This window comes from Colossoma macropomum, unplaced genomic scaffold (genome assembly GCF_904425465.1).
Source record: "Colossoma macropomum unplaced genomic scaffold, Colossoma_macropomum, whole genome shotgun sequence".
Lineage (NCBI taxonomy): Eukaryota > Metazoa > Chordata > Actinopteri > Characiformes > Serrasalmidae > Colossoma > Colossoma macropomum.
In genome coordinates, this window is record NW_023494808.1 from 18508984 (window position 1) to 18797341 (window position 288358).

Sequence of the window (288358 nt, forward strand, 5' to 3'; positions counted from 1 at the left end):
TGTGGGAATACTGCTGTCTTGCTGTTTGCAGGAAACAAATAAAAAATATATACTTTTTTAACATTTAAAAATGTTTTGTGAGAACATTTTGTTATGTGTTGCTGCCTATCTTGGCCAGGACACTTCTAAAAAAGAGATTTTTAATCTCAGAGAGTTTATTTTCTGATTAAGTAAAGGTAATAATACAGAAACTGGCGCTAAATGTGCTTTTTAACATCACTGGAGGCTGTTACAGCGCCAACTCAATTAGCTGTCACTGGGCACAGGCCTGGTACATAAAGACATGAGATGTGCAGTGCAACCATTTAAAAATATTGTTATCTAAATGGGCTTGCGCTCAAATGGGGTATTAGCTTAGGCCTTGCCTGAATAGAAGCACAGTGAACTGCGCAATGAACTGCACTGCAGCATTTTTGTCTTTTTTTTTTCTCTTGTTGTTTGTTTCACTTTAAATGAGCAGACCTCTTCTCAGTCCAGAAAAAAGGCCCCTCTGTCTCTACTGTCCCCCACGTATTCTACAGCACTGCCAGCACCCCAGATGCCCTCCCCATTCACCAGGCCTCAAGCAGAGAGGTCATTATCATCTCATCGACACTTGGCAATCCAGCAAGCCAGTTTTCCCCCATTCAAACACTGCTTTCCTCTCCCAGGGTCACTTTCCCACTACAGGGGCAAAGGGCCACAGAGGACGCTCCACAAAAACATCTGAGCTTCTCCATGAAGCTCGAGCAGCAGGCCTGCCAAATGCGAGCCTGCGAGCGCTGTTTTTTCTCTCTCTCTCTCTCTCTCTTCAGCCTGACTGCATCGTCTGAGAGCGCTCTTTTGTTCGGCACGGTGGTGCAGATGGGCGAAATGTTGGCATAAGGGAACATGGGCAAAAACAGGAAATTAAAACAATGTTCAGACCGAGATGATGAGTGTGACGACGGCGGCAGTGGCATCGCGAGGAGAAGATGAGTGTTTGGTTAAGCAGAGTTTGTGGAGGGACGAGGCTCGCTTTGTCATTCGCACTCGTCCAGTGGGTCAGGGTCAGGGAAGATATCAGTTGTATGAGTTGATTTGTGGCTGGCCTGCAATAATTCAAAGAGACTCAAGAGCTGTTGCATCAGGCGTGCTGCATCCCCTGCTGAGCAGGTCTGTTTTCCTGTGCTCTATGGAATGTCGGGGGGAAGGCGTGTGCACCTGGCCCAATCTATTTTCATAATGCAGAAAACTTCAGCCAAAATTGACCTCTATTTACCTTAAGTTAATTTAATATTGTTAATATCAGTTAACCTCCCACCACCCCCACCTATCATCTAGAGAAAATGCTCAGCTAGCTCAGAAACTGTCCCCGATGCCATGATTCAAAAAATTAAATGGATTGTGATTTCCAATTCATGTTGACTTGCACCTAGCTAGTCATTCTATATAATCCACATCTATTCCACACATATAATCATTGTTATAAATTATTATTTAAAAGGTACTGATGTATCAGATATTTTATGTACATATTGGTCAAAGCTGATATGGATGCAGATACATGAATATTTCTAATATGTAGAAATTAGGATTGCATTTACCTGGAGTAGCATTACAGAGAAATATAACTGCTATTTGTAGAGGGTTACAAAAGCAGTAAAAGTAATAAGAGGCAGACAGTTTAACACAGGAGCCCAGTGTCACCTAAACATTCTGCTCGTCCAGGGGACAATAAATACATCACCAAATGTCAGTTTGAAAAGTTGGTCAAATGTAAACACCTGTTTGATGCTGATTTTTTCAAAACTTTATTTCAGTGTCATCATGCATTTAGGCCTGTGCCCAGTGAGGGTTAACAGAGTTACCGTGGTAATAGTCCCCAGTAACAGTAAAAACTTGTTTACCACCAATTTGCAAAAATGTATATTTACTGAATTATTTCATGCAAACCACAGCAAGACAACAATATTCCTATGCATACATATGTGACTGAACTTTTAAACGTTGGGTGATGTGATATTCTACATTAATACTACATAATACCACACAAATGAAATGGTTCTAAAAATGTCGCTGCGTTGGTTAAATGTGCTTGGTGCTGCAGGCAGATATCATGCCTGTGCAAAACGTCTCCTATATTAAGGCATACATTGTAGGACATCCTCAAAACAAAGCATCGTGTTTCACACAACAGAAAAAAATGCTATCATGTGTCAAGAAAACCATGTCAAAATTGGAAACATTATGTCTCAGCTCTCGTTTATCAGGTGAAGGGGGCTTTTTTAAAAGGCCTCAGGTGAAATGGCTTTGGAGATGTAGGCATCCAGTCAAGTGACCAACAAACACTCAGATTCTGTAGTTTTGTTTCTGTTCCTTCTTACTCAATTAATTGCGGTTTTGAGGCTAAATTAAAGATGACAGTCTACTACAACTTGAACTTTTACTGAACAGCACTTTATGATGTTCTTTTACTTGGCAAAGATTAAGACTCAACTCACATGCTATCACTGGGCTTGCTCCCATATGTGCTTCAGTGTAAGGGGGTTTTACAGAACTACCAGATGATCAGGTAATGGAACAAAAAAATCTCTCCTCCCATCCCCACAAATCCTAAAGATGCCCAGAACTGAGGGACATTTTAGAAAGCCTTTATATATGTAGTTTGGTTTTGTTGATCCAGACCGATGCAGAAAATGATACATTACATGGCGTGAAGCAGGATGAAGTCACTATGAAAACACATGGCTTTGGGTGTCTCACAGATTTGAGCTTGAAAACTTGGCACATTAATGTATAATGTAATAGACGTATGCAGTCATATGTGTATATTGACTATTTTGTAAGGCTTTGATTGTTTTAAAACTGAAACTCTACATTCTGTAATTACCAGAGGGAAACCTCAGACTTGCTAAGTCCTTCAGAGAGGATCTAGTGATTTCTGTGAAATATGAAAGTGTATATGTTTGTAATTTGTTTATTTTTATTTAATGTTATCATGGTTGTTGTATTTACTGTTTAAGTATTACTGCAAGTATTGTAGTAATAGTCTCATTTCATCAAGTTTTGTTTTTTTTTTTTAGTTTTTTTGGAAACAAAGGCTAAATTCTTAAAACTATATAGATACAGCCAAGCAAGCTCTCACATTGGTTAGGAAGTGAGGAGCTAAACTGAGCACATAACATGTCAGATTAACCACCAACGTAATTAGGAACTGACAGTGGAATCAACCAGTTATGTTTTCATTTACAATGGGCAGGACGAGATTTGTGAGAGAACACATCACTTTAGACCCTCTGGAGGTTCTGGATACGTCACCGAGTTTAAAAGCAAGACAAAGTCTGACTGCATTTCAATCAGATGTAAAATGGAAAACAGTGGCAGCTCTATGCCAGAAGTCTTTACTGAAAAAAACACCAAGGTAGAATATATGTTAATGTCTTGTATAAATTTCATATAAAACCCTGAAAGTGTTTTACAAGCTTCAATTGTCTGTGTTCCATCTCTGCGGTTGAATCGGTTAGCTTAGCACTAATGTCTACATGAAAAGCAGCATTAGTAATTTTTCTTTTGCATGCGTCAAAGAAGGTGTGTGGAGGAGAGAAGGTGGTTTGTTCTATGTTTGGTCCGTGTAGAGATCTTTGGTCTGTAATGTGTTCATATTTCACACCACCCACACCAGAGTTTGTTTGGAACTGGACAGAGAGCAACCTCTGTAGGGGGTCTCGGTCTGCTTGTTCGGTGCGCTCCATAGTTCACACGTCCTAATGAGCCGCACTAACAGACAATCCTACCTGGGTTTTTATATCTTATGTAAGGCCGAGGAAGCGTTTTGTGTATTTTTTGGTGGTGTTATGTGGGGTCTCAGGGGGCTGATGGCAGTCCATGTATCACATCAGCTCCCCATTACTACCTCTTTCGCTATTGACTGTTACTCAAACATCTTCTGCACAACTGGACTGTAAGACAGAAAGGTCAGAGGAAGTGATGCGTTAAGAAGCCCCAAGCTTCCAGAATCCCTGGAATTCAATATGATCCTACATCTGTCTTTATGGGACCCATATGTGCCCTATATACGACCAGGTGCTTGGCCTTAAGACTTCTACTGCTACTTACCCTACACGTAGTCCATACACTGTAAAACTTGATAATACAATATGTTAAGCTAGAAGACTGCTGTGGTTTTTGGTGCTGAAGACATTTTAGCACAAAAAGTCTAATCAAATGTTGAGTAACATGCATCATGGCGTGAGCCATGTACAGTGCATGTTGTCGTCACTGTCCAAAAAATAAACAAGTGTCTCCAAAATGCCAATGTACAGGAGAAGGCTCAAATGTTACCTTTTAATGTAAGGTAATGTAAAGAGAGATTATTCCAAGTCATTTTGGAGCATTTCTATTGGTCCGTTCATGCAGTCTCTCAAACAAATTATTAAAATATATACATTTTACAAAATATGGTAGTTTGCAGTTTTATCTTATATAAAAATTACCAAACTTTAAAATGGGAAAATGAATAATTTAATGTTATGCTATACCATTTAGAGCTTATCCAAGAGAGTTATGAGAATTATGACACTCAATTATTTGTGGAGAGGATGTGAGGCTGTTCTGTGTGAGTGACCCTACTATGATTTCCAGTCTGTGTTACTTTATTTTGTCCCGTTTGTATATTCATCAGTAGTTGTTACACTTCTAACAGCATTTGTCTATGCATTCCAGTATGTAGCATTCACCTGGCATCCACCAAACCCACATTCGCCTGTCAAACTGCCCGGTAGTGAAGCATGATTCATCACTCCAGAGAACATGTTTCCAGAGCTCCAGAGTCTGGTGGCGGCATGCTTTGGGCTTAACGATCTTAAGCTTGTATGCAGCTGCTCAGCCGTGGAAACCTATTTTATGAAGCACAGTTCTTGTGCTGATGTTGCTTTCAGAGGTAGTTCGGAACTCTGTCGTGAGTGATGCAACAGAGAATAAGTGATTTTTACATGCTGGCACCTACTTTGTGAGTTTGCGTGGTCTGCCACTTCAAAGTTGAGCTGTTGTTGCTTCTAGACGCTTCCATTTCTCAAAAATAGCACTTACAGTTGACCGGGGCAGATCTAGCAGGACAGAAATTTCACACTTTTAAAATCACTGAGCTCTTCAGTCAGACCCACTCTACTGTTTGTCTATGGAGATTGCATAGCTATGTGCTTAATATAATACACCTGTTAGCAAAGGGTGGGTTTAAGACAACTGAACTCAATAGTTAGGAGGGATGTCCACATACTTTTGGACATACGGTGTAGCTTTGTTTGTTTCCAAACACCTAGAGCTGAACAACACTCAGCACAAAGCTTATCACAATCTGAAGGTGAAAAAGAGTTTTCAATTTTATCACTCGTCTCAGCCTTTTATGTTCTCTCAAGTCGTTCAGTCAAATGCGTTAACTCGCTCCCTTAAGAAGCGCCTCCAGCTTCTACGCACGAGAGACATGATGTGCTTGATGTTTAAAAAAATGCAATCTGAACACCCCCTCAGGTTCTGTGGGCTCGCTTAAGGGGAAAACGATGTGGAAAGAGGCAGCAAAGTGTAGGGATTTTTTTCATGTAGCTCACAGCCTATGCCATTTTTTCTCATCTCATATCCACTGTAAATATTTGCACTTTGATATAATTCAAATATTTGCTTTTTTAAAAAAAAAACTGTTGGCTGCACTCCACATGATATCCTCTGCTGTATTTATGCTCAAGCCATTCTGCCTACATGTCCTTGGGCAAAATAGTGATCTTATTAAAAAAAAATGTGCAGCTGAACTGTAAACTGTACAAAAACAGATGGAATGCACCCTCATGCTTAGTTCATTCACAGAGGTTTCCACAAAAGAAGGCAAAGGAGAGTCCTTCATAAGAGATGGAGGAGCATATTGGTGATACAATCTTAAACTCTGATACATGGTTTCTTTTTAAATATATATTTTATATACTGTATAAAAATTACAGCTTTATTTATTTTTTGTCATTACATCAGTTATTCAGTTCTGTGTACTTGAGTCAAATTTTGAAGGATTTGTAGTTTTCTGATCACTGACAAACTATATATTTACTTACACTCAGCTAGATGTGTGAGGAAAGATTTGTGTGGTTTTTCTTCATTTCTATTACAGCAGGGGTGTCCAATCTTATCCGCAAAGGGTCATACGGTGTGGCTGCAGGTTTTCATTCCAACAAGGCAGGAGATCACCTGATCAGCAGTTTGAAGCCTGAGAGGAAGTGAGGGGAATCAGGTGAACTTCAGCTTGTTTGGAGTGAAAACCTGCTGGATACTAAGAATGTACACTAGTTTTATAAGGGAACTTTGTACTTCTTAAGAGTTTTTCTGACTGACACTTTCTTGCCAAACTGTAAGACTTTTTGATCATTTCTTCCACATTTCATCCTGAGTCACTATTTCTTTCACATCACAAGACTGTTACTTGAGAATGGGGTTTAGGCTTCCTTACCCATGTACCCATCAAGTCACTGTCAAACTTGTAATGCACTTTAGCTTTTGTTTTTGTTTTTTTTAAGTTGTTTTTAATGCTCAAAAATGTATAGAGTTTGATTGAGTGGCAGGGGTGCGCTTTTGGTGTGTTGGGGGGGGGTGTTGGTGGTCTGTAGTGTACATACAATGATTTAAACATACAAATAGGTGAACAAAGTACACCTGCATTCTTAAAAAGGTGCGAAAGGGGCATAAACCGATGACATAGAATAACCATTTCAGTTTCCTAAAGAGGTTTGTAAATGAGATGAGTACAAAGAACCTACACACAATATAAATTTATTTGCTTATTTAAAGATTCTTCCTATGACCTATACATGATGTGGAAATTCTTTAAACTGTAAGAAGGCTCCTAAACAAAAATTGTACTCCAGTTGAAAGATTTTTTTAGAGAACCAAAAATTCTTCTATGGCATCATGCAGAGAACCCTTTATGGCACCTTTTATAGTGTATATTTAGAGTTACTAAATTGTTGTTATATCTAATGGCTTGTAAATCAATAGTAAATGTAAGAAGATTCTTAATACTCGTGTCCATTGCAGTGACAGGTTTTGCTTCATTGTCTCTCACTGAAATAAGTTTTTCCTCTGATCTGCATGCCATGAAGTATTTTAGAAAAGCACTATAAAGGATTATTAATTAATGTTATGGTATAAGTTAAAAATGATAATAGTAATTTCATTTATAAAGCCAGAGCTGGCCAGAACTTCATTTGTGTTTTATTACCTATACATAAAAACATTGACTGCACATTTGATGCCCCCCTCATCCTCTCATAATTAGCCTAACAATCATATAATGACGTACACTGTGTACCTAATTCACTGTGCATTCTGTGACCCATCAGAATTATCCAGCTCAAAAAGTGGGAGAGACATGCCCCCCCCCTATTTTACACCATTGGCTGTAGGTAAAATTTGTTACTGTCCTTAATTAAACATGTGATTCACGGCTGAAAGATCCTCTGTGCATCAAACTCCACAAATCACAGACTTTGAGCACTTCTGCAATCACAGCTGTGAGCAGAGAGCGAGAGAGAATTACCAAGAGACACCATTTAATCCCCACAGATCCATGCAGTGCTCGGTTAATTTCCCCATGAAGGAAAAGTTCCCCACTAAATAATTCACCAAAAGCCAGATAATGCTCGGCCAATTTTAGACGACAGGGGGAACACTAGTGCATCCACTTTCCTCCATGCATTTTTTATGGGTTCTGATTTTCCATATATGTATAAAAATATATATTTATGCGCTTCCGAGGCTCTGCCGTGTCCCAGAACAATGGAGGGCTGGCTCTTAAGAGGCATTAGGCCATTCGTTCCTCAGAAGAGCCTGAACAATCGCACTCAGTCGAAATGCACTGCCTCTCAGCACTGCATGAAATCTTAAACACGTTCTTAGCACTTTTTTGTTGTTTTTTGGAAAAGCACCTAAACTGGGAAACGGTAAAGGTTTTTCCTTTTCCTTTGAACATCCACAGCGGCACCAGATCCTCACCCTGGATCTGGCTATAAACATCACAGCTGCACGGTTTTACCAACAGGGAAGGCAGTGAAGTTGGAGCTTGCAGCACTTGTGCTTAGTTAGCTCTGAGTGATTAGTTAGTGATGAAATGAGCACTGTTTTATTTGATTTCTTTTTTTTCAGCATTTCAGCTCAGACTGTGTGTACAGCTCAGCATGTGTGTACATGCATGGGTGTTCCTGTAATTAGGGGTACTTTTGGCTGCTCAGAATATTAGAAAGTGTATATAGAACCCTTTTTTGCGAAGAGTGTAAGACAAGATGAGGGAGTCATCTAGTAGGCTTCAACCATATCTGCCACTTACACATTCATTTTCAAAGGCTAAAGATGCAAACAACAAATAAACCCAAATATTGTAAAGAAAAGAACAGCAATGAAGATGATAAAATTAATGCAAATATGTAAATTACACCTTGTGAATGACTTTATAGCGGGAACAATTTGGTGTAGAAAAAAATATGATATAATTTGGTTAACTAGTGGAGTAACTGAATATGTTATGATTTTTTTTTTTTTAAGTGTTTCGTGTAACTGTCAAGTTGCAGGGAAATTATGTTGCAGGCAATTCACAACATGCAACTAGTTGCATACAAGTTTCACAGTGTAAAACCAGCCTTAATATCTGAGTATGTAATAAAAATAATGGGCTATACAAAATTGCATGTAATTTTTAACATTTTTCTGAATTTAATTAGTTTTTATAATAACGAAGTATTCACTGCAACACTCTAAGTCAAAAACATTGCAATAAAATATTGTCAGTGCTTTTGAGTATAAATGGGAAATAACTTTGGCCTGTTACATTAGTTTTGGCAGTTGCCTTCTAATATATTTCAAATGAACATGAATATCGCTGCTGTCGAAACAAAACCTTGTATCTCCAAAATGACAACTTTATAGGAGAAGGAAAAACATACTATACTTTTAATGGAAGTCAATGGAACCAGACCTTTTTTCCAAGTCATTTTGGGCCATTTCTGTTGGTCAATTCATCATGAAATTTAATGAAATGAAATTTACATGCAATGTAATGTACATTTTCAAATTATGTCAGAAACTGAAAATTGACAAAAATAGAGATACAAGGTTTTGTTTCCAACAGCAGCGATATGAAATTAAGTCTAATTCAGAATACATTAAGCTGTGTGGTAAAGACATGGAGACAATATTGACAATGAAAAGATATATTAAGTCGCTTGTCTGTGAGTCCAAGAACACCTGAATTAGGATTCCCTCAGTTTTCTAACTTAAGTTTCCATTGAAAATAGGTTTGTTTGGCGTGAAAAAAATTCATTATAGATCATTCTGGAACAGATATCTATGTAAAATAGTACCTGATCAACAACAGTATTTATTTAAATAGGTTTTAGTTTAACATTAATATGATGAGTCTGAATTGAAAAGATGTAATTTTGTGATTCGGAAACTTTTATATATATGAAGATTGAAGATGAGTAACACTGGCACTTTGACCTGAAATATTTTTCACAAATTACATGAACTCATTATATTCAGCAAAAATTTGCATGTGAAAATTTGTTATGCCACTAATGAATTAATTTCAATTTCACTGTACTGAAGGGGCCCTGCGATGGACTGGCGACCTGTCCAGGGTGTATCCTGCCTTCCGCCCAATGACAGCTGGGATAGGCTCCAGCACCCCACCGCGACCCAGAAGGATAAGCGGTTTAGATGACGTATGTATGTATGTATGTACTGAAGGGCAGCATTTATCTACACCTACATAAGCCTTTCATGGTAACTGAACTAAACCTACGTAAAATGTTATAAAGGCTCATTTCAACAAGTGTTAGTTATTATAAAGGCTGCTTTTGGTCATTTTGATGTCATTTCACCTCAGACAGTTGATTCCAAGTTTAAATGAACTCACGCGGTCCCAGGCTTTTGGACCCCATGGTATAACAAGAATCCACTGCCGGCAGCTAAAAGACCATTTTTGCTGGCTTTTCTGCATTCATGTTATTTTTATTTGTTTGCATGCTTGTTTCTTGAGCATTTGTACATGTATATTTATGTGTGTGTGTTTTTGCCAGGCCAGTTAGCTCACCACATTAGAGCACTGGCTGCAGCGCTCCCTGAGATCTGCAGTGTGTACTCAGTAATCAATGAACGCAACATGTGCCTTTTTCTCTAAACAACATGCACTTCTTCACCCTCTACTTGTGAGCTTTTTACAGCATTACAACAGTTTGTCAGACAGTTATAAATACTGTACATCATGCGTGTGTGGGGAGCACCACGGAAAGACATCTGGAGAACCTTAACGTAATTACAGTGTGTTACAGGATGAGACAACACCATAACAAGCTGTTTCATAAAAACAGGAGGTCAAACCAACCATGAAAGCAAGCACTGAGCATGAAAACAAAGCTTTGACTTTGGCAAACCACCCTGAAACTAAAAATAAATTGAATTTGAATTCATTAAAAGAAATTATTAAAGTTTTTTGTGCGTAATATATATATATATATATATATATATTATGTATATATATAGTATGTATGTGTGTGTGTGTGTGTGTGTGTGTGTGTGTGTGTGTGTGTATATATATATACACACCGATCAGGCATAACATTATGACCACCTCCTTGCTTCTATGCTCATTGTCCATTTTATCAGCTCCACTTACTATATAGGTACAAGTTCTACAATAGTTCTACAATTACAGACTGTAGTCCATCTGTTTCTCTGCATACTTTGTTAGCCCCCTTTTATCCCGTTCTTCAGTGGTCAGGACCCCCATTGACCGTCACAGAGCAGGTATTATTTGGGTGGTGGATCATTCTCAGCACTGCAGTAACACTGATGTGGCAGTGGTGTGTTAGTGTGTGTTGTGCCGGTACGAGTGGAACAGACACAGCAGTGCTGCTGGAGTTTTTAAACACCTCAGTGTCGCTGACTGGACTGAGAATAGTCCACCAACTGTGCAGCAGCAGATGAGCTACTGTCTCTGACTTTACATCTACAAGGTGAACTGACAAGGTAAGAGTGTCTAATTGAGTGGACAGTGAGTGGACACAGTGTTTAAAAACGTACACATACGTGTTTTTTTCTTTAAATTGTAGTGCACAATTTCTATTTTCTTTTTTAAATTAACATAAAAAAATAAAACATACAATATAAAGTGTGACTTTATATTCTGTTTTATTGGCAAAAGTGGAGGAGCATTTTTTTTACCCATTAAATATCAGTCAGATAATCGTTCAAACTCGTTCGTAGTCACTGTACTATGGCCAATCAAAATCTGCCAAGCTTCACATTATTTTCTAAACACTCCAATCACTGCTTAGCAACCGTTGCTATGTGCAATTGCTTCAGTACATTATCAGCGCCTGTGGTGTTTGTGACTAGCATCAGGACACTGAGATCCTCGAAAGTTTCTGAAGGGTTTTATGAGATTTCCCTGTGGAAAAGCGATGAAACTAAAGAGTGAGCAGTGAGAGGTTCTCAGCTGACCTCAGAACTGTTATGGTTTGGTGCTAGACTGAACTGCCCACTCTGTGTCTCTCTGTACGAGTCCCAGAGTAACTTTGACTTTTTGAGATGTTATGCAGTATGCAGCACACATGCTATAAGCTAACATATAACATTGGTATGGTAAAAATTAAGAGCTTATGAGCACAATTTACATATTATGCTTGTAAAATGCAAACTCCATTATTATTTTTTTTATTTGGAGCGCTCACAACATTGCTAGCTAAATCAGCATGTTTTATTCTAGTTCCAGTAGCTGCTCAGTTTAGGCGACTGTCTCCATAGTCGGCTATATTAGTGATTAGATGATAAATTAAAGTTGTACTGTGTTACCTACACATAACATACAACCAGCATGAGAAAGTTCACTGTTAACCAGCATAGTGATGGTACAGTATTATGTAGCTGACTTTATTAAGAAATCAGCTGGTTCATTAGACTGTATTTTGTCTCATTAACTGTATGAGTAGCTGCCTTTTCTGTTGGCTGGGGTTTGGTACAGACAGCCTTTTATAACGTATGTTTAATGTGCACTTTTACAGTAAACAGTGAGGACAGAGATGCAAAGAGATAAGCAAAGACACCTAGAGAGAGAGAGAGAGAGAGAGAGGGGTAAACAAAAATAAAATCAATTTGAAACTATCACTTGATTTAGTGTAGGTTTCGATATGTATTTTCAGCAGAAGATAAACATAAATAAATCATTATTAATTAAATAAAATTAAACAGGGCAGCTGAGGTCAAATCAGTTTATGGAACAGTTATAGCAGTTCATGGAAGTTGGAGGGATGGGGAAGGAACAAATGAAAGAAAAGGTGCATAACAGTTATAGGTGGGTAAAAAGGAGCAGTGATTTTGTTAAAAAAAACTAAAGGAGAAACCTACAGTTGGTGTAATACTCATATTTTGCAGTTATTTTATTCGGTCTGAGATGTAGGTCACATTTGTGCAAAATGGACCTTACTAAAACTCTGATCCTAGTTATGGCCCCGTCAGCTACTAAAACTGTACGAACTCTTTCACTCACAGCTCGGATCTCTGTAAAGAAGTTGCAACTCCACACGAGACGAAGCACAACACAAACAGGCCGAATGTCTCGAAGTGCAAGTATGCACCATTCCTCACAGAACGAGTGAACAGTGATGCTGGGCTGCTTTTTATTTTGGAAAAATTGAAAGTAGTGTGAAAAGCTTAATCCCTTTATTCAGAAACTGAAACCTGAAGTGCTTCCATGTACAACTCAGATCTTCATAGCCCTGTTTGAGCTGCTTTTGGAGATTCTAATCCTTTGATTGGTCAGACAGTTTATGAATTAATAACATAAATTAATTTATTGCCGTCTGAATAAATCGCATTTAGCATGTAATGGCCTTTACTATGAGAAGTTCGATTAAGCTAAAATTTTGAAAATGGAGGCAGCCCAGTTACTAACTTTTTAAAATGTAAAGTAATTATTTTACAGTGTAATATGTGTATATTCATATGCATTGAACCCCTGAAATGGCCAGGGCCCACTGGCAGGCCCAAAGTTTTATAACGCCAGTTTGCATTGAAGTCCCTGTTGTTACTGAATAATGAGTCTTGGAATGTAATAAGCCTGGGATTTTAAAGATTTAAGTTGCATGAAAAATACGGTTTCTCTTTTATTTATTGTTATAACATTGTTATGACAGTCTATGGCTTATTAAATTAGATTTTGTTGAAAATAGTATATGCATTATTCTGTAATATATATATATAAACCCAATGCAGAGATGATAGTAGTTAATGTAGGAGGGGTAATCATTTATTTAACATGCCAGTTTGTAGCACAAATTTCTAGCCATTCAGACCCGACAATGTGGCGAAGGCCTCAGCTGTCTTTGCAGTCGGAATGGCTTTTCTCCAGGGCTGGATCATTTTAACTGACATCTCTCTGTCTCTCTCTCTCTCCTCTCTCTCTCTCTCTCTCCCCTGAGTGCAATATGCTACACTTGAACATCTGCACATCACATCTCTGCATGCATGGATAGAGACTGTAAAATATAGAACCAGAGAAGGGTATGTGATATAGAATATTCCCTTAAAAAATAAATAAAAACACTTCAACAGTTGTGAAGCAGTTGTGAAAACCACAGATAAGTGAACACTTTTGAACATCCACTTTTTAATTTACTCATCCTGTTTCTAAACAATATTCTCTGTTGTTTTCATTTCGAGCATTATGTTGTGAGTCTGTCTCACTCAGCAGTGAAAGAGTCACTGTATAAGCAGTCACTTCTCATACCATATCAGCTGAATCATATTCCTATGAATAATACAACTCTATATTCACCTGTATATGCTGACATTATCTCTGATGACAGCACTGCAGCCAGGAGAGCTGCACTGAATCTTATTCTGAATTGTGCAGTCATTGTTAAATATAACCTTTATGTTTGCTTTTTATGAAGTGGGTTCTAGTTTATGTTTCTCTTCATGTTAGACCAGTGGTATGTGCTGTGCATTCCTAGGGACCCCCCACCCCTGCCTGTGTGCTTCCGTACACACCCCGTTTGCACACACCCCGTTTTGTCATCTACTCAGTAACTAAAGGACTTAAACCTGGGTTAGAAGTCTTGTGTAAATAAAAGATGTCAGTATGAACTTAACATGATATATCATGTCTCAATATAATATAATTTAAATGACATTTAGTTACGTTACATAAGTGCATTAAGCAGATTAGATAATCAGATCATATAATGGATTCCAAACCTGATTTATTGGACTAGAATGTGCTTATTGGTGCTATTGTTGTCATTATTTCATAAATTCCTTTATTTCATTCCTGCTTTCCTGAGTGGTGAACTTGTATAGCTTAGCCTTTAGTTTGGGCCACAAATGTTAAAATAATATCAAACTCACTGAAAGGAGAGTTTTTTTGTCCATATAAAACTGCACAGCATCAGTATTGTTTTTGATGCCATTATACAAGATAAATATACAGGATTAACAAGATGAGCCTATGCAGACAAGCGCGGTAGGAGAGTTAAGACTTTTCAGTAGAATACTGGTAGACATTGTTAGCTACAGTCAAAGAAACCTCGCTAATGCCAGCTTAGTTGCTTAATGTTAGCTGTTTATTTGGAGTTACCAGTGTTAGTTAGATTAAAACGTTATTAGTTATGACAGAGTATTACTGATATCATTTCTATTAATCTGATACTAGAAAGCTATAAGACATCTAGTTAACATTGAGGCTACAAGCAGACTAGTCGACTCAATACCACAGCCACGAACATACCTTGACCAATTGGCATAAAGCTGCTTAATAAAAGACGCCATGATTGGTGCACTGACAGGAACCGCCCCTCCACAGCTCTGATTGGCTGGGGTTTTGACACAAACATTCAGATATTTTACAGTGAGCATATCTGAAAGTTGAGTGCGCACTGTGGAGCTGAGAGCAGAAATGATTTGCATGCATGTGCGAGTTTTGAAGGTGAAGAGCGCAATTGAGCAAGTTTTCCAGTTTTGAGTGAAAACAGGAGTGTTTTGCACGTACGAGTTCTGAGAGGGACACGTACTGTTGTGCAGATTTTCAAGTTCTGAATGAAACCAGAGTGTTTTGTTGAGCAAATCCGAAGGTGTTTATCTGCGCACCACGTGCTGACAAATGCGTTCAAGTTCAGTAGCTGCGCACTCGAGGAGCACCGCTGCCCTCTCAAACCAGAACATTCCTCTCTCAAGCATCAGGATCTTCTCTCAAACATTTTGGCACAAAACTAACTCCATAAAAAACTGACTGAGACTGTTACAAAAATCTTAACCCTGAAATCTTATCTGGTTAGTCCCCATGACAACTTCAGTTAGGACAGAATTTTGGAGAAGAGCTATTATAGAACAACAGTTCTTAAGTTCACAGTCTTAACCATTATCTCCAGATAAGAAAACAGTATTACAGAAACATCCTAATTAGACAAAATAATAACTATACAAATACTGACCTAACTTTAGGATGACCCCAACAGTGTCCTAACTTCTGTTTTAACTGTCTGTTTCCATTGTTTTTAGGCATCGATGACAGGCAGCATAGATCACTATTAGTATAATATTTCTGTTTTTCTAACTCCTGATTTTAAAAAGCCCAGACACTGCTCTCCACCGTCCCCTCTTATTACCTTTATGTGTTAATATTAATGAAAACTCGTCAGATAAAATATTACAGTGATGATGGTGAATAATGAAGAGACAGATTTGAATGTGTGGAATAACATTAGTGCGGCTCACATGCCACATACAGCTTTGGAAAATGGAAACTGAAACTGGGAGCAGAAACACTGATGAACAGCAGGGGGCTCTGTCACAATGTTCTTAACTTCAGTTTGTTTTGACTAGATTTGTTTTGACCTCTTTTTACATTGGTAATGGCAGCTGTCTAGCTATCTAAGTTTTAGCTATGCTTGTATCATCGGTTGCTTGTTAATAGACATAACAGTTGATTATCAACCTCGATTGAGTAGTTTAGGATTTTCTAACTTGATAGAAGATGCTGTAACATAAGATAAAATTCATAAATTAAGATTTGCTTCTGTAATACGCATTTGTGAAAAATCTTATTTTGACCTTTTCAGATTCTAACTTAGGACTAAACATAGATTCCTGCAGTTCAGCCCCTGGTTAGACTATGGCTGGTATTCACAGTCAGTGATGTATCTAGGTCTGCCAAATAGCCTAGAACATTGTTTTTCTAACAAAATCGGTCCCACCCATTGGAAATTAAAATGATTGGTTGATTCCGCTGTCAGTTCCTAATTAAGTTGTTGGTTAATCTGACACATTAGCGCAGCTCATGAAGTTCTAACCAACGTGAGAACTAGCTTAGGCTGTATCTACTTAGATATCATGCAAGAAAAACTATTTTCCGTTGGGCGTAACCATTTGTTTCCAATTAAAACTAATCAGTGAAATAAGAGTGTTACTACAGTGCTTGCAGAGATCAAATACAACATTCTGTTAAATAAACATGAACAAAATACTATGGACATTTTTTATTTCACAGACATTAAAGGCCTAGAAGGCCCTGAAGGTTCCCCTCTGATTGCCGTATATTATCTAGCTACTAACTATCTAACATTACAGTATCAACCTTGCGTATACTCCAGACCATGATGGCAAGAAAATAGTGACAGCAGAAACATCACAACACATTAAGACTGAGAAGATCCAAAGACATCAAATCCTCTCTCATCCTTCTGTTCAACTTCATGTACTCCACATCTTCAACAAAGTAGCACAGGGAATGGATGTGATTTTTAATCTTGTCATACCTAAAGTCTCATCAGTGACACATTCAGAGACTTTGGCAATGTCATTAAAATCTGCATCTCGTATACCCTAGCAATCACCTAGCAACACTCCAGCAACCACCTGGGATACCACTGTAACCACCTAGCAACATCTAGCAACCATAGGGGACATCATAGCAACACAGTAGCAACCACCTGGGCTTAGGCTGTGCAGTTGGTTCATCATTACATCTGACATTATTTTATTCAGTGTACCATGTTACATGTGCTGTGTAGCACAGGCTGTAATGTTAAATGGCTTCAGTTCATAAACTTACTATGAACTTTTTAGTTAACATGAATGGTAAAGTAAAATTTTATCATGTAAAAATATGCATTAGTCTGTTTGTTGTGCTGCACTCATGAGAACAAGAGAAAAACAGCTTAGCTAACATTAGCTAACCAAGAAAGCGCTAAGTCTAATAGCTTTCCACACCTAGTGATTTATTAAACCTAAGTACAACCTATGTAAAAGGAACTGAATTAACCTGTTTTTCACTTTATTTTAACATTCTATTGGAGTTAGAAAGCGAGAACAGAAATATTAAAATAATTGGTTCTCCTCTGAGGAAACAGATTGTTTTTTCTTATTTCTGTTTCTGAGCCCTGACAACAGCATTTGGAAATCACCTTATAAAAAGGAGAACAGATTAAAAATCTAGTTTTATGTTGCAATTAATAGCTCACTAGGGAAGATGCTGAAGAACAATATTCAGGACTGCGGTCAAGTGTAGGGTGGAGGTGAATTCAGCTGAAAAACTAAAAAACTAAAGCACCCACACCCTTTTCCCCTCAAAACCAGGGTAAAACCACATTTTCTACTGAACTGTCATTTCTTTCTAGGAAAGAGACACACACACACAGTGAAAGAGATACACCCAGTCTCAGTTGACCCTCTAAACCCTCATCCACACCACTCCACCTCAGTTTTCACATTCTCACAATCTTCTGAGATGTCGGAGCTTGTCTCTGACAAACAGTTTGCAATGAGGGTGAGTGGATTGCATAAAACCCCCGAGAAGTGAGTCAGCATTTGATGCTGGCCCAGAAAACCTGACTCAGTTACACTTTTATATCTTACAGTATGAGATACAACACAATAGAATGTTTTATTATTATTTTTTTCTTATGTAAAGACGGTTCATAGGCCATGAAGTGTAGGATACCATATACACTAAAAAAGCAGGTACATATTACTGACCTGCCGAAGTTAAACTAATATGTCTTAGGCCACTACAATACAGTATCAGCCCTAGAGGTTCACTATGTAGCCAAATGTCTATAGACACCGAAAAATCACTCATGCACTTGTTGAACATCTCATTCCAAAAGCATGGACGTTAATATGGACTTGGTCCCCCTTTGCTGCAGTAACAGCCTCTATTGTTCTGGGAAAGCTCTCCAATAGATTTTAAAACAAGGCTGGATTTGCTTCCCTTCAGCCACAAGAACATTAGATAGGTCAGGTACTGATGTTAGACGATAAGCCCTGGCTCACATTCTGCACTCCAGTTTATCCCACAGGTGTTCAGTGGGGTTGAGATTAGGGCTATGTGCAGGCCAGTCAGTTCTTCTACACCAAACTCAGCAAGCCGTTTGTTTATTGACTTCACTGTGTGAGTGTGAGCGTTGCCAGGCTGAAACAGGAGATGGCCTTTCTCTAAATTGTTGCCACGAAGTTGGAAGAATGTCTTTGTATGTTGTAGCATAAGGGGGCCCAGCCCAAAACAACCATTATTCCTCCTCAGCCAAACTTTACAGTTGGTGCTATGCATTCGGGCAGGTAGTGTTCTAATAGCATACAAGGAAACCCAGTTTGGTCTGCGTGATTTATCACTTTAGAGAATGCAGTTTCACTGTGAGTCTAATGATGGTGTGCTTTACTCCACTCCAGCCAATGCTTCGTTGAAATCTGTGAAACCCAGCGAACAGTTCATCATTGATGTTGCTACCATAGGTAGTTTGGAACTCGCTAGTAAGTGTTGCAACTGAGAACACATGATTTTTTTTTCTATTTGTTTCAGCACTTGATAGTCCTTCTCTGTGGGCTTGTGTGGCCTACCACTTCACAGCCTGGTAGCTGTTGCTCCTGGGCATTTGCACTTCAAATGAACAGCATATACGGTTGACATAAATTTGACGAACTGACATGCTGGAAAGGTGATATTTTATGGCAGAGCACTTCGGTATGACCCATGCTATTGCCAGTGTTTGTGGAGATTGCATGGCCGTATGCTTGCTTTAAAGCATTTGTTAATAGGTGTGGCACTATTTAGTTATTTATTCATCAGTTTTTTAAGACTTATTGTTCAGTAACTACTATGATTTGGTAAATACTATGAATCTGAATTCATAAGGTATATGATTGACAGAGAGGAACTGCAGTGTGGACTTACAGCAGTGCAGTTCATCACACTTTATCATTTTCTTGCAACAGCAGATAGTCAGTAATGCAGTGTCCCAGTGTTTTAGGTTTTTCGGTATTAAAACCACCTTCCTCATGTTTGGCAGTAGATACTTAACACTTTAAGGTGAAACTTAAGTTTCATTAACATACACAACCAGTGGGAACAGATAGTGGGGCCTATGAAGACATGCCCAGAGAGGTAGAGACAACTTGGCAAAGCATAAATAAACAAAGTTCAAAGTAGCTGTTAGTCAGAGACTTGTGATGTCTAGTTCATGAAAGTCTGCGCTGCAAATGTTTTAACCAAGATTGTGAGTGCCCTGTCTGAAGTTAAGCTTTAAATGTCTTTTAGAAATTTGTAGTGCACAAAGAAAAGGAGATATGCCACTGCCTCAAAGCATCGACTTGAACGTTATACAGCTCTGGTTTGGTTTGTAGTATATGCAAAGTGAAACACCTCACTCAGTAGGTGTCTTTCTATATAACTGTAATAACAGCTAAAATCAAGAACACACATTCAAACCTGAATGGCAAACAGAATGGAAAGTTGAATGTCTCACTACCGTATTGATCAGGGTTTGGTAGAACGAGTACCTCAGACATCAGCTGTCCATTTATTGACAGAATTACATGAAGTGAAGCCTCTGTAGGTCAATGTTCCTGACATACTTGACAGGAAATGAATGGCCTTCATGAAAGATAGTCTGCTTCAGTATTATAAAAAAGTACAAATCTTCTAGAGAACTGTTGTGCAACAGTATTCTTCTGCAAAAGCAATTACAGTGAAAATCTTTACATTTTAAGTTTTTACTTTCATTCAGTTATGTGTAATTATATGTAGAAATATGTATGAATAATTTCAGCTTGTAACTGACTGAAGCTTAATTAAACTACAGCTTGTATCCATAGTCCGTGACATATCTAGGACTTCCAGAAGGCCTAGAGCAATCGTTCTCAAATTGGGGACCACAGCGAAAAGTATTAGAAGTTGCATCAATGCTTAGTATGTTTTCATTTTGGGAGTTTATGAAATCTACTTTAGACCTTAGATATTTACAGCACTTATTTAATTGCCTTTTTCATTCATTTATACTCTCTGGTTCTTCATTACATATGAAGACTCTCTTCACTGTCAGACCACAGACCTTATTAAGAACAAAAGGATGTTTTGTATTATAGTACTGCTTTTTAATTCATTTGCAGTCTCCCTTCCCATAAATTGTGTGAATTAGCTTGTGAACCAGCTCGAGTTGCAACATACTATATGTGGCCTAGTCAACATGAACCGCAGCCTCAACAGTCTCACTGACAAAGTCCATGGCCTCAAGCTTTTCGTGAGACTAACCAGTGATGTTTATCATAGACTCAAAGCGTTGCCATAAGCATGGTGGTTCTTGCTGACTGACATCCAAGGCTGCGCTGCTGGGGAACGCCCGGCACCACATGACTGTCTACTGACTCACATTTTCCAGCGCAGACCTTGGCTTTGAGTCACCTTGCTCCAGACCAGCCCTGCTTTAGTGGTCTGTCTCGGACACTTGGGGCACTCAGGCCAAAACAACTCGAGCTTGTTGGATTTTCGATATTTCGAAGGCAAGAATCAAATTGAATTGCTCTGCTGAGGCAAATAAAATGGTTCACCCCATGAGTTGCCTGGTGAAACTAGGACAAAAGAGAAAGTGTGCATGTCAAAAATATGCAGACACTCACATTTTCAACACCCACATCTGACTAAATTTACATTGCAGCGCCCGCTGGTTTCACATAACAGAAGTAGGAATGCAATTCCCATTTGGCCGCTTGATTTGAAGAAGACAGTCAGATCAATTGTTGCGAGTAATCGCTGCCAACATACTTAACTCGGCTCTTCTGTCCTGTCATTCATTGCAAGGAAATGAAACATTGTCTCTGAGGTAATGAACGCACGGATACAAGTGGAGAAAGCAGAGCCCAGCGATGGTAAACAGCTTGTCAGCTGCAATCAGTCATCCAGTCCATATTCACTGGCTTTCCTAAGGCTAAATCCTGCTCTGGCTTTATAGAATGAGGGGAATATTTCTGAGTCATTTATTTATTATGCCTCCCAATTTAGTCAAATTCATGCTTAAGGGGCCAAACAAATCTATGCTACTTGGCAAAACGCGGCTATAACTAGCTACTGTATAAAATCATCACTGATGGTACCAAGGAAGTCTTCTGGGATAGAAGTTATTTATAGCATGGCTATGGTGGACGGCTCTTGGTCAGGCATGATTTTTGGCTGTGACTTCACATATTAAGTTTATTGATACTTTTGGGTCATTCTACCAAAAAATATGTGTGATATGTAATGAAAGTTTAATATGTTGTCTGTTATAATTAGCAGTTCAATAATTCAAAATCCACAGGAGCTTAACAGTGATGGTTTTCAGATAATTATAAAATACTACCTAAGTATTTAAGTATTTTTGTCGGTGATGTTTTTCAAAACATATGTATGCTTATATATAAATATATATTGCTGCTGTCGGAACAAAACCTTGTATCTCTGTTTTTGTTGTTTTTCAGTTTTTGACATAATTTGAAAATGACTGTTACCCTTTACATTGTGTGTAAAGAATGTACATTGTGTAAAAAATGGCCCAAAGAAATGACCTAAAATGAGTGGAAAAAAGTCTGGCTCCATTGACTTACATTAAAAGTAAAGTATGTTTTTTCCCTCACCTGTAAAGTTACCATTTTGAAGATACGAAGTTTTGTTCCGACAACAGTGATACATATATGTGTGTGTGTGTGTGTGTGTGTATGTGTGTGTTTGTGTGGGTGGGTGTGTGTGGGTGTGTGTATTGATAGTTGTTTATAAACAGAGCTGTCTGTAAGACATAACTAGACAAGTAAGCTCCTCAGATTAGCCTCAGATGTGAAACCTGCTGTTACTATGCTACAGAGACAGTTGTTGAAAGAGACAGATGAGGATTATGGGATCAAAACTATGAAACGTACTTTACTTACAGCTGTAAGAAGTGCTTTCTGCTCTTCTTCACTGCAGTGCTACTTAATCCAAGGTAACTAATGTAACATAGCTAGCTAATGCATATAATTTAAAATCAACTAGATTTGAATGATTTCACAGTTAAGGTACACTGCACTAATTGACACTAACAACTACTGAATTCTAAGTAGGTTACTCAGTATGGTATCGGAATCAGTATCAGCAAGTACTAAAAAAAAAGTACTCAGTCTGAAAAAATTACTTCAATGGATTATTATTATTATTATTATTATTATTATTTAGATTTACCATTTGTATATATTAGTGAAATGTGTCAACAGTTTTATCAGTAAAGTTGTAACACCACTGATAAAATTACTGAAATCTAAGCATATCTTAATTATAGACAGCTTATCTTCCACTTTAGACTTAAGGTCACACTTAATACACTATATGAGTAACACCACTGACACAAATTTTATAGTGATACATTTAGTTGTCAGTATTGTTTTTTTAATTGTTTGTTTTTTTAATGATGATTTTGGTTCTGTAACACTGCTGACAAAGAAATTCTTGGGACTATATTTTGTTGACCCAATACATTTGTATTAAAATTTTTAAGATAATTTCAACAGAAGTCAAACATTTTTAATACCTTTTCAATTTAAACTAAAAAAAAAAATCTAAATTGTAGTTTACTGTAAAAATAATACTAAAAAAATAGTTCATGTAGTAACAATTTAACAGGTTCCATTACTCATTTACTTTGAATGTAACAATGAATACAAAGTTAACTTTTAGTTTAGCTGAGCTGAAGCAATATTTTACATCAATTGTAATGAGAGAATCTCTTCACATTAACTTCTGCCCTGTCTCACTTTTACAGAGTGACTGTGGGTTATTCTTATTCTGAGCTCACTTTATGGCTTTAAAGTTATAGGGCAACATTGGCCACCGCAATGCTAGAATAACCCTTTTGTTGTTTGAATCCTTTGAGTGGTTTAAACAATCAAGCACGCAACATATTACTTTGAAAAGAGGCACGATTTACTCTTAATCCGCCATTAATGAACACAAGGATTTGGAAGCTTTTACATCTTTCTGTTTATGAAAGCTCACCTGCCAAGTTTCAAGCAGTCATTTCCAGTAAAGCACATCCTGCATATCCAGAAACCAGTGAAACACTGTGAAAAAGAAGACACCATCTCAGGTCTACAGTCTAATTCCAGTGAGCGAAGAGTGAACTCTTACTGTGAATAGAAAAGCAGGCCTTCTGCTGAATATTTTAACCCCTGTTGTGGTAGCGGAACCACAGGGGGAGCTGTGGAGGAATAAAAAGCTCTGACATTCTTTACATCCCAGGGCACGTCGAAATTATCTTCACTGTACGCACCGACACAGTAGTATTCCAGGCATGAGTAATTTGTATGTGACCTTGGAGCTAAGAGCTAGAAAAAGGCTCTGAACAGAAGTTGCTCTTGTAGACTAGAAACAGTTCCCTTGGCACAAATCTTACTGTAAACCACATCAGATGAACTGCAAAAACTGACCTTAGCTCAGCGGTAAAGGCCAGCTTCTGCCGATACTGTGGTGAGGGAGCACCGTTTGAAACATGGTCTCTGAACACGGAGGGCACTAGAAGGGTGGAAAGAGCGCAGAGTTGAAACATTAATGGGCAGAGCAGTTAGCAATGCCTTTCATATCCTTTAAAAAGAAACTCATTTCTAACACTAGAGCAGTTTGAGAAACTTCCAGACCTTGCAAAGAAAATCGAAAGGGATGAGGCTCATAAGACTGAGATTGCTGTGGGACCTAACGTTTAGAGTAAAACTGATTCTTAGCACAGTGTATTTGTATGTTTTATTCAGGCGAATAAACACTGCATGCATTTTTTCTGAAGCTGATTATTTGACATCTGTTTGATTTTTGCAAACCTCTGATGGCAAAATGACCAATCGCTGCTGTCTCTAGTGTTGGCATGGCGACAACCAAAATGACTAATCAAATAACCTGCAATGAATACCTTTTGACAGACGTCTCCAGAATTTGCTTGTCTTCTGCTTCGTCACATATGTTGCTAGTATCTTCAAAATCAGCTCAGGGTGAACTACAGACGCTCAGGCTAAATGTGAAAGCACTTGAAGTTTTATCTTATGAAAACAAGGGGGGAACCTAGTCTACTTTGTACGAAACAATGCAAGTGGGTCATTTAGTGGGATAGTGCCCCACCACACAATCATCATACCCCACTAAACTTCTTTGGTAGTGAGAATCGTTGCTAATTTTGAGCATAACTCAAAAACACTTGCCAGTAAATGACTAGCAAACACAGCTTTGAATAGTTCTACATATAAAATAAATAATATTTTTTTATTAAAACAAAAAATTAAACAAAAAAATACTTAACTGCAGAAAATACATGTTGAAATCTCAAATAATGCCTTGAGTTTAAATAGATGCTAACATAATCCTTGTAAAAAATAGGGTCTGAATACGTATTTTTTTAACTGCAGTTAATAACTAATTTGGTAGAATGGTTCTGAATATTTAGCATTTTGGTATCAGATTTAGTATGCAACAGCCTTAAGAGTTCACAGCCGTGTTCATAACTTTACAGGATTCACTGTGCACACTATTCTAAAATTGTGCTTGATAGCTAGATAGCGAATAGATAGCTTCATTAGAACTTCAGTATCCATCTGTGTTAGTCAAAAACTGAGTGAAAACAGTTTTTCACAAAAACACTGGAAGACCAGCCACTCTCCCTGTAAGCCTTATTGCAGATTTCCACCTTGTAACAATATGGCCCCAGCGTATCCTTCCAGGACATCACTTCTAAATACACTGAAACCTAGCCAGATCAGGTGCGATGTGACAGCAGGCACTGGCTATCTGCTCCTGGCATGCCATATGCCAGCTCGGTGTCATCCCCGTCAGCCCAAGACCAGATTGGAAGTCATGCTTTTAAAGGGTCAGTTAAGTCCACCAGAGGAAGCGCCACTCATCTGAGCTGGAGCTATCACTTTAGCTTACCACATTCATCTAAACTCCACTTACAGCTCTTGCAGAAGAGAAATAAGATTGCAATGTGAAATGCCTGTCTGGGTGTAAGATACTGGAGTTTTGAATGTTTGGGGAAAGTTTCTTTCCTCCGAGTCAGCTGATGTAGGCCTAGTGATAACTTGTCAGCTAATGGTTGCACCTTCTATTTGCTTTTCTACCACAGTGTTATTTTTTTCCCCAGGCCTGGATATATTGCAGTGAAACCTGCAGCCACTGACAAAATTACTTCGAGCTTATCTAAAATATAGTGCACTACTGCTTTACTTTCAAAGTCATATGCTATGTAGAAACTTTGTATTATTATTTAATTTCAGTTTAAATTGTTTTGTCATTGACAGATTTTTTGTGACATATGAAGCTGTCATTGTTTTCAGAAATATAAAAAGAGATTTCTTCCTCAGAGCTATCTTTACAGCGTGTAATTCAAAAAGACTTCTCTGTATTTTTGGGTTTTTTTTGTTTTTTTTTCCACTAATAACACTGTATGTTCTGTTGCATGGAGATGTTCTGATAAGGACTGTTATTGTGAAGGCAGGGCTGGTTTTCCCCAGGGGTATTTTGCTTTTTCTCCTGAGGTCTTCTTATGAAATTTGTATGCTTTTAAGTGCCGGTAACTGTCATAATTCATTTTTACATGGCCTTTGTCCAAGCTCTCTTTATCCCTTTAAATTAAACAGGCTGTTTTGGTTACTGTGCCTTTAAGACTGATGCTTAGAAATGAGCTTTGTTCTGATTGGCTGTCCTGTATCATGCCTCATTCAAAAAACACTCATTATAACTGCAGCATGAATGAGCAGAGCCAAACTGCTGTATGTTGAAAAGGCAGATATATGTAAATGAGTTCATTCTCATACATATTACATAGTAATACCTCTGTAACTACACGTTCTCTTGTCTCTGTAGTATTTACAGCATAACCATACCTAATGTTCTGATCTAGTCTAAGTTGAACCAAAGCAAAATGGTGAAGACATAATACACTTTGTTTTACAGTTCTGTTTCCATTACATTACAGGGAACATGCGAGTATCTGTAATTAATATATATTTGCTCATTAATTACCATGTACATACCAAACTGTAAAGAAGTGTTACCAAACTTTCTGCTTTGTAAGCATTCTAAACCTCCAAGCAGTGAGTCATCTGCCACTTTTGCTGCTTTTTTGGACAGCCCTCATTTTTGTTCCCAACTTCACATACAAACTAAGTTATACAATTACTTATTTTTTTTTAACCTTTTACCTTTTTAACCTTTTTAGCTGTAGCAGACGTGACACTGAACCTCACTCTCATGAAATGCATTATGTCACCAAGATAAAGCAAATCACAGCACTTCATTCTTCTAACCTTACAAGGCACTCTGTCCACCTCCATTCCATCCGTCCCTACTTTCACTTGTATATGCTGCATATTTCATAACCAAGTCATGAAAGGTTATTTTCGGTATTACTGGTGAAAGGGAATGTCTTGTATTCTCATATGGGAGTTCAGTGCAGATTTAATGGACAACGATGGAAAGGCATGAACATTGCAAGAAAAATTATAAATTAACAATGGGCTGGGTGCCCTAACCCTCCACCCCACCCCCCTCAAAAAAAGATAATTTGATTCTTTGATGCATTGCTACGTTTATGCTAACTGCCTCTGTATTATTCATCCTTCTTCCTTGCTCTTCAGTTATGGAATATTTAACAAGATATGGCATGACTCATCGGTTTCCATTTTGATGGACAAGCGAGGCTCTAGTTTAATAATTGATGCAGTCATGCATATTTGATGTTCCTTAATAGTATCTTCAAGCTAGCAGTGTCAATGTCCGGCTATGCTGATATAATATTCTGCCTGGAATTATGCCTAATTTAAACAACTTTCCATTACCCCATAAAGAAGAACACCCTGTGAATTTGCCTCATTGGCTTATTCATTCAGTCCCTGAAATCATGTCATGTCATTGACCTATTCATGCTCGCTTTAACCTTGGAGTGCATCTAAAAACAAGTTATATTAGTGCAGAGAATAGTGGATAGAGACATGCGCTTAGTTACAGTACTTTTTCCAAGTATCTGTAACTGAAGTATTTTCTTTTGTTGTTTTTACTTTCACTCCATTACCTCTCTAAGTACATTTCACTACTTTCTGCAAAAATACCTGAAAGACTATGTACACTTTGAAAACGCTTTCAAATTAAAGCAAACCAATTATCTTCATCAAACAAGCCTTAAACCCTTCCTCTAAATACTGAATGCCCTAGCAAGTGTAATTTGGCCCAGACAATTTAACAATACACTGTAATGTTTTGTGCGGGGTACTATAAATCAAATACACGGTATCCCAAGAGTGTGGAGGTGGGAGAGAAATTCACATCATGAATGTGCTGCCTAACCCTGAGTCTCCAAATCCCAGAAGTATATAATCATACATGTATGTTCCCTGCAGGAACAATCTTTTATTTCCATCTCATCATCTACATAGTTTTGATGGCAATTTAATGAAGCTTCTCCTTCTTTGACTGTGATCTGTAAGCTTTTGGTGCTATACGGCTGTCAAAAGACCACAGTGTGATGTATGAAGCCTTCAGTTGCAAACTGGAGATCATTTTATCTACTCCGTTATGATGAGCATGAGCCAGTTCGTGCATCATCAGTCACCACTAGTTTCCGCCTATCATGATTTTTAATCAGAACACACTGTGGTTTTAAAATGCACTAAGTTGATTATAATTGTCTTGCAGTCTGTTTTTCATTTAATGTGTAGTGTTTGTCCACATCCTGAATCAGCCCTGATATGTTCAGTGGCTTTAGAACATTCTGTAGCAGCGCAAGATAGATCTTTCTCTTTTTTGAATTATTTTTTTTAACCGGTGGTGAACTGATAAACCCCTGTAGCCGTCTTCCACGCACAGCAAGACCTCACAAAATAAGAGGGGCTTAATAAAAAAAAATTATATTGTGTTTGCATCAGTGAATACAAACAATAAAGACAACACATAGCTCTGTAACAGTGGCCATTAGGCTCCTTCACATGGTGAAGCTTTAGCCATTTAATTATTTTAAGCTGTTCTAACAAGAAGCAGGATGGTTCATGGGAAAATGCAGAGCTCTGTAATGTAGCCATCTTCTGTTCTCAAGAAAACTGAAAAGAGCTACTCAATACTGCTCAAGAAGTTTGGGCCCCCCTGACGAAATGTTTTAATTATGACTTTTTAACATGATTTTTTTTTTTTAAATAAAAAAGTGGTAAATATAACCTCTGTACATATCTACAAATGTTAATGCACAGTTGCTTTATATTCAGTGTACTTAAAAATAGGCATTAAATAAAATAGTAATTATGTAATTTGCAAAAGTTTGTACACACTTCCAGTTGTACAGTTTCAGAATGTAATTAACTTCTTAGGCCTTAATGGATGGGTTAGGACTGCTTAGGCAGGTCAAGAATTCTCATTAGAAATTGACAAAACTGATGACAATTTCTGAGTGTAATAAATTCTCTGACTTTTCAAACCTTGTGATAACACTCAGCAACCAGGGCCTCCTCCAAGCAGCTGGCTGAGCTGATTGATGGCTACTAAGATGCCTGTATCAAAATGCTTCCTCTGCAAAATTTCCACTCTCATTACAAAATCACAGTTAAGATCTAGAAGACCAAGAAAACTCTCTGATAGAACCTCAAAATACACCCTGAAGTACTTCAAGAAATGCAGGCTGGAGCTTTTGGAATGACCCTCACAGTCCCTTGATATGAACATCATTGAAAATCTGTGGGTAGACCTTAAACATCCTGTGCATGCAAGATGATTCCTAAACTTCCTAAAACAAGAATAGAAAGATTCCTAGCTGGCTGTAAAAATTGTTTGTAAGCTTTGTAAGATGGGGTTGTTACTAAGTACTGTAATGTGTGATAATTCATTAATGACTCTCAACCTGTTAGTTTTTTTAACAGGCTTTTTATTTCCCTCTAACAGTTGCCAACAACATTTAGAATATAAGGCATAGTGTTCACACTTATCATCATAACGTTACCAACACTGCAGCAACTAGAGATGCAGCTGGCAAACCGCAGATCTGGCAACCCTGACAGCAAGTGTACCAAACCTAAATAAAAAAAATGAAAAGTGAAAGTGCACCATTCTACATAACCACCTCTCCTGTAGGTGTGCACATGCTCTACCCTGATCATTAGTTGTTTGTTTGATATGAAGAACTCCCATAGTGTGTAAATCTCATGTATGGATGTAATGAAAATATCGCCAATATACTTCTTAAGTGATATCAAGTTAATGCAAAGGGGATATTTGTTTTACAAGGAGGATGGTTTTTGTCATTTTGTTGTGACTGGGAGGATGGCATTCCCCTGCACCCCTCCCCCTCAAATTGAGCGCTGGTTAGAATATCACATCATAACCGTGATATTTAGAATATCTAACAGTTCTTTTACTTTTGATACTTAAGCACATTTAAAAGCAAGTACTTTTGTACATTAGAAATAAAAACAGAGGACTTTGACTTTTTCTCAAGTAATAGTTTAGTAAGGGTAGCTCTACTTTCACTTTCACAAGTACAGGATTTGTGTACTCTGTCCACAGAAAGACAGAGGACTTGACTTCTTAGTTCTGAGTGATCTTTTTCTGTTTCTGTAGGTGAGATATGGGTCTGTGATCTTGTTGAGGATCATTGTACAGCAGTAAGGCCCAATCCCATTTCTTATTTTTACCCCTACCCCTTGTTTTGAGTGTCTTCTTGCCCCTTGGAACTGAGTTACAAGGGATAGTGGTAGAATTCTCCCTGCAAAATGGGACAACCCTCAGGTAAAAAGAACATTACTTCATTAACTCTGTAGGCAACCCTGCCACTCTGCAGTGACAGGAGAGGAGGGTAAAGTTCAGCAACCTCACTGCTGGGCTTTAGTAATGTTTGGGGAATCATATTCAGCAGTGATATGAAGGTGAAGTCAACTATTTGCCAGCTTCTTTTTCAAATTTTGCCATTCCACCTTAAATGGAGCAGCAGTTCTGACACCTGAGGTGCCAGAATGTAACTGCTGCACCATTTAAGGTGGAATGGGAAATTTAGCTAGCTAGCTACAAAGACAGCATACTTCTAGTGACTTTTTATGCTTGTTATGAAGAAAAGGACCATAATACATTGAAACAACTTTAAACCAAGATAACACAATGGTTATCGTAATGTTTTAACAGAGAAAATACTCTCTTTTCTTGGGTTGCTTGCGCAGCCATCTTGCTGTTTTTTGTTTTTTTTTTCTCGTAATTCTCCTTTTGGACCATGTAACTTTAACACTTCACCCTACCTCTTTATCTCAACAAAAATCGGGACACCCTACCCCAGGCGTAAGCGTACAAAATGGAAGGGGTAGGGCTAAGTAGTAGGGGCAAGAGGTGAAATGAGATTGGTGTCGTTCCAGCGTGTCTGGACCAGCATGTGCTTTTGTATCAAAAGCTGGCCAAAACACCAGTAAGGACACTTGAGTACCTCATTAATAGGCCACCATTTCTGTAATTGACTCATGCGAAATCATGTTTTGTTTTGTTTTGCTTTTTATAATAAAGTGTTCAACCTCTGGCTGTGGAGGAAAACTGTTTTAGATGCATACATACTACAAACAACAACGTGTTTCTCTTTTTCAGTTGTTTCTTGCTTTGTGTATCTTCTTTTTTAAGATTCCCTCTCAGATTTTTAAGATTCCCTGTGTACGAGAATATTTTCAGCCGAACCTAAAATACTCACCCTTTAAGAGGCTTGTTGAAAGTTTTCAAAAGCTTCTCTTCACTTTCTGGCTACTCTGTGGCATAACAGTATCCCACAACAGAAAACCCTGAAAGAAAAGGCACAAGAACTGTTAGGCACAAGTTCTGTTAAAATACTCAGAGTTTCAGAGCTTTAGCTCTGCTTTACGTGTCACTTGATTTTAATGACCCGACGAACATTCTTATGACTCACACCCGCCTCTCCACCCACCCACCAAATCCTCTGATACTTTATCCAGCCACAACTGTGTTAACAACCCAACCCATAAAAGTGGTGCTATTGTCGAGATGCCAAAACTAAGAATTCAATACATATTCAAGGTTGGAATCATTTCTAAAGTGGCTGCAGTATTCCCATACTGTACACTCCAGTTCAGAAACAAAAGCACTTCAAATATGCTTCCATCCATGTGTGTGGTAGGCTGTGCTGAAGTAGTAAGGGAAAAATCATTACTGTGTATTAGTTCTTTGAGCTTGCTTTATGGTATAGGAGATGAGAATGATGAAGGAAACACCTAGAAGGAATCATTTGGATGCCTGTAGATCGTAGTGGTGGTTCATGACCATAAGAATTGGCTTTGGTTTGGAGGTAAGAATGTAGTTGGCCCATCTGGAGCTTTTTGTTATATGGGAAGGTTGGGTGTCAGAGGTCAAACGGACCCCTATGAAGGAACAGGGGGCTACTGGAGCAGTTGATGGAAAGTCTTTAAAGTGGCTTGACTGGTTATAGCCAAAAAAACAGAGAGCGAGCGAGAGAAACACTGAAGTATTTCTAAAAGCTAGCACAGCTCAGTGAGGAACAGTAAGACACAGGAATGTCATGGCAAGTGCCAAGGGATCTGCTTTCCACGTCTCTCTCTCTCTCTCTCTCTCTCTCTCTCTCTCTCTCTCTCTCTCTCTTTCTCTCTTTCTCTCTTTCTCTCTCTGCCTCTTCTCTTGCACCACCACAGTGGGTGAGGTGACTCCACACTTCTCCTACTTCTCCAACACGTTCTTCTCACAGCAGTGGTTAGGAAGTAGGACGTATGAGTGCAAAATGTAAGCATATGTGAGAAGTTGCTCCTGGATATGACATGGTAACAGCTTGAGGTCCTCAAGAGGGATGTAGAGGGATGCTGCAGTGTCTGTGTCGGAAAACCCTGTAGCATTCATGCTTTTTTCGTTCTGCTCATGCAGTCACAGTCAAATTACGTTTGAGAAGAAGTTACTACATCCTCCAACAAATTTAAATATGACTTTTTTCTGCTAATTGTAAAACACTATTTGTACTTATTTGCTGAGGGACATAAAGTATAAGGTAGCTTTGGCAAAGACATCATTTTATGTTTGTTTTTTGTCTAATAATATGAATTCAGGAAATAAACAGTAATTATACATTAAATTTGCAGAAGTGTGTTCTCTTTAGAGGACGTGTTAACTTATTTGCACTTAGAAACTCAACCAAACATGTCATTTAACCGGGGCACCCAAACTTTGGCAAATGACAGTAAGGAGATTGATTATTGACGGCCATATGATATGCAAACCACACATGGACAGGAGTGATGCTGGGAGAATTCGGTGTGAATTCACTTGGAGCAGGGCTGATGCTGTGTTTATATGTTAAAAAAAACACCACTCTGTGCCACATAACAGTATGTGACCGATGGCAGCACAGTTTTTTTTTCCAGATATCCATTTATGAACTCGAATATTAGAATTAGTTGAAATGCACATCCATAGTGTCAATTGCTTATTTAAGGGGACAAAGTTGGTAGGATGCTCTGTGCTCTTATTTATTTTGTTTTTTCTAATAATTGGACTTTAACAATGAGCCATTCATCGTCCATGGCTCCCAAAAAAAAAACAATCAAGGCCAAAACTTGAGACTCTTGGAGAATGCTCCACTGACCATTGCAGTGCACTAGCACAGGCTGTGGCAGAATTTTATACTCCATTAAAAACAATGCATTATATAGTTTTCCATCAACTGCCTCCTGTAATAACGTAAACACAACATCAGAAACAGATTTTAAAAATCAGTTTACTCCAAGCAGAACCAATATTTTAACATTTCCATCCTTGTGTTCCAACCCCAACATAACGATCCTAAACCATTTAAAACAGAAGAGAAGGAACATTTAATTCCTTTCCTTCCTAATAGACCCACAAGCTATTAGACATGAACATGTATATGAATATGTAAATTTAGCTATGAAACATTCTATACAGTAATTTACCGTAGATTATTATTTTCAAACTCCAAATGCAGTGTTACATATTGTCAATTGAATTTGCTTGTTTTCCATTTAAATAGGCGTAGACATTCCAGCTGTAGGTGTAAGAGCTGCAAACAAAGTTTAAGTTTTCATTTCTAGCAGAAATGATCCATCCATCCATCCATTCCTCTGTCTTCTAAGCCAGTTATCCTTCTGGGTCGTGGAGGGTGCCGCAGCCTGTCCCGGCATTCACCGGGCGGAAGGAAGGAAACACCCTGGACAAGTCACCAGTCCTTTGCAAGGCAAACACATGGACATACAATCAAACACACACTCACACCTAGGGGCAGTTTAGCATCTCCAGTTGGCCTGACTGCATGTCTTTGGACTGTGGGAGGAAACCAGAGCGCTTGGATGAAACCCACGCAAAAATATTTTAAAAATATATTAATCTTTCACAGATACTTTTAAAATGATTTAGCAAAACCCAAAATACATTACAACCCTCCAGTCTCCCCCATAACAAAATAAAATGGCACACACACACTATAGCCATGAAATCCTAATGTTTAAAGTGTTTTTCATGAGTGGACAGTTCTAGAAGCTGCCCTACCATTTAGACCATTAAAAATGCTTTCTTTAAATTGTTTCGCTTCTGAATTTCACATGATTCAGGCAGCTGCAGCATTTTTGCAGCATCAGAAACAATTTGAAGATTTAAAGACAATTTCAGGGCTTTTCCCTTGAAGGCCTGAGAGAGTGGAGAGAACTGTCTCACCACTAGTACCGAAGAAATCTCCTAAGCAGATGTTCATTAAACAACATCATTTCCTGCCGTGCTGGCTGCCGCACAGCTAAAACGTGACATCGGCTGTGGGTGAACCCACACAAATTCTCAGAACAGTCAAACCTATAAAGTGCCTGTATGTGTGTGTATGTGTGTGTAAGTTGGTGCGCGAGGGAGCGAGCGAGATGAAATGAACATACGTCCTCTACCTATTAACAGTGAGAGGAAACACTTACTAGTTCTGCGTCCATCAGTCTGTGCTGACAGGATCTCTCACTCATGTAAACATGGAAGAAGCCCAAGAAAACGCTGTATACCTTGCAGATTAGTTTTCCACTCCCTGTGAAATGGCCTAAAAGTCGTTATCTGGAATCTGCCAGAACTGCATAGCCTTTGGATAAATAGCTTGAAAAGTAATCAGCGGTGCTGAACAAATGTTTGCCATAGCGTGTCTGAGAAGTCATTTAATTGACAAGTGATGCCTCAGTCGTAAGTGCTGTGTGCCGTGGTATTCTACATCTCTCTTTCTCTTATCTGTCTTTTAACTGCTGCTGTAGATCATCTATTCCTCCCCTCGCAATTTTGAGTGGTACATGCTTAGCTTTTCTCCGCTGATGCCAGAAAGGGAATGGAATAATTCCATTACTTCAGTGTCATAATGAATTAAAATGTTTCCATGTCAAGAAATCAGTTTTTTTCACTCAGGTATTTGTTGTGCCAGTATTCGAATACTGAAATCACTGTTCGGGTGCTTGTTCTGTTTCATCACAGGAAGATGGAGAAAATATGGGCTAACAATTCAACACTGCTTTTATGTTTTAACAGGATTGTAAAATGTTGCTGTTTTGCTCGTATTTGTAAGTTTGTATTTTACACTGTGTTTTACACTTTGCCACTCCACAACACAAGTGCCTGAATCTGAAACGTTGCTAAGGACACTTTGTTAAAGACATGATCTTTTTCACTCTAAACATGTACTATGTTAATGATGAGCTTTGAATTGATACATTTAAAAACACTTCTTGGCAGATTTTTGGTATTTTTTGTGTATATACTCTTGTGCAATGACTCAAAGGGTTATTGACATCATTGTATGGATTAGATTTCTTCACTGTACATAGTCTTGTGCAATCAAGGCTGTACACACAACACACACACACACACACACACACACACAGACAGACCAAACTTCAATCTTACAAGCTATAAGCTGCCAAATTACTGCATTGCTCTTCAGAGAGAGATTGTGCTCAGGCCATTCCTTTCATGGAATCGTAGCCAGATTGTACTGGACCAGAACGTATCACCCCCCAAAAAACTTACTGACCCCTGGACAGCTGCTATCATTTTAAGCCCCAAACACATTTCCCACCAAAAAATAAATCCAGCGATGTAAGTGGACTTCCAAAATGCTCTTCCAGGTAAAGGCATCTTGGTATTTCCAGCCTTGGATCAAGATGATTTTATTTGGTGTCTAATTTGATTGACTCGGTTATCTTGATTTAATTCAAACTAAAACTCATTTCATTTGATCTTTCTCATCTTTGACCTGCAAGGAGCTCTTATGGCTGCTGAATTCTGAACAGTTTGGCCCCTATTATGCATCAAACGTTTCACTAGAGAGAAAGTTCTGAGTTACAGATGGGATTCCACTGACATTGCAGCACTCATAAGGAACAGCTTTGACACATGTTAGATGACGGAGCTGTGGTACTTTATCACTTGTGCTTAGAGATCTTGTCATGTAGCATGCCATTTCTTTACAAAGGCCTAATAAATCATTGGCAGCTATCTGGTACTTGCAGTACAAGTATATGGAAAATATTATTTATGAAGTAGTACATCCCCCAGGGTCATTTTTCAGGCATGCATCAGAACTAGACTTGGACCAAAAGTATGTTGTTGATAGTAAAAGCCCTTTTTAGCCAAGGAATAGACTTGATCTGTGTTCAGAAATCAGGCCAATGTATAAGTCACATGTGAAATAAATAGTGGTGCTTGATAAAAATGAAAAACAAATGAGGCAAAAGTGTTAGACTTGGTCAAGTATTTTTTAAGAAAAATGATCCATATGCCACTCACAGATATGTAATATTGGACCATTTTCCTCAATAAATAAATGACTGAATATATAAGTCTAATAATTTTGAATAATAATTTTAACATAATTTTGTCTCATTTGTTTAATTTTGTTCTCTTTGTCTACTTTTAGGAAAATCTGATTGTTTTAGGTCAAATTTATGCAGAAATATAAAAAATTCTAAAGAGTTCACAAACTTGCAAGCACCACTGTATGTCTGTCATTTGTTACAGTCTTCATTCATCAAAAGAGGCCAGGGTGAAATTGGAGTGACTTGTTTGCAGGGTTTTTTTGTTTTGTTTGTTTGTTTTTTCCTATTGAGCATCAAGTTTTATCTCCCATAGGGTGGGTAGGAATTTACTGCAGTCTGGCTATTGGCTATTCTCCTAATTATACATCACCCAAAGGTCTAGTATTAGCTGTTATATCCTTTCTTTGGATGCACTTCACTGTTGGTAAAGATGCTTTCTGGAAATGCATCTGTTGTAAATTTGCCTATTCACCTCTTTCTGTCTTGTCTCTAAAAATTAGATTTTCTGGTTTAAAGACCAGGTGAAACTTTCGGATGTATCTTGAGGCTGCGAGTGCTTTGGGGCGTGTACTTGGAGGCAGGTTGGTTGAAATTTGTTTTGCTAGCCTGCTAATTCTTCAACTAAATGATTCCTCAACAAAGAAAAATGTTTAACAATCAGCCAAGGTTAATGCTTTAACATTAATGCTAGCTAGCACCTCAGACATATTTAATAGCCTCTAGATCAGCAGGCCACAGTCAGGATTTGCTGTAGGGATTCCCAGTGGTTGTATGACATACAGTAGTGTGGAGCAGAGAGTATACCCTGTGAAAAGTTGTGACGTTTGTTGTTGACATATTAGTATTTGATATTTAGTCAAACTGTAGATGTGGATAAACATTATGTACTAGAACAAAAAACATTGGTCCCCATTTACCAACCATTCTTAAGAAAAAATCTGTTCTTAAAATCCACTTAACACAGTTAAGTGGATTTTACACTTAACACTTATTTGGGATTTGTTCTTAGGTAAGAACAGAATCTACACACACTCGGGAGCACAAAGGTGTGAACAGTTCTGTAGTGTAAGAACATGTAATGAATCTGACATAGACTTTTTCTTAGGACCTTTCTCAAGAATACATTTGTTGTGGTGCACCATCATCACCATATATAGTGGGTCACGGTGCCACCAGCAGTGTAAGGCTACGAGTAGGAAAGGAGCCTTGGGTTCCCCTTCAAGTAGTGTCGCACACACGTCCAGATAAGTTCAAGTGCTCTGTCATTTATTAAGTGTCAGTCGCCCAGAAAAAGGATATTTACATATTTACAGTGGTGTTAGATCCAGCAGTCACTCGTGCTCACAGCCTAAACATTAGCCTGTTGCATCTATATATGTCTGGAGGCCTCAAGGCCAAACAGACTACACACTATGGCTCCCTCAGCCTACTCTATACAACATACATTGCTTACCATCAACCAATAATATATGCATGTGCTACATTAGCAATATTTACATGACCATTTCGTATTTCTATACCAGTAAGTACATTCACATTCACATTCACATTTAGGTATAGCTTTAATTGACTCTCTTTTCTCTCTACAGGTTTTACTCCGGCTTTGGTCCCCCCTCTACAGGATAGCTGTGACATCACCAGCTCCTATAAGAGGGCAGAGACCCCTGTGCCACCATTTCCCTGGAATCAAGGTAAGTGTACACATTTATTAATCTCTTACAATGTCTATCTCTGTTGCATTGTAATGTCTTAGACAGTCTTGGTGATGTGTCCTGGCCACTAACATCATTTTAATAAAATTTAATAAAAAACTTAGGAAGATATTGGTGAACGAGGCCCAATGGATTTCTTTTCTTTTGGAAAGAGTAAGTGCCTCCGGTGCTTCAGTATATCGCCCCCTTTGACAGAAACAACTTTATGTAGGCATATTCTATAACTGTCTACCAGTTTCTGACATGGACTGGGAGAAATGTTTCCTACCTCCTCTGTGCAGAGTTCAACTATGCAGTGTTTAACTATGCAATGTTAGAAAGGTTTCTTGCATGTACAGCCCGTTTCAAATCCAACATCTCAAAGCTTTCAGTGGGATTCAGATCTGGGCTGTGACCAGGCCATTCCATAAGCTTTCCATTTCTTCCTTTTGAGCCATGCCTTGTTGGATTTACTTGTAGATTTGAGATTATTTTATCTTGTTGGAATGTCCACTTCTTCAGCGTCAACTTAACGTTCTCCTAAAGAACTCTCTGGAATGAAAGAAGTCAGCTCCGTGATTACAAGTTGGCCAGGCCCTGAGGCAGCTAAGCAGGTCGAAACCATAACATTTCCATCACCATGCTTTACAGTTGGTATGAGGTTGTTCTGATCAAATACTGTCTTTGTTTTTTTGTCAAACATGATTTCTGGTACTGTGGCCAGACAACTCTATCTTTGACTCAGCACAATGTTCCAGAAGTCCATTAATTCATTAGCAAACTTTAGTCTTGCCCTGATTTTTTTAGACACCCGGCGTCCTCCTGGTGCACCTCCCATGTAGGCCAAATTTTTGCAGTCTCTTTCTAGTGGTGGATGCATGCACCTTAACATCAACAGTGGCAGGAGCTACCTGAAGATCCTCTGATGAAATTTTTGGGTTCTTAGAGACTTCTTTTTTGCATCTTATGCTCTATTCTTGGCTTAAATGTGACAGGGACAAGTCGTTTTAAATCTTCTCCACTTGTAGACGATCTGCAAAGTGGAATGATTGATTTCCGATTTCTTCCCAGAATACAACCATCTACAACCTTCTTTCTATAGGCTCCTCCAAAATATTCTCTAATAGTGTTCTAATCTAATCTATGTAGTGATATATCTAGGGGATGTAGTTATTTTTTCCACATAAAGTTGCATTTTTTTGTTTCATTTATATAAAGCATGACAAAAATGCTAATTTAACTGTCACTTCTTAAATTATATCATTGTTATCTATCATTTTTCTTGGGGTGTACTTACTTCATCACATGGCTGTATTTGTGGAACGCAGGGTATTGTAGTTGTACAATTGTAATTGTAGGTTAACATTATCATACCCATGTTAGGAGTAATTAAACCTGTGCAAAAACAAAAAAGATCATACTGCGATGGACCATTGTTTGTGTATGTGCACTCCATCTGCATTCACAGGCGCTCATTGAAGTTGTTGTGAATTATTTATAGTCAGTTATTTCTGAGCTGTTTTAACTACATGGTTTGTGTAATATCAAAATCTCCCTACTGCCCAGGTCCTCTACTTATTGTAGTCATGCAAATAGCAAGGCAGGATAAGTTCTAGTATTTATGGTAGTTGTAGTCCATCTGGTAATTCTAACACTAAAGAATAAATCTAGATTATTTGGCCTCATGCTTTACAAAATATTCAAAAGTTGTTTAGTTTGAGGCTTAATGTCATATGTAAAGTCATGTGATTGAAGATTTTACAGTTTGTAAAGGAATTGGATTCAGAAGCTGATGCACCCCTGCTGTGCTTACTGCCTTTTCTGTCTGTAGCCTATATTCTATCTTTAGCTTGTTTTTAGAATTAACTGATTAAGTTAAAGTTCACATCATCAATAACGTTGAGCATTCCTTTAGGTATTAAACTATTGCGTATCCCATTTAGAAATGTGTAATTCCAACCATGCACGCATTGTTGCTGGTGTGGGTTACTTAGTGCTCAAAGCTCAAATGTAATGAAATAAACATTAAAATACACAAATCACAGTTAAAATCACAGTTTGTTACACTTATTGACTTCAATACTTTGTAGAGGTATTTAATAGTGTTTTTACATCAGTGCTATAAAAAATGTAATTTTAGTCAGTACAACTTTGTCAAAGTAAATATTTTGTTTCTGTTTGCAGTAAGTTATATTTGGTTGTATGGCTCTGTTCTGGGACCTCCTAGCCTTTCCATGTGCATAAATGCAAAGCCTAAGGCAGGAAGAGCAGCAGAAAGACCCCCTACGGTACAGAATAGATCAGGCATCAATGACAAAAACCTTGACATTGAGTAAGTCATCTATAGCATGAAAGTGCAGTTGGGGTGGAGGTGGGTTACTGAGTGGCTTGCAGAGGGGCGGGGAGAATGGGCAGGCTAAAGTAGTGCCCTGATGAATTTAGCCAATTATATGCGTAGCAGGCAATCAGCTGATAACAGCTGGTGAGTTGAGATTGGGTCTCAAATGCTAAATGAGTTTCTTTCAGAACTACTTTGTCAAAAAAATATTTATTTCTCTTTTCAGTATGCATACATGGAAATCCTAAGGCTGGGAAAGTAGCAGAAAGACTCCCAAAATGACCATACTAGGGAAACCTCCAGCTGACAGAAAGATGCAAAGAGGCTTACTGAGGAAGTAGCAAGAGCAGGCAGACTAAAGGAGCTTAAATAAGTGCCCTGATAAACTTAGCCATTGTATATGTAATGGTTTAAACAATGGAAGGCAAGTTTCCCCTCAGAGGTCTGAAGAGCGACCCAATAAATTCGAATAGCTTTCAATTTATTAAGCCACCAATTTCAGCTTACAGCATCACAGAACTAACTGGGCAACAGCACTGATGTGAATTACTCTATCAACAACTTTCACTTCAGATGTAATATTCAAGGATTTGTTAGAGCAGTAAAACAGTGACATACGCTCGTTCTTGTAGACAGTCAAGACAAGCTTGCATCACTGGATGCCAACATGCCCCACATGAATTGGATAAAAATCACCACCAGCAAGATGCCACCACAGTGCTCCTCTGGATAATAAAATGCCAGCTTGCGCACATCCAGTCCCACCAGACTACAGACACATTCTCTTTTTAAAGCCCATTTACAATCCAGGCAGCCAACTTCATCTTACACAGCTTACAAAACATACCAATTTCATAACCAAATTGAATAAAACTCTTACTTACTTTCTTTAACTTCATTAAGACATAGCTATACTGCTGCACTGGCTGCACAGGCTGTGCTCAACACAAACTACCCTGCCCAGCCATAGCGCTTTGTGAGGCAGCAGGCTACCTACCATAAATACCACACAAATGGCCTATTTTTATATAATATCCATTTACAGTAGTTATATTTAGTTCTACAGGTTGGTTGTATTTGCTCTGTTGTGGGACATCCTGCCCTTCTATGTGCACACATGGAAAGCCCAAGGCAGGGAGAGCAGCAGACCCCCAGAATGACCATATAAGGCAAACCACCAGCCAGCAGGAGATTGCGAAGTGGCTCACTGAGGAGCGGCGAGAATGAGCGGGCTAAAGCAGCTTAAATAAGTGCTCTGACGAATTTAACCAAACATACGCATAACAGGCAATCAGCTGATAACAGCTGGTGATTTGAGATTGGAGCCTGAGTTTGACTTTATGGCCTGCTTTAACTAACATTATGCTCAGTTTGTGATACAGCACTATTGCTACATGCTTAAAAAGTTAATGTATGGTCTGGAGTGAGTGATGCAATGCTTCACTGCAGAATTCCACATAACATTATAAATAATCTATTAAATGCTAGTTTTGGGCTGGAATGCCCCTTCAGTGACCCAATCAGACCAGTCCAATGAAATTAAATTCAGAACTGAGGCCATCACTGGAATTTGAGTCCGGGCTGTCCCTCGTGCCATCTGTGACCAGGATTGCTCAATTTTACAGATGGAAAGATGGTGGTGTCACTATTTGATGATGAATGCCTGGTTTAATTCTTCAAGTTTAAAGATGTACCAATATCAGGTTGACTGAATGGAGATATGAGTGTGTAGCTCCATAAGTGCTGAGGTGCTTCCTGATGCTCCACAGGCAGTTATTTGCTTTGCATGCAGACTACTTTGGGACCTGGCCTCAACTAAAACCAAAATGAAACACTAACTGTTCCAAAACACTATTGCTAAAGGGAAGTGCATCTGATTTAAATATCACAGCGTCACAGATCGGGGCCTATTTCACCATGAAGTGCCCCTGACGCGTCCTGGGCAACTGTGTGTCCGCTGACAGAGTTTAATTTCCTGTTTTGTTTTGCATGCGAAATCGCGGGCTGGGGAATGCCTCCAGCAACGTGGCAGCATGGAGATGTCAGACTCGGCAAAGCTTGTTTTTGTTGGCGCACAGTATGAGCCGATCTGCCCTTTTCAAACCAGAAACATACCAGGGCTGTGTTGGGTCTGTATGTCCATGCTTGTACACTGACCCTGGACCTCTCTTTCTCCATTCTTAAACTCAGTTGTTATAAGTGAAGCTGAATTCTGATTAGGTTAATGGACACACATCTGCCAATGCTTTGAACCTCAGCATGGAACACTTTTCTGGGAAGTTGACTTTGCTTGCAGACGAAGCCACAAAAACATCTTTTTTTCTGGAGGTTGCCTTCACTTGGGTCACCTTCCTTCCTTTTGGTGAAAGGAACAAATCTGAAAATGAAACATCAGGACTCAAGAATGCGAAAGAAACAAAGCAGGGCTTTATTCTCTCAGGAGGAGCTCTATTTAGTGGTGCAGATGTTTTGCAGAGTTTTCTCATCCCTCCCAGCACTTTACAGTCAGCAGATTGTTATGGATTAGAGAACACTTTTTTTGGGTTCTGGCGAGGAACCAAAGTGAGACAGCATGGGCTTTAATGGACACGCATTGGACCAAGCCAAAACAATGAGGCTCTGTTGACCAGAGAACAAAAATGATCTTGGGATTGCAGAAAGGCTAACTCGACACAGCCAACAAACGACCCTTTGAAAGTTTCCATAGTGGCATATTGCTACTTTAAAAATGATCATCACAACTGGTTAGACATATAATGAAAAGCTGAAAGACAGAAGCTGTCAGTCATACTCCTCTGAGGGGAATTCAATGGCCGCAATTCTTGGAACAACTTTTTTTGTTTGGTATCTTTCATATATTTTTGGCCATCCATGGTGCAGACATGCCAGTTGCAATTCAGATTTGTGAGACGAGGACACATCGTTGTTTGACACATTGTATCCACTAACTATTTGGGACGAGTTGAGGTGGAATAGCTCCACCCTGCTTTTGTGTCATATATAATAATCTTAGCATCCATGTTTGACTCTTGGTAAGAGTGGAAAATACATAAGTAAGTAAAATATTTTGTTTCTACACTTAAGTAGCATTTTGTGAGATTTGTATTTTGCTCACATATTAACCAGGTACAGTGAGGGAAATAATTATTCTACAGTTTTTTTTTATTGTTGTTGTTTACTTCCAGTGCAGCTATTCACGTGAAATTTATTCTTATTATTAACTCAGTAAAACTGCACAGCCAAAGAAATCGTAACATTCCAATCCATGAAAAAAGTTGTGTAGTAAAGTAGAATGACAAAGGTAAAAAAAATTACTAAACCAGCAGATTCCACCAATTAATTATCCTACCTGCTAATTAGAATTAGCTGAGATAGTGCATGTTGGTAGGTTAGTACTTCCAGTCCAGAAAATGGGACCCTCCTCTGAATGTAAGTAAACAAATCATTTGTCACCAAGCTGTCATGTGAAAAACATCTTATGATGGGGAGAGGCAAAGAGCTCCCCCAAGACCTTCGCAACAAGTAGAGCAGCATAGCAGTGGCAGTGGTTACCAATGGATTTCTCAACTCTAAATGTTTCTATAAGCACCTTTGGGGCTGTTGTCCACAAGTGAAAGGGACTCAGCCATGCACAGAAGCTCCTAGGCAGTCAGAAAGTTAGTCATAAGAGCAGCTCTGTTGCCATCCACCAGGCTGATGAGGATGAGACGTGGGTGGACCCTCCAGCAGTACAGCAATCCAAAGCATATTCCAAAGGACATTCTCAGTGGATTTTGTAGGAAGTAAATAAAGGGGTTGGAATGGCCCAGTCAATCACTGGACTTAAACACAGTAGAAAACTTGTGGAACGACCTGAAAAATCAAGATTAAACAGCAGGAATCTTTAAGATTTAAAGACTGTGTAGAAGGATGGGCCAAAATCCCACCTGAACACTGTGAATGATTAGTTTCTTCAAACAAATTCCAGTAAGTGTAGTCAGTACTTTTTTCCTGTTTTATTCCACTTTATTGCACATAACTTTTTTATGGATTGGAAAGTTATGATTTCTTTATATGTGCAGTTTTATTGAGTTGAGACCAATGTCTGGTCTAACATTCATGTGAATAGCTGCATTGGAAATATGAGGTGTTTAATACTTATTTCTCTTACTGTAAGTATGTGGTACAAACTCCAAATTACAAGTTCATTTTTTTTCAGTGTAACATGATAGTGAGTTCCTAGACAGTCTGTCTAAATCTTACTGAAATGACAACCAAGTTCTAGCTATTAAAGGAATAGTTTGGTTAAAATAAATAAATCTTCACTTACCCCTAACCCCCAATATAGTCAATCAGCCAAGAAATGTTTGGCCAATTTTAGCTTCTTTAGTTTAGTGCTGTAGCTTTCAGGCTAACATTGCTAACAAACAGTAGATATGGTAGCCTAAAATAGCGGTATAGTTTAAATGAATCAACATTTTGAGCTGGTGGAGGATCCGCACAGCTTTCTAAATATGTGTGTTTTTCGCCATTGTTGTCCCATATTCTGTCTTCCTTCCCCACACACACAGGGTCAAAATCAGTACAGTGGTCAGCAGTACCCAGGCTCAAGGCAGCCACATCTGACCAGCACAGCTCAATCTCCCACCCCACCCCCTCCACATCACCACATCCACAAACATGCTGCAGCTGCGCTAGCGGGGCAATGCATCTGCCGCATTGTATTTACAAAATATGCCAGCGCACTTATTTGTTCTTGATTCATGACCATCTTGGGGGGAAGAATGAGGGCTCGCTGGAGGCCGCAGTCGTCTCCGTCAGCTCATGTGGAAGCGGTTAGCGGGTTTCCGTGGCGAATCAGTAACAGGACGAGGCGGCTAAGAGGAGAGCACCCCGGATGCTTTGTAGCTCTCTCACCATTTTCCAGCTCGGAGATGAGAAGTGGCAGAACTGTCTTGAGAGAAATTCTGTGGTACATGCAGAAGCATGGCTGCTGTGTCCTCTGCAAGGACTTTAGTTTTGTGCATTTACACTGCTAATCATAAATAAAGTTTGAAATTACCCGTTATATTAATAATTTACCCTAGTTACCCACACCCCCAACCAATCAAATAATGTTTTTATACAATATTTGATAGCGTATTACATTTTTGTTTTGCTTTTAAAATTGCATTTTGAATTAATTTAGTAACAAAATATATTGTAATGTTATAACGTATATCTTATAAAAAGGTCCTAAAATTTGATTGGCTGAGGTGTTTTTTAAAGCCGTTATAAATTACTCAGTAAACGCTCACCTGTGCCTCCTAACAATTGAATTCTGTATTAGTGTGCCGGGTCACTAGAAATCACCACGCTTTATTTGATAATTTGATTGGAAACCTGCCTACCTGCTTAATTTGCATATTGTCTTTTGTCTTCTGGTGGGCCCTCAACCCACCAGAAGACCTTTGGCTCCCAAAAACAAAAGCTTGGACACTCCGTTTACAAACCTTTTGTACATTTTAAAACGTTTTGTTCAATACTTGAGGAATTTTGTGAACAACGCAAAGATAGTAAATGATAAATAGTATTGAATATTATAGTATTGTACACTAGTCAGCATTCTGAGCCTTTTTTACACTCTGTTTGTTCTGGACACTTTCTTTTTCTTCCAGCTAAGTATCTGAAACCTGTTTTGCACAGTACTAATATCATAATATAGCCCTTTTTTATGTAACATCATTATTGCAATGATGCAAATTGCAACATCACTTCGATGTTTGTATTACATTGAGGCCAAACATTTCAATGGTGCTTCCAAACTTAGAATATAATAGTTCAAGCATGGAATGGAGAAGGAAAAGCTGGTTGCAGATATGCAGAGTGAGCTAATTCCTACCCACAGGCACAAACATCCTCCACTGCACTTGTTCACCAAAAACATAATCCTGTATCCGCTCGTTCACATGCACTCCCAAGCTCAGCCTCTGGTGCATACGGGGCGCAAGAAACCTATAGTTATGAATCAAAACAAGCTGACACATCCTGAATAAATACAAGCAAATAGCAGTGCTCACATGTAGGGTATTAAACCGAACCAAACAATGCTCTTTGTTGCATCAGCTTCAGAGTTGACAGAGATTTGCAAAGGATTATCAGAAGAAATTACATCTTACCCCGAGCATCTTGACTTTGTAGGCATGATCTGCTTGCATATGCGTTTAAGCTAACTTTAAGCTCTATCAAGTCTTACATATGTGACCATGGAGATTCCCTCCTGCATGCTGGATAAATCTGGAGCATTCGATTTCAAGTGGTCACACAATGTGTTAGTCAGATGGCTTTTAGTTCCGGTGGACCTTTTAAACAGTTGCTTAAACATCTACATGGACAAAAGCTGTTCCAATTATGTCCTCTTAGGATGCCCTTAAAAGCGCTGCCACTCTCTTTGAAGCAGCACAGTGAGCAGGCCATCTGTTTTGAGTAGGCAACAGGAACTGTTGTCCATGCAACAATGCAGCTTTGTGGCAAAGGATGGAGAAAAGCAGTGGTTCTTGAGAGAAAGCAGGACCACTGCAATGTGTTGTTCTAGTAAGTAGCCATAGGCACTTAACTCAGTTCAGCCACAGTTCAGACCCACAGCCTTGACAATGGCATGTGGAGCCAGTTCCTCTCCTAATTACATTTTCATTAGGCTGGTTGCTTTTACATTCACTTGATATTACCAATAAATAATGGCCAAGTATGGGCTCTGTCACCTCAGGAGAAGCATATGTAAGAGATGTTGGAACGTCTGCCACATAGCTTTGGACAAGGCCAAATATCCTGTTGATATTAGCGACCATATGCTTACCAGTGGATGCCAATGGTGACAGATAAGAGACGCTGCCATTTACAATCTGTTTCTTCAGTCTTTGTTCAGTTTTATTTGGCTTTATAGTCTCTGCTGTGTGGAAGGATTTTTGTGTCTATGAATAGATGTACAGAAGTCAGAGACCACCCTTTCATTTGTTTAATTTCTGTCAAAACGTCCTTTAAGTGTAAGTCACTCATTTGTCAGCATCAGGGGAAAAAAGTGCAAAACATATTCAGGCTGGAGGCTTCTGTGTAATTTTTTGTTAAATATATGTTTCCTAATTTTTTTTTCTGAATAACTTGTGCTTAAAGGCCGTTCTAGCTGAAAATTAAGTAAATGATAGGGTGGTCTTTTGTACACTACTATGCAGTCATTATGCAAAAGACTGAACACCAAATTCCAATTTTGCTGTAACACATCCTCTACAGAGAACAAAAACATGCCTCTTGTCTGCAAATGTTTGCTGTGCCATTTCAGTTTGATGAATTTAACATAGGCCTATTGGGGGAAAAATAAAAGATAAAATATAAAATGTGCTGTAACTTTTCCACAGACCACATTTTATGTTTTCTTTTTTCCCCCAGTGTGTTAAATTCAGCAAGTAAACAGTAAAATGTGCAGATGTGTGTTCTCTGTTGAGGAGGCATTAACTTAATTTAGAGGAGGCATTAACTTTTACTTTTCATTTAGAAAATCAACAAAACATGCCATTTGACCTTCTGCGCACAGAATAAATCTGATCCAGTCCTGTAATAAATCTAGCCAGAAATAGCAGACTTTCACATTGTGTGATGTGTTGTTGTTGGCTGGTATTGTTTGAAATACCCATACTGATCTGATCCTGTGAATTCAGTAGTAATATCAAAACAATACTTTTGTTTCAGTGCCTTTTTTCAAGTACACTTTAGGACTCCCATGTTAATCACTGATTTGATAATAATCTCACTGTAGATTCTGATAAACCCTTAACCACTAAATAGACATGCAGGACAAAATATCTCTCCAGCTACATACATCCTCCTCTTAACTGACCTCTTTGGCTTTTTGAACTATAATAAAAGTGTTAGATGGCCTCATTAGATCAAGGAGAACTGGCCATAACATGGTCGAAGTTCTCAGCTTAAACATGAAAACGAAACGTTGCGGTTAGTAGGGCTCAATTATAAAACTCTCGGAGAATGCTAGTTGATTTAGCATGTGTTTATAGTTCAGTCCAGCTGTGGATAGAAGCTGCCTACTTCTGGTACTATGCAACTACTGGTACTGGTACTATCTAAAGCTAACTGAATTTAAACTCTGACAAACGCCACAGTAGTTGACTTTCCCTTGCAAAAGTCCAAAAGACCTGCTGATATTTCCTCACCTGTTTTGCCCAAGTTCGCTGGCAGTAACGGAGTGACTTTAGTGCTCGTTGTAGGGCCATAAAAAGCTATTCTGTGAATTCAGGCTCTGTAACATTTCTACCATGCCTTGGAAGAAGCTACTGTATTCCTGCTCCAAATCAACAGTTCTTATCAGCATCTATCTATCTATCTGGTAATATTAAGGTAGTATTCTCAGAAAATATTCTCAATGTAATATTTATTTGATTTATAATATTGTAACGTGTACCCTTATGAAAGAAGACGCAACTTATGTACAGGTTGTTTGCTTTATTAAAGAGCTGTAACTGGCCACAGCCACGTCGTACACAGTTCGCTCTAAGCCTCACTACATCTTGCTTCGTCTGATGTCAGTGTTAGACTCTGGTACTTCCTATTCAAACAGAACATGATCAGCAAGCTAGCCATCCCCACCTTCAAAATAAGAGTCCTTAAAAAATGTAACAAAATTGTTTGCTTACTGTTAATTAACCTGTCTGTGTCACCTTGAACGACTATGAAGATTAACTTACTGATCATTGCTTAATATTCTAAACTGTAATTAAAAGTATAACACCACACAGACTTTTACCACTCTCAGTCCTTAAAAGACAAGTTGATGTGAGAACCTAAAAATCTTCATGCAGACATAACCCTGTTTTCCAACAAAATATATTATTAAATCTATTGTCATTATATTTTGACATGTTATCTGACTTGGTAACTACTAGTTTAAAGCATTTACTGCAGAACAAACTGTTCTTATCTAAAAATAACTTACTTTTATGAAATGCCACTAGAACTTGGACACCTGTGACTGTGTGTTATAGTTCTACGTGCTGTCTCTTTTTGCTGTCAGTGAACCAGTCAGACTCAGATGTCATACTTTCTTTCTTTCTCTCTCCCTTTTTTAAAAGCTGAAGAAAAAAATACTGAAAATAGATTTAGACTTTTCTGTAGTATCAAGATGTTTAGCTAATGTACTTTGTAGTACCAAGATGTTTCATTAATGATAGACTACTTTTAGACGCTCATCTAATTTTTATTTTAAAATACCTTAATTTAAAGCGTAGAAGCTTTTAAAGATAATATATCAGAATCTGTATTGGCCAGTACTCAAGGTCTCAGTACTGATGTCATTATCGGAAAGGAAAAACTGGTCTGTTTTAGGAACTGTTGAATGCAATCAAAGTGAGAGTTTCCGTTCAGTTCCTGATGAGTTCCTGCCCACAGAAATCAATGTCAGCTTTCATCCAGATTCATGTTTCTTTCCTCTCCCTTTGGAGAGCCATGAAGCTGAGGTTTCAGACGTTTCTGCCACTGTAGAAAGTTCAAGCAGAGCGCCGGCTCTGGTGCCAGAGCAGAAAAGGGAGGAATGATCTGCGGTCGTCCGGGGCATCCAGTTGTGACGGGAATTTCAGGCAAACTCAACCACTGCGTTCCAGCAACCAACTATAATCACATGGTTAAGCTTCCGTGGGATACTGTTGAAGGGGAAATTCCAAGCAGAAGAAAAAAACACTTTTTTTTCAGAGGTACGAGCAGGTCAAGTGCCTGAGTACATTTAATGGACTATTTAAATGTTCTTTAGGGTGTTTTCATGTATGGCTTGTTTGCTACAGGCTCGAGCAGACATTGTTTCTGAGGTGAAAAATAATGGCACTTTTTATCTAGCATCTGATCTGACCGCAGCATCGCAGCGCTGCGTTGTTTCTCAATGTAAAAGGCATCCAATCTGTATTGCAGAAGAGAGTGACATTTGAAGGACAGCTGAATCAAAATCCTTAGCAGATGTTGGTCTTTCATTTTCAGTGGTCCATAACTGGAGCGTCTCAAACACTTCGGAGGAAGTCATGTCCGGTTAGAACTGTTCTGGATCCATCACTTTAGTTTTGCTTCTGCTAAAGCTTCAGGGAGATCATATAAAAGAAGCTTTGTGAGTGCTTAACTGTGCTGACCTTTCGCAGTGTCTGGCGCCACCTTATGGCTGTAATATAAGGTGCAAGTGAGCAGGTTTTTGTGTGTGTGTATGTGCAGGACTGGAAAATACTTGAATAACTGTACTTCATAGCTATGCTTGAATATTATTTTGTAAGACAAGGCCAAAAAGTTTCTCTTGCCAAGTGAGTTTTCTTTGAAATCTCATTAAAATTATGACTGATTAAAATTAAAAGTCAACACAATTCTTAAAAAGTGTGAAATGTCATTCTTATCACTATAAATTTCCCACAAGTGTTTTGTTTTTTGCAATGGCCCTTCGTTTTAAGTACCACCCATTTGACACATCACACATCACCACATCATACCACCAAAAAAGCAAAAAGCTCCTGATTTCTAATGTAAGCTATTAACCTTTTAAGGCCAACACAAAAATCTATTGTCTCTTTCTGTCATCTAACCCCTTTTCACAGTAGTCATGAACTGTTTTGGAGTTTTTCAGTTTTTTGAGTTTTTGCACTCTTTTCTTCAATAATGTTGATGTATATTTTGATTGAAATGTGTATATGATTCACAAAACTGGAAGAGAGCTTGACTTTTGTCCTTGTAGGTGAGCAGATAAGTTTAGAAGTGTTTCATTTTGTTGATATGCTATTTTATTGAGGCAGTTGTATGTGCTTTTATATGAAGAAAACTGCAGTTGTTCTGTCTGTTTTTGTGGAGAGGTGCAAATTGTTTTTACAGCAGGGATTCTCACTCCTCCTCTTTCATCCTTCATTGCTCACTAGCGGCTCAACACAAAGTCAGAATATTTCCCACACAGAGAGACAACAGTGTCCTAGTTAATCTGATCACAGAGTTATAGGGAAAATACTTAATTTGATTAAATATAAAAATATTTGATCTTCTATCAGCGGAATGGCCACTAGGGGGTCTGCAGAAAGAAGTCAATATGCTCTTTTCTGTTAATCATGTAGTTTGATGTGATCTAACAAAGCAAATAATATGTAAAAAAATTTTTAAAAAATGTTGCACAAGCAACTAAAAAAGAAGAAAAAAGAGTATAAATAGGGCTTCATTCACATTACCAGGCTGAAGTGCCACAGTTCCAATTTTTTTGCCTTAGTGTGCCACAGATTTTAAGTTTTCTGAGCTGTGTGGCCACACATCTGATCTTTTCAAATCAGCTCTGAGCCACTTTCATATATGATGCTAGATCGGATACATATTCGATTCGTGGCCATGCGACCTCAAAGAGACCACCCAGATTGGAAAGTGTTTTTCTTCACTGCACATGGGCTGAACCTGAAATTAGTGCCAGTAACTGCTGCACAAGCAGTGCATCTGACCCTTTTTCACCTTCATCTCATTCTAATAATGAACAGCTCAGGGCTAATTATCATGATGAAGGCTTGTTCTGCTGGCTAGTCTGTTGTTCATGATGCATGTGGTTCATTCACGTGATGTTATTGATCGGGATGTGTGTATGCAGGTCATTTAAGGACAGAAGTGTGTTCACATTAATGACACATTTGAGTCACTAACCTCCACAAATGTGAACCGTCAAGTTAGAAAGGGCAGATCTGAGCAAAAAAATCTGAATTGAGCAGTGAGGCTTGTAATGTGAACATAGCCTAGAAGTATAAAGTCACATAGTAAAATGCGCTCACAGCTCAGAGCTGCACTGTGAATACGCCTGCCTGCTGACTTTTAAATGATCACAGTGCAGCCAGCAAAAAAGGAAGCCTCCGCTTTTATACAGTGAATGAAACAGAAGCACACAGAACACTCTGGTTCAACATGCTGAGACATTTTATTAGGACTAACATAGACATGCACACGTTATAAGTTAACTAATTTACAGGGCCAAATTCTCTGTTAGAGTTCAATTCATTTACTTTTTACTCTTTATATATTTTTCACTTTTTTATATTTTTGGTTTCATACTTCCAGTTTTAATCCATACTTTTTCAAAATTTCTGTACAGTTAAATAGTTAAGATGTAAACATTATTCAGAGTGGTTTGGTGTGAAATGCTCTGTTCTAGAGAAGCTTACAGAGTCAGAATTGTTCACAGTTGTGGTGATAGGAACCAGAGTAAGTTGTAATGCAGCATGTATTCTGTGTGCTTTGTAGTGTATGCATTGTCTATATGTACAAATTGCTTGCAAATATAAACGTTTAACTTAATACGTGTGATGAGTTATTGCATGAAATGGTTATGAATACACTGCCTGAAGCCTGAGACACTGTTTTACAGTATTTTCTAGATAATGTTTAGGCCCAAATCACATGTTTTAAAATTAATTCATGGTGGAGAGGTGCATGCAGGGTCTTGTGAGGCAAAATAGTCCCCAAGGAAAGATTTATCACTATTTTACTATAATCAACATTTTATATAAAAACTTAGAAGACACACGTAGCTTCACTGGTTTTGGATAGTAAATAAAATGGCTAGATTTATGCTGTAGACATGGTGACTCCTGGTTCCTATCACCACCACTGTAAAGAAATCTGAGTCTGAATCTGAAAATAAGTTTCTCTAGAGCAGTGGTCACCAACCCTCCTCCTGAGATCTGCAGGTTTCACCTTCAGCCCAAAACTAACACACTTCAATGATTAGATGGATGAGGTGGAGTCGATTAGAGGTGGAGCTGAAGTCTTTAGGAAGGTAGATGTCCAGGAGCAGGGTTTGTGACCACTGCTCTAGAGCATAGCATTTTGCATCAAAACACAGATGAATGACTCATCTTAATGCAGAAGTTTAAAAAATGCTGGAATTTGCCTTTGTTTCTCTAAAGTTTTTCCACCCCTGGGTATGTGGTGTGTTTTTTTAACCCTTGTGTGGTGTTCAGGTCTGTGGGACCATTTTCACTGTTTACCAAAAGAAAAAATGATGCAATTTATTATTATTCAAACCTCAGATTCCTTGGTCTTTGCTCATTTTCTGTGAAGAACTTATAAAATAACACATTTTCAATGACTTCACACTGTATATTACACGTGGTGTTGGGGTGAACCCACAGGGAATAAAAGTGTGGAGGTGCTGTGTCCCTTCACTCTGTTCTCCTTCTACATGGCCTGCTGTGCGTGTGTGTGTGAGGGTGGTTACATGAACTGGCCACTTACATAAATTGTTTTGGCTGTATTGATTTAAAAAACTTATAATGCAGTGGGTCCACCAGACCACTGAGTAACTACAACATTAACACCGCACAAGGGTTAAGGATGTAGTAATATACATTTAGAGGTTTTCTTTTGTCAGAGCAGAGCTTTTCATTTTTAAAACATTTTAAAGTGTACAGGTTCAGGTATGTTACCCAAAGTGAAGCAAGCTTTAAAAAAGAAAGCTCTTGTGCAGAGTTTGAGACACAAGCGGTAAACAAGAGGGTATTTCAAGTGTAGACAAGCTGTAGCCGTGCAGTTTCACGCTAACTTTCATAAGTAAGATGAATTGCTCCCTTCAAGCTTTGGTCTCTTCCACTGCATGTTTTGATCAATAATTCAGCTCACGTCGGTTAGTGGTGCCTTTGAGATATAAGAGAGATTCTGAGGAATGAGGAAAGTTTTTTTTTTGTTTTTGTACCTATTCCATTGCTCATCTGCAAGCAGAAGGAGATCCATTAAGTCAGTTTCAGTAAAGAAATTAAAAGACTCAGGTTTTAGTGAAAAGAAAAAGAAAGTGAAAGAAAAAAAAAGAAATCAGGATCAGCTGCCAAGATGTGTGGAAGTGACACTCACATCAGGAGAACATGGTTTAAGACTGAACAGACTTCATTAGAGAAATCTATCTGATCAGTAGATCAGCAGTTAACCTTCTGGCTTCATTAATGTTTGGTCTCCTGCCTGAGAGCTCTTTACTGTGGCCTTTAGTCTGATGTCAACTGAAATTCAAGCAGCTTTGATTCTACAGATTTTCAAAGCCAAATGTTTTAGTGTTGTGAGGATGTATAAAAAAAACAAACAAAAAAAACCCCACAATCACTGGGGACAGTGCCCCCCACTCAGAACAGTGTGCTTTTGTTTGTGTGTGAGTTGATCATGTTGCATAAACCAACACACAGTGAAAGGAAATAAACTGGAACAGCAGACAGTTTTGTTTTTATAGCACGGAAAAGAAAATCCTCCTGGGTAAAACAAGACGCTCTTGCATCAGTTTATCAGTGTTTCATAATTTATAGTTATATTTATTTGCATTTCTCAAAAATTGTCACTAGTCAAAGTATAATGTTTAAAAATTATTAAAAAAATGAAATTTAGAGCTCCGTTTGTATCTTAATGATTCTTTAAGTAGTAATGAAAAAGTCAAATTACAACAGAAGCACTACAAATTACAAATGAAAACAGCAACATTTAAAATGTTTATTTTGTTTATTAATTATATATTTATTGTGAGTGTATTGGCTTTATGTAAATTAATGTATTATTATTATTAATAAATATTAATATTAAAATCAAGCAGTAGCCTTCAACATTTCATTGTTGAGTATAAATTATTGTTAGATCAGATCAGGTGTGGATGGAACTGTGATTAACTGCACGCTCACAAACTCATCTTCAGCAAGATGGCTTAAAATTTAGCCTAATGCTAAATAATATATATATATATATATATATTCCACAACCCGAAAATCTTATATAATTTTTTATTTTTCTTGTACAAATGCACAGATGACTATGTTTATAGGGACAAAACTTAGATCATCTGATTAGATTCATTTCTTGGGTAATAAATCCTCAGGAAGGCAGAGATCCAGATGAAATGCCTGGATGAATTAGTCCACAGCCATTCAGTACATGTGCTGAGATTAGGTTTGGCCTCATCATTTGATCAGAAGAGAAAATGGTTTGGGGTGATCTTACCCTGGGGGGCTTCCACATTTTATATGTGACAGAAATGGAAAAAAGCTATAAGTTGAAAAGGTTAAGTGCACGCTTGTTCTCAGTATCCAGGTTTACTCCGTGTTTTTGCCAGAAATAACGTACAAATAATGCTTACATTGTTATATTGTGTGAAAGGTTTGGCTGATTTCATGACACCGCAGTACTTTGTGTGCTTTGAGGGTTTAGCTATATGTGTAGCCTCAATGTCCCCGTCTAACGCTCATGTTGGATATTCCAGAGAGAGTGACGTTTGGAGTTGTTTCAGGCGTTTTCTATCATTATCAATTTGAGTATCCTTTCTTCTGGCTTTTCATTCTGCCCTAAATGTTTAATTATGTTCTATATCTGGATAACAAAACTGAAGCATCTTGGGTCTTGGTGTTCTTCTGGTCAAATGCCTTCTTTGCTTGGCACAAACTAGACATAGAAATATTAGAAATATTTCTGATCACAGTACATCGATCCAGAATCAGAATCCTAAGCGTTTTTATGTACTATTGGAACCGTTTCTGGTCTTTCATAGCGTCTCTTATACACCATTCTGTGTAACATCTCTGACTGTTGGCTCATGCACAGCAACACTGTGACAAAGTGTCATCTGTTGTTCACCAGGGACGTTTAAAGACTTCTTTGAGCATCTTTTGTCATTGTGTGGGCTGCTTTTGATGGGATGTTCCATTTTTTGGTAGATTATCTGAAATGATATCTTTTTTATATTTGTGTAGCCAGGGACATTTATTGCAGACGAGATCCAGGATTATAATCAAAAATGCATGTGGTTTGTACAGTTTTTACTAATCTGCTAAGTAATGATTCTGGAGCTAATTACCGTCTATAGTATGTCAAACTCTGAACTCCTCCTGTTTGAATAGACCTCTGGAAGTTTGTTTCTTATTAATCCTAATGCCGAAATGAACAGCTGAGCTATTAAGGTTCGAGCTGGGCTATCTGATGTGGTGGTGGTGTGTTAGTGTGTGTTGTGCTGGTACGAGTGGATCAGACATAGCAGTGCTGCTGGAACACTGTGTCCCCTCACTGTCCACTCTATTAGACACTCCTACCTTGTCAGTCCACCTTGTAGATGTAAAGTCAAAGACGATAGCTCAACTGCTGCTGCACAGTTTGTGTTGGTCACCCTCTTCATCAGTGGTCACAGGACGCTGCCCACAGGACGCTGCCCACAGGACGCTGCCCACAGGACGATGATAGAAGTATGGCAGTATTACTTTCCTGTTCCAGATAATAGCATTTTATAGTGATCCATTTATCCAAGAAATCACATTTATAGTGATATTGATTCATTTAGAACAATTAATAGCAGTGACTTGTTCAATTATGGCAGCTTAATTCATTCATAGTGCTTAAATATAGAATGTCCAGATCATGAAACATTATAGTTGATTCTGTCACAGAGTCTCCCACCCAATAGATTCCAATCTTCAAGATTCCAATCTTAAGTGGTCCTTTTCTGCTTCATCTCCATCCTGGCTCCACTCACTAATCATCACCTGCATCTGTTTGTTGTTGTGGTCTAATTGTTGAGGACTCATATAAACTTCTGTAGTTAATGACTCGATTGCACTGATCTAGTTTCTAAACCCGGATTTTGCAAGTGACCTGACGTCACATAGACTGATGACATCAGGAATGTTAATATTTATGGTGGGATGTGAGAGCTCGGTTGAAAGCATGCCCAGTTTCACCCCTGGACAGTACACACTCTTATCTGTGCATAGAACAGAACCCTTCATATGATTTGATGTGTGGATTTATATATTAACTTGTTTTACCATCACTGATCTCCTGTATTACTGAGCTCTGGTTTTTTTCCTGTGTTGATTCTGCTGGTTTTTCCATCCACCTGTTCTACATGCTCATTTCATTTCATTTAATCTGCTGGCCGTTGAAGCCTGTATGGTGCTTGTTAGTTGTGTACTTGAGTTAGTTTCACTTTCACAGATGCGGTTTAGATTGTGGTTTTAGTGAGTTATTAGTGTGTAGCTGTTGTGATCAGCGTTTAGCCGTTAGCATTTTGTTTATATGCATTTTGATCAAATTAAGCACATAGCTTTGCGGTCTCCATGGACAAACACTGGCAGTATAATGGGGCGTACTGATGAGCTCAGTGACTGTAAAAATGGCAGTCATAGGATGCCACCTCTGCTGTAAGTCAGTGGCTATGTTTACATGCAAATATTTTTGCCAATCCGATTGAATACAATCCGATTACAGATTCAGACTGAGGTGTTTATATGCACACTCTATTCAACGATTTGATGGAAAATCTTCGTTTACATGCTCACTACAAGTAATCCGATGCAAAATGACGCGCATGCGTGGAGTAGCGTTTAGAGTAAACGTTACCATGACAGCGAACATCACGTGAGGTCCAGTCCGCGTGAGATGAGTTTCCAGTTGGCGCGCTGGTGTTTTAATTGCTTTAAAATCATGTCAGACTCAGGAAAACGTGCTTCACATGTGCTTATAAAGGAAGCGGCGAGAGGAAGACGTCGTGTTCTGAGACTCATAAGATGGACGTCCGTCCCACCGCCGACCTTTAAAGATCAGAGCATAAACTTCGTCTCCTCTGCAGAGCCGTTTCTGCTCCGCCATGCTGAACGGTATAAACTTTCGCCTTGACGCGACGCACATGCGCAGAACATACTTACACGTTCCGATTGGAATGTAATCGGATTCAGGCGTTTACATGGCTATTATTCTTCTATTTAACGGATTATTTAGAAGTTTACCCACCTCGTTCAATCGGATATAAATTGTATTCCGAATGGCCTCAATCGGACTAGACTATTCCGATTGAGGTGTTTACATGGACGTGTTCTATTTCGATTGAGCTATTAGTCGGATTATTAACGGATTATCAGGCTGCATGTAGACGTGGCTAGTGTGTGAAATTTCTGTCCTGCTAGATCTGCCCCGGCAAATGTAAGTGCTTCACAAAATGGGCTTCCACGGCCAATGGACAATGCCAAACGGGGTGTAAAGCACACCACCATTTGACTCTGGTGCAGTGGAAACATATTCTGTGGAGTGACTAATCACGCTTCTCTATCTGGCAGTCTGATGGACGAGTCTGGTTTTGGCGAATGGCGAGAGAACATTACCTGCCTGACTGCATTGTGCCAACTGTACAGTTAGGTGCAGGAGGGGTAATGCTGTGGGGTTGTTTTCAGGGGTTGGCCTAGGGCCCTTAGTTCCAGTGGAGGGAAATCTTAATGCTTCAGCAGACCAAGACATTACAGACAACTATATGCTAACTTGTGGGAACAATTCTGTTCAAGCATGACTGAGCCCCAGTGCACAAAGCAAGGTCCATAAAGGCGTGGTTGGGTGAGTTTGGTGTGGAGGAACTTGACTGGCCCACACAGAGTCCTGACCTCAACCCCATCAAACAGATTGTGAACCAGGCCCTCTCGTCCAGCATCAGTGTCTGACCTCACAAATGCTCTTTTGGATGAATGGGCAACAATTCCCACAGACTCAGTCCAAAATCTTGTAGAAAGCTTCCCAGAACAGTGGAAGCTGTGATAGCTGCAATGGGGGGACTAACTCCATATTAATGCCTACAGATTTAGAATGGGATGTTATAAAAGCTCCTGTAGGTGTAATGTGCAGGTGTCCCAATACTATAGTGTATGTGCCCTCATATTGCTGCTGCAGCCTTTATGATCACAAACAAAGAACCAAAGACAGGTCAGTCATCCTGCCTCCATAATACAGCAGTACAGAAACATCACATTATTTATTTTAACCTTTTCAACTACTTGAGACCACCGGTGGTTCCAAAACGCACTTCGTCATATTCTTCATAACTGTCATATTTCATAAGCTACATTCAAAAGGTGGGTGTCATATGAGAGCTGTGACTGTCTTCTTTCCAGTCAAATAGATGGGTAATGTAATTTTAAACCCTTATAATAAAAGAAGCTGAACTCACAATTTTTTATTTCTACTGAAAGTTGACCCATTTTTCCACAAATCTGGGCTATAATCTATAAACAGATGGCGTCTCTTCAGTGATCTGCTCTGTAAAAATTATTTTTATAAAAAAATACAGAGAGTGTCTAAGATTTTTGGCTTTCAGCAGTAAATTAAGAAAATTTAATAAATAAATAAAATAAAAATTTACATTTATTTCATGCAGTTACTGAATAATTTGCCTTACGATTTGGTCATGTAAATTCAGATGGACAAACCAAAATATACCCTGGTGAATAAGAGGTAAAACTTGACAAAATCCTGTTGGTCACTGTCAGAAAAAGGTGCTGTATAAGTACACTTTTGTTCACCAATGTATTATATAAATATACCCTCAAAGGGACGGCACTGATCTTAAGGCTCGGTTGTGTTCCTTAAATGATTTTGGGGTACACTCCATTACTTCACTCTAAGGACTGATTTGGAGTCTAAATGATGTACACATGCATCATGGCAATATGTGTGTATAAGGTGCGAGACAGGGAAATGTCTGAGGGGGTATGGGACTGTTTGGGATTCACTGTTCTGGTTTAACATCTTACTGCTGATTATCACTTCAAACCTTAAACCTTCATGTATATTTTTAAAAATTCAGCTTAGATTTCAAACTTTTGGAATGTAGTCTGTCTGCCTGTCTGTGACTTGACCCGTGCTGTATGTTCTTGGATTAGCATCCTAACTGCCAAATGTATCCTGCCATCATTTGGCCCCCATTCATCCCAGATTTTAAAAAAGTAAAACTTTATAAATTTCATTTAACTCCCTGAAACACAATTCTTGTTTTCTCATTTATTATAATGAGACTTGCTTAAAACAACAAAAACAAATAAAACACAATATTTAAATACCAAAGCAAGCTTCACGGCAAAAGTCAGATCATACAAAAAAAAAATCTGTTTGGAGTACAAACTGTTCCTTAATACAATACTGACTAATATTGAAGTAATAACATCCTTATACTTTATATTTGGGCTTACAAAATCATTAACATAATTACACAACAATGAAAAAATTCTGTAAGTAATATTGCTGAGAAAACATTTGGCACAGGACACAGCCAGGATCAACATTAAACCACAGTAAAAGCTCTGAGATTTTTGGAATGTTCTCCCAAAATGGCAACACTGTTAGTACATCTCACAAAACAAGCTGATATTATAGCCAGTCTGAGCGTTTCTGAGCCAGTGAACAATGCATGGCAAGCCAGATATTTAATAACGAACTGGAACAACTGCTGCCACCAAAAGGATTTAAAAATATATGTCAGTAACCCAGAATGCAACATTTGCAGGCAAATATGTACACCACAGTGAAGGCAGAAGATCGAGAGACACATTTTCAGATCATGAAACCAGATTTAATGGGAGAAAAAAAATCATCAAACCTGGCAGCTGTGATGACGTTATTATCATCAGAATGAAATAAGTTTAGCTGAAACCAAGTCATGGGATAGCATGTTAACTTTGTAATCAGCCCTAAAAGAGATGGACAGTGTGAGTGAAGGGGTTAGCATGCTAACCCATAAATCCAAACTAAGGGTCTGTAATAGGGAGACTAGCCTGTCACTAAAACAGAGCATGAAAGATCCTAAGAACATTTTTTACATTTTCCTCTACAAGTGATTCAAGCCCACTGAGGTGAGTGTTCCTTGGTTCAGTAACAGCTAGCTGGGTGCTAATCTGTTTAATGACCAAAGAAGACACTAATAGCAGAGTTCAGTGTGCAAAACGGTTCAATACAAACACAATCTTGTCATGATTTTACTCTACTGAGAGCCAATGACATTATAGCTGTTTACACTATGCAATAAATATCTATTATATCTTTAATATCTGTTTCTAGAGCTCCTGTGAAAGACCATACAGAGAAAAAGAATGAAGCATTTAACAAAGAATTTAAGTTACATTTCAGTAGGGAAGAGTGTGGCACAACCTAACGTGGTAAAATGCAGCACAGATTTTTTAGATAGTTGTAGTCAAACTGGATCAAGTTGAATGTGCGTTTGGTCTCCCTCTCATATTCCCATAATCCTCAAACTCTCACCGCATTCTGACAAACATTCCTCCATACAGACTGTTTCCGTACCATAAATGTACCCCTTTATTATGTCTTTTTTGATTACTGAACTGTAGCACCATTTTGAAGCTTAAATAACTCACAGTGAGAGCCAGTCTTAAGTCCAGCCGTGTGGCAGGGCTGATTTTAACAGTGTCACAATTAATGCTCCCAAAGTAAACAATGAAAGAAATCCATACAACTACTACCACTACTACTACTACACACTAGAGATGTCATATAAATAAAATAGAATAATATTTTCTAATGCTAACATTTTGCTGTTGAACTTTGTGGTTTAAAATACCTTTGACAGGTTTTGACAACCTCTTTATACCAATGATATTTATTTAGAATTAATTGTGTTTGCATCAGTTTGCCAGATTTTTCTACCAATTGTTACAACCAGCCCTTCATCTGACAATTAACCCCATCTGTGGGCCAAAATGTGCCCCCTCATGTCTCGTTTGACTGAAATGTTCTGAAATAGCAGGTGCTGGAAACAAATGTTTTCATTTCTTACAGAGATGTGAATGTACAAAGAAAAATATTGAACTTGCTCAAATATTACAATTATTTTGCCAAAACCAAGATGTGTTAAGTTGTGCCTCACTCTACCCTACAAATCTGACATAAGTTGTCTTGAACAAAGCTACCACAGAAACAACTACAATGACAGTTGTTGGCTCTCAAGCTTGATTAGTTTAAGACCTCTTAATGCTTTAAAACAGGTTGTATGTGCTATTAATTTAACATAATGCACTGGATGCAAAGGTCAGAGATTTAATTATTTAATTTCCAGTCTGAACAGCCATTAAGTACATGCTATTTATTTTTCAGGTGTTAGTTCTGAGGATATCAGATAGAAGATAATTTATGTGCATAAGAAGAAAAAAAGAAGTTTCCAAACTGAAGATCAACAAATTAATTAAAGTTACAGATAAAATGGGTCTCCTAACAATCAAGCAAAACCTGGTAGACAACAAACACTGTCACCATCAGATAAAGAGTACTTAAAGCTTTCAGAAACTGTAATAAAGGAAAAGGGTGGACACAGTAAATACTGAAAAATGTTGTTTTATTTAGTGTTTTTTTTTTTTATAGTTTTCTGTTAAATATGTTTCTGCCTCTTTATGACACTGAAAAATGAGTAACTTGTACTTAATGGTCGTTTTGACTGGAGATTAAATAAGCTAAAGGTTGGACTTCTACGCAGTGCTGTAGATCAGCTGCTTATGTAACCTTTTGAAACATTTTCATCATCCTGAATTTGAAGGAGTGAGACTGTGCTAAAGCGTCTCCAAAAACATTCAAATGGTTGACCTGTAGCTGCTTCTAAGCCACATGATGGGATGGGAAGCAGTACTGTTTAAACATACTATTCCTACGTCCTGCTTCTTTAAATCCTGCATCTGTAAAATGCTCTCAGGCAAGGCTATAAGAAGGCACATAGAGGCAGAGAGTCATCTGAAGTCAAGTTAGCTGAAAACCGAATCAGTCTGGCTGAATGTATGTTTTATTAAGTGCTAAAGGCTTAAATTCATGGCCTAAATGACTGCAGTCTCTTTACCACCCTACTGTAGATATTACAGAATCGCTCTCATACCTTAATCTCATTACTTAAAGGCTGACACCGCATGTCCTGTTTGACATGGCATTACACCGTCCTCGTGTACTTACTGAAATGATAGAGGTAAGATGAGATAATATACATTAAGCTTTAGAGTCATCTTGTGATTTAGCAGCTTTTTGGCAATATTCTTATGGTGTATATACAAAGGGGAACAGAGACTATAATTACTATTCTTTACTGTAATGGTAAGTTCTACCTCATGTCGTATTACTCAGTGCACGAATTGTTAAAAAAAATAAAACAAAAATAATAAAAAGCGGACGTACACAGCAGTTAAACAATAGTCTGAATATACTGTATTTCTCAATTTGTCCATGTAAAAGAACCAATGATTTAATGATTTGACAGTTCAACATTAGGTTTGCGACGGTGTCGGCTACGCTCATTTTTGGTACCTGGTTTTTTGTTCTTTGCTCTGCATCTTTCCATCCACAGCTGAAGTGGATTTGACAGATTTAGAGAACATAGCACCACATCAGTGGCCCAGTTCCAATCTCAATTAAGACGAGCCCTTATATATCCCAGTCTCTTCCACTCAGATGTCTTATATTCTTGATGCAAGGTTATGAGATTTGGTGTTTTTAATGTAACAATCTTTAGTCACTGTTACTTACGGAGCTAAGCGTCAAACAGCTAAGCATCAAAGTGAAACAAATTAGCCTCGTTTTGGAGTTAGAATAAGCAAGGAAAGATGACAGAGGGCTTCATTTTACTGGAATGGAAAGGGCCCGAGCACGACGGTGTGACTTTCAGGTGGTTAGTAATTTTTGCTGCCTTGTCCTCAGTTCCACCTGCTGGGTTACGTCTCATTTGTTTTTGCCATTGAACACAGCCACAAACTCAGCTGCACACGGGCATGAAACAGTGGCTTTTTTTGTATAAACTGTACTGGTCAATCCCAGGTGCCTCTGAGATACCTTTGGGGTCCACAACAGTACTCCTCAGACCAGCGTCTCGGGCAGTGTGTCCGCATTGTCTGAAGACAGGAGCTGCCAGATTTGCCACCTGTCTCTTTGCCAGTCCTGCCACTCTGGGCTCAGGGGAGTCAGAGCGCCCCCTGGGGAGGAGGATGAGTTCTGAATGGCTTTCCCGCTCTGTTGGGGACAGTGCTTAGCTGAGGCCACCGGTGCATGAGACGTTGGGGAAATGGACGAAACTGTTAAAGCAGCTGACCTCAAGTGTCCGTAAGGGGGTGGAGGGGGGCGTGTGTCATTCCTATTGGCTGGTTTAGGGAAAATGGTGGGACTAGGAGTGCTGTGACTGCTTCCGACCGGGAGGTCCTCTGAGCTGCTGGACACCGACTGGCCATCGGGGTTGAGATTCAGACGGAGATGTCGCTGGCCGGACCGAGGGCTGCTGCACGCGCGATTCACTGTAGCATGCTGCCGACAGTCTGTCCCACCCAAAGAGGGCTGTGTCCGCACAAGCTTGGGGTCGCCTTGGTGACTGTCGATCCCCTCCTGCGAGCTGCGGGAGCTCCCCTCGGACATGTTGCCATAGGAACCTGTAACAACAAACCAACATCCACTTCCATTCTTAGCTCATACTGATCGTGAGGCACTGGATGATCTTAGGGTGGAACACAAGAACACAGTGCTATCCATGATTAACTGGACAGCGATAGAGTTGTTGTGGTTTTGCTGTAACATGTTGAATGTGAACTTCTAAGAGCACTGACAACTATATTGGGTGAACCAAATATGAATCAGATGCATAGCTCCATAAATAACTGGCAGACTTAGCCATATGTAGTTGGGCAAAGAGGCCATAAGCAATTACACAAAGAAAACACATTCATGTTTCAACCTAAATATAATATATAAATATTGCTGCTGTCAGAACAAAACCTTGAATCTCCAAAATGGTCACTTTACAGGAGAAGAAAAAACGTACTTTACTTTAAATGTAAGACAATGGAGCCAGACTTCTTTCCAAGTCATTCTAGGTCAATTCTTTTGGTCCATAAATCATGAAATCTACACACAATGTAAAAGGCAACAGAAAAATGAAAAATGGAGATGCAAGGTTTTGTTCCGACAGCAGCGATGTAATATAAATATATTTAGTACATTATCAAGAGCATCAGGCCTCATTTCAGAAAAAAATCACTGAGGGTGCATCAGAAATAAACACTAGGAAAATGCATGTTATAAAATAATAATAATAAAAATGGAGCATGTCCACGATAGTAAGCCTGCTAGCTAAGTTTGATTTATTTCCCCGACTGCAGCAATTGCAGTACAATACACCACTTGCAGTGATACATACTACGTTCTATGTACTTAAAAGGTTCTGTGCATGCTCTGCTGCTGTTTGTAGGTATGAGTTAGCCTGTTGAAATGCATTTTCCCCAAAGCTCCACTGAAGGAGCAAAAAACCTAAACTGAAACCCCATGGAACCCAGTGTGAAGAACATTCCTCTGTATTGCTGTTATAATCTTCACGGCTGCTTTAGTAGAATATATCGGGCCGCTGTCCTACTACATGGTCCAGCTTCATCTCAGTGAGGGTAAGTGATCATATTCCACTCAGAGGTGTAAGTAACGAATTACATTTACTCCTGTTACTATAATTGAGTACAGTTTTCCCTGTAACGTAATCGGTAAATCATAGTACTTTTACTCGTATTTGAGTTATTTTTTAATAAAATACTTTTACTTTGCTACTTTAATTTTCATAACGTTACAGAGTAAAAATAAATTATAAGCGTATCAGCTCAGACACCAATACGAACCAAGGGCGGTTAAAATTAAAAGATTCACCAATCAAAAAACAGCAGCTCCGGCAGGAAAAACAGTACAGAGATGTCCTGTTTAGTGAAGAAGGACAGAGGAGAACTGAACCAGCACACACGAAACCTGCTGAGATCTGCTTTCACAACTCGACTCCAGCCTGAGGCAGCGTTAACCGAGCTAGCTGATCCGAGCTAAACAGGTACCGTGTTTCTTCTTTCTTTATAATGATTCTGTTTATTACATTGGAAATCTGCTGCGTATATTTTATTACAGTGTCTGTCAGACACTTTAGTTAACAGGTGTCGCCCACAGGTTACCGTTTATACAGCCTAGTTTAGCTGCTGTTTTGGAGATGAAGACAAGAAATCTAGTGTAATACAGGATCTTTATCAACTCTGAGCAGTGATTCTGTTGCGCTGTCATTGACAGGCCTGATCTGATCCCTCCCCCCCTGCCCTCTCTCTCTCTCTCCCTCTCTCTGCCTTGGTGTTTGTCTTTAACTGTGAGAGGCTGTGTAGCTGTTTAACTGTGAAAAATGCAGTAACAATGTCTGATTCTGTATGAAGTGATCAGCATGATTAGTGAAATAAATCAATGCTGGGTAAGTTGCTGATGTTGCTGCTGATGTTAATGGTGTAAATGTTCTGAACAGATATCTGTGAAAATATACAGTTTGAAGGCTGTGAGAGGTTCACACCTATTAACGTAAGCTAGAGTCCAGGGAGCTGATGGGCAGCAGGACTGTCACTAAAATCACATTATTAATTAAGCAATTTACTCTTAATTTTGACTCTTTTTTTCTCTTAAATGTACTTATTGAAACAGTAACATCCTCTGCACAGTCTTTCAGGATTCTGAAATACTTTACTGGAAACAGATAAACTAGAACATCTTATATAATCGTCTAACCATGAAATGCATGCAGTGTAATGTTAACCTCATTCCTTACACAGTTCACAGAAAACTGTGTAAATATTCAGTAGCAGTGCGAACTGTGATCAGTCTCAGCTCTCAGAACTTTAGCTTCAGTGTTTTTCTGTACGGATTATTTCCAGTAATGTAGCCGAGTCAGCTCAGAAATATGTTCAGGTTGTGACAGTGGAAATACAACAAAAGTAACTAAGTAACTCAGTACTTAAGTAGTTTTTCAGTGAACTACTTATTTACTCTTACTTGAGTAATTTTATTTACTAATACTTTTACTTGTACTTGAGTAAATTGTCACTACAGTAACAGTACTTGTACTTGACTAGGGATTTTCAGTACTCTTTACAACTCTGATTCCACTGGCAGCAATCCATGCCTTTGCCACCATGTTTCACAGGTGAGGTGATATGCTGAGGATCATAATCAGTCTCTTTTGTTCCTTCAGTTTCCTCATTCCATCACTGCGCTGCAGGTTAATCTTTGTCTCACTTGTCCATCATACTCTACAGTCCTTGTTATCTACTTTTTATTAAACTATAACCTCACCTTTCTGTTCTTGTGGCTTATTAATGATTTGCACCTTGGTAAACGCTCTGAGATAAAGCCGGCACATTCTTCACTTTGTAGTAGTCTTAAGCACATTCTGTTGTCTTTGATCTATTCAGCAGTTTTTTGTTAAAAGTATTCTTCTTCTGAAGGCTGTGTGCTATTACTAACCTCACTACTGCATTCCTGCTTTACTGGCACTGACAGGTCTTTGGTCCCAGTCTCAACAACAGTCAGTTAATATGCGGTAGAGTGAATTTTCCACTGTCTGCTGGGGGTTTCACAGAGTGAAACATGATAGATGAATTCCAGATCAAGGTTACGCATGTGGACATTGCTTTGGACTGCACTCATCTACTCGAGCATCTAAAATTCCTCCAGTAGGGGGAGCTATAAGCATTCAAGTCATGTTTGTCATATGAAGAGAAGAAACAGGAGCTCACAAATGAGGAGCATATAATCGGTAATTACAATTTTTTAAACAAGAAAACACTGTCATATTTTAGATACTTATCAAAATTGTTATTTGCATATCACCCTGTCCAAGTGGACTATATATAAAAAAGGATCTAATTCCAACACAGTCCACAGAATATGTACATACTGCCAAAGATATGTACTTACTGACAATCTGCTCTTTATAGTTATTCTATTGTATTTGTATTGTATTAAAGTATGGCTGAAAAAAGCTGACAAATAGAGCCAACCCAACTATTACCTATTACCTCCATCCAGTTGCTCATGAACTGTAGCTAATATTACATGAAAGCTACTCATGAATGAATGTCTGATTCAGATTAGGCTCAAATTACTCTTTTGCTTGCGCAGTACCTGTATAGGTTTGTTCTTTCAGCCCTGGCTTCAGCGTTGAGTGCCATGCGCCCCAGATGTTGGCATGCTCCTCTGAAATATCTGAAAGAATAAGGATGGATAAAATATTAATATATATATTCTGAACAGATAGCTTCTTATAAATCAAGTGATTCAAGACTGCTTGGTCTCACCCTTTGTTGGGGACCAGGGGTTTGAGACGGTGTCCCTGGTGCGGCCTGTGACTTGGCCCACCAGGGTGTACTGTTCCGGGACGCGGAAGAGTCGCTCAGTGCTAAGGGCTCCTCCAGCACCACTGCCACTGCTGCTAACTCCATCTCCTCCCCTCCTCTCAGACATCACAGGGGAGTTATTGTCATAGGGAGACAACTCACCACTTGACACCTTGTTGGAGTCACTGGATGATCTCCGTTCACTCAGAGAGAAGGTGGTCCCTGAATTTAACAAATCTGGACTCCTGAAGAAGAAAGAATGAGGAGGGGAGGTGTAAAAACACATGAGATACTCATAACTGAAGACCTGCAGCAACTGTATCTGACAGGGATCCATATGTTGGCCTAAACATCTTAAACAGTGAGTTGCATATTAGTTTCCAAGCAGTTACTGAATAAAGAATAAGTAATCTTACAGGATAGTTTCACAGATTTTTCCCCAAATTTATGCATAATTAAATCAAGATAGGTGACCCTTTTTAATGCTTCTAAAAGCTACCTCACAGGAAGCTATTACGAATACATTGCCTAACGCCTCATACATTGTTTTACGGTAGTTTTGAGATAAGGTTTTAGCCTAAAACCAGGATTTGTAAGATAAAATTTTACTAAAAGAAAACATTTTGGCATCTTTTAAACTGATCACTATTTTACCTTTACATATTTTACTATTACAAATAAATGAAGACAAGTGTAGACTTGCGGATAGTTTTGGATAACAAATAAATTGGCTATATTTGCATTGTAGACATGTAATCTCCTGATTTGTTGAGTTTCTTTGAAATGCACCATTTCACACAAAAACCCTGGATTACTTTATTTACATCTGAATGACTGAACTTTGCAGAAATTTTGAAAATGCTATTTACACTATTCCTGTCACTGTGTTCACTAATGGCCACCAGAGGGCGATACACATCCACATATTTGCAGTTACCTTTCTGAATAGGTGTAATCCAACTCATCCATTCTACTGTAACATATGGCCAAAGGCGTCACAGCTACTTTGAGTATGTACATATTCTGTTTATATACATATCTGTTTTTTTAGGTGTTTTAGAACTGTGCACTCACTGTGATGCCTTCCGTCGTAGTAGGTAGTCTACCACATCAGGATCGGTCTCCAACAAGCTCATTAGCACCTCATTTTGCAGATCAGGAGACACCTGCAAATGCAAATAAAGCTATAATGAAATCAAGTACTCTAAGATCATGCACTTTTAGAAGCATGCAGCTGCATCGGCAATGACTCATTCTCAGAGCATCTGTTACTGACAGCAACACAATAAAACATCGTTTTGTTAAGACATACAGTGCTGTTCAAAAGTCAGAGACCAAACTTTCATTTAATTTCCAGTCAAAATGGCCATTGAGCACAAGTTATTCGTTTTTTTAGGAAGAAAGTAGAGAACAAATATTTAACAGAAAATTAGCCCCAAAAACTAAACATAATATTACATTTTTCAGAAATGTTTTTTTCTCAGTATCAGCTTCTTAACAGCTACACATCCTTTCAGCCTCATAGTGTTGAACTGTCTCACAGTGGAAGGATGAACAGAAACACCTGTGGATTTTTTCAGATCTGAATCAAGAGTGGAGCTTGATTTTCTCCTCTCTCTCAAAGATGAAAGTCTCAAGTTCTGCTTATTTGAAGGTGACAGTTCTACCAGGTCTTGCATGGTCATCAGGAGAGCCATTTTCTCTGTAGCTTTTAATCACTTTTAACTACAGTTTTGGAAATTCCTGTTTCTCCCTTATTTTCCTTTGATGTTCCTCACTTGAATGCACTTGAGAAAGAAATTTGGAGGGCAACTAAGGTGTGGTTGGGTAGTTGCTTGTGTGAATGTTTGGGTCCCTTTGAAGCAGAACATAATGTCAATGACTCCTTTGGGAACAGATGTGTTGGGAGAACACTAACTTGTTGCTTTTAAAACTGGAAGAATGGAAAAGTTAAAAAAATGTAATACTTTGTACTTGGCTGTTTGTAAAGGGTGGTCTTTGAATGTTGCACAGTACTGTATAAAAATATGTATAATACATAAGCTACAACTTCTGCAACATATTCTCTAGAGTCCCACAATGGTTCTGGTCGACTCTTAAAGAAAACAGAGTGCAAAGAGTGAAAAGAAAGGGCAGGAGATTTAACCCCTAAAGCCCACTGGCACCGGCTAAAACCTCTCTCTTCACATGCTGGGCCTCTCTGTTAAGCCACTCTGTTCAGGCTCAAATCAGACCAGCTCTGCCACACACAGCACTGTTTGACTTCTACAAGATATGTCTATTGTCTGATAGAGCCTTTAACTGGAGCAGTCTCGTCGACTTGGATTTCAAAAGGCTGATGAAGAGATAGCTGGGATGAGTGAGAGAGAGAGACAGAGACTAGCAAACACTCAATTCTCCCAATCAGGGTTTTTACAGGCATCTATTGTAGCCATGCATGTTAGATGATAGGGGTGTAACAATGCATTGTGACATTGATGTTGCAATGCCAAACTGTGACAGTGTGCATCAACAACTCACTTTAGCAATCCTTCCACCTCCCATCTCTAGCGTTGTTTCTAAGTTGTGCAACAACTTGATAGTATTTTTTTTCATTCATTTTGTTGAAAATACTGTAATAATACTGAATCATGAACCTAGTACCGTAAATTGAATCATGGGCTGAGTGTTTCGATACACTCTTATTAGATGAACATTAGAATGAAAGTCTATCAGCAAGATTAACCCCTAAAAGTCATAGTTAACACACAAAAAGTGGAAATTGATAGTAATTATTTCTCAGTCATGGCTCATGCAGAGAAATTCTGTCACTTGAGTTCATAAGCAGAACAGTCAATATTTTATTTATTTGTGCGAACAGTTTTGTTTTGAAGAAAGAAAAGCTTTATATTTTTTAAATAAAAGAACGATAACAACTCTAGACTTCTAGGTGTCAATCCTGATCTTTTAAAGCTTTTCCTGGAGATTACAGTCTACATCAAACCCAATTACTCTTTCAGAACCAAACACCCTTCCCAATACCACCAGTCATGAACTGCTCTCCGTTTTATTCCTTACCATGAAGAGATCCTCAAAGGTGGCGATCATCCTCTGCACCACGGCGATGACGGCAGTGGATTCCTCAGCCCGAGCGGAGCTTTGAACACTGAACTCTTTGTCTGAGCTCTTCTGTTTGTGCAGCAGGTTTGGCCCAAAGATGGTGGCTAAGTTTATGGATGTCATCTTGTTGCCTGTCACCTGTGGACAGATTCATATAAAACAGAGTGGAACTCGGCACATAAACAGAAACTGTGCACTAAAATAAGCAGAAAATGGCATATTTAGATGTGTTCTCTGTAGAGGATGTGTTAACTTATTTTCACTTAAAAAATAAAAACTTTTGCATATGTCTGTGAATGCTACTAAACTCTACCAATTCACAGCTAAAAATATCTCCTTTGATTTACTCCCAATAATCTCCTTAACCAGCACCGCTGGCTAAGCTTTACTTCCTCTGACCAAATATCCCATCACCCCCCTACCCCGTCGCAGCGGGAACGCAAGTGTGATAAAAGTGCTGATCAGTGTTCCCCTCCCGAGCGTGAAATGAGGCCAGCTTCCTGTGGCCGATGGCAGATAGGGGCAGAGAGGCGTGTGGGAAAGTATAGTGGGCCAAGCCCAGCACGCTGCTCTGGGAGTGAGGCGCTACGAGGACAGACCCAGCCTACAAGACCATGAGTCTAGATTAGGTCCACTTCTCTTCACAGGTTAGCTTTAAGCTACAGCTGCACAAGATTTAGATAATAATGGTACATACTACAAATTCATCATACATTCTATTGAACTTCCAAAAATGGAAATCATTCCATATTTTTCTGTACCGTGATGTTTCAAAGTGAAACAGGGTGTCACAGAGGGTCTCTGAGGTAGCTGAGCACTTTGTCTTAATGACAGGTGGGCGTGGTGGGGGAATGCGGGTGAAACACTATATTACTGGTTAATATTAGTTTAGTAGACACATTGCAGGCTCAAAATAACAGAAGAAAACAGTGTTTTTAAAGTTTAAAAAATAAGTAAATATTCCACTGTGTTCACTGTGGGGTCAGAATTGTTCACTGTGGTGATGACAGGAACCAGACATCTGAACTGTTCAACGCTTATAAGACCTCCTACACAAAAAATATGCTGCAAAATGTCTGAGACATTGTTTTATGATAGATTTCAGAGAAAGTTTTGCCCTTAAACTGCAAAACAGTACCCAAAGATTAGATTTACCACTACTTTATCATCAATGTTGTATATAAAAATTTAGAAGACGTGCAGATTCACTGGTGGTTTTTGATAGTATGTAAAATGGCAATATTTATGTTGTAGACATTCAAGACAAAAATGGACATCTAGTTTAACCAAAGAACTTTTTTCCAAAATATTCCATTGGTTTGCAGTGATGTAATTCTTATTCTAGTGTTCACACTCTTTGTGGATGACCATGCCTTACAATGACCAGTTCTTTATTAATTACAACCTCCTTATTTTACACACCTAATATAATTAACCTTATGAAGCCAATGCAAAATTCTGCTGTTTAATCTGCTTTTCCCATTGATCACGTGTCTTCTCAATGCTGTCGCTTCCTTTATTTCATATGTAAAGAACGTGCTCGAACATGGCCAAAAGATCTTAGACTTCAATGTATTTTGTCTCACAAACTACCTTTTGGAACAAGAAAATACATAACAGCCGTGTTTCACCATTAATCTGATTAAACAAATCAATCCTGATCCAAACTGCACCCTATATAAGTTCAGGCAATCACTTGGGGGGGAAAACACTGTGTGTCTAGCAACAACGGAAACTTGAATGTGAGAATCACAAGCATAACTTTTATCTTGTAGTGTATATTTAAATCCATGGGGTAAATTTAAATCTGAGAAATCATGGTGCTCTTGTTTTCAGACTCTGCCACTGATTTTACAAATGACTTTGAAAATGCATGGGTTCAGTTCATCGCCATGGCACAAATTAATTTTTATAACAGCTGGATAAGCTGTGGATAACAGATGGTGCTTAATGATTCTCTTCTAATGCCCGAAAATGATTTATGATGGTTAATGATCAGTACTTGAAAGCAGAAGATTCTAAGCTAGACCTGTTTTCCTCGTCGGAGCAGCCTACGGACTGAAATCAAGCATATTTACTCAAAGCTATATGTGGGCAGCCTGAGCAAATCACCCTAATTAGCCATGCCATTTAACACTTTTTAATACTACATCCCTTTTTACACATGTAGGACAATGCAAGCTATACTAATCCTTGATAGCCTATGAAGTGCGAAACAACCCAAATCTAGATGCTAATGCTGGATCAACAGATCTTGCTAAGCTACTTATTAGTGCTTAGCAACTGACCTCAAAATTGTAAAGTATTGGGACCATTCAAGCATTACTGAGATCCTTACACATAAATAGAGGACTAACAGGCTCACCAACATTAATACGAATGCATGGCACTGGGTTTTTTCTTGTAAAGCCAACATTGATATGTTGTTCCCCCGCTTGCTCCAAAAATTACAGCTCGTTAGGGGCCCCTGCACTTAAATATACAGATATAAGAAGAGGAACTTGTAATGATTAGATCTGTATCCCACCTCCTGTCCATCTTTGTCATATGCATCATTGGCATGCTGAGCCACTGTGTGCAGAAACTCCAGCAGCCGGTGGAGGGTGTCACTGTTACAGGGCGGCAACAGGTACACTAGCAGCTGTGTGGCTATCTGCTGGTCTTCAGGCTCCATCACTGTTAATGAGAACACAATTGTAAGCAACGTTGAGCTGACTAAGATGTACTACTAGACATTCTGTTCTAACTAGTGTTGCACTAAGAACGATACCATATCAGTATCTGAGCCAATACTGGCGCTTAAATACTGTATCGTTTTGGCAAAAGAGAATACCGATATCACAAAGCTGTTTCAAACGCGCATGCGTCGATACCGGCACACACTTGAGGATCAGGGTCAGAAGATGGAGCTTAACTGAAAGAAACAACACCTTGGTGGTGTGGAATGACAAGCAGCAGATAAAATGCTCATTGCAAATGTAACTGTAATGCCAAAATTTCAAGGGTAGGCACTAGAAGTGGGCAGTATACCTGAGGTATTAGCCATGCACACTGATATAAGCACTGATAATGCAGTGTGCAAACTGGGTAGTCAGGGATTTTTCAGTAATTTCTCATCTCCCTATGTGTAGTCAGTTGCAGTCTGAGTTAATCTTAGTACAGGGTCTTATCAGGGAGCAAACAATAGAGAGGTATATGGGAGGAACAACCGGTCTTTTGGATATGAAACAACACTGAGCACTGTTTTTGTCAGGCCCGGAGAAGCAGCTGTACGCTTACGTGTACACACCACAGGTTTATCTATACGTTGCTTAGCCTTGTTTTTAATATTTTGAATAATTTAAAATTATGCCTAGGGATATTCATTCAAGCTTAGTATTTTATGTTTGTGACTCAGAACACGTTTTTAGCTAAACTAAAATGTTTTAAAAATTGAACTGTATAAATATTAGGATGTATAAGCATCTGTTGAGTGGTTATGTTTGAGTTACTAGAGGTAAGGGAAAAAATTGTATTGGTTCTTCCAAAGTTCTTACTACAGTCACGAGCCTCACACAGCCAAACACCTTCTATCAGAGCATAACTGACAGATTTTTACTCTCAACTCTGAGAGAATCAAGTCTGCTGGATTTCACAATTTTACAGGAGGGGCTGTTCATCTCAAAACAGGTCAGGAGCTGAAATCACAAAAGCTTTTAAAAGAATAAAATCATTTTTGCAAGTGAAATCATCTTAAATGTGGTTGATACATCTAGTATTTCTCATTTTGAAATTGTTGTAAGAATACACAAAAGGTTGTGTAGCTAATTTCAATACATTTTTACTTGTTTTAAGTAATTTTATCTAGTTCAATTGTCTTTTAATTGTCTTTTCAATCGGCAGATAATTGCGCTTGTTTCAAGCATTGTTTCTTTAATTATTTCAGATGAACACTGAGAAATTCATAGTAATGTTAAATGCAATTCTCAAAAATAAATTCTTACATATAGTTTCAGATAGCCTTATTTATTGTATTAAGTGAGCTCTTGGGTTATTTATCATGCAGCCTTGACTAGATAGCATGATTACCGTAAACAGCATGAGACACATGGAGCTGGCTTTCACCATTATGCTAAAGCTTGTAAGACAACATAAACATTAACTACAAAACTAGAGAACATAACATAAACACATCTTTGTTAGCTAGCAAGCTAGCCTGCCAGCTTCAGCAGCGTCCGAGCAAATGCGTTGTCTTAACTGTGGCTAGAGCTTTAGTTCTTAGCTCCCTCAGTCTAAGACAAATATGCGGCTATCATTAGATTGTTTTTTAAGGCACTTTCAGCAGTCTAGCCCCAGTTCTATTCTGCAGTTCTCTCTTTACTAAGAGGCTAAGAAAAGGCTCAAGCTGGGTATGTTGTCTGAATGTTGTGATAAGGTTTTACTCACACATGGTGTTGATGAAGGCAGTGTAGAGCTCCTTGGTGAGGAGTGGGTCAGGCATGTCCCTCAGGAATTCCTTCAGCAAGGCAGCCACGTCATGGACACTGTGCTCCTCATCCAGCTGCACGTCCACACCCCGATCAAACTCCTCCCGCAGCTGCGGCAAAGAGACATGCATATTAATGCAATTACGCTCAGATGGAAACGTCTAAACACTGAGACTGAATCCAGGCATGTAGTGTCCACATGTGCAAGTTCACGAATAAAAACACATCAATACCGCCACAGATGAAGACATGCATTTTTAGATGATTAAACATATGCACAGGCACAGTAATGGCTTTCTCTGCATGTGTTTTTACTCATCTGTGTTTTTTTTCCATTCTCTCTGTCACTGTCTTTTAGGGCCACTGTTTCTTAATGAAGCCTCCTCAGCAAGCACATTTTGGTAAAACTTTACTTGAACCCTGACTCATAACATAGACATAACCAAGTCTTATGTCATATGCTGTCATGAGTTGTCATGACAGATTTTATTCAGTAATATAAGTGCCATGACAGCGTATGTCATACACCAGTTTTTGCTAAGTGACATGAAACATTGACATCTGTCATAACAATCACTGGTAATGGTCAGAGGTTTGGACTGGAGTCATATGACTTGGACTCGAGTCCGACTCGACAAAATCACTCGACTTTGACTTGAGCCTCATGACTTGAGACACAAAGTGGAAGACACGTAGAGAGGAGTCTGACTGCAGACAGGACGCTACACAGCTGTTTACTTTTCTTGTGAAAGGATTTGTTTCCTGTTGTTAATCTGATGTACAACAGCATCCTCAAATGTCTGTTACTGTGCTGATGTTAGGCTTATTTTATTTCAGAAGACAAGTGAAGCGTTAGAATTCAAGTTCGCCTCCATTAACTAGAAACAAGCAAAGCGTCAATAGCATCAATAAGCCCTCATTCAGTGCTTCGACTCTTAAACGTACCAGGCGAAGTGACCGTTTCCCTCATGGTAGCAAAACAAACGAAAGGCAGCTCTCTCTACATGACCGATTTTAACAGCTTCTGCAGTTAAAAATGCAACATTTACACAAAACTTAAATTTACTTTTTATTCGCCAGCTTCATAATCGAAATTGCCATTCAACTTTAAATTGGTGCAGCAATTAGGGGCCAGAACGTAACTGCTGCACCATTTAAAATTTTAATAATAAGCTGGCTAATAAAAACTTCAGCTTCATATATTTTCCATCATTTTGCTGTTTTTTCTGCTAAGTTTGTTCAGCTCAGTCATTTTGGTTTCTATCGTTGTCTAACTTCAGTTCAAACTAGCGGCTGTTTTTAGTTTAATGAGCTAGTTTTAGTGCTGAGCTGGTTTTGATTTTAATCCTATGTGTCCAATGTTCCCAAAAATGATCACGTTATCTCCAAATATCATTTTTAAATAAGATTAATAGTACTTCTTTTTCAAAGAAAAAAAAATATTTTTAATGTGTAGTTGCACTACTCTTGTATACCATTATGTCAGTGATGGTTATCTGTGTACCATGGATTTTGTATTTTATTTAGACAGGTGATAATACTAATGTACAGCCACACACTACTGACATGCTGTCATTAAAATACTGTGTTACTGTTACCATCATTTTTGGTGTCCAGTGTTGAAATAGCCTTAATTAGCTGAAGAACGCATACTGACTTGTTTAGGACAAAGATTAGGACTTGAGACTCAACCTGAGACCCTCCTGTACTGACTTGGGACTTGAATTGAGACTAGACTGTCTTGACTTGGGACTTGTTACTTGCAGCTCAGCAACTTGTTCCCATCTCTGGTAATGGTAACATGACAAGGTTATACTTGTCATAATGTATCATGACAGCTCATGACAGCATGTCCATGGCATGGTTATGGCAATGCTATGTAGCAGGATTCAAGTAAAGGGTTACCCACATTTCAAAATGATGAACAAAGTTGTAGATGATACTAAATATAACAGAAGTTATAATATTTATAGAAGTTATAATAAACCATGTTTAAAAAGTATTTAATATTTAAAAATTCTCTAGGCAAGGCAAAAAAAAAAAAGTAAATAGATGTTGCTAGATGAATGCTTTGGTATTCTAGGTGGTTGCTTGTTTGTTGGTAGGATATTGCTAGGTGGTTGCTATAGTATTTTAGATGGAGGACAAAATAAAGGTTAGTGAAAAAGTACAAGGAGGCTGAGTGGTTTGAATTGTTTACTGCATGGCTACTTGCTGAAATGTGAGGAATTCCCCTTTAAGAGTTGAGAGAGTGACTAGAGGCTAGAATTCATGCTTTGATAATCTAAGAATGTGCATGGCTTAGCTAAGTCCAGTGGAGTCATGGACAGTGGACACCTTGAACAAGCTGAGGAAGCAGAACGAACACCATGGTTTACTGCTTGTTCAACTGATAAGAACATTCTACACACAGATTACAAAGGCCTTGATCTTTTCATAGCAAAGCAGTCAAATTGTTTTGTTCCTCTTTGAGTATTTTTGTGAGAAATGGAAATTGACTATAAAGTAATAAAACATGTTATGTAAATTAACATAACACTCACAGTGTGTGCTGTGACGCATGTGTGTATCATATTTTGCTTTTTTAATCATTTTTTCCTTGTTCCTTGGTAGGTCTTTCCCAAAAAACACATGCTGTGTGACCTTTTGTAAAGGCGTCTCTCCCACCACTAGAATTCATCCAACAGGTTCTACTCTCAGCATTACTGCTTCCTTTGCAATCTGATTCTGATGCACACTGAGACTGCGTGATACTTGTTTACTTATTGTGGAATAAAGCCGCTGTTTGCTCTAAGCTGGTGTTTTTCCAGAGTACTGAATGTGCGTCAAGCTGAAGAGGACTGTAATTTTCCAAGGGAAAGGGACACATTTGCTTTGGCTAATGTGAACTCCTGAAATGCGACCCTTCATTGGGAAAGCAACTTGTTGACAAAAACTGTTTTTCAGAAAAAAAGTACCATTCACTGACGAGACAAGCTGGCAGTGCTGTGAATGAAAGATAAAATCGGCCATTGTTGTGTTGTAGAATTGCAAAATGAGTGGCGAGAGGAAAGCCGTCATAGGGTTATGTTTTCTTAGCAAAAAAAAGGCATGGCACTCTCACCAGCTTCACTCACTCTCTCTCACATGAAAACCTTTGTTTTCAGTCAAAACAACTTTGTGATTAAGAAATGATTATAATGTCTATCTAGACCTTCCACCAGATTCACATACTCTGAACAAGTATTGCACTGACTTACTCGACTCTCAAGTCAGATAAAGTGGCAAAAAAAAACAAAAAAAAAAACAACAGAACACACGTAGAAAGGTGCGGTTCCTAAACAAAATGCAGTCTGATTCCCAGGGAATTGTTATTGCTAGGGTGTTGTTAATGTTTGCTATGGTTATTTTGGGTGGTTGTTAAGTGGTTGCTAGATTGTTCCACGGGCACTGCTAGATGGTTGCTAGGGTGTTGCTAAGCAGTTCATATGTCCTCCCAGGTGGTTGCTAACATTCTACCAAAACCTGGACCTAATATTCAGGGGCTGTCTTGTTGATGATTTCTGCAGGATGAGTAAGCAGACAAATATCTGGAATAAAAGTTAAATAAACACAGTGTTGCACATTGCACAATCACTAATTACAGTGTGATGTTTATCAACTTCACAGAATTCTTGAATACAACATCTGAAGATATGTTCTGGTGAATAGTTTGTCATATTTAAATCCTTATTTTATTATTATTTTATGTAAAGTGAAAGAAAAGCTTTGACTGGTCGTATATGTCATAATCTTTCCATGTGGAAAGAATGTACACTACTTGATCAAGTTCATTCAATGTCACTTTTTGCAGTATGCAGTACGGCTAAAATGAGCATCTCATGAAAGAACATCCCAAAGAGCATATCCAAGAGACAAATGTCTTCTTTCCAATGCTACAGAAAGACAATACGCATCTATGGAAAAGATCACACAATAGATAGCAAGGCTGCAATCCCATCAAGGCAAACCACTTCAGAGAAGACCCAATAAACCAAGACTTAAAAAAGCCTAGCATCACCCAGAGACACCTCAGAGTAGCAGAGTAATTGTTCCAAAGACAAGAGCACTTTAGAAGACAAAAGGCTGCGTTGATTACTTCAAATGACATTGAGTTAATCCTGCTTATCATTAAGAAGATCCAAGGTGAATTCGATTATATAACCCCCTCTTCGTAAACACGGCCCCACTTCATAAAGCTTTCATTTACCACTTCAGTGCGAGAGGCTGGAATATAAATGCATGAGAATCGGTGGAACACTGACACTTCATGATGCATCGTGTGGTGTGGAGTGGGAAGTGTGTTTACACTCCTACCTGCCTCACTCTCTTCTTCGAGCTGCCCACTCTGAAGATCCCTACCGTTTGCAGACCTACATGAAAGAAAGTACAGTTCAACCATCTGTACCTGATTTCGGTTTACCACATAACTCACGTGTTGAGAAGTTTATTTGCCCGAGTTTTACAGCCTACTGCTTCATGCACAATTGCAGAATTTCTACCACACATACCGTACTTCTCAAGGTGCTGGCAGCAGCTGTCCACCACGCGTGGCACCTGCCTGTAGATGGGGTTCAGACTCAGCCTCTTATCCCGATGCTTCTCCTTCTTGCTAGGTGTCTCGGCCGGCAGGGACAGCTGCAGGGCCTCCAGCAGACGAGACTGGTTATCGTCCAAGTCGGTGATGGAGTCCACTGACATGCCACCCTGCCAAAGACATTGCAGTCATCGTTTACATGGGTTACAGTGAGTTTTGTGTTCAAGAAATTGCACCCTCCTGCCAAATTCAAGGACTTTAATTCCTCTATGGCCATTTTATTCTGACTGATGTAACCACAAAGACCCTATTCAGGTCTGAATCAAGTTTATAAACTTAACAGTTTGTAAAATATACATGATTTTCCTCTCTTAATTGCACCTTATTGCTTACACAATAATATAGGAATCATCTCAGTATTGGCAGATGATTTCTAAAAAAAAGATTCAAATTGGACAGATGTTTAGATTTGGCTGATATTTCAAACTTTGCTGATGTATTTATTGTACTCCAGAAGAGATGAATGGTTAGGTGATGCTAGGCTACTGTGGTAAAATGTCTGGATTTTATTCATTTTACTGCATTTGTAACCTTACCGAGGTAAAACATTCCTCTGCAAAGCCAATCCAGATAGATTTAGTCCCAATTTATATATTTTATAAATGTTTATGCATCGAAAAAAATATCAGACATTGGCCCACAATTTCCATATTGGTGCATCCCTAATATGTAAGGACATGTGGAAGTACGGTTGTCCTTCTCTCAACAAGTTATGTAAAATGACGAATACAGCTTGGCTCACCCTCCTGCGAGCGCGGGGTGCTGCTTCTGGTGTGTTAGGCGAGGTGGACTCATTAGCAGTCTCTGAAGTGGAGCTGAGGGACGAGTTGCTGCTGGAGAGCTCCTTGGTGGGCCGCTTAGTGGCAAACTGCAGGATGGAGGAGACAAGGTCACTGGAGTCTTTGTGCTCCTCGCGGGGGATGGGATCCAGCCGCTGACCCTCCTGACGCTGCCTGTGCGTCCGGTCGTTGGCAATCACCTGTGACAGGGAGATGCCAAAGGCCTGGGGTGCGTTGTCTGAGAGGAAAACAGAAAGTTTGGAAAGATTCAGTTAATCTGCAGGTGCCAAACCCCATGTTTGTCCATGGTTATATAATATAAGGTGCTTCAGTTTGATGAAATAACAGCAAATTCGTTATCTGAAGCTTCACTCCCATTCATTTTCAATGTGGAGTAGCAGAAAAATGTGTGAGGAATTGGTTTCAGCTGATCACAAACAGCAGCCATGCAGCACTGACCACTGATCAGGCAAAAGCAACAATCCACCATCTATACACAGTGAGGATCTGTCTGGACGAAAGCTCTTGAATTAAACAATAAGACTCACATACTTCTATATACATTAATCACCAGTGTGTGCTTCTAGATGCTGTTGTAAAAAGACAGAAATACAGAAGTCTATCATTCTTCACAGAAATATTTAATTCAAGACAGCTGTTTTAGAACCAAGTTTATGAGAGAAACCTACTAGAATTAGAAGAGAATTTACTGGAAATTAATGATTTCATGATTGACAACTGTCAAGATCAAATGTAGAGTCAGATGAGAAGATGCAGCACAAAATATTCTGTGATGCAGCCACAATATGCGTACCGTCTAGTTATTATTTCCCATATTCTATTTTTTTTTAAAATCTAGAGCAGCATTATGCCCCTGTAAAATGCTTTGGTGGGAAAAATTCATTAAAATCACTCTCATCATCAGTGAACTTCCATATTCTTTATTGTCTCAAGCTGGTTGACAGCTCCACTATTTCACTGTGCATTGTGAGCACATACTGCGGTCATGTCAAGGCACATTTTGTGCTATGCTTTTGACTGTATGTGCTCAGTGTGTTTAAGTACACACTGGTGACTGTTTCATCCACCATAGAATTAATGTAATTCTGGAGATTCTGTGTTGCAGTTTTCCAACATTATGCTAACAGAGACACTGTCCATTAGCATAGAATGATGCCAGATTATTTGCCTTTCCTGTGCATTTTAGTAACCATCTCTATAAAAGGAGGTGTGTTGCTGGTCACGTACATTTCTGAGAACCTTCAAATGTTCTGTATGTGTGCATTTCATTGTGTGCTAGTATGGACAGCTGGCCAGTGAAAATGGTATAGCGTCAGTCGGTTAGATCAAAGGCCATATGCTGTCCTCTGTCGGCAGCCCTGACCAACCAGTGTTTGAGACAAAACAGACATGCTGGGAGAACGAGAGAAAGTGTGTGTGTGTGCATGCATGTGTGGGGGGAACTCTCTAATAAGGCAACGCATTTCAAAGGAGTGGTGGGTTTTGTACATTCCCTTATACAGCCATGAGTAATTAAAGGAACTTCTTGGGCGAGTGAAAAGATTACTACAGTGTGGCCTGTAACAGTAAAAGTAAACATATGTATAAAAGAAAGAAACGGTGGAAATCTGCAGTGCTGCCCTGTAAAAGCTAAATTTTAGTAGTCTAAGACTACTTACTTTTAAAGATGAATCGAATTCCAGTGCTAAATTTGACTGCTTTAATGTTGTTTCTGCACTTAATGCCCTTTAAGACTGAAGGAAGGTGGCATGCTGCCCACTGCAAATTCAGCATCAGAGAATCAACAGTTAGCGGCTCAAAATGACACTAAAACGGCTGGCCATGGCATGTTTAAACAGCGTAATCAGAACCTCTGTCTGACTCAGAGCAGAGTGAAGTTGCTTTAAGCCAGCAAGAAACTTGCAAGAATGAGCTAAATAACACTGTGCAAACAGCAATACGGTGTCAGAAACCATTAGCAAGTGTACCTGAGATAACATGGTTTGAGGCAAGTGTGATTTAGGTATCAGGGTTGTTGACGCTAACAAAAACTATTACCTAAATGAAAACTAGCAGTGAGAAGATGTTCTGGTCTCACTTTATTTGGAGAGTCTACTACAGTCCCCTGTAGATGTTCTACACACATTCATATTGTTAACAAATATCTGTTGAAACTCAGGTGATTCTAAACAGTGATGGGGTTAGGATTTGGACCAGGGTGAGAGTTGAGTTTAGGTTTTGGGTTAAGGTTAGGGTTAGGATGAGAGCCAGGTTTAGAGTCAAAGAAAATTATGGTCAATTTAGTAGATATTTAGTTGAATGTAACCTGAATGTAAATTAAGTATCTACAAAGCATCTAAAGTGGACTATCCAAATAAAGTGTTATGATGTACTGTACTGACTTGTACTGTAATTAAAAAAAACACTTTTTAAAAACAAGAAAATTAAGCAAACTAAAACAAAATACTGTTACAGAGAAACAAGGGTCACTCTCAATGATTTCAGTGTGTGGTCTGGTCTAGAACTGGATTGTTCTCACAATGATAGCTAATGATAAACTTCCATTTCTTATTTATTTTTTACGCTACATTTGCCTTACAGCACAAGTGCAAAACTAAAGAAGCAAACATGTCTTATCTGGTTGGCTGCTTTTGGGGTAGGGGAAAACAATAAAATTTGATTTGTTGCTGAATTGTTGCCATATTCTTTTAACTTGTATCTTAAACTCTGCCCTAAAAGGAAATTGTAACTCTGAAATCTAATTTCACCCTCAATTACATAAACGCTGATTTCTCTTGTCCCCATAACAAACAAAAGAAACAACGTTAGCTTGTCTTTTTCACAGTAGCCTACAGGCATCAAAGGGGTGGAGTAAGGTTTAAACCTGTTTACGCGTTCTCTCCTTGTAAACTTGGTGGCAGCCAGACACAACAGGCCGAGCGAGCCGTGGGACGCAGTGGCTTTCTTTCCATTTTAATTCTTTTCCCTCAAAACTGAGATGCTGTGCCAAACATGCCGTCTGAGACCAACTAGCTCTCGGCCGAGTCCCCTTACAAGGAGAGCTTTTCTAAATATATCACAGTAGTAAATGCACCCCACCCCACCCTTTTTTTCCAGTAGGCCAGATATTACACCTGGGGTTTGACACAGTGGAAGGAACTCTGTCTCCCGTGAAGCTTGGTGAACTGGAAAAATAGTCTGAATCACTGGAGGGGAAAAAACTGATGCACTTCTATGGGAGACGGCTGTCACAGTTTACCCAGTCTGCTGCTGAACTATCAGTATGGAAAGGAAACCACTGTAGAACATGCTTCTTTACTAACAGCTGCATCCTGGAGGACTTTGAAGAGATGCTTTCACTAAATTTTTGTGACGTAATCTTATAACTTATAACTACATACCATTCAGACTTCTTTAAATACACATACCATGACTGCATGTGAGTAGGGCTGTCACTATCAATTATACAAGTAATGTGATTTGGTTTTTATATTTCAAATGATAAAAATATGCTTAACTGAACAAAAACTGTCCAGAGCCTTTCAAAGCCTCTAGAATACTGTATTGAAAAAATAAGGGAAGCCTTTGAAAATATTTATATCAATAAATTATACATATATCAATAAAACAGTATGGAGCAAGAAATGCATAAAAATGTATCCATCATTTCTTACTGCAAGAGAATTTTAAATATGTAGGACCATATCTTCTATATTATCTACTAGGCTTTTGGCTGATGATTAATTGCCACATAAATAAGTGCAATTTGATTGTCTTTTTGTTCATTGAACGCAACCATTAAAGTACCAGCTTAAAGTGGCCAAATTGGTGGATTATCATCCCTCATAGTTATCAAGACTAGCAGCTTCCAACTGATGACAGTCACAGCTCAAACTCAAATAAACAAACATTACTTGTCACTGCCTCTAACACTAGGGATTAATTCTGATATTTGAGTATGTGTAAGAGCTCATGAATTTATATCCCCCTAACCATAAGGAGGGAAGAATAATGGCAAAACAAACCAAAAAAAAATTGGGCTAAAAATATTTTGCAAGCTAATCCTTTCTAAAAAAGGAATATACATCATTTTGTTATTCAAAAACAGCCAAGCGACATTGGTAGGTTATAGTGCTGGATGGGTAGCAGAGGCTGCCTCTTCAGGAAAGCTAATAAACTAACAAACATCAGTTTGGATGGTGATGAGAACTCGTCTTCAACGCAGTATTTTCTCCTCAGTGGACAGTGGGCCAGCATATTACTTGTCAGAGATTTTGTTATTGTTTCTGGAGCTAGCAAACATCAGCTGGAATAGTTGGCAGACAGCCCAGAGGAAAGAAACATTCTAAATGAGATCTCCTCTTGACCTGTCCAGTTTGAAATCAGAGTGAGACTTAAGCCGTTTTCTCCTGTTTCTGAAATTTGTCTCCTGAGAAATAACCCTCAGATTTTCTCACTTTGATCAAAATATTGTCAGACATGTGGCTTAACTCTTTTGTGTCTGACTCGTCTCACCCCAGTCTCAGCTGAATAATATCTCCTTAAGAAAAGTTTAAAATCTCATCATCTTCTCTCAGTGCAAAAGGAGAACTCATATTTTTCTCATTCATCACCACAACGTCTTATAGTGAAATGCTGATGTTAATCTCCTCTTTTCTAAGGGGGAGGGGGGGTTAGGAAAAACAATTCAGAAATCAGTGATCCTTCATTAATATAATCTTGAGATCTGCTTTATTTCTCTGAGACAATCTTAAGATTTTTTTGCAGCATCTGAGGTGTCAGCAAATTTAATTTCATGCATTTTAAGTCATTTTTAATGCTATTTTTAGAAATATTTAATGCTGCTTTGACACAATCATTTCATGAATGATGTATTCATGAACGCAGCAGTGTTTAATGCAGATACATTCACTTTATAAACAGCCAAAATGTTTTCACTAGTGCTTCTATGGGAATTTTTTCATTATCGTCAAACTAGTGGTGTTGTACATTTCCCACAGTGGGTGTATTACTACTGAGGCAAGCTCTGCTTTGTAGAGAAAGTACTGAAGCATTTGAATTTTGTAACAGACCAACCACTGCTTTATAATAAATTGCATACACCCTGTTTATCATTCAAATTGCAAATATTTACTTAGCTGATTCATGGAGAATGTTAAATGTTTAATTATTGTAATGGAATAACTGATTTGTGTGATCTAATTGTGTAAGTGTGACAGCTGTATAGGCCAGTCAAATAAAAAGAGTCCATGCCTATTTGCATCTTTATTACCTTTGTCTTTGTTCTTCTCTTTGGCTAAGGAGTCCAACTTCCTCCGCAGTGACTTCTTCCTCTTCTGGCCATCTGTGAACACACAGGAGGATAGCATCTACAGTTTAACACGTTAAATTGGTTAATGTGTTTTAATTCCTCACCTGATCACAGATTAGGACTTTAGTTGAGCACAAGCAAATGTTCAATTTGCTTTAATAATCTCATTAGTGTTGTTGCCATGTCCACTTTCTCCAGTCTCTTGTAAACGGGGCAGATATTTTTGTGAGTAATTTCACTCAGATGCTGTTGATGATAATGTACTGTCTCATTTATTATTTATTTACTTTCAGACCACACATGATAAATATGTCTCATAACAGTACAGCTAACTCCTTCAGCTACTTTTTTTTCAGTTACACTGTGGGATTGTTCTACATGGAAAGTGGCTTATCTGATGTGCTCTATCAAAAAAAGTGAAAAGAACGGTGGCATCTGTCAACAACTGACCACTCTTCCATTTCAAAACAACCATCTGCTCTCTCCCCCCCCGACTCAGGAATGCAGCTGCAAAAGATTCCCTTACGCCCACCCAGTCCAGTCTCACTAACACGACACTGGATGTGAGTGTGAAATCCATGTGGAACGGAGAGTGCTCTTGGCCCACGTCTCGGTCATCATGGTTAATCCGCTCTACTTCGCAGCTCAACCGCAAGCATCGATCATTTGAAACACGGTGTACAGAAATGGCTGTCAGTTGTCTCTTAAGTATATCCAAGCAGCTCCTGGAGAAGTACCAGTGGAGCCAGCAGCGCTGACATGTGAGACGTGTTCAACATTGACACTCTGAACTGTGGGTGAATTTTCAGGTGTTTTTAAAGCTATTACGGGTCACAAGAATTTTGATTTCAATACCAAATGCAGTATCACAATGCTCGCTATCAAATGACTCTGGCAGTTTTTACAGTTTAACACTTGGAGCCCCCAGCTATTTTAGCTGTTTAAACTCACAATGGACTACATTATGCAAGTGTTGCACATCTGTGGAATCTGTAGAATCTAAACTAGATGTAATGAACATTTACACATCTCTGGGATGTAGTAACATACACTTTTTTATTAATATAAATGAAAAACTGAAAAAAAAACCAAAAAGATGAAAACAAAGAATGAACTGTCTTGAAACACAGCAGGTATAAGTGCCAACAGGTCTTATCAGGGTCTGAAAAATGTAGCCTATACTTGCTTTTTCCATGTGACAATATATATGTACTGGCACAGTCCTCATAGGCACTTTTTACAGGGGCCTATAAAGGGCACTACATGCTTGCTTCCTCCCACTGCAGTCTGCTGCAGGATATACTGCTGTAGCATTCCCATTGGCTATTAGATCCAAAACGATGATACTGATGCAATGAAATGCAAGATTTCTATAACTCTTTGCAACCCAGTTCTGAACAAACTGCAAACCAAAAAAAACATACATACATACATACATCATCTAAACCGCTTAATCCTTCTGGGTCGCGGTGGGGTGCTGGAGCCTATCCCAGCTGTCATTGGGCGGAAGGCAGGATACACCCTGGACAGGTCGCCAGTCCATGGCAGGGCAGATTCACACCTAGGGGCAATTTTAGCATGTCCAATTGGCCTGACTGCATGTTATTTGGACTGAGGGAGGAAACTGGAGTACCCGGAGGAAAACCCACGCAGACACGGGGAGAACATGTAAACTCCACACAGAAACGACCCTGGTCGCCTGGCCGGGAATTGAACCCAGGCCATTCTTGCTGTGAGGCGTCAGCGCTACCCACTGCTGCCCACCAAAGAAAATGTCTGGTTTTAATGAGCCAGTGTAGCCTTGTTTCGTTGTGTCCACTGACTGTTAGTCATGTATGACGATTAAATTTATTAGATTTAGAAATGGAGCGTGTACAGCATCCCGGCAGGGCTCTAATGGTTAATAAACGTTTGATTTTTTTATTTACATACACATTACAAAATAAGTAGCTAGGTATTTTAACGATGAACTCATTCAAGAGGTGGGAAGATTAAAGAGATTAAGAAATACAGCCCCATTTCCAAAATAGAATGCAATGATATGCAAATCATGTAAACCATATTTTTAAAGGAAAATAGTAGGAAGACCACAAATCAAATGTTGAAACTGAGAAATTCTATTGGTTTTTGAAAAATATATGCCCATTTTGAATTTGTTGCCAACAACACGTTCCAAGAAAGTTGGGACGGGGGACATGTTTACCACTGTGTTTCGTCACCTCTTCTTTTAACAACACTCTGTCAGCGTTTGGGAACTGAGGAGACCAACTGCTGTAGTTTTGAAAAGTGAAATGTTTTCCCGTTCTTGTTTGATATAGGATTTCACCTGCTCAACAGTTTGAAGGCTCATTTGTCGTTTTCATTTCATAATGCGGCGAATGTCTTCAGTGGTGGCAGGTCTGGACTGCAGGCAGGGCAGTTTAGCACACGGACACTTTTAATACTGAGGAATGCTGTTGTAATTCATGCAGAATGTGGTTTGGCATTGTCTTGCTGAAATAAGTAAGGCCTTCCCTGACAAAGATGTCATCTGGATGGCAGCATATGTTGCCAAAACATGTATATATTCTTCAGCATTAATGGTGCCTTCAGAGATGTGCATGTCACCCACGCCATGTGCACTAATGCACCCCTAACAGTGTCCATGATTTCCAAAAAAGAATTTCAAATGTTGATTTGTCAGACCACAGGACATTTCTCCACTTCCCCTCAGTCCATTTTAAATGAGCTTGGGCCTAGAGAATGCAGTGGTGTTTCTGGATCCTGTTTATGTACGGTTTCTTGCATTTGTTGATGCACTGATGAACTGTTTTCACAGACAGTGGTTTTCAGAAGTGTTTCTGAGCCCATGCAGTGATTTCCTCTACAGAATTATGTCTGTTTTTAATGCAGTACTGTCTGAGGGCCCAAAGATCTTGGGTAGCCAATACTGGTCTTTTGGCCTTGTCCCTTGCATACAGAGATTTCTCCAGATTCTCTGAATCTTTTAATGATATGTACTGTAGATGATGAAAAGAAAAAGTTCTTTGCTTTTTTATGTTGAGAAACGTTATTCTTGAATTGTTGCACTATTTGATAGTGCAGTCTTTCACAGAGTGGTGAACCCCTCCCCATCTTTACTTCTAAAAGACTCAGCCTCTCTGGGATGCTCTTTTTACACCCAATCATGTTTCTGACCTGTTGCCAATTAACTACCAGGTTTTTTTTTTAGCATTACACAACTTTACCAGCCTTTTGTTGACCCCGTCCCAACTTTTTTGGAACGTGTTGTTGGCATCAAATTCAAAATGGCCAAATATTTTTTTGAAAAACAATAAAATTTCTTAGTTTCAACATTTGATAGGTTATCTTTCTACTATTTGTTTTTATTTATATTTTTCACAGCGTCTCCCCTATGTTGAAAAAAGTGATAAACTTTTCATACATTGTGCAGCTCTAATTCTAGGACACATTTTAACTAGTGGTGAGATGATAATCATAATAATATAGTATAAAAAAATCTTCATATCAGTAGCTGCGTTTAGCATAACAGACAACCCTCATTTTTTAAATGTAGACATGTTCTCAAGCCCAGAACTATTTTTATTAATAGTTGAATCAATAATGCAGCACCTTTCAATGGTAAGTTAGGGTTTCACCATGCAACTTTTTATAGTATTTGGCCCAGTGACGTTCAAGGAAATAAGTAAAAATAAATAAATAAATAAATAATTTCCTTCTTTACAAGGCAGTGTTCTGGAGCATGTACAGCAAACTGGATTGGTAACTTCTGCCTCTAACCTAATACTGCCATACCATTGATTTTCACATATTTCTTGTTGTGCTGTTGTACTTGCTGTCTTCAGCATAAGCTTAGTGTTTGCAAAGGTCAAATAATTAAAGTAGTTTCACTAGATTTATTTTTATGGACTGTAACTACATGTAAAGTAACCAGAGAAAATGGCACAATAATCTGAACAAAAAACAAAAACCTACAAGAGGTTGTCGTGTCATGTTTATCAGTAATTAACTTATCTGATTATCGTACCTACGCTATCTTCAACTCCATAAAAACCATATGAACCCTATAATCTGATCTGAGAATAGCAAAAAAGGGCATCTTCAACGAAGACCATGGTTGAGACAACCACAAACTCACTCAACACACAGAGATGTCTGAGTTTTAGCAGAATAGCACAATGATCATATGTGTATATGTGAGACAGAGAGACAGACACAGAGGGGGGGGGGAATAAAGAGAGAAAGAGGAAATGGTTGGGATTCTTCTCAGATGGGGTTTGCGTGGCTGAGCGGAAAACCCAGGAAGCCTCCGATCCCCTCCTTTCAGCCTAGCGCCACGTGAAATCACTCTAACTCAGTGTTTTCTTTTCTCTCCTGTGTCTTGCTGGATGGCTTTTGAGGCTTTGCCTTCACCCAACGTAAGCTCGACTTGAGATAAATAATGAAACCAAGCCACTCTGAATGCCCACAAAAACCTCCCAACGCTCACAGCGCTGAGAAATGTCCCTAACACATGGGCATCCCGAATTCTGGAATTAATAGGAAACACAGACCAGCACCTTAAATCATTGAGGGGGAGAGATATAACCCGTGCAGAGGAATGCGGGCCGAAGGGCTAATATACGAGCCGTTTTAAGTGCCTGACTCTGAAGGACGGCTTTTTTGACGGCGTAACTGAAGCTTTCAGACAGGAAGCTTGTCACCTACACCATGTCTCCTGTCTGAATGTGCTCCAGTCTCAGAACCAATCCTTTTGCCTGTGCTGAATCCAGGCGGCTCCGCTGGTCCTGCAGGGCCACGGCTTCAAACAACAGCAGCTATCTTCGTACTGCTACGGCGAGACGTGTTCAAGGAGGTCATAAAGAGAAGCCAAAGCAACAGTTTGTTTACGTCCAACTAGAGGAGCCACTTCGTGCTGATTTGGGTACAGTTTCAATTAATTGTGTCAGTTACCTGATATCTATTTTTAGTTTTTATTCTGATAGTTAAAATTATAAGCAATGGTTCAATGGAGGAAAAAAAAATCCACGCTCTCTCAAATGTGGCCAATCAGCCAAGACATGTTTAGCGTCCAGAGTTTGTTTCTTTAGTTTTGTAAATCGGAAACTGTCTGTGAAAATATTCCTAGTTAAGCTTTGGATGGTTGGATTGGAAATCGGTGTAGAATGTGGCATACTTTCCAAAGCTAATCTCAAACAGTATTATCCATCTTTGAGTCTCTTTTTTTCTTGTTTCGTGACTGCTCCCAGTAAAAGGTTGAGCTGTGACGGGATGCAGGCCTCTGGCTGTTGGTCAGGCAGTGCAGACTGGCTCTGTTAACGCGAAGCAGATCAGAGAGACTCCAGACCTCACAGCTCTCTGAAGTTACAAGCTCTCCTGCTTACGTGAGGCCAATCGCTGGGGTTAAGTCCCTGCCTCTATATGAAAAACATAAACGTGAAGTATTCCTTTCCTGTGAAATGAAGGGAGTGAAAATCATGTTATGGAATACTTCCTTTTCCCACTTCAAAATAGTTCCTAAAGAACTTGTATAACAGAACTTAGAAGATGTGTTTGGATCTTGCCTGTTGTAAAAGATATGTCCATATTTAGAAAATGATAATTATGGCAGATGCTGAAAGTTCCTCCAGTTCTGTTGGAATTTATTTGAGCTGCACTTTTACACAAATAGTGTTTTTCTACAGGGTAGTATGACACAGCATGTCATGGTTACAAATCTGAACCCAAATCTGTTGAAAGCAGGCAGAGTTCTTATTTATTTGTGTGGTCACGTGATTCCTCCTATGATTCTAGCATTAACAGTTGTGTTCTGCCTTTACTCTGTTTTATCTGAAAGTCATAGACTGTGATTCTGATTAGCTGGTGTTTTTTTTTGTTTTTTTTTCCCCCCTTCTCTCTTAAATGGTGGTCACCTGACTCCACTGACACTGCATGATGTTTCTGACTTGTTTGACCAATCAGTGGTTTTCACCATTACAAGCTCCACCCATACATTCTGGCTTGGCATACTTGGTAGCTCAGCACGAGAAGCCGAATTCAGCACTGGTACTCTCACTTGGCATTGGAAATGATGACAAAATGCGTGATCACAGATTTGCAACCCCATTATACCATTCCACACTGCCCAGTGTAAAAATGTCAAATGTTCCTTTCAGTTCAGGACCCAGTCATAGTTCTGGGTAGATACAGTACTTTGAGTCCACCAAATATCTTTGTTTTTTTTCCATTAAAGCAATAGTTTGGCAAAGTCCCAAACCTAGCTGTAGCCTTTTAGCCAAGACATATTCTCTGAACTTTGCCTCTTTACTTTTGCAAAAGAGATAATGTAGCTAACAAGTAATGGAAGCTTCTAACCTACTAATTAGCACTGTGCAAACTGCATGCCTGAAGCATTACATATTTGCCTTGTTAAGTAATCCTAAATACTTACTTATGTGGTTTCTGACGATGTTTGGCATCCTGTCTGTTAATAAAACTGGTTTTGATGACACAATCTGAAGCGTTCTTTTCACAATAACTATCATTCCACTGAGCACCGTTTGCTAAGTAATGATTTGCTTTACGCTGCAGTGAACAATTACTACGTGTGCACTTCAGCACTTACAAAACCAGACATTAGACAACATATTAGACTATTAGACATATTAGACAAAGCCTGTTTGGTCAGATTCTGAAGAAGAGTAGGCCTATTCAAAACTGACCCTAAGCTAGCCTTTTGGTCAGCTATGATGGCAGAGCAATTACACAAACTGTTATTAGCCAGAAACAAACAGAATACAATTCAGTAAGTAAGATGGGCTGTGAAATGCTTTACGGACTGTCTGGAACTTAACAACATTCAGGTTCCTCAGGTAAATGTGTTATCGCAGAGAGCATCATGGCTGTGATTTGTTTGCAGGAGCAAACCGATACAAACTAAAGGGCAACAATAATAAGAGACACCTATCTTTAAATAACCATTTTCACTGGTCAGTGTCATTAAATATATATTATTTGTTAAACATATTTGCCTGAATTTAAATGATAATCACAACCAATTCACATTCTTTTTGTTGCGAATTAAACGTATGATTGTAAAAGCTAACAATTGTGAAAATGAGTTTGATCAGCTCAAATAATTGTGATCAAGCAATTATGTAATAATTGTGACCGTACCACCAGGCTGACAGCCCATAATCTTACCTTTGGGTATTGTGATCTGGCAGCCCAGGTCATAGTCCTGGTGTAGCCGGTTGAAAGCAACCTCCTGCAGCCTCACTCTCTCCAGTTCCGACAGGCTCTGGATGGCCACCGGCTTAAGCCGCACACTCCGCCCAGACAGGCTATTCCAGGTAAAGTCACCCTACAGCAGAGCAGATGAGAATAAACGTCACACAGCAAGCTTACAATCATCTAAATGGAGTGTTATTTAATTCTGTTATGGTCAGTTCCACTTTGGTTTATCGCAAAAAACAGATATGGATTCATTATACTAAACATTAGAGTTCAGATAAACGATCAATCACGTCCTTTTTCACTATCTGTTGATATTAATAGTAAACGTACTGCTATGTGAGGTCAAGTTGATCGTGCTGGACACCCCAGTGTGAATGAAACTTTTCTCAGCAGTATATATTAGCCAGCATATAAGGGCATGCTTCAGCTAGCTGTTGGACTTCACATAAATAGCCTTAGTGAAGTTATCCAAGGAAATCACACACACAGATCTGTCATAAATATGGTGGCGGTGGGGGCAGCACTTTGGCGGGGACGGCCAAGAGCCCAAAGCAGTTTTAGAAAGCATGTATGATTTACTTTAATCCTCTAGTCTGGTCATGAATGGTTTTACTTCCACCACTTCGTTTTCGTTTCTTGGAGCTCTCTTATCAAAGTGATTTCCCCCACTCTTTGTGGGAGGACGGAGTGAGTGAGACTGCATTTTTGAGAATAAATCCTAGTGCCAGCCTACCCCCATTTCCAAGAATATCTGCACTTTGAAAATGCCATCAGCCAATAAAGCGGAATAAGTCAATGTGCTGTAAACTGGAACAAGCAAACGTCTTTTATTTAAAGAAAACGATTTCTGGATTTGATCTTCCTGAATTGCTTAATGTTGAGGCTTTTCCCTCTTACCATGCTTGCCAAGTGGGTTGTTTCTTACTTTCCTGTCACATCCTCACAATTGTACATGAATTATATGCTGAACTCGCATTCACATACAACACGAGTGCACAGAGTTTTCACAGAGACATCCCCCTTTGCGTTTTGCCTTCACATGGAGTTATTCTTACAACGGGATGTCTTTGGCATTTACTACTCAATGTTTTGAGTTGACGGCCCATAAAATCACAACAGACCCAGCGTGCAGAGTGCCTCTGGGGTTGCGATGACGCAAGGCCTGTATCCAGAGCCAGCAGTCAGTATCGCTGAGGAGAACAGCACAGCACAGCAAGGGCAAGAGAAATAGAAGACGAGGGTTTGTGTGTGCTTGTGTGTGCGAGACAGAAAGAACTCCAAGCCCTCCACTCTCAGCATGTGCGTAACTGCATGCTCTCTCTCCTCTCGAAAAGAAAACATGAGGTCAAAGTTGACGGCACTGGCCCATTCAGGCGGTGCCATACCTCTGGACGTCTGTATGTCCTTTAAAGAGGAGTGGGTGAACTGGCCACAAAGATTCCTTTTAAAAGGACATTGCTCTTCAGGGACCACACAAATCACTGACAGTTACCTAAACATATTTATCTTTACAAAGTTAGTGTTTCTGTCAGACTTGTGGCCTGTGGTGTATGTGTCACATCCATCCACAAGAGGGGGGACTGTCCTGAGCCAAGGTGGATGGGGCACAGCTTCAGAATGCCAAGGAAGAGAAAAACAGCTGGAAGAACGGAGACGCCTGCCAGGGCACGTCTGTGAAAGCACATCTATGAGCCGCATACTCGGCACTTTCCCATTTGTGCAGCCCTTGGACCTCACTGTGACTAAAGGATCTTGGCACCCATGGACATCAGCGGAATGTGGACAAAAACAAACGCTGGATTTAATTAAGGCAGAGAAGCTTCAGTTCAGCTCACTGCCACAATCGACCTTGATCTGTTTGCTTACAGTTTTTCCTCGGGGCATCAAGAACTCAAACTAACATCTTGCTGGCTCTACCAGTACGTCCAACAAACAGCAGTACTATCTCTTTGTAACAAGGTCACCCTTGTGTTATTCCATTTTGTCAACTGTCCTGGTGCACTAAACTCCCCTGAGCCCCTTCATAATGTCCCACCCTGTTTCTGGAGGTCACAATCTGTTTTACGCTCATTCAGCTTCTTATCTTCCCTGTTTCCCTATCTCACATCCTGTCTATGTCTAACAAAAGAGTACCACAACCCAGTGTCAACCAGAGGAGGATGGATTTCTATTATTGAGACTTGGCTCCTCTGTAAGTTCCTCCTCATGCCCTTAGGGAGTTTTGTCATCCTTGCCACTGTCACCCTTGGCTTGTTCATTAGGAATTTAGGCCTAGATTTCCATGAAGCTGCTTTGAGACAGTGCCTGTTGTAAAGTATATGATTAAATCATATTCACTTTACCTGCCATCCTTGCATCATCTGGTCTCACAACTCTCAACAGCAACATACAGACTTTAACCTTCAAAAGTGCCAAGATGGCTAAACCTTTCTTACCTGTTCATCAGACTCCCGCACCAACCACATAAATCTTTAATGTGCCACCTCCAGCTCCATAAAACCCCCTACCATCTGTCCCACTTTTTGTTTCTGAAATGAGTTCCTTTGGTTCTCACCACTTATTTACACAGTACTCTCTGTTCCAAGTTATTACAGTTGTCATTACACATTACACTTCAGGGTCACGCTGTGTCTTTTGCAGCCCAAGAATTTTGTATCTAGGTCTGTAACAATCATGAAATTTTAGACTAATTGCCGTATAAATAATTTCTATTATCATTTTGTCTATTTTGTTAATTGTATGCAACTGTAAAGTATGAGTCTAAAGTGGCCAGACAGGCCGATTAGCTATTGCTTCCTAGCTGCTGGAACTTAGACAAAAGACACAACTCAAATAAACAAACATTCTCAACAAACTCACCTCTGGCTTCTAAACATGTTATGACACCAGCCAGTAGTTAGAACTTCTGTTGTTTTTGTACGACCCATGACATCTCAAGAAATGCGTTTCCTGCTAGAGGTATGCACTCCTGCAGTACCCACCACAATATCTTGCGTGGGACTAATTTTCAGGGTTGCACGCAGGAGCGGGCGGGAAAACAACCCCCTGTAGGCGGGCGCGGGACAAAGCACACAAGAGAAATCCCGCAAATTAATGAATGGCCTAAATAATGTAGAATGATCACTAAATCACATATACAAACAATATAAATTGATAACAGTAAAACAGGTAAAATGAATGAAGTCATTCTAAAGAGTTGTGAGGCAACCGATCACGTGAACAGCGTGCAAATTCTCGTAGCTTACAGAGATGGCAGAGCCTTCAGTCCAACGGCCACAACTGCCCAGCAAAACGCCAAAAATAACCATTTAATTTAATTTGAATCCTTTGTGTTTACTGGGAATAAATGGTGTTTGGTGAACTTTATGGTGAGCGTGATGGCCATGACTGTCGTGTTATTTCAGCAGAGAATAACATATTTGTGAATGGACTATGTCAGATATTGGATGTCAGTTTGCCTTGACAGAACTGCACTGGCGAGAGCAGGTCTAAACGTCTTGGTTGCAGACGGGAGCAGGCCAAATAATTCAGATTTTCTGCGCGAGCGGCGGGAGAAGGACTGAAAAAACAGACCTCTACTTCCTGCTTTCTTTTATTTACATGCTTTTACCTCAAGCCAACTAAAGAAACTGCACCCAATTCAAATTCTGTTTGTTCTGGCATTAATAAATGATTGTGAAAGCTAACAACTGTGGAAAATAATTGCGGTTAGCAGAAATAATTGCGTTTTGATTAAGTGATAATTGTGACAGGCCTATCTCACTGGGTGCTGGTCTTCTTGGGCATACCTCAGACATCCAGACATACAAGACTTTGGAAAAGCACTATATTTTAACTTGGGAGTGCTTTGGAGGTCTAGCTTTCTAGCACTAGCAGAAGCCATCCAACTTCTCATCCCTCCTACAGTCATACAATCTCTCCTCATACTACAGCCATACACTGAAGGAGTGGTCTGAACTCAGAAGTGACAGATATCGGTAGCTAACAAACAGAAATGTGAATTGGAATGAACAGCAGGTCCTGTAATGTGAACCTTCTCGTCATAGACACGTGAGCTCCGTTTGCCGGCTGCTTTTGTGACTCAAGCCAGTTTGATAATACCACCCTTTCCGTTTTTTCTAAGTGGAAAGCTAAGAGCATGTTTTGGTCCCCCTAAGCTTCTTTCCATCTTTTCCGCTCTCCCCTTCATTTGCCCCTTCACTCACATTGGGACGAGATGCAGCTCCATACATTCCACCCAAGGGCCTAAGAGGCCTCAGCCACATGGGCCTAAACATAAGGCATGTAGTATGTATGCACCCTCAATGACTTCCATGTGGGAGAAAAAGCTCTCTGAATAGACAGCAGATGAGCAACAGAAATCATTCATGAAATCTTGCACTGCGTATGAAGACCTTTCAGCTTTAACTTCACTTTACTATCAATTTGTTTACAGAGTAAGTATGGGGATGAAAACAGTCTTTTGGCACAGTTAAAGAGATAAACAATTACTGCGCATGACCTTGCAACCTTACCAATATTAGATTACCAGATAAATGAACACATTTTAGTTGTATTCAGTTTTATTTCCTAAGACATTTTGGTCACTTTATTTAATCTAGAGGTTCTCTGTTTATAAACTATCTGGTAAAACTCAGTTGGTATTAACAGGATTAGATTAGGGGTAGGTTTTGGTTTTGAGTTGAGGTCAAGGGGAAAAAATGACATTGAATTCAACAGATATTTAGAAAGACAAGCATCTACAGAGATTCTACAATGGACCTTTAAAACAGAGACCAATATTTCTTATATCGTAATAATGTCTCTATTTTTTTGGTCCTGTTGACCTTCAGAATATAACACGAGTTCTGACAGTAAAGCAAAAATATTATTGTGGATGATATAAACGAGACATTTACAGCTAAAAGTAGGCCCAAACTAATTCTGTTTGAGGATTCCCGGCAACATTATCATATTAACACAGAAAAGACAGGGCAGTACCCTTGGAAGAAATCTACCTTATTTATGCTTCCAATAGTCATTCTTGTCCATGTTTACGTAGTCTACACATCACTATAATCTAGTTATTCAATTTCCATTGAAATAATATACTCCTTCTGTCAGGTTCTTGTGTCTCTTCGCCCTGTTATGTGATAATTTAGTTTTATCTCTCTCGAACTGTAATGACTAAGTCTCGGCAGGGTGCTCGTCAATATCACCACTGTGCTTCTTACTTGATTAGAAACACTGTAGTGATTTTAGTTTACCTTAAGATTGCTCTTTGTTTGCGCTTAAATACCGACTGTTATTCAGATGTCCTTAATCACCATTAGGGATGCAGGATCAGAATCAGCAAGTCAGAACCAGCAGATTTTTGCCCAAACAAGCAATAAGCAATCAGCCAGTTTTATTTTTTTTTATTCTGGCTGATCTGTGTTGCAATTTTATGTTGTAAATAAAGTGTGCCAAGGAAATGCACTCATTTGAATGCTGCTGCTACACCTGTACCAAAATACTGCCTCATAATTATGCATGATTCATTGTGCTGAGCAATAAGTTGCCTCTTACTTTTGATGTAGACCTTTCTTTGAATAGGCAACTGATTTTTCTTTCACAAATTCAAAATGCCAGTTTCTACCATTCCTTCAAGGCTGATGCATAAACGTGACCACTTCTGCCATCTCATCTGCTCCTTTCTTTTTTAAAAAGTGTTTTCTTAATATGTAGAGAATATGATCTAACAAAGCTGAAAATCCACAGATTTTTTTGTCTCAGACTACTTTTCTGAACAAGAAAACACATCAACAGGAATCACTAGTGTTTTCTCATTACTCTGGTTATATAAAATATTAACTGTGAACTGATCTGAATTGTGCTCTGAATGAGCTTAGGCACTTTCTCGAAAGAAATCTGGTGCATTCAACAATAAAGGAAGTCTTGTGTATATTTTAGAGTTTGAAAACACGGTAGCACACAAAAAGCACCAGTTCTGCACACTGATATGCGTCACTCCGGCCAACAAGCATGTGCCGTAACTCCTTTGGCAGAAAAGTTAAAAGGAGCCATTGGCATGTTCTCAGAACAGCTCTTCGGTGGTTGGGTCAAAAAACAAATAATGAACAAATAATGACATTTATTTTGTGACTTTGGCTACTAGAAAGTATCAGTTATGTGCTTGTGTGTTTCATAAGTTCATTTAACCCACACAGTGTGAGCTGTGACCAATGAAAATCAGCCAAAAAAATCCATCGGCATTAAAATCAATCATGTAAATTTATGATTGGTGCAGCCCTAATCAGCCCTGTAGTGAACTCTGTGTTCTGAAGACTTTGTGTCAGAGGCTAGTAGTGCTCCAATGGGAGAGCATTCTGAGACGTAAACTGAACAGAACACACAGCGGTCACATTTTGCCTGAATAACTTTAGTCTGGTCAAACACTGAGCAGAGTTCACAGAAAAAGGGAAAAAATATACTTTTGAGTAAAGTTATTGGGAGGTTTTAGAAAATCTCTTGAAGAAATATTCAGAATATGCTTCACTCATTGCCATTAAACCATCATACAGCATCACTCTTAATTATAAGTTCAGCACACTTAAGCTGCATCCACCAATTTACGTTTGGTAAGCAGATGCTGATGTTTTGTGAGCGCAATTATCCAGGATGCGCTTCAGCTTTTGCAATGAGCAAGGACAAATCATGTAATGTGAGACAAAAAGAAATGTATGTTTCCATGGTTACAGGTACACAGTGGAGCGTGTATAGCCGGATCTGTACTAGGATCTCCATGACAACCACTCAGCGCCACAAACACACATCACTGGCCGTCAGCGACCGTGGCATAAGGACCATCAGCCGAAAAGGACAGGTCACACAATTAGGGGGGCTAAATTTGTACACCATGCATCGACATTGAGTGCCCTTCACTCTTTTTTCTTGTCTGCGTCATATACAGCAACTGCATTTGTTTACATTGCTTGGTTACGTGGAGCTCGAGCAGCTTGCATTTGAAAGAAAAAGCAAATGAGATTCTGAATCACATCTTGTTGAGTCACTTTTGTTCTTGAAGAAGTGGTTTACTGGAAAGTCTTATTTACAGTGCTCCCCGTACCTCAAATGCGGTCTATCAGCCAAACATGTTGGGTGTTATGAGCTACGAGGCTAATGTAGCCAACAATGGGAATCTGTGTCACCCAAAAAGCTATGCTGTGACTGAAATGGATTCCTCCTTCTTCAACTGTGTTATATAGGAATACACTATTTTGTTTACTACACAGCAGTAAAAATGCATGAATCAGTAAATGGGTTTGTAATTTTGGATCAACATGCGTCAGTGTTCACCTGTCATAGAAACACACCATCATTAGTTTCTTCGGTGAGGCTGAAGCTAGCTGTACCCATAGACAACTGAAAAGTGCAGGGGGCAGGTACTGGGAGGGGATATGACTATTTACTTACTTCATTTACTTAGAGATGGGCAATATGATGATATTTTATTACCATGATAAATTTTGTTATCTTGATAAACAATATGCCCTGCGATGGACTGGCGACCTGTCCTGGTGTGTATCCTGCCTTCTGCCCAATAACCGCTGGGATAGGCTTCAGTGCCCCCCCGTGACCCAACAGGATAAGTGGTTTAAAAATGTGTGTGTGTGTGTGTGTGTGATAAACAATATACTTTTGAGTGGACAGTGTCAGTACTTAACACTGACCAACTGCATGTTTCAATACAAAGAGAGCACAATAGTCCTGTTTGAGTGCATTTAGTGCAGTGCAGCATGTGAAATACTGAATAAAAATCATTGTACTGCAAGTTTTTAATGGCAGTTTTTAATTGTTGCTTCGTAGTGTATTGCCTGTTTCAAAATATCATGATACATGTCATGTATTGTGAAAATGTCGCCCACCCCTAGTAATCAAATACCTGATGAGCCGCAGTAAACAAATCAGGGTCTTTGTTTTTAACTGTACAGAGCTGTTGATCTTCTTCAGTGGAGAGTCAAGAGAGTCTACTAAATTTGGTGTTCAAAGGCTTACATTAGCTGATGTTCTTCTGTCTGTTGCGTAGTAACAAGAGTAACTGGCATACATTCAAATGATGTAGTGATCTATGGTGTTCACTAGAAATTGAGATTGTAGTGCCCTCTAAATCCCTCTGGAATTCTATTTTACGATTCACTGTATGAACCCTGTACGTAATAGTGTCCTAATAGGATCCGTTTCAATTATGGCCATAGACTTTTATTATATTAGCCTGATGGCTCTAGTGCAAAGTACAGGCGTAACAGTACGTGTATTCGTCCTGAACCATCAAGGTATGGACATTATTGTTCAGTGCATGAAGTCATACAGAGAATAGTCGGTATGTGCACAGACTGATGAACGTAATGAAGAACCTAATTTCACAAGCCTGAGTTCCACCGGGAAACATTAAGCTGTAAGCCGCTGGCAAATTAGCAGTGGCGGTCCGCGGAGGAGCCTTCATCTGCAGCTTATGCCAAATGATCTGGTCTATCGACTATAACTACAGTGGCATCATAACTTCTCACCCCCGATCAGCTGTGAGGCTGAAATCTGAGGTGTTAGAACAGTGAGTGAGAGTTGAAGAAGGCAGATATCAAGGTAAATAAAAAGAGAGAGGATTTAAAAGAAAAACGCAAGCTAAGATTTTTGGGCCTGTGAGGAGATTCAGCTCAAAGCCTTACAAATTTTTGTTTTCTCTGCTCCTAATTTCAAAATCACAACTGAAGCTGAACTATCACCGGACAAATTATTTAACTTTAGTGACTTCACCTGTCGAGTGCAAGTGTTTTTGTTGCTTTTATCCCGTTTCAAAAACCGTGATCTGAATCGAACCATGACATCTGTGTAGTGTCACAGCCCTTGAGCAAAACCAATGAAGTAAACTTCAGACACCAAACTGCAGATTCAGCTACAGTTATGGTAAGAGGAAAATAACAAAAGCAAGTTTTCTCACTCATTTCACTGGACACTAACGAGTTATTTTTTTGTTAGGACTGAGCAACTTGCGGATGTGCCTTTGTTTTGTGGAAAGAAAGAACATCCTTTATATTTTTGCAAATTTAATTAATTACATAACTACCTAAAAAGTAATGTATGTTCATTAATACAGTTTAGCCAAATGAAAACGGTAACTACATTTCTTAGACTCAATTGTGAGCCAATCTCATAATCTTGTTTTACAAATCCCATTTCCCAAATGAAGTTATTCTGACACTGCAGATACTTTCCTCTGGCATGCTTTAATATGCTTTCACCTAACTAGACCCTGGTGGCATGTTCCTAGCATTGTACTGCACAAGTGTAGCAATGTAAAGCTCCACTTGCTCCATATCACAGCCAGCTTAGCTGTAATAAACGCGGCCCACATTAGAGAAGGGCTGTTATTGTTTTGAAGCTCTGAAGTTTCTACATTCTTCACATTCACTTTTATCTAACTTTGGGCCCACGTAGCACATGTCCAACACCCTGCTTAAAATATGAGAGGGACAACAGATTGTGGTATGACGCAAAGGACTTTTTTTTCTTGTCTTAATTGAATTACAGCCATGGTGAATGCGCAACACACATACACATGCACTCTCAGTGCTAATAGAAGGCATTCACAGCATCTAAATGAGAGGAACACCATATCAACCTGAAACAAAACGAGTCTTGTCCAGTTGGAGGGACGTGTCTGCAGCAGAGATGAATACTTCCCTGGTGTGGAAAAAAAGATCATGCCCTCTAACTGTGAACAATGAAGGGATCAATGAATCTGATGGGGTTCATTTGTGGAGCAAAGGGCAGGAATAAATACTTAATCAATCTGCGTGTGTGCATGACTGTTGGAGACAGTTACAGTCATGTGTATGGGCAATATATAAAATACAGCTGCAGAAAAAATAACTTAGAAATAAAGAAATAAATATGTTAATTACAACTTTATATTAATAATAATTATAATTGTCATAAATTATGAAGAAATCAGCCAATTTGATTATTAAGTGGGGTACAAAAGTCTTCAAACACCTGATATGTGTATACTGACAATGTATAATCGTCATAATCTTACAAATATTTTTATGCAAAGGCTACAGGACACTTGCTTCTAAAACAAATAGGAAATTGTGGGGATGCTAGATGATATCAGAGTAATTCTGATATCAGCAGATAACAGCTTTATTTAAAAAATTCTGTAAAAGATAGACACTATATGGACAAAAGTACTGGGACACCTACACATCCCATACTAAATCCATAACCATTAATATGGAGTTAGTCCCCCCCATTGCAGCTATCACAGCTTCCGCTCTTCTGGGAAGCTTTCTACAAGATTTTGGACTGAGTCTGTGGGAATTCTTGCCCATTCATCCAGAAGAGCATTTGTGAGGTCAGACACTGATGTTGGACGAGAGGGCCTGACCCACAATCTCTGTCCTAGTTCATCCTAAAGTTTGATGTTGTTGAGGTCAGGACTCTGTGTGGACCAGTCAAGTTCTTCCACACCAAACTCACCCAACCACGCCTTTATGGACCTTTGTGCACTGGAACTCAGTCATGCTTGAACAGAAAAGGGTCTTCCCTAAATTGTTCCCACGAAGTTAGAAATGTACAATTGTCCAAAGTCTCTTATGTTGAAGCATTAAGATTTCCCTTCACTGGAACTAAGGGCCCTAGGCCAACCCCTGAAAACACCCCCATAGCATTATCCCTCCTCCACCAAACTTTACACTTGGCACAGTGCAGTCAGGCAGGTAATGTTCTCCTGGTATTTGCCAAACCCAGACTCATCCATCAGATTGCCAGATAGAGAAGCGCGATTCGTCACTCCATAGAATACGTTTCCACTGCTTCAGAGTCCAGTGACGGCTAAGCTTAGAATTGTGCATTTTGATCTTGGGCTTGTGTATAGCTACTTGGCCATGAAAACTCAATTACTGAAGCTCCTGATGTGCAGTTCTTTTGCTGATGTTGCTTCCAGAATCAATTTGGAACTTCTTTGTGAGTGATTCAACAGAGGATAGGCACTGTGTACTGCAGCACTCTGAGGCCCCACTCTGTGTGTTTATGTGGTCTTGCGCTTTGTGGCTAAACTGCTGTTGCTCCTAGGTGCTTCCATTTCACAATAATAGCACTTACAGTTGACAGGGGCAGATCTCTGACTTGTAGCAGAGGTGGCATCCTAAGACAGTGCCATGTTTAAAGTCACTGAGCTCATCAGTCCGACCCGTTATACAGCCAGTGTTTGTCTACCGAGACTGCAAGGCTATGTGCTTAATTTGATCCACCTGTTAGCAATGGGTGTGGCTGAAAAACCTGAACTCAGTAATTAGGAGGGGTGTCCCAATACTTTTGTCCATATAGTGTATTTAGATTTGACTGATATTTCAAATTAATATTTGATGGTTTGATGAGTATTTATTAAACTCCAGAAGAGCAGAATGTTTAGGTGACGCTGGACTTCTGTGCTAAACTGTTTGCATTTTATTAATTGGACTGCATTTGTAACATTATAGAAATAAGTGTTACATTTCTCTGTAATGCAAATCCAACTGGACCTAATCCCAATTTTTACCTTGTATCAGCAGTTATGTTCATGAAAAAATCAACTTACAATTACAAATACAATAGCCATATCAGTCACAGTACAGAAACTGCTCTTCTAACAGTGGTCAGTGACCTTCAATTCTCTGCTGACACTGGCCACGTTAATATTTTACTTCTCCTACACTTTAGTGCTGCTTTTGATAAAGTTAATCACAATATCTACTATTTCCTTTTGTACACAAGGCATTCGTGGCACTGCCTCATTCTGGTTCAAATAAAATCTTACTGACAGGCAGCGCTTCATTTCCATTGCAAAATTCAAATCTCACACTGCTTCAGTTTATCAAGGTGTACCACAAGGTTTAGTATTAGTTCCCCTTCTGTTTATCATATAAATGCTACTCCTTTGCTTTATAATCCATAACCATGGTTTGAATTTTCACTTTTATGCAAACAATTCACAAGTTTCCCTCTACCACTCTTTACTGCTAATCTGTTACAGGATATTAAACAGTTAATGTCCTCAAACTTCTTTAAATTACATTATGACAAAAAAGAGACCATGCTCATCATGCCAAGGCTAGAATAGTTTTGACTTGGATGGCATAACTTGGATCTCCCTCCCCTACCCTCCCACCCTCTCTCTTTCAGTCACACTTTAGTTTTGTAACAAAATCAGCTTTCTACCACGTAACAATGTCTGTCTCAGTGTCTGTCTCTGCTTTTAAGATGCTTAAATACTGGTTCACGAGTTCATTAGCTAAGGTCTTGATTAGTAATTAGCTTTTTTCAGTTCTCCCCTTCAAATCTCACAACAAATGACAACATATCCAGAACTGCCCAACTGCCAACCCACGACATGAAATCTGCCCATATCTATCACATCTTAAAGCAACTTTACTGGCTTGTGTCCAATTCAAAATACATATCATTATATGTAAAGCACTTCATGGACTTGCAACTCACTACTTCTCTGACCTTCTAGCCCTCAAAATACCAGTTCACTCAACTTAGATCTTCTGATACAGGCCTTCTTAACATCTCACTCGCAAAACTGCGTACTGTTAGAACTAGATTATAATCACTCTGGCTTTCCTAGAAATGTATTTTTAAGGCAATTATGTATCAATTTACAGAGCTCGCAAATAACACAACCATCTTGCGTTGGCCCTACTGTCAGATCTCGAATTCCATCCCCCTGGCCCCAAGCATGTTTAGCTAACTAAGAACATAGCATGAGCAGCTTTTCAAAAAGATGTGGTGGCGTTTCACATGCATGTGTTAGCCTTTACCCTCGCAGCTTGGTAGCATGTGATGGGGGGAGACCAACCTAATGAGTAAATTGAACAAAACTAAAGGGGGGGGGGATGAAATTATTTCCAAAACAAAGATTTGAAATTTCTATACTTCATCAATGATGACTCCTCATTAAGCTGCTTGAGAGAATGTCAATTTTGCAAAGCAGTATCATGGATGAGTTGCAGTTTTGAAATATCTTAAGTTTTTTTTTCAAAATGGCAAAATTGGCAAAATTCCATGAGTTATTTTATAGTTTTGATGTCATTTTAAAATGTAAAAATTGTAAAAAATAAGCAGAACACTTCAATGAGTGACCATATCCAAACTTTTGATTTCTAATGTCTGAACAACTAAGAACACTGGGCCTCATCCACCAATATCCAAAAAGTTTGTTCTTAAATTTGTTCTTGAGAAAGTTGCTAAGAATAAGTCTAATAAGTCTTATAAAGCAGGATCTGCCAATTTGTTCTTGAGAAAGTTGCTAAGAATAAGTCTACGTCAGATTCATGACGTGTTCTTAAACCGCAGAATTTTTTGCACCTTTATGCTCGAGTGTAGATTCTGTTCTTATCTAAGAACAAATCCCAAATAAGAAAACACTGGTGAATGTCAGAATCTTCGTAAAAACTGTGTAAGTAGATTTTTTAAAAAGAAACTTCTGCCTAAGAACGGTGCGTGAATGAGGCCCTTTCTTTTGGGCTGGTTATGAAACACAAACATTTGCCTGCTATACATGTCATAGACTCTGTTGTAAGTTCCATCAGGATTTTCCACCAAATAATTGGAATCTGACACTGAAAATGGTATTTTAACAGGTTGCGCAAGCAGAACCTAAGCGTAGAAGGCTAAAGGATGACGCTCAGCCAATCCTGATATGACAAATCATGTTCTCCACAATTCTCCGCAAAGATAAATGCTTGTGTCACAGAAACATCTGCTCTGTGCACAAACATGTCTGCTCCCAGAATTCTCTGAGGAGGACATCGTACACATGCATCTGTGTCTGTGAGGTAAGATGCTCCAAGCAGAACTGGAGAACAGCCCTCCCACTTTTTTTCATCAGGACACCGATTGGTAATCTGGGGGAATATTTATACAACACAAAAGAGATATCTCAGTCTAGTTTTTGGCCGTTCTGTTTCCCTTTCTCTTCAGGTGGTAAGGTCTCAGACAGCTTGTGTGTCCGGCTGGAACACTGCTGGGATTAACATCTGGTGGCAATTATGGATACTGGCAGCACTCACTGGCCTGTCAGAGAAGGAAGATTAATGCCCCTTCCACCTGCCGCTGCCGATCCATCGCCCCGTTGACACTTGATTGGTGGGAGAATGGGGCGGGTCGGATGAAGTCAACAGCAACAAAGCAAAATTAATCTGGAAGATAACATGATGATGCAAGACGCAGTGACAAGAAAAGCACTGCTTGGCAAAAAAAAAAAGAAAGTAAAAGGGGTTTGACAGAATTGGGAAAATAAATAACTGATACTTTTAACTAAATAAAACTATGAAAACAAGGCTAAACCACTTTATTGGGCTAAATGTAGTTATGTAATCGCAAGAGTTGGGGAAAGTATGTAGTGGCATATAACAGAGGCCACAAAGTAAGCGTTTTTTCTAATAAGGAAAGTGAGTTTTGGAAGTTTAAAGCATCTACGCATCAAAGTCTGGAAACAATCATTGCACCTGCAGGCCATCACCACAAAGTTCCAAACAGCTCCACGGCTACACACAGCAGCTAAGATGCTGTTACTGTTGCATAATACGGTGCATTACATAATTTCTGGAAGCTTTTGTGGTACCAAATTTTTTGTGCACTTTATAATATATTGTTTAAGACTGAGTGTCTGCTGTTTAATTGATTTTGAGAAATGTGATAAATTTGAATTGTCAGTCATAATCTGTCAGTAAAGCACTGTTTGAATTTTTTAAAAAAACTGAAATCTAAAATAGAAATACAAAACAATAACACCCAAAGCTATTGGTTATCAAAATTTGTATCCCACTAAAATCAGGATTGGCCACAAAATTCTCATATCAGCTGAACATTAACTTAAATAGGATTTTTTTAAAGAATTTAAAATGAGAACAAATTGGGTTATTTAAATTGCAACTGGCTAATAAAAAGTGCTGTTTCTAGTCTGTAATGTGTTTGTTTAACCCACACATTGTGTCCTTTAGGTATTTACAAAAAATGACTAATAAAAACCGGTCAAACAATCTGCCATTGACCAGTTTGGTTGTAAAGAGATTAAAACACCTCTAAGGTTAAAAATGTTGACTTCAGAACTATCAAACGGCTGCTTAATTCTGACAGACTACTAGTTGGCATACTGTACATGCCTACAATATAGATTATCACACAAACTGTAACAAAGTTTGGACAAAAAACAAGATAACTTGCATTCATTTACTGAAACATAACTTAGAAGTATACAGAGAATGAAATGTAGGCTTTTCGGTAACAAACTGACAATGTGGCTTTGTGAAACCTGTTGCCCCCCGGGGGTATTCCTGTCTCACCAAAAGGCAGGTATCTTTCTACCTCCCCTCCATCCAGATCTTGCTTGTCTCTCTCCACCACCCCACCCCCATAAACTCTTCTCTTTTTTTCCTCTCTCTTCAGCAGCCACTCTCTCTACTCCCATGGAATGTGCATAATCTTGCCTTGCATGCCACATGCTAAATCCCTCGCTCAGGAAATCAACACCACAGTGAGCTAATGCAGTTTGTTCATAATTACAACACCCAGCATGAAGCACTTTCAACAGTTGGGCAACAGGGGAAACAGAATGACAGAGAGCTCAACTGGCTTTCCTGCTCAATCGTTACTGCAAGCTTGGATAAGCAGCACCGGAATAAATTCGTTAAAAATCCACTTTAAGAGCACAGAATGAAATGTTCTGCAAATCTGCACTAAACATAAAAATAAAGGGAATGAAAAATAACAAAAAAACACATGACGAATATTAAAAAAACTGCTGCAAGTTTCTAGGCCAGTCATCATTTCTGACGCTCAAAACCAATATTTTCAGCAGAGTTCAGCAAGGCTTTGACATGGAGTTCAGGAGTCGCTAAAAGCCATGCTGTGAAATCGAGCTGACAGTCCATGGTAATTTATAGCTACCCTCAGCCAATTACCCACCAATACAAATACAAACAGACACTGTGCGCCATGACCGCAAGAAAAGCTACCCTCAAATTACTGCATGTCCTGACAGTGCCACGTCATCCGTCATTGTGTACAGGAGGGAAGAGGAAAGACTGTAATCTTGTATAATTGCTTTGCTATGAGGCTCCTGTCACATTTATTTAACAGATAGTCAGTCCGTTGCAGGAGGGGGGAACGTCGTCTCTCCAGCTTCGCGCTGCAGCCTCAAGCCACAGGCGGCTCACCAAAACCAAACAACAGTGTAGAAGGAGTCTGTTAGCTTAAAAGCTGAAGTGTTATTTGATCTGGAACCAACGGCTCCAGCCTCAATCCTAATGTTTACCATTTTACCATAATCAAATACAGATACTAATTAAATATTTGCATTTTTATACCAAAATGCACTTTTAGAAATGTCTCTGTCCTACTTGCGAATGAAGTAGGTGGCCTCAGAACACTTGGAGGACAATGCTAGCCAATCCACTCGCATCTACCATGTAGCAGCTAAGTGACAGCAAACCTGCTTGTGTTTCTAAAAAAATACCTCCACTGTTATCAGTCCTGACTTTGAATGTGTTTTGTGAAATGCACAAATAGAAAAGCCATCTGCAACAACTGGTCTGCAATAATCAAATTACTTAGAAACAGTATACTAGTTGCAAATAGTCAAGGGTGGGGGGTTGTTTTATAAAGCAGGATCTGCCAGCAAACTGCATAACTTATGCCAAAAGTAAGCAGCAATAAGCAGTCTAATAAATGAATTTTACCACTTTAAGGTGCACTTTTTGCTGACACAGGTGTTCACTGCATGCAAATAGCTTGTATAGCCCCCAGAGAAAAACAAAGCCAACAGAATGGGATTCTTTGGAGCAGCCGGAGCAGTGGATCTATGTTCTCTGGAGCCACAAAGCTCTATCTATAGGTTTTGGTGACTTGGTGTGATCCAGAACTAATCCTTCAACATACGTACCTGAACTCACTCATGTTCCTGTGGCTGAATGCAATCAAATCCATACAGCAATGTTCCAGCATCTAGTGTAAAGCATTTCCAAGTGAAGAAGTTGTTACTGCAGCAGTAAAGGGTGCACAAACTCCCTATTAATACCCTTCTTTTCAGAAGAAATGTGAATGATGGGTGTCTACAGACCTTTGAACAGAGAAGTGCACATCCCTGCTAGGATCCTGCTATCTTGAATATAGCTGCACTGCTCAGTACTGGATGCTGTTGGATTTGGATGCACTGTTTACTGAGCACTCTGGTAGCTTCTTGCATTGCATTATAATGTTGTTACATCGTTTACACTGGCATTTATGGTTTATCTGATTGGCTAAGTGTTCTGCTGCCTTTATAAATGCCAAAGTGTGGGAATCCAGTGCTTAGTTTTTGTGGTTGCCAGTGGTTGAATAAACAGAGGACAACAAACTCCCCTACTTCTGCCTGATTTCTCCCAAATTACAATAACATTTATTTGTCTGTTTTGCCAGGCAGTTCATGCTTGACAATTCTACTGCTTTATTTGGTTGATACACACTATTGAGCAATGTCCATGAAAATGTCTTGCCCATCTTTTCAGAGCTGCTTCCATAAACATGCAATATGTCAGTGTCCAAATACAGGTGCTGTGGTACAGCAAATGAGGACAAATGCTCCAAATGCCTCCAAACTTCACTAGGCTTTCAACATCTTTCAAACAGTACTCAGCAGAAGCATTGTGGTGATTACCTCATGACAGCTTTGACGCTGTGACAAGCAAAGGCAACTCTGTGTATAGTGGAAATGATACCGTTAGCCTCTTTTCACTCAATGAATGCCATGAGCATTGCAAGTCTCACAATTTGGCACAGAGAAAGCACAGAATAAGTCCAAAGGTGCCTATACCAAAATGTTTAGCACTGCCATGCATAGCTTAAGGTAGTCTCACAGGGCCAGACGTGATCTCGTAACGAGAATACACATCTGGGGACAACGTTTTAGACCTTGATGCTGGATAGTGGCAAGATTCGCCACAACAAGGGTCTGCCCCACTCTAAAACCCACCTTCAATCAATAAAACAGGCTAGTTAACAAAAATCTTAAGTCTTTTTCTCTTGCAAGAGGTAATGTTTATTTTTACTGCACGTGTCTTGTTCTAGGCACATGGGACACACATCCGCATGCTAACCCCTTAGCCATCACCCATTATTATTAGTTTAGAAATTTTACACTCAAGTTTGTTTCCACTCCAATAAGTCTAGGTTTCCAAGCACATTTAGCCCAAAATTGATCATGGTTGTCCCCAAACCTTCTCGTTACAAGATTATGTCCGGCCTTCCAAGACTAATCTTGAGGGGACTATTAAGAACAGTTAGTGTTAGATAAGCAGAAAAGTCAGGAAGATAGAAGATGGGGACCACTGGTTTTTGGCATACAGTGTTGGCTTATTTGGGAAAAAATATCTGCTGAAAATTTAACTCGCAAATCCGTGAATGACGTGCACAAAAGAGCAAAAAGCACACAAACAAGTAAAAGCAACTGCTAAGCAACAATCAAAAGTATGTAACAGCACAATGGAATTTCTTCTCCTCCATCTCCCTCTCTCTTTCATTCTCCCGCTCACACACGCACTCTATCCCACACACATGCATGCACGCATTCGTCTATCAAGTTTCAAGGAAAACTTGCTTCTCCCACCTTTGCCTTCCAAGGTGCTGAGAGATTAGAGATTGATCATACACAGCTCTACCTTTTTCAGAGCCTCCACAGCTGCACAGAAAAGGAACCATTTCTTTTCATCATTGCCTTTAATCATGAGCAGCACACTCCCCAGCAGGAAACACTGTCCAACAACAACTCTTTTCCTTCACTGACTGGACTCTCCACTGATTATTAAGCACTACGACGCAGTAATGAAAAACATATCAGTTGTGGTCTGTTTCACTAATTATAATTAAAAAGCGTATAATTAAAAGCTGATTAGGACAGAATCAGGATGCGAGAGCCTGGCATTCTTTCTTAACGTTGTCCACGCTTAACATGATTACAAAACTGCCCCTTTCGGTACCTCTTCGGTTCAGAAACAGACAGCTCAGAGCATGCACATGATAAAACCTCTGGAACACGAGCACTGTTTTTTTTTCTATCAAATATTTTTATGCAATTAGCTCAAAGGCCACTGTTTTCTTTTTATCAAAAACTGTCGGCAATTAACTGAAAAGGCCAAATGCTCTCTCTCCTAATCCTCTTTTTCTTTCTTTTGGCAGACCATCTAGTAACGTCTCTACTGGGCACTGGCTTTTTTCAAGCGCGCAAGGGGAATTACCATACCTATGGTATGAGATTGGGCAATTATGTAAGAAACCCCAAAACCTTGTAATGGAATGTCTGAGAATGAATGAGAAATATGGGAAAGAAGCAGTGGCTGAAATGGCTGAAATGGTTGAAAATAAAGGCTGTTCAGCAACTCAAACTTAGTCTTAGTCATTCAAGAACTAATGAGAACACTGGTTTCACATCACCACAAACAGGGCATTGATACTAACAGTGCTAACTGCAGGCTAGGCAAAAGGCCTATTTTTTCACCAAGGCTGAAAAAGGAAACGAAAGTAGATATGTTAACTGTGAACTGTGGTGAGGAAATGAAGTGCATGTGGGCCAACGTGCATCCAGACTATGAGATTGTGATCTTTCATCTTATGGTAAGAGGCCCTGAGAGGCTTCATACATGATAGAAGCTCTCCATAACATTGCATTCCAACAGGTGCCTCACTTCGTAGATATGAGATAAGTTAAGATTGTCTGCTCTTTATTGCCTGTTTTCATGGAATGTTATCTCATGTCAAGATATCATCCAAATCATTTCAAAAGTACTTGTCATGCTTTGGAACTATGCTAAAAATACCAAAATGATTCATTCACGCTACATGATCCTGTGCAAGTGAGAAATGCATGGTCTTGAACTGCACATAGCATAAATAGCATATGATAGTATCAAGAGTTTTGTGAAGACAGCCCTTGAACAGGGTCAAATTCATCCCACACTGGTCCATTCAGCCACCCACATGAGTCTGTGTGCAAGATCCACTGAGCTCACTTAACCTAAGAGAGCGCTCGGGGCAATACAATAAAGTGGAGTGTGTTGTGGAGTTGAAGATAAGGAAATCTGCCCGGTCCCATGTTGCAGATCAGAATGGAATGTTACACAGCTTTCTTGTGAATAATAAAAACTTCACGACTGAATCGGAATGTGTAACCCCTTTATGACACTGTGGGTTTTTTTGTTTTTTTTTTTGAAATGGCAAAAGGTGATGGTTTTGATGGTTGGGCGATTTTCATGTGTTGTTTTCCGTGCCTGCCTCATTTCAAAATGACCTATTTGAGGTATGAGGTATTATAAGCAATCAGTTTAGCACTATACATACATACATACACTTCAGTTGTAATGTAAGTCAGTGTAATCAGAAAACTACAAGCACTTTAGGGCGCATTTTTGGGGGTGGTCTGTTTGAAATGCGCTTTTCCCCCACTATGCTGTAGAAGGAAGCTGTATAGCTAACATTACTATGAGGAGGCCTAATGTGATGTGACTGCTAGAAGATAGGATTTCATTATCATTGGTTGGGGGGGATTCCCAATGACGGCGTGATGTATTTGTGTAATGCATGCTGGGAATGGATGAAAACACAAAAGATACTAAATGCTGCACTACAGAATATTACATAACCTCACAAATAACATGCTACATGCTAAGGGCACAAACACCCTTTTACAGGCCTGATCAATATACCTGCATGATGCCTTCAAAAATATTGATGACTTGTGTTGACTGAGATCACAGCACACCTGGGTTGTAGTGTTTCTGAATGCAAGAGCTAACGTAAAGTATAATACTACTTTTTCTTTTCCAATACCGATATTAAACATTCAGTATCAGCTGATATCAACACCAGTCCAATATTTTAGGTACGCAGTAAGTGCTTATTTCTGAATAAGACTGTCATGACAAGTTTTTCCTGAGTACTATGAAGCAAAATGAGGGCAGGTGGTGTCTCAGAGAGACAGAACTCTGTTGATCACTCCAGACAGCCTGCTTACTATCATCAAAACCCACTTTGTCCTTCTTCTACTGATGACCTTGGCAAAAGAAAAGTGTAGTGTATTTTCATATACAAGGCCCTTCTAAGTCTATCTCCTTTCTTCCTGAAAGTCTTACTCAAGCCATGAACGTCATCCTTGCCCAAGGTAAAATTCCCATGGGAGGACTGAGAGAAAGAAGCTGCTTGTCTCTCCAACTTTTTGTTTTGCTGGTGTCCTTAGTTTGAAGACAGTCATGAGAAGTTCTAATGATGCAACATGAGACAGAATGTCAAGCCTTTTCGCACTGACATGAAAGCAGCTTAGCATTCTCAGAATCATACCATACGAGTCTGCAGCAGAAACACAAAACTGACCCGAGGGCAGCAGTAAATAAAGGCTTCCTCAAACAACCTGGGAGACTTTGCTTAAACCCACCAACTGCACTTTGCTAATCCTATTAGCACACAGAGGCAAGGTGTTCCACTATGCTGTGTTGTGGACACTGCTTAAAACCGGATACTTACGTTAACTCATGTAGTTTGAGTTCTTTACATGCCACTACAGGTGACTCGGCTTACTACAGACTACCAAAGGTGAGATGTTATGGATGGTGGGTGCTGTAGCAGTGCTGAATAGTTGTTCTCTTATTCAGCTGGTGGCACCGAACTCAAATACATGTGGACTGTATTTAATAGTTGTGTTTGACAGCTTAAATGTGTGGCGAAGTTCACAACATCACTGATTCTCTGATGGGTAATCGTGTTCTTAACCCTGTCCCCTGACCTGCCCTGGATTAGCAGCACTAACGAGAGAGCCGGGTCGAGGAGGTGAAGCTGAAGCCATTCTCAGAATCCAGGGTAACGGACCCTGCTGAAGCAGACTGGTGAGATGAGTTTCATGGTCTACTGGACCCTCTCAGAATAGAAGCAGCCATGAGAGATAAGGCAGGAATTGGGGGGAAGATGGAAAGGAAAGCTGAGACTGGAGCAGGCCTAGAGCTATCTGCATTGGTTCTTATCTCAGACCTGACTCACCATTTGGCCTATCTTGTATGTATCTGGAGATAGACACTCTGTAAACAAGTGACAGCAACCTGGACAGACAGTACGAGACATCCTAACACTGTTTAAAGCAAAGAAAATTAAGTCAAACCATTTCAGGGTGTATCACATTGTCCCTGCAAGGGTAACTGCTCTCATGTCTTGTCCAAAACTTTTCTATATTCTCAGTGAAGAATGGTGAAAAATGTTGCTGTGAGTCCTAACTAGAGGTGGCATGATATGACTTATACCTATACCATAATTGAAATGTTAAATATAGTCTGATACTGGACCAATATTTAATCTTCTAAAACCATCAAGCTTTAAAATTAGCTATTTTCAACTGTAGATGAACATCTAAATATATTCTAGCAGAAACTACCCACTCTACTAGCAGAGAGGAAGAAATACACAGTTAACATGTTAGTGTGTACTGTTTCAGACTAGATGTGTTACAGGATTGAATCAGATTCATTCTTTTATTTTTCCTGTGATAACCAACCTCGCATTTTCTACTGACGTTGCTCCAATGCCAGGGAAACCAGGTATTGCCATGTCTAATCTTAAACTAAGATAACAAGTGTTGTCGTGTCATGTTATGTCAACTTGTGGGTAAGTGAAATTACGGAGCATAACTAGTACCAGAACTACAAGTATCTGTCATTTAATCCTTTTTCTACAGCCTCTAAGGCAGGAGTGTCAAACTCAACCAAAAAAATAAACAAATCTGTGGGCCAGGAAAAAAACCTGCCTTTTCAACCTACCTATTTGCTTCGAACTAGACACCTGGCATCCAAGTTCATTAATACTTGGGCTCAATTTCTGAGCTGCTGAGCTGAGTGTTCATGTTGGTTGAACTGCAGCTGAAATGTAGCTAGTGTGTTTGGTGATATGACTGGTGTGGAACTCTGTGTATCTGTGTAGAATTGAGGTGTAACCCCTGTCCCATAGATTGTTGTTGGGGTAAGAGAGACTGAACGCACATTATGTTGCAGTGCATGCTGGGTACTGTAGTGCAGCGCTTTGTGAAATGGGCCAATATTAAAAGAAAATGAAAATATTTTTGCAGGCCGGATAAGATTATGTCGTGGGCCTGACGAGTTTTACACGTGGGCTGTAAGGAGTCATGAACAGATTCAAAATAGCAACATTATAGTTACAAATATGAGCTACTTAACCAGCCCCACTATTATAACAACCAATAAAAGGGTATTCATGTTTACACTGCTATATCCAGGACTCTTTAGGACTCATTTTTAGCATAAGAAAAAAAAAAACATAACGGTTGCAGGTCTTTTGCCAGTGTGATTAGCATGTAAAAAGGAAGCTCCTGCAGATGTTGTCAGAATTACCTGCTCTTATACCAGTCAAGGCAAAACTGGTTTCATGTCTGAGGTCTGGGCACCCCTGTCCTAGTCAAACAAAAATCTCTTATAAAGCCCAACTTCATCAAACTGCCTCTGAAACAAATGAAGCCAACCAGATACACTGCTCATCCCACAAGTGTCTGGGACACATGTACACACATATACAGTCGAATACAAAATACCCCCAGGCAAATGACACGTTTTGTTGGTTTTCTAAGTGACAATAAGTTGACACATCCTCTACATTGAAATAATAACACATTGGAATCAATCAAATTATCAAATGCATAAAAACTCTTTTCTATTATGTTAAATTCAACAAATACCCAGCAAATGCTCATTAAAATGACACTCAGAAGTGTGTTCTCTGTAGAGGATGTGTTAACTTATTTTCACTTAGAAAATCAACAATTTCACCCCGGGGGGTCACACACGTTTGCATACAACTGTATGTGCACACAGAACCGACAAGCAGGCCATTCCATCACTCTACAACGTACACAGATGTATACAGGTCACTCAATAACAATCATAACCATGCATGCCTCATCCCAGTACAGTCGGATGAAGGCTGTGGCACTAACTATGTCATATGTTCTGTAGGCTGCTTTGCATCATGCAATGGTGACCTACTTACATGTGTTAGTTATAGCGTTATACAGGGCTTTGAGTTGTCATTTGTGCATAAGTCTGGAAAGGAAGAATAATAAATAATAACGCTGCAAGACCAAAAAGAAAGGAAGAGTGATGGAGAACTGTGTTTGATCTTCATGGTTAGCTCCAGGATGTGGTTCCAGCGGTAGACTTTACTGTTTATCATTAACTAAACAAGTTACACAACAGCACATGCTGAACTATTTGCAAAGTCCCACTATGTGTTCGACTCACATCCATCTGAACAGACATTCGTTCCATCTCCATTGTGCTCTTCGATGTACATTTACGTTTACAAAGCTCTTTTGCAACAAGATTCCCAAATATGGTTAAATTTGAAATAGCTTGTCAGAGGCAGCTGGAGTTGCATAGTTCTTTTCAAATCTGCAACAAAATCCACATAAAAAGCTGCGTGTTCGGGTGCTGAGCACGTAGACGTGACAGTAAAACATCCTGCATGTGTTGATGAACTGACAGGCATCAAGGTCTGGTATTTGACCCCAACTGATTTACCATGTGACCTCTTAACCTCAGTGCCTGAATTTTCTGCAATTAAAACACACGCAGACACACACACACACACACAAACTAATAAAACATCCATCTGAGAGGTTCAGTGTCGTAAATACATGAGTGGTTTAATCTTTACAATGGTATTTGAATAACGAAATCTGTCTTGCTTGTTAAAATATTTATGGAAAGGTCTATAAAAGCATGCGGCTTGTAGTTTTTACAGATGTGCAAAGACGTGTGGAAATTAAACAGCTCTAAAGCGTGGACATATTTTAGTTTAGATTTTAATGTGCAGTGTCATACCACTATAGGCAATCTGATAGGTTATGGCATTTTTGCACACACACACACATGGCTAGCTTAATTCATTTATCCATTTGAACACTAATAAACTCTGCCTGACTTCCTAATAAAGATATATAAGTTGCTAATTTGTGTGTCTGCACAATTCAAGCAAAGGCTAACAAATCAGGGCCCACTTTCTTAAAAGCACTGCAGTAATGAGATCATGGTGGAATCATATATTGCTCTGTTAAGATGATCTTAAAATGACGTTTCTTTGTGCAAATTGACTCGGATTCTAAGTAGATTACAAGTATTATATGGAGGCCTGACTGCTTCCAAAAGCCATTACTGGTCCCTCCTTTGCCTTTTCAAGTATGCTCGCAATCGCAGTTAGAATTAATTACTCTTTGAGAAATTTCCAGGGCTGATGCAATTCCAATACTGGGACTTTGCAAATTGCAGTTTGTGGGTTTGGGCTGTGCCTTCAACATATGGTGATAGTATGAGGGGAGACTGAGAGAGATTGAGGGAGGGGAGAGAATAGAGATCTTCAGCTGGAGTTCTGGGCAGCTTCAGCTTGGAGCTAGAAGGCCGGACCCTCCCACCCCCACCTTTTTAGGACTGACAAAGGACTGAGGAACAGTTTCTCTGCTATGCTGTATTACTCTGAAAATGCGACGCTCTAAACTTTGAAACATTGTGCTTAATGCAATTATATGCAAGTAGAATTATCTTAAAACTACAGCATATCAACATTTCCAAGTGGTACTGTATCACTCCAGATCCAAAGCAAGTACCCCTCAGCCCCTAGTTTTGGCCTAGAACCAGCTTGTTTGCAGAAGGAGTGGCAGAGCAAACACCCTTGAGCACTTGGTAGGTAAGTCTTAAAAAGGTATGAAAACACACGTGCTGCACTGCACGAACGACATTTGAAAACAACAAGTATGGAAAGACCTCCTCCTTGAACAACAGGAGGAATTTCCAACTTGTCTCTGCTGGCAGACCTGTCTTGCTGACACCTTCTCACTTGGGTCACTATGCTCTCCAAGGACAAGGCATATTGCTGGTATGCATGTTTTGGCAAGGAAGTCTCCCCCATATAGCTATGACGTCAACCAACGGTCTCTGCGCAGTGATATCTTTCAAAATAAAGCGGGATTAAGACAAATAGGCTTAATTACATGTACAATATATGGGTAATCTGGTTTTCATTAATTTACAGAGACAGCTAAACAGAACCTTGACCCGGCTCCCAATATACGGTCTTTGTCGAAGCGTACAGGAGTAAAAAGAATTATGCTATAGGAGTGGAATGTCTTCTCAGTTGAGAAGGACAAGAGAAACTGCCCAAAATGTATGTTTCCATCATGGTTTAAGTGTGTTTAAGTGAGACACCATGCTATATCACTTGCAAATGTAGATTCCATAGCTTAACACTTGAAGCTAATTCAAACAGCAGCAGTCTTTAGTAGCACTACTGAAGGGCAGTGTTCATAAGACTACACGACACCTACATAAGACTTTAATGACATTAAATTTAGGTAACTAAATTCTCATTACCAAACACAGAAAGGTTTGAACATATATCTGTATTTTAAAAAAAAACTTTCTGTTTCACAATCTATACACTGTTGTCGGAGTAATTATTAAAACATATTCCTGCAACAAACTGACAGCTTATGAGGCTTTCTTACTTACGTTTTTGTCATGTAACATTTTACATCCTTAATGTTTACAAGGAAACATTAAAAGTAAAGAGAATCAACAGTTAAAAGCAATATAAACTCATTTTTTTCTAATAAAAAAGCAAAAATTTGATAAAACACATAGGTGGACACATTCTAGATATGAGAATTAGGATAAAAATGCCAAAAAACTTTTAAAATAGAAAAATGAACTCCACAAACATTTTACATTTTACTGTACGTTACAGAAATCCAGTAGATCTACTGAATGATATGAATATTCATCTGCGTGATGCAGATGACACATATATTTATGGATTTGTTTCATGGGAATGACCCATATAAAGACATTTACTTATGTGGACATATATATAACATTTACTGATGTGCAATTACCTCATAATTGACAAAAGCACCTTTTAGACGACTGACGCTAGTTAGAATTATAATGTTCATGTAGGTTCTTGTCAGTTGTCATGAAAAGCTTTTGTAGACGTCATGTAGTCTTACGGAAGCTGCCTTTGAGTAAAGTGAGTCTTCTAAGGATGACCTTCTAAGAACAGCAGAGCCTAAATGTAAGGTTTCATCTTGGCATTCCATTTCCCTTCTAAGGCTTTGTGGGTGCAAAGGCTAACCGAGTGTAAAATGCTAGCAGATAAAGTGGCGGCTAATCCGTTGAGGTATTGGGGCTGAGGGCGCTGGTATGCCTCGAGCGTCACTGCAAGGCAAAACCCAGCCACATGGCTGACTACAAGATGGATTAAAAGTTTATGCTCTGGCAACCTAAGAGTGAGCACTCACTCACTGTCTCTCTGTCTTTCTATCTATCCCTCTTTCTCCCTCTCTGGCTCTCTTCACGTCCCTCCAACCAGTAACCTGGAATCCCGAGTATTTGCGTAGCGCCATGCCAGAAAAATGACAAAATAAAGTATTCTGTTTAGACAAGCACTAATAGCGAAAGCTTATGTGAATACAATCCTCCGATCAGAGAACACACTCAACGTCATGGTCCAAAGCTTAACGGTGACACCTGAAGGCATAGCCGGAATGCCGCAAAGTTCACTGCTTCACTTGCAGGATTTCTCAATCGTATCCTAAAGAGTCCTGAGGTTGAAGCTGAGCTGCCCCAGCTTGGTCCATCTTTAGGTAACATTTTGCCTTTCCATATTCAATTATCAGCTTATGACTGCAGTTGCAATGCTTATGCAGATAAACAGAGGTGCGTTGGTATCAGAATTCAGGGCTGATGTCAATATCCAATATTTTTCATATACTTATCTGCTGATGCTGATACATAAACATTTATAAAATACTGAAATTGGGACTAAATCCATCTGAAATTATGTAGCATGTATTTCTATAGGGTTGGACATACAGTAAAATGAATAAAATGCAGAGATTTTAGCACAGTAGCCCAGCATCACCTAAAGATTCTGGAGTGTAATAAATATGTGAAAGTCAAATAGTGGTTTGAAATATTAGTCAAATCTGAATATCTGTGCTCATATATTGAGGTATGAAATGACTGAAATTTGGGGGAGAACCATGCCTGAATCCCCTAATCATTCCAATATAACGCCCTATAAATTCCCATCTCTACCTTCCATCTCTATGCAGTCCCCACCTCCTCCTTGTTTCTCGTTTCCACGTCAGTCCCGCTACAAGGGTGTCTGACCTTCTAGCTCCAAGCAGAAGCTGCCCAGAAGTTGAGTTCTGAGAGCCCACCCCTCCCCCAGGCGGCCTCTTCTCATACTACCACCATATGTTGAAGGCACGGCCCAAACTTGCAAAATATTTTTTAAAGCAATTATCTACTGCTACAGATATGATTCCAATATATCGTGCATCCCTAACATCTTAATTATAGCTTCAATAAAGCATCAATAAATAAAATCTGAAAAACAGTAGTCAGTAGACTAAAGATTTCCAGTCTGTTGTCCATAGTAATCAAAACCAGTTCGATTTCTTTTTCTTGACTAACAGTTCTCTGTCACATAGCAGGAAACAAAAGGACTTTCATGAAAGGTACAGATGGCTCTGATATACTTCACAGATATTCTTCCCATGCACTCACTTCTCCATTCTTCACGGGGACTCGTTTTTCTTTTTCTTTTTTTTTTTTCATTTCAAACTGCGATGGTAGCTGTGGAAGCCAAAGAAAACTGTATTGTTTTCCAGTCTCGGATAGCCTGTTTTTTGTGTGTCCTCTCCACAGAAGCATTGCTCATAAACTGACACGCAGCTCACCCGACCCACCAGAGAGCCAGTAAAGGACGCTGAGTAACAGGCACAGATGGAAATGAGTTACAGAGTTGACCAGGGGAGGAGGTTTGGAGTCCTGCAGGAGTTACACAACACCAGAGGACCGTCTCCTCTACTGTTCCAGAACTTCACAGCATGCAGAGGGACAGCAGGATGAAGAATTTTCCTCTTCTTCCCATGAAGAGGAACATTCTTCCGTGCTTACTGACACTGCCTGTTTCCTTCTCCCTCTTTTCCTCCCACACTTTTCTCCCCTTTCTGCCTTTTCAACCTGATCATATTAAGAATTCGTAGGAGTGATGGTGAGCAAGAGTGATTTCAGCACACTTCACGTCAGTGAAGTCAAAATAAAAGCTACAAACCACTAAACTCATTGTCGCCCCCATTCATAACGTTCTTTGGATTGAGTGAGAAGTGTCGCAGGATGTGTTAACTTTGCATTGCAATGTGTGAAACACATTTATTTCTGATAAATAGTTGTGAATGTACTGACTTTCACTGACGTTTGGCGTCAAATTAGTGATATATTCAGCAACTCTGCTTGAAAACACTCAAACTGACAAATGATCTACCGAACTAACGTCGAACTGTGAAAACAATCATAATGTCGTCAAGTGCTTTGTTGACTCCAGCTTTCTAAGGACACGCCATTGTACTCCGCATATTTTCAATTGTGGCGCTGACAAAAGTGTTGCATAACAATTCTTTCAACTATTTCAAGCTACAGAGATCACAAGTGTGATACAAGAAAAGGAAATTTCAGGAGAAATTCAGGATGTGCTGCTGTTCTGTACGGATGCTCTCATGTAGGTCTCTGACGTCTTTGATCTGTTATCTCACCTTTTGTGGTCTGGTTTTGGATTGTCATGCTGCTATGCAAGTGGTAAGGTGGGCTAGATCAGCTGGTGGGGAAAAGAAGCTGTTTCACAACCCACCACAACCATGACACAAAAAATACACACTTCCCTGTCAACAACAAAGCTGTTTCTTTCTGCTTTCATAAAGCATCCCAGGGAAATGGGCTTGCACCATTCTTATGATACAAAAACAATGCTGTCCCTCCCACCCCACCCCAAACACACATGCTCACACAGACACACACAAGCATTCCAACAAAGCCATACTGAACACACTGTATGTTTCTAATGTACATTCCAATTCCTTTACAAACAAAGGCTCCAAAGAAATCAAAAGAAAAGCTTAATGTCCTTTGGCAATGACATCTTAAGGATATGCAAACACAACCTGACCAAGCCAAGAATGTTCTCATAGCAAAGTAACTCAACATCAACTTCTGACAGCACAACAACTACTGACATATTTACATACTAATCAGATGAGAATAGCTATTGCTAATATATATGGTTAAAAACTACAGGGGGATGTGATGAAATTATGCAATACTATGAAACTTTAAGAGGTTTTCATCATACACAGTATGTCAAGATATATATTTTGCAGATGTGATAAGTTGGAACACAAAAAGTAATGCTACATTAAAAAATACTATCGAAAACTGTGAATACAATGATTATTATTCAACATTTCACACGTTTTTGTAATCACACATGCAGTCGGACAGTGTTTTTAAGTGCTGCCGATATCCACAATATGCTTTTCTGAGTTTATTTATGTTTTTTTGTTTTTTTTTTGAAGTCCATAAACTCAGGTTTTGGGTTAAGATGCTTCTTGATCATCTTGGTATGAATATAAAAGTAACTCTAGTACTAATTCAAAGATGAAATATTCAGCTATCCCAGTATGAAATACCACCACAAAATACATCAAAAAGATTAAAAGAAAACTCTAACATTTTGGCAAATATCCATGTGTCCCAGTTGTCATGTAATAAATATGGTTAATATCGTTTCGAGTGAATAAGTCTTTCTAAAGAACAAAGCGAAGTGAAATTCCTACCTGGCCCTTCATAATGGCAGCCAAGAGAAACAAATGTCCACTCTAAAAGCGCAAAAGTCACATAAATTGGTCCTAAAGTATGAACAAAGTAGTATATTTCAATACTGATAACAGAGGGGCTGCAACAAATAATACAAAATAGGATTCATGTTAATTGAATATTAACAATCAATATATATTTGAAAATAACCATTCCACTGCATTCGAAAAGCCATTCAAATAACCCTTATGAAATCACTCACTTCAGTGCACTGGTTTTATCCCAGTCTAACGGGCAAACAGATAACCAATAGCACACAGAAGCAGAGTATCTACAGAGAACAAGAGAATCTGCCAACACATCATAGAAACAATGGTTTGTGGTTAGTAGTTCTGCGTCATTCAAAATGTACTTTCATTTCGATATAGGTGGTCACGCTGAGCAACGAAACCCACCAGATTATCTGCATTAGGGCTCCAATTTGAAATGACATCAGTCTTAATTGATTGGTACAGTCATAATAATTTCCCTGCACTGGGTGTTAAGACTGACACCACTGAACACATGCTTTTAAATAAAAAAAAAATAAATAAATTAAACGTTCCTGTACTCCTGTTTGCTGTACTGTTGTATTACTCATCGCTGATGTGGTCAATTACCAGCTACTTGCTCAGTGTTGCCAGATCAGGCCGTATTTTATGCTACATTCTATGAAAATCTGTTCATCAGTGATGTTTTTTAGCATGTAGACCTTTGTTATGCCTCATGAGCTTTTCATATTCTTAATATTTGAGAATATTTGAAAGAATATTCAAAAATGAAAATATTCGATAGCTGCAAGCTCTCGATTAATGTGACACTTTAAGAATAATGACAGACCTTATGTCAAAGTAAAAATGTCACTTCTACCAACTGAACTCAAGAACCAACACGGAAACAAAGCTGACTTTGTGATGACTGACTACCGTTAAGCCTGTCAAAAACCTGCTGAAATCTCATTGGCCAATGGTGGCCATGGTTTTGAATATACTGAGTCGCCCTTAAGCATCATGTTAGAGGCCAACACAAAGATGAAGCATGCAAAATTCTCCAACCCTGGTCCTGGAGAGCCACTTTCCTGCAGAGTTTAGTTCCAACCCTGCATTTAGCATGCCGCCCCTCCCTTACCTAACACTAATACATCTGATCTAGCCAATCAGGAACTTCTCAAGGAGCTAATTAGGTGTGGCAGATTATGGTTGGGACAAGACACTGCAGGAAGGCAGCGCTCCAGAACCAGGGACTGAGACCACTGGCTTAGATAAAGCCATATGCAATTTATAGTGCTTATAGTGCAATTTATAGTGCCCCCTGTTGACAAAACCGGGCCAAAATTGGAAGTCTTTTACCCAGTCCTAAGAGGTATTTATGTGTCAGGTTTTGTGAGAATCGGTCAGTGTTCATGAGTTATGGCTCTCGCATTTCTCTGGGCATCACATGCTTCCTCCTAACACCAGGTGTGTCTAAACAGCCACGCTCCTCTCCGCCCTGCACACTAGGCAAAGTAAATGTGATTACACACATGATTTACTCCCTCACCACAGAGGCCAGGCCTGAACTAAAGACTTGTTGCACTGGCAGAAGCCTCATTCAGGCTGATCTGAGACATCAGAACTGCACAGTGTCTCATGTATCAGTTCAGGTCAGTAAAGGGCATCGAATTCTAGATCCGACTGCAATAAGAATGCAGCACTGACCTACGCTGACATGCGTTAGAAGATCAAAAGAACAAACATGTGAGACAGAACAATCAGAGAAAATACTTCATTTATCTCCAACCAGTCACTCAACAGATTTAATGCTGGGAAACAAATGTGGGGGACAGATCATTCAGAGGGAGAGGCATCAAGATATGTAAACCGGTTGTATTGCAGCTTTGTTTTGATTTATGTTTTGTTGGCTCAGTCACATGCCTTTGCAATCGCAGTCATGGATCAACACGAAGGGAGGATGGTATGGTGTGTGTCCCTGTGAGCATGGAAAACATGAACATGTTGAGGTTATTTGGCCATTTGGCTTGTCTGCACATGAAAAAATGCTTTCAGCTTTCAAAATAAAACTAGACATTTGGCTAGATCCGACAATAAAGTTATCTGCAAAAGTAAAAAGCATCAGAAGTATTCCTGAGGTTACTACTAGGCTTAAGGTTAGGAGCAGGCATGGCAATATTCAGCCACAGTAATGCAGACGTCAACAGAAAGACTCAACAAAGACAGGAATAAAACATTGAGGGAGCAAAAAGAGGGAGAATCCACACTGGGTGGATGCTTAATGACTGAAAAAGAGTGAGAGTAACAAGCAGACACAAACATCTTTCCTTGCACATTCCCAGCACTTAGTGCCAAAAGGACTTAAGTTTGTCACACAGCCTATTTGGTGACTCCTGGCAGCGCAGAGAGAACACCAACATTAATCAGAGTCATAAGGTGCCAGTGAACCAATCAGGCGCTTTCGTCCACACTCTTTTGGATTCTGTCTGCTTACTTCAGGCAGAGTGGACGGGGGGTGAGGTTTTAGTAGAACCAGTGGTCAGTTGTAACAGCTGGGTGGAGACAGAGGTACCCCTGATACCACCAAGGCAACATGGTGAGTAAATCTCAAATATGGATATGGACATCTTAGGTGGTATTACGTCAACAGCAGCAATCGCATCCCCCTTCAAAAGGAACCCTGGGTAGAACTTTCACTTCAACATGTCTGACATAATAAACTGCGTCAGATCGCACGTACACTCGCGTTCAGAAGTTTAGAAGTTCAAAATTTGGAATCAATGTTTTCATATAGATAAACACAGATGAATGTACAAATAATTCTAATATAATAGTCATGTTCAACTTCCCAGATTTATATAATTACAAATGATACGCAGAAAGCTGTAAAATGAATAAATAAATAGTTCAGAATTTTAGAGAATGATGAAATGACTAGTTGTAGTTATAACAAAATGAATGTGTACACTATGTATCTCGAGGCAGAGAGCCTGACTGAAGATAGCAAGCTAGATAATTATAGTATATTACTATTTATTCGTCAATATCTCCTTGTATTGGCCAAAATACTTGAAATATGGACTCAAACATCTAACATTACTCTTTGTTGCCTAGTTTACAGTATTTAATCTGCACACAAGTTGTCATTTTATATAAAACAGCCAAAAATCTTTGCTTGAAAAGTGATTCAGAACTTTTGAACGGTAGTGTGTGGAACACCTTACACCACAGTTCCTCATGAGGTTTGAACAGCAAGAGGCTGAATGTGAAATATCTAAGACCTGTTTCCTCACAGGAAACACACATGCTAACCCTATACGAGGCTGAAATTGGTTTCCTATTCGCCAGCTTCTTGTTCGAATTTTCCCGTTCCACCTTAAATGGTGCAGCAGTTACATTATGGTGCCTCAGGCGCCAGAATGCAACTGCTGCACCATTTAAGGTGGAACGGGGAAATTCGAATATAAAGCTGGTTAATAGGAATAGGAACTTCAGCTTCGTCCCTCTTTTAGGGCTCCTCGTATCCTGCGTGGCATCCCCTCATGTCCACGTTTCTTTTTTTCACATTCACTTTCACAAACACAGTAAAGCAGTGCAGACGCATCACTCCACTTAACAGTCAGTCACACACACAACCGCCACTGTGCAGGTTAGGACCGTTTTCTGAGGCAGAAGTGAAAACTACTCACAAGATAAGAAATGTGCCTGTCGAAGAACACGGAGTCCCCCATCTCCTTCGGAACAAAATCCACATAGAGCAGTCAGAAAAGGAGGAATATGGACGGAAACGAAGCGGGCAAACTCCAGAAAAGACGCTGAGGGGAACGTGAGGAGTGCTGGCGTTGACTTATCACCAATACAGCCTGAGGAGAAAGTACTGAGAGAGAGAGGGAGGAAAAAAACACGACTCCGCTTCAGACACGCTCGACGAGGAAGTCGCTCAAAGAAAAGTGTGGCAGCTGAGTTTTTCGTCCCATGTTCAGTCACGAAATGCGATGTTTAGCCCGGCTGTGTGCCTCTGGCTCGGTCTCTGGTGCTGAGCTGACCAGGCTGTGGAGATGAGCGGCCAGTGAGGGAAGCGCCATAGGCGGAGCGACGCGCGCGCACACGCTGAGCACTACACTGCAACAGCTACATGCTGTCGGGCTGTCTGAGAAAAGAGGGGTCGTGTGCTTCGTACACGAGCAGCAAAGACCCTATGAGATGGTAAACGGGACTGGGTGTTGGGGTGACATGCGCTCTCCACGTCAAAGCTGGCGAGGAATGTCAAAATTCCCATTTCAGATAGATTTTCTGTCAGAGTTTCCAAAAACAGACCGTTTCTGGGCTGTAGACAGTAGAAGGTAAAGGTGGGCGATATGGCAAAGATGATATCGCGATACTTCAAGACATTTTCACAATATGCATCACGATATCTAATTTTGAAATAGATGAAATAGAACATGTAGTGTTACATATATGACAAAAATACTATAATAATAACAATAAACTTACAACTACAATCATTTTTATTCAGTGTTTTACACACCGCTGTGCTAGATCCAATTACACAGGCCTATTTATACTCACTTTGTAATGAAACATGTAGTTAGTGTTCTTTAAGCACTGACTACATCCATGACATGCTTAGAAAAGCTTTATGACAGAATTTATCACAATAACGATAAAATATCATTATATTGCCCACCCCTAGCTGAAAGCACACCTCCCTAGAAAAATGCGTGTCCTCAGTTTTTACCCCAAGGTCCACTTAGAAACCACTTCGTGTTTGTTTCATGTTTTTTCCACAACAAACTCTCCTTATCCTTTGGAAATAAAAAGGATGTTTTTGTTACTGCGCCTTAAAGACTGGAATATGTAAATGAGCTATGTGCTGATTGGCTGCCCTGTATTGTGCCTTTTTCAGAAAGCACTTCAGGCTGAGTGGGTGGGTCTAAAGTGCTGTAGGTTGAATTGGCAGATATGTAAATGTGGGAAATCACTAAACAATGAATTGAAAATGGGCTGCTTTTGCAGCTTAGTTTCCATATATGTAGTGCATGGACTGGGGAGTGAACTGGATGTTTTGAAACTGTACCAACTACATAAACATCTTTTACATCAAACTCCAGGTAAAGCTGATAAAATGGACAATGAGGGTTGATATGAGGTAGGTGTTTCTAAAAAAGTAGCCAGTGAGTGTACACAAGATATATGAACATTTTATCAGTTGGTATCAAGGACAATTTGATTTGCCATGATATGGCCTTTTTTTAGCATGTCTAGTTTTTTAGAAATCCTCAGCCTCCTACGTGTAAGAGATTAAATTCCACAGCAGGGTTACTCAGCTATTTCTGGATGTGCAATCTACACCAACATCTACACAATCACACAACGTGATCTATCTCATGATCACTGGAAGTGAAAGTATCTGGATAGTTACTACAGTCTACAAGTTACTGCAAGTACTGCCCTCACACATACAGTTTGATGTTCAGTATACACTCACTGGGCACTTTCTTAGGAACACCTACCTGGTATCTATACTCAGCGACCATTGTATCAGGTCCACTTACCTTAAGTGGACTTTGTAATTCTACAATCACACACTCTCAGAAATAAAGGTAGTAAACTGCCACTGGTGTGGTACCCCAGAACGTAATTGTTCCATATTCCATTGCAACTGCACTTGTGCTGACTCCACACCCTGTTTTCTCTCTAGCTTTTTTATTGTTTTGTTTTATGAAAAGGTACAAATATTTACTGAGAAAATTCATATTTAAGGTGCACAATTGGACCTTAAAACCACTGTTGTACCTTTGAAGTTGCACTTACATTGTTTGTACCTTAATGAATGAAAAATGTACCTGCACAGTACCTGTTTCTCTGATAGTGCAGGTTGTAGTCCATCTGTTTCTCCACATAATCTGTTCATTAATGGTCAGGACCCAGGGTGCTGGCTCATTCTCAGCCCAGCAGTGACACTGACATGGTAGTGGGTGTTGCAGCGGTACCGCAGTTTTTAAGCACTGTGTCCACTCACTGTCCACTCTTTTAAACACACCTACCATGTTGGCCCACCTTGTTGATATAAAGTCAGAGACAATGGCTCATCTGTGGCTGCACAGTTTGCGTTAGTTGTCCTCTAATTCTTTATCTATGGTCAGTGTCTGGCCATGGGGTGCTGTTAGCCGGATTTTTTGTTTGGTGGACGATTCTCAGGACTAATGCGGCAGGGACAAATTTTGAATGTATATACAATCTTAAAAAGATGTTTTTTTTAAAAGGTTCTTTAGCGAATAATTCTATTTAGAACTATACGTTCTTTATAGAACCATTTCATGCTTGGGTGGTTCTTTGCATGGTGAAATGGTTCTTCAGACTGATGGAACCGTTTTAAAAATGGTTCTATATAGCACCAAAAAGGGTTGCAAGCTTGACATCATAACAATAGAATAACTGTATAGAACTGTATAGAACCATTTTAAAAGGGTTCTATAGAACAATACACAACACATTCAATCTGAAGAACTATTTCACCATGCAAAGAGCCATTAAGCACAAAATGGTTCTATATAGAACTCATGGCTCTAAACAGAACCATTCCCTTTACTAAAGAACCCGTGAAAAACAATCTATTTTTTAACAGTGTAGAGCTGATAAAATGGACAGTGAGTGGTGATACAAGGTAGATGTTCCTAATAAAGTAGCCAATAAGTGTACAGTGGATATGTGAATATCAGTTGGCATCAAGCACATCTTTGAGAAATCGCACATCTTCTCAAATACATTGAAGAACAAACGTCTGAACCACACTTCTGTTTATGCAACTCAGCTAGAGAGTTCACCAATCTGGACAAAGTTAGAGAGAGAGAGAGAGAGAGAGCGCGAGAGAGAGAGAGAGAGAGAGAGAGAGAGAGCGCGAGAGAGAGAGAGAGAGAGAGGAGAACAATGTGGCTTATACTAGAGGCCTCCTTGGAGTTGCTTATAATAGAGTTTCCAGATTCATATTTACGTGAGTTAATAAAAAACATTTGCTCTGCTTTAGTCGGGCACACACACATCAGGTTTATATCGAGGAACACTCCCCCTCTTTCAACTTTAGGCCAGGGTAAAACCTCATACCCCCTAGAAAGCGGTTTAAACTCTACAGTCACCAATTTAGTATGAAGATCACAACCCCTCCTCATAAACGCCCACTTCCAATCTCCATCTGCTTCCTGTCAGCCTAGTATGTAGACTAGTATGTAGACTACACGGTAATGACAACAATTCATTAATAATGTCACTATTACACTGTGCCTACATATCAGCACAGTCATTAGAACTTACTCATTCCTATTCGGCTGTATACAGAAGGAAGTTATTTCTGAAATTTTTAAAATGGACAGCAGACTGTAGATTGTTTTGCTTTAACTGCTAAAACCAGCCCAGATTCCAGGCCGAGACATTTTCAAGTGTGCTTAGTGGAACAAATGTTTCGGACATTGTTTATGAGACAGCTGCAAAGGGTGTCCATGCAAAACGCGCAGATACTTCTTGCAGAATGCTTTTGGCAGTTACCACCACAATGCAGTCCAAACCTTCACAACAAAGGCGACATGAGACATTTCGCACTACTCTTGCTGAGGTATATAAAACAAAACAGAGCGGTTTACGACCCATCCTGACGGTAAATGTAAGGATTTCACGGAATCACTCGGCAGAGGGTACACATAGTCTTTTTGCAGTATGTGCACTGCCCATCAAAAGTTTGGGGACACTCACTTCTTCAAAGAAGTATTTACTGTGTCCATCTTTTGCCTTAATTACAGCTTTCATTCTTTTCGGGAGATCTACTCTCAGTCTTTCAGAGAGATCTACAGGATTTCACTTTCTGCTTCTCACGATCCAAATAATCCCAAACACATTCACTGATGTTGGGGATTTGGACTCTGTGGTGGCCAGTCCATCATTCTGAGGTCAACAGCAGAGTCTGATTTCTCATTTTTTGTCTATTTCCTTTATTCATTAAGGGCTTCTTAACAGCTACACATCCTTTCAGACTCATATTGTTGTTGTCTCATAGTGGAAGGATGGAAAGAAACACCTGTAATTTTTTTTAGATCTGTATCAAGAGTGGAGCTTGATTTTCTCCTCTCTGTACTGTTTATCTGATGATGACGGTTTTGGTGGTCTACCAAGTCTTGCATTGTTGTGAACTCTAGGTTTGAACCTTTGACTTTCCTCTTCCTGATGCAAGCTGATTATGTTATATCTAATGTCCTCAAAATATCTCCTGAAAAACAAAGAACTTGAAATTAATGAAATAAAGGGTTTCTGACTTTTAGACAGCTGTTTAGGAATGAACAAACAGTACTTGTAGATGTAATATCTTGGGAACTTTGCCATAACCCATGCATTGTCCCCTTGATTATCCCCTCTAAACCTCATTTAGGGCAAAAGATTTTCAGTTAAAAGTGTTTTAATTGAAACTGTCAAATCATTATTTAGGCAAAACATAGTCTCCTTTAAAGAAAACAAAGCTGAATGTAGCTGAATTTGTAATTTTATATTCTGAAAATCTTTGCAGATTTGTTACTTCACTGAGACGTCGCAGTGAAAATAAAACATTACTCAGACGACTTCAACAGAAGGCAAGGCGTCCCCAAATTTTTACAGGCAGAGTGAAACCAGACTCACAAACTTTTCACCCTAATTATCAGCACTGCGAGAGAAACTAGAAAACTATTCTGGCTTGTGCGTAAGAAGAGCAGGGCAACAGACTTTCCCCTCTGGTGCTAATTCAAGTTCAGTCCCGCTGCCTTACTTATGAGATTAAGGTGAAGATTTGATCAGTGGGAGCTGGCCCTAGGTCAGCGTCAAAGGAAGAGGCCATTGTCTCCTAAAATGGAGCTTGGGCAGACAAACAGAGTGACCGTATCTGACACGAATCCTCTGCTCCAGTCTTCCAGGAGGAGGCGGCGACGGTCTTGTGTATATATGGGCCCGAGAAGGAACTTTCCAGAGCACCAGATGTGCCGCATCACAGCAGAGCCACTTATCTCCAGCACCCTACTACATACGCACACAGCCGTTTACCAGCAGTGATGAAGGGCAGCTAAAAGTATATAGGCTATAGGTTAGGAAAGAGAGACCGTTAGGCTGGTTAGGAGCAGGCAGGAAAGTCAGAGGCTTCACTTGAGGTGAGATACAGAACATGAGCACCTTGTGAATGTTTGCTTAACAGAGCATTCCGATATAAAACTTGTGTTTAGCATGTTGTCATGCTATATAGTATTCAGTAGCACTGAACAGTTGCACTGTTACCTCAGCCTTTTGACAGAATTCACAATTTTTGTTGTGCTCCTGTACATCAGTGCTTTCTGACTACAATACCCAGCACGCATTATATCAATACATCATACAGCCAATGGGAATAGCTGTTAAGAACAATCAATACTGACCAATATCCACTGACATATAGGCTTATAAGTACAACACCCTGGTTAAAGTCCATATTTTGTGGGTTAAGACAATAAAACATGTCATTTGACCAGGGGCTCCCAAACTTTTGCGTACAACCGTACAATTTATGCAGCATCATGTACTTAATAGCACAGTTGTTCTTCCATATACTTCAACTGGATATCACTGTGCAACAATAAATCAAAACAGGTTTACTTGAGTAATCCATGTGCACGAATGTAGTCATCTGTTGCCAAGTTATACAATTAAAATAAGATATACATCTTCCTGGCAGTAGCTTGTTGGGAATAAAATAAACAAGTTATATGGCATCTATTTGGATTAGCTAGAGAGTTAGCCAGCAAAAAACAAATAAAACAACGAGCTAAGCAAGAAATAATGAGACCCAAAGTGGTTTTAGTCCTTCAAAATTGACTTCCACCTTCAAGATCATCACCAGAAAGGCAGTTTCCCAGTGTTTAAACTGGAAAATCTCACTCTAGAGACTACAACATTACAGCTGTACAACGCAAGTAGGCATAGTTACCGAAGATGTATCAATGGCTAAATGTTGTATTTTAGCCAGAGTGTCCCGTTAATGCCCACCTCGTGTCACATACTGACACCATTTATTAATTCATTAAGTGTTTAGGGTCTGAATTGACTTGACCTGGTCTGTAGGCTAAATAAAGTATATGCCTTTATTCAAAGTAACAGAAGTGCATTGTGTGACAAACGAGACGAACTGTGTGGAAAACGAGAGCTTTAAACTACGTGTTTTGCAACAGCCACTGCTGTAGACTTATCAGGCTTAGAGAAATCCTGCCAGATAGATAAGCGACCCTCTTTAGCCTCTTCAGCGTGGATCATGTGATGTGTATTCTAAACACATATTAGGTTTCTTTCTCCCACAGATGTCTCTCAGCTGTTTTTAGCATGATTTTAACTCCTGATGGCTCTTTAATTATGCTGCCAATTGTTTATAGAAGTCACATATTTGAGGCAAATTCCGTTCGCAAATGACTTAATCCCCCCTCTTGCATTAAGCAGGCAGTTTTCTTTTTTTTTTCTAAGAGCTAAATGTTTCTGTGATACCAGAGACAGCGCCAAACCCTGAATAACAAACTCCAGCCAGCAACAGAGTGAGACAAGACCACAAAACCGAGCGTGCCCCTACTCACATCTCCCCTGCTCCATTTTTTTCTCCACAGAACTAGCCTTAGCAATGCGACAACACTCTTTATGAGCCCTACTGTGATTCAAGGATTTAGGAAGATGGGAGCAGCAGGAGAGGCAGTCTTAACCCCTTAAACTGCAGGCATATAATCCACTACTATATCTACCATAAAGTGTTTGGTAATTATTATGTAAACTATGTAGATACACTGTTAAATATGAGAAGTCAGCTCAACTTAAAATGAAGTTTTCTTGAGTTAACTCCACCTGAGGACTCAGATCACACTTCAAAAGATTTTCATTTAGGTCAGAGGTCAGCAACACATGGCTCCAGAGCCACATGTAGCTCTTTTACAGCCCTGTTGCGGCTCCACAGCAGAATTAGATTTTTAGGTAAAAATTAAATAATCCTCCTTCGCAGGAAAATAAAGCTCTGCTGGTCATTCAAACACATTTTAACAAAAAATGTTCTTAGACACTGGAGCTGGTCACATAACAGATAACAGTCTCGCCTAGGTAGTAGCTAATGAAAAGGCAAAGAGAAAGATTTAAGATGAACATCAATAATTTGGAGACGAATTGACGTTTTTGCATTTATAAGCATTTCAGCTGGTTTCCTATGTTTAATCTGCAAAGAAAAACTGCCAAACACTAAAGCTGAAGTCAAATTCTCATTTGAATTTTCCTGTTTTGCCTTAAATGGTGCAACAGTTAGCTACATATTAGCTACATTTAAGGTGGAACGGGAAAACTCACACAAGAAGCTGGCAAATGACAAGCTGACTTCAGCTTCGTAAAAAGTCAAACGTTAAGAGACATTTTACAATAAACTATTCTACTTTTAAGGAAAAGTTTCCTGCTGGAGATGTGAGAAAAGTGGCTATAGCTGAACCAAAGCTTAAAGCAGAATAAGTTAAGTCTGGGCTTTCGTTTATAGTATATTTTTTTGCCTATATTAGGACATTAGCACATACTGAGACACATTTACAGCCAAGATGGTGAAACATTACTTCAATGAAATGGACATGAAAAATGGTTAGATTCTTGTTGAAACTTAAAATAGCTCTTTTTAATCTTTTGGGTTGCCAATCCCTGATTTAGGTAAATAGAATTTACTAGATTTTTATTTTTTTCAACTCAATATCCCCTCTATAATGCTTTCCATCAGGCAATCCCACCAAACATTTTATTCTCTTGGGTACTCACTTACAGATGACTATGCATTGCTGAGGTTCGTCCGTTGCACCACTCGGGAACACCTGAAGTTATGTCCATAAATGTTTAATACACTGTGGAACAGTGGTCACTTACTCTACTCCTGGAGAACTACTTTCCTCAGAGTTTAGTTCCAACCTGCATCTAACATGCTGCTTCCCCCCTTACTGAACACTTGTGCATCAGATCCAACCAAAAAGGACTTCTTAAAATGTTAATTAGCTGAAGCAGGTGTAGCAGATTGTGGTTTGAAGAAAGCTCTGCAGGAAGGTATATCTCCTGGACCAGGGTTGATGACCACTGCTGTAGATAATATTTATTGTTTTGGAATTTGCATGGTCACATGTGGTGCATCAGTCTAATAATTCATCCCAACAACAGGAGATTGTGAGTTTGAAGCCACAGCTGTCCATATCTGGATGTCAAAGAAGAGAAAACGCCTAGTGGGACTGAATGATGGAAAGAGTCCCAGCTAGTGGGGAAACTGAGTAAAAACAAGTTCTTTATTGTTTAACTGACTGAGATGCAGAACTAAAAAAGTAAAGAGAACTTTTGACTAAACTAAGAAGTCTGAGTTTGAGAATTCTAGTCGAGTTAACTCAAGCAGTGTTATCAGTTACCTCATAATTGTAAGTTGAGCTGACTTCTTATTTTTTACAGAGTGGAATGGGAGTGTAAGCCTGCTGACGGATACTTAGAGTTTTTGGGGTTAAAGTGAAAAAAATAAAACATGCTTGTGCAGGAGGAGCACAAGAAGCTGCAGTGGGGTGACCTCAGAGCTGGGGAATGTGCTCTCAGCCCTTTTCTCGGCGGAAAGACGAAGAGCGTGCGTTTATTGCGCAGACCTGAGCCTGACAGCCCTGAGCCTGACAGCCCTGAGGCCCAAGGCAACCAGGCCGATCCCCTCAGGATGCACTGAGCTGTCAGTGAAAGAGGATCCTGCAATGAACAGTAGGGACATGAGTGTTTGGGGCTGAATGTTTGTAAACAGAATGACCATTAAGTGTTGAGACAGCTGTGATTGCAACATCAGAATGTCCCGGGACGAGGGGGGGGGTGTCGCTGAGTTAAAAGGCCCTGAGAATGTTCCTGGGTAGCATTCATTCAAGACAGACTGATTAATCGCTTAACATGGACAGTTTATCCAAACAGAACATTGCAACTTATGATGTTCCTTAGGAACATCTGAGACTTTATTCTCCTATTTAAATGTGTCTTTTTCTTTAAATCCCAAGAGAACCTAAATCCATGTTTACTTTCTAAGCAGGTTAATCTTACTTTTGTGGGCACACAATATACTAGCATTGTGCATTCCAACTAATTTTAATATTCAAGTATTTAAAAGAGTTAATGAATGGATTGAATGGACTGCGGATAACGGCAGGGAAGAATAAAAACATGAAACACAGACAAAAAAGGCAAAAATAGTTACTCTTTTAGGTGATATCACTGCTGTTCAGAAGTTACTGAAATCAGCAGCATGAAAAATTGCCAGCAAGCACAGCAAAACATATGAAAATGCTTTATTATTCTAAAAAGCAGACGTATTTTCCCCGTCTTCTGGTGCTGAAATGGAACAAGTACTAAATAGTGATTTCAGTATTCAAAAACTAGCACCTCTAATGAGTACCTGTGCACACCCCTCCAACATACATGTCCAATTCTCTGAATTCTGCTCTTTCGATGTAAGATGATCTTGTGGTCTTGTGCTTACGCAAGCAGTCCTCTCACTAATCACATGGCTAATGTGGCTCCACCCACCCACACAACTTCAACAGAAATGTATTCCCCAAAGGTCTTTCTGTGTTCAAGTCAGGAAGACTTGTCGAGTGAACAACTAAGTGAAAGCTAATCTACCAGCCATAACTGAGCTATCAAGCAAGATCGCCTGTCAACCTGTCATTCGTTCATTCATCTGTTCATTTATTTGTTTGTTCAACTGGCCAAGCCAGCATTCCCTGGAAGCACATCCACCATTTAAAAGCTGACTAATGTTTTTTGGTGAATCAAGGACACAGCAGAGATGGTTCACAACAGGGTATCTCAACCACTGGTGAGATACCACCTTGGTGGTCCTCAGGCCAGTACTGAGGAAGAGTCAGTGGTCCATAGTGGGCCAGTGATAGTACTTTGTTATAAAAATCATTGGAAAAAAACAACTTAATAATAAGAATGGAATTTAAAATGTTGTCAAACAGTAAACTGTGTTGAAACAAGTCATGCAAGAATGTGCACAAAGCACCTTTCTATAATTTTTGCCCCTTGTCTCTAGAAACAAAATACACGGCCCTAAACTTTTAATTGTTCACTTGCGAGTGAAAAATCTAGCTTAATTTGCCACCTTTACGCTTGATTTCAGGTATAAAACGAGCTTATGTTCACCTAATCTGTTGATATTTATTGCTCAGTGATGCACACCGCATGTTATGCCAACCCCAAAAAAATGCTGTGTTGAAAATTTCCCAAAAATGTTTTTTTAAGCAAAAAAAAATGTTTTTTTTTGTGGAAAAGGTTGAGAATCCCTGGTTTACGACATGACCTGTGTACGTAGAGCACATTTCACTTATTTCTCCTTGCTTCTGCTGTCGTGTCTAGGCCCCCAAATAGTGTCCCTTTAGAAGAGCAGTAGACTGGATCTTCTGCACTATGTTTTCGGACACCACTACAAAATGGCGAAGCCCCAAAACAGTGCACTGTATAGTGAATAGGGCACAGTTGGACTGTGTGATGATAGCCAACTGCTATCATCACTCAGTGTTTATGCCTGGGCTGGCTTTTGGAGTATGTAATTGTCCTATGTACATGTTTTAACAGTATGCCAAGAAAAGAGAGAAACAAGACACATTTTCTATCATAGCCACCAAGCCACTGAGCTACACTCTGGCAAATGCTGACATTTGACAGTTTGGATGACTGACCAAATTTCTACTTGAGTTAGTCACAAACACACTACATTGGTTACATGAAGTTTGCTTTCTTATTTGAAATTTCAGTTCCACCGTAAATGGTTCAGTGACACTTCATTGGTCACTCAAAAACATCATTAGCGCACCATACTAATAGTTCAAACGGATGCCAGTCCAGCTGTTTTTTTCGAATCAATATCCATGCTCTGTACCCTCTGTGCTCTTGATACAAAACAACAATGCAGAGTGGGTTGAAGTGTGAATGTTAGCACCCACGAAATAATTTGTTAACATGTGCTACAGCACAGTAGATTTATAGTTAGCGGACTGGTGGTATCTCACTTCTGGGCAGCAAACAGTTAAATTGTTATATTCAGTTAGGATTTTTTCAGTAGTTGATAACAGCATTATAGACAAAGTTATTCTAACATTGTGGTATTCTGTATGTAGATCTGATTGTTGTTACACACACGTAATGTATACTCAAGTCCATTTTTCTTCTTGCAAGAAAAAATTGGACTTTGAATTGGTACGATGCAGGGGTCGGCAAAATGCGGCTCTTTAATGGCCCTGTTGCGGCTCCACATCAGAAATAGATTTTTAAGTAAGAAAAAAAAATCCTCCTTTGCAGTAAAATAAAGCTCTGCTGATCATTCAACACAGTTTTAGTTAAAGTAACTTATAACTGCTAATTCTCCCTTTAACCCTGAAGGTTGGCACGCAGACTGCTGGTCACCATAGCAAAGCAGACAAGTCTCCCCTAGCTAGTAGCTAACGAAACGGCAAAGAGAGAGATTTAAGACAAACAGTGATCATTTGTAGACGAATGGACTTCTTAGCATTTATAATCACTCCAGCTCATTTTACCAATATTGATATTGATATTGACCGTTTAATCTGCAACAAGAAACTGTCAAACACTAAAAAGTAGCAAAGCTTAAGTCAGATTCTCGTTCAAATTTTCCCGTTCCACCTTAAACTGTGCTGCAGCTACATTCTGGCGCCTCAGGCACCATTTAAGGTGGAACGGGAAATTGAAGCTGGTGAATGAGAAGCTGACTTTGGCCTTGTAAGAAGTCGAACGTTGAGAGACATTTTACAAAAAACTGTTCTACTTTTGCGGAAAAGTTTCCTGCCGGAGATGTGAGAAAAGCGGCTATATCTGAGCTAAAGCTTAAAGCAGTGCAAAATAAGTCTGTGTTTTCATTTAGATTTTTTAGCCTATGCTAGTAGCACATACTGAGACATATTTACAGCCAAGATGGTAAAATGGACATAAAATGTTGTGGCTCAGGTGGTTTATTTTTGTTGAAAGGACAGAATGGCTCTTATTAACATGTGGGTTGCCGACCCCTGGTATAATGTATCGGTTTATGAAGTAAATTCATTGCAAAGCGAGATATCAAACTGCCAAGCTTCCAATGTTTCTCAGTTCTATAGCTAGCATTAGAGCATAGTCTTAGAAAAAATAGAGGAAAGGAAAGCATGGCTGCTTCTCCTAAGTATGTCAGATGTGAATCGCCTGATAAGCCAGTCATGTGGTGCTGTGCTATCCATGGGAAATATCTTCAGGGAAAGAGTTGCACTGTATAAGAATTCAGATTCCCCTGATCTGAAGCAATTTCCAGACCAGGCGCCCAGATTTCGTAATTCATTCATTTGCACAAGGAAACATTTTAGATAGTGCAGGACTGAATCATTGCAACGCAAACAAGGAAACCTTCTGGTTAACCACAAACCCAATGAGAAACAAAGTGGCTGTCATTTAGATATGAACTACTGTCAACATTATTCTTCAGTGCGACCTCAGTGTCTCAAAACACACAGCAGAATGAGGGCTTATCCTGCATTTCTTTGTGCTATCAATACTAAAAAGACTTGATTGGCAGGTCGTGGTGGCCAGAACAGCTCAGAACAGCTGGAGCAGACTTGTAGAAGGACGTGTCACGGTGCCCCAGACAAAGCGACACAGCTCGCTCAAAGGAGGTTGTTATGAGCGCAGCGGATGTGAAGAAGTCATTGTGTGGCAGACGACGTGAAGGAGCATGTCGTGACTGGGCTAAAGCCGAGACCGTCTGTGCAGGCTCTCCACCACCCACGCTCCTCTTTCTCCAGCCACAGCCTGTTGCCATGGCACTGATGTGCCGTCATCCTCACTAATGAAGATTGCTGGACTTTTGGTGAGAGCTGATCTGCAAATGGCCTAGAGTCGCAAACAAAAGCTTTTTGATGTACGGTGCCATTCAAACGTTTGGAATCATTTGTCATATATATGAATAGTTTATCTGCAAAAAAACATATTTTTATTTTAATAATCTTTTTTTTTCATTTAAATTGTTTTTTTGACAAAAGCGGAGAACTCCCATAGTCATTTTAGTGCAATATTTAACATTCTTTAACATAAAACAAGCAAGTAAAGCACTGAAAATTGCAACAAAAACAGCTCATTAATGGTCAACATCAAACATCTATAAGATCAGACCTCGGAAGGCCCTAAGGCTGAATCTCAAATGGCTCACTGCTCCCTATATAGTGCACTACGTAAGTCATGACATTTTGCTTTTACACTCAAATACTGCGCTTCATGTCCAGAATCAATTATGCATACATAGTTGAATTCAGAGTGGTTCTTAGACAGACTGTGCTCTGTTCAGATGCAGTAGCCATTACTTTAAGACCTTTGTACTGCACTTTGAGGGAGAAGGGAGCTGTTTGAGATTCTGCCTAAACCAGTTTGAGGCCGTGTTGTGTCACCTGAACGGATTTATCAGGTTCTGCTGGAGAACAGCGCCGGCGTTTGACCGTTTCTGTTGTTAAATGTGAACTTGCAATGCTTTGACAGAGGACAATAATGGCTTTTGTGAATGTACTTAGGGTTCAGAATGTGCTGTGTGTTAAGAATAACTCATCACAGTCAGCTCGTTTTTTAAAGGATGGTTTTTATCATTTTTTGCAAACAAACTCTTCATATATTGTTATATATTGTTGAATAAAAACTATATATAGTGTGGACTGAATGTGAACTACACATGAAAAGGTATTTTTAAACAATATATTTAATATATTAAGTTTTTTGGATCAACAATAAGTAGATAAATGTTAAATAATGTTATAATACTATTATATTATTACGTTTTGTGGTTATTTACAGCAAGTCATCTGCCTCAAGATTTGAACCCTTTTGAAATATGGAGCATTATGAAACTTTATTCTTAATGTTATACAGCATTCTCTGTCATTTTAGAGTAATCTTTGGCTCATTCTCATCATTCTGGATTTTTTATTTAAAAATTTGACATCACATTAGGACTACTGTATCTATGTACAGTAGTCACTCATCATATTAATAAGTGTTCTTATACAGTGTAGACTGATATGTCATAAACTAGACACCAAGCCACAAACGAATTATTCACAATTTAAAGTATTTAAATTGTACAACACAAAGTTACGACATGGCAAAAACTAGTAAAAGCTACTATTTGAATATGGGGCATTCTACATATTAATGTATTCTAAGTTCATTCATGGAGTTGTATAGCTATAGTTATAGTAAGTTTTAGGGAATCATCTACAGCTCTGTTCATCATAAAAAATGTTTTCTTTCAAATAGTTTGAAACGTATAGTAAATTCACAGCCTACTGGAATCATGTTACATATGTATTTGCAACAAAATTGGTTTATATTATTCAAAACAATGATTCCAAACCTTTGACGCTTTATTTCTACATGACAAGTTAATCTTGGTGAAAGAAACAACAGAAGTCAATTTACAATGACGCTTTAGTTGAAGGAGTGTTTTGATGTGAAATGGTTCATAGTAGAGAAACTTATCAACTCCTATTGATTTCCTTACAGTGGTGCTGACAGGAACCAGGAGTTATGATGTCAACAACATAACATAACATAATGACATTGTATTTCCTATCCAAATGACCAGTGAACCTACACTTGTGCTCTGAGGTTTTATATGTAATGCTGATGATAAAATTATGGTAAATCTAGAAGAAAAAAAGTTTACGGGCACTATTTTACCTTTCAGGACCGTGCTTGTATTCTAAAAACACATTTTAAGCCGAAATCCTATCACAAAACAATCATAAAACAGGCATATGATACTACAGATGCAGATGTAAGTCTTCATCAATCCATTTAGAATATAATTAAGTTATGTATGTGTCTTTAATGTCCTTAAGTAGGGAGCCATTGTTTTCTTTGTCCTCAAAGTTGCCTCTGGATGGGTAGTAGAAATATCCAGATCGATTTGTTTAGCACCACAGAGTATAGTGAAGAACAGAAAAGTGATGACGAAAACAGCAAAGCCCTCTAGTATCAGCTCTTGCATGGCTAATTCTAGCACTTTAATGTGGCTCAGTGTAGCTATGGGAGAGGAACCCAAGCCAGACAGTACGGCTGGTTATAGCTGGAGGGGGTGGAGGGGGGATTAAAAGGTCGTTGCTCCGCAGGAGGAGGTGAGTGTTAAACACAAAATGGGACTTTTTACAGCGAGGCAGTCTCAAACTCGGCCTGTCTGGAGCCTTGTCTTTTCTTTCTTTACTCACACTAAAATTTACAGACAGCTACTGTTCTTGTCATTAACATGAGCAATGCAAAGAAAATAAAACGCAAAATGATGAATACTTTGTGAGTAGGAAAGTGTTCACAGAACAGAAGTGCAGTGATAGCACATTTTATACATCAATATATTAGGTCTGTCGATTTCAGTTAAACTAGTGAAGCAGTAATCTGCAGATTACTCTGATTATGAATCTAATGATAATTTTTAAAAAGATAGAATGGGCTGAAGTGACCAATAACAGAGCCTTTCAAAAACTTTACACATTTTGATACTTTCTTGAAAAGATAGTATTACAGTATCTAAGAAATGCAACTTCCGCCAGTTTTGGAGGTCCCCCAGATGAACCATGCACTTTTTTCCTTTAGTAACGCTGAAGGAATATACAGTCATACGCAAAACTTTGAACACCCCTAGTCAAATGGCACATCCTCTACAGGGAGCACACTTAAATATGGCATTTTTATTGCATATGTTAGTGTTCAATTGTATTTAATGTATTTATTGAGTTTAACATATTTGGAAAAAAAACATACAATTCTAAATGGGATGTAACTTACATAATTATACACATTTTACACTCACTGAGCACTTTATTATATAAGCCTACCTTGTATCTCCACTCATTGTCATTTTTATCAGCTCCACTTACTATATAGGTGCACTTTGTAGTTCTACAATTACAGACTGTAGTTCATCTGTTTCTCTGCATACTTCGTCAGCCCGTCGTGGATCAGACACAGCAGTGCACCTCAGTGTCTGACAAGGTAGGAGTGTCTAATAGAGTGGACAGTGAGTGGACACAGTGTTTAAAAACTCCAGCAGCACTGCTGTGTCTGATCCACTTGTACCAGCACAACACACACTAACACACCACCACCACGTCAGTGTTACTGCAGTGCTGAGAATGATCCACCACCCAAAAAGTACCTGCTCTGTGAGGGTCCATGGGGGTCCTGACCACTGAAGAACAGGGTGAAAGGGGGCTAACAAAGTATGCAGGGAAACAGATGAACTACAGTCTGTAATTGTAGAACTACAAAGTGCACCTATATAGTAAGTGGAGCTGAAAAAATGGACAATGAGCGTAGAAATAAGGAGGAGGTCATAATGTCATGCCTGATCGGTGTGTATATATATATATTTATATATGTGCGTTGTGTTACCTCTATTTGTATGATGGAAATGTGTATCATGCAAACTGGATTTAAGTCGACATCTATAAAAGTGTTTTCCTGGGTATAAATGCTTTTTCATTGTGGAAGTTGTACCCAATTTTGTGGCTAATTTATGTGTGTGTGGACTACCTTTGCTAACATGTGCTAACATGAATGTCAGCTAGCTACTGACTTTTAGGATGTCTGTGATGTAAACTTCATGGAAGATGTTTCAACATTCAAACGCCGGACAAAACAAATGATCAAGCCAAACAAAAGGTTTAAAAAAATACAGCTGCCTAAATGTAGGAGTTAGAGTTTTGGGACAGACACCTCCCAAAAGAAAGTGCCCTATAAATGATTATTTTGTATATATTTAGCTTATTGCTGTCTAAATTAATGCATTGGGTTTAAAAGAAGCATAATATAATCCTTTTAAATATCTAAATTCTGAACTCTTAACTGTTTTTTAATAGTTTTGTTAATGACGGACCTCAGTTTGAACTAATTCAGTAGAACGGTCCATATATCAGCTGCAGTTGTACTTTAGGTGCTCAAAGTTGTAAACGAACTTTCACTACATCCCTTTCCTAAATACTGTAAAAATTACATCAGTTGTTACTGACATTGCAGCTTTGGACAGGATTAAAATAAAAGCACAGAGAAGCAGTGGTATCTTAATGAATACACTACCTCCCTCACCATGAAAACTGCTCCCCTCAAACTGAACTTCAGGTATACGTCATTGTTATTGTTAAATTATTCGTATCATATGGATCTAAACATAAGGAAATTAGGAACGATGTCCGTCTAATCGTAATGTGCCTGCATGCACAACATGGCTGTGTTACATATATGACGAGACGCTCAATCACGCTTTATGAAATTAAACTGATGGACACGTTTGCACATGAGAATATGAGAAGACGAAGGAGTCAAAAGAAAATACATACGCTTTGAATTTTTATAGAACATTTATATAGTGAGCAAAAGGATCTGAGGTCAGAGTGTTAAACCTGGTGCAGATGGGTCAAATTACAGTTTCACTCCCAGCCATTCTATTTAACCTGCAACTTAGAGTTAACAGTCAAGGGCTGCATTTTATGAGTAAAGCGCACAAAATAAAATGCTCCTCCTTGCAGGACAGCAGTATCATATGGCATGTCAATATCACAGCACACTGGTATAAATGATGTATCGCCCAGCACTGTGCTAAACGTTTGGCATCGAAATTTGATTGTTGTGTTCTCCAAGGTTAAAATCAAGCCGATATGCACTGTCCTACACCATGTGTCCTACCTTCAACTCAACTTTAAAAGATGTAAAAATTATTGAAAAAATGTGGTGATGTTGACTGTAAATTCCCCAAGCTAATGGTAACACTAATTACACACCTTCACTCAGACTAAGAAAGCAAGACAGACAGTTATGATAAAGAAATAATGGCTAAATAAAATGTTTTAACGTTTTCTACTCATTTCTGAAGTGAAGGTGGTGTGTAAATCAAGTAGCTACTCCCATTTCTGTCATTTATACTGAGATTTCTTATCCTGTGCGAATTGGTCATAACCGTTACACACATCCTGTGGTAAACTGGCATTACCTCACCTCCCCAAGGAAAACTATTCCTGCCTGAATAGTCCTATTATAAGCAGAGGTTTATGTGCATGTTTTAGAACATAGTATTTATTAGATATTCAATGAACTAGTCAGCACATCAACACAAGCAGATAAACCTTTCCAATCTCACACATTAATGTTAAAACATGGTGAAGCGTTGTGGTGAGTAACATGGTGAGAAACATCCTGTAGGACAGCAGTTGTAAGTGACACTCACTTACAGCGATAAGCCCAGGAATCAGAGGTGAGGGAGGGGAGGAACTACACTGACATACATACACAGGCATTCACAGACACGTCTTTTTCCCTTTTCCGTCTCTTTGTGTAGCCCAGTTCGCTTTGCCCTGGAGACAGTGTGTCTTTTGTCATCACGATTTGTGCCTCATATCTTTTACTCATTGCTGTAGCACAAAGCCACTTGAGAACTGTCAGACATGAAACTCTGATTTAGTAGCTTTGTATCATTAAGAGAAAAGGGAATTTAATGCATCATTCAATCACTGAGATGTAAACAAAGTCATTCAGAGCGATTTGATGTGAAATAGTCCACTTTACAGAAACTTACTGATGCATATTTACCTTGAAGTGGTGGTGAGCTGGGGTCCCGATGTCTACAACACAGCCATAGTCTTTTTATTTATTATTATTATTATTATTATCCAAATTAACCAGTGAACCTACAGATGGTCAGAGTTTTTATATGTAACGTTGATAATGATCAAACAGTGCTAAATCTGGGAAAAAGGAAAAGTGCCCTGCATGTACCTCTTTCCCATAAACGGCTTTTTTAGGCCAGAACTTTATCTCAGAACTATCATAAAACAATGTCACTGCATCAAACAGCGTATTGATAACAATTTAACATCTTTCTGTGAGTTACCTTTTTAGAGGCACTCTTCTCTTTGGATGTCTGGTTCCTATCACCACTGTGAACAATTCTGACTAAATTTCTCAAGAACGAAGAACTTAATGATGGAGATATGCAGAAAAACTGGTGGAACTCCCCTTTAAGGCTTCACTCATTTTCACTCTGTGGTGTGGCCACGTGCTGCACGATCCCACAAAAACTCCACAGCTGAACCAGCTTTTGAGCGCCTGGCCCAAATATTTACACAACTATAAACAAAAGGCTTGGAGAAGATCCTCTCACCAAATTTAAAGTGAAAGTACTGTGAAAAATGAAATTTTCCAGTTTTGCAGTGACCCAAAATGTAGTCGATTGGCCAAGACATGTCCGGTGTCTTGTCTAGTTTACAACACTGCATGATATAGACCGCTTAAAGACAAAGGGACAAAAGTATGCATGATGCACAGCTAAAAATGGGTGCAGCTAAATGTTATCTGTACTTTTATCCCATGTTATAAATAACAGTATGGTATACAGGGTCACAAATCAAGCAAAACAAACACATCTATATGAGATTACTTAACATGATGCAGTTTGAGGCTAGTGCGTGATGATTTAGGGCCCTGACACACTGAGCCGACTGCACCTGCAGGCTGTTGGTGAGCGCCGGCCTACCATCACCCATAGCTTGTGGCTCTTATCAGCACTTTTTTGGCTGATTGAGTATGTTGGCAATCAGCTGTGAGAGAGCTGAGAAACAGTACATGAGGAGAGAAATGACAGTGTGCAAAACAAGTTAACAGCCCTCTCAAGAGGACACATACAGAGAATAGTCTCATTTTTCAACACTAGTGCATTTGCATTGGTGCAAATTCAAGGGGGTGGGCAGGTGAGGCAAGTCCCCTCCAGCTTTTGAACAGTTAATATTATTGATCTTAATAATAACTTCCATTGAATCTACCAAACCAACACCACTGCATTGTCACTACAAGCCTAAAAAAGCAAAAAAAGAGTTTACTTCTCACACTTGGTTTAGCTTAAAGCATGAATTCTGCTTCTAAGACATTCAAACAATATAATTCTTGTACAATGCAGTTTTACAGACTGCTGCTATGTAGTTATTCCCTTTCTTGCAGCCATGTGAAGTACGTGCATGTCGAATACCTGGTTTTTGTGGTGCGTTTGAGTGCAAATTTTAACAGGAAATGAGAGGCAACGTTAAGCTGGTGGGAGACGATCATCAGTCAGCTTTAGCTGGCGCTTGGTTTTCTTCATTGGCTTGCTAAGTCTGGGCCCCTACACTGTTAGAAATAAAGGTACTGTGCAGGTACATTTTTCATTCATCAAGGTACAAACAATGTAAATGTACCCTCAAAGGTACAACAGTGGTTTTAAGGCCCAACTGTGAACCTTAAATAAGTTTTTTCAGGTGAAAAGTATGTATTTGTACCTTTTCATATCCTAATGTTTTAAAACAGAACAATAAAATAAAAAGCCTGGAGACGAGACGGGGTGTGTGGAGTCAATACAACTTAGAAAACATAACTTTAATGGATTATGGTGCAGTAATGTTCCCTGACTAAATGTACTGAGATGTACCCTTGAGGGTACCTCCCCAGTGACAAGAGAGGTACTGCCCCAGTGACAGTTTACTACCTTTATTTCTAAGAGTGTAGCCATGCAGTTTAATTGTAATTGTTGGAGTATAAGCTTCTATTTTTTGTTAGACAGCACAGATTTTCAGTATCTGCAAGAAGTCCAGAACAGATATCCGGTTAACCACAGGAAGGACAAATAATGCAAAATAAAAAGAAAAAGGAAAAAAAAAAACAACTTTGGCCAAAAAGTATGTAGTGCTGTAGGCTTACTTTTTTAGGTGACAGCACTGGTGTTGCAAAAATATAGCAGCATGCAGACTAACAATGAAGGATGAGGAACATCAGTAGGTTTTCATGTTGGATGAGTCACTAAGGCTGCCTCCTCAGATAAGCTAACAAAGCTACCAGTGTCACGTCGGGTGTTGATGATGACTCGCTGTCTTCTTCTCAAAATATTTTCTGCTCAGTGGACGATGTGCCGACATGTTATTTGTCAGAGAATCTTTCTTGTGTGCGGACCTAGCTAACATCAGCTGGACTATTAAGCCTAGTTAGTGCTAAAGCCTCTCTAAATCTGCCTTCACAGCCGCGCTCTTAACAACATGCTCACATTTAGGCACTCATATTTCAGATTGGCACAGTATAATATAACATATTCGCAAATATGAGCAAAACTGTCGCATTTCACTGAATTGTTAGCCTGTATATTTTCTCTGTCTTTGCATGATGAAACATAAATTCCTGAATAGTGATTTCAGTATTTGAATACTGGCACCTCGAACACTTAACCAAGTACTCGAGTACCTGTGCACAACTCTGTTAGCTGTGTTAGCCTCATAACTGCAGTACAAAACTAAAGACAAAAAAATGTCTTGACTGATCGACTACATTTGGAATAGGGCTGCAAAAACAAATATATGGTACATACATTTAATATATATTTATTTCGTTTCTTAAAAACTCCTGATGGTGATGCGTGTTTGCTGTGACAGTGCAAATTTCGGCCTCACACACTTAACACAATACTGAGAGTGAGAACAATCCTAATGTGTGATGCGTTGTTATAGACTTGTTGTTCATGATGCAGCAGTTTTCTGAGCTGTGGACGTGTGTTTTTGTGCTCTCTAATTGGTAGTTAGGTGAATGGTTAAGTTACTCCTCCCATGAGAGAGCAGGGTTCAGTCCCAGCACTGAGAAGCACTCATAAGGCCTCTAACGGTGTGTGCCGGCAATGACATGACGTCTCTCTGGCATCGTGTTTAAGACTTGTTCTGTCTTTCCAGCTCTTAAAAAATGTGTTTATTGCAGAAACTCAAATTGCGATGAATAGGAAAATATGATTTATTGTGCGGCCATAGTTTGGAGTAAGAGGAAACTGTAAATTAGATTTTTATAGACTACTGCTTTAGTATCTCTTAAAAAAAAAAACAACAGAGAATCCAGAAAATCTGGTAGTCAGTCATCGCATTGGTGCAGATGGACGGCAGATGGAGAGCGTGGCAGTGTGAGCTGTTGTCTTCGCCTTAGAGCGATGCATTAAAAGACGGATGCGTGTGAATAACTCTGCATGATGGGCGAATATGACGAATGAGCTTAATGGAACCGTGACTTTTGTTTTTCCCTGCAGTGAGTTTGGAGAGACGACAGCACTGACGGCCATTTTCAACAGGTAACGACTCCACATACGGGAAGCGTGTGGGGGTATGGTGAAAGTGAGATGGACGAAGAGAGAGAGGAAACAGAGAGAAAAGGAGAGAGAGAGAAATCCTGCTTGGCTCTGCTCTCCCTGGGAGTTGATTGAGGAATGTGGTTGGAATCTCAACTAAACTCCCCCAGGTCTAACTTTCTCCCTACTCCTCCCCCTCACATGAACATCTCTGCTCCTCACTCCAGCCATGTCCAACTGGCCAGTGCACCTGTGCACAGAAAAATAGTCAAGCACACTTAGAGCGGTCAAATAAAATTACCAGTATTGTCCCAACAGAACATTCTTCAGTGCTGTCAATATCCAACTTAAGCCTTGAATGTACTAAACAACCTTTAAAACTCTCTTTTCTGTAGATTGTAGGCTGAAATCTGGGGATCATACAAACAATGTGAGGTCTACGTGAGAGATAAACAGAACGCTGAGGTTGTGGGTTAACTAAACACTTTCTAAATTCGCTTTACCTTTACTGTTTATTACATTTGTAGAGTGTATCTGATTGCTTTCCCTTGTTTGACTGCTTGCTGCTATCCTCCACCATGATGAAAATAGGGCTGATGTTACAACTCGGTAAATTTCTGCTGCATTGAAAATTTCGATGTACCTGACTTCATCAACCATTTTGAAGGGCGTTTTTGTGGTGTCTCCTGGTGGGAGACTCGTTTTCTGATAAAACCGAGACCACTTGAAAGCAACATAAGCTTTCCACAGAAGCACAATATTACTTTCCACCACCAGAAAAGAAACCATGCTGGTGTCGATTCTGAACCAGCAGAGTGGTCCTGCTTATTCACCAGCTTCTTAGTCAAATTTTCGTTCCTCCTTAAATGGTGCAGCAGTTACATTCTGGCACCTTCAGCAGGGTGGAGGGGAAAGCCTGAATAAGACGCTGGCGAATATAGGCAGCCTCAAAGTAAACGGGAGCTTTTACGCTATGCTAATGCTCTAACAGACTGAACTACTCTGAGGATGTGCAGTTCACACTGTGAGTGATTTGTCAGTATGAGCTAATGCTAACAGCTTTTGTTTATTAGTGTTTAGCAGGCTACGTCAAAAATCTACAGAACAATCGGCAACTCGCTGTACATTAGCTAGCTGACTATGTTCAACTGAGTAATTAGACTAAAAACACAACATAGTTTTCATGGGAAAAAAGCCACATGTGGGTCCTGGAAACCTAGCTTGTTACCTTGTTAAACTGTCAAAACGATGAATAAACGATGTCGTAGCCTGAAGAGCTATAATGTTCACTTACATATCTTACTTTTAGCTATCGCATATTACTTAATGTAACTCAAAATTATGGACAAGCTTAAACAGAGCGCCATGTCTTTTCCGAGCGCTTGGTGAACATCACCTCAGTTAGTCAGAACATTGCCATTGTTTTTAATTATTACAGCTTTTTATATTATCAGTCCTCATTTAAGCTGATTAATCGGTTCTTATGAATAATCGAATGTCAGACAGTAGCATAGACAGTATGCTATCATTTGCACACTCCATCCACTTGGGGCCACCAGCTTGCCTCCGATCACTTTGTGGGGGGCATAAGCCCTATAACAAAAGAGCTAGGAGGTCAGGAGGTCGGCATGCATTTGAATTGGTGCTGAACTTGCTGGTTGGATTGGAAGCTGACGTACATCATCTGCTAATGTTCCCTGTATGATTTCATTACTTTTGACGTAACTGGCTCAATGGACATCACGCAGACTGGCCCTGAGTCTCAGAAGTGAGAGGAGGCATCATTCATTCACCGTAGTTTCAGAGCAAACACACATCCTGACTAACATATCACATGCGCTCATTTACGTTAAGAACATCGGTTAGATAGTTATTAATCAGGTTTGATGGGAGTTTCTTAACCACTAAACCAAACAGAACAAAACCTCACTCGAAAAAATGAGCCTTCCCATGAGGTGCAGATGACTCACAATGGCCAAGCTGTCCACTTTAACTGCCCCAAAATCTGCAGACTAGAGCTGACCAGCACAGACTCATTGCGAATCATGTCCATTCCTGTGGTAGAACTTGTGTAATGTAAATTGTAACTTTTAGTGCGAGCAACAATTGCATGTGTGTTTTGTATCTGTCGTCAGTATTCAGTGATATTCATCTTTCTTGGAAACCAAGAGCTACACGCATGAAGGACAATGGAACTCAGAAACTGTCCATTTTAAGATGCATGGTCTGTCCAGCTGTCATTCCAGCAAGTGCAATTTCCAAACAGTGGGTGGACAAAGGCTCTCACAGCATTCAAAGTATTCCTAGCTTACGACTGCTCCGAGACTTTTGATATCCAAAGAACATTTCAGCCCCAGGGATGGGAATGCTTATTCCATAAGATCTTGGTGTTCGTGTTGAGAATGTGGAGACACAAGCAGCTGTTAAGTGAAATGACAGCGTCTAAGCAGAGCTAAATATGGAACTGTTTCGAACCAAAATAACCAAGTTATCGTTCTGCAGGTCAACTGGCATAAGCGCCTGATTTTGAACGTAAGTGGGGGAAAACTGGTACCAGCTTACTTCAATTTTAGTTCAAAATTAGTTGCAGAAAACGGAAGCCCATTCCTGTGAGGTAGAGCAGAAAAAAACACTATTGTTTTTTCTCCTCTAAGGCAGTACAGTGTTTTCTTGGTGTAGTAGGTAATAAACACTAAAAGTAAAAAGTAAAAGTAAAAAAGTGAAAAAGTACTTGCTTTCTTGAAATGTAATACTCGTTACTTGAAAATATTATTTTCATTCAAAATATTGGAACAATATGTCAAAAATTAAGTGATTCTTTCAACAAAACAGGTCAAAATTTCAAGAAAATAAGTTATTATTTTGACATACTAAGTCAAAATAATCCTGATAACATGATTCTTCCAGCACAGCAGACTATAATTTAGGGAAAATAAGTTTTTGCTTTCACTTCTTTTTTAAAAATGTGGCTATTCGAATAGTGAAAATCATTCAAATGCCCAGCGCTTGCTTTCACAAGTGTTGGACAAGCATGCGTTTGGCCTGGTGGAGTAACAGTGTCCAGACAGCCTTTGCTGCGTTGTCGCAGGCTGACCTCTGAGCACGTCCAGCCTTGGAGTAGAGCAAGTGTTTATGCCCACTCAGACACATTCAGCGGGCGTGTTTACAGTGCCCGCTGGTCGCCGTGGCAACAGCCCTCTGAGAGTGGTGTGTGCGTGTGAGTGAGTGTTTTGGCTCACAGAGTCAGCATTCTGACATTTACGTTATATGCGCCTGTGCAGTGAGCTTAAATGCCACGCTACCCTCAGTTTCCCCAGACTCCCACACTGATGCCCAGATCAGCACCATTTGTCTGGGGAACAGAGTGGACATACACTTTCTGCCCACTTTATGAAAAACCTCTACCTTATAGCTCCACCTTGCTGGTGTACAGTTAGACAGTGTAGCCCATCTGTTGATACAGAGTTTGTATTAGCCATTTTTTAGCCCTTCACCAGTGGTCAGATTCTGCTCAGATTCAATACCCCACAGACTACCAGCAGTCCTGTGGTCATAAACTGAACATAGTAGTGAGTGGCTGACAAATTAGTTATCAATGTGGAAGAATCATTTTAAAACAGAATTAATGGCCAAATTGGACAGCAAAATCGTTAGCTTAGAGATTTGGTTATATCGATGACGATGACAAGGAGTGTCTAGTTTGTTTGAATGTTTGGAGGTACACAATATTTTAGTATTTTGATATTTAATCATAAGATCTGTATTTTGTTGTAATGATTGTGGTGTTCATGTAAAAGACGTTTGAATCGCGTTTTCATTTTCAAAATGTGATTAAGCTGTTTTGGTAGCAATTTGTTTTATTCTGTCAATCATAAGACTATAGTCATCTGAATTTTAGTTAGCTGTGCATAAATGTGCATAAAAAACTTCTGTAATGCGACCTACTGAGCCAAAAACCTCAAAAACATATTTTACAGTAAAATCTTTTAAAAAGATGCCAGGTTAAAACTGAGGCAGGCAGGTAGCCTAGTATGCTTTTGGTCCTCGGAGTGCCGCCAAAGCAGCTTCAACCTACCAAGGCATGGACAAGATCTCTGTGCCCTTTGGTCTCTGTGCCCTTTGGTATTTGGCCCCAAGAAGTTAGCAGCAGGTCCTTTAAGTCCTGTAAGTGGCGAGGTGGAGCTGCTGTGGATCGCATTGATGCTCAACTGGATTGAGATCTGGAGAATTTGGAAGTCTGGGCAACACCTTGAACTCTTCCTCATGTTCTTCCCACAGTGCATTCTGGTGCCATCATTTCCCCAGGTCCACTTGATGTAAACAAAAACATACCAGACCATTCCTTCCATAACCATCCCTAAAAATTTTTGTGACTTGTGCCACAGTAGCCCTTCCGTTGCTTCGGATCAGACAGGACAGACTTTGTTGGGCTTCAATGAGCCTTGGGCACCCAACACCCTGTCGCTGGTTCATGGTTTGTCCTTCCTTGGATCACTATGATTATATACTCACCACTGCTGAGCAAGAGCACCCCACAAGCCCTGCCATTTTGAAGATGCTGCAACACAGTTGTCTGGCCATAATAATCTGGCCCCTGTCAAAGTTGCTTAGGTCTTCATGCCTGCCCATTTCTCCCACATCCAACAAGTTGACTACGAGAACCGACTATTTGCTTACTGGACAGTGAGTAGTAGTACGAGGTAAGTGTAAGTGTACAGCGCGTATGTATAACACGATCATTTAGAACATAAAACACCCAACAAATAGCAGAATCAAGGGTAAACTCCACAGATTATTTTGCATAATTAACCATTACGATGCAAAACAAATGCATTCAAACTGGTGTGATATGCTCTGTTTTAGAAGAACTTACCAAGTCTGAATTATTCACAGAGGTGGTGATGGGAACCAGATGCCTGAAGCGTTTAATGCCAATAAAAGCTCCCTCACAGAAAATTATTACTAATGGATATGAATACGCTGCCTGATGCCTGAGACATTGTTTTATGTTTGTTCTGAGATAAGATTTTGGCCTAAAATGTATATTTTGAAATCCATTCATGGCAGAGAGGTACATGCAGGGCGTTGTAAAACAGTCCTGAAAGACAGACCACTATTTTTCCATTATCGACATTACATAAAACTCAGAAAACACATGTAGGCCCACTGGCGGTTTTGGATAGTAAATAAAGCGATAAATGTTGTAAATATTATGACCCCTGGTTCTCATCACCACCACTGTAAAGAAAAGAGTTGGTTAAGTTTCTCTCCAGTATAGAATTTCAGATCAAACCACTCTGAATGAAACTGTGGACATATTAGCCATTAACTTTGAAAATTTAGAAAAAAAAATTAGGGATTTCCCTCGTAGTGCATACAAGGACAAACAAAAAAAACAGACTGTTATCTTAGTTTCACCATGTTAGCAACACTAACTAAATGTCAGTGAATAAAACCAAAACAAGCAATGTTCTGCCTAATAGGGTACCGTTTTATAGAGCGTCCCACAGAGCTGAGCCACTCTTCCATTGTAGCCTCTATCAAAGCTCTATTACAGCCTGGCTCGCCCTGCCATTCCACTAATCCTCTCCAGGTGTCGCACGCACACACACGCACGCCGGTGGATCTCTTTCCCACGCTCCCGCATACCTCAGTTGGACCCTCCTCCTCCATCTGACCCAATCAACATGCTTCCTCACACCTTCACTCATGGCTAATTACGTACAGGCCCTTTATTTCCATCTTCCTGGCTACCAACAGGTTTAAATTGGACCGAGCAATTACCTCATACTTAAGGTGCATTATCGTAACAAGCGCTAAGCACTGCGGTCAGAAAGGCTGGATGTGCTCACGGCAGAGTGGAAGGAGTTTAAGTCTCAGAAGTTAGAGTATGACCAGTTTGCCGTGCCGTTTACTTTTTTTGGACAGTGATGATACAATATTCCATTTTTAAAGCGACAACTCTATAGTTACGCACTCTTCTTACTGTCTGACATTTTAAACTGTATGTAGATCAATTTATTTTCACATTTTAAGCTGTATGTATATCTTTGTATGTAATTAAATTATTGTTAAACGTGATAAATATTATGCAGAACTGTGCAAAAGTCAGTGGCCACCCTTCATTTATTTCATTTCCAGTCAAAAAGGCTATTAAGTACAAGTTAAAACATGTTACACAGAAGTCAACAACTAAATATAATATGCAACATCATACATACCTACTTTTATCTTTATTACAGCTTCCATTATTTTCAGGAGACTTGCTTTCAGTTTTCATAAGAAATCTGCAATAATATTTGTCACACCTCCAAAGTTCAGTCTTAGAAGCTGCATTTTCAGCCTGTCCTGATCCAACTAATCCCAAACACATTCAGTGATGTTGAGGTCTGGACTCTGGGGTGGTCAATCTGTTCTGAAAACCTCAGCAGCTTCTGTATTTGATTTGCAAATTGTCTTCTTTTTTTCTTTCTTTTTCTCCATTTCCTTTCTTAGTAACAGCTTTTTAACAGCAAGACATCCTTTCAGGCTCATAGTGTTGAGTTGTCTTCTCACAGCGGAAGGATGGACAGAAACTTCATTTCAGTTTTTCAAAGAAATCTGGAGGGATATTTTTCCACACCTTCAAAGTTCAGTCTTAAAAGTTTGTTGGGTTTTCTGCTTCTCACAATATAACTAATCCAAAGCACATTCGGTGATGCTGAGGTCTGGACTCTGGGGTGGTCAGTCCATTGTTCTGAGAGCACCCGAACGTCTTTTTTGAAGAATGTTCTTCTTTTTTGTCCGTTTCCGTTTCTCAGTAAGAGCTTCTTCACAGCTACACATCCTTTCAGACTCATAGTGTTGAGTTGTCTTCTCACAGTGGAAGGATGGACAGAAACACCTGTGGATTGTTTCAGATCTGAAGTAAGAGTGGAGCTTGATTCTCTCCTCTCTCTCAAAGATGAAAGCTTTAAGTACTGTTTATCTGATGGAGACAGTTTTGGTGGTCTGTCAGGTCTGGCATGGTTGTTAGGAGTCCCATTTTATCTGTATCTTTTGCTCATTATTTGAACTCCAGTTATGGAAACTCCTGTTTTCTCATTTTACTTTGACTTTCCTCTTCCTTATGCAAGTGGATTATCTTATAATCGGATCTACTCAGAAATGACTGAATGGCTGTTAATGGAAAAGTTAAGTAAAGTGTAGTCTTTAACTTTTGCACTGTACTTTATGTATAATCACTCCTTTAAAGTGGTCACAGTTTCCCTCATTAAGGTCAATCATTGTACTTACATTGCGTGTAAATTAACCTTACATATGATACAGTACATTTAATTTACAATGAATGACTCTCCACATAAAACCCATGGCAGCAATGATTGACATCACAGCTGATCGGAGCTCAGAACGACAGAGCAAGCATTGCTACCAAATAAGCAACGTAACAAAACCAGACAGAAAGCTGATTCTATGTATAAAAGAAATATTGCTCTTCTTCCACAATTTATTGTTACTAATTTATTCCTTTAAAGCTTTGGGGTTTGATAAAAATCTGAATGTTGCTGAATATCACATTTTCCTCCCATCGGGATTCCCCTCACATGACCTTCATGTCGCAAATAACCAAAAAACCTCCATCGGCTCATCCAAGGAACACATAACTCTTTCCATATTAATTTGATTTAGAACAGTTCTGAAGTCCACATGAAGACTGACGTTAATAAATCAGTCCAAGAAGAGAATCCAGAATGGATGACGGCCACTAAAGTGTGGACAGATTGACTCTGTTTTGGAGAAAGGGGCAGAACCAAGCTCTTGGCTCTCGGCCTGTCTGACATCATAGTTTTGGTCTCCTCAAAATGCTGGACTTATTTCACTTGGTCAGACAGAGTTCATGTGATAAAGGCAGATATGTAGTGTAAGAAAAAATCCCATAAAAACATAGTAAAAACTTATGCCAGTATACTTCTGTAAATGCAATTAAAAAGAAAAATAACCAATATACTTTACACGTATTATAGTTATTTGAATTTATCAAGCATGTTTAAGAGTACTAACGTAATAAATTCCAAATGTAATAGTAGTTACACACTTAAATCTACTTATATGCAACTTGTTACTAAAGTCACCACTAAATCATTTTAATGTATATTTGCTCATAGCTTATTTGTGTTGTGTGTACGCTTCATATCAAATGGCCTATGCTTTTTAAAAGTACACTTAAATGCATTTTTCTTTCACAAAGGCATACTTCTCCCTATTCAACACTTCATGGGTATGCCAAGCAGAGAAAGAGAGAAACAGAGAAAGAAAGAGAGAGTGTTTGCCTCGGTAACCAGAATTAAAAGAGGACAGCTTCTTTTTGTGTATATTTAATTATCCTGTAACTCACTGACTGTGTCTGAGGGAGAGAGGGCTCGAGCTAAGGAGGCTACTAAAAGTGCTGAGGAGCAATGGAAGTGGAGGAGAGAATTAGTTAATTATGTTTAGAATTACAGCTACAATTCTCCATTTAGCGGTTGCTTTTATCCAGAGGACTGAATATGCAAGAATTTTTGACCTAAAGAACAAGAAAAGAGCCACTGAAAACTGTGAAGTTTTAGAGGTGAATGGTGAAAACAAGAAGTACAGTTGGAATCGATGCGAGCTCATCAATGATACCAGTAATTTGAAGTAAACAGAAGCAGGCCAAGAACAGACCCCTGGGGGGACTTCAGTAAAATGAGAAAGCCTTACTATTTTCTTCCACTCATTGGCCACATTATGACCTCCCCTTATCTTGCAGGTCTAATATATAGGTGTACAATTACACTGTAGCTTATCTCTTATCATGCGCAATTGATCACCCCCCTCTGCCTCATTCATCATTGGTCGATCTGTGACCACAGGAATGCTACTGACAAGATATACTACTGTTCAAACATTTGAGATCACTGTTCAAAAGTTTGCAATATTGTTTTCAACAGTATAAAACCAATTTAGTTTCAGGTAAATGTATGATAAATTGGTATGCTAGTGCTGTAGAATTTTCAATGCTAGTGCTTTCAAAAAATCAAAAATATACAGGAAGCCAGGAGTCCAGAATGATGAATGGAGCTCTAGATAATTCTAAATTGACTGAGAGAGGTGCATCACATGAATAATGAAGTTACAATAAATTTAATATCCAGAAAAGAGATGATCAAATCTTGATTTTTTTTGTAAGTAATAGAAAAATTGTAAGATAATTACTGTACATAATTTGTTTTCTATGATGACTTAAAATCATTTAAATATTGAATAAAACATCTAAAAAATATGTTTTGGTGCCTAATTAAGATTTTCATCTGCATAGCACAATTATTATGCGGATGTATTATTAAAAGTAACAAAATACCACAAATAATTTCTCAACAAAACATTGACAATGTGCACGGCAACAGTTGGTCTTCAGTCTCAAACTGTAAATAAGCAAGGTGGACCCAAAAGGGAGGTGCTTCTAATATAGTGTTTGCCTCATTCTATGGAGCAGCTAGACCATGAACTGACTCTGTCATCAGCAGACCAGAAAGTGTTTGGTCTACTGATCCATAGGTGGTCACTAGTTTCAGAATCACAACTAGTATTTACTGCCTGAGTCAGCTGGCACTGGCCACTTGACTGGCTGAGGGTGTACAGTACAATTTACTGGCTAAGTTGTGAAACAGAACCTTCTAGCCTGTCCACATTTTTCCCATGCTGCAGCTGCCTGTACGCCAAGGCCGGGTAAGTGGTTACAGAACACTGATTAACTGATTTTGTTCAGCTCAATTAGATGATCATCATGTGCTATTTAGTAAGGCATCGAGACCCAAAGCTGGATATCACCCTAAGAGTTCCAGGGTAATGTCCAGCTTTGCATATCATTTAAAACAAAGCTGTCATAATAAATGCCTCTAAATTCAGGATGCAGCACAGTTGGTTAAAGAATAAGCGATAAAAACAATGCTGGCTTGATTGTTGTCAAAGTCTGATGAACAGTCATGTGATCTCGCGATCTCTCTCTTTGTTTCGCTGACTCTGTGGCTCTTTATGTGGGTCCCAACTCTTGGAAACACGCACACACATCAAGTACACACACAATCACTCAACTCAGAGAACGTATGTGTTATTGCACTGGCATTTTGGGAAGAGCACCAGCAGTAATGAAAGCACTGCGTTCTGAGAAATGACGCCTCACCATTGTAGGAGGTCTTTCAAAAACACACACACAGCTGCACCGTCGCTGTGTTACTGACACTGTCTGAAGCCAAACATTTGCTGCATTGAGAATTTCAAGAAGCCGAAACCCATTTCACAGTTTTAAGAGTTCTGCAATAGCATATTACGGTGTAATTGGGTTTACAGTACTGAGCTCATTCCAAACGCTTCCCTTTCATTAGCTCACAATCAGTGAGGCATGAAAGGCGTGCTTTACAGAATTAGGCCCTTGGGAGGGAAATACATAGGCTTCTGTTATGAGACCATTGTGGATACCAACAGTTATTCTTTCTAATAAACTCCACATCGTGGCTTTCATAAATCAGATTACAGTGTGATGCTTGGCCAGACTGTATGCTCTGGGAGTAAGAATGGGTCATTACTGCTTTGCATGTGTGACACAAACACAAAAAACCCTCAACCTTGACATGTGTAGTGGCATGCTTAGTGTGAGAAAAGATTAATGTTGCCCTCTGTTGGCCAAAAGTGTTTATTACTTTAATTTAAGGGCCTTCATGCTACATTTTTCGTGCACTTTATTTTCATCTCCTGAAGTCCACTTAAAATGTTTGTGAGGGTTTATATACCAAAAATTCATTCTTATATTACCCCTTTCCATTCTTTCTTTATCCCTTGGACTTAAGCAGGCTGTTTCTGTTACTGTGTGCTGTGAGGACTGATATACTTGAAAGTTTTTTTTTTTAATGAAGTTTTTTGCATTTTATGAATTTCTACATGCATACCTAAAATATGATCAGATCTTGATTAACTCATAACAATACATAAAGAGAACCCAATTAAACAAAAAGTATATACACAGATCAGGCATAACATTATGACCACCTCCTAGTTTCTATGCTCATTGTCCATTTTATCAGCTCCACTTACTATATAGGTGCACTTTGTAGTTCTACAATTACAGACTGTAGTCCATCTGTTTCCCTGCATACTTTGTTAGCCCTCTTTTACTCTGTTCTTCAGTGGTCAGGACCCCCATGGATCCTCACAGAGCAGGTACTATTTGGGTGGTGGATCATTCTCAGCACTGCAGTAACACTGACGTGGTGGTGGTGTGTTAGTGTGTGTTGTGCTGGTCTGAGTGGATCAGACACACATAATGTTATGCCTGATCGGTGTAGTTTTTAATTTTTACATGAAAAGTATGTGAACCTCTGCTTTGAGAAACTGCTATGACCCCCTTGAGCAGCAATGACTTCAACCAGACGGTTCCTGCACACCGACTTGGAGGAATCTTGGCCATTTCCTCCTTACAGAACTGCAACTTTGGTGGGCTTTCTTGCATAAACGTCACACCATAGATTATGCCTCAACATTTCTGTTGAATTAAAGTCAACCAGGGGTGTCCAATCAAAAAGGGCCAGTGTGCCTGCAGGTTTTCATTCCAAACAAGCTCCTCTCAGGCTTCAAACTGCTGATCATGTGTGCTTCTGCTTTGCTGGAATGAAAATATGCAGCCACACCGGCCCTTTGCGAGTAAGATTGGACCCCTGTTAAAAATTAACTAGTGTTTTTAGGGTCATTGTCTTCTGCAAGGCCCACCTTCTGTTGAGGTTCAGCTCACCGATGGATGCCCTAACATTCTCCTGTAGGACATCTTGATACAATCCAGAATTCAAATGATGGCAAGCTGTCCTGGTACTGCCACCACTGTGTTTCACAGTTAGCATGAGGTCCTTATGCTGGAATGCAGTGTTCAGTTTTTGCCAAGCAGAACATCTCTCCTTTTATTCATAAAGACCCATTTTGCCTTATCCATCCAAATAACATTATTTCAGTAGTCTTCTGCTCATTCAAATGGTCTTTAGGGAACTTAAAACAGTCAAAAACAAAAACAAAAATGCTCTTCCTGGAGAGTGGTGGCTTTCTCCCTGTTATCATTCCATACATACAAACTCTTGTTCAGTGTTTGCCTGATTGTGGACTCATGAACACTGACATTAGCCAGTCATTTTTGTTGGATGACTAGTCCTGGGAAGGATAACAGAGCATGACAGTGGACTGATAAAGTCCAAACTCTTCAGAAATAGTTTTGGATATAAAGTTTTTCCAGCCCACTGAGCACTGGCAAATAATTTTCTGAGGTCCTCAGAAATGTAATTTGACTGAGACATGGCATGCATTGACAAATGAGTGTGTTATTTGCTTTATTGGGTTCTTTGTATCTATTGTTGTAAGTTAAATGAAGATCTGATCATATTTTAGGTCACATTTATGTAGAAATAGAAAAATGACAAAGGAGTCACAAACTTCCAAGCAGCACTGTTTGTAAATGAGCTCTGTTCTGATTGGCTGTCCTGTATTGTGCCTCATTAAAAAGCAGTTTGGGCTAAAACACTCCTTATAACTTCAGCACGAGGGTGTGGGGCTAAACTACCGTAAGCTAGAGCAGCACTACATAAGATATGTATGCTAGTCAGCCTGTAAAGCCTGAAATAATCATTAAAAGTCAGAGGTGCTGGGTCGGATTACATGGGAGTATTTCGCTCTATGTCATACATCTTCACATATTATAGCTCACTGGACAGGAAAAGAAGGTTCAGCTCGACGTTGAAAGGTCTGAAATGCAAAATCTACATTACTGATTAAGATATAGTGACAATAGTAGATAATTCACTTACATCCTCTGAAGACACGTCCTTCACCAAGTTTTGTTCTCTTTCATACTCTTTCAATGCTCTTGCCATCATCAGATTCATCCACTCAGGGAAGGGATTTGAAGCACAACCGCCATTACAAAATGTTCTACTACACGTTGAGTGCAATTACACATTTCCACCAGAGAGGCCTCCAAACCCCCAAATCTTACATAGTGCAGCATCTAATTTAACATATATTCATGACCATTTCTATCGGTCCATTTACCATGAAATGTTCATATATTATAGATTTCAAATGGTGCATGGGGTATCATTCCTGAAGTAGAACTTTTGTCAGCTGTTCATTCAGTTTTCAGAAAAATGGCAAGATCTAAACAGCTTTCTATTTAATGTCAGATTATTGCAAATCAACAAAGAAAGAAAACAAAGGAAACAACCATTTGAAAAGCTTACTCAACTTTTAATGGGCAGAATAAGTAAGGCAAAAAACAGATGAACCCAATGCATGTGTTCACTTTTGACAGCTCTCTTTAAAACATAGCTTGATTGATTTTCATGTCATAGCTCAGAAGAAGAAGGGACCATGGGATGGAGTAGAGTAGAGTCGAGTAGAGTTAATGTCACACTTATGCTTGTTTAGGGCAGTTACTGGAAGAACAAGCACTGTACTTTGAACATTCTTCTCTGCATTTGTTGTGTTGGGCTTATCAGATTAACCAGTAGATGTCAGCATATAACAGCTGTGCTAAGCATTCCACTCTGCAAATATTCTGAACTCTGATCTTAACATGTAACAGCTCTGCAATAAAGCTGCCATGAGGAGATGACTAAGGGGAGATGAGTTCAAATGGTGAAATATGTGTTAATGGATCTACTTATCTTTTCTTTCCTTGACAAAGATGCCTCTAATACCATTTTTACAGCAAATATCATTTCCACATACCTAATTTTAAGATTAGAGCACCTGCTGATGCTGTGTTTCAAATGTTCATATATATGATGTTATTCTATCACGTTTGTTATGTACAATTGTATTCAAAAGTCAAATGACATGTTTTGTTGATTTTCTATGAATATAAGTTAACACATTCTCTACTTGGACCAAACAAATTTAGTACACAATTTTAACTTATTTGGTGAGTTTAACATATTGTAAAAAACAAAACACAAAGTATAAAATGTGCCATAACTTTTGCACAGGCCATATTTAATGTTTTTCTTTTTCCCTCAACATGTAAAATTCAGTGAATAAACAGTAACTTTGCATTAAAATGAGCAGAAGTGAGTTCTATCTAGAGGATGTGTTAACTTATTTTTTGTTTAGAAAATCAACAAACCATCATTTGAACAGGGGCATCCAAACGTTTGCATACGGCTGTGTATTATAGAGACATCGCTACTAACTTTGTTTCCAAAAATCAAGAAAGCAAACGAGCAATTGCAAGGATTTCAGCCATTTTACCCTCTGTGGTCAAAATATCATCAAATGACTATTAGAATCCATAGAACTCTCTGTGCATAAAGAGCAAGGCAAAAAACCACAACTGAATGCCGGTGACTTCAGTCCCTCAGACGGCACTGCATTAAAAACCAGCATGCTTCTGTTTTGAATATTACCACACGGGCTCAGAAATACTTTGACAAATCCGTTCACTGTGGATTGTGAAGACTGTACTCTGCACAGCAGAAGACATTTCAACACCATCCAGTAATGCTGCTGGTTTCTCTGGACATAAGCTCATCTGAAATGGACTGATGCCCAGGGGAAACGTATTGTATTGTATTGTGGTCTGATAAGTCAACTTTTCGGATTGTTTTTGGAAATAATGGACATTTTGTTCTCCAGGCTGAAGAACAACCATCCTGATTGTTACCAGCGTAGAGTTCAAAAGCCAGCGTCTGTCATGATTTATGGGTGCGTTAGTGCCCAACTATGATTTTTTCAGCATGACAATTCCAAGCCACATTTCGCATGTGGTGTACCAGCTTGGCTGTGTAATCAGAGTGTAAGTGCTAGACTGGCCTGCTTGCAGTCCATACTTGTCTCCAAGTAGGGAAATTATGAAGTGCAAAATACAACAGTTCTGTTGTCTACAGAGAACAGACGTACACATTTTAATGCAAAATTACTGTTTATTTACTGAATTTAACAGATTGAAAATAAAATAAAACATAAAATGTGGCTTGTGCAAAAGAGTGTATGGCACATTTTACAAATGTATTTTTTTCCAATATGTTAAACTCAGCAAATAAATAGACGTTGTGCACTAAAATTTGCAAAAATGGCTACATTCAAGTTTGTTCCCAGTAGAGGACGTATTAACGTCTTTTCACACAGAAAATCACCAAAACATGTCTGCTGGCCAGTACTTTTGCATACGACTATACGTGTACTGCTGACCTCCCTGACTTACCTAAGATGAGGATAAACTGTTATTATTAGCATTCTTATCCTTTTTTTGGTCCAGTGGAACAGTTATGTGAGCGATCACATTTCTAGTTTCTAGAACTTTCTGGTTACTGCTCAATATGTGCTACGGCTTATTGTAAAAAGTGGAAAAGTGGCATTCCTTTCCTATGAGAAACTCTATCGTCCTCCGATATACTGTTTGTTTGTGTTTGTTGTAAGGGGCACGCGAGAGAAATCCTGTCACATGACACTAAATTTATGCATAAATGCCTCATTTTCTGTGTAGTTTCTTGTTACATTTCAGGCATCAACAAACAACAAATCCGCAAAAGCTGAACGGAAAAATGTTTGTTGACGTTCGTGAAATATCGACAACAATTTCTGTTCCCACCGCCTACATCGATAAACTTGTTGTCGTAAAAAAACAAAATAGTAATTTGAATGCAAACCACTCTGCTCACACTGCAGGTACAATCACATACGCATCTGACCAAAATGGTAACTTTGCAGGAACACTTGAAACAGCGCAACATGCATGCCTTTAGCTTTTCTATTTATAGTGCTGGGCATGTTTTGTGTAGAAAGGTCTCGGCCTCTCTCTCTCTCTTTCTCTCTCTCTCGCTCTCTCTCACACTCTTGCCCCACTCCCTTTTTCTCTCAGGGTGAGAGGTCTTCTCATCTGGAGCTCAGTATTGCTTTCAGTCATATTTATTTAGCCATTACTGGGATGGTTTTCGCTTGGCCTCAGGTCAAATGATACCAAAAAAAACCTGAAAACAAATATGATGCAAGTATTTTTAGACCTCACGATCACTTTGACTGTTTAAAGCAAGAACTCAGTTTCCCTGTGGTTTCTGTTGAGGCCCCGCTGAGAGTGCTGGTTGGGACTAGTCTCAACCGGAGAAAACTCCGGTTGAGACTAGTCCCACTGATTTGACAGTAAAATGTAACAGCAGCCATTTGTGGGGTTTGTGGTCACATTGTTAGCTAGAGGCTTTCAAACGGCTGTATTACTCTAGGTTTGTAACACAAACCTCAAAGCCTCCAGAACACAGTTCTACACCCAACAAAAATACACCCAACAGGATACGCATTACTGTGTAATGTGCCTCAAGAGGGTAGTGCTCTTGCTTAATGTGCCACAAATCATCCCTGTAACAATCATCTGCCATTTGACTAGAAGGGAAAACATCAGTGCACGATTTATATAATTGTAACTGGCAGCCGACCACAGGATCTTCTCTCTAAAGAGCTACACTGCCTTTAACTCTTAAACGTCCACAGTTATCATTGCCATTTTGCTCTTCTATTTAAAATCAATAATGTAATTACTTATTTATATAGTTAGTTACAGCGGTAAATAACTCCAGTACTCGAGTGAAAGTAGAGACACGCTAGGATTGGGTGGTGTAACGGTAATAAGGTATACTGGAGTGTTTAAAAATATTGCCGGTGTTTCACATTTTTGATGCGTCAAATTTCTGTTACACGTCTGAACAGCTACATAAACACATCCCACCCATTAATATTTTAGAGGAGCTCATCGATAGGTGCCGCTGATAGAAGGATGAGGAAAACCAGATACAAGAAAAACAAGGCATGATAGCGACTTAGCGACGCCTAAGAGCTCCAAACACTACAGAACATGATTTCAGCTTTTTTAATATTTATATTATATTAATATATAATATATTAATATCATTTTAACACCAGTCACTCCTCTTTGTGCTCTCAGACATCCTCTAAACAAGTGTCATTTTAGCATTAATAGCTCGAACCAAGCCTGTCCTGTGGTGCGTGGCACATGTGGCCTGTTACCTCAGTTACTGTTAGCTTAGCCAAAACTCTATAGTCCAAAATACTGCAAAACATCACTTGACTGCTGCTCTCTCGGACATTAGGTTTTATCATCTAAACTTGGGTCAGCAGAGCACCAGTTGGTCAGAAACAAACCTGTGCTGTAGTGTGTGGCACTGTTTGGGTAGCTTGCTAGCCAAGCTTACATTAAGTTAGCACCTCAGGCTACAGTTGCAAACATTACAGAACAGGTATCATTTTATCGTTCTGTCCATATAACGGCAGTTTCTCGACTTCACTCCCTCAGATTCGAATCAGTATCATCTAAACTTGTGTTGCTGCTTTGCTGCTTTAGTTAGCCACAATCAGACATGTTCTGAGGCGTGGAAGGCTGTTATAATAATAGCGAAGCTAATGCTAACCAGCTTCTCTCTCCTAGATAGCAGAACTGTTTAACATTTAGCAATTATTAGATGGTTTGGCATTTATTGAATGATATCTTGAAAATCATGTTCATTCTTTCAGTGACCACATCAGTGAACCACTCATTTTACTCTTTTTTATATTCTTTTTTATTGAACATTCAGTATTGAGGGAAGGGATTTAGTAAAGGGTGAATGATGATTTAGGTCTGTCAAAAAAAAAAACATTTGACATGTGAATATTCCTAAAATCCAGTAAAAAATGCAAAGTCAAATGCAGAAAACATCCAGTGAAATGTTCAAAGCCTCTGCTGCAGCTGCTATCATGTTCCAGCCCAATTCATTAGTAACATCATCCAAAATGAAGACCGAATGGAAGGAACAACAGGCCACTGCCGACCATAAACAAACAAAACAATGATTTATTTTGGCTTCATATGAATTTTATAGGGGTTTAACATACTATAGGGACATTTAAAAACATCCAGCAGGTTATTAGCAGCTCAGCCATTCAGAACAAGGCAATAAGTTCGCTTTTATGATGCTAATAAGCAAAAATATGTCCTAATGTGAGGAAACTGAATGATCTGCTTGAGATGGGAAACTTTTCTGACAAGCCAACGCTCTGAATGTGGACACCTTGAAACGCAGCATGCTACTAATCATGTAATATTTATATGGTAGTGAAATAAGGTGCTACTTTAGCTGTATGCTAAGCTGGAAATCTGGTGTTTACTGCAGTTATGTATTTTCTTATGGTCTTTAAAATATAATGTGTGTCTGGGAAGTGGCAGGGTGGTGAAAAAAAGAATATATTCTAATATTTGACAAACAAAACAAGGGCAAAATCTTAATTTGATTTCTGAACCAATCTGACAGGCGTACTATGACTGTTTTAATTGATTCATGTAAGTTTTCATTTGTATATTATGGAAAATGTTTTTACTTTACAGTATCTTGTGCAGGAAGAAGTGTAAGTACAAAAAAGTATGTAAGTACAGGCACTTTGTCAGTGTCATATGTCATATTACATTTTGTTGCTGTCCAAAAAAAATAAAATCTTTTTTTCTACATCATTTGAACTTGAACACAGCTGCTGTCTTTTGCACTCTGTAAAAATATTTGGAATAAAATCTCTTGGCTTTAATTTGCATTAGAAGTAAAGAAAGTTTTGCATTTTTTGTTTGTTTTTATTTTTTTATAGAGTGATAATTTACATTCATTTTGTATCACCAGGTTCGAGTCTGCACTTTTTTATGTGCCGATGTCGAAAACGAAAAATCAAATCAAAAGATGTTTTTTCTTTACGTAAAACAAGACTTACAAACATGAATGTGGCACAGAATTAAAGTTTAGAATCTGCACTTTCAACAGTATCCTGAGTGTTTCAGTGAGCTATGGGTGAAAAATAATTAAGCAACATGTAAAAGAGGTTAATATTGTTTTTATACACCATGGAGAGTTAACACAAGCCAGCTGTTGAGAGAGAGAGAGAGAGAGAGTGCGAGAGAGCTGAGAAGTGAAAGGTGTGTGATTTGGAAGGTCGGGGTTGTGTTGGGCGTGTGGACGAGCAGATCGAGTGTGTGATGAAGAACTTAAAGGAATGCTACGGAGCGGTGGAGGAGGAGGAGATGCCTCCCTGCTTCACTCTGCCAAAAGAGACGCGGGGGTCGGGTCACGCCGCTTGGCGGAGATGGAGCACCGAGCCAAGGTGAAACTCTCCTGACCGAGCTGTTGTTTTGAGAACGAGAGCCACTGGCATTTTTTTCAAACTCTTGCATTTCTAAAGTTGTAATACAAAGAGTAGTTGTTAACGAGTTATTACAATTACAAGATATTTCAGCAAAATACCAAATGCAGTCCATCAAAGTTTACTAGTTTTTGTAGCTGGTAAGTAAAAGGAAGCTCATGCACACCAATTAGCATTTACATGATGATTACATGATCACTGTCCCATCTCTCTTTTAGGGATATGCACGAGTACTCAGTTCAAGGTGCGAGTATACGAACACTGAAATCACTACTCGGGTATTTATGTTTCACCACGTAGAGACGGAGAAAATAAGAAGGCTAAAAATCCAGGGAAACGCAGCTTTTACAGGACTGTAAGACAAGATAGAGTTTTGCGAGTACAGCCCTGTTTGAGCTGGATTAGTTTACCAGATGAGGTCCAGTAATGTAACTTGTGGGTGATCTGACTGGTCAATTAATTATAAAGGATCTATGTGATTCACACAAATTACCTCAAACAGCCCGGATCGAAACATCATCATCAAATGTTTACATCAGCATTATGCAACAGGAGTCACGGCTACATGGCAGATATAGCGCCAAAAAAACGTGACATTGGATGAGAGAGGACCCTTTACACCTCGTTTCAGTGTGGGATGATATGCGTTATCAGTGCAATACAAAATGAAGCGCGTAATCGTAGCATTTCTCCTTCCCTGTGGTGAACCAGATATCTGTTCATTAACCTTTACAGACAGATGCATAACAAAATTAGTCCTAATCCACAGTCCCAATCTCTCTATGCCTTAGAATTGAACAGGTTGCTTTTGGTACTGTGCCTTTAAGATGTATGTATGTATGTATGTAAATGACCTCTGTCATGATTTGCTGTCCTGTATTATGCCTTGTTTAAAAAGCAGTGTGGCCTCAAACTTAGCAAAAAATGAACTTTAGCCGCTCCTTTGGAAGGTCCGGATCTTTTGGAAGGTTGCAGTAATATGCTGACTTCCTGATAGTCTGGAACAGCACAGTGCTGAATCGTTTTCCTCTAACTCTTCTACAGAGTAGACTGTCTGCAGTAACAGCACTCCTTATCACTTCACACAAATGGGCTAAACTGCTGCAGTGTCACATGCAAACATTAGGGCAGGGACCACTAATCTACTTATCGATAATTATTGATGCAAGAATTCTGCGGTGTCTGACACCAATGGAAGCTGTTCTTTTCGGCCTATGATAATCGTAATATACCCATATCTGTAATAAGAAATGTATGTATCTATATATCTATATATATATATCTATATGTCTCTCTCTCTCTCGTTCTCTCTCTCTCTCTCTCTCTCTCTATATATATATATATATATATATATATATATATATATATATATATATATATTATTGAATATAATGTAATAATATAATATATAATAATGCTAATAATGATTTTTCAAAATTGCTTATAGTCCCATTTCATGTTGTAAGATCACGACCATGATCAATCCAAAGCGGGCTGCTTTCGCAGGTTTATTTTATTGCACAATTACTGTTTATTTGTTTAGTTTAACATATGGAAAAAAATAAAACATAAAATGTGGCCTGTGCAAAAGTTATGGCACATTTTAGACATTGGGCCATTTTAGACATTGAAGATATTCATCAATATCTTCATACGTTTTTTTCTGAAATCTTGAGTAAGGTCCTAAGAAAAAGTATACGTCAGATTCATGACGTGTTCTTAGACCACAGAACTGTTCGCACCTTTGTGCTCTTGAGTGTGTGTAGATTCTGTTCTCTAAGAACAAATCCCAAATAAGAAAACACTGGCGAATGTCAGAATCTTCATGAAAACGTGGCATTTAAGAAGAAATTTCTTCTTAAGTACGGTTGGTGAATGAGGCCCAACGTTTACATTACACATCCCATCTCATTAACTTAAAATAAAACTAAGAAAAAATTCAGGTTTCCATGATCAGGGCCTTTTCCAACATCTGGAGCGCGTTTCGCACGTGAAGGAACTATTCACTACTGAACGTCTCAAATGACCACAGATCTTAGACCTTAGAAACACTAAAATTCTTAGTGACTGCGCCTGGTGACTGCCATACAAATTTCACAGCTTTTTCATTCCTCTCTCAAGCATGTTGACAACTTGACTGTGAAGTTGGTTTGGAGAAAAGAGAGAGGGGAACAGAAAGGGAGAGAGAGAGAGAAAGAGAGAGCGAGAGAGAGTCTCAGTTATGGTTCCTTTTTCTTCAGGGCCCCCAGGCACCGGAGGCCTGGAATTCCAAACAATTCTACCAGGGCCCCTTTTCGTAGAGACTGGAAAAAGAAAGAGAGAGAGAGAGATCCGGAGTCCACTGCTACATCTCCAAGAAGAGACCTTAACACCACAAACCTCAGCTTTACTGTGGACCAGAGGGCTTTCACTGTAATAACTTCAGAACCACGACAATATCACAAATATTTAGGGAGTGAGACGAGGCCTTTCCAAGGAGACGCTTTTTCTCACAGTTGATATCACATTGTGAGGAACGGCATGTGAATGGAAACGCTGTGTCGAAACTTTGTGTTCTGGCAAAACAAACACAAATCATTTTGCCACTAATGGTGGCCCAGAAACTGAGCGATGACATTGCCTTTAGGCTGCTGGATAAAGCATTTACTGAGGCTAGAGATTGTTTTCTGCATCATCATAAAAGGAAAAGGTGCAGCGTTTGCGGGAGACGTTGTTCCAAGACAGTGTTCTTTTACCACATGACTTTAGTATAAAGAGTTTGATCTCGAGTTATTATTGTTGTTTTGCTATACAACATAAATCTAATTGCATAATTACAGTTAGTTAAGAAATGAACAATATTTCCATTCTTTTTACATTCTTTATTGACAGTTCAACTCTGCACTGTTTGTTTTGGTATCAAAAACAAAAAATGAACAGATGTTTTTTCCATCCACAAAAACAAAACCGTACATTTTAGCTGATGATTTACTGCTATATAAATAATTGCAACTAACAATCTGTTAATTGTATACAGATATTAAAGAACAAGGCTAAAGTGGCCAAACAGGCTGATTATCTTGTTTACTAGTGGTCAAAATTCAGTAGCTCATCACTGACAACAAAAACAGTTCAAGCTCAAATAAACAAACATTACTCAGGGCTGCCCTCTAAAGGTGCTATGGCCTCAGAAGTTAGAACTTTTGTTGTTTTTGTAAGACCCATGACAAATATCAATCAGTGTGTTTTCTGCTGTCTTTCATTAACATATATTTGCCTCAAATCAGCAGATTAAAACACCTAATTCACATTCTTTTAGACATAAACTTATGATTAACAACTGTTAACTGACAACTGTGGAAAAATAAGCTGACTGTTATATAATAATTATGACAAGCCTACAAGACTCGTCATCAAATTCAAATAACAATATCTCCTTTTCTACACCATCTTTTAAAGGTTTGGAATCAACTGTCATATTAACAAGTGCTGTTGTACTCAATAATAACGTATACAGTGTATATTGAAATACTATAAGCTGTACACCAGAAGGTTTTGTTTTGTTTTTTTTCAATTTTTACCCGATTTTCTCCACCCGCTAGTTAGGACTCCCCCAATCACACGATGCTATCAACGCTAGGAGGGTGAAGGCTTCCTCCCAGACCTGTGAAACCAGCCACCGCTTCTTTTCGAGCTGCCGCTCACGCAACGTCACTGGACAGCCGAACGCGCTCGGAGGAAAGCGCCAACCGCCAGATCTGTTACGTCAGCTAACAGACGCCTGCGCTGACTAGCGTCGCGCTGAGTGATGGGGGGAGAAGGAGGGGCCATCCTACCCACCCAGAGAGAGCGAGGCCAATTGTGTTCTCTCGGACTCCCGGCTACGGATGGCTGTAGCATCACCAGGGATCGAACTCGCGATCTCCTGATAACAGAGCCAACGCTTAGACGGTTGGGCCACTCGGGAGCCACACCAGAAGGTTTTTTAAAATGTTTTATTCAAATTGCACGTTTTTGGGAACACCTAAAAGCTATCAAATAATAAATGATAAATAATAATAAGTGAGATTTGATCGAAATGTTTCAGATACAAGGCATTCTGAAATTTTATTATAACTTAATTCTCATTGTCATTAAGGAATCCTCTACAGCTCAGTTCATCATTCTGGACAAAATCTTTTTGTGTCATTTTTACAGCTTCCTACCAATTAGTTAAAATCTGATTATAGAGTAGTAGTATCTCAATAAGATCATTTTATGCATCTACCTTCAAAAGTTTGGCTGTATGTTATTGAAAACAGCAGCTCTAAACTTTTAAATGATGATTCCAAACTTTTGAACAGTGGTGTACTTACAAATGTAAAGGTGAGTTTGATTGAAAGTTTACAATCTGCACTTTTTACACAATTTCCCTGCTTGTGTTAATGAACCTGAGCGAATATATACTGACTGATATATGATTACCACATGCTTTTGGTATTGCTGGCACTATTAATGACTTCCAAGGGTTAAACCAATTCCATTTATAAAGACATTTGAGAGCTTAGCTGAGGTGCTGCATGCAATGGACAGCCATAACACTACAGCATTTGTGCAGAAAATATATATGCCAATTTTGAGATACCAAGCTCATATACCCCCAACGATGAAGAAAACTGGGGGGGAGCGCATTATCTGTGAGGCTAAATTGAAATGAACATTTTCATTTATATTCTGAAGGTCTATGGAAAGGTGCACAGCTGAAACATATTGGAGCTGTGTTTAAACATCAGATAAGTAGAGGGACTTTAGTTTGAAATGGGGTTAAGTCCTGTCCCTGTCTGAACTCCAGCCCATTACCAGCCCGTGGGCTTTAAGATGCAGGTCAGGAAATGAAAATGGGAACCAAAGGAAGTTGTGATTCGCCCTGGCTTCCCCCGGCATGTCAACAGCACAGATACCGAAGAGAGGAAAGTGTGTCAGACAGGCATAAACTCATAAAGCCTTTAGTGAGTTCAATTACATGAGTTTAAGGTAGAAAAGAACATGATGTTGACTCTGAAGTACTAAAGGGCTTTTTTAGTATCAACATCTAACAGTGTTACACAGATTTAAGAAGACAGGAATACTGATATTTCATACTCTTCATTTAACCCCTTACTGCTGATGGAAAAATCTAATTAAATTTCAGTCAATCAACTATCAAGTACAAGTTATTCATTTTTCAGTAGGCAGAAAAATTACACAGAAGCCTCAACAACTAAATATAACGTCACATCTATCAGTATTTCACCTGTCCAGTCTTTACTTTGTGCCTTCTATTGCCAACTCTTGCATCCTTCCAATTTTAAAACTAATGAGTTACAGTTGTGTAGTGGAAAAATCATGACTTTCCAAAACTTGAAAAAGTTCAAAACTGATCAAAAGATACAGAGAAAATGACATTCTGAACAACAGTGCAAGATCTGGAAGACCACCAAAACTGTCTCCATCAGATAAACAGCACTTAAAGCTTTCATCTTTGAGAGAGAGGAGAGAATCAAGCTCCTCTCTTGATTCAGATCTGAAACAATCCACAGGTGTTTCTGTCCATCCTTCCACTGTGAGAAGAACTCAACACTATGAGTCTGAAAGGATGTGTAGGTGTGAAGAAGCTCTTACTGAGAAAAGGAAACGGACAAAAGAGAAGAACATTCTTCAAACAAAGATGTTCTGGTGCAGTCAGAACAATGGATTGACCACCCCAGACTTCAGACCTCAGCATCACCGAATGTGCTTGGGATCAGTTATATTGTGAGAAGCAGAAAACGCAACTTTTAAGACTGAACTTTGAAGGTGTGGAAAAATATCCCTTTTCTGCCAAAAAATGGAAATACTTAGCAAACACTTCTACTTGATATTTTATTTTGCTGTTGAGACGTCTGTGTAATTTTCTGGTAATCTTATCTTATATATATATGTCATCCTGAAAACCTTTATTTTGACATATAAAGAATGTGATGCATAGAAATACGTGGGATTCCATTTTATCCTTTAGTCGCCTTTGATTGTTATTCTGATGAATAGAGTCTCTAATAAGCCATCAGTAAGCTGAAATTCATTCTAAATGTCTGCGCCTGCAAAAACAGTCACAGTGCATCCAACAATAAAGGCAGCATGGTGCATCTTTTATATAGTGATACAGTGGCACACAGAAAGCTCCTGTGCCACATGCTGAACCACTTTACTGCTCATGGACATGCACACACTGTAACTACTCTGGGGGCAGATTGAGCTAAGAAGCACTTTTCAGACGGGATCAGTTTTACATGGGGAGGTGGGGTAATGTCATTTTTATGATGTTTCTTAGTGGTTTTAGTCCCGTCTGAAAGTGCCACGACAATCATTTTATCATGTCAGTAAAGATTCTGGTACATTTTATCATCTATAAAACAAACTGTACAAATAACCTCAGGTTTTATTCATCCAGTGTGAATCAACATGTCAGTAAAATGCCATTATATTCTGTGGTAAAAGGAGTTTCTTAAGTAAGAAGGCACTTAAAGAAGCATTTACTTGTGCTCTCTGTGGCTAAAATCAGGCTCATATGTACTGCCCTACACCACATGTCCTACCACAAACTCATAACTCTAAAAGATGCTTACAATAATCGCAGAAAAAGTGTTTGACTGGATGCAGTGCTGTTGACTATTGGCTGTAAATTCCCAAGCCAAGGACAGCGCTAATTTACATGTTTTCTACTCTTTTCTGGAATGAAGGCCGTGTAGCACTGAGTAGTATCTCTGTCATTCATACCAAGTGCGAATTGGTCATAAACATTACAGACATCCTGTGGTAAACTGGCATTACCTCACCTCCCCATGGAAAACTAATCCCGGCCAAATAGTGCTTAAGTCAAAGTCTCTGAAAGTATTGCTGATGACACGTTAGGTAAGACAGGATAAACTGTCCTAATTCAGTTTCAGTATTCAATTCCCATATCTAGCCTCAATAGATTTACGACTTTCAGTAGGCCAGCCTACTAGCATACCATCTCAACTCATCATCAGAAACCTAGCGCCTAGTAACAGTGTGTTTGCGGGCATCTTAGTGTGTGGGCTCCTGCTATTGTACACAGTTGATTTTCCATCTACACTTGCATGAGCTCAGCAAAGAGGTTCCCTTCTGAGACCTCGCACTGCCACTTCAAGTGTATATTTTATTCAGATTTCCAGGAAAGAAAGGCAGGACATCAAGGCCATTTCACATCAACATTTACACATGTCCTGTAAGCACAAGGAAATCAAATAGCCACATATATCTGTTCTTTGGTGTTTATAACTGTGCATGACTGCCTGTCCTCCTCAGTTCGCTTCTCTTTACCAATGCTAAGGCAAGAAGATGCAAAGCTTCTGTAGATCTTTACTTTGCTTATTTAAACTTGCACACGTAATACTGCATATTCAAGAAAAGAAAAATATGCATTGTAGAACCTGACCGATACACCGGTTGACCAATAATATCGACCAATGCTGATGAGATGCAGTTCTATCCGTACGGGAGAAAATATCACCAATAATGTGCTGGTAATTACAAACTTTTTTAGTCTCAGCATCATCATCATGATCATAAACACAACATGTATTGAAACCTAACATATAGCACGTGAACAGCAGCATAAGCCATTTTGTTTATTTAGAAACTAATGACAAATAAGAAAAAAAGAAAAATTAGTAATTAACAGAAACCAAAACCACACAGTGTGTAGCTCTGCCCCCGTTGCTACAATATTAACATTATTTAGGACTGAGAGTTTCTGCAGTCTGCAGTAACTGAAATATTACCCAAAAGTTATTTGCTGAAATGCATTCTACTCATATCTGTGATACATGAATGCTCAATACGTGAATGATGGCGGCATGAAGTCATGCAGACGTTGCTATAATGACAACATCACTGGGGAAAATGGATGAATATCAGAAGAGGGGTTTAGCAGTGTAGATTGCTTATTCAATGAAGAAACAGTCAGAAGGAGACTCCGTACTATTTAATGTTTTGCCTGGGTTTGCCTTGCCTCCCAAATTTGTTTTCCCCCAATAAAAAAAGGTGGGAAAATCGAATTCCTGATGAAATGTTCCACTTACTGCTGTGGTCAGCGAACTACTGCCGCTGGCAATAGTGGAATTTTCCATTGCTGTTACATTGAAAACACTGGAATATCTGGTTTTGCCATCAATTGTCTACTGCCGTAATGTAAACACAGCACATGCTGCTGGAACTTCTTTTTGGTGGAAGAAATTGTCAGTATTAAAACATATTTAGAACAATGTCCAGGGCTTTCCTGATTTACTTTTACCTGTTGTTTAAAAGCGATAGAAAACAGCTGTAATCGTGTGTCATCATGAATATGGCCGGCACAATCTACACACATGAAAAACAACAGAATCAATGGATCATATTTTTTATCCCAATGCTAACATGAATACCACAAATTTGGTCTTTCCGCACCATGTGGTTCCTGCAATGAACACACCTCAGCCTACATTTCCTGGTTACACCAGTGAACCCTGCCCTTCCTTTGACCACTGACCACCGCCATTGTGCCCTTGAGCACCATAGAATCTCTGTCATGTCCCCTTCCCCTGGTTTCCCCTTCCCTTTCTCCTCAGGGTTCACTTCTATATGAGAATTGGCGTGTGCTTGATACAGCATATTATGTACTTTGCACTGCAGGGATTCTCAACTTTTCCACATCAAGGCCCACATATTAACCACTGGGAAGCAAGAAGCCCAAAGAAAAAGTTTTTGCTCACAAATTTCATTTTTGGGAAATTCAATACAGTGTTGTTCATGTCTACCGCTGCACTATGCAACATGTATCACTGAATATAAAATATCAACGGATTAAGCTATCATGAGCTTGTTTTATAACCAGGCCAAATGGTGGCAAATTAGGTGGAATGTTTCAAAAACACAGTTTTTACACTTGCTCACAGTTTTACAGTAACTACAAAGAGGAGAAATGTCAGGAGACATGTATTTTGTTGTAGAGGCTAGCTGCAAAAATCTGACAAAGCTGCTTTGTGCATAGTTTTTGTATGGCTTGCATTAATATTGTTTACTGTTACTATTTCTTTATTTTTTCACTAATTTTTAGGACAAAGTACCATCGCCAGCCCACAACGGACCACTAACCCCCCCCCCATACTGCATTCTGCACCACTGTGTCATATACTGTATACTGCAAGCTACTCTTCATATTAGAAAACAGCATAGTATACAGTATGCCACAGTTACCATCATGTACCATACTTCAGGGCAGAAGTGTGTCTAGACCAGAGGTGTCCAGTCTCATCTGCAAAGTTCCAGTGTGGCTGCTGGTTTTCACTCCAAACAAGCTGATGCAGACTTGATTCTACTAGTTTAATCAGTTGGTCTTAGTCTTCAAACATTTCATCAGGTGACCTCCTGTTTTGTTGGAGTAAAAAACCTGCAGCCAGACTGGCCCTCTGCAGATAAGAGTCTACCAACATTAGACGCTGAGCCAATCGTATCAGTCAAAAGACCCTTAGTCCTCCAATCACTGTTTAGCAATGGTTTCTAGACACTTTTCCATGTTGCATTATGGAATGCAATGCATCATGAAGATAACTCTGGCAGCCTATGAATATTTGGCCAGAATAGTAGTTCATTTGATATCTTTAGCGTTCTGGTGACCCCAAACTAGGCACATTTTTCTGCTTTGTCTCATTTAGCACACCTGACTCAACTCATTAACTCAGTGGTTCTCAAACCAGTCCTCAGGGACCCCTGAGTCAAAATGCATAGGGTTAGAGGAAAAATATTGGCTGTCTGGGGGTTCCTGAAAAACAGTAAACATCAGAAGCTTCCACACAAAAAGGTGTACTAAGGTCTACTATGAGCTGACAAAACAAAACACCTCTTTTGAGACTGAGGAATAAATGTATCTTTGCTAATGCATCTTCAATAACGAGGGACACAGAAACTAAACTGCAATTCCTCTGAGTGATGCTTTGATAGCTTAACTCGTTTCTCACGTGGTGATATCTGTTTTATTAAATTTATATTTTTATATAAAAAAATAAGAACCAGTGATGGACTGGTGACCTGTTCAGGGTGAGTCCTGTCTTCCCCCCAGTAACTGCTGGGATAAGCTCTAGCACCCCCTGTGAGCCAGGAGGATAAGTGGCTTAGATAATGTGTGTGTGTGTGTGTGTGTGTTTTAATATGTAGGAGCATGCCGCTGCAGTAAAAGATTTTCATTGTATTTTTGAATGCGCTGCATTCTGATTACATATGTCAAAAACCAGTCTTGAATTTTGCAGGGGCAAAATTATAGTATAAGAGTTTTCCTGTATCCCAGCCTTATGCAGCCTCAAGCCTCCAAAACTGTGGGAAAAACGCATTTTACATGGGTAAACTGTATGACTTGACACCTATGTCTATATCTATATTAGTACTCAGATCTGCTTGTGTTCATGTGCAAGAAGGTTCTTAGATCAGATTAGATTCAACTTTATTGTCACTGTGCAGAGTACAGGTACAGCGCCAATGAAATGCAGTTAGCAGCTAACTAGAAATGCAAAATACAGTATTATTTACATATAAAGTGCAAGTTTAAGAAAGTAACCGACAATTGACAGTTAGCAGTTAACCCACTACAATGGCCAAGCTCTTCAGCGCAAACTGTCTATAGACCGTCAAGAATTAGCACCTCTTTTAGTAAATCTGCCCAGTGTTGGTTAAAACAATTCAATCAGATGATTCATGGAAGTGAGATGTTTTCCATAAACTAATTTGGAGATATAGGCAAACAAGTTCCTTCCCTCAGGATGTTTCGTCTCTACCTGACAGTCGTACTGATTTTCACACTGCAGGTCAAAGGGTTTATGGAGTGCAATTACTTTAGACACTGTAATCTACTCTTTGTTACATTCCAAAGATGTCTACATTCAGGGCCAACACCCTTGACGCATCTTCAAAAGGAAGTTTAAGGACTGGCTTTGATAAGATAACGGCAAAAAAGACTCCTAGAGAACGGACACGTCTGTAGACAGCTTTTCTGAGGGCAGAGTGTCAGCGTTGAGGCTTAGATTACATGCTAATAGTGTACAAAATGACCAGCTTATTCAGTCTTCTTGATTGATATTATGCACCAAGAGCTATTTTTCCCAGCTATTCTTTCTTCCTTTAGCCCTTACACTCAGCTGCTGGCTCTTACTTTTTTGGTAAAAGTCTTCGAGTTCAGGACCCAACCAAACCAGCTGGGGCGCATTACTGCCGTATTGTCTTTGGAACATTCAACAGAAAGTGTTTGATGGTTTCCGGTGGCGGCAGGTTCCTAGTTTTATGAGATGTGTGAGCACATGTTAACACTTCCCTTGACTTTAATATTACAAAGCTAATGCCACATTTTCCCATCAGCTGAGACAGATGATCACTAAATCCTACAGTATTAGTTTTGCTTGGCCGGATTAGCCAAAAAAAAGTTTGAAATGTGCCCAAACAGACGTCGTTCTTTTTTTCTGGAAATCTGATTATTTGAAAAGACATAATCAAACATTAGCTTCTGGCTAAAAGGACAAGGAGACAAGACCAGAAGTTGGACCATCATAACAATCCTACAGAATGTACTCAAAGACTGTTTGCCACATTCTTTCGTCCAGTTCAACCTTTTTACATCTCTATGAACAGGTGCGTTCCAATAAAATCTCTTTGTAAATATTTGCGCTAAAAATCACGACTGGACTTTGCCTCAGGTCAAGCCCCCTTCTTTTAAACAGATTTGTTGGACTACTGTTTAAGTTAAAGATCAAATTGGTATTGAACGAACAGTCATTCATAAATGTAAAGCTATTGTTTTGTGTAGACGACAATCAGTTTAAAGATGAGCTAAAGAGAACTAAATGGTAAAACACTGCTTGAATATATACTATACAGCCCACATAGACTTCAACTTTTGTGTCAAAATTGCTTAGATTTTGTTGGGTGAACCTGCAAAAGGAGGCATCCAACCATGAAATTACTGCGTTAGATTTGTTATTTTAACTCTTTATTGCATGAATTCTGAAATATTACAAATATTTTTGGGGAACTTTGAATTTTGTTGCCATATGGCAACAGCATGTGACAATGGAACTGTAATGCACAAAGCATGTGTTATTTATACATCAGTGTTTTGTATTGAATAGAAAGACATGAAAACAATTATGATGATAAATTCAACAAAAAATATTTTTAAAAGTATAAAAAAGTTTGCTGTTGCCATATGGCAACAATTATATTTCATCATTTTCCATAAAATATATAGCTTTATTTATGGAATTGTAACTACCAACAGGTTGTGTTTCATTTATTTTCTTGAGGCTATTTTGAAATAGAATTATTGACTCACAGACACATTAATAAAAACACATACTTCAAGAACAAAGAGCTAAACTAAAAATTTAAACCACATTATAAGTTCAGTATATTAGAGTGCATTCTCTTTCAGGCAGTAAACAGGCCTTTTCAGGAAATGACTTTAAATGGTATTAAAAAGAATGAATCAGAATGCATTACCACATTAACTTTGTTAAATTACATTATACTTGTCCTTGTTCATCCTATTGTTAACCTGCTTCATATAACCTAGTAGCCTTTCTAGATTCTTCAACTTTTCTCTTGAACTGATGGCACAGATAAGATTGAGTGGCTCAATACTAACATGCTGGATCCACCTTTAGATCCATATCTCACAACAACTGGAGTCTTCGAGGAACATCTGTATGCTTGTACGTTTTACTGTTTTTAAAACTTATGATGCTAACTACTGACGAAAAGTAACATTCTGCTCACATTTGGCTTTAATACATGAAGGTTATGTTGTGACTTGTGCAGTCAGTACAGTGCCGATGCAAATGTAGGAACATTTCCACCAGCCAGGAGATCAGGTTATAAATCAATCTCAATCGATAAAACAGAGTCATGACTTTCCAAAGCAATTAGCATGGCCTATTTCCTCTGTGTGGGAGACCATATCCAGCATTTAGTAACTCATAACAGTGAGAAGGTTTCTCATAATTATAACTTCAGATCTCCCAATATGTGAGAGGGTTTCTCACAGTTCTGAGTCATTATTATGAGAAGTCAAAAATATGAGATACTATTTCATAATTATGAAATATTTTATTATTATGAGATACTAAATCATAATTATGGGACATTAAGAAATACTTGTGAGTTAGTATCTTGTAATTATGAGATGTTAAGACAGTATCTCAAACAGAAAAAACACAAGGTAGCCAGCTCCACTGTTCACTTCTGTTACCAACTACACTGTCAATTAACACTTACAGTGTTAACACCTTTATTGTTCAGTTAACATCCACAGTGTTACCACCTACACTGCCAATTAACAATTACAGTGTTAACACCTTTATTGTTCAGTTAACATCTACAGTGTTACCACCTACACTGCCAGTTAACACTTACAGTGTTAACACCTTTATTGTTCAATTAACATCCACAGTGTTACCACCTACACTGCCAATTAACACTTACAGTGTTAACACCTTTATTGTTCAATTAACATCTACAGTGTTACCACCTACACTGCCAATTAACACTTAGTGTTAACACCTTTATTGTTCAATTAACATCTACAGTGTTACCACCTACACTGCCAATTAACACTTACAGTGTTAACACCTTTATTGTTCAGTTAACATCCACAGTGTTACCACCTACACTGCCAATTAACAATTACAGTGTTAACACCTTTATTGTTCAATTAACATCTACAGTGTTACCACCTACACTGCCAGTTAACACTTACAGTGTTAACACCTTTATTGTTCAATTAACATCCACAGTGTTACCACCTACACTGCCAATTAACACTTAGTGTTAACACCTTTATTGTTCAGTTAACATCCACAGTGTTACCACCTACACTGCCAGTTAACACTTACAGTGTTAACACCTTTATTGTTCAATTAACATCTACAGTGTTACCACCTACACTGCCAACTAACACTTACAGTGTTAACACCTTTATTGTTCAATTAACATCCACAGTGTTACCACCTACACTGCCAATTAACACTTACAGTGTTAACACCTTTATTGTTCAATTAACATCCACAGTGTTACCACCTACACTGCCAATTAACAATTACAGTGTTAACACCTTTATTGTTCAATTAACATCCACAGTGTTACCACCTACACTGCCAATTAACAATTACAGTGTTAACACCTTTATTGTTCAATTAACATCCACAGTGTTACCACCTACACTGCCAATTAACAATTACAGTGTTAACACCTTTATTGTTCAATTAACATCTACAGTGTTACCACCTACATTGTTAAATTAGCACCTAGTGTTAACACATACAATGTCAATTAGCACTTACTGTGTTAACACTTACACTGTTCAATCAGCATCTGCACTGTTAACACCCACACTGCTCAGTTAGCACCTACACTGTTGACACCTACACCACTATTAAATTAGCATATACAGCGTTAACATCTACACTGTTCAAGTAGCACACACTGTGTTGAATCAACATCTACCATGTTACAGCTGGACATAAATAACACTCTAAGAGTTTATTTAACACTCAGGATTTTGCAGTGCAGCCACACTGAGACCATGGCTGTCACTAAATAGAATATCATTATCAGTAGAACATTCATTACTACATTGGACATAGTATGTATCTTATAGTATATTACGTGTCTGTGGACGCAGACCTGTGACTGAAAGATAGACATCAGATGGCCATTTAGACAGACATTCATTTCTGCTAAATGCTCTAAAAGCCAGAACACAGAACATGTGCACACAGTTTTTGCTCAGTTTGATTAAAAAATAATTATTCAAAAAATATTCTCCTATGTTTTCTGTCATTGCCGAAACACCAAGAGTTTTAGTCCATAGGCGGAGCCTTAATTTAGCCACACCCCTGCAATTTAGAGCAGGAAGCGAGACTGCATCCCTATCCCTCATGGCCACACGGTGAGCAGTTAGATCCCATTGATTAGAAGTAAATGTTTCCCAAAATTAAAATCAGCGTGTAACATTAAGAACTGTCACTCCAATTATGCAATTATAAAAATGTGTTTGTATTTTAAAGAGAAATATTTTGATTTTTTGTGTGTACAACTGTTCAAAGCTGTATTTTCTAGTCATGTAGTGGCTAGTGTCCGTCACTACCGAAGCATTTGATAAAGTTTCAGTAGTGTTATGATTATTTTGGTAGTGACAAAATCTCTTATTTTAACAAAATAAACATAATTAAGATTTTGGGTCACTCAGAGCAAAAGGAGTTTAGCCTAAAGCCCAAAATCTGTTTTTAACTCTGCCAACTGGGTGGAATGATCCATGTGTGCATAAATCACAGTGCTTCTGTTGTCATAAACATAGACATAAAAGGGTCAGAGGATGTGCATGGCACTAGATGGTCAACTGTTTCTAATAAAGTGGCCAGTCAATGTACTATTGTTTTAGAGCTGTATATTCCAGTAACTTAGCAATGGACAGTATAATTGAAATAATATGTAATAATAGGAGAACTTAGCCTTCAGTGTCTTTCTGGCTCCTTCCATAGGATATTAACGCTGAAATATGAGTAATGTACACTAAATCTGACTGACCCTCAGCTCCCCTCTTTTCTCTACCCTTTCTCTGATCTGCAGTAATATCATTAGTGATTGGCAAAGTCAAACAAGTCGGTAATGACCTCGGAGCGATCTCCTCTGATGTGCGTAAAGCAAAACTTGAATAAAGTCATATGGCAAACATTTACTGGAAAGAGCCAGGAGGTTAACAATGAGCACCACCCCAACTCCTAATGTCTCTCAGTATAAACTGACTTGCAGTGTGTATGTGGGAGTCGGCTTTATAACATAAACTACGACACTCATGTTCCTCTCTTTCTCTCTCTCTGTCTCTCTCTCTCTTTCTTTCTCTCTCTCTCTCGCTGTCTCGTTATTAAGCTCTTAACAGCAGGAAAAGTCTCTTAATGTCCAAGACAAGAAAAATGTTTCAAAACTCACTGTGCTATCAGAGCTGGTTAAAGACCAACCCTTCATCAGTATTCATTCAGAAACAAAGTGTGTTTTCTTTAGGGCTGTCACTATTAATCAGTTATCAATCTAAAAAAAATCAAATCAAATCTACCCTCTCAAAGAATCAGCAATGATCGATTGGTAGTACCAAAATTCTACTGCTGCTCTCTCTTCAGTACTATTCGGACAGGGTTACATGGGCAGGGGGGGGTAATCTAATTTTACCGCGTCTGCAAGTCTGTAATGTTCATGACCAATTAGCACAAGATAAGAAATCTCAGTATAGATAACTGAAATGCAACTAAAAACATTTGTAAACAGATCTGTAAACTTCACAATATCACAAAAAAAGAGATATTTAATGTTTAACCTAATAAAGTTTATTGATTTTTATGCTTATTCCAAATGAACACTTTCCAAAAAAAGTTGGAAAAGGCGCAATGGAAGACCGGGACGTTTGTGAAATGATCAAAAACAAGTTTTGAAACTTTCTACAGGTAAACAGGTCAATAAGTAACAGGTGATGCTGTCATGTTTGGGTAAATAAGAGGCATTCACAAAAGGCTCGGTCACCACTTTGTGAAAAATTACATGAGAGAAAACTGTTCACACTTTTGTGCTCTTGAGTGTGTGTAGATTCTGTTCTTACCTAAGATCAAATCCCAAATAGGAAAATGTTGGTGAATTTTTGGGAAAACTGCATAAGTGGGTTTTAAGAATAAATTTCTTTTTAAGAACGGTTGGTGGATGAGGCCCAGTATTTCAGTGATAACTAAGAACAATTCAGGGATTCACTGTCTACAGCCCATAGCATCATTGAAAGATTCAGAGAATCCAGAGAAATCTCTGTGCATAAAGGGCAAGTCAGAAAACCAATACTGAATGCCTGGGACCATTGATCTGTCAGGCGGCACTACATCAAAAACCAACATGCTTCTGCAATGAATATACCCATATGGTCTCGGGAATACTTTGGAAAACCCCTGTCAGTAAACACAGTTCATGACTCTACTATGCAAAAAAAAAGAACTGTTCTGGAATCACATTTAGCACAAGCACATACATGAAAAACTATAAAGTTAATTAGTTCAAAAATGACATATCTCGTCTTTGTACGGTTTTCAGTTGAATATACATCATAAAAGATTTGCAAATATTTGCCATTTTTTATATTTTTCTTACAGTCTCAACTTTTTTGGAATTGGGTTTGTATTTTGAAATCTTTCAAATGCTTGACAGTAGATTCCAAAAACTACAGTCAGTCATAACTGCCCCAGTTTTCTTTCAACAAACTTTTTTTTGGCCCAAAACATGAGTTGCTGGAAAACCCTGAACTTGTAAGAGGCGTCTGTGCTGGACAGGAGAGAGCAAAGCTAATGGAGACAGACGTGCTTGCGGGAAGAGGGCACGAGGGCGAAGTTTTTATGCATGTGAGACACAGGCCGATTATACATCGCCCGTAAATCCTCTATCTGCTTAGCCCATTAATGAGTCAGCAGGAGAGAACAAAAAGAGGAGAAGGAGCTGAACAACGATTGATCTCTGTACACAAAGGCCACATCTGCGTACTCGATCACTTAGTGGCTATTTAATGAGCCAGATTTACCATTTTTTATGTAAATGCACCATCATGATCGTACACTCCATCATAAGGATAATACCTCTATGTATTGTGCTTGGCTCGTATGGTTCCATGCTGTTGGTCTGCACTTAGATTAACAATAGAATAGAAATTATGTGAGCATCCTGGAATAATTAGTTGAATAGCATAGAGATAGTATATTGATTTTGCAGTGGGTTCAAGGGTGCTACATTTTAAATACAACACTCAGAGATCACCCTTTATTTCTCTAATTTACAGTCAAAACGGTAGTTCTAATTTATTAATATTTCAGTGTCAGGAAAAAGCTGAAAACATATTTAGCAGAACGTTACACAGAAGCCTCATCAACTAAATATAGCGTCACATATTTCAGGTGTTATTACAGCTTCCATTCCTTTCTGCAGACTTGCTTTCAGTTTTCCAAAGAAATCTGCAAGTTTTTTCCGAAGTTCAGTCTTAGTGCTTGGTTGATTTTTTTGCTTCTCTCAATCCAAGTAATATCAAATACATTCAGTCGTGTTGAGGATTTGAACTCTGGGGTGGTGAGTCCGTTGTTCTGAGATCAACAACAGCTTCTTTGCTTGATTTTCTTCTTTTTTTGACTATTTTCTTTTCTCAGTAAGAGCTTCTTGACAGCTACACATCCTTTCAGACTCATAGTGTTGAGTTGTCTTCTCACAGTGGAAGGATGGACAGAAACACCTGTGGATTTCTTCAGATCTGAATCAAGAGTGGAGCTCTTTTCTCCCAAAGATGTAAGTTTAAGTTTTGTTTATCTGATGATAACAGTTTTGGTGGTTCACCAGAGTTGCATGGTTGTTTGGATTCCCATTTTCTTTATCTTTTTTTGCTTGAACTACAATTTATGTTTTTTTTTTCACTTACTTTCTTTTGCTTTTCCCTTTCTTATGCTAGCGGATTATCTAATCTCTAATCTCTCTCAGAAATATCTGCTGAAAATGAATAACTTTTACTTAATGGCCGTTTTGACTGGAACTTATAAACAAATAAACATTGGTCTTTGGCTTTTGCACAATACTGTCTGCCGAATGGGAGGAGTTTTACTATTGCGAAATCCAGTTATTACTATCCTATAGTTTTACCATTTTAATCTCAAAAAATGAGGGATGATGTGAATGATGCTTTTTTCATTCTGCAAAACAAGACAACATGCACAGCAATCATTTTTCATCAAATAAAATGATATTAAAATACCTTACAAACAATAACGTGATATTGATGAAAAGTTTGGAACCCACACTTTCGTCAGAATTTGTCCGCTTGTTTCAAGGAGCTATGAGCGAGACATAACTGATGTCAAATTACAACATGCTTTTGTTATCTTCAGCAATAACTACAACTTGTGAACCTTGAGAATCCAGATGGCTTTTATAAAGCCATGTAAGTAACAATACTCTTGCGTATCAATGTCACAACTGCGGCGAATAAACCTGCCATGTTGAAATAAGTAAAGCGCTGAGTCTCTGTTACTCTCGCCAATAAACACACACAAACTCATGAAAGGCGATTATTTCACGCATTCTTGATAAAAGATAAGCTCAGGCCAGTGAGGCAACACTGAAAATACACTACCAGTACCAGTCCAAAGAGCCTGAAGCAGAGATATGAGGAAGCCAGCCAGAAAACCAATGTAGAGTAAAATGGAGCAAACACTGGATAAGATTCATGCATGACGAAACCCTTCTCTCCTATTGTGAACCTTTCTGGCACACAACTGCCCAAAGTTTCTGTCTTACATACTGAAACTCAACAGAGACAAAAACATTAACTGCCCTTTAATTACACAACAATGTGAAAGCAGATACAGGCTGGAGCTAAACTCTGCAGGCAGGCAGATCTCCTGGAGGAAGGTTGGTGACCACTGTAATGAAGCTACACTATGTAAGTTTTGGGGATTTGGAGACCTCTGTGGTGGAAATGTGTAACTGCATGCAACAGGCAGACAAATACTTTGTAATGTGGGTTGTGATTCGGACCTCTTCCCCAAGTGGCTGAATCTGATGTGTGCGAGCGCATTGAGTATTCAAAGAGAACTCAGCCAAAACTTGGTGAAACATGTGTCTTCTGAGAATGTATGATCTATTGTCATCATATCATCATCAGTATAATGTTGATTTTGCATTTGAGATCTGAACACTGAGCCGGATCTACACCTGTGTGTGTGTGATGTGGTCCGAAAAAAACATGTGTTCATGGTTACCAGTCCAGCCTATCACTGGCTGCGTTTACATGTAAAGATTTTTGCCAGTCCCATTGAACACATTCCAATTGTAGATTGAAACTGATATGCTCACTCTCCTAAACAATATGATGGAAAATCTCAGTTTACATGCTCACTACAAGTAATCCAATCTGAAATTATGCACATGCGCAGAGAACCACATATGTAGCATCACATGAGTCCAGTCAGAGTGAGGCGGGCAACAGTAAGCCATGCGTGTGTTTTTAAATTGCTTTAAAAATATGTCAGACTCAGAAAAATGTACCTCACATGCACTTATTAAAGAAGGCCAAGAGGAAGACGTCGTGTTCTGAGACACATAAGCTGGACGTCCGTCCCACCGCCGCCTTTTAAAGCTCAGAGCATAAACTTCATCTCCTCTGCAGACCAGTTTCTGCTCCCACCATGTTGAATGTTATAAACTTTCACTATGACGTGATGCACATGCACAGAACGTACTTAAACTTTCCAATTGGGAATGTAATCAGATACAGGTGTTAACATGGTTATTATTCTTCTATTTAACTGATTATTTACAGGATCACCCACCTTGTTCAATCGGATAGAAATTGTATTCCGAACGGCCTCAATCAGACCAGCTTATTCCAACTGAGGTGTATACATGGATGTATTCTATTCCGATTGAGCTATTAGTCAGCTTATTAGCAGATTATTAGGCTGCATGTAAACGTGGCTACTGTGCATGCTAACAGAATGACAAATATGCATTAAGCTATTAAAGCCCTCAGATGTGTGATTCCAGTCTTATATAAGCCATTTATTCATTAATGTACAAAACAGTTTATTTAATTTAATTGAGTTTTTTAATTGAATAGTTTCACTAATTCAAAGGAACTAATTCAACAGTAAGCAGAACTTGAAAAAGTAGATCACTGCCAGCTCAATGGAAACCATTTGTAATTATTGGGCTGTTTCTGTTAACCTAACTTGCTGCAGAAGTGTGGATCACTGAAAGTTAGAAAGTAACTATAACTCATAAATAAAGTTAGTTATTTAAGTAACTTGATTTTTTCATGCCAATAAGTTTACATGATTTTTTAGGCTACACTCTATTTGATAGGGTGAGGAGCTCGGCCATCCGGGAGGAACTCGGAGTAGAGCCGCTACTCCTCCGCATTGAGAGGAGCCAGCTGAGGTGGTTCGGGCATCTGATCCGGATGCCCCCGGGACGCCTCCCGGTGGGGGTGTACCAGGCACGGCCTACCGGAAAAAGACCCCGGGGTCGTCCTAGGACCCGCTGGAGGGATTATATCTCCAAGTTGGCCTGGGAGCGGCTTGGGGTCCCCGGGAATGAGCTGGAGGAAGTTGCGGGGGACAGGGTCACCTGGGATTCTCTGCTCTCCCAACTGCTACCGCGACCCTATCTGGACTAAGCGGTTAACGATGATGATGATGATGATTTTTTAGGTTATATCAACTTATTTAGGTTTACAGTGCCTAGTAGCTCTAGTGCAAAACTAAAGAAGCAAACTTCAGACCCCAAATATGTCTTGGCTCATCGACTACATATGGGATAAGGTGAAAGCATGTGAAGTTGATATTTGCTCAACCATCCAGGCAGGTTTCACGTAAACATCATGGATGTTATCACTGTCCGTAAGGGAAGCATCTATCCAAGCTTTGTTTACACACAGTGTGCTCCAAAAGCACAAGAAGGGTGGAGTGTGGGCCGTTCCTCTGTAGAGATGACCAATAGGTGACCTCACAGACCGGCCCAAACATTCGCACTGTCCCCAGTGATGCATAAGTCACTGACACTGACTTGTCTGAAAGAACATGAACATAACATGAATGTTAGGGTTCAAAAACAAGCCTGAGAAACATTCTAGGCATTTGGCTTTGCTTGCTGTTTATCCTTTTGATTATAACGCGCTTGCGCTGGTTCAGTGCTAATGCTTAAGTGCTGAGCCGACAAGACATGAACATAAACTTTAGTTATGAAATTCTCTTACGCAGATTATGTGCTTTAATTGTGATGAAAAAAATATCTGAACTAAATTAACTTTAAAATTATGCCACATATTTAGACTTAGAGAGTAAAGTCAGCATGTATGGACTTTGTACCCTCTTTATGAAATATCATCATATTTAATATCAACCAACATACTTACAGTTTGCAAGTCTTACAGCCTTCTTGGTTCATTTATTGAGGGCATGAAGATGAAGAATAAAGTATGACCATGCAAGGACATGTTCAGAAGCAACAAATCGATGACAATGTTGCTTCCGATTAGGGGTAAGCGATGTGATATTTATCATTATCATGATAAATTTCATCTCAATATGCTTTTCTATGTGTATTGTGAACATCAGTACTTAAAGAACACCAACAAATTGTTTGTTTAATTAAAAAGAGGGCATAACTAGTCCTGTTTAACCCCTTAAAATCCCACTAAAATCTAATTACATACTAAGCCTTATTATTCAGTAACTACAGGGACTTCAATGCAAACTGGTTAAGTTATTCTTAGGTTCTAGAAGTTTGTAATGAAACTTTAAAATCATAAAACTGGTCATTTAAGGGGTTAACTGGATAGTGCGGCATTCTCCACCATCAATGTGCAGTAAAAATCATTGCATTCATAGTTTTTTGACAGCATCACTGGTTATTTATTTCTGTTCCAACTTATCAGACCTCAGAAAATAAATAATCATGACGCATGCTGTATATTGTGAAAATATCCTGAAGTATCTTGACTAGAGGTGGACGATATGGCAAAAAAACATAATATTGTGATACTTCAAGAAATTTTCACGATACACGATGTGTCACAATATTTATTTTTTCAGACATTTGATCAGTCGGAACTGAGAAAAAAGAACCAGTAGCGCTACATTTTTAAATATACTATCTACTAAAAACTGTATTCACAATCATTTTTATTCAATATTTGGCATACTGTTTGCACTAAATCCAGTTAAACAGGACTAATTTTGCTCTGTTTATAATGAAACAGGCAGTTAATCATTGCTCTACAAGTACTGATGATATGCATGATATGTTCAGAAAAGCATGTACTGTGTTGTGACATTATTTATCAGGATAGCGATATATTTTAGCATATTGCACAGCCAATCATGACGTTATATATGCCTTCTTGCCCACCTCTACTACCCCTAGTGGTTCACGTGAAATATCTCAAGCTAACATACTTCAAAAGTGCAAAAATACAATCAACGCTGACATCATCCTTTTTTATTATTAAATTTAGGCTACCTCCTGAAGTCAGTTTCTAAACTTAGAGACTGCCTGGAAAACACTGAGCCCAGTTCCTGGCTGCAAGAATGACCAGGAGAAGCTATCCAATTCCTTCAACCTCAAACAACACATGTAGTTTTGCTGCCGTTTAAACGAGAAGGAAACGGCCTGATTTGTCCCAACCACAGCCTGTGTGTGTGGATAGCAGCCAAATATTTAGTCATTAAAGCTCTGGCTAAAAATAAGCCTGAAGTATGTTTTTGTAAGGATTTCATTATCTGCACCGCTGCTGCGGCAACTTTATTCATTCACGCTCCATATGTCTGGCCCTGCAATGGACATGGTAAAGCCACATACCAGCGAACAATACTGCTCAAATATACACTAAGATATGCATTTTTGGCATATTTGGTATTGTATTCTGACCATGTGGGCCAGGTTTCCACACACCTATTTAGTATAATCCTGGCCTTGAAAGGATTTTTAATGCAGAATCCCCATTAACAGAGTCATTTGGTGAAAGAGTAGAGAGAGTTCATGTCTGAGAACCTAAAGGCCAGTTATCCAGACAGAGATTAAGGACAGTTCTGGACTAATTGACAGTATCAACAGGGATTCTCTGTTGAAACCCCTTTTTAGTTCGAGATAATCCATGTCTGAAAGACTGGCCTTGTATATCAATGTCTGTAACAAATGTGTAATGACTCATAGCCCAAGATTGAGCAATGATTCTAACATCTTTCACAGAAGAACCTTGATCAAAAAGAGCTGCTACAATAAACTGAACTAAATAAGAACAAAAATCAATAGCGAACAGATCAAGCATACTATCGTTGTGGGCCATTGCGTCTCCCTTACTATGTCTTGCATTTGTGCCAAGATTTCAAAATCTCCCAGCTCCCCACATGTACAGACCACAACGTATGAACGGCAGCCAAAACCAGCAGGGCTGCGTGAAGTAACCTGAAACCATCCTCTAGCAAAAGACTTGTTACTACGATGAAATAATCACTCAAGTCAAAGTATATAAAAAGCAGTTTGGAATAGTAGTAATAATGTATCCACATGAAAAGCTCCTCAAAGAGTTAACTGCAATGAAACTTTCTGGTACATCCAGCACCAATCAGCCCAGGAACTGAAGTTGATTGGGCTCAATATGTCTCTTTTTGAGATCAGTTTGTTCAAAATAAATTGCTAAAGTTCATAAGCGCATGTGCATGAGCAACAGCAAAGCAGTCCAGGTGCTGTCATCAGAACAGAATGAAATCAACCCCAAAAAAGGAATTTGCAACTCAATATTGATGACTAAAACATCACTGAGCGAAAAGCAGACACGCTACATGTCCAAAAGTCTGTAGACACCTGCTCGCCCTGTCCAATGTTTCTTCTGAAGTGAAAGGTATTAACAGGGAGTTTGTCCTCCTTTGCTGCAGCAACAGCTTTTACTCTTCTGTGAAGGCTTTATGCTAGATGTTGGAACATAACTGTGAGGATCTGATTGCATTCAGCCACAAGAGCATTAGTGAAGTTTGGTACTGATGTTGGATGATTAGTTCTGGATCACACTGGACCACTCAATTGTGCAAGCCACTCTAGAGAACATAGTACCACAGCTCAATACTGGTGAGGAAGGGGGATTTATACCAGGGCTGTCCAATCGTATCCACAAAGGGCCAGTGTGGCAAAACAAACTGAAGCACACCTGATTCCCCTTGGTTAATCAGTTGGTTTCAGTCTTCAAACTGCTGATCAGGTGATCTCCTGCTTTGCTGGATAAGATTGGACACCCCTGCTTCATACCCCTTTAGCCAATGCTTGACATTGGTCAAGGCTCATGTGCTGCTCCAGAGTGTCTCATTCTATTGGCAGTGCTTTCTATGGTGATTATATAAGCTTGTAACAGCAGTGGGTGCACCTTAAAGTAGCTGAATTCATTAATCAGGAGGGGGGCAGGACACTTTTGGAGATGTAGTGTATAGTTGAGTAAAAGTACTTGAAAATACTCAAAAAAGCACAAACGCTTGTTTACAACCTCCCTCCGGGAAGAAGAAAAGTGCACCATCAAAACTTAACTCACTTTCAAACTCTCCATTAGAACTGCTGTTGCTAACATTTGTTCTGTGGCTTTACCTCAAATTTCAACACAATATAAGTGGCAGGGGGCCCGCTGCACCTTCTTGTGCAAGAAACATATAAGCTTAGCAAAATATTCAGAAAAGCACAAACCCATCCTTCACTTCAGCACCTCCAGACAAACACAGGATTTTCTCAAACTGCGACACCAAACTTGACTAACATGTAACTCAGCAAGAAAAGTGCAAACCCATTCTTATTCAACTTCATAACGTCCTACTAAGTAAATCTTACTAGCAAATCTGGAAAAAAAAAGAGAGCACATAGCTGCAGACCACCTTCAGACCAACCAACTCAGTTATAACCACGTAATGAAAGGGGAATGCCACCAATTTTTCAAAATGCCTACATAATTCCAGATGTAAATTCATTTACAAGTCATTTAGAGTGTTTCTATGTGAAATGCATAATTTTAAAGAAACCTGCAGAGTCAGAATAGCCCAGAATGGTGGTGACAGGAATCAGACATCTGGAGCATTTCGCATTTAGCAACATTAAAGAAAATTATTACATGATATGGTTATGAATATGTGTGATACCTGCACTGTAGGTATAAGTATTTGGCCAAAAACACAACTTTTAAAATCCATTCGTGGCAGAGGGGCGCATGGTGTTGGAAGGCAAAACAGTCCCCAAAGAAGACCTTATTTTTTGGATTTTCCACTATTTTCTCATTATCAACATTGCATATGAAAACTCAGAAGACACGTATAGGTTCACTGGTGGTTCTGGATAGTAAATAAAATGGCTACGTCCGTGTTGTAGACCCTCGGTTCCTATCAGCACCACTGTAAGTTTCTCTACAATGAACCATTTCACATTAAGCCACTCTGAAAGACTGTTTACATCGCAAGAATTAAAGTATACAGACGTTTTGAAAAACAGGTGGAATTCTCCTTTGGCTTTACCTCAGATTTCCACACGACGTAAGCGTGGCAGGTGGCATGCTGCACCTTCTTCTGGAGCCACTTCCTTGGAGAGAAGAAGTTGCCCGGGGGGCTGATGCTGGGGCTCCGGGCCACCAGTGGCCCTTCCCAACCTGCGCTTCTCCTCACTCCCCTCCCGTCCTCCTCAAACTGGAAGTGGGACCACGTGGAGGTCTCCACAGGGGTAGATGGGCTTGAGGGTGAAGGTGGCGGATGGATGGAGCCCCTTGCTTTGGACGTCTTGGCCACGTCCTCGCGGCTGGAGGCTCGGAACTCCTCTAGATCGGGCGCTGAAGGCTCGTCCGTGCCGTAGTGCCTGATTATAGCCGGGTCCAGGCTCCTGGTGGCCCGCAGCCGTCGTTTGGAGATGCCCTTGGAAACGGGAGAGGAGCAAGAGGAGAAGACGGTGGTCAGGAGTCCATGTGAGGACGACATGGCTCAAAGATGTGCTCTCCGTCAAGAACAGGAAAGAAAATAGGCAAAACTCTCCATTGGGGAAGACAGGCGCTCGCTAGCCTGCATCGCTCTGCCGCTCGGTTCTGGACTGAGGAGAAAAGTGAAGGGGGAGAGGAGGAGGTGGGTGGGGAGGAGGAGAGGAGGAGGTAGGTGGGGAGGAGGAGGGGAGGCTGGAGCGGGGAGAAGTGGATAGTTGGGAAACTCACTCGCCCTGTGCTGTCTCCCCTCCCTCCATAATCTCCCCCTCCTTCACTTCGCAGCAGGAACCACACAAAAACAAACGCACAACATGGAAGCTTCATAACATTAGCGCGGCCGCTGGGCTTAGCGCGCCCGCCCGAAGTGAACTTGAGCCCCGCCAGGTTTAGGTTGAAGAGCGAGGCGGTTTATAGCGTGTGTGTATATGCTCGGTACTGTATTTAGCGCTTTGTGGGGACCGCACGTCCCCAGAACGATGAACATTTTTACGTGTTTTTTTTTATATATATAATTTTGCCTCGTTTAATTAGTGACCGCATCTGGGGGAATTTCACAAAGCAGTATTTCTCAGTTTAGTCCTATAGCTGAAGCCTAAATTCAAGCAGGTCCAATAGGAGAAGAGTTGAGAGACTTTACTATTGGACAGCCCCTCATCTTTGGGCTCAAGTTATCTGGCTAACTGAGAAATCTTGCTTTGCTGTTACTCTCACTTCTTACCTGGAAGCTTTAGCTTTTCATTTTAGACTGAAAGGATCTCAAAAATAGAGGAACAAAACTTTCCAGACTTCTGTTTCTTATGCTACTGGATGCTGGATGTACTAAGAAGTTCCACTGCAGTTCCGTAAACTCTCTCCTTGAGTTTTTGACCTGATACTTATTAAATCAATTTAAAAACACTCTTAAAAAAGATGGTTATTCAAGAGTCCTTTAGTAAATGGAATGATTTCATGCTTACATGGTTCTTTGCATGGTGAAATTGTTTATCAGATTAATGGAGAATGTGTTGTGTATGGTTCTAAACCTTTTAGAAAATGTTTCCATATAGCAATAAAAAAAAAAGACAAGCTTGACATCATAACATTTTGGTGCTATATAGAACCATTTTCAAAAAGCTTCTATATAGAATCATTTACAACACATTCTCCATTAATCTGAAGAATTTCACAATGCAAAGAACCATTTCACCATGAAACGGTTCTATCTAGAACTTATGGTTCTATGTAGAACCATCCCCTTTACTAAAGAACCTTTGAAGAACTGTCATTTTTAAGAGAGTAACTGCACTTACTTCTGCTTCAGGCATGATTTCATATATGTAATTAGCATAAAAATGTAAAGCTTATATTTAATAAAAGTAGACCCTAAAGACTTATGTGTGAGTTATGTTCCATAGGTTAAGCTTAACTTGGGGTAGCCACCTTGGCACGAGTCCTGGACTCTTGATCAGTGACTTTTTTCAGCTACAGAATCTAAACTTCTCAGTTATCCCAACAGTGAAACTTTCTGAAACAACTGTCCCCACAGGGAGGGTAATCTGAACCAATCAAAACCTTTAACTTTTTTATATAGAAATGATTTAACCCTTTAAAAGGCCAGGGCCCACCGGCAGGCTGAAAGTTTTCTTTAAAGTTTTTTTATTTCTGTTATTGTAACCTAAGAATGGCTGAATCAGTTTGCATTGAAGTCCCTGTACTTACTAAATAATAAAATAATAAGCCTTAGCATGTAATAAGCCTGGGACTGTAAATAGTTAAACTTATTAAGAAATACTGATATATGAAAATGTTTGAATTTGGAACATTTTGGGTTCAGGAATGGAATTCATTTTTTCCTGGACAAACCACCAAAATGCAGGATGATCCAGGAAAATCCTGAACTTAGCTTAACCTACAGTCTTTAAAAAGATATCTCTTCAAAGGTTCTTAGTAAAGCGAATGGTTCTATTTAGAACCAAGAGTTCTATATATGACCATTTCATACTTAATACATGGTGAAATCGTTCTTGAGATTGATGGAGAATGTGTTGTATATGGTTCTATAGAGCACCAAAAAGGGTTCTGCTGTTGTTACAATGTCAGGTTTGTAACAGTAGAAAAACCCTTTTTGGTGCTTTATAGAACCATTTTCAAATGGTTCTAAAGAACCCTTGAAGAACCATCTTTTTAGGTGTATAGCTTATCCTAGGTTACGGTTATGGTACATTCTCTATAACTCTGAAGAACCCTTTCACAGTGCAAAGAACCCTTAAATCATGCAAAGGATCCCTTGAGTGTTAACCATGTAGAATGTAGAACCATGTAGAATGTAGAACCATTTTCTTTACTAAAAAACCCTTGAAGAACCATCTTTTTTAAGAGTGTAGGGTTCTTTAGTAAAGGCAACCTTGAACACTCAAAGAACCATTTGAATGCCTAAATGTTCTTTGCAAGGTTAAATGGTTCTCTATGATGGATCTGCTGCATATTGTCCTTTAAAAACCAACTTTAGAAATGGTTCTTTGTAGCACCATTTGTAGAGGGTTGTGCTATTGTTACAGGTTTTATAACTTTGTTGGTGCTATATAGAACCATTTTTACTAGGAGTGAGTACAGAACTTAATGGGAAGGCCCCACAAAGATAGGAGTACAAGCTTCTGTGTGTGTGTGCATGCATTAATTCCTATTATCATAATCCAAGCTATATCGAGCCACGGCAACTCTTGTATAAGCAGGCAAGAGAATTGAACTCTCACTCTTAATGTACAGTTTTGAGAAAGTCTCCAGCTGTAGGAGTGCTCGGTCCACATGTGGAGCTCCAGTGTGAAGAACTCGCTGTTTTTCCCAGTGAATGTTTTCTTAAGAGAGGCTCTTCAGGTTCCAGAACTTCAGAAGAATCAGTTTTGCCTTTCCCAGGCTGACCCTGTGCTTATGTGTGCGTGTGTATGTGGGTATAGAATGACATAGGGGGAAAAAGCGGATGCGGCGTGTGAGACGGGGGGAGGGGTGTTCTGATAAAGCAGCTTATAGAGAAGCGCTGCATGATAGTGATAAGAGCTCAGTCAGATTCTCGCAGTCTAAAAACAGATAGAGGGAAGAGACAGGGAGAGATAAAGGGGCGGAGACAAAGGGCAGGCGACATGCCAATAGTGCCAATAGACGACAGACTTTTATTGAGGCGATGGACATACAGATTGAGGAAGGGATTTAGCAGTAAGGACAATGAGTGCAGGACAGAAAGTGAAGAACAAAGAGCAGCAATCTGTATTCAGGATATTACACAGAAAAAAGACAACTGAACATGTTAGTCGCTGCTGTCGGAACAAATCCTTGTATCTCCATTTTTTGTTTTTTCAGTTTTGGACATAATTTGAAAATGCTTGTTGACGTTTACATTATGTGTGAATTTTATGACATATGCACCAACAGAAAAGGCCCCAAATTACTTGGAAAAAAGTCAGGTTCCATTGACTTCCATTAAAAGTAAACTATGGTTTTTCCATCTCCTGTAAAGTTAGCATTTTGGAGATGCAAGGTTTTGTTCCGACAACAACATAATACACTTTTTATGTAGCACATAAAACAACAACAATAAAAACAATAATAAGAAGAATAAATCGTATTTTTATGCTGATTTTTAATAACTGAACGACACAATGGGTGAGAACACAAACAAAGTAACAATATTAAGAACATGAATGAAAAAAATATCAATCAAGTAAATAGCATCAATCAAAAAGAGAAAAAAACAGTGTTTTGCAGTAATGTACACAATTTTTCATTATTTCAGTAGATATTTCTCAAATACAAGATAGTCCACTTTCATGAGGAAGACGGAAGTTGAAGAATAATATGTGAGAAAAAAATAGTTTTTAAACCTGTAGTTCAAAAAAATATTAAAATATACAGAGAAAATGGGACTCCTAACAACCATGCAAGACCTGCTAGACCACCAAAACTGTCCCCATCAGATAAACAGTACTTAAAGCTTTTATATTTGACAGAGAGGAGAAAATCAAGGTCCACTATTGATTCAGATCTGAAACAATCCACAGGTGTTTCTGTCCATCCTTCCACTGTGAGAAGACAACTCAACACTCTGAGTCTGAAAGGATGTGTAGCTGAGAAAAGGAAATACACAAAAAAGAAAACTTTGCAAATTAAACAAAGAAGCTGCTGTTGTTCTCAGAACAACAGACTGACCATCCAGACATTAGCATCAATGTGTTTGGAATTACTTGCGATATCTTGAGAAGCAGAAAATGTAACCAACTTCTAAGACTGAACTTTGGAGGTGTGGAAAAATATCCCTGCAGATTTCTTAGAGCAAGTCACCCCAAAAGGAATGGAACCTGTAATAAAGGCAAACAGTGAGCAAATAAATACTGAAAAAAATGATATTTAGTTGTTAAATCTTCTCTGTAATATTCAGTTAAATATATGTTTCCTGCTTTTCTGTTTTTCCTTCCCTGCTTTTTGTACTAAATGGCCAATTTAACAGGAAATTAAATAAATGAAGGGTAGCTTCTAATTTTTGCACTGTACAGAACATGTAGGAAAAAAGAAAAAAAGGATTCTGGGTTGATTGTAGGGACGGATGATCTAAGTGTCTGATGTAGCAGAAAAGAAAGAAGAGGCAGAGAAATAAATCATGAAAGATAGGTAGAAGGAAAGAGGCCCCTTTCCTCTCTCTGTCTTTCCCTCTCTCCACACACACACAGTGGGTGGGACAGACAGAAGGCGGCCAGTGGTGAAATCAGTCGAACAGAGCAGAAATTGACCCAGGGGTCAGGACAGAGGATGACATCACTGCACGTTCGGGCCCACACAACACACACGTGCGCTTTCACGCAAACGCCAAGAGGCACATATTGTTTCAATAGGACGCTCCAATACGAGGGTGTTGGAAATGGGAAATAGCACGAATACGAGTAAAAGTTCTCAATTTTCATGCACGAACAAAGTGTACAAAGTACGTCCCTCGCCAGTAGGCAACATGAGTAACTATTTTACAACGAAAGCCATGAATCAAGAGGCTTGACTCAGAGCTGTTTGGTTGAGAGAAAGCAACCTTTTTTGGTACAAAGATGTTTTTCCAACAAAAAGGCCAGAACACACCGACCAGACAAACAAGAACATGACACTGAACTGACAATATGACTAAACTAAGGCGAATGGGGAGAGAATATTCTGGAGCAGTGGACACCAACCCCCCTCCCTTGAGATCTACTTTCCTGCAGAGTTTAGTTCCAACCTGCATCTAACATGCTGCCCTCCCTTCACTCACACTAACACATCTGATCAGGCCAATCAAGAACTTCTGTGTGAGTTAATTAGCTGGAGCAGATGTGGTGTGTTGTGGTTGGAACTACACTCTGCAGGGAGGTGGATCTTCAGGACCACTGTTCTGGAGTCTTTTAACGAACACAAGAATGGCACACCAAACAGATGTTTGTCTGGTAAGTGTACTCTGGCCTTAAAGGGCCCATAATCCTAAATTTTTTTGTCTTTTGTACGTCCACTATGACATTTGTGTTATTTGGTCTCACTTTACATGGATAGTCTTCTATAGTCCCGCATAGATTATCTACGGATGTTCAAATTGTCAACAAACTATGTTTAAACCCAGTTGATTCTAAACAGTGGTGGGGTTAGGACTTGGACCATTGTTAAGGTTGGGTTTAGGTTTTGGGTTGAGGTTAAGGTTGGGGTTAGGATTAGAGCCAGGTTTACAGTTAAAGAATATTATGGCCAATTTGGTAGTTATTTAGTTGAATGTCACTTGAGAGTAAATGAAATATCTACAAAGCACCTAAAGTGTTATTTTATATACCAAACATTGTAATTTGTTTTTACATGATCATTTTTCATCCTTCCCTCCTTTAGTAGAATTAAACAGGCTAGTCTTGGTACTGTGTCTTTAAGACTGATATAAGAAAATGATCTCTGTTCTGATTGGCTGCCCTGTATTGTGGCTCTTTTGAAAAATGTTCATGCTTTAGAATTGTTGTTTGTTATTTCTACATGTATTAGTTTGTAAAGAATTCTTTAAGGTGGTATAAGCTAGTTAGGAAGCTAACGCTAATGTTACTAGCATGTGTGCTAGTCTTCACAGAATCACATAATTGTTTTTGCTCTCTTTTGCTCTTTTTACACTCTACAGATATAAAAATAAACCTTGTTTGATTCTATAGCTCCAGTTGTCTTACAAGCAGATGGGAAAATAACTAGAACAAGTTAATTTTTGCTTGACCATTGTCCATCTCAGCCTGTTTTTGTTACAGTGATTCTGATTGGCTGCCTTATATTGTGCCTTGTTCAAAAAGCAGTCAAAGCTGAAACACTCCTTATAAGTCCAAAGTGAATGGACGAGGCTAAATCACTGTGGACTGAATATATATATATATATATATACATATATATATATATATATATATATATATATATATGTATATATACACACATATATGTAAATGTGTTCATTTAACTGTTGTATAATGTGATACACTGATCAGCCATAACATTGAAACTACCTCCTTGTATCCACACTCTTCATCCATTTTATCAGCTCCACTTTCCAAATAGTTTCACTTTGTAGTTCTACAATTACAGACTGTAGTCCATCTGTTGCTCTGCACACTTCGTCAGCCCATTTTACCCTGTTCCTCAATGGTCAGGACCAGAGCAGGTGTTATCTGGGTGATGGATCATTCTCAGCACTGCAGTGACACTGACGTGGTAGTGGTGTGTTAGTGTGTGTTGTGCTGGTGCAAGTGGATCAGACACAGCAAAAAATCAGATCAATCAAAAATATCTAGCCAAAAGCGTCCTGTGACCGCTGATGAAGGAATAGAGGATGACCAACACAAACTGTGCAACAACAGATGAACTACTGTCTCTGAGTTTACATCTACAAGGTGGACCAACAAGGTAGGAGTGTCTAATAGAGCGGACAGTGAGTGGACACAGTGTTTAAAAACTCCAGCAGCACTGCTGTGTCTGATCCACTCGTATCAGCACAACACACACTAACACATCACCACCACGTCAGTGTTACTGCAGTGCTGAGAATGATCCACCACCCAAATAATACCTGCTCAGTGGTGGTCCTGTGGGAGTCTTGACCATAAAAGAACAGGGTAAAAGGGGGCTAACAAAGTATACAGGGAAACAGATGGACTACAAAGTGTTCCTATATGGTAAGTGAAGCTGTAAAATGGACAATGTGTGTAGATACAGTGTAGAAAGAGATAGTTTTAATGATATTGCTGATTGGTGTAGCCTCGCAAGACTGATATCAAAAGGCTGCATTATGCAAATGAACGCCTTTACTAATCTTTGTGTTTTTTACCGTGTCTTGTGAGCATCTTGACCAGTCATGGTTCAAGTTTTAACCATGTAACATCATTTATTTACCATTACATTTTTAATATATTGAAGAGTTTATTGCAATATAATTGCAGTACAGAAGCCTGCAGACAGGGTACTTATGGTGAACTTATGAACTGGCTGTGATAAAATGAGACAGTGTGGGGCAGAGGGTACTCTCTCCCTGCTTTTCCAAATGTGCTTTGCATCTATGGCTGGGACAAACTGAAGTCATGCCAAGAGCTTCTAAATTTAGAAAGGAACGTGCTGCTTTAAAGCTGACTAAACATATTTAATCTGAAACACATTGAACCACCCTTTTTGGAATTGGAGAAGTGTTAGCTTGTAGGTTCGTTTTGGCCTATAATAATATGTACCTCATGATGTGATAGACTAATCAGGAGAGAATTATAACTCACATGCTCTTACGTATTTAAACAAAAACAACATACATTTCATTAGTGCATACACACTCAGAGAGGCTAACAAGTCCAAACCAAAAGGCTGATAATACCTGACTGCTTACAAAACTGCAGGAGGGAGATTAAGACACCTTTGTTTATTGGAGTAAGGTCTTGACTGAGTTGTTGGTCAATTTTGAAGTCATGTGAGTAAGTAGTTACATTTGAATAATTAACTCCAGGTGAATGTTACTATATCACATACAGATACAGGCCTAGGTGCAAAAGGAAAGTTTGTGAATGAACTTTAAGTTGGCTTGACGAAGTTTGCTAATAACACTGCAAAAGCAGTTGCACAACACTGTTTTTGATGTGGCTTGGTGATTGCTATGGTGTTGCTATGGTATCTAGGCAGCCGTTATAGTATCCAAGGTGCTTGCAAAGGTGTTGCTAGGCCATTGCTGTGCTATTGCAGGTGGTTGTTAAGGTGTTGCTTGGCCATTCCTGTTGTATCCTAGGTAGTTGCTAAGGTGTTGCGAGGCTATCCCAGGTGGTTGCTAAGGTGTGGCTAGACTGTGGCTAATATGTATGTGTGCTAGTAAGTGGATTTGTGTGTAATGTCTATGAGGGGCAGTCTGAGAGAGGTACTTTGTGACATTTGTGACAGTTTGATTCAAAATTTCTGAACATTCTTCCAACCTTTTCTGGTTTTTTGAATGAATGTTATAAGAAAACCCATATGTCCCATAGGTCAGGGGTGTCCAATCTTATCTGCAAAGGGCCGGTGTGGCTGCAGGTTTTCACTCCAAACAAGCTGAAGCTCACCTGATTCTACTTTTCCTTCGTTTAATCAGTTGGTCTTCGTCTTCAAACATTTCATTAGGTGACCTACTGCTTTGTTGGAGTGAAAACCTGCAACCACACCGGCCCTCTGTGGATAAGACTGGACACCCCTGCCATAGGTTAAAAAACCACAAGAGACCTTTTTTGGGCGTAGGCTCTATAATACTGCAAAGTTTTGTGTTTCTAGCTCTAAAGCTATAGGAGAAGTAGTGTTGCAAATTTATGACTGTAGAATAGTAATAAAAATAAAATGGTAAAACTTTACTGTAGGAGGGCAGTGGGCACCCGGTGTTCATAAGGCTACATGATACCTACATATACACTTAATGAGCATTGACATAGACCTATATAAACATTTATAAACGCTTATTCCAATAGGTGGCATTTGTCATAAAGGTTGCATTTGCTAGCCTAGTTTTAATAACAAATGTCATGTGACATTCCTGAGGACATACCTTGTCCAGTTTGAACATACAGAAAAGCCCTACAAGCAGGAATGGCTTAAGATTCTATTGCTCCTATATTAAAATAAAAGACCTTGTGTTATTAATTTTCAGAAAGGCTATGCTGCATTCTGAAAACCAGACAACATAAAGGTAGTTTCCGAGCCATGGACCTGGACAGCCACTGCCCTGTACACTTTACATTTGAATGTTTGCCCTGTTATACACACCTGATCCAACTAATCATTTCATTAACAACCCCTTACCGAGCTGCAGTGGGTGTGTTGAAGCAGGGAAAGCAGTCTTAGGGAATGAATAAATGAGGATAGTGCGACCTCTTGTGGATAAAAAAGTAGGTCTCTATGGACTCCACAAGTTTGTGTAAAAGCCTCTGATGAGCCGATCATATCCTCCTGAGAGCTGTCTGAACATGTGTTTCATTGGAAGGAATAAGACAAAAAATGACCTCAGCATGGTTAATGCCACAAATTTGCTCAAATTTGCTCGGAGGTACAGAATCATAAAATTTCTTTGTCAATTTACTTGTTTATATATATATATATATATATATATATATATATATATATATATATACATACATACATATGTATATATATATATATACATATACACATGTATGATGTGTGAGATAGATCTCTCTCTCTCTCTATATATATACAGAGAGAGAGAGATCTATCTATCTATCTATATATATATATATATATATATATATATATATATATATATATATATATATGTGTGTGTATATATAACTTCTCAGTAAATTGAATATTAACTGAATGAATAAAAAATGTAGCTGTTCTTAAAATTGATCTTTGGTAGGCCATGTCTGTGAGCATGTCTGGCCTATGACCATGGATATAACAGACAGAATTTGTAGGTCCATAAGCTCCAAAAGTTCTACTGAATGAGTTCTATTAATATTGTATTATTGTCATTGTTTTATTTTCTATTTACTTTTATTTATTTAATTTTTTTCCTTATGCAATCCGTTCTTGTTTACATTCTAGCGACATCTTCCCGCTCATCGCTGTGACGTCGCGCTTGTGTACGGAAGCCTCCGCGGACAAACCGAGCACAAGCTCTCGCGTTTTCGTTTGGAAAGGCTTGCGCACTTCCATCCTTGTTTTCATCGGGATAAGAGTCCGGCGGGGAACGGGTTAAGGAGCGGGGGTCCACGATTCCTCCTCTCCACATCGCCATGATGAACAAATGAACTCACGGGGAATGAAATTTAAATTCCGCAAAGGAGAAAAAGTCCTCTGCTTCGAACCCGACCCGTCAAAGGCCAAAGTGCTGTACGACGCAAAGGTAACTTAGTTACCAACATGTCCATCTGCGCGTTGTGTTTTAGGGAGCCGTGGCTGCGGCTGTGGCTCTGCGCTACAGTTGGGGTGCACCGCAGCTGGAAAGATGTGTAGAGTTTATTATGATTTGTTTAGTTTAGTCGCAGACTGTCGCCGTTGTAAACTTCGTTTTAGCGCAGCGAGAACACGTTGGCTTATTTAGAGCGTGTTTACTCCAAAATGTTACTTAGAAGACTCTCACGTCTGGAGTTACGAAAAGTTGTGATGCTACTCAGGAAGTTAGACAGTTAAACGAGCCATTGTGGTTGTCTTTTGGTCCTCGGGCTGCGGTGTTGTTGCCCACTGGTCGGCTAACTTAGCTAGCTAGCATTTAGCTCCCCAGATCCAATACTGGGCCTGTGGCTGAACGTCAGTCAGTGCGGTCTGTTCGGTTCTGCACACTCCGTGTAGGATATACAGCAAAAGTCCACGACTCGCTGAATCAGTAACAATAATAATAGTCAATATTTAACTCTATAATATATATGCCTTTTGCTATAAATGTAACGTGGCAAGGCTCTTTAAGCAGAGACTAAACGTTATTTGCAAACCTCGTTCAGTCAACTTAGCTAGCTTGGTAACTTTGTCGGAAACGGTCGGTTGTCATGGAAGCTGAGAGTTCGCTAGGAGTAAACAAATAAATAAGCTTTGTTTACTTTGTTTACAGCCGCAGACTGAGCCCATTCACCTTCGCATGGTCGTTCATTCATTCAGTAGAGAGGGATAAGATTGACTTAAAGGGGAACTCCACCCACTTTTCAAAATTTCTACGTAATTAAATGGTTGAGATGTCGTTCACAGTGGTTTGGTATGAAATGCTCTGTTCTAGAAAATCTTACAGAGCCAGAAATGTTCACAGTAGTGGTGATAGGAACCAGACGTCCACCTCTAAAAGCTCCCTTAGAAATGTAATTACATGAAATACTTATGGATACGTTGCCTGACGCTTAAGATTTACAGTAGTTTTGTGATTTTAAAACGTTGTTTTTAATCTAAAACATATTTTGTAATCAGTTTATTTTAATCAATTCCTGGTGGAATGATATAAGAAGGGTGTTCTAAGGCAAACGTATTGTTTCATATTTAAGACTATTTTATCATCAAAATTAGGTATAAAACTCCGAAGACTCACAGGTGGTTTTGGACAGTAAATAAAATGGCTATTTTGTGATGTAGACATGGCGACCTCTGGTTCCTATCACCACCACCGTAAAGAAATCTGAATCAAATGGACCCTTTCACATCAAACCAATCTGAATGGCTGTGTTTACATCTCAAACACTGAAGTATTCAGAAGTTTTGAAAAATCAGTGGAGCTCCACTTTAAGTCGCTTATGACTTGATTTGTAGGGGAAAAAATATATGGGTATTTATTTATTTTTTGATGAGATACATTTCAAATACATATTTTCATTCCAAAATGTATTCCAAACACAAAACAATACCAAAACATACGTTTTCAAATGTATTTGATAAATACACTTTGTATATTTATTTTCCATGCGGAAGACTTAGGATTTATCTTTAAAATCCGGTGTGTTCAGATGGGCTGCGGTCATTTATTATCCCTACGGAGAGCGTTTCTCCTCCCAGCAGGTTGGGGGAGCCGATGACCGAGAAGCCGCTTGGATACAGCGCTGTACAACTCGCCCTCTTTGTGTTTGAAATACTAAGCAGCGACTGTAGACTGTCAGTCTGTTGGCCTGCATCGAAGGACTTAAGACCTTTAATAGCTGTTCTCTTACTAAAGTCGTCGTTGGAATGATTTGTTCTCGGTTTTGTCCTTGAGACCCTTACCCAGTAAGTTAACTCGCCTCCTGTATGCACTCCCATGCTTATAATACGGTATTATTTTTGTGAGATGTTTTTTTTTTATCACTGTAAATAAAACAGTAGCTAATAGTTAAAAATAAATTGAAATAGTAATAATAAGATAAAAAGAAAAATCAGTGGCTTTTAACTGTGCCTTTTTCTTTTCTTTTTTGGGGTCACTTGAGCGTTTTGGATAAATCAGTGCCATCCGCGTCTTATTCGCCGACTTCTTTTTCGAAGTTTCCCGTTCCACCTTAAATGGTGAGGCGCCAGAATGTAACTGCTGCACCATTTAAGGTGGAACGGGAAAATTCGAACGCGAAGCTGGCGAATGAGAAGCCGACTTGAGCCTCGTTAAATCAGTGCAGTCCTATATGGACGCAGTACACGGTTTCTTCATATCTCCTGTGTTCTAATGCGGCCCTTTGCCTTTTCTAGGTCGTCGACATTCTCGTAGGAAAAGATGAGAAGGGCAAGCGGGTCCCAAAGTATCTGATTCACTTCAATGGTTGGAACCGAAGGTAAGAAGAAGCCGCTCCGCTCCGCAGCAGCCTGGTTAGCTCTTAGCTAGCAGGCTGGCAGCTTAGCTGGCTAGGTTAACTGTAACTGCACTGAACAACTCCTTCAGCTCGCTGTTCTTTACCTACTCGACGGCTCTTGTAGCGAATGAGAACCTTTACCTTGAATTCAAGAACAGAGATAAGTTATTAGTGTTAGCTAGCCCTGTCTTCGTGCCTGCACCGAGCTGCTGTTTCAGCGTTTCAAACGGTTTCTCTGTTTTGCTCTGTTTCCAGTTGGGATCGCTGGGCTGCAGAGGATCATGTACTCAGAGATTCGGAAGAAAATCGCAAATTACAACGTAAACTGGCACGCAAAGCTTTGGCTCGCATGTAAGTTTTTCTTTTTTTAACCCTATGTTGTTTCAGAATGCACACCTTTCCCCTCAGACCGCCGGGTTGTCGGTTGAGCTCAATCCCAAATGCCCGCGTTTAGAATTGAGGGCACTGTTTGAGAGTACGATGATTTATGTAACGGCCTAAGCTATGTAGTGCACTATGTAGGGAATAGGGAGCAATGTGGGACCCATTCCAACTCTAAATCTAGATTAACGCTATTCCACCGTGGGGTTTAGGCTGAATTAAAGAGCAATTGTACCGATTTTTCAGAATTTCTGCATTATTTAGTTTGTTGAGGTACAAAGCTGTTTGGTGAGATTTGATGTGAAATAGTTAACCGTAGTTAGACAAACTCACTGCCTTGGATCTCTTTATAATGATGGTGAAGGGGAAACTAGGGGTTGTGGTGTCTACAGTGTGAATACATCTGTTTTACTTACTGTCTAAAACAAACAGTGAACTTGCATGTGTGTTCTGTGTTTGTATATGTAATGTTGATGATGGTAAAATAGTGGTAAGTCTGAAAGATGTGTTGTTTGGATACTGTTTTGCCATATAACACCCTGCATGTTACTTTCGGCCATGAGTAGATTTTAAAGAATTACTTTTTAATATGGCCGCATGTTTCAGACTTTTTTACAGTTGCGTTTCCCATGTGAGTGTGCATCATTTAAGACACAAATCAAATGTACAGTGTGTATTTGCATTTCTGTGTGTAGTGGCTGGATAAAGTTAATATGGAAAATTTGCAGTTTGCGTTACCATTTGCAGTTGCGTTACCTCATCATGCTCCAGCTCTACCAGAATTAAAATGACATGCAAAGCTTTTCTTCTTTAACTTTTTGTTTTGAAGTGCACACGTTTCCCCTCAGACCACTGAATTGTCCATTTTATGATCTCATCCCAAATACCTGTGTATTTGCATCCCTGTCAACAAGGCTTCCTGTCAATCAAATGCTGTGAGCGGGACGTCGGGAGGGACTTTTTTTAGTGTGGGATGTGTTTTAATAGGATGTGACAAAAAAAGTCTAAACTTTGGCAGTGCTGGAGCATTAGCAATTGGCTGCTAGTGACATTTTAACGCTTGCAAACCAGACAATAAACAATTCTGTCCAAAGTCATTCGCTGTTTCGTGTGGAAGTGATCATCCAGCTTCAGGCAGAGGCTCGCAAGCTTATCTGAGGACCTGGATGGCCAGTTATGGAACATTCCTATTAAGGAGATGCAGGGCACTTTTCACTGCTCCCAGCAGGCCTGATTCAGCTAATCAGAACTGGGTTTCCTGAAAGCATCTTGGCACAAAGAATATTCTTGAATTATAGCACGAGCATCGCAGTGAACATTGTCCCTCTACCATTGTTGTTAAAATGACGTTAACGCTAAGATGATTTTGACAAACTGGGCCGTCCATCTTGTTAACAACTGCTCACCATTTGTAATGAGTATGTTAAAGCAGGGCAAGCACTAAAGTGTTCTGGGCAGGGTTCCCCCAACAGTCCTGCGAGCCTCCAGTCACGATGTTACTAACATTGGTGCTTGTGACAGCCCCAAGCTCACTTCGGTCTAACACTTCTGCATGAAACAGCTTGTTTACATCCGCTATTTGTAACGTGTTGAAGGAGAGACATTTGACCCCATTTGATGTTTTAATGTCTCTGAATAAAAGATTGACATCTTTTGCTTCATATTTAATGGCGTTTCCTAATTTAATGGGTACAACTGTGTAAATCATTTGATAACAGCAGGGTTAAAATGCCCTGCAATAAAAAGTCCCTCCCGATGTCCTGCCCACAGAGTTTGATTGACAGGAAGTCTTGTTGACAGTGAAAATGCATTTGCAAATGGGTGACTGTAAAACCATTTTTAACATGTCAGAGTCGCACCATTAGGACAATAAAAATTAAATGTCGAAAGCACTTTGTTTTGCCATATTAACTTTTTTCCAGCCACTATACACAGAAATGAAAATACAAGTACACATTTTGCAGTTGAATTTGTGTTAATGCACTCTCATCTGGGAATGCAATTGTAAATAAACAATTTAATTAGTATTTTCAAATTTGCATTTGAATTAGAAAAAAGCCCCAAATATGCTGCCGTATTTCAGGTCAAAATTTTATCAAAACTGTTGTCAAACACTATCTTCTGTGTACTGACTCAGCAAGTTTCTCTGAAATATCACAGTTCGCATCAAACCTCTCTTAATGACTGTGTAAGAATCTTCATGACTTGACATTTTGAAGACTCTCTGTAACGTAGAAATTTTGTTGCTAACAGGAGGAGGAAGGGATGGAGGAAGCGACGTTGTCGTTTGCCGGGTGTTAACTCTGTGCTAAAAGGCTTACCTGACGAGGAGAAGGAGGAGAGCGATGACGCTTGTAAGCAAGCCTGGTTTCTGAAGCGGATTATTATTATTATTATTTTTTATTTTTTTTTTTATCAAAAAGCATGTGTATTCACAGTTCATAACAATAACGTTGTCATTCATCTTTGAGAGCAGTCCTGTCGTTTACCTAAACGCTACGTTTCGTTTGTTTTGCTGTCGTCCAGCTTTGATCTCGTCATCTGATGACAGTGACGAGGACGATTCCGACCCCGAGTCTATAAAAAGTGAGAGCGAGTCATCTGAGGATCTGGAGGAAATGGTAAATGGTTACGTCTCTGATCAGCCGTTTATAGCATAAACGTGTAGCAGCTTGTTGTAATTAGCAGTGGTACTTTTGCTGTTTAGGGTATATTTATAATATGTGTAGTTTGTTTTGTGAGATGGAGTTTGGCAATTTTAAGTGCACTGTAGAGGTCTTTTTGTGTTTTGATCCATTGGACCATGAAAAGCATAGCTTACTCTGTTTTTCATCACAGAGGGAAGAGCAAGAGACACACACGAGGAGGGAGAGCGAGGATAAGACCATCACTATAAATATAGACATCCCTGAAGTCCTCAAGAAGAAGCTGGAGGAGGACTGCTATTACGTCAACAAGAGAAAGAAGGTAGTTTTTAGTGTATTTGAATACAGTAGTTCTTTCTGATGGTAACACAAATAAAGTAAATGTTAAATTGACTGTTGTTTGCATGGTAGAAGTGATTTGGAAAAAAAAGCTTTGATTTATGACATTACATTAGGTCTGGTCAAAGTAAAATAAGCAAAATACTAGTGCAGTTTGTAACATACATATTCTGAGTGCAGTTAATCTCATAATATACTAAAAATGCACAGATGAACCAATAATGTGGCACAGTTAAAAACTGGCCTGCATTATTTTAACTGAAATTATTAGCTTCCGTTGGACAGCATGCAGAGGTAGGCAATATGGCAAAAATGTAATATAATACTTCATGAAATTTTCAAGATGCACAATATATCATGATATTTATTTTTTCCTACTACAAATATGATTTTATATTCAAGTTTCACATACTGTGCTGAGTTAAATTCTGTTAAACTGAACTAATGCTCTCTTTGTAAGCCAACATGCCTTCAGGAAGTCTTTTTAATTACTCATACCGATGTCCAAGATCACAAAAACATGTTGTGACGTTGTGATGTAATTTGTCACGATAACATTAAATATTGTCATTAGCCCTAATTGCTTGCATCTTAATCAATCAAAACACCCATAGAAACTAATCTGGAACTGTGATTAGGCAGGATGGTCACATTAAGGGTTTATTTGCATATTGACTCCTTTTGTAATGGCCATTATTGCAGCAAGGGAAGGAAAGTGGTGAAGCCACATCACAATATGCAAATATATTTGCACTATTTGCATTCACAGTGTAGATTTAACAATGACTTTGAGCTGATGTGCATTTCTGGTTATAAAATGTAACCCCTATATTCAGTTATCTGACACTGTTAATGATCCAATTGCTTCAAATGGCAGTAAAAGACAAATGCAGGTAAATAGCTAAATACAGTCTATTGCACAAATGACCTCACTATCGCACATCCCATAAGAGGTGGGCGAAATGGCAAAAATATACTGCGATACTTTAAGGAATTTTCGTGTGGAAGTGATCATCCAGCTTCAGGCAGAGGCTCGCAGGCTTATCTGAGGACCTGGATGGCCAGTGATGGAACATTCCTATTAAGGAGATGCAGGGCACTTGTCTCTGCTCCTCAGCTCCTCAGCTAATCAGTACTGGGTTTCCTGAAAGCACGAAATGGCAAAAATATAATGCAATACTTTAAGGAATTTTTACAAAACAGGGTATGTGATATTTATTTTTTCAGACATCAGATCAGTTAATAAAAAAATAACCAGTAATGCTACATTTAAAAAATGTGAACACAACAGTTTTTATTCAATATTTGGCACACTGTGTTTCACTAAATCCAGTTAAACAGGACTAATTTTGCTCTCTTTATAATGAAACCTTCAGGTGTTCAGTGTTTTACAGGTACTGACAATACACACAATATGTTTAGGAAAGCATGTTGTATTGTCACACGATTTATCGCAGTAACGATATATTGTCAAATTGCCCAGCCCAACTCCACTAAGCAGCGCCAGCACTCAGGTTTTGTATTTCAGTGGTATTTTATAATTGGACTCTAAAAACTTATGCAGCTAGGCTAAATATTATGCTGCTACGTTGTATTCTTAGCTGCTGTGCTTGTATGGTTCTTTAATGTTTTTAGTCTATTATCAAAAACCTCTAATAGCAAAAGAAATGTTTATTCAACTGTAACCAGCAGATGTCATAGGTCTGCACATTCCCTCCCCGTCACAATGAATTAAATATGACTTGTGCAGCCCTTGTCTGATCTTTCAGTGCCTGGCTTCATTCAGTCTTTCGGTCTGATTCTTTTGACATTGACTGATTTGCCTGAACATTTGTCTACAGCTGGTGAAGCTCCCATGCCAGATGAACATAGTGAACATTCTGGAGTCCTATGTGAAGCACTTCACTATAAACGCTGCTTTTTCTGCCAACGAGCGCTATCGGCACCCTCAGAGCTCAACACAGTCCAACTTGAACCCACACTATGTACCACCAGAGAAGAAGTAAGTTCCACTGAAATGACGTCAGACTTTTTGCAAGGTTTGAGATGCCCTTTAGCGGTGTATTGGGGAAAGTGTAGCCAGTTGGTAAAGTGAAGTGATGCCTATAACATATTGAGGTCTAGTGATGTAATGTAAAGTTCAAGGTTTTTGAAATCCTGTTGCCACTGAATCTGTTTCAAAAGAACAAAGAAAATGAGTCTAAGTGCTCTTCATATGTTCCTCTACTTGTAGTGAGGAGCTCTGTAAGGAGATGGTGGATGGCTTGCGGATCACCTTTGACTTCACCTTACCCATAATCCTCCTGTATCCCAACGAGCAGGCTCAATTCAAGAAGGTCAGCTCATCCAAATTCTTCCAGCCGATCAATGATGGTGCAGGATGCTCTACTAGGTAAGGACTGACAGTCCTGATCATAAGTTTATGGCCACCGAGCAAACTTTTTTTCTTTCTTGTGAATTTATCATCTGTTAAGCAGTTAATCTCAGATTATCTTGCCTAGGTGTTTTATGTATGTCATAACTAAAATAATGAACAAAAGTGTGTTGCATATGTATACCCATGCATACGTACAGCAGTGTCATCATAGTCTTTAGAGTATGATTTTTTTTTTTTTTCAGTTTGAAAACTAGTAAAACTCCATTTTGATGTATGTTAAAGCAGGGAAGATTTTTTGGGAAAACAACTGTGCTTTTCTTTCAATAAAACCCATCTTGAATTTTCAATTTTTTATTGTCAGCTGATGAATGCAGAAGAAAGATTATCTTGCTGAAGCTGTGTAATTGGTAACATCATTACAATGAAAATAATTGGTTACTTAAACGACAGAAATGGGTCTCATCACATGCGAATAAGACAGCAAGCAAAATGCTAAAGTTAGCAAGGTAGCTACTTTGCTGTCTAGTTTAGTTACCTCAGTTTAGCTTGTTTTCTTTGGCTGAAAGGTTAAGCAAACTTGTCTCTGTCCATTTTTGTGCTGAATAAAGCTTGTTTGATGACAGAGGTAAGAGCTACACTAATGCTGGCTTGGTTGTATTTATTAGCCTACAGATCAGTGGCTGGGTTAGCAGATTGGTTGACCCCACATGGATTCCTGGTTGTATGATGTATTTGTGTAATGCATGCTGGTTATTGTAGTAAGAGGCCTCTAAACGGAAACATGAAAGCAATATAAAATTGTTAATTTTCTCAAACCGTTGAGGCTGAGGGATACAGTGCTGCACTACTGCATGACACGAAAAATGTCGTTAAATTTTTGCTGAATTATGGCTCTACGCTCTCTCGTTCCCAGAGCTGGATGTCATGCCACTTCACCCTCTCAATCTTTTCTAGGACTCTTCGGGAGCGCTCTCCAAGCCCGGGTCTGAATCCCTCCACTCCTCAGTCCACGGACAGCCAGCCACCTCTGAGTGAGACCTCCACCACCCCTGTCACTGCGGCAACCACACCCAAACGCCGGCGCTGCACCAATCCCGACTCAGACGCCACACAGTCTCTCAGACGCTCCACCCGCAACACTTCAGGAGGGGATCGGAACACTGAGGGCAGTGGCGGAGGAGGAGGGGGCAGCAGCAGCAGCGCTTCACCCCAGCCTAAACGCAGACTCTCTGAAGCACCAACACCTCTGCCCAAATTCTTTCTCAATCTGGAGAAGAGTAAGTACTGCTTTTTCAGCTCAACATAAAAAAGCTTTATGGACATGTTCAATTGCAGTGTTACCAAAGCACTGAGATCTGTTTTATCACATAACCGCATACATTCATATTGACACATCTCTAGACTAAAGCAGTTCAAGGACACGGGTTTCTTGAATCTGGTCCTTAAGCGGCATTACACTGCATGGTAGAGCAACGGTGCAGTGAAGCATTAGAAGACGTGTCAGCCCAAGTGGTTTCTGTATGGCAGGGCTGCTCAATCCCAGTCCTGGAGATCTGCCATCCTGGAGAGTGTATATCCAACACACCAGACTCTAATATTCAGATACCCCTAAAAGCCTAAATCATCTGGATCACATGTTTTAGATCAGGGTTGGAGCTAAACTCAGGATATTAGATCTTCAGGACCAGGATTGGGCACCCTGGCTGTAGTGTATTGCAGTCGTGGGTGTGAGTGTTTGTATCATGTGAACATTATAATGAGTTATGTAGTGCTGTTGTTTTTTTAAAAGTGACAGAAAGGAAAACTGTATTTACATTAGCATAATTGAATCTGAAGGAGAGTCAAGTACATCAAACTGATGTCATCCTCAAACACTGTTGTCTCCTCTTTCAGATGCAAATCCCACATTTGCAAAAGAGGGCAGTAAAATGGGCCAATTCCAAAATCCTTAACTGCTATCTAATATGTTAATATTTATGCTCCAAAATTGACAAACACCAGCCCAGGTTCTTGCCGGAGCAGCAGCAATGCAAATGGTAGACTGTGCCAGAATGTAAATGTAGGGAATGTTGGTACTTTTCATACCTCTCCCAAGGAACCAAACAGTCAACAGGCATTGTTGATGATCTTTAAACAAGGCTGAAATTGGCTTCTGATTTGCCAGCAATCGAATGTTCCGTTTCACCTTAAATGCTACAGCTTGTACAGGCGCCAGAATGTAACTGTGGCACTATTTAAGGTGGAGTGGAAAATTCGCAAAACAGGCTGGTTAATAGGAAGCCGACTTCAGTTCCCCTATCCTTAAGAGGATCCAGGACAACTTAGTTGTTAGTTTGCTCTGCAGATTTCACTATGGACAGTTTCTCAAACCTTAGACAATATCAAGCGGGCTTTGCCTAGTGTTCGACACTGAAGAGAGGGGCAGCTCCAACTTTATTAGCGTTGCAACCCCAACAGACATGTAAGTAGCAGCTAAACCAGATCTTAAATTGAACGTTTCCTAGTGAGCTAACAACTTTAATTTGCTTCGTGGTGGTGTTAAAGTTGAAAGCAAGTAGCTAATATAGTTAATGTTAGCTACTAGGAAGCTTAAAGTAACTAGCATAGCTAACTAATAGTCTGAAGACCTAGCTTACTCACATGGAGGTTCATTTTATTTTCCTGCCCATGTCTGTTTCGACAGGTTGCTTCAGTGTGAGCCATCATGGTGCCTCACTGCAAAACAGCAAATCAAACTAGAGCTCGACGAATTATTCTAGAGTCCACCAAAAAAATAAGAAAACAGCTCATTTTATTCTAGGGCCAAATCATAAGGTTGTAAATGGGTGTGTAAAACTGCGTCTGGGCGTTTTGCGCACCAACCAAAGTTATGTACCTAAAATACATGCATTATGTTGACTAACTCGGTGTCCTGTCAGCAAACGATGCAAGGGACAGTAACAAAACAGTTTCTATTCTGATGCGTCACATCACTTTGTAATTCCACCTCAGAATAGATAAGGAGAGACTCGTCCATGAAGTGGAGAAAAGGGATCTCTACAACACTACCAGCAAGTGTTATAAGGACATTAACATAAAGGAAGCAAATTGGAGAGCTAGTTAGCCAAGTAGACTTAGCAGGTACAAGTTAACAAATATAGCCGAGCTGCCTAAGGCCCGAAACGTACTTCATGCAAGGACACAAACGCAGACACTTCGAGGTACGCAGACGGGGTTTCGCGCGTCGTTGCTTTCAAAAATGTTTCACGACGCATTTCATAACGCAACGCAAGCGCGAGCTGCAAACTGAGCGTTACAGCAAGGGGCGCTATAACGACAGCCAAGCCTGACCAAGCAGTCTCGCACCGCCAGCGTGCTGTCTTAACTGCCACAGCAGACGAGCAGTTGAGTCGCAAAGACGGCTTACATAATCATAAAAATATCATACATTTATTGCACTTCCTTTTCAAGAGAAGAGTTAAAGCAGCTCACTCTCCTCTACTGTCCATATTTAGCTGTTGAGGCTTTTGGAATAACAGTATATCCCTCTCCGATTTGCCCTCTGTCGCCCCCTTTAGTGCTGAGTGTTTTAACCGCCACAGCAACATAATAACACACTGAGTTTGTACAGAAGAACTGAGAGTTTGCAGTGCGTTGAACGAGCGCCGTCATTTGCGTTCGCGCCCATGTGTAAAGTATGTTTTGGGCCTAACACAGTACAGTAGCTCAGATGCTCACCTATTTTAGTTAATCTCGAGCAGTTTTTTGAGGAGTCTGTTTATCATCTGTTTTGACAAGAAGCGTGCAATAGACATTTCTAGCATACATTCAGAGGGCTATGTGACATGATGAGATTCTACATTTGAATGCTCGCTTGCTGTTAAGACGAGGTGTAAGCTTGGCCGATAATGTAAGTTTAGACATATGCTTATTGTCTACAGATGTATTGTGCTAAACGACATTGTGATCCAAATTCAGTTGGGGAAAAACCACATGTGAGCATTACAGAGCCTTATCCTATAACTTGCATTTTCCCTGATTTGGTCATAAAATTACACAGTGGATTAGCTTCTCATATTACTTTAAAATGTTTAACGATAACAGCATATAACAGTTACAGACAGACCTGCCAACCTGTACGCAATTTGATGATTTGTCACTCAATTGTGCAAAAAGCTGGTGACGCCTGTGAGTTCAGTGCATGTGTGCTGTACTCAAATCTAACACCAAGAGGCAGCAGCGTCTAGCCTTCTGAAGAACAAAAGAAGAAGAGTTAGACCAATCATAGCACTCGGTTCATTCTGCAGATATCAAGCTGGGATGACAAATGTGCAGTGTCGATCGTTTCAAGAGACTGCAGATAGCAAAACGACATAGGATAAAACCTCACTCTGTCTGGCTGGTTCCACAAGGGAGGATGGTGCTTTAACTCCTTAGGACTCCTTAGTGTTAGGAGACACTAACAGGAAGAGAGCCAGAGTGAGAGATCAGCAGACCCTGTTAAATAACTAAACCTAATATGTTGGCAAGTGGGGAAATGCCTGTATGCTATGTTTTTTTTGTTTTTTTTTACCCTGAAGGTTGGTAGGTTTGCTGTTAACATCCAGTGGTTCTCTACGTTTGTTTGGTTGGAAACCAAAACCTTGTCCACCAAATGTTGCGTGTACTCCAGCATTCCTTGCCACACTGAAAATCTGCTTTATCTTTCTCAGTGCCATCCAGAGGATTGTGTGTTTAGTCAGTTGTCTCTTTTATATAGCCTGTAATTAAGTGCATTTTTTTCTAAAGCAGATTGAACTAGCCCTAAGTTAGAATTATACAAATATGTAGAAGTGTAATGGTTGGATAAAGTTGAAGCAATAAAAAAAATTATAATTATATGACAGTGAACACATGGTGGTCATTTGCGTAACATCACTTGTGACGCTATATCAGTTATTGACTTATGTTGACGTTTTTTTTCCATTGTCATTTGCTCCTGACTGATAATCATCTGTTGGCTAAACATTCCAGCCCTGCATATTTTACTTTGGTCCAAATAATGCAGGGCAGTCTACGTCGCTAGATCTGTTCATCAGTGTGGTGTTAATTTATTGCATTTGCATTATACTTGCAAAAATGACTTACTGTCTAGCATACAGTTCTACTGCACACCTCGTTTGATTTGGACACCTCGGTCACCTGTTTATGAAGCCCTGTGTTCAGTTGAGTACATTAAAGAGAGAAAGGATTAAGTGGCCTCGTACAATAGACATTCAGAACTGCATGTGCATGACGTTTTCCTGGAAACTGCACTCTGTGTCCACTAGATGGCATCAGTCATCCACTCTTTATATTCCTTGCCTGTAAGAAAGTGGAGAAACGGGAGTGAAACTTATTACAGACACTTTTTGCCTGCTGTGCGTTTAGTGTTTTAATATATGAACTTTTTGTTTTTATACAGGAACACCTGTCCACAGCGGCTCCTCGTCTCCACTTCCCCTCACGCCGAGTAAGGACGGCAGTGGCATCTTCTCTGGTCTGGAGAGCCGACGCAACAATGAACTAAACGAAGTGAGTTTTCAGTTTTACTTTTAAGACAAGACAAGCTTATTCTCATTTCATAGAGGTCAGTTTCCTTTTACTGTTTTTTTTGTTTTTTGTTTTTTTTTCCCTTTTAATCATCCATTAAAAATCTGATATCCATCATCATTCAAGACTAATGTAAGCCTTACATTTATTTAAATAACTCAACTGCCTTTGATGCATGTGAATGTGAATTGTTCATTGTAAAGAAACCAAGTATTTTTAACAAAAAATAAAATGAATATATATATATATATATATATATATATATATATATATATATATATATATATATATATATATACTATGTGTGTGTGTGTGTGTGTGTGTGTGTGTGTGTATGTATATATATATATATAAACATATAATGTTGATAGTAAAATGGTGTTTAACCTGAAAAAAAAATTCATTTGGTGACTGTTTTGTGTCACAAAGGCCTACATGTACCTCTCTTAAATATGAGAAAATATATACTTAAATATGTTTTAAGCCAAAAATGTATCTCAAAACAGTTTCTCAAAAATGTGGCAGCTTTCTGAATGTTTACACTTTGCTACGATGAAACACATTCCTTAAGCATGTTGCTAAGGTTGTGTTATTATGGAAATGACTGAGAAAGTAGAGATCTGACGCTGCTATTTTTGTTAAGTAGACTAATTACTCATGTTGATATTAGCTTAGTCCAGAAACGGTGAAAGTATGTATTTTTCTGACAGACTAACACGTTAGCACATCATGCACTGAGGTAAAAATACCACCTGTAGAAAATGAGTCTTCATCTGAAATTATACTAGTTAGCTTTAGTTTTGGCTTATTAGCTCATCTGAACAGACAGCATCCATTACTTGTTCAACACAAAAGCCTACTAATTTGCCTTTTTGTGTTTTTGAGTAATAAAACGTATAAACTTTTTCGCCTCTTAACACCAATGCTTTAATCTAAAAAGTAAGCCTGCAGTCATAATTCTGGACAGATTTTTTTGGTTCTTATCTGTGAACAATTCTAACTCTGTACATTTCTCTAGAACTGAGCGTTTGACATCAAACTGCTCTGAGTGACTTTGTTTACATCTAAACTGTTTGATTATGCAAAAAAATGGAAAAATCTGTGGAATTCCCCTTTGTGATTTAGCTTATAATGGTGTTTCATGCACTCCGCTTTAGCATTTTGAAACCGTGCACTGACAATGTCACTCTGATCATAAAGCCCTGCTGACTATCGGCACAGCTGCACCAAACACCTGCTCACCTTTCTGCTCTGTTTAAGATAAAACATCTGCAACGCGCCTACTCCGATGCTGCAGCTGCTTACTTCAGATCTGTGGAATACAGTGCATGTACTCTATTTATAACCGATTCATCTGTGCCTCTGCCATGAGACATGAAGAGTAGGTCTGTTAATCTGTCCATGTTCAATGACACTGAATCCCGTCACGTGCTCCAGGTCCTGAGTTGGAGACTAACGCCTGATAACTACCCTCTGAGCGATCAGCCTCCACCGCCATCATACCTGTACGGCTCTCAGCACCTCCTACGGCTCTTCGGTGAGTGTTGGAGGTCACCATTCTGCTTCTGTCAGTTGCATTGTCTGATAGAAGTTTGTAGACGCCTAAGTTTTAAAATGTTTTAATAAATGAGGATGTTTTGTCTGTCTGTGTTTGATAACAGCTTTTATATTCACATTTGCGAGGCTTTGTGCCATTTATATTTTAGAAGTTACACGTAGGACTTGTGGAGGTGCACGTGTTTTCGCTGATCTTCGGCGTTGATGTACGCCGCCACTTAGTGACTTCCAGCTCTGCTTGCTTTCTCTTTATTACTGCCTTTAAATTAAATCCAGAAGCATACCTCAAAAACCCATTATAGGTGATGTGAGGCTTGAAATTTACACCAAGAAGAGCAATAAATCTATTTGAAGGAGGAATTTCATCAAGTTTCTGTTATTAAAAAAATTAGTCATTGTAGAGAACCTTAGTGTCAGAATTGTTCAGTGTTGATGGGAATCATATGTCTGAAGAATTTAATGTTTCTGAAGCCACCTCACAGAGGGTGCAAAATGTTGAAGTTTATATACGTGTATTGCGTATAGCGTAATCGGATTTCTGCAGTTAGCTGATTATTCAAATGGTCATGTAAACAGCATACTCCGATTTCTTAGATCGAAGTAAGGTCTACAAATCTTATGAAATTCTATAAAGAGAGCTTAGTAATCGGGTAATCTCAGCACATGTGCTCTTACTCTGATTTCTTTCGAATTTCTCAGTCTGCACGTGTGCAAAAACAGACTGCGAAACCGGAAATAAGCAAACAGATATCAGATGATTAAGTGCATGTAAACGCACTCATTGTTTCACAGTAGTTTTGCAAGATTTTTTTGGCATAAAAATTATGATGGAGAGGTACATAGTGTGTTTTAAAGCAAAATAATTCCCAAATATTTTTAGATATGTAGATTTTATAGCTATTTTTACACTATCAACATGGAGACCTAGACATGTGTAGATTCACTGATGGTTTTGGACTGTAAATAAAATGGATGTATTTGCACTGGGTACATTTTTAGTACGTTTTTCTACAGTAAATCATTTCACCACAAACCACCCTGAATGGCTTTGACTGTCACTGACAGAATTATGCAGAAATTTCTGGAGAATTCCTCATTAAGATAAACAGACAAATGCTAGCTAGTTGTTTGTTACTTCAGCTATCTTAATCACATCGTATCTTTATTTCACCTCATACTTTTTAGCTTGGAAGCAGTGAGTTTGTGAAGAGTGAACTGATACCAAGCATGATGAGAGCACTAAATGACATGGAAAGTTTCATTCCATGAAAAGTACTTGTGTATTGTAAAATGAGCTTGAGTTTAATGTTTATCGAGGCTTTTTTCCCTATATAGCTTTGCTGCACCTTGTAGTATCTTCTGATGGGCGCTGCACTTCTTGTCCAGTGAACAGTTGGGTTTAGATGGCTACAGTAGTCTTTTCATTTAGATAGGCAGGTTAGAACCTCTGAACAAAATGTAAAATGCAGGCTCTACACTGAGGTGGAGTCTGGTGTTTGGACTGCTTGTGATTCTTAAATATAAGAATGTGTAACATGACAGAAATGATTTATCCAAAATCCTAAATTGTCATTTATAAATGTCCTTTTTTAAACTTTGTAATGACAAAAAAACTTCACCCATCCTTACTTGCGTAAACATACTTTTTTTTTCACTTCTTCTATAAAGTCACAGTTTCAGAGATAAGAAGTTTCGTTACGATAACGATGATATCAAATGAAAAGCTGTTAAGATTATGTCAGTTTTGCAAAACCTGATAAACTGAAGGAATAACTAAAGCACTATCCCCACACATTTCATCCTCTTGTTATGATGTCAGCCGTCATCAGCACTCAAACCTTTCAGCTGTTTAAGCCTCCTGTGGTGCAAACAATTTTCAGTATGTGATTTTAACAATAGTTTGTGAAGGAAACTGTCACATTGTTATTTAGACAAAACCTGAAGAGTCTGATGAACATGAAGCTGAGTGGATTAATGAATAGCTGTTTTATGCTAACAAAGCCGTTGCTGGCAATGCTTGCTTTCTTAATTCAAGCTTTAAAGTAGGCAAGGTGTCCCTAAACATTCGATGGGACATCTTTCAATAGTGGACCTTTTGTGAGACAGTAGTGTCAGTAAGATAAGAATCCATATCTAGCCTTGCGTTATTGAGTTAAAGTGCTAAAGTGAGAGATGCTGTGGTGTTTCTAGATACAAATGAGGCCTAGGGTAGCGCTCAAGTTTATATTATGTTTAGGCTTGTACAATGTTGTGTCACAGGGAGATAAATTGACCTGCTCTATGTTCAGAATGTGCGGTAAGCATAGTCTGATATCAGTCTGAATGTATCACACTCTTGAAGAGACCTACATTTGCGAAAGAACACACTGCCCAGCATGTTCATCCAGCAGACACAACTGTCCTCTACTTTTCCTTAAGGACTCCTTTCACACTACATCAAAAGCTGTACAAACTGCTGTTTTTATTCTTTGAGGACAAACGGCAGACACTGAACCAGACCACGCTGAACAAAGTTTGCAGAAAAGAGTCAAGTGTTGAATATATCAGCTTGTTTTAGTTGTGGAAGTATGCAGATTCCAAGACATGATACACATCAAAGTTTTTGTATCATGATACAATATATTTCTGATACAGAATTAGAGAAGAAATGTTAACAACTTCAACATTTATTTTTGTGTTTATTTATGTTTTGTTAACTCCTAAAACTTTAAAAACTTTTTTTTTTTAATTTCCACTGTTGTTTCTAACAGATAACGGTACTTGTTGAAGAGAGAACCAGCGCAAGACATTTTCTTAGAAGACAAAATAAATATTTAAAAAAAAGAATATTTAAACGACAAAATCTATATAAAATAAGAAGAAGCTATATATAACTGTATAACCTCTCAAATGAACTGATCATTACAAGTTTATTTACAGTCTTATCTTGTTTTTCAATATGATGTGTGGCTCTTACCTTCTGGCTGAAATGAGTATGAGGGGATTTTCTAACGTGACTCAATAACTGCCAGCAAACTGTGCAGTCTACACCTGAATAGAGGTGTAAATCGGTAGCCAATAACGTCCCTACAGAGCAAAGTGTTTGTTTCATCCATTCAGAATTGGCACTTAGTGACTGCTTGAGTCCTGTGGGGAGAAGTAGCTGCTGAGACTTGTGTCCTCTCCATGAGGCTGAAGTTGGCATCCTATTCACCAGCTTTTTATGAATAAATTCCATTCTATCTTAAATAGAGCAGTATTAACATGGAACTGCTGCTCTGTTTAAGGTGGAATGGAAATTTAGATTTTTTTTTTATTGCTTCGTATGTAATGATGTGTAAATAATGTACTCAGGCATGTTTATTTCTACACACTAAAGCAGATTCGTTTGTTGCGCCCGATTCAGCGCTTGTTTCATAATTGTAGTCAGGGTGGTCAAATCTATGCTTTCTTCTACACAACTTTGATGATTGCTTTGTGTTTTGTATTTAAAAAAAAAAATTAAAAAATCGCACTAGTCACACAATGAAATAAATCTGTTACACATGAAGTAAAACATTGGATTTGGGCCACTTTTACCTGCAGTGTGAACATAGCCTAACTGTTTTTTTTTTTTAATGTTTGGATCTTTCTGCAGTGAAGCTTCCTGAGATCCTTGGCAAGATGCACATGCCTGAGAAGAATCTGAGGGCCTTGGTAAAGCACCTGGAGCTTTTTCTCAGGTACCTCCTACTCCAGTCACACATTTATTTGGTAGATAGATGCTGTTAGAACCTTCTTTATGCTGATATTCCAGTGAATGTTATATAATGAATATTTTAACAAAACTGCTAACGTTGCTAATTATTAGGACTGTGAAACGCTTTAGAAAAAGGATTTATGCATGAGTACTGAGTACACCGTCTTAAATGTAGACAGTAACGTTTAGTTACGATACAAAAAAAGTGATGTATTTAGAATACATGTACATTTAGAATACATGTTGAAAAGGCAGATAAGGGGAAAAAAAACTATATTTAATTCACATGGTTTCTCTTTGTTACCGGTTAACAGTTTTCTTCATGTACTTCTTCTGTTAACGTTTCATAAAAAACGATCTTATTTACAGTTGCAAGATTCTTAATTGTTTAGGCTGTCATCACCAGCTTCACTCCACTGTTGATCCCATAGTCCCACTGCTGTGTCATGAACTAACAGTTCACCATATCCCAATAAACAAGATCTTGTAAATTTGACTATAAAGTAAGTGGCTGTGTGATTTTCAGGTAATGGCAATGCGACAAAATGCATGCACAAGTCCAGTATAACACTGATGCTAAGCTTATCGCTTGTGAACATGTTCAGTACTGAGGACACTGTTCGGTTCCATCATCTCTTAAAGGAGTTTAGTAATGCTGAGATTAATAGCTGACGATCACATTGATTTTTCCAGTCTGTTCAGACTTTAGAACAAACTTTTAAAATATTAATAAACAGGCATTGATGTTTCTTTGAAAGATGGTATATATTTTTCTTTAAAAAGCCAAGATCAGTCTACATTCTACAGAGTTTAATACAGGTCTAAATCGATAAGGTTAACTAGGGTGGTCCGTTGTTTTAACCTCTGTAATCTTTTTTGTTACACATGCCAAGTTTGCATTCACAAGATGATGGGCTGTAATTCATGCTAGCAGAATGCTAATGCTGGTATTCTTATAAATGTGCCATGAAATTCCATACAGTAGCCTGTGTGATGAATGTCATCTCAGTTTTGGTTTTGTCATTACTTTTAACTCCTTTGACCTGCATTATGCTGATTAATGGTGCCTTTTCCTGCCCTGTCGTGGCTAGCATGACTGCCCTGACCTTGCCCTGATTGCAATAGCCTGTCAACATTAGTCAGACCTCTGAGATGATTAGATTAACTGTTTGCTCAAATCAATAACTCATATAAAATCCTCTATGGGCTCTTCAGGTTGGACTTATAGGTCCTGCTTTATTGCTGGGCCAGCATGCATAATCAGAAAAAAATGTTTTTAACCAGGCTACAGTATCTGCCTCATCTTTTACGTACTGCTTGATAATGTGCTCTGTTTGCAAAGCTCATATCAATGTAATTTGATCCCATGATCTTTTAATAACAGGGTAACAAGCCCCACACTAACATTATTGAAGGCATGTGCTGAGAACTTAACTTCATCCCATTTTACACATCACTAAAGTTAATACAAAACAGCAGTGATGAGGCTAGTGAATTATTTTTTCTATCATTAGTAAAGGTGTGAAAACATGGATCTGAAGGTGATTCCGTTGCATCGTAGCCAGTTCTGATGTCTTCATAGCTGAATGGCTGGCAGTTTTGGCAGAATTTATTTATTTTTTTTCTTTTCTTTTCTTTCAAAGCTCACATTTTGTGGAGTAAATGAACGCTTGGTATACACTTACACATTTCCAGTACTTTGTATTATCCAAACTAGCAATATTGATAATGATATTTGCTCTTTAAATCTGCTGTATGCTGTAACTGTCTTTTGGTATTTACTTTTCAAAAAAAAAAGGTCTTTGCAGATTCCAGTTGTGCATCCCCGATAAAAATTGTTCTGTATATTAGTTATTAATTGTAATGATTATAGTTGTTAATAGTAATACATTTAGTAAAAGACTTTTTTTACATTTAAAATCTCAAGGTTTCTCGAGATTCCTGAGAATTTGTAATTGAATGGTTGAGAGGATGTTTAAATTAAGGATACACCAAAATATCAAGGCACTAAAAGTTTTCCTCCGGAAATGATTGCACTTTCAGTTTTCAGCCAAAAAAAAAAGAAAGTTTTGACCAAAAAAATAAATAATCCTGCAACAAAGTGTTCTCCTGCACTGGTATTCGCGGCCACATTCAAACAGTTTGAGCAGCAGCAGATCAACAGTGAAAATGTCAGTCGTGTGGAACATTTCTATGGTTTTTATAGGGACAATAATCACTGTTACACTTGGGGGAAAAAAAACAATGTCTTTAAAATAAAATATGGGAAAACCACAGAAGCATGAAGGTCCCTGCTAGCACACTGAATCCATAGTTTTTGAAAATATTTACAACTTTTGTTTCTGAGAAAGTTGGGATGCTGTGCCAAATTGAAATAAACACAGAATGCAATGATGTGCAAATCTTGCTTGATGTTGCTTGCTTCAGTCAGTCTTCTCAGTTCCCAGACGCTTACAGTGTGTTGTTAAAAGAAGAAGTGATGAAACACAGTGGTAGACATGCCCCCGTACCTTTTTTTGGAACTTGTTGCTGCCATCAAATTAAAAATGGGTGTGTATTTTTCAAAAAACAATAAAATATCTTAGTTTCAACAATTGTTCTGTTGTCTTTGTGCTATTTTCAATTAAATATAAGGTCTTCATTATAAGCACATCACTGCATACCATTGTTTTTACGTATTGCACAGCAACCCAACGTTTTTGGAAATTACATGGTATAAATAACAGCACAAAGTGAGAAGTAATAAAAAATAAATAAATAAAAATAAGATGGAGTTCATAGCTTTTGATGACTAGCCATTCTCTGTTGTCAAGCATGTGGGGATCATAGCATGTGCATACTGTAATAATTTGTACATTTATTTTATGTAAACTCTTTATATTTATCGTCAATGTTTTTTCAGGATTTGGTTTTATATCCTGAATTTCTGGTTTGGTTTCACCCAAGAGTTTTTATTGCTGCATCACTTGTTTACACCCCTACTCATTAGTCTTGGTTTCATAATATCACACCACTGATTTTGCTGAGGAACCAGAGCCAGAAAATGGCGAACAGGGCATCAGGAAACATTGCAAGCGAAGACTGGACCAGAATAGAATTGTTGATGTGACAGTTCAGGGTTCCCCAGAGCACTGTCCGTTCAGACTGACTCCATCGATCAGCTGAGCTGTTTCCTCACTCCGACAGACACTCACCCTGCGTCTCCCTGACTACTGGGAAAAAAAGGCACCTGTACAACTCTTCAGCCTTTCATCGATACCAAAGAGCAGTTAGCGATGCCATGTCATGAAGCTTCTTCTTCATGTGTAGGACTGGCTGTTTGCTCACTGTCTCATCTTCTGTTCAGATTGGGAAGTAGCAAATAACAGCAAATACAATAGCTGCTTTGTGTTGTTAGGATGAAAAGATCAGATGGTGGATTGAGGTGTTATTTGTTGCCGGCACCGATTTCCTTTCTAAAGAATGGTGTGGGTGTGTGTATGTGTGTGTAAAAGTGAGTGAGATCAGTGGGCGTTACACAAGCCTCTGAACTAATCTTTAAATCCTGCCCAGCGATCTTCAGCTGGCCCCAAATCCCAGGGATTTATTATTCTCCTCTCTAATCAAACCTCTGCAGTACCAACTCCCACCTGCTCTGAGCGCTGTGGAGCACAGTTCAGGAACTCTCTGAACCCACCTCCACCCCCCATCCCGCACCTAATAAATCTGGTAACTACACACGTGCCAAAATTCACTCTTGAGGTTTACTATAATGTTCAGCAGACATGATATTAATACTGAAATGCAGAGAAGCTCTGGTTCCACAGCATCTCACTACACTGTCATATTGTGATCCTATGCTTTTTTGTTGTACGACTGTTTAGTGTTATTGGTCTGAGCACCTTCACAGCTCTCTGTAAAGGTTGCGGTACTATCCTTTCAAACTCAGTGTGCTGTCTAGATTACCAAGCCCCCTCCCCTTACTTTTCTCCCTCCACCCAGCCTGAAAACAATTTTTAGAGGAAGCCGAGAATGAAACAGGACTCCAGAAATTAATTCATATGTGCTGTGCCATTATACGAAATGCTATCAGGAAAGTTTTCTTCAAAGACATAAATGCCCAAAATGTATAACCACCAATGTAAAAAATTATTTGCATATTAAAAAATTATATTAAGAGTTCTACATATATGTACATGTATTATCTTATACATGTAGGGCTTTTTTTAAACTTCAGTATCATAATATAAAGATTTTTTAAATGACTTAAGACATCCTGGTTGTCCATTTTTTACCATACACCATTGTTTTCGTTGCCTATACTTTGCGCCAGAGGGCTGTGATTTGGTCATTTTGCATGCAAGTTAAATGACTCTTTCTTATTAAGAATCTGGAAGTTCTCAAAACTTAAGACTGAACCACAAAATAGTTTTGCACAGCTTGCACTGGATTGGTTTAGCAGCAAACTGTTTAGCAGAAAAGCTGTTTCTGGAGTCTTCTTGTGGCTTTTCACTGCTGTTTTTGTCCACTGCTGTACTTACCCGCTGAACTCCGACACTGTCCTCAGCTATTCGACTGCTTACCACAGCACTGACTTGTAGATTTATTAGTCAAGTAGTTGATTAGTCCGTGCTAATCAGAATGTGGCTACAACTGGTAAGGTGTGTTTGAGCAGGGAAATGAGACAGCTCTGGCTTTTGAGCTGTATCTGTATTGGAGTGTGACTGATACAGTCTGGACAATAAAATCGGCCAGTATTACCAGTTATCTGAATTATTAGCTCCTTAAAATAACTCCTTAAACTTGTCACCACTGACTTTTAATGTCTGTCAGGCTGTAAGTTCTACCCCAATCTGGTCTCTATAAAGACCTTGTTCATGCTTTTTCACAGAAGAAAAGGAAAGCAAATGAAGGCAAGTGGGCCGTAACTGTCAGAATGAGTGCATGATGGGATAGAAGCAAATAGATCTCAGCAAGAATGATTGAGGTTAATCCCATCTGTTACGTGTGTGCACATCTCTGACTGTGTCTGGCCGATGTTGTGTTTTGTGTCTTTGAGAGAAAGAAATTGAAACTATGGGCTTGTTCCCCTGTAACATTTCTGAAATGTTTACACCCTAATTGCAAAGCCTTGCAAAGCCAAAACCCAGCATGGTCAATCTTAAATGCCACCTCGAATAATTAATCACAAATGTGTTGGGATATGAGTTAACAGTAGTGGTGTTGGCAGTAAATTACAATGCTATGGCTGTTCTATCATGATGATAATGTTGTTGCTTATAGAATTCTTTATTTTTTTTCCTCTGATGAGGATAATTTGTTTGCAGTGAGATTAGGAGCCCGTGCAGTGGGGGAAGCTAAGATGAGATGGCAAGATTTAGCGGATTTGGCCGAGCAGAAGATATGAAGGACATTCCGGATTATTCTCCTGATTAGACAGGGAGCTTTTCGCCTGCAAACTTTGGCGAATTGGGTTATTTAAGGCAAGTTGCCATCCCACCTTAGGGGGGCTGTGTCGACAGCTTTTCTCTGATGGATGTGTAGTCTTTTGGTCGGAAGGGAGGACACTTTAGACACAATAAATGAGCTTAGGCTTTTGTCCCTTAATAGGCTGCAAGTTAGTGGTTTTAGTGATTGTTGTTAGGTTGGTCTTAGACACTATGCAAAGTGGAGTTTGTAATGAAACGGCATCAAAATACAATATAATAATGTATCAGTTTATTCCATATGTCCAACATGTGGTCACCTTCTCTTCCAATGTTTCTTCTGAAATCAGGCATATTAATAGGGATTTTGTTCTCTTCTGAGAAGGCTTTACTCTAGATGTTGGAACATAGCTGTAAAGATTTAATTGCATTCAGCCACAAGAGCATTAGTGAAGTCAGGTAGTAGTGTTGGATGATTAGTTCACACAAACACCACTGAGGCTCATCCTATCAGAGGTATCAGATGGTACTCTGTCACTCCAGAGAATGCCGTTCCAGTGCTCCATGACTCAGTACTAGAGGTTTTATACTCCCCTAGCCAACGCTTGGCAATAGACAAGGTGATGTTAGGCTTGTGTACGGCTGTTTGAGTTTCCTATTCTATTGGTACAATACTGTTGTATTGGTGCAATACATTAATAAAACTGTGTGCGTGCAAATCACCTTCTGTACACAATGGCTGTCTACTAACCTGTGTGGTCATATTACAACAGCCTCACGTATTGTAGCCAATCAGATTTTAGAACCATAAACTAGCCTTTTTATTTGACAATTATGAATGTTGGCTATGGTTAATGTCTGTTAATATTTCAAACGAGATAGTAGGTGACCAGTCTCTTAATAACTAAAAATGTATGGAATTGGTGAGTAATTCAGCAAAAATGTAACACTACTACACTTTTCTTGATATTTTCTTGATGCGTGATCACCGAGATTAACATTTTTAGTTAGGGTTTGATGATTTGGAACAGACAGAACAAGCAGTGTCACATTAAAAATTAAAAAACTATTAAAACAAAAAAATTATGACATTTCACATACTGTGCTATGCTTAATCTGGTTAAACAAGACTAAATATGTGCTCTTTAAATCTTCAGTTGTTCCATGTTTAAGAGCTGATAATGACCACGATTTGCTCAGAAAAGAGCATGGTGATGTAATTTATTACAGTAATGATCAGTTTGATATAGTCCTATAGCCCACTGTAGTTTATAGGACTTTGTAGTGTCATGTAGCTGGTAGCTGAGTAATATGGCAAAAAGTAAAATTACTATACTTCACAAAGTTTTCATGATATGATATGAGTTTTTCTGAAAGCTGAGAAGTTGGAACAGATTAAATAGTGCCATATTTTTAAAAAATCTATACAAGAGGTTAAACAGGACTAAACAGTTAAAAGCCCAGAGGTGGATTAAACAGCTGAAAGGTTTGAGTGCTGACATCCCAGCAAGAGAGTAAAATGTGTGGGTATGTTTTTATTCCCAAGATGGCACTTTTGTCAATTGTCCATTTACTAGAAATATTTAGAAAAGTTAAATGTCCCCAAACTTTTGACAGGCAGCGTAGCCCAGATGAAGCAGACATTGTTAGCTCTTATCCTCTGTGGCTGTAGTCTGTCTGACTACGATATGGCTCTGTGTCAAAACTGAGGCTTCTCTTCCCTAAAGCTCCTCCGCCCTCACGTTACTAAGCAACACGGAAGCGAAACGCGGCGACAGCGTTTTAGAGGGCCGTCTTAAAAGAGAAAAGAAAAAGTGGCTCACAACATGCACGCAAAATCCCAAAGGCTGGAATGCGACGCAGACTGTGCCCGTGGTACAGCGTTTTCTCAGAGATTTACACAGACTGCGCTCTCACTCTGCAGTTCTTCAGACTTTATTTTCTTTCTTGTTTCATGTCAGATGTTGGAATACTCAACACTGTCAGTGCTACATTTAATACCAGGATGACTGGTTCTTAAAACAGTTTGTGGAGGTCTATACTCCAGTTCTGGAGGACCCAATTTGCTGCGCATTTTGGTGCCCACCTGATTTACACCCCTGTTAATTGGCAGGTTTAGTGGGTGTGTTTGAGCAGGGGAACCACCAAAGTGTGCTGAACACCAGCTCTCCAGGACTTGTTGTTGCGCACCCCTTCTTAATAGCATTATAATTCTATGTACTCTGGCTTTCAAGAGTTTGGAATCTTTGTTCACAAAAAAAAAAAGTAGGCACATGTATAAAATTGACAACTTCAGATTTTAACTCATTTGTAGGAATGTCAAAAATGAAGGAATTTCAAATCAATCATTATGAACAGAGCTGTAGATGATTTCATGAGTGAGAAAGCTGTAGATCATTGAAAATGAAGTTATAATAAACTTAATGTCCAGAACCGCATAACTTACAAAGAAATTGCTATAGATAAATAGTTGCATCATATTTTTCATACTTTCTCAAAAACTCACCATGAAATACATTCTGGTGTGTAGCTGACATTATTTCAATCTAGCCTATTTTAGTATTGAATAAAGTCAATATTGAGTAAAATAGTAGCTGCTGCTGTTGTTGTTGTTGTTGTTGTTGTTGTTGTTACTATTGTTACTATTATTATTATTATTATTATTATTATGATGATGACAAGGGATTCCAGACTTTTGGGTAATGAACAGAACTAATAAATAAATTGTACAACAATTAGGGGTAGGTGCACCAACATGGTTTAAATCAGAGTTTAGGGCTAATCAAGAATTTTTTAATCCATGTTTTATTTTAAATTGAGTTGTGTTGCACCACTTATTTTTAAATATGGATTAACAAATCTTTAATTAAAGCTTTAATCTGCGATCAAAACCTTAGTAATTTATTTTGACTGTCCACCATGATGAATTCAGCATTACGAGTAAACAGCAACATTACTCTCCAAGGAGGAGACTCCCACTAATCATTGTAAGTTACTTTTTAAGTGAAAACTACCGCAGGACTACATTAGAAACAGCTCTCATGGGCAAAGAGTGAATTCAGATGTTTTAACAGTCCGTTATTAGACCCGGAGGCTCTGTGTCATTAGGGGAAGGCGTTTAGTCGGCACTGAAAAGACTGCTTAAAATGTATAGTATTTTGAACATAAATGCTCTTTTATTCTGTTAGTTGCAGTTTTACAGTAAAAGCTCAATAATTACTTAAAGCCTAACGCAGAGTATTATTAGAACAGCCTTTTAGCCTATTAGCTAACACTAGCTAGCTATCTGCCAAGCTGTTCATCCTAGATCAGCTAGTTCAACAAAACGGCATTCTTACCAGGAGTGTTTTCAGTCTTTTTTTTTTTTTAAACTAGATTTAACGGTTTGTGCAATATGGTAAATAGATAAACCTTAATTTAATCTAAGTTTAAGATTAATCTTTGTGCAGCCCGTCCTAAATCTCATTAGAGAGGCACAATTAAAAAATATAGCTATTATTAGCTAGTTAAAATACAGTAATTGCTTTGTGATTTATTGGGACATACTGTACTCATGAATAGTAGACAGATGTCAGCACTGCTCATGTTTCTGCTGTAACACTGAGGTTAACTTAACCATGAAGACCTTTGGTTTGTATTTCCTTTATTCCTTTTTATTAACATGTTTTTAGCCAGAGTTTTTTCAGTCTCAGAAAGGCTGCTGTATTGGGAAATTTGCTAAACATGTGCCGTTCGCTTCCTGAACCCTTACGGCAGGATGCGGGGAGCAGGCGCTTCTGTGCTCTATTTAGCACTGATAAAATGATTAATTAGCTCTTGTTCCGGATGAACAGACACGCTTGTGGCTGTGTAAAGAGTTATTTATTTATTAAATCAGTTATTTATTTATTTTTCCAGACATGATGTTAGACACACTGTTCATGGCAAAGCTGCAAAACCCAATTTGATTGAAAAGTTTTCTTCCACATTCTTGTTTTAATATGCCTAATCTGAAATTTCAGCGGGTGATGGCCCAAGCTCCCAGCCCTGAGCTGTAACTTTCATTCTCAAGCATCCCTGATCTAAAGAACTGCAGAGCTGATTTCTTTACTTGTTTATGTATGTATTTATTTTTCAGATTGTTTGTGCTACACTAAAATCCCAATAAATTGCAGAAACATCTTACGCTTGACATCAGTTCTTTACAGAAGTTCTTGGTGTTTTTCTGTGAGAGTGCGCACACTAGACGTTTAGACAGTGTTTTGGCTATGAATAAACACTCAGAATCGAAATTCTTGCTATTATCACATGACACTAATAAAGCTGATACTGGACCAAACCAAGAAATGTAGTGAAAAGCTACAAACATATGAAAATGTGGTTGGGAAACATGGAGATCATTGTTGTGCAACAAGAATTTTTTTTTCTTGCAAACTGGCATGTTTTTGTGAAACTGTAAAGAGAATGCCTTTAAACACTGCTTGCTAAGGCACTAAAGTTACAACATATGCAAGTATTTCACAGCAACCCCTCCCTGATACACTTCCCTTTACCTTTTTCCTCTCACTGTCATCGACAATTGCCTGATTCACTTGTTCTCAAGGTTTGGGTTAGGGGAAAGTTGAGGGTAATGGTAAAAGACTCCTTAGAAGCTACAGAGGTAAGCATCTTAAAAGACATTGTTAACAGAGGGGACCACCCAAGACCTCTGCTACCTCAGACTCAGACTAGGGGACATTTTGAATCATAAAAAATCAAGCATGCTTGAAAGTATCGAAAGGCCTCCGATCACATGGGAGCTCAGAAGGCTAAAGCTGGCGGTGTACTTCAGACGAAAACAGCGCATCAAAGACAGATGTCTTTTCAGTCAAAATGACATGTTTCTATGGTGCGGTGTGCATTAGATACTAAACAGAGCTCCTAATCATCATGATGTTTGTTCTGAGACCTCCTAACTATGATTGGTCTACATTGTAACAAATACTTGTAACACTATGATGTATCTTTTTGCATCAGCCAATATAAGCATGATACTTCTGAATAAAATTGGACTAAAACCTTTCCCCCAGAAATGATCAAACTTTCCCTGAAGGCCTAAAAGGGCATTTTTTAAAAAATTTTTTAAAGGTATATTTTAACAGTGTGTTCCAACAGTAGATGGATTTTGTTTAGTTCTTTTGTCGCTTTGGTTTAAAGATTTGTATCCCTGGTCATGCTACCAGATCATCCATGATGTCAGATTTAATCAAATTCCAGACCTGGAAAATGAATTCAGATACGAAAATTTACTATAAGGGGCTAACCAGGCAAAAAATGTGTGGTAGAAGCTAGCTTTAGTTTTGTTTTGGAGTTATAAGGCTAATGTAGCTAACAAGCAATAGAAGCTTGTACCCCACCAATTAGCACTTTGCAAACTGCAAGCGGAAGTAATCGCACATTTTCTTAGAGTGTGTTAAATAACCTCAAATACACTTCATTGTGTTTTCAAACACTGTGACTCTATAAAAATAGGCTATTATGAAAATGCATTTCTTTAGCCTTCAGATACCAAACATGCCTTGGCTGACAGCTGAGGAGAAGATGGTGAACCCTGAACTATTCCTCTAACACTGTTTTCTGACATTTTGTCTCTTGGGCAGGTTTTTGGCCGAGTTTCACGAAGACTTCTTTCCTGAGTCCGCGTACGTGTCGGCCACTGAAGCCCATTACTGCATGAAGCAGCCGCGGCCAGTCTGCTGAGAGACCACTCCTGTGGAGGGCCCCCTTCTGTCTTGCATCTTCAGTGTGTCGTCTGCACTGCTACTGACTGCCGAACGCTCTGTCATTCTACTTTTTTGACTTTTCAAAGCTTCTCAAGCCGCCTGGAGTCTGACCAACTCGCATTGTCCACTTTCTTCAGTTTGGCAGGACGACATCCTTTTGCTTTTTTAAATTTTATTTCATTATGCTTGAAGCTTTTTGGACATTGTGGCTTAAGAAAGGACATCCCTTTCTTATTTTTCAGCTTGCTTTTGAGGCCAGAGGGAGGCTGCAGTCTCTTCAGCAATTTCTTCTTTCGCCCTGTCTCTTAATGCTCAGCAGCTGTATTTTTCTCCCCAGCACTGTAGCGTTCTTGCTTTGGCTCCTCCTTTTGCTTAGTCAAGCGACGAAAGCGGCAAGAAAGACTTTATTCGGAGGTCCTTATGTGTGAACTAAAGAGATCTTGGTACCATTAGTCCTTTCTGCTGATTCCTGCAAGCTAGCTGTTGTTTTGTTTTCTCCCTGTGTTGTTGATCATTGTCTGTTATCAAGGCAAGTGTTCATTTGTTAGATGCCCTCTGTGCCATAGCTGTTACATTTTGAAGGATGTTCTCTTTTGTCAATAGTTAATGGGGAATCTCAGTTTTTATAAAAAAATTAGCATAAATAAATCGCTGAGGTGTAAAGTCATTCAGAGTGATTTCATGTGAGATGGTGCATTTTAGAGAAAGTTTTAATTTCTTTACAGTGACATTGATACAAAGCTGGTGTTGCCAAATATAGCCATTTTATTTACTGGGCAAAACAGCCAGTGAACCTACTCATGTCTGAGTTTTTATATGTAATGTTGATGATGATAAAACTAAAAAAAGATGTTTTCCTTGGGATCTATTGTCGTATGATGCCCTCTGTGTACCTCCCCACCATAAATAGCTTTTCAAAAATGCATTTTGAACTAAAACTTTATTTCAAGACTATATTCTCAGACATCTGGCAGCATATCCATGACCTCTTTATTTACTAACTTTCTGTGGAGTGTTAAGACGTCTGGTTCCTATCACCACCACTGTGAACAGTTCTGACTCCAAGTTTGGAACACAGCATTTCACACTAAACCACTCTTAATGACTTTGTTTCCATCTTGATGCAGGTATTTTGACAATTCTGCTTTTGTAATTGTCCTTTAACCATAGTACATTACTGATGTAGGAGCAGGCCCTCCGTCCTTGTAATTTATGTGAAGGTAAATTGTACAAAAACTGAAATTTAGTCAGCATTCATGCTCTAAAGTAGGGTAATTATGTTGCTAAATGTTGCAATTGCAGTATGCCTTGCAGTGTATTAAAATGCATTGATAAGACAGTATTGTGACTTGATTAAAGACCGGCCTGCATTATTTTGACCAAAATAATTTCTTTTTGTTGGAACACAATGCGTTCATTCATCAAAAGATTCAGAAACACTCTGGAACTGGGATACAGCACATAGTAAAAGCGTAGTGATTGACCATTTATTTGCATATTGCGGCGAACTCCGATCGAGCACTCTTAATAGAACCTGAATAATTTTGATAGAACCTGAATAGGTCCCTGTGTATAACAGACTTGAATAAACCCAAATTGTTCCACATTTTTCAAGATTAACTGCTGGGAAAATGTGCTTTCAAATCTCTTGAAGTTATTTTATGTTGCCATTAAATAGAAGAAGTATAGCCCATATAACATGTATGGAATGGTCCCTCTGTTTATCCTCCTCAGACACTGTTAGGCCTGCATGTCTGAGTTTCACAATGCAGTGGCATCGGTCAGACGTAATCTTAATGAAATCTCATGATCCTGTGGCTGACCTCAAATGTGTAATATGTAAAAGTTGCAGATGGGACTCAACAAGTAGGTTTTTTTTTTTTTTTTTTTAAATTACTGAAGAACAGTTTTATTAAAGTCAACATGACATCAAAATGGACCTTTATCAGATTAGTTCATGCTTCTAGTCATATTAAGCACAGTTCATCACGGTTCATCACAGTTCATCATTCAAAAGATAAAATTCTTGTTTTCCTGAAATGTACAAAATCTGATATTTGGTCAGCTGTCTTGTTCTAAAGCAGGGTGACTTATACTGTTGCAAATGCAGTATGCCTTGCAGTGTATTAACCTCTTGTTCACCAGGGTAAATTTTGTTTTTTCCATCTGAATTTACGTTACCAAATCATAAGGCAAATTATTCAGTAACTGCGTTAAAATAAATGTAAATTTGTATTTTTTTTTTTGTAAAAGCTCCCCTCAAACGAACAGAACGTTTTAATAATCATACCCATATTGCTATATGCTTACAATTTACTGCTGAAAGCCAAAAATCTTAGACGCTCTCTGTATTTTTTTTATAAAAATAATTTTTACAGAGCTGATCACTGAGAAGACGCCATCTGTTTATAGTTTATAGCCCAGATTTGTGGAAAAATGGGTCGACTTTCAGTAGACAAAAATAATTAAGTTCAGCTTCTTTTATTATAAGGGTTTAAAATTACATTACTCCTCTATTTGACTGGAAAGAAGACAGTTACAGGTCTCATATGAGCTGTAAGATTGGCCTGCATCATTTTTTTTAATTAATTTTTATTTTTTTGCCTATAATAATTTCTGTTTGTTGGAGTACATGAATATGTTGATTCATTGAAAGACTCCCAAACACTGGAACTTTTGTTCGCCTCTAGTATGTTTTCAGTGTTTTATATACGTCACTGTGGACCAGCGGGTTGAGGAAAATATTATTAACCAAAAATGTTTCACCTCCCTCTCCCAGCACTCCTACCTATCATTAAGATCACTCACAAACCCTCCCTCATGCCATATTTTACTCTAAAATATGTTACAATACAGAAGAAAAAAGAGACTTGATTTCTCTATTCATCTTGACTAAGAGCGTTCTCACTTCTACAGGTAAGCAGCATGGTTTACCGAGACTAAACTGCCATGTCAGTTGTGATTCACCAAATGTTCACCAGAAAGTTAACATTTTTGTATCTACATGAAGCAAAATAAGCAGCACATTTGTACCATGAAATGTGCAGAAATGATAAGGAAAAAGTGTAAAAAGGATTTTCAAGCTTTTTTTTGTTTGTTTGTTTTTTTTTGAATTTATTTATTTATTATAAACACAACATCCACTAGCACTGTGTGACTGAACCAGGCCTGGGTGATTTAATTAACAGTATTTTCTTATTTAAAAAATGGTGCCCAATGTGGTTCATGGCCTGTTGCACAAAAGATGTGCACTAACTTTAATTGTAATACATGATGTACAAGTTTAATGCGGAAGTAATGTAATGATGGCTGAGCAAATGTTGCGAGGGTTGGTTGCAATTGTTTGAATTTGTGATTTGTAAATTCTTCGAGGGACTGTTTCTTGCTTTTGTGCTTTTGTTATATATTACCTTATATGCAGCAGCCTAGGCAAGGCTTCAGTTCACATATAGGGTGTCTTGGCTTAAAATGGCATAGCTAGCTACAGCGCAATGGATAGAAAAATTGACCTGTTTAGCATAGCAGTTCTTTTCCTTGTTCCCAGGCCGTAAAGGTTTTTTCCTTTTTCTTTTTTCCTTTTTTGGCGCAACCCAATTTTTTTAGTCCAAAAAAGCTGACTACATAATCAGATTGGCCAAGAAGCGTTATGGTTTCTTCACAATTTACTTTTCACAGTAACTCTCATTACACTGCAGCTATCATTAATACATTTCTACTTCAGCAAACACAAAAGGAAAATAGACAAATTTGGTAACTTATGTTCCGTAAGATAATACTTGATCAGCAGTCTGTTTGGTCCGATTCGGAAGAAGTTTGTTCGCAGGTCTACATCAAATTCTGAACCTGTTGTTACCCGTTAGTTTTTGTTTTTGTTTTTTGTTTTTTTTGTTTTTTTTGTTTTTTTTTTCAGTCGGCAGCTGTGACTGTGATTTAAGCAGAATAAAACAGTATACCATTTGGCAAATGAGAGGGCCTGTGAATTGTTTTACAGACTGGCTGGAACAAAACAACATTCAGGTTAATCTGGGAAATTTTGAAGAAGCTGAGCTGAACCTGATATTGCAACAGTTTATAGCCCTATCTGTAACTTCAGGCTACTACTTTGGTAACAGAAGGAATTACAGTAATAAAAGCACATTTCTTATAACGTTCAGGGCTTCTTTGCTTTATTTTTGTTCTTTCTTTTTTTTTCTTTTATAAAATCAATAGAACACTCTGTCATGTGTTATTGCAAACAACTCCCCTTCGCCAAGTGTCTGTGACCAAATCACAGCTGTGATGTTATTTGCAATAACACTCTCCCTTGTGTTTTCTTGTTAGATTTTTGCACTGTAGTCCTACTGGCAGAAAATCTTTATCATATAATCTGACTTTTTAACCCGCAAGCGTAACTGATATTGCTTAGTCTGCCACTGAATTTGGCCAAGATATCAGCTGCAGCAACTCATGCAGTGTGACCTGCAATAAAAGTATAAGGCCACTGTTATCTCTGTAGTCTTGGGTCTTGGCTCCTGGCCCTTAGTGTTGCACTTGGAAAGAATTTGGTCATTTTAGGGCAAAACTGCACTGCCCTGATCTTCAAGAGCTAGGTAAAGAACTGCATATTGCTTTGCTCTGAATTTTACACCTTCCTTTGACACCACATCTTGAGCTTGTGTAAGCCTTTGCCTTTTTGCTATGCTCCAGATGCTAGATGTGTGAGGTTCACAGATGGAGATGGATGTAATGTTACCGAAGGGGTGCTAGAGCATTTAAGCACTGCAGATGTTCAGTTAAAACTCTTATTACACCCTAATGCAGTGTCTCAGTGCTGGTTCTCGAATGGCCCATTCCTGCACAATTTGATTCTTTGCTAATTTTTTAGCACACCTGAGCAGTTCCTGAGTTGGGAAAGAGGTGTTAGTGCAGGAAATACGCTCTTGAAAAGAAAGGCTCCTGATTGGTTCTTGGCTTTGAGTATGGGTTTAGGAAAACAATCTTAATTGGTATAAAACCTTTACATAATGTGGAGGTTCCTCACTCATCACATCTCCTTTACAGAAAGGATCCATCCATTGGTCTGTATTCATAAAGCTGAAGTGCTGATCTAGGAACAGATTACTCACTTATTTGTGACAGGAACAGATCCTAGATCAGCTCTCCTAATGTCAGAGGCTTTATGAATATGGGCCATTGTAAGTTTCTTTAGGGCTTTTAAACCAGTCCTCAGAACCCTTAGATGGTCATAAGGATGTGGACCATCTGGGGGTTCATGATGGTCCCACTGCTTTAGGGAACCAACAATGGTTCTTCTTTGGAGTATATTGAAAACTACAGGTGTAATTTCTTTAAAGTACAGTACAATCTCTTTACAATACACTATATGCAGTAATTAGTCAAAGGAATTCCCTCACATAGTGGCTATAGATAAATTCACCATTGCCTTTTCTTTAAGTGATTAACCATGAACTTTAGAGCTAGGCCTTCAGTTCAGGCTATAAGAGCCAAAACTCCATCAAAACCAAGGAAAATCACCTCTACTGTGATGATATTTTCTGCTAGTGCACCTGTGGGATTTTAGTACTATGTTAGTGCTAAGCTAATGGCTATTTACATAAACATTTTTTTGGCCATTCTAGATTAAACACGAACATTTGAAGCTTGTAAAAGACATTATATATGTTTTATTTGAAGCTTAACAATGTTAACATACATTATAACTTGTAGCAGTTTTACAGTGAATCGTTCAGTAAGGCATCCTGGCATTGAGTTGCTGCTGCTGTTTTTCATTTCTAACAACTGACTGAAACCTGGTCAGGCTACCACTGTGAAGAATCTAGGACTTCCAGAAGGCCTAGACTAGAGTAATGTTCTTCTCACAGAATTGATCCCACCCATTGGAAATCAAAACCATGATGGGTTAATTTTGCTGTCAGTTCTTAATTATATTAATGGTTAATCTCGCACATTAGGCCTTTGGTCAAGCTGAGGTCATCCTGATTTCAAGAACTGAACCCTTTTGTTTCCAGCCAAAACTTAACAATGAAATAAGCAAAATTCTATTACAATAAGCATGATAATTTTATTTAAAAAAAAATAAATACAATTTACAGAGTAAATACAAATTATTTTTTATTTCACAGAAATCATCAAGGCTTCCCCTCTGCTTTCTTCACTGTAAGATGCTGCTTTACTACCTAAACCTACTGCAAGATCTCTTAAGATTTTGCATGGAGAAGAAATAAATGGTTGAAAGAAACAGAATCATCAGTTACTGTGGCCTAATAATTTCACTTGATAAGATTACTTGAAGCAAGTATAAATATCTGGAAGTAGGTTTAATCTTATGCGCAGAGAGCTAGGTGAGGAAATTCATCTCACACAGAGAAATATTAGATTTATTGCCTGTATTCCAGACACTTGCGCTTTGCTATCATTTTTCACTGCGCCCTGCTGTGTGGAGGTTATCACCACAGGGAACTCTAGGACTGTGAAGAACACTGTGGTCCCAAAGTGTACTGGTTGGATGATGTTCTTATGTGGACCTATCAAGTCTTATTTGCAACCCCTTGATGCTAACTGGGTAATTCACTCTGTTATGCTTTATGCTGGATTTCTCTCTGTAGGCCAAAGGACTCATCTTATTGCAACTGAGTAAAATCTGTAAATCAGGTTCCACAGAACAGGAGCGTCAGCTGGAGAATTGTGCTATTTGTTGTATTGTTATAAATTGTACTATTGTATTATTGTTGGTTGTATTGTTGTAAATGTGCACATTTATCCCCTTGAATGTAGTTGATTAGCCAAGACATCACTGGTGTCTAAAGTTTGCTTCTTTGGTTTAGCACTGTAGCTATGAGGCTAATGTAGCTAACAAGCGATGGAAGCTTATGACCATCAATTAACATCATGCTAACAGCATGTCTAGAGTATTGTACACTTGCAAAGTTAAGCTGTTTAAGGGAAACTCTGCTGATTGTTCAAAATTCTTGCATGAGTAAATGGTTAACAATGTAACAAAATCATTCAGAGTGGTTTGGTTTGTAATGCTCCATTCTACAGAAACTTGGCGTGTCAGAATTGTCAACAGTGGTGGTGATAGGAACCAGACGTCCAACTCTAAAATCCCCCCACATAAAGTAATTACATGAAATAGTTATGAATACACTGCCCGATGTCTGAGACGTTTGTTTCTTACGATAGTTTTCTGATAAAGTTTTGGTCTAAAACAAATTGTAGCCAATTTTCCATTCATGGTGGAGAGATACGTGAAGGGTGTTCTAAGGCAAAGTAGTCCCCAAAGAAAGAAAATGCTGCCTCTGTAAAGAAATCTGACTTTGAAAGGCTTTGTTTATATCTCAACCATTGAATCATACAGACATTTTGAGAAGTCAGTGGAATTCCCCTTTAAGTAATCTCAAGTACACTGGTTTATACGGTTTCCAACACTGTAACATTGTGTTATCTATAAAAAAGGACAAAAGTGCAGTAACATACGTAGGCCTACATTAACCTTGCGGTTCTGGTGCAAAACTAAAGAAGCGACCGTCAGACACCAAGCACACCTTGGCTCCTTATTTCAGTCTCTGATTAGGTCAAAAATGTGCAGGTACAGTGCAGTTATGCCTAATTTTGGAATATCAGCCAAATAACTAGATATTTTAACACTATTTATGAGCTTGTTACTTACTACATTGAACTTACAGTGGCATGCAAAAGTTTAGGCACCATTGGTCAAAATTTCTGTTACATAGAATAGTTTAGTGAGTAGAAGATGAATTGATCTCCAAAAGGCATAAAAATGAAATATTTTCAACATTTTAAATATGATTAGTGTATTATTATTATTTTTTATATTATTATTATCATTATTATTATTATTATTATTATTATTATTATTATTATTATTGAACAATTTTAGAGTGGAAAGAAAAGGAGCACCGTGCAAAACTTTGGGCACCCCTAGTGATTGGACATCTCAGATAATTTTTTAAGATCTGACTTTTTTAAGATCTAATAATCTTGCAGGGGCTATAGCTTGTTCATAGTCATCATTAGGAATGGCCAGGTGATGCAAATTTCAAAGCTTTTTAAATACTCTGATTTCTCAAACCTTATTCCAACAATCAGCATCCATGGACTCCTCTAAGCAGCTGCCTAGCACTCTGCAAATAAAACAACTGATGCCCACAAAGCAGGAGAAGGCTATAACAAGATAGCAAAGCGTTTTCAGGCCGCAGTTTCCTCAGTTTGTAATTAAGAAATGGCAGTTAACAGGAGCGGGGGAGGTCAAGAAAACTTTCTCAGAGAGCCACTCGTAGGATTGCTAGAAAGGCAAATCAAAACCCCGGTTTGACTGCAAAAGAACTTAAGGAAGATTTAGCAGACTCTGGAGTGGTGGTACACCATTCTACTGTGCACTTACACCTACATAATTGGAAGAGTCATCAGAAGAAAACCTTTCCTACGTCCTCACCACCAAATTCAGCATCAGACGTTTGCAAAGGAATATCTAAACAAGCCTGACTTTTAAGCTGCAATGAGTAAAGGTATGTTTGGAAAAAAAAGGGTGCAGAATGAAAAGAACACCTCTCCAACTGTTAGGCACGGAGTGGATCGATCAAGCTATGGGCTCGTGTTGCAGCTAGTGGCATGGGGAACATTTCACTGCTGGAGGAAAGAATGGATTCAAAATAATACCTGCAAAATTCTGGAAGTAAAGATCACGTTATCTGGAAAAAAAGCTGAAGATTAAAAGAAGATGGCTTCTGCAACAGGATAATGATCCTAAACACTACCTCAGGAGGCACAAGCTGAAGGTTTTGAAAGGCTTTCACAGTCCCCCAACCTTAACATCATTGAAAATCCGTGGATAGACCTCAAAAGAGCAGGGCATGAAAGACGCCCCAAGAATCTCACAGAACTAGAAGACTTTTGCAAGGAAGTGTGGCAAAAATCCCTCCAAAAAGAATGGAAAGACTCTTAGCTGGCTACAAAAAGTCTTTACAAGCTGTGATACTTGCCAAAGGGGGTGTTACTAAGTACTGACCATGCCGGGTGCCCAAACTTTTGCTTTGGGCCCTTTTCCTTTTCTCCTATTTTGAAATCCTCTGGCCGACTTGGTTCATGGTTTTTGTAAATCGGGTCATCTTTTACTCACTTAGCTTTTCACAGTGACAGAAATTTTGACTGTTTCTTCCAAGACTTGTAAAGAGTATTTTTAAGCATGACAATTAGAAATGGACACTATTAACATTGCTAATCCAGTGAGCTTTTGGCCAAGTTGTCCATTAACAGAAGTCACATGCATTGTTCTTGCCAATTAGAGAACATGTTGTAAGTTAGTGTCTAGGTTTCCATGTGCCTCGCCAAATTCTCAGCAAAGTTACCATTTCCCATCAGTCTGCACCTGGATGCTGCGCAGTCCTGTCAATAGCCATCATTTCAAAACAAGCTCTCAGCCCATTCTGCTGCAGCGAGGCTCTCTCTGTCGTAATGAGCCAAATGGACAGAGTGCTAGGTGCTAATTTAATCGGAATGCTATACCAGAGCATAACGAGGCACTTACAAAAGAAACTGGAGCTGGGCAGTTTGGCCCTGCGGTATCGGATAGCGGAGAAATTTCAGATCAGCCACGCGTCTGGGGTTCCGATAAACCGATTTGTCCCACCCACCTTCTTCATATCTGTTTCTCTTGATTAGATTTGAAATTAGCAAGTACCATCATCTGGAAATGCATCTGGAACACATTTCTCGGTCATCCGCTGTCTTTCTGGCTTTCCTTTTTCATTGCGTCCTCTTCTACACCAAAGCCTTGGATTTCTGTGAAACAACCATGGACTCCAGGGCCCTTGCTGACACATCCCTAACTGCAGCAGATGTGGGATGGCTGGAGGAACCTGTAGAGATGCAAAAGTGAGTGTTTACCAGTTGCCTTGTTTTTTTAATGCAGATCAGCATTTCCCAGCTCAGTCTTCAGCTAACCACCATGTCCATCCTGTGCTGAAAGCAGGAAAGTACAAAACTGTGGAGTGCAGGTGGACTAGAGAATCAGAGCTGGGAAATGTTGAGATGAAAGAAAAAACATGATATAGTTACAAGTTAGCTGGTTCCTGAATGGTCTGTTGTCTACCACACTGAAATTTAAATAATCCAAATAAACAGCAGATGTTCTGTCAGCTACATCGCTTTCACTAAATTGTTTGATTGACCTCTTTGTGGCTGGTCACTCCAGTTGCCTTCTGGGGTTGGCTTCATTATTATAAGATTGTTTAATAGAATACAAAAACGTTGGATTTGGTGCAGCTGCTTGCATGTAAATTCACAATAAACAAAATTGCGAACAATAAAGTACAAAACGATTGATGCAATACAGAAAGACGAGAAACCATCGTGTGTTTATGAACATGAATAATGACATAGGAGGAGTAGAAGTGTAATATAGTAAGAACTGTTGACTACTACACTATAAAATGTTGATTTTCAGTTGTTTTTCTAAGTGAAGATAAGTTGATGCATCCTGTACAGAGAACATACTTCTGCACATTTTTATGCACAATTACTGTTTATTTGGGAAAAAAAAAAACAAAAACTAAAATGTGGCCTGTGCAAAAGTTATGGCACATGTTATATTTGATGTTAAACTTAAAATTGGAGGTGTTTTATTATTATTTTAACTTAAGGGGGTGTTCCAGGGGTGTTTAAACTTCAAATATTTTGGATCTGATATTTTTTAATATGTGATTGTTCTAAGAATATTGTTGCATGGTAGCATTGGATGACAAATTTCATAAAGTTTTGTTTCCTCAGAAATGTTTGGTGAAATGTAGGCTTTGACACATTGAACACAAATTTATGAGCGTGTAATCGAGGTGTTTACATGTTTGTAAGAAGAATGTAATTAGGCATTATGTATAATTATGTGTCTAGTGGCATACATGATACATGACATGTCAGCAGTAAGAAAGAAAATGTCTTTTTTTCGGAATTTAGTTTGTAATTTTTGCTTTGTTTGATTTGTGGATGAGAGTCTGACAGTCAGCCAGCATTGATGGATTGCACTTGCCCTGCTATCTTTTTTCCATCTTGGTATTGTCTTGGTAATGACTGTGACCATGTTCAATAGCCTTGAGAAAATAAAATACTGTGTTGGGAAAACTTGCATTTGAATTAACATTAATGCAATAATGATTGCATGCTGGGCTCCTGTGATTTTTAACTTGTTTCTAGGCTTTTTTTAACTTGTGATTTTGTAATTTTATCTAGAGAAAGTATCTTATTCTATTATTCAGTATCTAATACTGCTCAAAACAAGAACAATTATATTGCCAATAGAATAAGACACTTTCTCTAGATACACTAAACAAGTACAACATTTCTGGAAATGTTCCATTATAATATTCTTACAACTGTCTCAGGATGAGAAACACTAGATATATCAACTAGATTTGAGATGATTTCATTTGCTGAGACTGTCTGTCTGATTTGAGGAGTGCAGATCCAGCAGACTGAAGCAGCACAGCATGTGCAAACATACACTTTTACAAATTGAAGAACCCATTAGCTCAAGTGTTCTCTAAGTTTGTTGCCTCAGCTTTTCGAATGGAGGACATCACAGAACACAGCCGTACTTCAGTGCCTGCTTGGTGACTTTTGCTGGCTTTCTCTCAAGAATCCTCACTGGGTGGGTGTGTAAGTGTGGTAGTTAATGCTCTCACAGCTTTGTAGTCCTAATCCTAGCTTTGTACAGTGCTTTCCAAAAGCTGCTGCATCGCAGCAGGACCACCCGAAACAGCCGTCAGCAAAGACGATCCGTGCTACTTCACTTTGTTGGAGTAGTTATTGTGGTCACAAGTGTCCTTACCTCACTTTCTCCAATAACATGTGCCTTTTATGTTTCCTACTATAACCTTCCTGCTTCCCTGCTTTAACTAGAGCATCAAATATAGTGGGGTAAAAATATGTTTTTACGGAATTTTTACGCACAAAATCATCCAGCAATACGGTGATGCACTATAAAAAAGCTTGAAATCTCAGGATTTGATTCCCACAAATTTTATGATCTGTTATTTACGACACGTCGCTTTCTTTGCATTTCATGACTCATCCGTCTCATCCGCTGCTTCTCTTTTTGCTCTTTTCCTGCGTTCTTGCTAGCTGTGGAAGCAACCAATCACAGGTGACCTGTAGAAATGTGCAGATATGTATGTCAAATCTCAATTTCACATCAAGTAAGATTTTGATTTGCTAACAATTTGGTGCTTGATGAGGAGTGAAGAAAAAAAAGCGAGTTTCAAGCATGGTTTGAAAATGTAGAGTAGAAAGTACAGATTTGTCTTTTAAAATGTGGTTAGTAAATGTAAAAAGTATTAAGTGACAGAAATAGTAAAGAACAGACACTTAGAAAATTCACTTTAAGTACAGTAACAAAGTACTTGTACTTCATTACTCCCCCTCCTGGAGACCATGTTGAAAGTCTTTTTTTTTTTCATTTAAATCTGGAAATAAGGAACACAAAGTTGTAGAATTTAGAAAAGCTTGAACCGAACAAAAGTTATGGTGAGTAAAATGAAGAAGACATAAAGTTGACCATGACAATGTACTAAATTAGAACTGAATGCACAATAGAAGCATTTTCATTAGTGGTCTCTCATTTTTGAATGCTGTCCTGTATTGACCTGCCATGATCCAACTATTTAGATTGGGTGTCTCATTGGCTGTTTCCTACTTTTTCACCCTAAACATGCCCTATTGTACATTAGGTTAGCTTTTCATAGAGCTGATTGTTAATTCAGAGCTGAAACACTCCTTGTAACTTCAGCTTAAATGGGCGGAGCTAAACTACTGCAGCCAAACAGACAGTTGTTTGCAAATATGTTGGTTTTTGTGACATCACTAAAACAATCAATCCAAATTAGGTTCATTTTCAGCTTGGTTTCCATAAATGGACTGTATGGACTGGGGAGTGATTAGTATGTTTTGATTAATACTGCTTACATGCTATATTAACCCCTATTATTAGGATGCTGTTTGGACAGGATTTTTGAGTTCAGTCAAGGTTCAAGGTGTAGTTGACACACATTATCCAACTAATCAGCTAAATAACAAGGCCTTCCAGAGCTGTAGTGGGTTCAGTTAGAACAGGAAAGCACTAATGTCCAGGACCAGTGTTGGGAGCCACTGCTGCAAACCAACAACCTAAATAGTGTGAGTGAGGCAAGTTTGAGGAAGAACAGTGCTAAACCTTGCAGAGTTGCGGCCCCTCTTGGACTGGATCTGAACACTCTGGCCTTGTTGACTGACTTGCAGTGTAGGGAAGCAGAATGTACGATTTTAGTGGTTCTCAGTGCTGGGAAACCACAACTTTGCATGTTGGTGTTTTTGCTAATCAAACACACCTGATTCAGCTTATCAGCTAATAAACAAGGCTTTCCTGAGTTGACGTAGGTGCTGTAAGAGCAAGGAAAATATGAAACATGGCAGTTGGACTCCAGGGCCGGGATTGAGAACCATGAAACTAGAGAATATACAGTACTGTGCAAGTTTTTTACCCCTCATGTGTTTGATTTCCAGTCAAAATGGCTAATTAAATATAAACTTCATTTTTCAGCATCAGGAAAAAAACAGTAAACATATAACTTACACAGGATCCTCAACGGCTAAATGTAAGGTTTTACAGTATGTAGTGTGCCCCGCCATTGTGTTCATTACAGCCTACATTCTTTTTATCAGGCCTGCTTTCATTTTCCCAAAGAAATCTGCAGGGATATTTTTCCAAAGTTCAGTCTTAGAAGGTGATTGATTACTTGGATTGTGAGAAGCAGAAAATGCAAACACATTTAGTGCTGGTGAGGTCTGGACTCTGGGGTGGTCAGTTCATTGTTCTGAGATCAACAGCAGTTTTTGTTTTATTTGCAAATGTTCTTCTTTTTTGTCTATATTGTCTTCTCTCAGTAACAGCTTCTTCACAGCTACACATCCCTTCAGACTCATAATGTTAAGTTGTCTTCTCACAGTGGAAGGATGGACAGAAACACCATTTTTCAGATTTGAAGCAATAGCTGAGCTTGATTTTCTCCTCTCTCTCAAAGATGAAAGCTTTAAGTACTGTTTATCTGATGGTGACAGTATTGGTGGTCTACCAGGTCTTGCATGGTTGTTAGGAGTCCCATTTTTTCTATACCTTTTAATAATGTTTTGAAATCCAGTTTGGGGAAAGTTTCCCTCCTCCATATGCAAGTGGATCTTCAGACATATCTCCTGTACTTTGATATTCCCTGAACTTCAAGGTTGTTTAAATAGGACACTTAAGCCTCTGCCTAAGTGCTTCAGTGCTTCTATCAAGCCAAATGCCAGAACATATTATACCTGCTCTAAAAAATGGTAAAAAGTCTGATCCCGTATTTTGTTTTTCAAATAAGCAAGCCTCTTACGTCTATATATAGAACAGTTGTGCTGATATCCCCCATATGTCCTTTTCTGATTGTCTCAAGAAGGAATCCATACTAAGCAGGAATACTCTTACTAAGCATGGATTAGGATTGATGGTGGGATCAGAGATAGGTGACTGCCTCCTTAAGCACGGGTCAGGTGCATGCGTTCGTTGAGCACCCCCACCATTAAAGAAGACCCAGGGCTCTCTGATTTAGCGTAACACAGCCATTAGCTCTTAATGTAAGAGAGGGAGAATTGAGGAAGGAATGGAGAGAAAATCAATACGTTTGCCATGGACTTAAAGGAGAGAAATCTCAGAAGAGCGCCTAGTTCAAATGTTTATTCATTTGATTTGGCCCCCTTTGCCTTTGTCTATCTCTCGCCCTCTCTCTCATGGTTTGAGAGCACCATTTATCAGAGCCAGTGCATTCATCTGAGCCACACTCAAGTTCAATTAAGCCTATCTCTAATTCACAGCTGTGTGAATGGAGCGAATCATGCTGGGAAGTCTCTGCTAATGTACTTCTCTCTCACTGTCAGTTTATATTGTAGAGGTGGGTAATGTGGACCAATGCACTGGACATCTTCTTTTCTTTCAGCAGTGTAAAAAGAACCATGTTTTTTTTTTTTCCATAATTACTTTCTATCGAACTAAGTTTAGAAACCTGCTTTCTAAAGAACTCTAAGTTTATTAGGTACCATTTTAGCCATTTTATCAAAACATCTATCACATTAATGCGCTGTGCAGGTTTACAATTTCTGACTGTAGCATGTGTTGCTGCACAGTAAATCAGCCCCCCCATTAATACAGGACTACAGCTGACACTGGTGCGCATGAATCAGTCATAGCAACATTGTTGGGGTTTTTGAATACTGTGTAGACTTACCAGCCACTTTAATAGAAACATATATAGTACTGTGCAAAAGTCACGAGATCATTCTTTGTTTATTTTATTTCCAGTCAAAATGGTCACTAAATACAGTACAAAACATGAATTTAACAGAAACTCACACAGAAGCCTCAACAACTCAATATCATTATTTAAAATATCTGTGTTTAGTGTGTCCACACTTCACCTTTATTACACCTTCCATTCTTTTTGTCAGTCAGTTTCTCAAAAAAATCTGCAGGGATATTTTTCCACACCTCCAAAATTCAGTCGTAGAAACTGGTTGCATTTTCTGCTTCTCACAATCCACATAATCCCAAACACACTCAGTGACGCTGAGGTCTGGACTCTGAGGACGCTGAGGTGTCATCAGTCTATTGTTCTGAGAACACCAGCAGCTTTGATTAGCAGTAAAATCTAATCAGTTTGATTAGCAAATTTTCTTCCGTGTCCATTTTTTTTCTCAGTAACAGCTTCTTAACAGCTACACATCCTTTCAGACCCATAGTGTTGTCTTTTCACAGTGGAAGATTGGACAGAAACACCTGTAGATTTTTTACGATGTGAAGCAAAAGCGGAGCTTGATTTTCTGCTCTCTCTCAAAGACGAAAGCTTTCAGTACCATTTGCTTGTCGTTAGGAGTCCCATTTTCTTTATAAACCCCAGTTTTATAGAGAGAAATTCTGTGTTTTTTTTCTTCGACTATGTTGATCCTTATGCAAGTGGATTATCCTATATCTAATCTCAGAAATATCTCCTAAAAATGAATAACATGTACTTAATGGCAGTTTTGACTGGAAATTAACTAAATAAAAGGTGGTCTCTGAATCTTTACCTTGTAGGTATAAAGTTAAAGACTACAGCTCATCTTTTTCCATGCATGGTTTGTGGTATCTCCTAACCCAGTGGTTCTCAAACCAGTTCTCAGGGCTCCCCAAGGCAGACCATGGCTTTGCTCGATCCCACCTCCCAACTCATAAGGATAGAGCACAAATATGGACTGCCTGGGGGGCCCTGAAGGCTGGTTTGAGAACCACTGGGCTTGTCTATAATCAGTGGGCAGTTTCTGCCTGTAGCACCCCTGTTGGCTAGATATTTTGGGGTTGGTGGACTTTTCTCACTCAAATTATATCTGATCAGTGGTGGTGCTACTGTGGTCCCTTTCCATTGATGGACAGGGTGAATGGTGGTTTATAAATTGTGCTGCAAGAAATGTACAACAGTCAGTAATTGTAAACCTACAATGTGCAACTGTATCGTACCTAATAAACTGGCAGATGTAAATATATAGTGTATATGTTTTGCTTTGTTTGGGTGATGCCTGATAGTGTTTGCTACCGTTTTCTTCAGCTTGTAATCTTGATTCAGCCATTGTTTCTCATTATCTTCTCCAGGGAGTCTCTAATTACTTTCTAGTCCTCTCCAGATGTTCAGATGCTAAACTCTTAGCTGTCTCTTCCACTTACCTCTCTGTGTTGCTGGTCCTTCCATCAGCCCCTCTGTTCACATGTGACTGACGTCTCCTCTCTCCTCCCTTCTAATGCAGCTAGCTGGAATGTTTACACTACAAATGAACTGAACGATAAAGCTACCGATAACGAGGATTACAAGAAGATCGCGACAAATACGCGGAAACAAAATGCGGAAGGGCAGGACGCTCAAAGAACAGTTAATCTCCCTGAAGCAGAGGCTCTTGACTCAGAAACAGTTAAAGTTCTCACAGCATGTTTAATGTCTGAGGAAGTTAGAGCATTGGAGAATAATAGGAAATCTGATTGTGCCATCTGGACTATGACAGCCCAACTCAGGGGCAGGTGGAGAACCCTGTCTGATCCCAGATGTGTAGATGAGCTAACGACGCTCCTGTGATGACACGAACACACTCTGATGTGCTAGCAGTTAGGTGTTTGCAACAGGTTGGTTTATGTGGAAAAATAAAAATTAGATTAAATCAAACAACTAGTAGCTCTGGCTTTTCTCCAGCAATGCCCAAGTGATGCAATATCAAATTGAATATACACTGTATGGCTAAAAGTATGTGGACACCTGTCCTGAAAAAAAAGAAAAAAAAATGGGTTCAGGGGTTTCAGCTACACCACATAAAGAGTCCATTAAAACTAAAACTATAAATTTAAAATGTATAGCATTATGCACATATCAAAACACAAGTTATTTCACTGCAGAATATTAATTAAAGTAACTGGCAGCCAATCATTATATCAGTCAGTGAGATTTGATCAGAAGCCAGTATTAAACACACATCAGACTCCAGAATGTCACAATTTGCACATGCTAAAATGACCTGATCTTACTGTATTGTTGATTGGCAGTGTAGCATGACCTTCCCTAAATATAGCTGTCTATAAAGACACAGATAATGGATCGGACTTGCTGTTTGGCTCATATTGAATAATCACGCAGACTCAGACCACAAAGGGGGGCAAAGAAAATAATCCGGAACATCCCCAATCAAATTGTAAGGTAATGCATCATGTGTCGTATAAAGCCATCTTATATATTAAACTAGTCCAGATAGTCCACCAGCCAAAATATGCAGCCAACGATGGTCCTGTGAGCAAAACTGACCGCTGATTAAGGACTAGAGGATAGCAGACCTGATACTCAAACACACTAAAAGACTGTGTAACCCTGTGTTGACAGAAGTCTGTCAGATTCATGACGTGTTCTTAAACCGCAGAATTATTCGCAACTTCATGTTCTTGAGTGTATAGATTCTGTTCTTACCTAAGAACAAACCCCAAATAAGAAAACACTGGTGAGTGTCAGAATCTTCGTGAAAACTGCGTAAGTGTGTTTTAAGAAGAAATTTATTTTTAAGAATGGTTGGTGAATGAAGCCCACTGTTCTCTTCATATTTTGACTGTGCAGATACTGATGCACTATGACAAAATTATTTTGTCTGATTAAACAGCATAAAAATGAAGTCATTTATTACAGTAATGATAACATGACATCATATTCTTACCCCTAGAAGAAGATAGCATCTATATGTCATAGTCTGCAGTTCCCTTTGTGTCCCTTGTAGTGAACATTTTTATAGCTTCTGGTATAACAGATTGATTTTCCTTACTGGAACAGAATTCATTTGAGATGCCCATCTTGGAGACTGGGGAGGAAAGAATGCTGAATATAGTGTATTAAATCATGAGGTAGGACTCATGCCGAGAGGAACACATCTCTGTGCAGAAGTGCACTATGAAATGTGAGTGGAATTTTGCTGCAGCTGTTACTTGTAATCTGTGGATTTTTCCTTTCACATAGCAAAGATTATGCTTACAAACTGCTTGAAAGCTGGAACTATGTTCCATCTTTGTTGTATGATTAATGTCTGGTGCGATGTACTACACGTAATTGATTTGAAGCCTTTTGACCCATTCATAAGGAATCTAATAGGGATCTTAATCAGAGCATTTTCTGACATTTATACATCGTGATCCTCTTTAACCAAAGTGTATTACACCCTGACCTTTCTAACCTGTGCTCGTTACTGACCTGTGCCCGTCTTCTTCGCCCTTTAAATGCGTTAAATGCGCACACACACACACATACACACATGTCGTCATGCTTCACATACAATCCTTGATCTTCTATAAAGCTCTTGAGACTTTTTAATCATGTCACATGGTTTACTGATTAATGCTCCAAGCTGTGCGTGTATCAGACAGGCAGTATACATATAAGACTCTTCTTTCTGTTTATCCCCAAGACTGATGAGCACCTTTCAGGTTCAGATATCCAGTACTCTGCTGTTTAAAAGTTTGGAATTATTAAAGAATTTTTGTAATTTTATGTACAATATGACATACAGTATAGATGTAAATCTTATATTGTTACTGTCATGCAAAAACCTCATTTTTTGTCTTTTTTTTGCATAATTTAAAAGCTTCATTTACTCTTTGCCTTGTGTTAAGATTTCACCAACAGAAATGTATTTACTATATATAACAATGCACTGTCCAATACAATCCAATCTACCTGTACCTGTTGTGTAAATGACAGTAGGCTACCTGTTTCTCCTAGCAGTGTTTGTTTGGTGGGCACAGGTCCCATCAGCGCTTGTCTAACCAAGTGAGCAGTTAAAAACAAACTGCGCATGTTTAGAGTGCTTCCAGTAACCAACTGTGTGGCCTGATCATGTTGGCCCCCTGCTGATAGCAGCCAATAAAAAGTAATAAATTTACATATGTCCAGACATTTAAATTGACATCGTTTACGGTGTGGGTGTTGCTGCGCAGCTAGTTATTGTTTCTCATCAGTGGTAGCCACTCATAATAGCAAGGGAATATAATGAGTCAAATCAAAAATGTAATAAAATAAATTAGATATTAAACATTTGGGACACACCAGCCAGAGGATTTCAACATCATTCAGTCTGGAAAGGACAAAAACATGGCTAACTGCTAGTGTAGCTAAAGAACACTCTTCTGATTTCCTTGCCTGCACTATGCTATCACTTAAATAGATTCATGGATTGGTGGACTTTCAGAAAAAAGTTTTTGACAAGTTTGCCCAGATGAAAGATTTTCGTGCATCTTTTCGAGCACTGAACGTCACTGGTGAGTCATTCTGCATTATTACAAGGCGTGTTATTCCTTTGTTGTTGCTTTGGATATGTAGCTGCAGACCACGATGATCGTAGCTATACTGCTAGCTAGATAACTTTGGATTTGTAATGCGATGCTGTAGAACAAGGTTTTGTGAGATCTAATGTTGTTGTCATATCACTCCTAATTTTGTCTCCTCTTCCACCAACTCCTGCGCCACGTTATGTTAATTTGTGAATTGTGATTTCATTGATGGAGTGCATTTGTGTTTGGATCAGGTTTGAGTGAAGTTTCATTGACGAGTCACCTGCTGCCCCTACAGTGTATTGTGCCGCACCAGGCTTCCTGTGGCAGAGACGCCACTGTTCTATACTGTAATTACAAAGCCAATTTACTGTTCTTCATATTATTCTTATTATTATTCTGCAGTCAAAAATTGTAATATTATTTTGCCCCAGTCCTTAAGCTAGACCCATAATTGTAGAATGTATACCTGAGGAATGTGCTTGTGCATTTTGAACCAATCGGACCTACAGTTTTTGCACAGCATTTGTTCAAGCACAGTTTTTTCCCCATAGGAAATGAATGTTTAGAGAATTCAAATCTAACTGCCACAATGGACACCTCACACACTGTCACTCATACACAGTACATACAGTCTTGCACACATACAGACTAATACATAGTAGTTCAACAGTTATTACACATTCATGCTGACATGCACAGTAATTACACAACACATTAGACATATACACACTAATGTAAAGAGATTATGCAGTTATTACACAGTAATATGCAAAATACACACTCACTACAAATGCTCATACACAGTATATACACACACGCTTGCAGACACACACCTATCGACCCCCTAGCAACCATGAGAGATATATTAACTGGCTATAAACAACCTAGCAACCACTAAAAAATAGACCTTAGATATGCAGTATAAGATATGCAACACCCTAGCACCATGGTACCATAGTAACCCCCTATCAGTACCATAGTAATAACCTAGCCATCATCCAACAACTGCCTAGTAACGCCCTACAAACCAGCTGGAAAACCATAGCAACTGTCTATCAACACATTAGCAATCACCTGAAATGCCATAGCAACCACTTAGAAATATCCTAGCAACTACCTTAGATAAAATAGCAATTGCTTAGCGACACCCTGTACCATAGCAACCACATAACAATACCCTAGCAACACGTTAGCAACACAGTACCAACTATCTGAATCAATCACTTGATAAAACCACCTAAGATACTAAAGCAACTGCCCACTGACAGCCTAGCAACCACATTGAACACCATATTAACCACCTAACAACTGCCTGAGGCACCATAGCAACCACTTCTCAACTGGAGCTGTAAGACTAATGCAGCTAACAGTTAATGGAAGCTTAATGGAACCCCACCAGCTGTGTAAACTGCAAGCCTCAATCATTACAAACTTGCCTGTTCAGCTAAGTAATATGATTTGTACCTAAACAGTTTCATAAAATAGCTAAAATATAAGTGACAAAACCATCATCTCCTTTGAGGTTGAATTGAGTTCAGCATGCCGTAAATTATGAAATCTACCTCTGATTCAGACTATTGTCAAGTTATTTGCCAAGAGAAAAGGTTATTCTGGTTTCTAGTATTGTTTTTGTTACGCAATGTACTTTTATCCTTTTTAATAGATAATATTATGTCATACAGCATCAGAGCCTAAGTCTGTTTGAGATTACTTAACAACTCCACACAGTTTGAAGCAATTGTGATTTAAACATGCAGTTTGCATTACGTTTATTGGTAGCTATACGCTTCCATTACTTGTTAGCTTCTTTAGCCTCAAAGATAGAGTGCAGAACTAAAGAAGCAAACTTTGGACACAAAGGATATCTTGACTGATTAAGTACATTTGAGCTGAGGGGGAAGACTGTACATTTCTATTTTTGGCCAAACTATCATTTTAATTGATTGATTCTCTGGAGATACTGGATTTGCCCCTTTAAGGGTCTTCAGAGAAACATATGTGTTCAGTTCACATGGGCCTGTCAAGTGGCTGTCCAGAATGTCTCATGATGTTACCATTTGAGCTGTTTATAGTGTAGTCCAAAAGAGTGCTAATATATCACAATAAACCAGCCCAGTTTTTTTAGTTGATGAAACAAAATATGCTATCAAATAAATGTGTTTCCACTTGAGAGAGAGGCCTTTAAAAATGTGACCACTCACAGCATAAGGGAAGCAATAATGATCAAATAAAGTGATGATCATTGAGCAGTGTCAATGTACTCCCAGCACGAGTGCACACACACAGCTTTTCATGAGGACACGACCAGTTACACTGTGTAGTAGACTACAGTGATGCTAAAGGAATAGTTTAGTCAAAAAAGCTAATGTTGCCAAGAGTAAATGGCAAAAAAACAGCCACCAATAAACACTGTGCATATGACATCATGTTAATTAGCTTCTTGTACAGGGCCATACGGAAGAAAACAGTTAAATAAGTCAAAGTGACTGATGGAAAAAGTAGACAAACCCTGATATTAAATAATGATAATAATAATAATAATAATAATAGTAATAATAATAGTGCTTCATATACTGTTAAAAATAAAGTGATAATGAAAATATCTATTAAAAGCACAAGAACATAAAAGTAGCACGAATAAGGCGAAATAATATAAAAAATTGATATAAAAAACAATTATTTTAAACTAAAAAATAATAAGTAAAAAGCTAATAGCAATAAAGGTAGTAATAAAAAAGTTAAATAAGCAACAAAAGCAATAATATTAATAATAATATAAAAAATAATATAAATTATTAACATTAATAAAGAAATAATAATATTTAAAGTACAATAATAAAATGTAAAAATAAATCATAGCAATAACAACAGCAATAAAAAATTAAGAAAGAATAAGGAATCAAGCAAAGTTTATAAAATATGTATTAAGCTCATTCTTAAAATGTTGAACTGTGGTTGCCTGACTAATCTCAGTTATTCCATTTTATGAGCCATAACGATGAAAAGCTTCCTTATTGAATTTTTTCTTGTTGACTTTTGGTTCATTAAGCAGGACTGCAGTGCTGGATCTTAGAAAACAACTTGGGGCACATAGAGACAGACATTCCATGATGTATAATGGTGCTAATGCAATAACAACACCAGGTAATCAAAAGATGAGTGTTTTCCTAAATTACTGTGTTAATTAAGTACATTTGTCAGCTGTAATAGTTGCAATCCCACTGCTTTCCTACCTTCCCGACCCAATTACAACAACTCGTACAGCTTCCTTTTTTAACCTCAGCCTAGCTCAACACTTTCTTCTGTGTTTGTTTATCGTTCTGTGCAATGGTTAGGTGGTGTTTTGAGCCATTCCTGTATGTAAAACTTTTGTACTGTATATATCGTTAGGATCAGGATTGAGATCAGACTTCTGTTTTCACCATTCTAAGTCAGAATGGTTAATTTTAACCTCTACCAAGAACAAACAGGTGTCCCACAAATACCACTTGGAGGTTTTGCCACTAGAATGGAATTAGCCTTCTCATTTAATACCAAATACATAATCAAATAAAACATATTAAAGGGCCCCATCATGGAAAACTGAATTTTCCTCACAATGTTGTAGAAAAGAGTCTGATATAGTATGTAAGCAATGTTAAAATTTCTGAAATTTACCAATCACTTACAACTCTATACAGACCGATTAAATACTTCATTAAACCACTTTCTTGTTCCTACACTCATTGCACATTTTATAAGCTCCCTTAACATATAGGAGCACTTTGTAGTTCTATGATTACAGACTGTAGTCCATCTGTTTCTCTGCATACTTTGTTAAACACCTTTTATCCTGTTCTTCAATGGTCAAGACCACCACAGAGCAGGTATTAAACTGTCTGAACAGAGCTCATTTGCATATGTCAGTCTTAAAGGCACAGTGTAAAAACACTGTTTAATTCTAAGGTTTAAAGAGAGGATGAAACATGGTCAAGCACAAATTAATTATGACTTTGGTTGACCCCTAAAAATCCCAGGATTATCACATACTAAGGCTTATTATTCAGCAACTACAGGGACTTCAATGCAAACTGGCTGAGCTCTTCTTTGGTTATAGAAGTGTATAATAAAACTGGCCACGTAAGGACTTAATAAAACCTTAAGTGAATCTTAAGGCCCCCCAGATGGGCCACATTTTTCCCGCATCCCTAATTGTTTTAGGTGAGTTAGGTTGGAGCAAAAATGTAGACCATCTGGGGGACCCTGAGGAGTGGGTTGGGAAACACTGAAATAGAAGATGGGCCTTTGAGAGAATTCCTATGATATTCTATAGCTACATATATTTATCAGTATAATAATATAAGTAAATATACAGAATGAATTGCTGAAAGAAGTAAGAAGTACCAAATGAATAGCTGCAAAGCAGTGCCAAGCATTTTATTGGTTTTAAGGCAGAACCCGCCCAGAACACAAATCCCCGAAATGATATATCCAGATGCTTTTTATGGCTTGACCATATAAAGAATGATGAATGTGAACACTGGTGAATGCATTTAAAAATATATGTGTTTGTCATTAGCATTTTTCAGAGGATCGCAAACTCATACAGACTCTTAAATTCCAGTCCCACTCTGTTTCGAAAGGCCATTCCTTAAAGACATGGCATACAACAGGTGGGAATAGTGAAGTATGGTTGTAGCCTTTTCTAAGCTTGGTAGAAGTAGTCACTTTGTGATTATATTTCAGTAGATTACAGTAGATAGGAACTTCTTGGGTAGCACCTATATGGTCCAGTCGACTAAGGCCCGGTTTACACCTGGCAATAAAGTGCATCTTGGGTTATCCCATTGTAAGTGGATAGTGCTAAGTACAGGTAAGAACAAAGTGCATTACTTAAAGGAGGTGGTCAGGGATGGCCACATGAGATTTGTAGTGTGAACATTAAAGCACCCTCGACAGCAATGAGGGGCACCAAACAACTGTCATCACAGCAGAGACAGTTACACATTTTGCTGATTTTCTAAGTGAAAACAAGTTATGTGGGGGTTTTGCTTTGCATTCTTGACCAGTCTATGGGCAGTTCTTTCAGAGAATTTTGTGACCTTCCGAATTTTGATGTCATCAGTTATTCTTAACTTCCCTTTCTTGACTGTAAGTCAGACAGTGGAAATTGTGAGCAGGAAGGATTTTTTTTTTCTTTACAGTCTTTTGCTCTGTAAGAGTCAATTATCTTTATTTTTAGATCCTCAGTCAGCTGCTTAGATGAGCACATGGTTGTTGAAGTGTGAGCACAACATCTTGAGATGTTTTAAAGGGTCACAGAATTTATTAAGCTTTGTAATTATCTGCACCTGACCTGGATTGAAAACCAATAAGTCAAATAAACCTAGCCTAAAACACAAGTGGAGCAAGTGAAACTTATGCCCACTCCACATTTTGTTTTTTTATCCAGATTATGATAAGATGATTTAACAAATTTAACAAACAAATAATAATTGTGCATTATGATTTGCAGAATAATGTCATATTTATTTCATACAACAGTATAGAACAAATGTTAGTGGTGGTTTAAATAGTGCTTTGTCTAATTGCAGTTTTCAAGACACAACATTCTAGTCTTTGAAGAGCAAGAACATAGGATCTCTTCATCAAGATCTAGAACCAAAAAGAGTATAATAATAATAATAATTGTGAGTGAACAGCTAGACTGTCTGTAAGATACCTTCATCTGAAATAAAAGTACCTGAAAGCAGAAAGCCAAGACCACACAAAAGCATTTTGGAGAGAGTTGATTTAGAATAAATGAGAGAAATCAAATGAACCCTGTCCTGTTAAGTCAGGTTAGTCAAGGCAGCCTTAAATAGGCTACTGTTAATACAAGGTTAGATTTGCATGAGTAGATAATTAATTCCAGAGTTTCATCCGAATCACACGTCAGCTTTTACTCGCTGTAAAAAAAAATGTCAAAGGAACTGTAGAAAAAAATCCCAAGATACAATACATGGCCATCACACTTATATTAGCTTGTTGGACATCCCATTCTAAAACCATGAGCATTAATGTGGAGTTGCCCCACTTTTTAGCTATAACAACCTTCACTCTTCTAAAAAGGCTTTCCTCAAGATTTCTGAGTGTATGTGTTGGAATTTATGTTCAGTCAGTCAAAAGATTGTCTGTGTATTCAGGCACTGATGTGCTTTACACCACACCAGCCGACGCTTGGCATTGCACGCAGTGAACTTAAGCTTGTGTGCAGCTGCTTGGCCATGAAGACCCATTTCATTCAAGTTCCCCAGTTCTTGTGTTGGTGATAGATGTAAATTCAGCACCCAGCGGCCTCGCTCTGTAAGTTTGCATGGTCTATTTTTTCGTGGCTGAGCTGCTGTTGGTCCTAGATGTTTCTGTTTCACAATAATATCAATTACAGTTGACAGGGGCAGATCTAGCAGGGCAGAAATTTCATGATCTGACATGTGGCAAAGGTGGCATCCTATGACAGTGCCATGTTTAAAGTCACTGAGCTCTTCAGTATGACCAATTCTACTGCCAGTGTTTGTCTATTGAGATTGCAGGGCTATGTTTATACAGCTGTTAGCAATGGGTGTGGCTGAAACACTGGAACTCAAGAATTAGGAGTCCATATACTTTTGGCCATATAGTGTATATCAATATCATAGGAGTTTTTACAGTTTTCCTGTAATATGGAGGGAAGCATAAATTGTGCTTCTAGTACACATGGTAGCTGACGCAAGTAGCGCACATGCGCAAATTATGTACAAGGGTGAATAATCTATATAGTGGAAATGAATGATTCAGTTGAATCATGTATTGTTTTCTTGCAGACATATGAGTAATGCAAGTAATGTGATTTTTAAGTCAGTAACTGTAATGTGACTACTAGAATGAACTGCAGCGCGTTACACTTCTTTGTTATAGAAAAAGTAATCACGTTACATTGTACTGCATTACTCCCAACACTGCTTAAAACGAAGTTGCCAGGTCCACTTCTTGTAGTTTATTATTTCATAATGAGGGGAAAATGTAAGTTAGGTGCATAAAATGAATAGAGACAGCTTTAAGGTACAGCATCCTGTGCTCATCCCATTCGGTCAGCAGGTTTAAGCGCTTGTTCTCTCTCTTCGAATGGCACTGTGGCAGCTTTGTTGTGCGTGTGGCCACAGCTGTTGAAGCATTGATCCTATCTCTCCCTCACCACTCTCTCCATCTCTCTTTTTCCCCTTCCTCTCGCTCTCACTCGCATTCTCCTGTATTTAATCACGCTCTTTTGATAAGTCTTTCTCTCTCTCTCTCTCTCTCCCTCTCTCTCTGCTATGTGATAATATTGTGTCAGTAATAGGGCATGGCTCCCTCAGGGCACTGGCTCTAACTTGCACAGCATGACTATGTGTGTGTGTGTTTATCCCGCCTGGCCCAGATGCCGTCGCTAAATCCATCACTAGTGGTGCCGCGCTAAGCTGGAACATTTGGCCCTGCACTGGGGAGGAACAGGACTCCGCAGAAAAGAAAAAAAATAGAGGGAAAGAGAGGGAGGACGTTTTTTTTCTGTCCGAGAGGAGGAGAGGGCAATCTTCTGGAGGAAGAGCAGTAGAGAGGGGCCGTCGCTGTCTCCCCTCTGCTCCTCTAGGTGGGCTTTTGACCCCATCCTCCAACCTGCAGGAATGGAGCTGAATGAGGATGAGCTTGGGGTCTTCACTGTCATTCAGTGAGTACTTTCAGCATCACCCTTTCAAGCTGTGCTTATGCTATGAAAACTCTTTATAATACCTCACTGCATTAATGCATGATTCAAATATACATAATTTCCAATGAATTCATGATGTCAGCATCAGTTTATCCACTTTATTTACTTTTTCCGACACTTTTGTTGACCTAACATGTTTTCTTTGTGTGAGAATGATGACATTTGAACATATAAATTCACTAAATTACTTTTTTGGATCGTAACGCATCTATTACTATTTAATGCGTTGGCACTGAAATTAGTTGAGTGAGGAAGTACAGTGGATTTGATTGCCTGGATTCTGGTCAGTTTTGAAGTTAAAAAGTTTTCCTTAAATAGTTCAGCCATTATAAGGTGATTCGCTGTTAAAGAAAAAAAATCCAACAACATTTTCAACATTTCTGCATTGTGCAAACGTTGAGATGTAAACAAAGTCATTCAGAGTGGTTTGATGTGAAATGATTCATTGTAGAGAAACTTACACACTCTGATTTCTTTACAGTGGTGGTGATAGGAACCAGGGGTCACAATGCCTACAGCACAAATCTAGCTGTTTCATGTACTATCCAGAATGACTAGTGAACCTACATGTGAGTTTTTATATGTAATGTTGATGAATTGGTGGTAAAATAATGGTAAACCCCTCCCCTGAAAATAGGTTTTCTTTGGGGACTGAATGAATTTATTTTACAAAAAATGTATTAGGCCACAACTTTATCTCAAAACTATCATGGAACAATGTCTCAGGCATCAGACAGCATGTTTATAACCACTTCTTGTGATAACGTTCTGTAAGGGAGCTTTTAGAGGCATTAAACTCTTCAGACGGTTGGTTCCCATCCCCACCACTGCGAACAAGTCTGAGTGAAAAAGTTGCTCTAAAACTAATCAACATTGTAATGTTGGCTTTTTATACTGAGTATCTTTCTTTCTTTCTTGTCTGCTGTATATGGAACCCAACATACGACACAGTCAATGTCAGAAAACCGTTTTCTCAAATTGTAGGTTGTTTCAAAGTTGATTGTAATGTTTTTTTCTTGACTACGACTGGACTATATTATTCAAATTCTTATTGAGGCAGGTTCAGCTACTGAATGTGGTTTAGTATCAGAGGAATATATCACAGAAATGTTAAATCAATACACTTTTCCCCTAATATAGTCCAGGATAACGCTTCTTTAGTTATGTACTACAGCTATGAGGCCAAACTACAAACCAGCCCCGACCAGAATACCAAACTGTGTTCTAATCAGCAGTTGACATGTTGGTGATTCATACTTATGCATTTGCACCATGTGTTTCATTTATTTACATGATTTGTTTACATGCTTGTTTCTTTCGCATTAGATCTCTTAAAGCAGTTCTCCAGATCACCGTTTTCATCCTTCGTTTATGCAATAATGCACTGAATATACATCACATGAATATATGCACAGTTTCATACTTTATTCATGTGCAAACTGTGTACAAATGCATTAGTTTGAACACCCCAGTCTAATGGCATTTTTTGTCGATTTTTAAGTGAAAATAATTTAACACATACTCTACAGAGAGCACACTTAAATTTGGTATTTTCTCCACATTTTACTGCATGATTTTAAAAAATAAAATCTGAAGTGTTTGGGTTCCTAAGTGGTGCAGCTCCTCTACGATGTGTCTGTGTTGAACTGTCCAGGGAAGTAATGTTAGCAGAAGTTTGATAGGATGCGGTGGTGCATGTGTTACACTTCACCCTCCCAGCCTGATAGTATCGTGTAAGTGGGGGAGACCCCCCCCACTTCATATTTTAAATTCAGCAAATAAACAATAATTATGTATTACCTGTAGAGGATGTAACTTTCACTGGGAAAATCAACAAAACATGTCATTTGACTGGGTGCCCAAACTTTCCCACATGACTGTACACACATGGCGTTTCCAGAGCTGTAATGACTTGCATAGTCAGACTAATATTTCTCTATCAAGTTCATCCACTTCTCAGCTATTGGGAGATGATTGTCATGCCTTACTTCATTGCTTGAAACTGAGATAAGCTAATTGGGTAATACCCCTCAGGAAAGCATGAGGGGGAACTGTGTGTTTCCACTAGAATATTGCACAGAATATGATAAATACTATTTTTTGCAGTAAAACATCCATTTTAGATTAAACAAGCATACATTTCAATTGACATGAATTCAGTTTTATTTGTATAGCACTTTCTACAATAGACATTGCCACAGTAACTATGTTTACATGCACACAATAGCTTGACTATTTTATAGTCGGTTTAAGAAATAAAATCAAATTAAGAGATGTTTATAAGAGCTGCATAAGAGACTAGTTCATTTATAGTTCTGTGTACATGCACATCAGTATAGTCTGACTTTATAACAGCAAAATCCCACTTCATGAGGCGCTCAGGTTTATCCACGTATGAGTTTCCCACTGTTTATAAAATCTGCATTCCTTTTTTTCCTTCCACTTAAATGTCCAATGATGTGTATATACTCTATATTTGTCTTTTTCCTTTTGCCTTTTGTGAATGTCATTACAGTTGTGGTGCTAAAGAAAAAGCTGCTAATTGTCACAGATGCTCTGTGTGTGAGTCAGTGGAGGGATCTAAAGCTTCACACGTCCAAGTCTATATCGAATAGCCAATATAGGCCTGGGCCAAATGTTTATTGTGTTCAACTTATGTTACTAAGATCGTAGTTGGACCATGACAATCCAACCGTGCTGTTAAATGATCATAGTGGATACTGCTTTCAAGTGCAAGTGGGGTGGTAGTTTTCTCCAAGAGGAACTTATGCATTTGTGTGGTTTATGTGAGAGATAAGCAGAACCCCAAGGTTGTGAAATGGGTGTTTATTAGCTATAGCTGGTATCTGCAGGTGTTGTCCTATTTTACTGGTGTTTTGAACTTGTACAAAGCAAAAATAAAACGTGAGCTAATCTGGTTGCCTTTCATTGTTTGACTGCTTGCTGCTATCTCTGCATGGTGAAAACAGCATTGACGTCACAGTCAGTCATGCTGAATCGAACATTTTTAATGTACCCGACTTCATCATGCCACTTTAAAGGCTGTTCATGTGGCACCTTCTAGTGGGAAACTCATTTTTCCCACAAAACTGTTTGAATGCAGCATATGCTGGACTAGCAGTCTTGCCGTACCTACACCACTTTAGGAGGTGAAAAGTCGCTAATCTCGTCTCAGGTGTGACACTTGTGGGAGTGATTGAGGCTGCTTTTGTTGTCATATGGGGGCGTGTACACTGTCGAGACAAGAAAATGTAAAAATATATACCACATATCGCTGCTGTTGGAAGAAAACCATTTCAAACCGTATCTCCATTTTTGTTGTGTTTCAGTTTTTAGGATAATTTGAAAATGCCTGTTGCTCTTTACACTGTGTGTAAATTTCATAATGAATGGAACAAAACAAACGGCCCAAAATTACTTGGAAAAAAGTCTGGTTCCATTGACTTACATTAAAAGTAAAGTAGGTTTTTTTCCTTCTCCTGTAAAGTTATAATTTTGGAGATATAATGTTTTCCTCTGGCAACAGCGAGATATACCATTGTTTTGTTTAGAATATGAACCACAGTTATAAGTTTACAGGGTTAATTAGTAACTCCTGAAAAAAACAGAGGCTGGGGACCTCAGACCCCCATGTCTACGACTGGTCCAAAGAATCTGTTTAAGCCAGTCATTTAGATTGTCACTTCAATCTGTCACACTTCATTTGCATAAAGTCGAGTTATAGATCAACTAAAATAAATTTAAAAATAGTATCAATGGACGTATTTATTGGCCATGTTTTGCACCGCGTATGCACAGAATATCTCAAGTAGGCAATTTTATGTAATTTACTTTATTATTACAGAAAATATCTTTAGAGGAGTTGATTTCACAATCAAATGATGAGCACAGTTTTTACTAGTAAATACTATGAAATGCTGGCAACCATTAACATGTATGTATATTATAACAGTTATTGTTTACAGATACAAAAATGTGTCCAAAATAGTAACTTTTTAGGAGAAAAACAAAGCGCTCACAACTTATTATTATTTATAATTACCATTTCTACTGGTCCATTTGTCATGAAATACAATGTAAAAAAGCCATTTTTAAATAGTAGAAAAATAATAAAAAGCAGAACAACAATGAGCTTAAGACGTTTTGACACAGTGTGTGTTCTAGATCAACTTCCTGACTGGGATTAGTTTGGTTAGATGTTTCACAAAGCACAGAGGTTTTTGTACATTAGATCACTTTTATTCTACTTTGTAGAAATGTCACTGTTGATCAACAACTACAGTGTTGGCTTTAGTTAAACTGTTAAACTCTGTTCAGGGATGCACTGTACACTTGTAGTTTTGCTGTGATATTAACCCTTTCTGGATCAGTGGCTCTGTGGTTTTTCCCAGCACATTAGTGAGTTGACGTGATGCTAATAGCCTGTGTCACTATTTGGTGAATTAAGTGGATGCTATTGATGAATGGAGCAGGCCTGCTGAAAGGCACAGTGATGTGTGTCAGAGGTTTAAAAAGCTCCACACCTCATATTTTCCATGAGCCAAACTCAAGGCTATGCTAACCAAACCATCCTAACCAAAACAAATCTGTAAAGTAAGAGCTTCTTTTAGTGGGAACACTTTATAATAAGAGTACATCAATTAACAGTACTTAAGAGGAAGCCTTACAATAGTAGTTTAATGAAGAAGTTTATAGTCATTACTGAATTCTTAAGGAATATCTTAATTAATCTTTAGCAATTGATAGTAATGATAACTGGCATATTGTTTTAGATTTTATTAAGTAGTTTTTTTAATGTATTAATTAATGTGACTCAGCATTTGGATCTGTAAGATCTAAGCCCTAATGAGTGATTTATTGAAGTCTGTAATAATGTCAAATACAGTCTTAATGGTAACACTTTACTTGAAGGGTAAAATGCCTCATTTCTGGACAGCCAAAATAATCCCTTTGGTCATTAAGTGCTTTGACACTCAGGCATGTTTCACCTATACTTTCAATTTCTTTTTAATTATCTGTTTTTTCTTAAGCATTTGTTGCTTTTCATGTCTCTTTACTTACATGGACAGTGCATTACTCATAAATATGTTTATTGAACATATTGAATTATCATTTGACTGAATCATATGGTGGTTTGCTAAGTGTCCAAACACTTAATGACCAAAGGGGTAAAGCATGGTCATTTTTATTTTGGCTGTCCAGAAATGAGACGTTTTATTGAAAATTAAATCGTTTTTCAAAATCAAACAAAGAACTTTTGTTTTGAAAATATTTCTCAGTAAAGTGAGATAGTAGTCCATATTAATATCATGTATAACATGTATGCTTTATAAATGTTTATTTAAACATTCATGAACATGTTATGAAGTGTTTATATAAGATGTTATGAATGTGTTATGTAGACACCCTTTCAAGTAAAGTTTCTCAATTAAGTCTTAAATATCTACCTTATAAACACTGCATAAATGCATAAGAGCGCAAAGTAAGCATTATATATAGATATACATGATATATACACATTAGGTATATTGAGTACTTCTGATTCACATGCAAAGCAGCTTTAGTAGTGCAGTATGTAGTGCATATGTAATGTACTATTAATGTAATATTACTTATAAAACCGTTCTTAAGAGATATGTGTCCATTAAACTGTTAGTAATAATGCTTAAGTAATACATTATATTATATAATAATATACTAACAACATACTAACATTTACTTCTTGAAGAGAACAGATGAAGCAAGCAGGTACATGAAGACCATGGAGTCTGTCCACAGATCTCAGCCTTTACCTGAAACTCTAAACATATTTTAGCACGAAGATGACTGTTAAATGGTAGAGCGAGTATTACACTGAACACTCTCTCTACCAGTTAAGATCATCTTAACTCTAAGATCTTTTGGGAAACTGGGCCCTGATTAGTTAGAACAGTGAAAGACCTGAACATGCAGAGCAGAGACAGTGCAGAAGCAGTTTAGTCAACCACTGAATAATACAGCTATCTGACAGTCTGCCATCGTTATATCAGATGTTACCTTGATAAAAATGTACACAATTACTAAATGTTAAAGATTTTAGTAAATGGATTCATGACAGCTTAGTTTTAATGTTTGTTCTAATACTTTTTGTGTTGTTTGGTGAATGATTTACTTATCAGGTATGATGTCATGTAATATGTCAAACTTTTTGGTGCCATATAGAACCATGTACAACATGTTTTCAGTCAATCTGAAAAACCATGAAACCCTACAAAGAACCATTTAAGCATGCAAATGGTTCTTTGGGTCTTTATGGTTCTACATAGAATCCCTGAGCCTCACTCACCAATATCTCTCTAAGTTTGTTCTTAAATGTGTTCTTGAGTAAGGTCAATAAAAAGTTTATGTCAGATTCATGATGTGTTCTCGAACCACAGAACTGTTCTCACCTTTATGCTCTTGAGTGTGAGTAGATTCTGTTCTCTAAGAACAAATCCCAAATAAGAAAACACTGGTGAATGTCAGAATCTTCGTGAAAACTTCGTAAGTGGGTTTAAGAAGAAATTTCTTAGACCTCAATAAATTGTTCATTAGTACTTATTTCTTACTTTAGTTAGTCCTTATTTCTGTCATTAGACCTATCCAGTGTGTTTCCTACCCCCCCCGACCCAGAAGGATACACAACTGTCATTAGTTAATGATTAATTGAGATATTACTTAATCATTTGGTAGTGACTATAAACTACATAATAAGATCTAAAATAGTGTTAGTCCTTATTTCTATCATTATTTATTGATTAATTGATGCATTAATTAACCATTTAATAATGTTAATTAATCTGTGAAGTACTTTTGATAGATGTACTCTTATTGTAAAGTGTTACAGCTTTACTCAAATCCTCCACTGACATACAGCAAACTGCAGCACATCAGAATGACTTAGTAGCAGATTTGGAGCTCTTGTTGATGATGGAACATCACAGGAAGCCGTGGTTTGCAGTGAAGGCTGTTGTTGCTGATGTCCTCTCATCTTCTCATCCTACAACTTGTAACTCATGGATTGATGGATGTCAATCCATTACATAACTTAGGAAATGCACTGAAGAACCTAAGAGCTTAGAGGATTAGGTGCACATTCTGTGTGTTGGCGTTCTAGAGGTAAGACACAGTGGTGCACTCTTAAAAATAAAGGTTTTTATCGGTTCTTGGCTTGGACATGTGGTCATCTTGACATTTCTGTAACAGAAGCCATAGCTTGAACCAAGTAACAAGTATCTTTAGAAGTGCAGTGTGTAGTGCAGTGTATTATTAATACCTTTTGTGGAGGTTCTTTAAGGAATCGTTTACTGTAAGGCTCTTTAGGGAATCAAAAGTGGTTCTTCTATAGCAGGGAATCTCAACCTTTTGCAACTCACAGTCCAAACAACCGACCACAAAAGTTTCCTTGACCCACAAGAACATTTACCTGGCTCAGGCTTAGATTTCCCAAAAGCATCTTAGAGGCAGATTTACTAACATTTAACCTCATTTTGTTGTTTTAAACTGTCATTGAATATGCATTTATAGTTTCTCTCAAAGCACACAATACTGGGATGAGATTGTTATAATGAAGCCCTTATTCTGATTTACCAAGACTGATAGTTTTGGCTGTGTCCCAAACCAAAGCACAAACACTTCTATACTTCACATACTACACTAATGAATGCACTTCAAATGGTGGTGCACTATTTTTTTTTTACCTACTATGGAGACCTGTAAGATGTTGTTTGGGACAGAGCCTCTACCAGGTGAAAACAGGCTTTCATACAAAAAGCAAACATGTGGTTATATTGTGCTGCTTATATTTTATTAGCCGGTGTTATAGATTATAGGTAATTTGATTGAAAATTATCAGGAAACATCAAACTGTATTTGGAAAGCTTCAATAGAAGACCATATTCCCTCAAACTTTTGAAGGGCAGTATATACTCATTGTTGTGAAGGCCAGCTTTTAATGATATTTGACAAAGAACCCAGTCTTAAAAGGAAATTTAGTCTATAGAATTTGCCCCATGCTGTCTTCACTGTGAGCTCTGTGACTGCCAACCATACCAAATCTGCAGACTTATAATCAAGTTTTCCTCATTTTTGACCGTGTCCCCACTCAGCCTCTCGCTCAGCCTCATCTGTGTAAAGAGATTCAATCTTTAATATCTCCTTAATGTGCTGCCATTGTTTTAACGACTTGATGGAGCGATTTTAATATCTCGCCATCATGGAAGCAGCGCTGGAACGATTTTTTTTCTTCTTGACCTTGTCCCTACAGAAACTCATCATCTGCCCCATAAGTCCCCTGAAAGTCAGTTTCGGAGCACTGTGTTAGATAACTTCACTGACATACTGTTTATCCCCTGATTTAATATATACAAACAAGTGAGGATGAAACGGAGAGGACATCTTGGATTTGGAACATACAATAACAGCCTAAGCAGATTACAGCAACAATGGACAGAGCGTTTCCTTCTGAGACCGAATTATGCTTGTTTGTTCGAGGAGGTCCATTGTGGGATTGCTATGATGTAGGTATTTTGTAGGAGGGGGGCTTTGGCTCCATGTGTTGGTATTTACTAGCTCTGATAGAAAGAATCTGGGGAATAATTGTCCTCTGGATGAATGGGCTTATTCGCACAATGGTGGTCCTGAGAAAATGCATGAAATTGCATTTTGAAAACCAGTAATGTTGTTCTGCTGTCGTAACAAAACATCATATCTTCAAAATGGTAAATTAATGCAGGAAGGTAAAATGCTTTTAACTTTAATAAACATTGTGACGATTCTATTTTGTATAATTTTGGATCAGTTCTCTTGGTCCGTGCATTATGAAATGTTTACACGATGTGAAAGGAAACTGACGTTTTTACATCATGTAAGTTTTGTTACTTTAGTAAAATAATGACAAATAAAGGTAAAGGTATCTTTTTGAAAAACAACTTAAGAATAAATGAAAAAACTATCAGGTAGATCTGAAAGTCAACTCTCAGATAGATTTGTACATATTCAAGGGCTGTTCATTCATCTGATTTTCACATCTGCGGTGGATTGTTCCAAGTATTTGAGCTTTTTTGGTTCTGGTGGTCTGAGGCCCCCTGAGGCTCCTGGCAGTCAGAGGCCCCTAGACACTGGGCCCACTGGCTTGGTCAATAATCCATCCCTGAATGTAACATTTACACTAAATTACACCCAAAAAAGAATTCATAACTGAATGTTAAAGACTAAAACGTAACTGACTTTCCACACTAATACACTTGAGTAGAATTAAAAGTATTATTATTTGAAAATACTCAGGAATGTATAAAGTCTGAACACATTGATTTTCTAAACAAAAAAAGATAACACATCCTCTACAGGGAACACACTTCTGCGCATTTTCATGCACATTTTCTACTTATTCGCTTAATTTAACATATTGGTAAAGAATATAACATTTAAAATGTGCCGTAACTTTCGCACAGGCTGCATTTTATGTTTTATTTTTTCCACTATGCTAAATTCAGCAAATAAACTGTACTTGTGCATTAAAATGTACCGAAGTGTGTTCTCTGTAGAGCCTGTGTTAACTTATTAACACTTAGAAATTAACCAAACATGAGTGGTACTTTACTGAAGGTCAGGTTCATAAGGCTACATGACAGTTACATTAGCCTTTCACGAAGACTGACATAAACCAACATAAACAATTATAAAAGCTTATTCCCATAAGTGAAGCTTGTCATAAACGCTGCTTTTGTATACTGATTTTTGTTGACATTGTCATAACACTTTCTGGGGTGAAAGGACAGAGAATGTTATCACCGCTGAAGTTTTAGTAACATTGTGACATTTCACAGTTTTCCTGTTCTTAAAATACTATAGTGGACATTTTAATCCTGACAAAATTTCTCCAGAAGACGACACAAAATGAACTGAAACTATCCTACATCAAGGTTCATCAATCAATCAGCCAAAAAATGACTGGACTCATTTTATTTAAGATGCAAATAAAAAAAAATATATGTAATGTATTTCAGGATTTGGCATTACTATTAGGATTCAGAATATAAACAGCAAAATGAAAGTCACTTTATTTAAGAGCCAAAGAAAACACACATAACTAATTTCAGTGTCGTGGCGTTGCCATAGTAATTCATAAAGATCTTATAGGCATAAATATGATGCTCACTTTACTTTAAGGCCCGACTTAAGGCCATAACTCTGTCATAACAGAGCATCAGTATCAGAATCTTCACAATATACTACAATACAATAGATTTCAGTGTTACCTCAAAGTGTCAAAGTATCTTTTTAGAAGTGCTTAACTTTGTTTGACTTTGCAACCAGCCTCACTTGTCAAGCATGTGTAGCATAATCACCACTATGTGATTGTTATACCAAAAATACACTGAGCTACAAAGTCAGCTGTCATAGCCTGGGACATCATCACCGCAGAAAACGTTATGAAAACACCTCATGTCAACTTGATATAGGCGTTATGTCAACTTGACAGCCTAAAGCAGCCTTTGTGACAACTGCCGCTTCTTGGAATAGGCCTAGGTTTATGGTTTATGTCAGTTGTTATGAGGCTTATGCAACTCTTATGTAGCCTTAGGAACTTGACCGACAGTGAAGTGTGACCAGATTGTGTAATTTGACCTGGGGCATCAAAACCTTTGCATACAAATTTAAACAGCTCCCATAACTGACGCCGTTGGATTGCCATCTTCAGATGTTTAACGGTAGTGAAAGCTGGTCTTAGATCATTGTGGGACGTTGAAAGGGCAACTGCCTGAAACTGCCGAGTCAGCAGTAACTGAGGCATACAACTGGAAGGTCATTAGCTTTATGACACCTATTACTGCCATTGAAACTTTTGGAGCCGTTAGAGCTTCTGAAGAACGTGCGGTGCTCAAGTAAGTAGCGATAGAAACATAATTGTCTTTTTTATTTTTAAGCCTTCAAAATTTTTAAATTTTACGTGTAAAACTCACTCAGTTTTATGCCCGGTCAATCTTTATTTACACCATTTGAAAATGGCAGCTGCCTCTTACACTGTGTGAAGACTTCATTACGAATAGTGATAGGAACAGTTACATTAGCATGCACTGAAGTTAAGAATGCGTATTGTTCTCCTACAGCGCTGCCGTTTCCTTTGACGTCATTCTGCACTCTATCCAACATCGTCATATTTATGTGTTTGACATCATTCCATATCCCACCTGACATGTGACCTGACACTGAAATTGATGCTGTTGCTTGGCGTGTAATGGAAATTTTCCATCTTGGTGTGAAGAGTACAGCATGTATTTGTTTGGTTTACCATCCCCCCGACCCCCCCGCCACGCACACACACAAAAGCTGAATGTTGTGACTATAATCTGTATTCATATGCTGAAGGTCACTGAAGATTAATGGTGGAATATCCTGGGTCGTGCTAGACGGATAGCACGCTAAGCATGTGTCCGCATGTACATGGTTTTATGCAATTGTATTACCTGCTTGAATTACCATATTAGCATTTTCCGTATGCAAATTATACCATTTTCTGTATGCAAATTATAAAGTGCATTATCAAATTGATCATCATTTTGGCCCCCCTGAAAATTTCGTGCATGGACCCCGTCCCTCACCTCACTCGCCTTAGCAGAACCTAAGGAACCTCGCAGCATTTCTTTTGCTTATTTAGTTAGAGCTCCATAATTCCAGCCTTTACTTTTGTCGTGCTGTCATCTCTAGCATTCAGCAAGCCGGTAAAACTCATCAGCATAGGATAGATACATTATTCAAAACCCAAGGGAAACCTCTGTAAATAAACTTGTTTATACATTTGTAGATCATAAACTTCAGTCATGCAATGATGGAGAAATTCTGTTTTTTAATTCCTAGTTTTTCTCATTCCAAAAGGTAGAAGGGGAGGCTAGAGAGTGCCCTTTACATACACAGTGGACACCAGACTATTCCTTCACTTTCCAGTTAATCTTTTATATTTTAGTGGTCAAGACAAAGAATGTATGTTGCACTATTGATTCAGTGTGAAATTTGCAGTAGGACAGTTTTGTTTAGACAGCTTGGTCACACCACTAACATTTGGGAGCTGCAATTACTATAGCTCCATACCAGCTCCAAACGTTCTTGATAATCTTTACCTTAGAAAAGCTGGGTGAATACTGTGTTTATAGGTGTAGCCAAGGGGTGCCCAGGGGTGATCCTTCTAGCCATCCCAGTTATGGAAAGTGAGTCAGGCACCATCAGTCAGCCATCATTAATAAGGCATCAATTATGCTTTATGGTGAAAATCTCCCATCAAAGTAGTTATCAGTCAGTTATGAGAGTCTGATGACACTGCATTTAATAATTAGTGTATTTTGCTGTGATAGGCTAATTTAAACAGGTGAGTGAATGTATGGGTGCTGCTCTGTGAGCCACGTTATGAAGTAGGCTATTTGATTTATTAGTCAGCTACAGTCATTTGTCATGCTAACTAATTTCTCATCTCAGTTGAATGCATGCATGTGTTGTAGGTTACCTTATACAGTGCTGTCTGGTTGGGTTTATAATCATTACACTCATGTATAATCTGTAGTGAGGGCAGCCTACATGAATAACTTCTATGGCCCAGCTATATGAAATGTTTAAGCTAGCGTTGTGCACTGAAAAAAGTGATGCATTTAAATTACTTGTTTCAGATCATCATTTTCTCAGAAATTACTAAAATAGGTTCAATCAACACAGTTTCAACTTGCAGTTTACTTTCAGCAATAGCTGTGTTAATGTAATGTTTTATGTATGTGGAAATGATGGACAGAGTTATGTACAGAGAAAAACTAACACATCAATTTATATGTCATTTAAATATAGTAACAAGTATTTTATATTTTTTGTGCCACCCAATAAGATCTCTGGGTCTTACCTGGCCACCCCATTCTAAAAGTTCTAGCTACGCCCCTGACTGTGTTTCCTGTTTTTGATATTCTTTAGCTTTTCCTGGCGATTTATGATTTTGACAGCATCCTATTTTAAATTAAAAACAAAAGTCTTGGTCTTCTTACAGACTGTGACCTGGCACTAAATGTTTACATAGGGGGACCCACTGGAGGGGTGGCAGAATGCAAGATTTTATTGCTGTAGGCAAAGTATTGAATATTAATATTAACTAATAAATAAAGAATCTCTCAGTATATAAGTAAATATATATATATATATATATATATATATATATATATATATATATATATATATATCATTTGAATGTGGCTCACTGATTCTTTATTAACCACCAAGAGTGCTCAAACTTTTGCACATGACTGTATATTTTATTCATGTGGAAATGATGAATCAAGTCAGTTCAGAGTGTTACTGTTCCCAGTGTAGATTATATATCCATCCAACCTGTGTCATTCATGTCTCAGTAGTCCTGTGCTGTCTGCAGTGTAACTGAATGATTTTCTCAAAGAGGCCTGTGCTCGGGGGGCTAAAGGGATGTGGCACTTCAATACGGAGGGGCGGCAGCAGGCGTCGGGGGGAGAAACGCTGATAAATGGCCGCGCTGCATTGCTCTTCAGTATCTGAAGCTGCCACGCGGACTCCTGTTATTGATGAGAGTGCTTAGTATTCAGATGGCAAGTGGACAGCAGGGAGAGCAGGAGAGACTGTGGAGCCTGAGAGCAGAGACACGCAGATTAAGATTACTGAAAGTAGATCACAGTACACACACACACACACCCCAATGATGGATTTTTCCACAGCTCATGTGTACGCTGCCAGCAGCCTCAGCTCCAGTCGGTCGTAAATGCTGCTGTGGGAGTAACTCTGCTGACCCCTTATTAGCATTTACTAGGTAATATAGAAGACCCTTCTATTTCACCTTCATAGTTGGATGGTTACGAAAGGAATTCTTTCTCAAAATTTCAGTATGTATCATTTAAATGTAAACAGTGTTTTGGTGTGAAATGCTCTGTTCTAGAGAAACTTACTGAGTCCACGGTGGTGGTGACAGGAACCAGACGTCTGAAGAGTTGAATGCCTCTAAAAGCTCCCTCATAGAATGCTGTTACATACAGTGGTTATGAATAAACACGCTGCTTAAGTGCCATTCATGGCAGAGAGGTACATGCAGGGTGTTGTGAGGCAAAGTAGTCTCAAAAGAAAACTTATTTTTGCACTTAAGCATCAAAAATAAAAGTATTGTGAGATATTACATAAAAACATAATAATCCAGTATTTCTTCTTGTGTCCTCTCTTTAGGACAAAACTTCACTCCCCATCCAAACTCCTGAGATACTAAGTATCTAATTTTAAAATATGGCATTTTCTTTCATTCTGAAAGCTTGTCAGAGTTTCTGGGGCCTAATTACAGTTAAGCTGCACTATGTGTCCAAAAGTTTGCGGACATTTGCTCATTCCATAATTTTTAATGAAAGGTATTAATAGGAAGTTTGTCCCCCTTTGCTGCAGTAACAGCTTCCATTCTTCTGGGAAGGCTTTACACTAGATGTTGGAACTTTGCTGTGAGGATTTGATTGCATTCAATCAGTCAGGTACTGATGTTGGATGGTCAGTTTTGGATCACTCCAACGCATTCCAAAGGTATTGGATGGAGCTCCATCACTCCAGAGAACACAGTAGACTCACAGCAGAAAAGACACATGAAAAACAGCCAGGGATAGCAGGCAGGCCATATCTGGCCATACAGTGTCTCCTAATGATGGCACTCAACTCCCTATCACAGCCTAACACAAACAACACATACACACCATTTAAACCTCATAACAGTGTAGTTTTGCATGCTATACCTCTAACCCCCCCTGCAACCCATAGCAAATGGCAGCCGCCACACTATAAATGTTTCATCCAAGTGTATATCTGCAGTAATTTAATGGTTAAATGGGCCACCTCCCCCACTGTTAGTGGTACAGCCTTAGCTTGCTGAGTCTTGTATAGCAGATAAAGGTTAGCTAAAGCTGAAGTTAGCATCTCATTCTCATTTCCTGTTCCACCTTAAATGATAGCATTTACATTCAGATGCCTTTACGGGTCCTAGTGTCTAAATGCGGCACTGTTTAAAGTGGAACAGATATTCCAAAAAGAAAATTTTGTACAATGGTGTGAATCCAACACAACAAGCCATGTTCTACAGCATTCATTACTTTTTTGTAATTTTCTTTCTTGAGTTGTGAAGATGGACGGTGTCAAGAACTCCAAAAAACAAGGTGGTAGCAGGAACACAAGAATGAAGAAGCTACTTAACCCCTTAACAGGCTTATTTTTCAGTACCTACATGGACTACAAAGCAAACTGTCCAAGTTATTCCTAGATTATAGAAGTGTGTAGTAGCACTTTGGACCCACCGGTGGCTCCTGGCCATCTGAGGGGTTAAGGAGGATGAGGATCTGAACAATTGCATCATATAACTCCCGGCCCCATTCCAACTCTGCCTCTGAGCTATGTGTTGCGGTACAAGTGACGAAATGTAACTAGATCAATGACTGACTAACAAAAACTACCTTTCATGTCATGCTAATAACATATCTCTATAAACCTACTGATGAATAGTGTCGGTGTTTGTTTTGACTCTGTGCTTCACTGGGTTCAGCCTCGGATAGCCAACTTTGCTAGCTAACATCTCTGAAGAACATCTGGCTGTTTTAAATCCCAGTTCATTTTCTAAAGCCCAGAAGAGTTTGGATTTTATGATGTTACATTTTATGATGTTTTCATTTTGTTATTTTGGTTATATATTGCAATGGCTAAAGTGCACCAAATTACACGTGTGAGTGTTTATTTATTGCTCAGACATTTTGCAAGGATATAAGCCCTCTGTTCCTCCCCCATTGTCCACTATGAATACAGAAAAATAGAAAAGACATACTCATCATTCATGTGTATCACAATCAAAGCAACGACACAGGAGCAGTAAGAAATAATCAAACAGACATTTAGTACATTCATTTAGTGTAGTAACATAAACTGTGTGCACTGGTTCATGTAAAACATTTATGAGATTAGTCAGTTAATAGTGTATTTTGTTTTTGTTGTCATACACATTTGTGATAATGCAGATAATGTGATGCTTTGCACTGCTGTCTCTGGCAATATGAGCAGATCACATACCAGGAAAATAGTATTTGATCTGCTCATAATGTTAAGTGATAGTATCATTATTAAGTGAAAATGTTTTAATATGAAACCCTATCTCTGTGTGGCACAAGCGACGTGGAACATCTTGCTTTTCATTCTGTTGCTCATGATACTGCACTTTCGCACAGACAGCGAGCGCAGAGCGGCAGAGCCTCCCAGACTCGCACTAAAGTGCATGATATTCAGAGATAGACAAGGAGCCACATGCGCCATGCAGCAAAATACAGTGGAAAAAAGCCATTAGAATCAATGAAAAAGAAACAAAAGCGAAGGGAACTTAAAAATGCTAATTCATTCATTTAATTCCATTATCAAATGAAATCTTAGGTAAACATTCCATGCCACAAGCAGATTTTCCAGCTGGTCTATTAGACTTAAAACCATTATCCAATCACCAGTCAGAATGCATGTTGAGGGTAAACAAATGTACCGTACAGGTTTAGGAATTATATTTATATTGAGCAGAATGACTTTCACTATCTGTTATCTGGTTAAAATATATCTGTAGATCTTTCTTGCTGCACTTACTCTTACTGTCCTTGAAAAGGCCTTTTAATTAATCGGTGCCTCCTTATAGAGATCTCTCTCTTTGTGATATTACCTGCACATTTGTCCTCCTTCAGGTTTAGAATGGTCAGTGTCACCACCAAATGAGCTTCACTCATCTGCTGCTTCTTCTACTGTACGTGTTTGTGTGTCCTTGGGTTGTTGCCAGCTGTCCAACACTAGGATTAATATATATTCATAAGCGGACTTATTTTCATTTTCAAACCTTTTTTCTGTGGCTGCAGCACATTAAGAAAGTAGCCCAAACAAAAACGCACCCCACAACTATAACTTCCACCTGCACTGAACTTTCAATGACCCAATGCCCCCCGTTGTTGGCGCCCATGGTTGCACTCATTGATACTAACAACTACTTAATTTAAAGAAGGTTACTTATTATGGAATCAGTATCAGCAAGTACTTAAAAATATGTACCTGTACTTGTACTCAGTCTGACAAAAAGGCATTGATGCATCACTATAAGTGTCCATTACCTGTCAGCTCATATCTCCACTCCAAGCTAAACATCAGATAACACACACGTCTTGGCTGATTGGCTAAATTTCGAGTAAGGAGACAATTCTTCTAAGCGGTAGAAATCGATGCACAAATCCAGACATCATATGAGTGGCTGCAGGGGACCTTTAGCGCCTTGCCTAGTCACTCTCTTATTCTCTTGGAGTGAAGGCTGTCGTCAGGGGGATTAGGCCTCCTGCTAGAGGAAATTGCAGCTTGGATTTGTTGCAGATGAGGAATGCAAATGCGTGATTTTTATTGTTACAGCATGGAAAGGCTTACAAGATGGAAAAGTATATTATTTGTCTGACTGAAATTACAGACAAGGCTGAAGGAAGAAAATGAAGTATGAAAAAACAATGTGGTTGTAATATCATAACCTAAATGAGTCAGCAAATCTGAGAAACAAGTTATGAGTTTATTATAACAGTGATATGTGCGGCTCTGGTTTTTGTTAAAGGGGAATTCCACCAGTCTGCATAGTTTGATGAATGAAGTGTTAATAATGTGATTCAGATTTGATATAAGATGGTTTATCATAGAGAAGTTTATTGACTCAGATTCCTTTGCAGTGGTGGTGATAGGAACCAGAGGTGAACATGAATATAGCCATTTTATTTACCATCCAGAACAACCAGTGAACCTACACATGGCTACAGTTTTTAATATGTAAAGTTGAAAATGGTAAAATAGTGGTAAATCTGAAAAAAAAAAGTTTTCTTTGGAGACTGTTTTGCCTTACAATGCCTGGCATTTACCTCTCCACTATGAATATTCAAAGAAAATATGTTTTTGGGCAAAACTGTCATAAAACAATATCTCAGTCTTCAGGCAATGTGTTCGTAACCATTTCATATTAATCTTCAGCTGTCTTGTTCCTACCACCACTGCTGTAAACAACTCTGACTCAGTAAGTTTCTCTAAGATGAAGCATTTCAGACCACTCTGAATGACTTTGCATATATCTTAACCATTTAATTATGCAGAAATTTTGGAAAAATGGGTGGAATTCCCCTTTAAAGGAGAGAAATTCATTATGATACTTGAAAACATTTTCACGACACACAATATATAGCACAGTATTTAATTTTCCTGAGGTTGGAGTATTCTCGCAGGGCCAGTCTTGATCTTGATCTCATACTGAGAATTGACCTCTGGGGACAACCTGTCAAACATTTGTTGCTGGATTGCAGAGTGAAAACCACTTTTGTGCTTTATGCACAAAATCTATTCAACAAAGCAACTTCAAATACTTTGTTTGAGAATATTAACTCAAAAAACAGAGATTTGGCTTGTTTGCCAACAGGATGTGATGCGCTATTTCTAAATAACTAGGCAAATTCACGCAAATTTGTGACACTGACCATGTTGAGGCCTTTGCACAAAAGGTCATTTTTTAGTCTTACATCTTCCAGTGAAGTTCGTGTTCAGACAAGTGGATTTGATCTACTCATCAGATACTTTTGCATGAAATTGTGGAGTCTTGTGTAAATTCTGAAATTCATATTAAAATTTCAAAGATTTTACTTTTCACTTAATAATAGAATAGATAATAGATACACTTGATAATAGAATTTGTAATGAGAATATTTCTATTAAATTGGAAAGGAATGCAAAATAGAAGAATTCTAGTCCATCTACATACACAGGTCACAGCAGAGAAATGGACAAGAAATAGCTGTGCAAGTTCATAGTGTTGCTGATGTATTTATGTATATTTCTCGTCATTGTTATCTGTCGTGGATAATGAGTGTTCTTTACTTCACATACTTTTCAGTGGTTGTGACAGCATAAATACAAATGAGCTTGAATACAAATCCGAGAGTGCGTCTTTTCTCAAACATAACTCGCCATTCTTTTTAAGCAATTTCTTTTCAGAGGCCACATACAGCCAATGGTAAGTGAATACCATTGCTTATCCATAGTATCTTTGAAAGCTAATGCATAGTCTAGTTTAACAGAATGGTTTTTCCACTGCAAGAGGTCATGTTTAATTTAACCACGTAATGTTCTCCACACATGTGACACATGTACTTACTAAATTGAAGTTTTTGTAGAGACTTTTCAGCAGTGCTAACTTACACTACATCCGTGGATGGCAAACGACAGGCTTGCTGTTGGTCAGGCAGTGTTGATGAGTGCAACAACCTTCTACTTTTCACACTCAGTTAGTTCCCATCGTAATAGATCTACATTCCCACCCTCATTTAGCCCAAAATTTGTTATGGCTATCCCCACACGTTCTCGGCATGAGATCAAGTTGGAAGACACAAAAGAAAAGGTCATTTCATGTTCACCAAAGTATCTTCCTTGGTAATAAAGAACAGCTTTTTCCATAATAGTGATTTGAAAGTTTTCTTTTCCAAACTTTTGTTAAAAGCAAATATTGAAACTCTTTTGCCACAAACGTGGAGAAAACAGCTAAAGGTTTGGTTGCTGATGATTGCTGACATCACGAAAAGTAAACAAATGCATGGAATATGTTATTATTTCCAAGTTTGCACTATCATAATACTAGGGAACAGTGATATTAACACGCTTAGTGTTTAATATGTTCATACCGTGATCATTTATACTAACAATATTTTGCAAAGCTTGTTCCCCTAATAGTAGGACTGTGACATATTGTGCTAAACATTCATTTATGTACAAATATTACATATTGTATTCATGTGACTGATGCTAAATGTTGGATTGTGTCATATTTCCGGTGTTGCAAATGAGTCAAGTTATGAATGAAATGAATCAAATTAGCCTCTTTCTTTAAAAAGACTTTTCTACAATTGGCCTTTAAGAAACATGCTCTAAAGTAAACCTTTCTCCATTATAGTCCAGAGCTGTAACTAAGGGTTGTAACTAATGTGGCAAAAATACAATGTCACAATACTTCAGACATTTTCTCTATACACAGTATGTATCACGTACATATATAGTTGTTCTTGAGATTTACAATGCAATGTTTTTTTATTCAACTTTTCAAATACTGCACTGCAATACATACTATTAAATGTAAAATGAAACATAGTTATTTAAGTATGCTATTCACAATACACTCAGAACTTAATGTATCATGAAAACTACAAAAATCATCATATTTGCCCACCAAAAGCCTTATAATAAAACTTTGATGTATGTTTTGCTGTACCTTCATTTTAGATTAGATAATTATTTACATGTAATCACATAAATAATTACACAATTATTTACATTACATTTGATTTAAAGCTACACTGTGTAAGATTTGGGGATTTGGATTCCTCGGTGGAGGAAATGTGTAATTTCATGCAACATGCATAGCAATTTGTGGAATTGGTTGTGTAAATTTGGATCCCTTCCCCAAGCAGATAAATCTGATAATTATGAGTGTGTTGAAAGAGTACTTAATAAAAACTCAGTCAAAACTTGGTCTTCAACTGTATAATAGTGATTTTAGACTTAAACGTCGAGCTTAAAGACGTATGAAGTGGTCTGAAAAACTGAGAATTCTGACTCGACACCTCTAACTTCAAAATGATCAGTTCAGGCCTTACAGGGTGACTTGCAGCAGCACATGCATAACATATTTTAGTGTGTTTTTTCCTCCTGATTCTTCTGCATGTTGTGTGCAATTTCACATTTTCACCAGAGAGGTCTCCAAATCCCCAACATTTACAGAGTGTAGCTCTAATTACTGTGTTGTTTGTATTGTTCTGTTTTTAAAACTTGATTATCTGTTCAAAACCAATGTAAAATACGTTTACATTATTAATATACTACTTTCTTTTAAACTTGAGAACTTGATGTCATTATCATGAGAAACGGAGTAAATAAAATATGTAAAATCAGTGGCCTTTCAGAGCTTCTGTAATGCACCAGTTCCACCAAATTCCTAGTACAAGCAACCCTATTTGGCTTATTAGTGGATCTAAATCTACTTATTTCCTGGAGCAGTGGCCTGTAGAAGCAGACAGGGTGAAGGAAAGCAAATCTGGCAATTGCAAAACAGAAGCAAGGAACTAGAAATATGTCTCTATATTGTAGAAGGAAGCAAGGCTTCACAAAGTGCAACAAAGGGGCTGTTATGACACAGGCCATGATTACGTTAGCCTTTCCTGCTGCCCTTAATTATGCTCCAGTGGTGATATGATTGATTATCCCCGCCAGATCTCTTTGTCATGTTACTCGGGGCAGGGTTCTTGCACAGCCGTAATAGGTAAATTGAGATGGCAGGCAGACATTAGTCATGACCAGCGGCCACAAAGCTATCCTACGCTTTGAGCAGACGTCACTCATTTACGCTGAGCAGGGACCAGCTAGTGCCCTTGATCATCATAAAAGAGACAATGTCGTCAAATGCTAGTCTTGATCATTACAAAAGCACTGGCAGAACTAGTCTCAGGTCAGTGCAAATGGACACCATTGACCAAAGCATAATATGCCACTCACTTCTGTATAATAACCACTGATACTGATGTCTTTACAGTGTTTAACAAGAACATGTCAAATATGCCTGACTTCAATATGATTACATTGATAACAAGTCTCTAATCATTTAATGTTGAAAAGGAGCTCTGACTTCAATATGATTACATTGATTACAAGTCTTTCATTGTATAACATTAAAAAAGAACAGATTAAATATACTTTGCTTTAATATGATAAGCACTGTTAATAAATGTAACATTTGATGTCTAAATAGGTTCAATATGATAACCATTGATAACAAGCCTATGAATACAAAGAACTGCTCATATGTAAGTACACTATGTAGCCAAAAGTATGTGGACACCCCTCCTAATTTAGGAGTGCAGGTGTTTCAGCTACACCCATTGCTAAGAGGTGTATAAGCATGTAGCCGTGCAATCTCCATAGACAAACACTGGCAGTAGAATGGGTCCTACTGAAGAGCTCAGTGACTTTAAACATGATCTAATCAAAATAACCTAAGAAAAGCTCCATTAGTGTGCATTGAAGTCCCCGTAATTACTGAATTATAAGCCTAAGTATGTAATAAGCCTGGAATGTTAAGGGGTTAAGCTCTTTTACATCATAAGCATTACGGCTCTGTGATATACATTTTGCTACAAAGTCAGCTCTTATAACATGTTATGTTATTTAACCCAAAAAAGTGCCATGACTCAACCCAATGTCAGAAAAAATAGATGTCCAATGACATAGGTGTTGAAGTCAAAGTTGACAAATGCAGACCATATGACAGATGAATAAGCCTTTATAAATGTTTATGTAGGTTTATTAATGTCTTGACAAGCTTATGTAGGTGTCATGTGATCTTGAGCCTGCCCTACAGATGTCTGTTCTCATTATTGAGATGACATCTGTCCATGACTAAACAAGAACATGTTAAATATGTCTGACTTCAGTATGATAACCATTGATAAATCTATATTTATATAATGTCGCAAAAATGTTTAACATGCGTGATTTTAACATAACCATTGTTAGCAAGTCCTTAATTACATAGTCCCCAGAGCGCTACGGCCCATCTCACATGTTATTGCGCTAAGCTGGCTGCAACTATCAAGAATTTGTCGATTGTGCTCTCATTGGCTGTCCACATTGCCGTATGTATTCGGTTTTAACAGTCCGATAGGAAACACACCTTTGCATGATGTTGCTCACCCTGTGTGTCTTCACTAAGTCTGAGTTTGTTGCCCTGGGGAGGAGTATAGTTGCTGGATTGAAACAAATTTGTGAAGTTCAGGGCATCATGTCTTTAAATGTTGTTTAACCCTCTATTGCACAATGTTGCCTTGTCATGAGATTTTGCAAAAATATGTTTGTTGCCTAGAAGCAACACTGTGTGACAGTGGAATGGATTTAGCCAGTCACAAGCCAGGTCTCACCACTTCAGGGAATACGGCTCTATATCATTTCTTCCCACTGTCGCACAATGTTGCCTCAAGGCAACATACTCCAAAAGGACCCCTGCACAAATTATTATTATTATTATTATTATTTTTAATGTTTTTGAATTTAATAACCAGGTCCGAAAAAATAAATCGAGGACTATTTTATGCAAGAAAAGTGAATTGAATTTTTTTTTTTAAATTGCTCTCATAATGCGTGCAATAGAGGGTTAAAATGTTGTTTTCTTTGAATCGTTTGGTAGCTAGTATGCTAGTAGTGTTTGTTCATGCACTTAAGTTTGTTGTGCAGGTCCGTTTTTGATGTAGCCCCATTTCGAAATGGTTTACCCCTACATGTCGCACTAAAGCAAAGGTCTGTGATTGGTCATTTTGCATGTGGGTCAAATGGCCCTTTCAAAGAAAGTCAAAGAAGGCAGTTCTTTTACATGTTAAGGGACTAAATGCTGTAGACTCTCTGATGATAGTCTGGCTTTCTGGTGTATATAACGTTCAACATGAACATGTTAAATATATGTCTGACTTAAAGATGATAAACATTGCTAGCAAGGCTTAACAATTAAACAGTATATCATTGCAGTCGAAACAAGGCCTTGTATCTCCATTTTTGTTGTTTTTTGTTATTATTTGTTATTACATAATTGGAGAATACCAGCTGCCATTTGCACTGTGTCAGAATTTCAGAATGATCAGACCAATAGGAATGGTCCAAATTTTTAATGAATAAAATAATATTATATTATAAGGAAAACTTATATTAAAAGTTAATAATGTGTTTTTCTTCTATGTAAAGTCACTTTTTTGGAGATACAAGATTTTGTTCACACAGTAACAATATGTTCTACATGTTCTATAATCTAGGTTCTAAATAACTTTCAATTTAGCTATAGATTTTGAATAACAAGCTCATTTTATTCC

General features: G+C 38.8%; 2 protein-coding genes across 5 annotated transcripts; one reads left to right on the top strand and one right to left on the bottom strand.

Annotated features, from left to right (window-relative positions):
* Nucleotides 1-60000: 60000 nt before the first annotated feature.
* Nucleotides 60001-196406, bottom strand: LOC118797914 (rho GTPase-activating protein 6-like). Of its 2 annotated transcripts, none has more exons than XM_036557214.1 (13): nt 195838-196406; nt 93537-93696; nt 86316-86387; nt 81007-81281; nt 80179-80374; nt 79985-80040; nt 75609-75759; nt 73711-73859; nt 71142-71321; nt 69159-69250; nt 68046-68329; nt 67873-67953; nt 60001-64337 (listed from the first exon to the last, which is right to left on the bottom strand). In XM_036557214.1, exons 1-13 carry the CDS (start codon nt 196288-196290, stop codon nt 63775-63777), a joined length of 2712 nt encoding a protein of 903 aa, XP_036413107.1. In that variant the 5' UTR covers nt 196291-196406; the 3' UTR covers nt 60001-63774. The 2 variants fall into 2 exon arrangements, with proteins under 2 accessions (XP_036413107.1, XP_036413108.1); XM_036557215.1 differs by lacking the exon at nt 195838-196406 and adding an exon at nt 128019-129021.
* A 10011-nt stretch (nt 196407-206417) lies between these two features.
* Nucleotides 206418-238136, top strand: LOC118798096 (male-specific lethal 3 homolog). Of its 3 annotated transcripts, none has more exons than XM_036557436.1 (13): nt 206418-206652; nt 208938-209020; nt 209294-209389; nt 211673-211773; nt 211946-212040; nt 212258-212386; nt 214245-214405; nt 214637-214795; nt 215735-216057; nt 220203-220312; nt 221768-221867; nt 225504-225588; nt 236629-238136. In XM_036557436.1, exons 1-13 carry the CDS (start codon nt 206554-206556, stop codon nt 236726-236728), a joined length of 1641 nt encoding a protein of 546 aa, XP_036413329.1. In that variant the 5' UTR covers nt 206418-206553; the 3' UTR covers nt 236729-238136. The 3 variants fall into 3 exon arrangements, with proteins under 3 accessions (XP_036413329.1, XP_036413330.1, XP_036413331.1); XM_036557437.1 differs by lacking the exon at nt 236629-238136 and adding an exon at nt 225998-226863; XM_036557438.1 differs by lacking the exon at nt 206418-206652 and adding an exon at nt 208195-208487.
* Nucleotides 238137-288358: the final 50222 nt, after the last annotated feature.

Coding starts and splice junctions, on each gene's coding strand:
- LOC118797914 (XM_036557214.1), bottom strand. CDS start 196,290: ATGTCGTCCTCACATGGACTCCTGACCACCGTCTTCTCCTCTTGCTCC. Junction 73,860..75,608: donor TGCCTTCATCAACACCATGT/GTGAGTAAAACC, acceptor TCTCATTAACAG/TGATGGAGCCTGAAGACCAG. Junction 67,954..68,045: donor CCCCTGGTCCCCAACAAAGG/GTGAGACCAAGC, acceptor TTATTCTTTCAG/ATATTTCAGAGGAGCATGCC.
- LOC118798096 (XM_036557436.1), top strand. CDS start 206,554: ATGAACTCACGGGGAATGAAATTTAAATTCCGCAAAGGAGAAAAAGTC. Junction 214,406..214,636: donor TATGTACCACCAGAGAAGAA/GTAAGTTCCACT, acceptor CTCTACTTGTAG/TGAGGAGCTCTGTAAGGAGA. Junction 220,313..221,767: donor GCAACAATGAACTAAACGAA/GTGAGTTTTCAG, acceptor CACGTGCTCCAG/GTCCTGAGTTGGAGACTAAC.